This window comes from Rhinolophus sinicus, linkage group LG04 (assembly GCF_036562045.2).
Source record: "Rhinolophus sinicus isolate RSC01 linkage group LG04, ASM3656204v1, whole genome shotgun sequence".
Classification (NCBI taxonomy): domain Eukaryota; kingdom Metazoa; phylum Chordata; class Mammalia; order Chiroptera; family Rhinolophidae; genus Rhinolophus; species Rhinolophus sinicus.
The window spans coordinates 145,037,473-145,325,830 of record NC_133754.1 but is presented as its reverse complement, the minus strand read 5'-3'; the positions used below and the strand labels follow the sequence as shown (position 1 = coordinate 145,325,830).

The following is a 288,358-nucleotide window of genomic DNA, read 5'->3' as shown; positions in this document are numbered from 1 at the left end:
CTCATAGGACATGATACATAGGACTAGAATAAATTGTGATTTCAGACTTTGTGTCACTTCGTAAATCTAACTCAAGCTGAACTCATCAACATAATCTAGTTCACCTAATGAGGATGATTTATACTGGAGCAAAAAAATGCTGCCTCCAGATGTGGTGACAAAGGATGGGGTAGAAAGACACTGTGGGGGTGGGGCAAAGATATAAAGCACACCTAAATCTCATTAATGCAGAAATGATCTCATGATGGACTTTTAGGGTTTTTTTTTGTTTTTGTTTTTGTTTTTAAATTCTCTATAGCATCTAAAACACTGCACTACTATAGTATTTTTTAAAATATAGGACAGTGTGACAAAATATTGTTTTTTTCTTTCTGTGATTTAAGCTGAAAGTAAGGCATCAATGATCAGTCATAGGAAGCTGACATTGGTTTTCTTGCATGGAAAAGTCTTTGTTAATTTTGAAGTAATAATTACATTTAAAATAAATTAATAAAACTAAGTCATGATGAAGAGCTGCCACTTGCAAGAATACCCTTTTATGTATAACATATACATGTTATATATACATATATTATGTATAATATATATGCCACACACATATGCCACCTTATTCATAAATATTTATCTTGCATTAATTCCTAAATAATTATGTTTCACTTACTTTATGTTGGACACTACTCTAGGTGTTGAAGATATAGTAAAAACAAGACAGACATGGTTTCTTCCCTCAAGAAGCTTACATACTAATAAAGGAGAATACTTATATAATATTTATTATCTTAAATTATTTCTGTATATATTTTTGCTATGTATATTGTATGTGATATGGGTATATATCAGGTTATTTCTAGTTTAAGTATGCTTCTTGTATTGAAGACCCAGAGTGGTCATCGTCCCATAGCACTTAAGACATGTCATAGGACATACATATTCATGTGTTATGGAAGTCCAACAGAAGACAGTGATTCAGACGGAATGGGTTTATTTAATAAAATAAGAGAAATGTCCTTTCAGGTTTCAGATTACCCTTCTTTCTATCAGGGTCTTATGAACTAGTGTTATATCCATATTTGCAATGTACACAAACCAACTCTACAAATGAGTACATATTTTATTTTTATTTTATGTGTGTGTCTGTGATGATGCCTGAAGGTCAATTTTGAATCTGGCAAAGACTGTAAGACAACATTGTTTTATCTTTTATGACAACCAACTCTTTTACTGAACTTCCCCCTCACATTTACTTTCACACTCAAAACTGAAAACCTTCAGTGACTTCTGATCTGTTCTCTTGTTTAATACACTACCTAGTGTCATCATAATGAGTAGAATCAGAGGCTCTGAGGCTTCATTTAGTTCATTTAGTCCAACAGAGGCTTGATTCTCATGGAAGCGATAGTAAATGATGTTGAGACTTAAGTATAAAAAAACTTCCATTGATGAGGACCCCTCATCTCTTATTTAACTCTTTCCACCTCTGGGCTGATTGCTAAAACTTTCTTATATTCATCTGAAATCTGTCTTTTTATAGCTTCTATCCATTTCACCCAGATCTGTCTGTTGCAACTTCTCAGAATAGGTGTAAACCATTTTTCTCTGATGAATGTCTAAATGACATTCTATGACGAATGTCATTTAGAAAGCCACATGGTCTTCTCTTTCATAGAACTTATCATAATTATCAACTAATTAATTATATGTGAAGTTATTGACTTAATGTCCATGTCCTCCACTTTCTGTCTTTTTCACGACTTCATCAAGTTTAGCACAATACCTGGTACATAGAGAGTTTTCAGTAAATATTTGTTGAATGAATATGTGTAAATGACTGAATATTTTAGAGTATCTTCTCCCGTGCTTTTGGTAGGGTAAGCAAGAAGCAGTCCTTGAATTGAAGATGTGTTTGCAAGTGACTTATTAAGGGAGTAATCCCAGAAAAAAAATAATAAGAGTGAGGGAAGTTGGACAAGGTGGTTGGAAGCCAATTAACCATGAGATCTCAGGCAAGGCCCTCTAGAAGAGGAAGCTTCAGCCTGATCCTGCAAGGCATTTCTACAGTGGAAGTTAGGCTAATGTTGTGCATCCAGAAGCAAGAGAGCTGAGTTTTCCTGACCTTGCATGTGTCACTAATGGGTTAAGACTCAGCATGTCCTGGGGAGAGTAGAGTCCCAGGCACTTCCAGCCCTCTGTGCCTAAGGAGCAAAGGGCAACTTGGCTCCAATGGCTTGAGGCCCATCGATTGAAGGAAAGGCACAGGTATTGGTTGTTAAAAGCAACAGCACACAGAAGCTGAGGGGTAGAAGTGAATGACAAAAGATAAAAATGATCCGAGGGGATCCAGGTCAAGTATAAATATTATGACATTCTGCTCTTGAATATTATTAAGGGACATTCCAGTACCCTTAACTGTTTCACATTCTGTGTTCTGTTTACCTCCTACACACCCAGCTCTGTAGGAGCTTCAATTTGTTAGAGTATAATTTTGATCAAAAAGAAAAACAAAAGTAAATATGAACTCTGTATGATCAGATCAGATTCTAGGCAAAAGCCTGGTATTCTGGATCTCAAAAATTGCTTCATTCAAATTTAACACTATATGTGAAGTTTCAAACTTTAGCTTTCTTCCTAGAAGGAAAGTGAGATCCACTAAGAGTTCTGGGATAAAGACTGATGTTCGAAGTAAAACTGAGGGGAAACTAAGGACATGGAAATGCACTGTAAGACATTTTGTAACAAAAATGCTGGGTTGCTGGGAAATAGGACTCAAAAAAAAAAGAAAGAAAGAAAGACAAATCGGGAAACAAAAAATGGTCTGACAAGCCGTTTTAACTTTCATGATTATAAGGTTCAAAATTGAAGTTTCAATCCACAGATCCCAAGACTGCCTGTGGTAAATTTCAAAATAAATCCAGAAACTGAAACAAAGCAAAGCAAAACAATAACAACAGAAACTAGAAAACTTGACAGTTCTTAGTAATTTGCTGCTTAAAAAAAAAAAAAAAAAAAAGTTAAAAATGCCTGGCCGTTCCAAATAAAGTACTTTTGTTTCTAATACAGTGCTTTAGACAATATAGGCTAGGCTTCAGTTCCACCTAAAACTTTCTCAATTCCGCTATATCATTCTTCAGACTGTGATGCCAAATTCTTCAAGAGTCTCATTGAGAACAAATGGAAAAGCTGGGATAATTTTTTTAAAAAATTAATGACTTCAAAGATATACTCAAGTAATGAGTACTAGAGATTTTTCCAGAGCAGAAGGTTACTACTGTGGGTTATGGGGTACGGGAACTACAACACATTGCTGGGTTCATGGGGTTGGAGTGGAAACATTGGTGACTCAGGAGCCTCAAATAAGTGGCAGTGTTTTGTCCTCCATACATTTGCCAGATTTTGAAACTTCCTGAAGTGGGAAGCTAGAAAGCTTAGTCAGTAAATCTCTGCAAAGCAGAGTAGAGGATAGAGCATTGGGAAGGCAAAGTCGCCACAATAAAAAGGCCCCACAGAACGGGAGAAAATATTTATAATACATCTGGGTGACAAAGTATTTGTACCAAACTACAAATTAACCACTTGCCAATCAAAAAGTAAAAGACAATGGAAAAGTGAAAGACTCACTAAAAGAGAATATCCAAAGGCAGATAAATTAAAACCACAATTCAATGCTACTATACTTCACAAGAATGACTAACATGGAAGAAAGTATCAAGAATTTGCAACAGTCTGAAGCCCCTGAGCTGCTCATCTATTGCTGTGTGGGTGTAAATTGAGACAACTAAATGGAATGATTTTGGCATTATTTTCTAAATCTCTTTAAATGGCTGTTTATTTTGTTAAAATTCATTGACCTATACACTTAACATTTATACCATTCTCAGTCTGTATTATACTTTAATGAAAATTTCACAAAATATCAAGAAAGTGTATGGATGGGAAAAGGAGAATAAAAATATGGAGCTGTAAACCTGCCTTGTTATACATTAACCATTTTTAAAGCCATTGTATGTTCATATATAATAATGAATTACTTTTTTGGGGGATCTCTGACCATACTTAAGAGTACAAATATGAGTATAACCTATTGGATTAAAACTAGTTAACCTAAGTCATTATTGTTGCAAAAATGTCATTATTATATGTATTGATTTTGATTTAAAAAAATAGACCTATAATTTGACATTTATTAAAAACATTTTTTTAATAGAAAGTTTATTGGGGTGACAATTGTTAGTAAAGTTACATAGATTTCAGGTGTACAATTCTGTAATACATCATATATATATATATATATATATATATATATATATATATATATATATATATATATCACATTGTGTTTTCACCACCCAGAGTCAGTACTCCTTCCATCAACATATATTTGATCCCCTTTCCCTCATCAATCACCCCCACCCCCCTTACCCTCTGGTAAACTATTGTCTGTGTCTATGAGTTTTTGTTGTTTTCTGTTTTATATACCACATATCAGTGAAATCATATAGTACTCTACTTTTTCTATCTGACTTATTTCGCTTAGCCTTATAATCTCAAGATCCATCCATGTTGTCACAGATGGTCCTATTTCATCTTTTCTTACCGCCGAATAGTATTCCATTGTGTATATATACCACAACTTCTTTATCCATTCATCTATCGAAGGACACTTTGGTTATTTCCATGTCTTGGTTACTGTAAATAAAGCTACAATGAACATAGGAGCACATAATCTTTACGGACAAATGTTTTCAGATTTTTTTTTGGTAGATACCCAGGAGAGGGATTGCTGGGTCATATGGTAATTCTATTCGTAATTTTTTGAGGAACCTCCACACTGCCTTTCATAACGGCTGCACCAGTCTGCATTCCCACCAACAGTATATGAGGGTTCCTTTTTCTCCACAGTCTCTCCAACACTTGTTATTATTTGTCTTGTTGATGATAGCCATTCTAACTGGGGTGAGGTGATGTCTCATTGTGGTTTTTATTTGCATTTCTCTGATGATTAGTGATATTGAGCATTTTTTCATATGTCTATTTGCCATTTACATGTCCTCTTTGGAGACATGTCTCTTCAGGTTCTCTGCCCATTTTGTGATTGGATTATTTTGTTGTTGTTGAGTTGTATGAGTTCCTTATATAATTTGGATATTATCCCCTTATTGGAAGTGTTGTTTGCCAAAATCTTCTCCCATTCCGTTGGTTGCTTTTTTATCTTGGTGATGGTTTCTTTTGCTGTGCAGAAGCTTTTTCATTTGCTATATTCCCATTCATTTATTTTAGCTTTTACTTCCCTTGCCTTTGGAGTCAAATTAATAAAATGTACTTTGAACCCAAGGTCCATAAGTTTAGTACCTATACTTTCTTCTATTCAGTTTATTGTTTCAGGTTTTATGTTTAGGTCCTTGATCCATTTTGAGTTAATTTTGGTACATGGTGACAGATAGCAGTCTAGTTTCATTCTTTTTCATGTGGCTTTCCAATTCTCCTAGCACCATGTATTGAAGAGGCTGTCTTTTCTCCATTGTATGTTTTTGGCACCTTTGTCAAAAATAATCTGTCCATATTTATGTGGGTTTATTTCTGGGTTTTCAATTCTTTTCTATTGGTCTGTGTGTCTATTTTTCTGCCAATACCATGCTGTTTTGATTATTGTTGCCCTGTAGTACAAGCTGAAGTCAGGGAGTGTGATACCTCCAGTATTGTTCTTTTTTCTTAGGATTGTTTTGGCTGTTCGGAATCTTTTGTGGTTCCATATGAATCTGCTGATTTTTTTGTTCTATTTCTTTAAAAAAAACTGCCATTGGGATTTTGATGGGGATTGCATTAAATCTGTATATTGCTTTGGGTAATATGGCCATTTTAACTATGTTGATTCTTCCAATCCATGAACATGGAATGTCTTTCCATTTCTTTGTGTCTTCTTCAATTTCTTTTAAAAATGTCTTATAGTTTTCAGTCTTTCATATCCTTGGTTAAGTGTATTCCTAGGTATTTTATTCTTTTTGTTGCAATTGCAAAAGGAATTTTTTTTTTAAATTTCTTTTTCAGAGATATCATTGTTAGTATATAGGAATGCAGTTTTATCCAAGATTGTAAATATATCTTTAAAAATCAGCTTGGCCCTGCACAGTAGACCTTTGGTATACGTGGCTTTAACATCCACAGTTACAATTACTGGGAATATTCCTTGAAGGTCAATGTCATATATTGATTAATAATTTTGCTGAGGCACAGGTTGGAGTCCTCTTGGCCTGGTGTGATGGTCACTCATCCTGGGAGTGTGACTCAGTGTGTCTGTTATCCCCTTAATGTTCTCCAGCTTGATAGCACAAGTGGTTTTGTGAGTATTCAAACGCTCCCCATAACATGTATTATTTATAATCCTTTCTCATTGCAATATCACAGTTTGTAATGATATACTTAGTGAATTAGTTGATTAATGCTTATCTTCCCCATTAACTTCCATGAAGGCAGACATAATGTCTTTTATTTTTAATTGGCTATTTTATCATTAATGCCTAGCAGAATGCTTGATTCATTGATTAATGAATGGGGGAATTATGTGCCAAGGAACAATTCTCAAATTTGAGGCTTCTCAAATATTTCAGCATATATTTGTCAGGAAAAAAAGTCATTTTAGATATCCAAAAGACCCACTGCTTGTTTGGTAGCATGACAGTGGTAAAGACCCATAGGCACTAGGTGTCTTTTCTTCCTTTGCTTAGGAATCCAGAATATTTCTGAGGAGTTAATAAAAGGATCTGTATGAAATTAGAATTCATCAATGAGTTTGGCACTGTTTTTTTTGTTGTTGTTGTTTGTTTATTTTAATAATTTAAAGGAAAACTTCAGTATGCAATATATAACACTAAGTTTTAATATGCTCACCTTACTTAATAGAGCATTAGTTAGTGTTTAATAATGTCTGTATCGTATCTGCATACATCCCTGTGACCTTAACTAATAATTCTTGGTTAACCCAGAACCACCTGGATGAGCTTTCCAAGAAAACTTGTCTGATAGTCTGATGTACTAAGAACTGCCTTTATACTGGAGGTCTCGCTGAGCTTCTCATTTTCAGAGTAATTCATCTCAGAATATGGTACTTAGCCAGCAGCCTCAGTATCACCAGGGACTTCTTAGAAATAGAAATGAAATTCTTGGGCCCCATCCCCAGGAACTCTGGGATTAGGACCCAGCACTCTATGTTTTCACAAGATTTCAAGGTTGGAGAACTACTGACCTAAAGAAATTTGTTTTGTAAATTTCTGCCAGATAATGGCTGTGTATTTGGTTTTAATAGATGGTATGAGGTGACAAATGTTAGCAGTAGCTACTCTATGTGGATAGCGCGATTTTCTTTTGGGAGTTTTAATTGTCGGACTTGGGGCTTTACTGATGTAGAATAGCAATAAATTGCCATTGTAGCCTTCTCTTGATTTCTCTGAGTCATTTCCTGTCCCTGTTCAGCTCTGGAGATTAATTTTCTAATCTCTACCTAAAATAACCCATTAGAAGCTAGTGCAGTGGATCACATCTGCAACTATGAATCAACTCCATTAAAAATCCCCGTGACCAAGTCACACTCTATACCATTCAAAATCTCAGGGGCTTGGGGTGGACTGGTAATGTAAATTCTGTCTAGGTAATTTCTATATATGGTAGTTTGCGGACCAGGGAACTGGAACAGTTGTTGTCAAAGCACCGTCGCTGGAGCAGCTGCATCGATACCATGTAAAAGCATGCTGGAAATGCAAATTATTGAATCCTATCAAATGCAAGTTCTTCAACCTCACCAAAGACCTGCTGAATCAAAAACTCTGGGAGAACCCCCTCCATCCCACTCTCTCCCCTGCAGTGTTTTAATAAGCTCTCTGAGTGATTCTGATGCGCTCAAAAGTTGAGAATGATCAAATTACAGCATCTCACACCTTATGCTCGACATGGAATAAACAGAAATGGTAAAGTCACAATGAACTGTGTAAGGTAAATCCCTAAGTATTTTCAGGTTGAATAAAGATCTCTAGATATGATATCTTTACCATGTCACCACTGCTAACTTCCAGTCATTGCATCGCACTCACTTCTCACTAAATGCTTACTGACTCAAAAGCCTCCCTTGAGGCGAACTCATAGGGAAAATTCTTTCACAAAAAAGCTCCATTTGAAAGTACTGATCTGAAATCTCTCAACTACAAAAAAACTGGTTGCTGAAGGAAAACATGCTATTTATAGCCCTGTGTATAATTCATTAACCTTTGGAAACTCATCTCAATTGCAGCATCTGGCGTCCATGAGCTCTTACAACAGGATTAGCCACCTCGCCAGTGAACTTCTCAGGAGGATTCCAGGACTTGTAATGAACCCCGAGTGCCTTTCCACTTCTGCTCACTGGAAGTGCGGAGAGCTCACATTGAGGGGTCTATTATGACAAATAAATTCCAGCTTTCTAGCCATTGGAAAACTATTATCATTCAGAAATAAAGTTGTAATAATACATACTTGTTGGAAATCTCAAAGGTCATTACAATAAATCATTTTTAAACTAAAATTCCTGTAGAGGAATTGCAACTTAAAAATTCATAGCCCAGCTGGTATTTTATCCACTTACTAACACATTAACTTAAGAAACAAATATTTATCAAACAGCTACTTTGTGTAAGAGATTTAGTGACATAAAGAAGAATCAGACCAAGGACATTTCTTCAAGAAAGTTGTAGTCTACAAATTTTTAAATATATATATATATATATATATATATATATATATATATACACATATATATGTATATATACATGTATTTGTATATATGTATACACATATATGTATATATACATATATATGTGTATATATATGTATATATATATTCATCTGATGTTATGCATCCACATATTTACATACATAAAGTTACATATACAAAGCCAGAAAACCGGTGACATAAAGTTAAGCTATTTGTAGGTAAAAGGAAGACGTATAGAAAATACTTTTAAGAAGTTTGGTTGGGGAAAGGTAAAAAAAATATGAAAAAGAAAAAATGAAATAATGATGCTATGGAAGAGATTGTGGGGGGGAGTTAAATTTGTTTCTCTTCATTTTATCAATAGTAATGATTGTAACAATTATTTTAATAATGTGACATTCAGGAGATACTTAAATATTAAGGGACAATATTATAAAATTCACAAGGATCAGACATTACAAGTGAGTGCATATTGTAGGTTAAAAAAAAAACCAAAAACTATAAAGAACATTTTTTGGGTCACTTGACCCATATGGGATAACAATGGCAAATTAGGTGTCACATCAATTTTAAATTTACTGAAGTTGATAATATTGTGGTAATAATGTAAGAGAATGTCCCTATTCATATGAAACACCTGGAAATACTTAGGGATAAAGGGCCATGATGTATGCAATTTTATTCCCAAATGACTCTAAGAAAAACATTTTATATTTGTATTTGTGTAATTTATATGTTTTATATAGTCTATATATTTTATTTGAGAGGGAAGATAAATTATAAAACAAATGGTAGAAAATATTTATAAGAGGTGAATGGGTAAATATTTTTTCATACTATTCATATTCTTAGTTTTGCAGCAAATTGAAATTATTATCAATGAAAAGATAAAAACATACAAAAGGACCCAAAGTCTGTGGTTGAAATTCAAAACTCAAAGCCAAAGTGATTGAGAAGATAGCCCTGTGTCCCTAAAAGAATGTTTCCTTTAGTCAATTCTATTAAACTATTCATTCTTCTCCCACCTCAAAAGGTCATTTATTCCTGAAAAATCTCTTGAACAACATATTCTCTTAAGTAAAACATATATTTGGTTTTGTTGTTTTGTTTTGTTTTGTTTTTTTCCCCCAGTGAAGACAGTTTTTGCTGTGTCCGGAACTCACAAATTGACATCTATTATAGTAAACAACATACTTGAGAGCAATTTGGTAATTAATAGCAGTTGGTATAGTGTCCCAAAGAAATAATTTTCTCTCATGAATTTTGTTATATCTGTTTATCAGGTTTCTTAAAGCTCCTTATTGGTTATTACACATAAATATCAAGTTAACATAATATGGAATATGATACCAGATAGTATTACTGCTATAAAGCAGCAATCCATGAGTTCTCTAAGAGAATTGAGTATTATCTATGCAACTATTCAACAGCAAGAAGACTGCATCAGGGCTTTAGACTTGAATCAACTGCTCCATTAAATGTGATGAAAGGCTCAGTAGAAAACACAAGTGATAAACGGAACTTCTTGTTAAGTCAAAGTTTTTTACTCCAACAGAGGTTCAATGGGGTATAACCATATGCATTAATTGACATGCTTAAAAATAATTTACATTAATCGATTCACTGTATTTTCCAAAAATAAAATACATATCAATTTACAATGAATAGATATACAGACATATCCAATGTTAATACAATGTTGAAAACTAGAAAAATAACAAGGCCTGACATTACTACTTAAAACATGCTTCTTTTTAATTTGTTCGTCTCTCTCTCTCTAGTTAGTAATGGTTAGTAGATATGTTTTCAATGGTATCTCGCAGGCTCTCCCTTCTACATTATCTTTGAGCATCCCAGTTTATTTAAAAGTGGATGACGAATGTAATAGAGAGTATAAGAACATTTAGCCCAGAATTTTAAATAACAAATTATTTAACTGCGAGTTTATAATAATCAAACCATGAAGACTACATAATATATCTATTTCTAGACAAATGAATATTATCATTGACTCATAGATTTATAATATAAAGTGCTACACTCTTGCACATGTCTAACAACCCAATAATTCATAAGGCAAAATATCTTATTATTATATAACTGGAATGGTTTTGCAATTGTGCCCAATAACCAAAATATCTGATTGTGACGTACCCCATTGGTGTTAATTTTTGCTTAGGATTTATATGAAGTTATTCTAACTCTTCTACATGTCAAAGACTCATAAATTTCATGATAGCTTTTATGGACCTGATATCCCACTAAAACTACATTTTCTAATCCAGGTTACACATGTCTAGTTTCTTAAACATTTCTTATTATATAATACACAAAACTCCAATATGAGCTTGGAAAATTCCCGTTTATCCTTTTGAAATAGAAATAAATGCACAATTTTAAGGCAAACTCCTCATAGAAAATGTAGTTGTTTTCAACTTACAAATTTTTAAACCCATGTTTTTCCACCTTTTCTATAAAAAAATATTGTCAAATCAGTCAGTAAACGGAAATAAATTTGGAGTATTTCCCCAATCTAGCAGTCTCCCAGCATTTTCTTTTTCAACTTATTGTATAAACTATAATAAATTTAACATTTGATACATTTTATTATGAAATACTTTAAATCTAGAGAAGAGTTCAGAAAAAGTTTAATGAATGCTTTTATAGCTACCACGATTTAACAACTCTTAAATGTTCTGATTGTTTTTCTGAAAATAAAACACAGATACAAGAGGATCCCCCTTTAAAACCTTTCCTGATACCATTAGCCTCTTTCCCTTCTTTATTGCCTAAAGGTAATTACTATCCTTTCTGTATTGTTAAATTTTTACTACATACTCATGTGCTTAAGTCCACATATAGTAAGCAGTACCTGTATTGTCTCAATATTTTTAGCTGCCCTCATATCATTGGATCATAGTGGCGTATGTAGTTTTTTTTTTTTTTCCCTCATCTTTCCTTTTCAGATTCTCCTTTTGAAATGGGATGACTTCTCAACTTTGTCACCTTGTAGTGCAAACATTAATAACAGAAAATCATTATTACTAAAGGCTAGATTCTACCTACATTTCTTATCTGTATACTTATGTCTCCCATAGAGAGCATTTTGTTGAGTATATTGAATGGCAAGGTAATGACTCATTTGTTTGTGTATTTTTTATTTTACAAAAGTTAGATATTTTGAAATGTTGATTAAAAGTGCAGTTTATAGTATAACCTTTGCTGTTTTAAGAATTGATTTAAAGTAGGCAGTCCAACATTAATTCTTCATAGTAAACTGCAGACCTAATTTCTTTGTACATGGAAGAAAGCTGAGGAGAATTCAAAATTTGGTATGGAGCCAAGAGAATTTGGCATTTTTTATTTTGATCACTATTGGTGTCTACTTTGGTGATTGGATGTGTGGACTACTCTTCAATTATCAAATTGCAGCAATTTCTATTATTTAGGCATTAAATTTCATCTGAGCCCTTTCAAGAGCAGTAGATTCTAAACACACAACTCCCAGATGCTGATTTCTCCTCTATTTTACTTGTTCAGTTTTCATAACATTCTTCATGTTAAAGTTTATTTTAAAAAAATACTTATAGGTCTGGCAAGGAGAGAAAGAAAAGAACCATGCGTGAGGATGATGGATCTGGATGAGAAAAAAAATGGATAAAATAATGTGGACAAAATGTGATTTAAAAAGAAAAAGAAGACTGATATTCTCTGGAAAGCTAGTCTGAGACAGTTTTTTTTAAAAAAAAGTCTTGTGAAGTTTTCTGGGCTGCTTCTGTCCTTCTTTGGAGGGTAACAATCTTTCATTTTTGATTTAATTGTTCAGAACATAGCAGTGTGATAAAAGTTTTTTATGGAAATTTCTCACAGCAACACAATCAATCATATTTCCAACTCATGTGCTGTCTTGAGCCCCTGAGCCTCAAAGACTTTTTTTTCTGGGGAGCTTACTTGTTAAATTAGCACTGATCAAAGGCTAAAACATTTATCATGCTTATTAGTGAATAAACCTAGCAGCAGGTATCCCAAGTGAGGAAGCAAATCCTCATTTCCTGCAAGAATGAATTGGAAATTATCCAAACTGCTTGCAAACATTTTTCAGGAGTGACGAATTGTCAAAAAGAGAGCAGCTGCTAGATGTGGCAGCAACCAGGGTTAGGGGGAAAAAAAGAGCGTCTTTCCAAGGTATCTTCAAACTAGCCCAGGGGGATGTTCTGCAGTTTGATTTACTCTAATTGCCTTTGAAATCCTGCATCAGCTGACCTTACCAATGAGCTCCAAAATAACACCCGGACTAAGACAATTTTGAAATGCAAATTCTTCACCTTTGGTCTTCCTACCCCTTGTTGTTGTTATTGTTGTTTATGAGAACACAAATTGACAAGTACCAAATTGATAGACTTTTGTTTCCGTTTATTGCAAAATGATGCCCAGTGCTGGTTTTACAGGAGCTACTGTCTCATTAGCATAATTTAATCAGTTGGCAGAATGGAGGGAAATGTGCACTGAAAATCCTTTTTTCCAGTGTTTTTTTTAAATTTGTTAATACAAATGAAAAATATTAAACTGTTTGGCACAGTTGGCTTTTACATCACATTTTAACATGTTAGAGTATGTAAACGTTTACTCAGACACTTGTGAATGAATGAATGAATGATTTCAAGCAAAAATTTACCAGAAAAATACATAAAATAAGCATAGATGTTATAAAACTGCATAGGCATGAAATTCAGTATTATTTATTTTAAAGCTATTGGCTCTGTAGGTATATTCCCTTTGTCTCTGAGAATTATGATAAATTATATGATACTTGTGAGGATTACTCAAGAACAAGATAGAATCCTTCCTTTGCAAAGACAACCGAATTCTATTTAGGAAAGGAGGGAGTAATTTACAGTATATTTTTAGCCGACTTAAAAAGATAGATCCAATATAAATATTCTGAGTCAAATACATGTGGTGATAACATAGGTTGGTATCATAAATATTAAGTACATGAAGAGGAGCTATGTGGTATTGTGAGAAGGAGATGTTTACAAAGAATTCTAAATGATCAGACACCATTTATACTTGGTTCATTTTAAGTTAAAATGAAAAGGCAGTTTATTGCTTCCCACACTTTTTCCTCCAATGAAAGAGTCTAACCATCCTCTGAATAAATATACGCTTCCAGTTTACAAAGGGCATGTTCGTCATTCTTCCATCCACCTTGAAAAGGCAGTTAGAACCTTCTGTTAATCGTAGAACCTCTGACCCTTTTCAGTCTGGCTTTGGGCACACTGCAGGTCTCTTCTTTCCCCGTTTGATTTTAGTGGCACTCATACAATTGAAGCTAGTTGGAAGCAAAAAAGAGTCAGAAAATGAACAAGTCCTGTTCCTGGTTCAGAGTATTTTTTTCCTCTCACTCTAAACAAGATTTCTTGTTTCACAGCTTAAAAAAATATCCAGGACTGCATCTCTAACGTTTTCATAATTCATACTTTATCTATTTTCCCCAGAGCTTTCGACTTGTGTTATAAAGAAGACTTTTTAGTTAAAGCTTATTCTACAAGTAGAGACTACTAGCTACTAGACGCTTTGTAGAGTCTCTTGGCCCTTTAAGTGTCTCTCAGATTCACCCTTTCCTTTCTATCTACACTGCTGTCCTACTAATCTAGGTTCTCATTATTTCATACCTGCATTCCTGTTATAGCCTTTTTGTTGTTTATTCCTTCTTTAGTTTCTCCCCTCGGGAACAATATTATTCAAATAATTTCTATATGTAAGATCCCAGGCAGGAACATAGAGGGTTTTCTTTTGTGCCGTTCACGCACCTGTAAATTCATCCTCACCTCACGTAGGCCAGGTTACTTCTCTTTGTACTTATTATGGGTGCTCCATTCTAGCCTAAATTATTCCCTCTCCTTTTCAAGTGTCACTTGATTCATTCAGCAAGTACACATTGAACACCTACTATGTGTATATCTGTACACTTGTTTCCTTATTCAATTATGTATTGTCTAGTCTCCCTCAGGCCCTCTCCATCCCTTAGGTTGAAACCCTTACCCGATATGAGTCTTCTTCCTTCACTGCAGTCCACCATAATTTCTCCCTTCACTAATATTTTCTTGTCCCTCAAGTCAGTACATTGGGTTGAAGCTAATATTTTTAATTGCTTGTTTAATATCTTACTATCTACAACTTAAATGGAAATTACTTGATGGTAGGGATTATATTTACACTGAAAGATTTTTAGGTATTTTATGTCTTTTATTATCTTTCATTTTAGTAAGTGCCCAGGTGTTCAATAAAATCATGCTAATTTATTAATGAATATGAAGAGTATCAAATAATCTAGTGAACATATTGGGCTTAGAATCACTTGTTCACATGGTTGGAAGAATTTTTAAATTTGTCTGTTCTATAGTCTCATCTGACGCTTGAATTCTTCAGTAACATCTCCGAAAGTAGTCAGACTGCTCATCACTTCCTTCCACAGAAGCTATGCTGTCCAAAATCTCCATTAATGCTCATGCTGGCATTTTTCTCTCTATCTTGTTGACCCCTATTCTACTTCTCAGTTTGTGCAACATGAAGGCTGCGATAGGGGTATTGTTAATTTGTCATCTAAAATCTTAATATTCTTTACCTTAGAGGATTTATATTAGTACCAAAAGTACTAAATGATACAGTATTTTAAAATCCTGTATTTTGCAAATCCTGTACTTATGTTACTTGTACATGTATACATTAGATCCAAGCATTTTCTTGTTCTGACAGTAATATCTATAATAAAGCCCCTTTTTGAAACACGAAAACTATAGTTTTTTGCTGGGGAAAAAATGTGACAGTGTAAGAGAAATAATGTTCTCATTTGTTTCCTGTGGAATTAGTACTCAGATCTTCTTTGACTATGAAGTAAAATTATAGATTTGATGTTTGGATGGGGTTTAATTTATTAAAATGGATAGTCATTGTTTTGAGTCACCATAGTTTAGACATTACAAACAGAGGTTGAGAGTATAGGCAGGTAGGCCAAACAAATCCCTTAAGTCAGAACAAAGAAAAATAAATGCACTGACCCCTTCCCTCCCCCAAAATTTGAGTGACCATCCCTGGTCACCCCTTGTGGTTAGTGCTTATACCTGTTACAAGTTATGTGAGAAACTTCTACCATATTTTAATTGTCTGCTACATATTAAAATAACATTTCTTAGGGTTAGAAATCTGTAATACTCTTCTTCATCTATCGCTGACCAGGACATTAAAAGACAATCAGTATGTAATTATTCAACTGGTTAATGCCTATCTAAAAAAACACATACAAAAAAAACAAACAATAAAACCAACCAAACAAACAAAAAAAACTGTGATGAGGCAAGAGAGTATCTTTCCTCTAAGGGTGACTTTGCCTTACGTGCATTTCCTTTCCTGAGCTCTTGAGAACTCAGCTTTTTGCTGGTTCTGCTGCTCAACCTCTCAAGCACATGACTCTAGAGTTGGAAGGTGGAAAGGCTCTTAGAAAGTATCTCGTTTGACTTTCATATTTACAGATATGGAAACGTGAAATGAGATGTTTAGTAATTGGCTGAAAGCAGAACAAGTCAAGATCCAGTCTAGATTAGTCTAGAATAGCGAAAATGCTTTATAGTATAGTGGATTAGAGCAAGGGCTCTGCATGAGACCAGCTGTGTTAAAATCTCAGGGTTTCTACTTGTTGACCATACACTTTCCAGCTTTCCTGTTTCCCTGAATATAAAATAGATATGCTGTCCGCATTAAATAATTTAATGCATGAATTTAGAATGGTGCCTTGTACATAGGAAATGCTAAATAAGTGCTAACTCAGATTATACATGTTAAATAAAGAAGTTTATTCTTGAAGAACTGATTTTCCAGGGTAAAAAAGTCAGATAGGAGGATTTATGCACTGCTTACTCCTTCTTTTGTCATTCAAAAAATCCATACTATGCTTTTGAGACATTTCACATTTCATATAGATGCAAACATATATGTGTATGTATATGTACGTATTCAAAAAGAAGCATTATGAGATAGTTTGTTCTTACAATAGTAATCAAAATAATCAAAGTGATGTTTTCTATTAATAAGAACAGTGTTATTAAAAACATGAGAAATATTAAAATTTTAGTAACAAAAGCAAACAGTGGATGTGAAATACAGGATGTGAAATGTTGTAAAACTGAACAAAATACACATCTTAAATGCTTAAACTTAATCAAATCCTCTCTCTGTCTGAAGTTTAATAAATATGATGGTTGAGATTAGCAAACAGATACTAATTGAAAGTAACATTGGTACAAGTAGTGAGTGGTGGGAAGGAGGAAAGGCAGAGTCTCCACGAAAGAAAGGCCAGTTCCTGACTGCAAAATTAGTCCATCGGTGACCTCACTAAAGAGCCATCTCTGGCTAAGTAGGTTCCCATGAAAGGAGAGCCTTTTCTCCTTTAAAGTCATACACACACACACACACACACACACACACAAATCCCTGAAACCAGCTATCGTCTGGATTATAAATTTTAGCTATTCTAGCAATTGTTTTGTTTGCCATACCTTCTGATAACAAAAGTGTACCAATATCAGGGAACTTCAATATCTTTATTTATGATATCCTTATTGAGAAATATCTCCAGCAAAATTAATCCAAATGCAAACTTTGAATTATTAATTGCATAGGTCTAAAGATGAAAAGACCAAGACAGTAGTGCTATTCATGTTAAAAATCAAGTGAGTTTTACATGTATTTCTTTTTTTTTAATTGCATTCTAAGTCCTTTATACTTGAAAGAAAGCTACTTCCTTTTTATTGAAAAAAAAGCATGGCATGAATCACCCACTTAATATATCTCCCTTCACAATGTGAAGTGCTGTAACGCACGCAGCATATGCTTAGGAGAAACACACCATGATTTCTAGCCCAGCTATTCATTGCCACTGAATTATCCCAGTGCTGAAAGACAAACAAACCAAGGCATTAAAAGGCTACAGAAAATGGATTTTTGTCAACTGGTGGTGAGGAAATAAAAGCATATCGGGATTAAAAAAAGTGAATTTGGTATGTGGATAGGTACGTTGATTTGAAATACTAGTAACTAAAACGCAAGTGTTCTGCTTTATGCAGGTACCTAGCTGACTCTCCATTATGGCATATTTGTTCTTACACTACAACTTGAAACTTTGGTAAAAATACAATGTGTTGTCTCCACAATCTCTTTTGAATGGTAAAAAAATCATAAGCCATCCAGTCTTACTTATCATTTAGTTTAAATGTAAGGAGCTGGGAAAAAGTAATTTAACAAAGTATATGATAACTTTAAATAAACTCAAGCTGTGAACTAAATCACATAAATAGCATAAGTGTCCAAATTTTAGATTTTGACTCATTGCCTGGTCCCATGTTTGACTCTACAAAATTAAACCTAAAATACCACTGATTGGAAATCCAGCCATCATTTCATATACCACTAGCAAACAACCAAACAAAAAACACTGCTAATTAGATTGGATATAGTATTTTCTTATAACAGAATTTTATTTCATATTTATTGAAGGAACCATTTAACACTCAGTTAGACATACGTATTTATTTTGAGCATATATATATATATATATATATATATATATATATATATATATCAAGCAAAATAAATTGGCTAAGGGGGTTAACTTATTCACATTCAACTGAGAATACTTTTTCCCACACAACATAATCTTCTGTTCCATTAAGGTTATTTCTTGAACTATTTCAGAAGGGACTAAGTACCATCAAGTCAGGACTCTTAAATCAGCTTTATAATTATCTGGACCTGGGCTACTTTTGACTTCATCTTCAGCAATGATGACAAACACCTCTAATTCACCCACTCTCAACTCTTCCTCCAACTATCTGGTTTCTAGGAGATAAAATAATGCTTCACAATTGTCTCTCAGATTTTCTTCCAAACCACTGACACTTACTCTGCAGTTTTGATATGGCCATTTTACTTTTACTGAAGGACAAGCAATGACAGTCAACACTACCAATGGTATGTTTCATCCAGATATTAGAAATATTGGACTTATAAAAACAAAATCTGTATCTTAGAATTTACGGGTGTGTTGTTATGTCCCAGATAAAAATGGCTGCCACAATTAGTGGAGTGCTAATGTGGAAGCCTCACAAAGGGCTTACTCTTTGGCCAACTGATCTTAATAACTTCAGAATATGTCATCCTTAACTGTTTCTTTATTCATTTGTTCTGGGCACATTTAATGATCATCTATTATGCTTTCTATGAGGCACTGGAAGAGATAAAAGTCTTAAGTCTCTTTACTTGAAGAGTTTCCAACATAGTCATGGAGAAAGACAGGTTTAACAAAATTACAGCTCAGAGGATAAGTACTTTGCCAGAGGTAAATTCAGTCTTTATGATCATTACTTTGGGAAGCATCTAATACAGCCTGTGGAGAAGAGGGTCAGAAGATGGTTACTGAAAGCAACAAAACATTAGCTGGATCAGGCTAAAAACTTTATTGATTAAAAAAAGGGAGAAACCAGGGAAAGGGGCTGTTTAGGAGGTAGCATGAACATGTATGAGCATGTGCAAAGGTATGAAAAAGAGTAAAAAGCATGGAGGTTTCCAGGAACTGTAAGTACAGTAGCTTGTGGAGTTTGGAGACTGGGGTGTGATGGATGTTAAGGCTAGAGTGACCGGCCTCAGGATCCGGGTCACAAACTTTCTTTTTCCTAGGTCATTGAGTATAAATTTTACCCAAAAGTAACCAGTAGTTTCCGAAGGATTCTAAAAAGGAATTTTATCTACATTTTATAAAGATTTATACTTTATAAACCCATTAGGCTAACAAAGTGGGAGAGAGAAAAAAATACCATCAAGAATTTGGCTAATGTTCCAAGTTCCTTGGGCTGGGCTTCACTCAGTAATTCACTGTTTTCCAATTTATGAATCAAAATATTGCTTTGCGTGTATCTCTGAGTTTTCCTAATTAGAAAACTACAGAACATTTAGATCCTTGGGTGAAGGAAGCTTTATCTGGTCTACTGATTTGTAAACTCACTGGACTATACTCTTTATTTAGGTGAAATCTTACTTAAAGGCAAATATGTTATAAGGATTTAAAAAAAAAAAAAAAAAAAAAGAAGAGAGTTCGCTGTATTAGCTGTTGTAGAGGTGGGGAATCCCAAACCTAGCTGCTGGGTAGAACTCTTGCACCAGTTTGAAAATCATTGATTTGTTCTAACTCTTACTGGTAAGATTAAAATGGACCACAGATTCAGATGGCATTGGAGTGCTAATTCCAGTGTGTAAATCCCGTCTTCAAATCCTGTGTCTAGTCTGCTCTCTCTCCACGAAGCTATCTGTTCCAGCTTACTGGAGTTAATGTCTGTATTTGGAACACTAAGTGAAAAAAACCTCACAACCAGTTTGTCCTGAAAAATGAAGTTCTTGAAATTCTTCCTGTGTAAATGCAGAATACAACAACTTTTTTATTGTTTCTGTGTGTTTGTTAGTGTTTGGTGAAACTCCATGGTTTTTAGTCTGCTACTCAAATAATTTAGATTTGCTTTTCCACATCCCTTCTTTCCATTGGTATACTGGAACAGAATGTTTATAAGTCAGAGAAAAGCACTGTGAATATACCCGTTTGTTTTTAAAATATAATGTATCTGAAGGTGTCTTACATTTGCATCTTCTCCTCTATCCACAGCTATTTATTCAGTAAAACTTTATTGAGGCACAGTGGAGTCTGTGTGTGTGTGTATATGTGTGTGTGAATGTACATGTATGTTTGGTTACAAGTATGGTGATGATTAAGTGGTATTGATGGTGACAAGATCAAGGAAAATTAATCGATTTCTTTCCCAAATCACCTAGGAAATTGCATTAACATGTCTACCTATATTGATGATCCCCTGTGCAATGGTTCAACTAAAGGAGATAACTCTATCCGACCCCACATCTAATCAATTCGATGTGGACACAACAAACATCTATTTGTTTGAATATTGGCAGAGAAGAAATGACTTTTTATTCAAATAATTTCTTACTTAATGTTGTTAAATATTAACATTAAAAGACATTTGAACTTTTCTTTTTCGTTTTTGAAAGTAAGCCCCACTGAAAATTACTTGGTTTTTGTGAAGTTTACTCTAGTGATAAAGGGATTATTTTAAATATAGTTAAGCAAAACAGAATTATGGTTGAAGATAAGCTGGAGGCAAAGAATTAATGAAAAAACTGTCGTATTGTTAGACCCAGAAAATTAGGAGCTATAAATTGTTATTATATTTAGCAGTGTTAAAACTATTTTAGAGGTTGTGAGTTTGGGGATTCCATAAGCCTAAATACATCCAGCTTTATATTAACCTTGAAAAACAATGCATAAGAGCAGAAAAAAGAAAACACATACATTTTAAATTAAATTATGTAAAAATATCTAGTTAAGTTTTGTTGTGTGTGTGATAGACTAATTTTAGTAGTCATTGTAGCTTACATTGTAGCTACATTTTTTTTACATAAACGAACATTTTTATGTTCATTTTTAAACATAAAAATAAACACAAACCTTAAGTATAAACACTAGTGAAAACACGTTGTGTACTGAGAAATACCTGAAGAGTTTGATTTAAAAAAACAAATCATATGCATGTTACTTTCAGTAACTTTCTATTTTTAGTAATTTGTGCTTAATGTTATAAAGATAAACATCCCTTAATGGTCATTTTGGGGGGGAAATACCTTTTTGTAAAGGCATAGATGAATGTGTTGGTGTTTAACAAATTCAGTTTTTGAGTCTGTTGGAGTTTGACATTAGACTGATTTTCTCCAAGCTCTAACTTAGCTACACGAAATCCATAGAACTTCTTGTCCTGTTGGTAGTGTTCAATATTTTTGATGCATGCATAAAATAGAACATTATGCTGTTGTAAAAAAAAATTTGATGATGCTCATTAAGATGCATTATTATCTGAAAAAAAGCAAGGTGATGAACAAATTCTAAATCTCATATGTAGAGCATGAAAGAAAATAGATTATATTGTGTTTGTTCCTATAAACATAAAATATTCTGAAAGGACTGTGGAGGAATTAGGACCACTCCCCTCCCCCATCCCGGCCCTTTAAGGAGGATGGTGCCGTGTGACAGTAGTAGAGGAGGACTTCTTACTATATGTTCTTTTGCAGCTTTAAAATTTTTTAAACAATACTAATGTGTTATTAATGCAAATACTTAAAAGTTAAAATGGTCCAAATTAATGAAGAATTGACTTTAAGCTTGATTATGATTTGTTTGCATGGACCCCTTGCTTCCTCTGAGCATAAAGGTCAGACCTTACTTAAGAAATTCTGACTGCCAAGACATCAGGCAACTTGTTGTATTTAAAATGTAAGGTTTTGGTTGCATTAGGAATGGTGATATCTTACCAGCAGCTGAAAATGCAAATGAAATGATGCCAATTAAAGGTATTAATTTGCAAATGAAGTGAGGAGATCTCAAAGTCACACAGAAAAAAGTCAGACCTATAGCAAAATAGGGAAGGCCAGGGGCAAACATTAAGAGCCTGCGTGTATTATCAAAGAATTGGGGAGCCAGGGATAGACTCACAAAGGATAGAAAATAAGAGTAAGGGGAAAGAATAGTTTACGGTTCCATGTATTTACATTTAGTAACTTTAACAAAGACATTAAAATCTATAACAAAGCAAATGTCTACTATGGGGTCAGACAGTTAGTTTATGTATTATCAGATTTACCCCTCAAAGCAATTCCTTTGAGGTTATGCATTAAAATTCCTTTGCCATTATAGACATTTCGATGGAAAAGTTTGCAGAGCACTTAATACGTCATCATGCCCAGGTTAAACAAAAAAAAAAATACATAAAAAGAATAATCACCATCATTCTTAACCCTTCTATTGCCAAGAGCAAGAGATGATCAGGCTTCGATCCTCCTGTTTATTACTGGATCCATAGCACCTATCTGCTATTTAGCAGGTAAATAATAAGAATTTATTTAAGAAACAAATGGCATCTTATCTGGGTCCATTTTCCTAAACCTACTTTTTTGATTCGCTACCCTCAGAATCACCTTTTGAAAGTATCGTTCTAATCATGGCATTCCAATAAATAAAGACCCCATTACATGTACTTATCTTGTGTTAGGAACTGTGCTATATGATGTATTTATCTTTATCTCACTTAAAAATCACAGTATTCTTTTTGAGATAGGTTATGAGTAAGGCCATCCACAAGATAAACCTGTGAGAGATTATTTTACCAAATTCACATGCCTGATGGCAAAGACAGAAATTTCTTTGACAGAAGCTTATTCATTACCTCTCTGATGTGCAATTCTTATTTTTTAAGTTACCATTTGAAGAAAATGTATTGTGGTAAAGACACTCACTGTACTAGGCACTTTCATGCACAAGATCCTTTAATCCCTTATAACATATTTTTATTATATAGCTGAAGATGCGGCATTCACTTGGGTAGATAATTTGCCTATGTTTACATAGCTAATAAATTATGGCAATCACATATGTCTCACTCCACTATTTATTATTTTATCACTTTGCCACTATGGTACAAGCTTGTTAAAATAATAAATGGACAGATATATTTATGAAAATCAAAATGTCTACTTCTACAATAACCTATTAACCCCAAAGCACTACAGTCCCCTTAGTGAAGAAATCTAGAGAACACCAGAGGCCAGAAAACAAAGAGTGTGAATAATTCCTATAGACAGAAGTGAAAGAAAAAAAATGCAAAGGTGGACATATCCTTCCATATCTTTAGACTAACAAATGTTTGTCAGGAGGATTCCTCAGTAGAAGCAGGAGGGAATTATAACCAGGGATGTGTTGGTTTTCTTGGGATGTAGTACCTTAAATTAAGTTTCAATCAATCCTCTTAATTTTTAGGCTAATATGTTTTTCCTCTGTAATCCTTTAACTTGAAGAATGTAGAGATAGGGGCACAGGAAGATAGATTTTAGTAGAACTTTGCGTTCATTTTCATTTTGTTCAGCCCAGTATACACAGTATAATCTTTGTTCAGGCACCGAACATGCTTTTGGCTGGAGATTCCTTTTTCTTAAAATAAAAAGAGAAGAATACAAGTCTCAAAGAGTATTTAAATATACCCCATATGGTAAGGTCCAACAGTTATCCACAAATTTAGGCCCAACAAAGTTGAATGCTTTCTTTAGTCATTCCAAAAAGTAAAACCTTTTCTTTTTTTTTCTATAGTAAAGAAATAAGAAAATCTGTGCGAGATTTTAAATAAGCATTAGGCATATTTTTTATATATTTCCTTAATTCTTCAGTTAGATCTCAACATTAAAGAACTTTTGGCAGGTGAACACCTTCAAGAGGGTAAAGTACCTACTGACAGGTAGGTGTCACAATATTGTAGCTTTCATATGCAAATTGGAACTACTCAGCTTGGTTTTCATCAAAGATTCACAACCTGAAATGTACACTTAAAAGAAATTAAAATGTTTTAACAATAAAATATGAGAATAATAATCTCCAGTTCACTTTGATGTGACAGAATACAAAATCAGCAGCAATTTCCCTAATGGGGCTATTGCTCCCTATTTCCCCAATAATTAATGTCAAATAAAAGATCAACATTTTGTCAGCCAGGATTTGAAGCTGCATGTTGTACTGGAGCATGTTTTGAGCTAAGGTGTAAATCTTAGATTGGTTTGAATGGTCATGTTTTCCAGATAGTCATGGACTGCAAGTCAAACGCTTCACTTAGGAAAAGATTTATTTGAACTGTGGTGCAAGTAGACATTGATAAATAAACTTACCTTCTTAAGGGAGAGTAATTGCTAGGAACATGAGTTTCCACATGAGGCATGGGCTCAATTACTACATTTATTTATGTAATCAGGGAAAGTTCTTGATATAGTCCAGCTAGAGACAGCACATACACACCAACCTTGTGTTTTCCCATCTCTCAAGGGCAACAGCGAGATTTTAAATAAGTGTTGATGAACAAAGTTGAATATTTTGTATTCATGCTCTCGTCTAAAATTATGTATTAGTTTCTAGTCCTTTCCATAATTCAGGAATTAGTATATGGAATCAAGGTTCTCATGTCGTTAACAGCAAATTTGGTCTCATACAACTATTCAAAAGAAAATTTTCTCTTCAGAAATTTGCTCATGATTTTATGTGAGAGACATGTAATATCCTAACTCTATCAACTTGCTAACTGTGTGACTCTGGGCAAGTTACTTGTGATTTTGCAGTATCTTAGTATCATCATCTAAAAAAAAAAATGGTAGTAATAGGACCTACCCCATAAATTCATTGTGAGGTATAAATGTGTTAATCTTAGAATTGTTGCTGGTACATGGTAGGTGCTACTTGTGTGTTTTCTCTTTTATTTACCAAACTGCATATTCAGGAAAGAGTAGATTTCTGGGATTTATGTTTTCTTTGAAAGGTCAAGATTTTAGAATTAAGGTCAAAAATTCACAAATTAACTTTTGAAAGTAATTTGAATCCGCCATGTGTGCTATTGGTATTCATTCTCTCATTCTCATCAACTATCGCTATCTACCGAGCTTTCAGTGAATAAACACAGAACTCCAATTAATTAATAAACCAATAATTGAAAAAGCCGAAATATTTGGATATCAACACACATTCTATCATCAAATGATATATATTTTTTAATATAATAAAAGTTAGTTTGGATATAGTTCACACCAAACTTAAATAATCAACAAAAATTGTAGAAGCTTCAAATTTGCAAACTAAATCTCCAGAATTTGAAATTCAGGAAATATTTCCTTATTGCAAGTATACATAGTTTTAATTCAAGCCCATTTTAAGTTCTGGTTTATCTCTGGTTCATCACGAAACTGACTTAATCGAACACAGAATAAATTTCAGATATTGTGCTAAACTTTTTCACTTGTTATCTCAATTATCACAAAAACCCTATAAAGCAGATATAACCCTTTTTTTTTTTAATTTTATTTTATTTTATTGGTGAATATTGGAGACAGTGTGTTTCTCCAGGGCCCATCAGCTCCAAGTCATTGTCCTTCAATCTAGTTGTGGAGCGTGCAGCTCAGCTTCAAGTCCAGTCGCTATTTTCAATCTTAGTTGCAGGAGGCGCAGCCCACCATCCCATGTGGGAATTGAACTGGCAACCTTGTTGTTGAGAGTTAACCAACTGAGCCATCCGGCCACCCGTCTGGAAGCTCAGCAGCAGCTCATTGTCTTCAATCTTGTTGTGGAGGGTGCATCTCACTGGCCCATGTGATAATTGAACGGCAACCTTGTTCAGAGCTCATGCTCAAACCAACTGAGCAATCTGGCTGCCCCAGATATTATCTTTTTGTTATCCTATAGGTAAGGACATTGAAACTGAGTAAGATTAAGCACTTTGCAAAATTTATAGTTTAGTAAATGGTGGAATTGAGTTATGTCTCAAACCCATTCTCTATCCACACACCAATTTGCTATTAAAGTAAGGATGGAGTGGAAAGATGAGGTTATTTTTCTAGTCCAATCAGATCCAGACATGTTCTAGGAAGGAATAGTGGTGATTCTTAGAAAATTAAAATGTTTGAAACATTGTGATTTAAAAATCAACTCTACTGAATGGGATTAGTTACCACATTTAGCCACTATATATGTTTGCTAATCATTCAAATGTATGCTTAGTTATCTTTGTGTGTGCAGGTAGGAGGAACCGATATAAAAGCAGAACTAAGGGAGCATCTGCTTTCCCTAGAACACAACAAAAACTAATCATTTTGCCAAATATAGCCCTCATGCCCCACGCAGAACACAATGGGAAAAATCAGTTGCCTAGAACACAGAAAGGATTCAGAGTAGGGCTAAGGAAGAGATTCTTTACTGGCACCATCATTCCCATAACCTAGAACAAAATCGTCAAGCAGCATTTTCTTTATTGTTTTGACAGGGTAATACACTTGTTAACAAAAATAAAGTATCAGTAGCTTAGAATTGGAATGGAAGTAAATCCTGGGGAATTACTGCAAATAAACACTTGACAAGGTATATATGGTGTATGGGTTAGTTCAAGTTAACCTTAATAAAACAAGGTTGGTTTAGATACTGGTAAGAATTGAAAATGTACTCGAGAATCTCACTATGTATCATTGTAATGTTATAAATGCTGGCTTAGAGATTGTTAAAAATTTTTTTAGTTTCCATGAAGATCTTTTCCTACTAATTTTTAAGAGAGACACAATGAAACTTGGCCACTTATTGCTGTCAGATTCTGGTGCTCAGAATAGGCAAACACACTTATGCAGTATTGTTGTTGTGGTTTTTCCTTCAGCTGTTTATTTTTTCTACCCTCAAGTATAATTTTGCTTGGGTATTCCACCTCTTACAATTAAATCTACTCAACTTGGGTTATGACTAATAGGTGACATTTATTTTATGTTATGTTCATGTAATCAAGCCAACTCTAATTATGGACATATGGCAAAGTAAATTAAGAAACTCCATCTCGACTTTTCTAAAAAAGAGTTGAAATGAAAAACAATTGAAAAATTAAGAGGAAATTTTGTATAAATATTGACATATCTAGTTTGACATGATTTGCTTCCATTTTAAAGGCAGTTGCAGATATAATTCTAAGTGCAAAGATAGCCAAAATGAACACAAAGTCAAAGACTGCTTTGTTTTTATTTTGGTGCGCATTTCCAAGACATTTATGAAGCCAGTTCTTGATGTAAGGTGTGCTTTTCTAATTCATCAATAAACTAATCAATAAGGAATTTAGATCTATCCACTTGCGTGGAAGTCAGGAAGGGAAATTGTTTGCAGAAATTGGCCCCAAGGTAGAATACAGACAATGTTCAAAACCATATCTGTTATTTGTATGTCTCCCTTCTCTTTTGTGCTACTGAGTCATTTGAAAGTAACATGGACGCTTATAATCTGGCCATAGAACTTCAGATTTGAGATGAATCTTTGTTTATTACATAGTTGGTCAATGACAAAAGGTATTTACTCCTTTATTTGTGCAAATTAAAACTAAGAGATATTCCTTTCATTTCAGGATGAATGACTAGAATATAAAATATGGAATTGATGAAGAAATTACAATATAAAATGTATAAATGCATGTAACAGTCAAAATATAGGGTACAACAAACTTTTAAGTTGGATTTGTTTCATGTAAATCATGTTTTTGAGATTGCATCATCTCCTTTGTTTACTTAATTAAATTAAAGAAAACATAGAGAGATAAAAGATGAGGTAAGATTACAGAATAAAACTCAAAGAGACCTTCAGAAAGAGCATAATAGATGGAGCCATATTAGAATTAGGATGACGTTACTTGAAATCAAGAAATAACATTGAAGAAAACTGATTCAGAGTAGAGAACAAGCAAGAAAAATTTTCCAAAACATCAAAGAGAAAAACAAACAAAAGCTAACTATCAGAGAAAATGAAGTCTGACAACAGCCAACAAAAAAACAAATATGTTTAATATTACTCGTAATGAAGTCACTAGAACAAAAAGACACATATCCATGGTTAGTTATAATGGAAGAAAACTTTTTTCTGACTTACAGAATGATAGAACTGCATATAAAATAGGCTCATGATGAACAAAGAAGAGACAAGCAAGTGATAAATTTCACAGCACAATCTAGTAATATATTTGAATTTAAAGAATGAATTGAAAATTCTTCAAACATCCAGTGGAAAAATGGAATAACTATTAAAAGGGGAAAAAAGAAGAAGGACAAGTGTATCTAGCAGAAAATAATGGAGCAATGTTTATAGAATTTGAGCAAAAGAGAGAACTGAGATATGCAAAGGCAGAGCCTATGTAATCAAAAATTTACTTCATTCAAGTGAAAAGTGAATACAAATAAAAATACAAATGAAGTTATATGAAAGATATGAAAAAATATGAAAGAAATTGAAGTAACCATATATATACAGAGTAAAATTTATGTAGCATACATGAGTATATGGGTTACAAAGCAATAAAAATGTCAACAGTAATTTCTAGAAATTAAGATGTATAATAAAATAATTTAACTATAAAAATGAATATAAAACTATGAGAAACTTACAGGTCAGTATTAAATAGTAAGTAAAAATGGCTTAATTGCCTACTTTTACAGAGGTTAGGGTTGACAGGAACTTTCTTATTATTTATGTTGATGATAATAGAAAAACGCTACTCCCATGATTTTCTTTAAATCTATAGGTCTTTACTGCTAGAATTTAAAGCAGGTTGCATGCCTTCCAAATGACTAAATTAAGGACAAGAAACCAAAGTTAATGTTGCACAACACAGAAAACTTGGGGTTAAAAATGAAGCCCCAAAAAGTGCAAAAATATGAATTAGGATAATCAGTAAAATAGGATGATAAAAATAAAAATGTGTATTCACTGTAACAAAACAAAAATGAGTTTGTTTTTCCGGTAAAATACTAAGAATATACATTTGGGTCAGAAATAAAATCCAACTCTGCTAATTACAGGAAAGTTACTTGAAATAAAGTTGTTTTAGAATCTTTTTTAAAAGTGTGAGCAAAAGTATTGAGGAAAGGAAAATGGGATCAGTAATTTTAATACCAGAGAAAGATTATAAAACAAGAAGTCTTGCATCAATAGCAAATATTTAACATGAGATCATCAAATATGCCAAATTTTATATATCTTAAAAATGTACATACATTTTGAAGGAACTATTTTATTTCTAGGAATTCACAACTTTTAGTCCTATATCCTTTTAGAATAATAAGTGATGGGCATGTATATCTGTATGCATCCATCATACATTTATAATAGCAAAAAAGTGTTAGTGTCATAAAAATCCAACAGTAGAGAATTAGTTATGCATTCAAATCTTGGACTATTTTGTTTTTAATTAAAATGTACAAAATATTAATATTTAATGGTGCTGTAAATATTTATGATTTATTTCTATTTAATAAGAAATAAGATATATAGCATCATACATATATATCTATGTGCACTTAAAAATAGACTGGCAAAATATGTTGTGATTATTCTTTTGGTTGTGGAATAATGGATGCATTTGTCAGAATTATTTTGACTACATTTGACAGAACTCTTAATTCAAAGGGACTTAACTAAAAATAATATTTAATTGCCCTATAAAACTGAAAAGTTCTGGGATAAGTTTGTTTCCTGGCAAAGGTGAATCTAGGAATTAAAACAAAGCGAGGAGGACTTCATTTTTCTCCACAATTCAGCTTTGTATTGTGTGTGTGTGTGTGTGTGTGTGTGTGTGTGTGTGTGTGTGTGTGTGATAGCCCCTAGTAGCTCAAATTTCTGTCTCTCATGACTGAATCCAAGAGCAAAGAAAAGTAAAAGCATTTAATTCCAGCAACTTCTACATATATTCCAGGAGTCAATTTGCTTGAACCACTAGGTGTTGCCCCTGTACCCATCAGCATGGTTGAGGGACCATATGTTGAGCTGAATGATCTGATCTGAGTAACATATTCTGCCCCTGAAGTGGAGAGGTGATTGAGACCCATATAAAACATATGCATTAAGTGTTGGAAAAAGTTGCCCCCCAAATTAGATAGAAATGTAAATAGAAAAGTGTGTTAGAGAGGCAAAACACCAGGACATAATACTGTGGCTAATTTAATTTTTTAGTGCTGTTTTCCAGTGTTTTCCAAATATTTTGCTTTGAGCATGTGTTACTTTTATAATTAAAAAGGAAATACATATTATTAAATATGTTCACACATATCAATATTCTTATCTCTTGTCTAGAAATACCAATACATATTCATTTCAACAGTATCTATAATTGCAAAACAATACATTTAAATATGAAATAAATAATAGTAAAATTAGTTTAGTAAGCCACTTAATACACATTTTGCAGCTACATAAGGAAAGTATTATAAAATCTGGTAACTGCTTGATTTTATATATTTGTAAAACAGTATAATATTAAATATAACTGAATGAAAATGTGCACATGCTTTATAAAAATAACTTTATAAAAATATTGGGAAAATCATGATAAGTAGACATATAAAGGCAAAAATTATTTTCATGCTAGATTTATTATTGGTTTTTGTCTTTTAAAATGATTTTAAAATTGTACACCTTTAAACAAAAAAGTCAAAAATAATTGAAGACATTCTTTTCAAGTTTAAAATTATAAAAGCTTCAGAAGTTATTAGGCTTTTTGTGTATGTATAGAATTCTGATGTAATAAGCACTATAGCCTCTAATTATGAAGCCAATCACAATGAAAGATAACCACAATCATTATTCTTTTCCAATTGTTAGGATATGTTTGGCTTGTTCCCTAAAATTATCATATCCTTAAAAAAATAGACACGCCCAATTTTAACTCTTACAGACTCATATATTCAATGTCTTTAATGCTAAAATTAAAGGTAGGAAACTCTTTAATCTCTATTGCTTTTTTTCCTTTCTTTATTTAGATTTCTATAAATGTTGGTAAACTGAAAATAGCCTATTCTTCATGCTACACAGTATGAGGTTTAAATCACCCTCTGCTATTTACTATTGATATAGCTTTGGGAGACTTTCTAAATTTCTTTGCATTTCAGATTTGACATCTGTAATGTAGGGGGTATTTTCCCACCTTACTGGGCATTGTGTGCATTAAATAAGTACTTTATACAAGTGTCTGGTAATGCTGCAGGATCCATGATGGCCCCCTTGAAATATTAACAGCTTTAGTGGCCAAGCATAAGCAAATGCTGCAAATAGTTATCCTTCTATGTCACTATTTACTCTTTCAATTAAACTGTATGGGATGAATTGAATCCTTGCCCTTCTAACAATGTAGAAAAGGCTGAAGAGGGAGATAATTTCTGGGAATAGTCAAATTTCCCAGCTGGGATAAACTGACAAGGAGAATGAAAGGTCATTATGGAAGAATAGTCCAAATGAGTTCTTACTACCTAAGACGTCCCAAAAGATTCTATAGGAAATGAAAGTAAAAGTGACAGAAAGAGCAATGGTATTAATATGTTTCCAGAGTAAAAGGCATATGCATTTTTTAATGTGTGCAAAATGGATACTCCCTCTGCAATGTCTAGTCCTCTGGTGGTATTCAATAAGTGCTTAATAATGGCAAGGATAATGTGATTATTTTCCCCTTCTGCCCTTTCAAGAGCTCTCTGAAGTAAGGGCAGTCTGTAATCTCTTAATACCTCCAGGTGACTGTGTTAAGTAGCATTACCTGGACCAAGGAAAGACATGCAAACAAGATCAAAGTCATGGATGGTTACCAGTTGTTTTTAGGTATTTTATCCTGTAATTTGAATTCAGTGAGGCCTCTTGTCACACAATCACCTAGAGAAAAAGGCACTAGAGAAATAGAAGTAAGCAATTAAAATCTTGTTTGCTGCCCTAGGCTTGTTTTGAGTTCATTGTTCAGCATATAAGCTAGTTCAAGAGTTTCATTTTCAGCAGTTCATTTGATTGAACTTGGGACCAATAAAAGCAAGAGACCAGACAAAGCAGTAGGAAATAGCTATGGGTTGGGAACATAACAAAAACTGGTAGTGAGAGAAAATAATCTATGAAGTGACAGCTACTAAATTTCTTTATTTTCAGAATTTTTAGATTATGAAAAGGTAGTGTGATCCAACTTTTGTCCCTCTTTACTACCTGATCTATTTTAATAAGTCAGTTATGAAAAAATGGTGGCTTCAAGAATTGGCACTGTCTTTTCCTCCTTTCTTTCAAGCAGGGGTCTTGATAAATTTCACCTAGATGAATTTTCTGACAACCCTTTATGTTTACTTTGGTAGCCAATAAGCATGGTGAGTTCCTAACATTCAGATGTACCATTTATTGAAAAAAATATATATGAATAAATAAGTTTGATTTGAATAAGTGATGAAGGACTGAGATATGTAGCGTGTCATGCCATAACTTCTTTTTGATGATTCAGAAGACCTACAGTACTTAAAATTTTGGTTAGAAAAGAAATATGGGAAGAACTAGATATTTCTAGTCTCATGGGTGAGTTTATGAGCATAAATTTTAGATAACTCTTTTAGTATGATTCCTCACTTGGTTTCTTATAGTAATGTGTTTATAAGTAGGGCATATTATTTTATTTGAAACATAAAGGATGGCTATAGCCAGCTTTTGAGATGTCCTCAATGATACTTCACCTTTTGGTAGTCACACTTTGGTCAATTCCCCTCCCACAATGAATACAGATGGCCTATGCAACCACCATGATTCTGAAGAAATGACAATGTGTGGCTTCCAAAGTTGGATAATAAGAAAACATTGAAGCTTCTGTCTTGATTTCTTTTGAATCACTCACTCTTGGAGAAGCCAGCTGCCATGTGATAAGAACACTGAAGAAGCCCAGTGCACAGGTCTTTGTGACAAAAAGATTGAGACATCCTGATAACAAGTGCTGAGTGAACCAATTTGGAAGAGTATCCTCCAGTCCCATTCAAGCTTTCAGATGACTGGAGCAGCAGCCACCATCTTTACTGCAACTTCCTGAAAGGACCTAGGCCAAAATCACCCAACTAAGCCTTTTTGAAATTTCCAACCTCCAGAAAAAAATGAAATAAACATTGATTGTTGTAAGCCACTAATTTCTGAATTGCACAGAAACACGTACATCTGTAAATACGATTGCTAATAAGAATTTTTACCATCATTTACTAAGAATAATTATTTTAAGAGTTACTTTGAAAATATTTTTTATAAATTCAAGTCTCTTAACTTTATTTTTAATATGCTATACAATTTTTTTTTCAAGATTCTTTTTCCTCCCATTCCTTTCTCTAGGGATGCTTGTGCACCCTTTGTACTTGTCAAAATTTCACCTATCCCTCTGAGCTTGCTAAAATTCCAGATTCCTTCTCCATGTAGCCATTGATCCAGTTAGAAGCAAGCTCATTCCACAGATCTCTCACAATGATTCATTTGTACATATCTTGTGTCACATTGTGCCTTGTAATGTTTTTTCTTCTTCTCTTAACAATAGCCAAATTAATATTCTTGAGACACTGGGATGTAACTTTATTGGTCTTTTATGCATCACTATTAATAGTCTTGATACTTCAGTAGTGTAAAAAGTAGATGGAGATGAGAACAAGCCAATTAAAGCAGAATTCAAATCCTTACTTACATCTCAAAATGTAAGTTGCCTCATCTATGAAATGAGTATAAGAACATGAGGTCTCAGAGTTATCATGAAAATGTAATAATGGTGTAATTTAGGAAAAGTTCCTGAGGTGGTGTTAGCATATTATAAGTGCTCCAAAATAATTAAAATATTATACTACTTTAATTTTCTGTTTATGTAGTATACAATAATATCCAAAATATAGACTGTTTCTTATATGTCAAATTGTGTTTTAAGCACTTCATATTGATTATGTTATTTAATCCTTCTGCAGACGTTATGTAATATCACTGCTCAAAGTGAAGAAATCAGAACACAGAGATGTTAGAAAGCTTATCTGAAATCATAAGGCTGGTAAATAGCCGTCTGAATTAGTGACGGCTGTGCTGAGCCCAGAGGCCAGTGCTTAAACCAATATAACACATCACTCTGCCCATAAATATGTTGAATGCATGTATTTATTGGACAGATTCAAGAAATATGATTTACTTGGATATGTTTGTCTTTGTGAATCATTTACATTTTTTGGTTTGCGCTGATTAATTAAGAAACAAATCCAGATAAAAACAACAAATATGAGACCAGGGGACATAGATATCTCTTACATATTTATCTTGGGATGACTCGCCCTCTGCAAATTTAAAACAGCCCGATAGAGATTCACAGGGAATAAGGATGGTCTTTGATTGTTTAGGTAATTTTTTTTTTAGAGTATGAAAAGTGTACAATCCACTGCACTGATGGAACTCATCAGAAATGCAGCTGAAGGGTATTGCACAGTAATTAATGGCACATGTGACAAATTGTGTTGACAATCCATTTGTAAAACAGGGATAATAATACCAACCCTGTATGGATTATTATGAAGACTAATCTTTCAAAAGCTTCTTACACAGTACTAGGCTCACTTAGTAAATGTTAATCCTCTTATTTCTACACTGCCAACCGGCTTAGGATAGGGTAGGTTATGCTTCAGTAACAAGAAACTCCAAAAATCTCAGTGGTTTAAAAATAACAAAGGCTTAATTCTACCTCACACAAATTCCTTTACCAGTTTGAGAGTCACCTGTTGTCTATGTGATCATTTAGTACTGCCCTTCCATATCAACATATGCTTTCAAGATTACTGAGGTAGAAGAAAAAAGAGAAATCCAACATCAGCAATTAAATGCTTTGGCCTAGAAGCAACACTTGTCACTTTCATTTTCATTCCTTTAGCCAAAGTAAGACATATGACCATGCTTAACTATAAGGATCAGTTATGTACAATATTTACAAGTACCACAGAGACTACATATATAGTGAGCAGCTTTATCACTAGCACATCATTTTTTGTTTCATTTGTATTTATCCACGGGATGATTTGTCTATCATTGACTCAAGGTCACAATAGTTAGTCTTTAGCTAATATTGATTCTAATTTTTTACCATACAAAGAAAATGTAGTTAATTGTATGTTTTGTTGAATAAAGAAGGAATGATTTATTATACATTATCATTGTTTTCATGAGTGAAAATTTACCTATTGTATATGTGCAAATGTGTGTGTTTGCGCAAGTATGCAATCCTCTCTTACTCCGTAAAGAAAAATGTCAAAGTGATGGATGAGCTTCTAGAGTCTCTGCTTCCAGCTCCACTGCATTAATAGCTGTCCTTTAGAGAAAGAGAAAACTCTCAAAGTCAGAGATTTTCTTGCCAAAAATCCATTGAAATCAGTTGAGATATCATGGATGACTCTCTTATATGCTGAACCAAATCTTCCCTCTTCATCTTTGCTGTGTCTTAGAACTAACTGGAGAAGAAATTTCACATAGTATGTAATTGTCACATAAAATAAAAAAGAAAATGTTATCTTCTATAGAGTATAACCTTTCAGAAACAACTTGGCTTCATTATGGTTTCAAATAAGCAAACAGACTGAATGTTAGTAAATCAACAGGGTATTCATGGGATCTTTAATTTCTTCCTTTACCCCTATAGGCCATAATGTCATATCAGAATAAGCACCAGGAAAAGGATATCATGTAAGCAACTGGTATATCCTCAACTGATGCTATTCCATCTTATTCCCAAAAAAGTATGTTTTTTTAGCTCTTAAAAAGCCAAACGAGATCCATCATCCTTCATGCGGCTTTAACATTTCAATGATGATGCATGACCTGGGTTAAAAACAACAACAACAACAACAAAAACAACAACAACAAAAACAGCAAACACAAGCACACATTTAGATATATGAGGTGATTTCAGTTTTTCTGTATTTTATCCAGATAAAATGTTGCATTTTATTTAGACAGATTCCTTCTTTAAATATTATAAATGTCTTAGGAATGCCAACATTTTTTTTTCATTTTTCAACTAATAAGTATACTAAATAACTCTGTGTGTGTGTGTGTGTATGATATATGTATACACACGTATATGTATAATATATGTAAGTAATTATATCAAATAATTAACTTATTAAAACACATAATGTTATAAAGGATATCAGTGTATATTCATTGTGCAGAAATTACTAGTTTCTAAATAATATCTAGTCATTAGGAGCAATGTGAAAACTTGACAAATTAAACTTTACTAATAGATATTAATGGCAATACATTGTGAGTTATTGATGCTAATTTTAAAATATTGTGGCTTCAGAACAGATTTTTTTTTTTTTAAGAATATTTTCAACACTCTGTTGTAAAGCTTCTGTGGGATTATTTGACAGATGTCTTGTGAGTTCCTTCAAAGCAGGAGATAAAAGTATAGTGCTCCAAACAAGAAAATGTGAGCAGAATGGCTTCTGGGCATGTGGGTGGAGAGGCTGGCACTTTCTCATTTCAAGTAAATGGAATTTTAAATTGTGAATTTGCACAGAGCTGAAAAAAGACAGCCATGTGGAAGTTTGTTTTCATTCTATAAGTGAATCCTGTTCGGCCCCTGATACACTCGCTCCTATAGTGCTCAGAGCTCCTAATGTGGAATCTTCCTATAATGTGCGATGTTGGAACACATATGTTCATGTAGAAAGTTCCCTTCTCAGAAACTGAGGTATGCAGTGACTCAAACCAGTTGGCTTCAACATGACAGGGACAACTCTCTAAAATATTTGAGTTTTGTCATACTGCCTGGGAATGAAATATAAATGGTCATGGCAGATGATTTTGGCTTTAGACAATTTGGAGCAAGCACATTCCACTAGACCTGTCTCACTAGTTACAACTACAATTCCATCTAAACACAACACATAAAGCAGTGAACATAGAACTATAAAAGGTGGAGAGTAGAAGGTGGACTGGCTAGGGATGCACCAGTGAAGAGTGCCTTAAGGGTGTGTGTGTGTGTGTGTGTGTGTGTATCCTGGACTGGGTACTAAAACAGCCCACGGTTCAGAAATGTCAACTAGCACAGACCAGAAAACAAAAAAGGCCCTAAGAAAAGCCCAGTGTCTCTGGCCAGAGGACTAAACACAAGGTCGTCCTGACGGAAAGAAACCTTCTGACTATTGAGCCACTTTGGAAAAAAGTTGGGCAGTTTCTTATGAAACTAAACATACATATATCATATAATATAGCATTACTACTCCTGGCTATTTACTCTAAAATAATGAAAATTTCTCTTTAAACACCAAAAACTCAACACTGAATGTTCATTATTGCTTTATTTATAATCAGTAAAAACTACTTATGATCTATAGTTAAAACATATAAATGATTCTATGGTATTATTTTTATGTGATGTTATATTTGGCCTTTATTTTTTCATGCATCATTCATTACAATGATTAAAATATCTGAAACCTCATAGCAGATGATTTTATTATACTAGTGTATTAATAAGCAGCATTATTAGAAAGTCAGTTCTCAAGTTCACTAAATAAAAATGAAAAAAGGGAAACACTAAAAATAAGGTATTAGAATTTAACTGAAGTTATAATCCACCTTTTATGTTTTGAACATCAATATCAATGTCCAGGATTATGATATAAAATGAATAGTGCTTTAAATTTTTGTTTTTCCTTTTCTTCTTTTTTTTTTTTTTTTTTTTTTTTTTTTACTGGAGTTCAAGGAACATGCCATCTTAAAAACTTACTGGCAATGGCAGGTTGTTTTTCACAAAGCTCCAATACTAGTAGCTTTATCAAAGAACTGGCATAAATCTGTCTAAAAGAGACTCAGCTGCAAGGAACTTTGTTAAAAGGAATTCTCTCCTTACAAATAGCATTTATGTGCTCTTTCAAAGTTTCTGCTAACTATTTGTAAAGGAATCTCACCTCTTTTGTTTTCTCAGTGTTGCTTGCTGCTTTTGAACTGATATCATGTAATTACTATACCCAGGCGAGGAGGTTATGTCTTGCCAGACATACTAAGAAATAACAACTACTATTGGATTCCTCAAGGATTTTGCATTTCGAATGGGTGGATTAGCACTTAGAAAAATTACTTGTACTAAGCAAATGTTTAAATCTATATTATTTACCTTGTTTTTGTAGCATTTAGAAAAGAATGTGGTATAACTTTTCAACATTTATATTTAATTGTACTATAAAAGCATGGTGGTCCTTTAATTAATTGGATTATATCAATGAAGAATGGAATGATTTTAGACTGTTAAATAATAAAAACACTGCTATCAAAGATACCTCTGAAAGTGAAAAACTTGAACAAGTCACCGCTCCTGTGAGTGTATATCTGTGTAGTTTGTTCGAGTGACAGCTTTATTGCATATGGCTGTACTTTACTGTATGTGATGATACATTTTTCAACTTTTAAACATAGATCTATTATAACCTGATATTGATATCTTTATCAGCTTTTCAGTCAAAGTCAAACAAATAACAACTATGGGTAAAATGCTAGAGGTTTAACAAATAAAGGCTTAAGCTGGAGATTTTTCTAACAAAAGGCTCAGTTTGGAACTAAAAATAAATAGACTGTTGTTACACTCTTTTAAAGAATGATTTTATATGCACAGAAAATTATCGGGTTCCAAATGGGTCAGAATTTTGGGCCTTTCCTCTCCCTGGAGACTTGCAGTGGATAAAGTTAGTTCAACAGGAAGTTACATTGAGCCAAGGGAATAGAGATAGTGCAGTAGAAATCATTGCATTTATTTGACAAAGCTATTATCTGTTGGTTCCTGTGCAAGGCTATTGGAAGCAAATCACTAGATTACAACTACAGATACCTTTTAATTAATTAAAAAATAAGCTGTGAAGGACAAAAAGAGATGTCAGATGATTCAACACTCGGCTAGGGTGGGGGAGAAACTAACTCCTTTAATAAATCTTATTTTTGATTGCATACACACATCCTATTTATTATATAGATTAAGTTCAATGTCACACAAAGAAATAGTTACAAAATTTAGGCAAAAAACCGTTGTGTCCTGATGTTTATTCCAGGGCTGTTGACACCCAAATATATCATTTCTTGGATTATTTCTCAAGCACCGATATTTTATACATTTTATAGATAATTCTTATGCTTTTTTTAAATAAGAATATCATATTTGGCCATGTCATTCCTTTGTCAAAATGCCTCTAGCACTCTTCCCCTCCCATTTTACTCATATAAGATCCCACATAAACCAAGCCTTCCATTGTCTGGCAGCACACCTTCCCCTCATTTACCCCAGCTCATTTCCTACCAGCTCCCTGTGCTCACTCTGCTCCAGCTACACTGGCCTCTCCCGTGTTTCACAAACCTGATAAACATGCTCTTGCTTGATGGCCTTGACACTTACTTTTTGCTGTTGCCTAAATGCTCTTACCAGAGTATCAACATATTTCAACTCTTAACTTCCTTTCAATCTCTTTAAAAATGCCACCATATTAGCAATTTTCCCCAAGAGCCTCCAGAAAGAAATGCTGAGACATCGATTTTATTGTGATGAGAGTAATATCAGATTTATAACTTACAGAACTGTAGGATAATAAACTTGTATTTTTGAAGCCACTAAATTTGTGGTAATTTGTTATGGTAGCCATAGAAAGCTAATACAAGGTCAATGGACCCAGACCTATGAGCCGAGTTGCAAGTACTTGAAGTTTGTTTGTTTATTTATTTATTTATTTATTTATTTATTTTCCTACCACCTGGCATTCATCTTACCAAGGTTTCTAAAGTTAGTTGCTGCCTACTCATCACTGAATCTGTATAATGTGATATCATCAATGCAGGAATATCCTATAGATGGCAAGCAATTGATAACCCTGATAAGAAGACTCTTTGCAGGACTGGAGAGATGATGATGTAGCTCCGAGGTAGGCATGGGAAGATGTCCTGCTGATCATATCTGGTGACACAATATCACATCCGATTTTCTCTTCTAGCCAGTACATAAAATAAACAAAGAAGCATCCATTAGCTTAGTAGCTATATACCAGTTATCAAAGGAATGTGTTGACTTACTCAGAAAATGAAACTACATCTGGAAAGGCAGCTGACATCGGAGTCACTGTCTGATTAGGTTTACCCACCCATCAAAGTAAATAAATACTCATAGTGGGACAAGGCATGAGAATAATATTGCATGTGAATTCTCAACAAAGAGTCACCTAATTAGAGGAGGTTCTTAGTAATCAGGTGGATACAATGGCTCATTGTGGTCCTTATTTCTGCAACTGGTCATATAGTTGTGGTCATTTATGACTATCATTTTTGTACTACCCATTTCATATTCCCTTTGCTCTCAGCAAGCACCCCTACTCTATGTATGTGGTTTCTTGCCTGGTAGGCTGATCACTTTCTGGTCACTAATTTAGAGGATAAATCCTAAAAAAAAACATCCTAAGGAACACTATCCCAGACTTACAAGGACTTGAGTCCCAGATGGTGCTCTAACAGAATCTTCAAAAGCCCATTCCACAATTCTCTCAGCTCAGCTGCTTCAGAGTGATGCATAACATGGTAATATCAGTTAATCCTGTGAGTATTGCTACACTTAATTTTTTATGTGCAATCTCTTAGTAGAAAATGAATTTATTAATCAGAAGCAATCCTGCATAGAATACGACGGCAGTGACTATGGCATTCCAGAAGTCTAAGGATGGTAGTTTTGCAAGGAAAAAAAAAATGTGGCCAAGGAAGGCAAGTATCTATCCAGAATAGGTGTCTGCTCCAGTGAGAATAAAGTGCTGCCCTCCTATGGTGGGAGTGTTCTGATGTAATCAGGCGCCTGACTGACCCTGTTGAAAATGGTACCCTGTCAGACTCTCAGTGTGGGTGTCTCCTGTTGGAAGTTTGGGCATTCCATGATGCCTGTAGCTTAAGTGGCCTTTATAAGTGAAATTTGATGTTACATGAGTGACTTCCAGGAGAAGCTGATACATTTTACCAGAAATGAACACATTTGATTCAGGACATGGCAAAAGCAAAGGAGATTAGGGGAGAATTGGAAAAGCTGTGTTTCGAGAAGCTGTCCCACAGCAAACAGATGAGCTAACAGAATAGTGACAACATGCATGAGCTGACACAGGACCTGGTATCTGTCATCAGTCTTCAAAGCTTAAAAGACATGGATTCTGCTTCACTTCTGTGCTTCTAAATACCATAAAATGTGTCTTTTGTAGCCAATACTAACCAGGAACATGGAATTCTAGGAAACATATTTCCGTATTAAGTTGATAAATAACAGTATTTTACTAACTTTTCTGCATACTTAATATGCTGTTTTTTTCCTCATTTGATATTTTTTTTTATAGAGAAAATAATGTATTTGACATTTTCTTGTAGAGAAAACAATGTTACCTGGATATAGAGATGGTAGATTTAGTCCATTAAATGGATGATAGTTTTCCTGGTTGATAGCTGAAATAAGTGACCACTTTAGGAATTTTTTCATTCACAAAGAGAGCAAAGAGGGCCACTACTGATTAGTAAGAGTGATATTATTAGCCTTTGAGTGAAAATTAGGTTGTCTTAAGGCAGGTATTAGCAGGGTGCCACTTTTGGAAGAAACACAAGTCTGACATCCCCCCATCAAAGTCTTTTTTTTTTATTTTTTTTTATGTGACTTTATTGAAGTTTTCTCATGGATAAACAAGAGGATGTATTTTAGACAGCACTCAGAGCCTGAGAGGAGGATTCTTGTGCAAGTATTTATTGAGGGAGTGTTCTTAGGAGAAGGGCAGTGAAAGAAGCTGGATAGGACAGAAAAATAATACTAAGCAAGGCTGTAATCTCTACTGAAGCCCACCTTTGGACAAACCCACAAGGGGCTCTGGAACACAAATTGAACCACAGAGTTGGTTCCAGTTGGAGGTTAAAAAACCAGCCTTTTGTGCCCCAGTGAATTGTTATCTGTGGGGTTTAGATAATTTGACAGTGGGAGGTAGCTCTTGTTTGGCCAAGGACAATTCTCTTGAGAAGGGGACAGCAGCAAATTCTTAGCAGTCAAAACTTACAGTAATTAATGCATCATTACACCAGGCTTGTAAGGAAAATTAGGGTAGAACATCATCATGGCATTTGTGTTTTACATAGTTCATAATATGCAAAACACATAACAACTTCCAGGTTTTGGTTCCCCATATAAGGAGCTTGATAGTCACCTCTCTGTTCTAACAATATAGAAAAAATGGAACAGACTGGAAAGTTAACAAATCTTCTTGGATCTCTAAGAGAGGGGAGAATACAGGCTACACTGCTTCCCCAAGGACGGAGAGACAGTCACAGCAATACAGGGAGTTGCAGCTTACCGAAGCAAAGACTCAGGAACAGAAATTGCCAAGGGAACCAGTGCTAGGATAGGAAAGTATGAACTGTAATCAATCGATGAATCGCTGGAGGCTCTATGTGGACAACGGTGAAAGTTAAAATCTCTGGGGAGGGCCAGTCATATGGGAGCCCCTACAAATTGTGCGATTTGCCTCCAGGAATTTGATCAGGTTTCCACAGTAAACATTGGAGAAAAATCCCCTTATACTTCCTGTGGGGAAATGGAAGAGGACCTTTTTGAAATATACCGGATCACCCTGTTCTTAACAAGACCTGCCCTCAGGGGAAACTAGTTAACCAAAGTTTAAACTGCTGGGATATTCTTACAGCCTAACTGACTGGGGACAAGGAAAATACCCAACTCCAACCGTCTCTAGCCTCTTGTCTCACCTACCCTGTTTCCCCAAAAATGAGATCTAGCCAGACCATCAGCTCAAATGCATCTTTTGGAGCAAAAATTAATAGATGACCTGATATTTTATTTTATTATATTATACTATATTATATTATATTTATTATATTATATTTATTATATTATACAATATTATACAATATTATACAATATTATATTATATTATACCCAGTCTTATAGTAAAATAATACCAGGTCTTATATTAATTTTTGCTCCAAAAGACACATTAGAGCTGATGGTCTGGCAAGGTCTTATTTTCAGGGAAACACGGTAAGCAAGGAGAAAAAAAATATAAAAAGTTAGAAACACCTGTGAAATTCATAATCCAAAGGCTCACTAAACACTGAAACCTAACCATAGAACTATAGAACATTTCCTCTTCTCATACACATCATTACTGCGTTATTAAAGACCTATTTAGAGCAATTCCTTTTACCTGGTACATTATGTCTGGTTATCAAGAAAAACATACAAAGCCTACCAGAAGGCATAAAACACAATTTTAAGGGCCAGAACAAGCACCAAAACTGGACATGGCAGGGATGTTGGAATTATCAGAGTAGGAATATAAAACAACTATGATTGATATGCAAAGGGCTCTAATGGATAAAGTTGACAGTGTGCAAGACAATGTAAGCAGAGAAATAGAGATCATAAGAAAGAACGAAAAACAAATAATAGATACAAAATCCTGTAACAGAAATGAAGAATGCCTTGATGGGCTTATAAGTAGACTGGACATCAATGAAGAAAGAATCTCTGAGGTTGAGGACATATCAATAGAATTCTCAAAAACTGAACAGCAAAGAGAATAAAGACTGAAAAAAAGATTAAAAGGTGAAAGGACTGTGGGACAACTACAAAAGGTGTAACATACACAATGGGAATGACAGAAGAAAAAAAGGAAGGAACAGAAGAAGTATTTGAAAGGACAATGACTGAAAATTTCCTAAAATATCACATACAAACACTAAACCCACAGGTCCAAATAGTTCAGAGAACATCACCAAGATTGAAAACAAACAAAACCTATACCTAGGCATATCATTTTTAAACTACAGAAAATCAAAGGTAAAGAAAACTTTCGAAAGAAGCTAGAGGGGGAAAAAACACATCGCCTATAGAGGAACAAAGACAACAATTACATATGAGTTTTCCTCAGAAGCAATGCAAGCAAAAAGAGAGCAGAGTGAAATATTTAACCTGTTGAGACAAAAACAAAAAACCTCCCTACAATTTTGTACACTGTGAAATTATGCCTCAGGATGGAAGAAAAAATAAGGACTTTCTCAGACAAACAAAAATTGAGGGGGTTTGTTTCCAGTAGACCTGCCTTGAAAGAAATGGTAAAAGAAGTTCTTCAGGAAGAACTTCATCTATACATTCAATGCAATCGCAACCCAATTCCCAGCAAGTTATTTTGTACATATTGTAAACTGATCTTAAAGTTTGTATAGAGAGGCAAAAGACCAAGCATAGCCAACACTGTATTTTGAAGGAGAACAAAGTTGGAAGACTGACACTACCTGAATTCGAGACTTACTATAAATCTACAGTTATCAAGATAGTGTGGTATTGGTTGAAAAATAGGCAAATAGATCAATAGAACAGAATACAGTACCCATAAATAAACCTATATAAATATAGTCAACTGAGAAAGGAGCAAAGGCAACACAATGGAGTAAAGACAGTCTTTTCAGTAAATAGTACAGAAATGGCTGGACATCCATATGTTAAAAACAACAACAACAATAAATAAATCTAGAAACACACCTTATAGCATTCACAAAAATTAACTCAAAATGGGTCACAGGCCTAATTATAAAACCCTAAACTATAAAACTCCTAAAATATAACATAGGAAAAAACCTAGATGACCTTGGATATGGTGATGACTTTGTGGATCATCAAAGGCATTATCCATGAAAGAAATAATTGATCAATTGGACTTCATTCAAATAAAAACTTCTACTCTGTGAAAGACAATGTAAAAAGACTGAGAAGACTACAGCTACAGACTGGGAGAAAGTGTCTGCAAAATACACATCTGATAAAGGATTGTTATCTAAAATATATTTTTAAAACTCTTAAAACATAACAAGAAAAACAAACAAACAACCCAACTAAAAAAAAATTAGATCAAATACTTTAATAGATACTTCACCCAAAAGAGATTCATAAAGCAAATAAGTATTTGAAAATATGCTCCACATCATATGCCATCAGGAAATATGCAAATTAAAATAAGATGCTACTACATACCAACTGAAATGGCTAAAATCCAGAACACTGAAAATACCAAATGCTGGTAAAGATGTGGAGCAATAAGAACACTCATTCTCTGCTGGTGAGAATACAGAAGGGTATAGCCACTTGGGAAGGCAGTCTAGAGGTTTCTTACAAAACTAAACATACATTTGGCATATGACCCAACAATCCCTCTCCCTGGTGTTTACTCAAAGGAATTGAAAACCTATGTTCAAACAAAAACCTTCACACAAATGTTTAGAGCAGCTTCTTTTCAAAATTGCCGAAAGTTGGAAATAACCAATATGTTTTTCATTAGGTGAATGGATAAATAAACTATGGCACATATAATACAATAATGGAATATTATTCATAACTAAAAAAATAAGCTAATGATGTATCAAATCATGAAAAGACATGGAGGAACCACAAATACATATTACTAAGTGAAAAAGCCAATTTGAGAAATCTACATCCTATATGATTTCAGTTATATAACATTCTGGAAAAGGCAAAACTATGGAGATAGTAAAACAATGAGTAGTTTTCAGGGATTGGGGATGGAAATGAACAGGCAGATCACAGAGGATTTTTAGGGCAGTGAAAATATTCTGTATGATACCATAATGATCGATATATGTCATTATGCATTTATTCAAACCTATAAAATGTAAACACCAAGAGTGAATTGTAATGTAAGCTATGTAATTTGTGTGATTGTGAAATGTCACTGTAGGTTTATCAATTATAATAAATATATCACTCTGGTGGGGGATGTAGATAATGGGGGAGGGTGTACATGTGTGAGGGCAGAGGGTATATGGGAAATCTGTGTACCTTCCCCTCAATTATGCTGTGAACCTAAAACTTCCCTAAACCATAGTCTTAATAAAACAACAACAACAACAACAAAAACAAAACTTGCAGACATTTTTAACTTCCTACACTGATATTATCTGCTATAATTATTTACCTGAACACATACACAGTTATTTCTTACTGCCATTATGTTAGTTTATATGATTACAACTCCCACCTTGCCCCATTTCCTCATCCTATGCACTACTCATATTTTTTCTGAAACATTTCTAAGGCCTAAGCTCCTGATGTAAGACCCTGTCCACTATGAAGAGTGCCTTGCGAAGTGTGGACAGTCTTCTATTCTGACTGCTTTATATAAAGCTGAGAGGAAAAGTCAGTTGGAATGTGGTGAAAACCTTTTCCATCCTATTCAGTTCTAATCAAAAACTGCATTAATGTAAAGTGGGTTGGCAAGGATCTGGAAAGTCACTGGGTACAGATAGTGTTCTATGTCCACACTTATGTTTTTTCCTGTCATACCTCAGGAGGCATTTCTAAATTGTCTTTGCATCCTCTAACTTCAATTGGGCATTGAATAAAAATGTGGCCAATCCATGTTTGTTAAATTGACAGAACCCCTCAAATATGTAGGACCCAAACAAATATCAGGAAGGTGTGGCCTAAAGTTGGCCAACTCCGATTAGGTGCAGACCACAAAAAGTGACAGCTTATTCCTTTACCCAAATCAAGAGCACTCATTGAATGAATGATGTTGTGTTGTGACTGCTTTAAACTATGAAATGTCATAGGCATACATTAAATTTTATTTGTGCCTACATATTTTGACCCTGGTTTCTTCTAGAGAATAATGAGACCCTCAGGATTGTGATTCACTTGTTGTCTCCTTTTGAAGAATAATGTGTGTGTGTTTTTTATCATTTTTTCCATCTAAAAGTTAAAATATGCTTCTGAACTCATAATCTCCAATAATGTAATATGAGTTGGGCTTCTAAGCTCCAAAATTGTTTTGTTTTGTCGTTTATAAAGTCACCCTGGAAAAATCTGTTTTCTTACTTGCAAATACTGGCTAGTCATATTAGTTTACTGTGAGATATAACAAGAGAAAAAAATCTTGGAAGAAAACCATAATAAGCAATGTGACTTTCCAGTATAGTTTCTTTGACTACTCCTTGCCTACTTCTTTGACTAGTTTAAAATAGGATGAAAGTCCTCATGGGGTAAAATATACTAACATTAAAAACACTCCAATATTTTAAAACAAAGAAAGCTGATGCTTTCTGTGGAGAGATTTGAAATCTTTAATTTTGAGCATTTTAATGACACCTTGTATTGTATTTGAGAAAATAATGATATTATGTTTAAGGGAAAAGAAGCAATCTTTTGAAACTAATGCCTTAATATACCATTGACTTCTATTTTAAAAGGTCAACTTTCTTTGTAATACATGGAAATAAATGTATTGCTTGTGTTTGAAAGGACTAATCTATGGTAGAAGAAAAGATCTTTAATTGACATACGTTTTTCATCTAGGAAGACCATTGCCAACATGTCAAAAAGTTTTAACCCTTTGTAACACAGAAAAGGCAACGTGGTTAGCTGTGTCTAGATATTTGCCTTCAGTTCTATCTTGATTTTTCTCAACAAATTTATGTCCTTGGTCTCAAAGGTCACTTTTATATGGTTAATAAGCAAACATATTGTAATTTTTCCTCCAAGTTCCATTTCCAACTTTTCACTTTCATATTGGATATTTCCAAATTAGTGTTCCCACCACTGCCTCAAATTCAGGATTTATCATCTTTCTCCATCAAACCAGAACAAACTGTTCTCCCTGTAATTTCTACTAATGACACTCATTACTCACCAGTTATCTAAGCTGGAAAACATGGAGCATATTTACCTCCACATCTGATCACTCTCAAGCTCTGTTAATCTTTCCCACACTCTGTAATTCAGATTGATTTCTTACTTTCTAATCTTGGACTGTCATTCTTACTCTGTTTTCTCACCTCATGTCTGAACCTGACACTATACTCTCATTTCTAAATTCTATTAAATCTGCACATTACTATGGTATTAAAATTCTCAGTTTTATATCCAATCCCCTGTTGAGAAAGTTTTGAGGAACCCCCTTTCTAAACTATGAGAAAAAAACAAATACCTTAGCTTAACAGTCGTACTCTGTGTCCTTACTCAGTTTTTATACATTCTCACTTCTCTGTAGCAAAAACCTCCAGGAAGGCTAATTTCCTCACTGCCTCTTAAACACTGCTTGCCTAACTTGTATGTGGTTCCCACTATTTCTATTTCTTTCTGACCCATTTCTACCCTGGGTTTCAACTCACAGTAGAAGTACACAAATTACTTTTACATTCTTTTAAATAGATCATCATGTTAACCTGCTCGTGCTTTACACATTTTACCCTAGTAATAGCGTCAAAAATAGCCAATTTTAGTATATGACTTCATTAGATTCTAGAAAAGTATACTTTAGGTAAAGGAGATATTTATCTATTTTATATATCATAACAAATGAAGATTAGTGAAGTTCAGTGAATTTCTCAATCACACGGCCAAGAATAATTTTTTGACTTAATGGTTCTTTCTTTTCAATTACATTCCCACCATTTTAACAGTTCTGTGTCACACCAATCATATTTGTTGCTACCAAGGAATACACCCCAATTCAGAACCTTCTTGATGGTGTGGGATGGGGAACTGTCGACGTAACTAATTTAACAAAAGGTTAGTACAAGATAGTGGTTAAGAACTAGGGCCATGGGACCAAAAGTCCTGGGTATAAATCTCAGCTCTGTCACCTACTTGCCATATAAACTGGCATAAGTTACTTAATATTGCTAAGTTTTAGTTTCCTTGTTTCTAAACTGGTGATGATGAGTGTGCCTATCTAACTGGGTTATAATGAGTGTTCAATCAGATGATGCATGAAAAGACTTATTAACGTAGTTCCTGCCATCTAACAAATGCTGTTTTTATTACTATTTACTACAATGGGATGAGTGGTTCAGAGAGTGAAATCTTTTCTCAAAGAGACCTGTGTGATACAGATGCATTTAGATTTAAAAAAGAAATGACATATAATGTAAATCCAAAAATATATAATGATGAAATTTTAGTAATTTTAATCAGTCACGTGGTGATATTAGATAAAGCTGCCTTTTTTTGCAAACCTTATATTCTGAGTTAAATGTATTATGTTAACTGAATAACTGTATTCTCATAAAATATGTCCAGTCAGGCCATGTGTGATGGTTAATTTTATGTGTCACAAGATGCTGAAATATTTGGTCAAATATTATCCTGGGTATGTCTATGAGGGTCTTTCTGAGTGAGATTAACATTTGAATCAGTAAAGACTTTACAAACTGAGTAAAGCAGATTGCCCTCCCCAATGTGGGTGAGCCTCATCCAATCAATCGAAGACCCTAATAGAACAAAACGTCTGAGTACTAAGAGGAAACTGCCTGCCTGACTTCAGTTAGGATGTCAGTCTTCTCCTGCCTTCAAACTGAAGTTATACTATCAGCTCTCTTGGGTCTGCAACTTATCAACTGCTGATCCTAGGACTTCTTAGTCTCCATAATTGTTTGTGCCAATTCATTCTCATTCTCTCCCCATTCCCCCATCTGTTTTATAATATAGTGGACACAGTCCTAGGTATTAATAGAAAGGAATTGATAGGAGTATCTGAGCCTAGGATGTGCCTGTCACATAAGAGGTACTCAATACATTCTATTGAATGAATGATCAAAAGTGCCTTATAAAACCAAAACAAACAAACAAATGAACAAACAAACAAAAAAACTGAGTATTAAGAACAGAGCCACCTTCCGAATCATCAGAACCAAAGGCAAACATTATAGGGGGAAAAAACAAGGCCAAGAATCTGTCTCAAATCAGACTCAAGAAAATTCCCTTTTGCAGTTTGGAGGCTTCATCCCTATGAAACTGAAGAAGAAGAAATGGAAAAGAAAGGCAGACATTTTCAAACTCAGAAAAAAAAAATCGTTCTCTGCTTTGAGTGATTGTTTTTCTGAAGGCAGCTCCTCTTACAGCTGTAACATGAGCTATATTAGAAAGGGTCCATGTGTCAAAATTAACTCTTTTATTTCAGGGATATTTTGTAGTTTTACTTAGCATTGGCTTCATTTCATAAATCCTATAGGTTCAAATAAAATACAGTTTTTACAATTCAGTGAAACATGGCCTAAATATCAACTTCTTCCCAAAGTAAGGAATAATTATTAAAATTATTTAACTTGAAATTTTAAGTTTTGGTATATAATCTATTTATAGAATCTCTATTTGTGAGTACATTAATGTAAGCCTTTATTTTTTCTAACTTCCAGGGTGGTAAGCTGGGGTTCCTAAAATTAGAATAATGCCAAGAGCAGTTCTCTTGATATTTTCAAGGAGTTATTGGGTTATTCTAATGGCACTTTGGAGTTGTGTGGGAATACTCCCATTGTCCAATTGATGAAGTGATACTGAATCCAGATAAAGCAGTTTAGGCAACCTGCCTGCCAGATACTTAAGGAGCTTATGTGGCTTTGACTTGACTGAGGATGCAGAGGAAAAACAGAAACAAAGTGATCAAACTGCTACCTCAAAACAGCCAAGAACATTCCATTCATTGGAGGCCAAAACTTGGGAGGCCTTTTATTTTAGTACTTGTCTTACAGTGCGAGGTCATTTTTTTTCATTTTTTAATTAATTATTATTATTTTTTTTTGGTACAGTTGTTCAGGACACTGTGCTTCTTTTAGTTTATGATGCTTCTTTTATCTCTTTTTAAGGTGAACAGCTCTGTCTTAACATAACAGAGAACAACATTCTAAGAAATTTTTGTATTGGTTTTGACTTTTCATGTTGTGCCTCTATAAACTTTCCTGGGGTAGCTAAATTCATCTAAACTCATCCATTTCTTACATATCAAATGTCATCCCTGTAATTTATATCGCATATGGTCCTACAGGTTTGCTTTCCTTGCATTCAAAATGCATAATGTATTGGGGATGCCTTTTCTTTCTAGATTGATGTTAACTATGAGTACCTATAGAAGGCTAAGATGTGGTTCATAACCTTCCCAGCCCCAACGCAGAAAATGTTTGTATTAGCAATTGATCATCATTGGAGGGTTTTGATAGTCTCTTCTGGATTTGTGTAAAAACCATGGGAAGGTGGGTGCTCTCCTGGACATTCATGAGGTCATTCCTTCGAATTGACTTATCACATACCTACCCTGAAACAAGAATAACTAACTAACTATAGATAGATGATAGCTAGCTAGCTAGCTAGCTAGCTAGATAGATAGATAGATAGATAAATAGATAGATAGATGCACCGCATATACATGCATGCATCTATCTATATACGTATGTGTCTATCTATCTATCTATCCCTCTATCTATCTATCCCTCTATCTATCTCTATATCCAGAAACAGCTAGTTTTTTAGTGCCGTTAAGAATATTGGAAGTCTTGGGACTAGTTCTAATGATAAATTATAGGAATAAGAACATGGACTATAAATGTGTAACCCTAGCCCCTGACTATGCTGTTGTGGCAAGATAAATGTTGTCTTTGTATCTGGGCATTTTCTCCTTCTATAATGACCAGTTCCAGCTAAAAATATGAGAATTTGTAATTAGGAAAGAGTGATCAACCCTATTTATTATCTAACTGTTCTCCTGAGAGTAGAATTCTTCTCTAGATACAAGCAGATAGTAAAAAAGTAAAAAAAGGAAGAATAAAATTACAAGTAAGAATTTTCATTCAGCAGCTCCCTAAAAAAGATACTGGAATACAATTTGGTAATGCAATGAAGTATTGTAGTATTATTCATTTAATGAATATTTATTGAGGAATCACTATATATTGATGTCAGGAATACAGAAGTGTATCATTCGGGTTAGGTTCATGACTTTCAGAAAGCCTAACGTTACTATAACTTAGATAGATGTTTCCTTCTATCGTGTGTGAAAATCTCAGTTGCTTCTATCTTGCTGCTCTGTTATTCTCAGCATGTGCCTCCTGGTAAAAGCTTCAGCCATGATGACAGTATTTTGACCAGCATGAAGAAGGGAAAAACAAAGGAAGGACAACCTTCCCCCTCCACCTCATCTTTAGGAACACTTTCCATAATACACACCACATACCTCTACTATTAATAATATTTCATAGGCTAGCACTTAATCATGGCAACAAGAACTCAAAGGAGGGCTGTCTATTTGGAGTGTTTATGTTATAGCTACGTAGTTCATAAAATATTTCAGGATGTCAGTCTGTTTCATAGATGCTCATGGAAATCAGGCAAATGGGTTTTTGTTGCTATGTGAGCAAGGAATCTAAAAGGAAAGGGGAACACTGGATGACTATAGTATATTTGTGGCAATTTGGATTCAAGAGTGATTTTAGGAGAGTGGAGGACACTAATACAATAGCATTCTCTTTCTAGATTTTCATCTTCTAGAGCTTACCTTCTCTGTCCAAAATTTGGTGAATTCTGGGAGGTATGAATTTAGTTGGGGAGAATATTCTTTTCTGACATTACTGACAGTGACATCTCCAAAAGGACTAAGGTGTATGTCTACAGTAAGAGCTATCTAAGAAGCTAATTGACTTTGAGATCGCTTTGTTAATGAGATTAGGGCTTCTAGCCCTTTTAGATAACTCTGATCTATATATTGGAGATATTTGCTGCACTTATCCAATACTTTGAATCAGTCAGTACAAAGCAATATTTCATCCCTTATATTTTAAGATGAGTATAAATTAAAGACACACAAAAAATTTTGGAGTTTACATTAAAATCTTATTTATATAAGTCTCAATTTAAAACGAAGTTCAAAAGTGTCTTTGTGGATGGGGAACGTTTTTCAAACAAAGGAAACCAATTCCATTTAAATGATTTTTATTTTACATATTCTCCAGGTGAACGTTTTTCGAACAAAGGAAACCAACCCCCTTTAAATGATTATATATATATAATCATTTATAATCATTGATATATATATATATATATATATATATATATATATATATATATATATGTCTCAAGGCTCTGTGTATATTTAGATTTTTATTTTACATGTTCTCCAGGTGAACAGAGGGAATATTTTTAGTTATCAAATCTGTGCTTAAATAATGTTGACTATAATAAACTATTAATGAAATAGTGACTACTTTAAACATATATACTGAGCACCTAGCACTGGCCAAATGAATATACCACATTGAGGATTAGAGTATAAATGGAAATAAACCATACTCTCTGTACTAATAAAGCTTGCGGTTAAGTTGAACAAAAGAAAGGTAAGACCTAGGATTGCTACTAATGCAATGCAGTGCAGGCTGAATGCCAAATTAATGAAACAAATAATAAAAAGGAAGTCTGTGAGAATCAAGAGGAATAAAATATTACTTTAAGCCGAGGTGGTGAGACTTCAGATAGAAAATTTATTTTGATATATTTATTGAAGTGTGGGTAGCATTTAAATAATTTTTAAAGTATGTGGTCATTTGGAAGCAGAAAAAATCATCTTTTTTTAAAGCTTAGAATATAATCATTCTCTGTGTATAATACTTGAAATCATGTTTAAGCTAATTTAAATTCCAAATTTTTTGCAAGCATACCATGATCTAGAAGTTATAAAAGTCAGGATTAATTGAATGTGTAACTTTCATGTTACACATGAAGGGCCCATGCAATGAAAGGCCCAGGTTATGCTCCCCATAAATACACTACTGTTTGTCTGGTATATGGACACACTGGGAATATCTACATATATCACTAAACCAGGTCCATAGTACCTAGTATGTAGTATCTAGTAAGCATTCTTGGCAGAACTTTATTATGACGCTTAACTAACAGAAATAGGATGTAACAAATAATAAATCACTAGCTGGAAAATGAAACTGATAAACCAGTCCTTAAATCCAAAGATCCCTATTGTTTTGACCTCTGTTTTATCTCGTTCACATTGGCTAAATGTGGATTGGTTTATCTCTTCCTGGACCCATTGCAAGCGGATTGTTCTATTAACTATTCTGTGCAGTCTGTGACCAGGTCTTTAATTTCTGCCATGATTCTAGATGTATGTTTTTCCCTTTGGTCCACTTCAACATATGCCAATCTCAGGAGAAGAACAAGAACAATTTTTTCAAAGGGAGATCCTTAGCTTTGATTCTGTGCTGATGTCCTGTCTTCCACAAGCTCCTCCTTTTTTATGTACTTACGATGTTACATTAAGTCTACATTATCAACTCTACCATGGTTAGTTGTATGCTGAATCATACTAACTATACAAGCATTATATATTAAGAAGCTATATAAAATCTTTAAGGGTTTTCATAGTTAGATCCTGGGAAAGCAGAGATGTCTGTCTGCAATAATAAATTTGATCCAGACAAACTTTACGTTTTCACAATCAGCATACCTGACTTGCCAATGGCTTGATCCTGCCATGTCAGGAAAATATGTAAAAGGGCTTTTTCTTTCTTCCTTCCTTCCTTCCTTCCTTTCTTCCTTCCTTCCTTCCTTCCTTCCTTCCTTCCTTTCTTTCTTTCTTTCTTTCTTTCTTTCTTTCTTTCTTTCTTTCTCCTTATTTTTTTCTTAGAATCATATTTACTGAAATAGTACAGTAATTGCAGTATATAAAATGTTAAACTGCATTGGGATAGCTGGTAATAAATAGACAAGAGTTTCTACTGGGAGCCTTAACCCACTGACACAGTGTTTGGGTAAAGTATATAGAATTTAAAAATAAATCATGTAAATTTATAGATGAGATCTTAAATAACTTTTATTTTGACTACCCAAAGTGGTGCATGTGTCTTGAGAGCACAAAATCCTCACAATGATCACAAGCAAAAGCATAGAAGTAAACAACATCTTTTTCTAAATGTGGAATGGCTTTTAATAAGACTTAAATTTATGGAAATTAGGTACTGAGATAAAGAGGGGAAGCTAATATTTCAAGTATGAACTTTAAATGTTGAATTATGCATTGTATTTAATATTTTGAAAATCACATAACTTGTTCTATCACTGCTTTTACGAGCAAAATCATCTCTTGCTTTCAATAGGTGACTGGCCTTATCAGCCATATTGATTTAAATTTTAACTTGTTTGTTATTAATGCTGAAGAAGGAGATAAAAAAGTGAAATTACAAAATATACTGGGATCAAAACAACATGTAAAGCTCCATGTCCTTGTGAAAACAGTTACAAAGACATCTACATACATCTCATTGTATGTGATTGAAGCTATAGGATGGCTGGGTTCTCGATCTGGAAACAGCAGGCTGAGAATCAGACTTCTGCAGTATAATAGAGGTAAAGGATTCCATATGAAGTGGGAGACTGGAGTCACTCTGGATGTTCAAATGTGGAACTAGAATAGGGCTTTTCCACACAAGGAAATAAGCTAAATAGCCAGTTTCCCTGCTAACCAGTGCTACAATTTAACAGAAAGCTATGAACATGTAGAAGGCAAATGAATAAAAACACAACCCTCATACAGAAAATGATTTGCTGACCAAATTTCTAATCAATATCACTTCAATGTAAGAGCAAATCCATCCTAGAAAGTGGCAGGAGAGGGAGTGGCAAGTAGAGGTACATGACAAAAATGACTAGACCAGAAAAGGTGAACACAAAATTATAGAAGGAGATAGAGAGAGGAGGGAATATATATACATATATACATATATACATATATACATATATACATATATATATATATATGTGTGTGTGTGTGTATATATGTATATATATCGTGATATATAATGATGTATAATTTCTATATCTCTATACATATATAATGATATACAATATCTATATATCATATCTATATCTATTTATATATGCATGATATAGATATAGATGATATACAGTTGATCCTTAAGCAGCAGTGGTCCAAGAGTCCATGAGCTTGAACTGCACTGGTCCACTTATAAGCATGTTTTTTTTTCAAATGGGCTGACTGCAGTTATAGGTGGATTGTTGACTGCATGGCAGGGAGTGCCGCTAACCTCCACGTTGTTCAAGGGTCAACTAACTGTGTGTGTGTGTGTGTGTGTGTGTGTGTGTGTGTGTGTAGGTGTTCGTGTGTATGTGTGTGTGAGTGTGTGTGTGTGTGTGTGCGTGTGTCTGTGTACATATATATCACACAAAATAAACTAATAAATTGTAATTCTGAAATGTGAGAAAATTTAATTCTTACAAATGCATTTAGGAAATACATTCTCAGAACTTGAATTTAATTCAGGTGGATTTAATTTATAAATAAATTTTTAAATAAATATGTTTTAATGTTCAATAAAATAAATGAATTACAACCACAAAAAATTATGAAAGATAATCAGACATGAGCAAAAAAATAACTACATAAGACAAAAGAAACAATTAGAAATTCTGAAAATTAAGTATATATTCAATTCAATTAAAAATAACTATTGAAGGTATAAATTTTTTTGATTCAGAAAGACAAATAATTGGAGAATGACCAAATATTCAAGCATAGAGAAATAAAGAGATACAAAATATGGAAAAACAGGGAGAAAAAACGACAGTTTTTAAAATACATTGACTACATTGAAATTCCAAAAGAAAAGAACCTAGGAAGTCACACAGGAAAAATATTTCAAAAGATATATTACAATTTAATTTTCTAGAATTAAAAAAACACTTAAGTACTAATTTTAAAAGTGCATATTTGCAGAGAATCAAATTAGAGTTCAGAAATATAGTTGCACATATATAAACAATTGATTTTCAATATAGGTACCAAATTAATTCTGTGAAAAAAGATAGTCTTTTCAACAGTTGATACTGGAACAACATGATATATATGGAAAAAATGATCCATAATCCTTACCTAATATATAAAAATATTAACTTTCAATGAATCATAGCTATAATCATAAAAGATAAAACTGTAATAATTTTAGAAGAAAAAATAGCATTTTAATTTCCCCTTTGAAACCAATGATCTTAAATGATATTAAACATTGATTAAAACTTCAACATGTGATCATGAGTTGGAATTTTAGTTTTATATTTTACATTAAATATATACAAAAAAGTTATCAATACTTTTACAATTAATGCTTAATTATTTTAAGTATATATGAGAATTACATACTTGAAAGAAAACTATTAGAGAATTAGTGAGGAGTTTAAAATTATACTAAAGCTTTAAAATGCTATAAGGAGAAATAGAAAAATAGTTATATATGGTAAATAATAAAAGAATAAACAATAATTACTGAAGTAAATAATAAACTTTTATGAAGAATAACAATAATACCATTGGAAATTGCAAATTTCATTAATCAGGGTGAGAAAAACATTTTGATGCCCTCATCTTTCCTGTTAAGAGACTCAGCTATAACTTTACATTTAAATTTTTGATAATCAGAAAGCCATACACATGATAATGGATACAACTTATAAACAAATGCAGAAGTAAAATAGAACTAATATCTTTGAGTCGCTAAGATAATCAAAGAAAAAACAAAGGCATCAAGAAGTCATTAAAAATAAAAGCATGGAAAAATATGATAGAAGTTGTCAGTTATGATAATAAACATAATTGGTTTAAACTTATCTACTTAAACAGAAAGTCTTGCCATTGTCTTACAAAACAAAATCTAATTACATGCTGATTGCAATAGATATCTTAAAAAATGAGGTTGAAAATTAAAAACTGGGCAAAAAAAAGTTGCGAATGAAAAACTAGGCAAAATTATATTGAGTAAAAATAAAATAGACAAAAATGGAATATTAGTATTAGTTTCAAGTTAACACAAAATAGCCTCAAATATTATAAAGAATATCATCATGTATTTGTAAAACCTACAATTCATAGGAACATAGGAGTTTTTCATGTTAGAGATCACAATTAATTTTTAACAGTGGTAATATACTAATGTGCAAGTTTGACAAATCCTGCTCTTACTGAAACAATATTTTAATAAAGGAGATAAAATAAAATTAATAATAAATACTTTATTATTATTTCCTAATATTGTTAATTTCTATAAGCAAAATGAAATGTGTAAATAAGGGACAAAATGATGGAGATACAGAATTAGGGAAGGTAACTGTGTGACCTGCCACTCTGAGAAAAGAACGTTTTACTGTGAACTAGGTAAGGAGAAGAAGCCAATTGTGTGAAGATTAGGGAAGGAATACTCCCAGTGGAGAAATTACAAAGTGAAAACACCCAGAGGTCAATGCGGAGAGAATAAAGAACAGAATGCCAGAATATGGGGCAAGATAGATAAAGGGGAACCAAATATAGGGCAGGCCAAGACAAAACATTTGGTTGTATGCTAAATGTAATGGGAAACCATTGGAGGGCGTTTGGTAGGGATGATGTGGGAAAAGAAAAATGGATAAAAATTCTAAATAAAGGAAAGCTGGGATATATAGGAAAATTTTGCACAGATGCTGATAAGAGACAATGGTGACTGAAGTCAAGATCAACTGTAATGACTGGACAGAGAACATTAGAGAAGGATATATGCAGGCAGATTGGGAGACTATTTTGGTGGTAGAACTGACAATGTAATATTGATGTGTAGAATGTGGGTGGGGGAAAAGTAGGATAAGGATCAAGGATGACATTTAGGTTTTACAAATAATTCTCTTCCGGACATTTAAATTGGAGCTTGCTGATTGATAATCCCACTGGAAGTTTCAAGTATATTTGAGAGCTCAATGGAGAGATCAAAGCTAAAGATATAAATGTGGGGGTCATCTGCATACAGATTTTATTTGAAACCATACCATAGTATTACTAGATGAGATAAATTCAGATGGGGGAGAGAGAGAGAGAGAGAGAGAGAGAGAGAGAGAGAGAGAGAGAGAGAGAGCTAGGATTTTACCATAAAGTAAATATGAAGAGATTTAGCTAAGATGAGAAACCAGAGAAGACTATGTTACAATGGGTACATGAAGAAGGAAATCAATACTTAGTAGAAAAAGTCAATATATAATATAATTAAGGTTGCACTTATTGGCAAACAATATCCAGAAAATCCTTAAAGAAAAATTATAATTTTGTGTAAAAATCTCCATAGAGCTAATTGTGAATGCCATTTACTTTGATCATAATTATTATTTAGCTACAGAAATGCATCAGCCAAAATAATCAAATTATCTGAAAATACAAGTAATCCCAAATAAGCCCTATTGGTTGACTAAAATTATTGAAGTTTTAGCAAATAAAAAAAATGCAAGAGTATAACTTATCAAAACCCAAGGACTGCCACAAAATGTGTACTGAAAAGGTGTACATCTTTTTATCATAAAAATACTAAAAATGTAGACTGTGCTGTTGGTTAAGTAACAAAGTAATAAAAAAGTAGAAGAAAATATGTATTTAATGGTGCTAATACTATAAAATATCAAAAAGCAGTCCCATTAGGTGTTTTTTTCTTAATGGCAGCAACAAAAATACATTAGATACAATTCTGGAAAATCTATTCTTAGAAACCCAAAACATCTGTAAGTAACTTATTTTTAAAATACTTGGAAAAATTATAAATGGTTATTTGAAATAGAAAATCCTTACAAATACCTGAAGGTAATAGATTAAATATAAAATGGAAAACTTTTGATTTGTTAAATATGCAAATATTACTGACAATATTTAGTATTCTTAAGGCAGGTACTCTCAAATACTACTAGTCATGTAAATAGATAAGACTTTTCTGGACTAAAACTTTACAATATATACAGGAATCTCTAAACATTATATGATAAGCTTTGATTAAAAAATTTATCTTGGCAGAGGAAATATTCAAACAAGTCTATTACGATTATGCTATTATTTGTCACACTGACAAATTAAAAATAGATTTGAAGGTACCATGGTGAAATGGTTAGTTTCACTGTGGTACATCTGTGTTATTCGGTTAGTAAAAAAAAACAAAAACAAAAAACCAACAAATCAAAAAACGTGTTTTAAAAAATTAAAGAATTTAATAAACTATGATACACATAGTATTGTTTTATATTATGATTTAGTTAAGTGAAAATAACTCATAGGATATTATACATGATATACTAACTCATTCGTGAATAGTGCATATGCCGTACATATCTCACACCAGCACACAAATCATCGTATGTTCTAATTAAAGGAAATATTCCAAAAAGCCAGTAATTGTTTTCTCTGCATGACAAGTTTATTGATAATATTTATGTACTTCTTTTTGTCACTCTATAATTTCTAAATATTTCACAAAGAATGAATCTTTAAATTTAGAAATGATTAACAAACAGAATGCTTAACAATTTTAGACAAAGAAATGTGAGTTGGATTTTGGAAAAGTGAACCGGTATGTGAAGATCAATAACTGTACAAGTAAACAAATACATTTAATATGATCTATGTAAGATTTTAAATAGGTTGAAGCTCATTTCAATGGATCTTTGAAGGTAAAACGTTGAAGCAGTGTTTTAACATTTTCTCCCAGGACACTGATAATGATCTCACAAAGTTGTTTATAATCATTTTATTGCATTCATCAGCTGAGACTAATTATAACTCAGATGAAAATCATCCTTGCAGAGTGCATTCTAAATATTAATAAACATAAATAATGCAAGTTTACTATTAAAGCAATTCAAAACAACAAACAGAACCCACAGGGAGTTTCTTAAAATTAATCTTGTTCCACATAAATTCTGTCTTAAAATGTTCAAAGCAACAACATTCTGTATCACAGGGTATATTAACTTTCTCCTTTCTTTTTGTTCTGTTTTTTCTAATTTTATAGGACAAAGTAATAGATGTGGTTGGCAGGTCAGGAAGACTTTACTGATAACTTCTAATAAGAAAAATAGAACTAATTTAAATATGAATCGGCTAGGAAAGAAACAGAACCAAAGGCTCTTGATGTTGTTTTTCTAAAATTATGAAATGTTGCTCTTACCCTTTTCCTTTATTTCTTGGACTGTCAAAAACGGACAGTTATCGAGGATATGAAACATATTTGTAACTTTAAATATCTATTTAAATTAATGGGTTTCAAATCTCTAATAAACTGACACGTTAGTACAGCATTTAAAACTTGTAGCTTTTAACAGCATCCCCTATTAAATTTTAAGCAGTCTTCATTTTGATTGTTTTGGAGTTGAAAATATTATATCATACAACCAAAATGATTGGCTTTATGACCTTGGGCAAAATAATTAACATTTTAGAATTGCAATCTGATAATTGGTGATAAGTTTTTCTCCCTCACTGAGTTGTTATTAGCATGAAATGAGATGTGATGTATAAAACACAGAACACAAATTGTGTTAATGTCTATTCCTATTATTAGTCATATTTTTCTTTCTGGTTCTGCATACCATTATAGTTTAATGCAATTACTTTCTGTCTTATAGGAATCATTGAATTTTGAAGAGATATGTTGATACCAGTTTCAATGTTGTTACTTATTATGTAATTTAACTTTTCTCTATCTTACTCTCTTCATTTGTTAAAGGGCATTAGTGACACTTGATACAACATGTTCATGTTGTTACATATAGCTATTCCAAATACATTGTAGGATCAAATAAATGGTGTGAAAATCTTGTAAACTTTAAAATGCTATTTAAAAGACAATTCAGATTATAAATTCTGCACACTCATGCTATCAGTTTATATAATGCCAAAATCTTAGTTAAAATTTGACGTGAAATGAACAAATGCTTCCAAGCATTTGAAATACAATATTTCCTAGTGCTTTAAAATGTTATAATAACTTCTTAGAATTTTGTAGTAATTGTATTTACATTTAAAAAACCCCACAAATTTAAAAAGGAAAACATGATGCTTTCTCAAAGTGTCCTTTTGTCATCCAGAACCATTGGTGTTAGTAGACATAATTTATGTTTCTTTGGATAATGTCAAAAAGTTTGTTTTCATTAGGAAATTTCTAACTGACAAAATACAAGATATCTTAACACTCTCTACTTTGATATTCTTTGCCACAAGCTTCTTATCCTAATTTCTAAAATGACTTAAGAAAAGATCTTTAATTTCTTCCCTTCTCTATAAAAAAAGTTTTTATTTTAAAAGGATAAGCTATTTAATAAATATGACTAAAATTAGTACCAGGTGAAAGTTGAAAGCATTTCAAGTTCAATAAAGGTCATGAATCAAGAAATCCCAAAACAGAAAGTTTGACTTAAAACATTTGCTGCATTTTAATGCTTTAGATTAAAGATTGCATGTGGTAAACTCTTAGCAAACTTCAAAATCACAATGTTTGCGAGAATTAAATTACTAAACAAGGTCATATTTCAAGTGAAGAGGAAAAATATCTAAATTTAATGTTTATAATATTTGGTTATATCATTCAAAAACCCCACCAGTATTCTCCTAGTACTAAACATAAGAGTAACCAATTTACATGATTTAATTTAATCATTAATATTATTAAAATTCTTAAGGTTATGTCATTTTCCTTCATATTTGCAGATTTTTCCGCTGATTGGTATAGTGGAGTGAATGGCCCTATAATCAGTTTACACTGAAAACAAGTCTCTGGTAAGTGGTGAAATTGAAGTTTTGTCTTTAGTTGTCTCAGATACAGGTGAGCTATACCAAAATTTACCGGGACACATCAACTCTGTTCTATATAGACTCCTTTCATGAAATAGAAAGCTCCCAAGTTCATAATGTGAGTTTAATGAACAAACTGGACAAGAAAAATATGACCAAAGAAAATCAGAGTCACTCTCATTTATTAACATAATTACTAACATCTTAAGTGGTGAAAATTATACATGATGAGGTAAGTTTTATCATAGAAAGGCAAGATTTAATTTACTTCACATCATTAACAGCTTCCAAGAATGTAACGTTGATGCTCTTCTCAGTATACTGCATGTCCTTCATACACTTTCTTTTCTTTTGTGTCTCCTTTTCACTTTCTTCTTCCTTCTAACCCCAGCCTCTTCTCAACCCTCTAACAAATACTTTGGAGTTCCCATATGCCTACATTAACACAGACTCCTGTCTCAGAGTAAAGCCATCTTGAAAAACTTATTCAGACTTATGTTACATTCACAGGAAATATTATATTTTAGAGACATATGTAAGATTAGGCAATAAGTACCATGAGTTAAAGAGCGTTGGGCAGTGATACAAGGCCCTCTTTTGAGTTGAAATGAGGGCAAGTTTCTTTGTATTTATACAAACTCATCAAAGAGTTAACCACAATACTTCCCATGGGAAGGTTCACAGAGGTCCTTACTACAACTTTCAGACTGAATTGCTCTTGGCAGCTGTTTCTCTTTGACCCAAGAGCATAACTTCCCATCTTTAACTTCTTCTATCTCACGCAATGTTGATGTGTGGCTTTCACCCCTTAGCTCCTAATGGTTAGATCATTTAGCCTTGTACTTTAATCTGCCCTTAGGATATAGCTTTCAACTTTTTTTCATGCAGAAGACTGTTCTTTGGTACAACCCAAAGGATTCTGCTTGCCATGCACTGGCTCAAAATTCAAAATCCAAATATAATTCCTTCTAATAAATGTCTTCCTTGTCTTTATTTATATAGTTTCAAAAGAATTAGAGACACTTTGATTATCATTATATTTATATAAATAGTCTACCTTTTATATCTACTAAAAGTATTTACAAATTAAAATACAATAAAGAGTAAAACATTATATAATAGTTTAAAAAGGAGTTAGTGAGGGTACATGATATCACGAGTTTGAAATGACTAAAATCAGGCACTGAATTTGACAACCTAGGCAAAACAGAAACATATTACATAATTCATTTTTTACCCCCATGCCCCATTCTGCAAATACCATGAATCTCTCAGCTGAATTTATTTATTTTTTCTATATACAAAGGACACAGCTCTACAGAAGACAGAGTCATAAAATAAATGTATTTCTATTGCTCCCATTCTTAAAGGTACACATTGATTTTCCTCTAAATAGATAAAAGAATGGAAGAACTATACAACCATTCTTTCATCTCCATCACTCTGTTCCACCCATAATGAGGAAACATTACATTGAAAATATATTTGTAATTTTATAGTATTTTGATCTTAAATATCAGCATGCAATATCTTCTTAAAATTTCCTCACCCCAAAATTAAGACATTGCAAGAAACTTGAGAGATTCAATAATTTTTCTTGGGGTTGAACTGTTCAGAAGAGAGAGTTATGTTTTTCTGTTTTAAGAATTTGCACAGCTACCTATGACATGATTTTATAACTTGGGTGGTCAAGAATGATCTGAACCCTGTCCGTTCTCAATGAAAAAAGTTAAAAAATAAACCAAAAAGGCTAAAATATCAAAATGTTCTGTTAAATAATATTTGAAACAGATTTTCAATAGTGTTTTTTAAGTGATTAGGTGTAGATATGATTAAAAGCATAAGTGATTAGGTGAAAATATGGTGAAAAGCATTTTCTCAAATGCAATCAGATATTATGGCATTTCCTAACATATTTCATAGATTTTTGTTAAAAATACATTTAAGAAATTCATAATTAAAAAAAAACTTAAATTGTCCTTACTAAGAGCCTTTAGACTGATTAACATTTAAGTATTCATTTTGACTACCCAAAAGTTGAATGACTCATATAAGCATATCCTGGACATCTTGGTTCTTTTTTTTTTTTTCCATTGTGAAATCTTGCGGTGATAAAGCCCTATAGGGTAAAGATATGGATATTGGTCTGTGCCCTCTTCCTTTGATTCTGGGAAAGATTATGGTGCTTCTACATAGTTTGACAGAAACAATGGAGTACAATTTCTGAGACAGGCTCTTTCTCCCCCCTCCCCCCGCCCGCTCCACACTGTGTGTGTGTGTGTGTGTGTGTGTGTGTGTGTATGTGTGTGTGTGTGTGAGTGTGTGTGTGTGTGACATGCTCACCCACCATGCAAGAAGTTTGACTATCTGGAAGTTATCATGCTGTGAAAAAGCCAAGCCATGTGTAGATGACTCATAAAGATGATTTGGTTATAAGTTCTAGTTTCTAATTCATCCCTTTCTAGGTGCCAGATATGTGAATGAATGAGACTTCAGATGATTCTGGTTTCTACCGTGTTTCCCCCAAAATAAGACTTAACTGGAAAATAAACCCTAGCATGATTTTTCAGGATGACATCCCCTGAACATAAGCCCTACTGTGTCTTTTGGAGCAAAGCTTAATATAAGACCCAGTCTTATTTTCAGGGAAACATGGTAGCTGTTGAGTCATCCCCAGCATGTGGGTCTTCCTAGTGGAGGACCTAGACAGACATCATGGAGAACCATAGAAACCATGAACATAAAATTATTGCTTTAAACTATTAAGTTTGGTAATAATTTTTTTGATGAAGAAAGAGTAACTAATATGACGATGAATAGTAAAATATAATTTTAAAGGTTAAATACCTTTAAAAAAATAAAGCAGAATGTAAGGTCACAATTAACTTCTTAAGGGAAATGTATTTTTTAATGGAAAAAGAAAAGAAACTAATTTTCAATCCACCAAAATAAAATTATGCTTCTTTTGTCTTTCTTAGGTAGTAATCAAAACTGCAGTCAATATTGTTTCTTTCTGATGTTAAATCCATTGTATAAAATTATGTGGAAAAGTCTCAACAACATTGTTCTAACCCTACATATTAAACATCTATTTAGAATAAACTGAATTTTTAGAGTTGAGATAAACTTAAGTTTATTTGTAAATTTTGTACTTATTTGCCTAACATATATTTCAGATATATGCTATTTGTCACTTAAATAACTATTCTTCATTAAAGCAGAAAATTCTGCTTTCACAAAAGAAAGTTAAAGAGCTGAGAAGAGAAATCTTAAAAAATTAGTTGAATGGTGCACATTTTTTTTATGGTGTTGAATATTTAAATTAAAATATTTTCCAATTGTTTTTCTACAATAATCTATAACACCACCATTAGTCTTTGATCATTTATACCTGAATCTATATATTCTTTCTGCTTTACATTCAGAGAAATAGTATTCATTGTTTTATAAAATTAACTAGGATTTTGAAACAGGAATATATAATTTATATAATAACTATTAATATTTTAAATCTGTTTTTCCTTTAGGAAATTAATAAGTACATTTTTTTCTATTTGATAGGCATGGATAGAATACATAACTAACAATGATCAAAAACACTACTGTAAAATTTAAAACCCTCCTCCCTTTCTATATTTCATTGTTTCTCTCTCTCTTTTTTTTTTATTCCAAGGAAAACTGGTTAAATAATTTGGGCATTCAGGTTTGAACACCACTAAAAGTAATTATATTTACCCAGATACTTGATACTCTTATTTCAAACCAGATTTTTTTTATTAGTTTTCAATGTTTCTATAGAAAAATATATTCACATTTTTTATTAGAATTTCTGGCTTCTGTAACTTAGCTTGATAAATAGCAACATTTGTATATTTATATGAGCCCTTTCCTTAAATTTAAACATAATACAAAAATTTATTCTCATGCTTGACAAACATTTATGAGTAAGCTATAAATGGTAATCCAAATACACAGATACCATGCTAAAAAAAAAAGAAAAAAGAAAAAAAAAGACGTTTTTCTTTTACTCCAAACTTTTACTAATACTAAACCATTTCTTGAATTCATTCTTTGCTTAGGTTTTAGGAAACACCTAGTTTAATCTTTTGGGGGGTGGCTAAGTCTCATTTTATAAAATATTGTGTTTTCAAGGACAGTGACTCATATTTCTGTCTGTTTTTATAGAATCAGAGACCTGGAAGGGAACATATTGATATTCTCTTACAATATTTTCATTAAGTTAGGAAAGCCTCATCCATAAGTCATGTGGTTGGGTAGTGAATGTGAACCTGAAAACTGGTTCCCTAAACCACCAACTGGGTGATTTTTCCATTAACTTATTTACTTATTTTTCTAGTTGAATTGTTATGACAAAAGCACTTCATAGGAGAGTTTCCTTTTTGTGACTCATTTATAGACTTCAGGAGAAAACCAAACTAAACCTCCAAGAAAAAATAAACAGCCAAATGAACAAAATAATGAATGGGCAAGTTAACCATAAAGATAAAGGTGATAAAAGAAAAAAAAAAACAAAAACTTTAAACTTCTGCCTTAATTTTTCTTTGAAGAGGATTAAATTTCCCACAGAAAACGAAGAGTGTGAGATATTTATTTATTTATTTATTTGTTTATTTATTTTTAAGTGCTGTATAGGCTTGGTTCTGCTGTAAAATTCTCAGTGTCGTAGAATGATACTTTCTGGAGGTTAACTTTTTTTTTTTAAACTCTTTGTAATTCCTTTGTTAACTAATCAACACAAACATAAACTTCCATTATCCAGAAAGTTAAAAACTTTCAGCACTTCATTCGCATTTTGTAAATACCCATTTACAAAAATTTTAGCTCCACACTCTTAAAACATGTCAGCACGGAGGCTAACTTTTGATCATCTATAAAATTAGTATGGGAAACAAATTAGCTGCAAGATCCCTTTCAAAGAAACGCAAACACACACACATACACACCCTTTTTTTATATATATTTTTTAAATATTTCCTAACTAGACAGATACAAAATGTCACTTCTCAGATATTACAGTAACGGTCGCTTTAAGGATCATAAAGCGTAGGAAGTTATATGAAGAAAAAAAAACATCAGCACTCCTTAATATTGAAGATAGAGTGATCATTAAATCAAAAAAGAGATTTGGATAATCAACTTACTTTTAGATTTCAATCAGTCATAAATTTATTTTTGAAATTACATCCATCATTGACATTTTCTTTCTCTGCAAAATAAACTGGATATCTAATTAGAAATTTGACCATGCTCAGTAAACTTTAGCAAGCCTCATTTAAAATATCATGACTTATTACTATGCTCAGTGTACTTTAATACACTTTGAGATGTCAACGGAATCTTACTAAAGAGAGAGGGATCTGCCAAAGTTTTATAGTAAAAATATGGTTGCAATCTTGATCTCTTATCATACATTTTTTTAAATAATTATTGAAATTCTGAAAACTGTCTCTCAGATTTCAATTAAACTTTAAATTGAAAATGAAAATGAAATCTATAAAGTATTGGGTGGCTAGATGGTTGGATAGACGATGGCTAGAAAATGAATGACTGTTCCATTGGTATATAGTGCTATATGTTTGTGAGAGATTCGGTAAAAAGAATAAAACACAAGTAGATTTGCAAATCAGTGCCTTTTAATTTAAAATTTAATTTTCCTCCAAGTGCCTGTTTGAAATTCTGGGCACCATTAGTTTAAATGGAAAATAAGAATGGACAATTGCTCTTTTCCTAACGCCGGTTTCCTTTCATGTTTTCTGAGTGCTTTGAAAACCTCCATTGGTACCAATTTTTTACTTTTGTTTTCTTACATACATCTTCTAGGTTGCATTTTACCAATTTATTTTCCATTAATCTTTATGACTAAGCAATTGGCAGAATGACAGAGATAAGCAGGCAAAGAGGAGAGAATGCCAAATGTTATTTTCATTACACCCCCAAGCAGTAAAACAGAGGAAGATACCACTTTCATCTTTTTTATATGAATACTTTTTTTTTTTTACTCTTGGAATGATAAGGTACATCTTGCTTTATTTGAAAAATATTCCCCTTAGGAATAAAAGAATTGTTGATAAAGGAAAACACGTTATACTCTATATAGTACTTTTAGCTAGATTACTCTAGCTGCTTGTTGTTAAACTGGTCTTCCGAAAAAAGAAAAAAATTAGGTAAATTTATTGGCAGCAATGGCTATTCTTTTGGTCCAGAAAATATATCTAATTTATTAAATTATTCTTACATTGTTAATTAGTAATTTTGCCACCAAATGCCAGAAGCAGAGAGTTAAATTTAAGTATTTTCAAGGCTTGGAAAGTGATGGCTTATTTTGGGATTATAGAATTTATTGGCCTATATTTGAGTGTATGGTTTTAAGTTGTTTGAGTGAGTTATGATACATATTCTAATATTTTTAAAGCACCGGATTGTGAAATTTGTATTAATTCAAGGCATCATATAATCCTTTATCACTTCATTATAATTTACAAGGCATCAAAATAGTTCAAATTCATGACAATTTTTCTGTTTTGTTTTATTTCCTAACCCTGATATGACCAAAGATAACATAAAATTATATATAATAAAAATATTATATATAATAGGTTTATATAGGTATATAATCTCAAGGACAATAGAAATTTATATTTAAATCATTTTTATCTTTTCTCCTTAAGAAGACAGTTTGCCTGAACCTGTTTTAGAAATTGGGAAAGGGAAAGCATGCACACTGCTTAAAATCTGTGCATTTGTGTGTGTGTGTGTGTGTGTGTGTGTGTGTATGTAATTGGCTCAAGTGATTATGGAGACTGAGCCATATATATATATATATATATATATGATTAGCTTACATTATCAGAGTGGCTGAGAAGTCCCATGATCTGCCATCTACAAGCTGGACACTCAGGAGAGCCTTTGGTTTAGTGCCAGGCCAAGTTGACAGGCCTAAGCCCCAAGAACCAGAAGAAATGATGTAAGTTCGAGCTTGCATAAAGATGAAAACCAATGTCCCAGCTCTAAAACAATCAAATAGAGAGAGTGAATTCTTCTTTACCCTACCTTTTGTTCTATTCAGGTATGTAGTGGGTTGCATGAGACCCATTCACATTGGGATTGACAATCTGCTGTACTGTTTACCAATTCAAAGGTTAATTTCATCCAGAAACGCCTTTGAACCACACCCAGAATGTTTGATCAAATATCTGGTCACTTTGTGGCCCAATCAAGTTGACACATAAAATTAGCCATCACAAGCCCACTCTTACACATCTCTTTAAATCATACTTAATTCCAGTAAAGATAATAACAAGGTCTTAATTCCTCCAAACATGATGCAGATATCCTGTGCACAACCAAAAAACCCACTAACCCTTCCCCCAGGAGAGAAGGTAAAGTTCTCCTATGAAGCTTACTCTTCTTGATATGCTGTAACTTAAATATAATGATGTAAAATTAACAATGCTGAAATATAATGGGGAGTCAATACGCGATATTATGATAATCAGTAATTAATTATGATAGTAGTCAACACATCTTATGTCACATGATAATGGAATAATGGAGGAACAACAGATATATTGGCTTAATATATATTAATAACATATTGTATATATAGTTATATAATAATATTTCATTATATTTGACATCATATTGCTTATATTATATAATTATTATATTAATATAATTAATATAATCACTTGATAGATATTAATCACATATATTAAGATATATATAGAAACAAACATTTCATAACACAATAAGGAGGAATCCTCATAACAATAAGTCCTCATTTCTGTAACTGGTTAGGTAGTTGTAGCTGGTATTCATAACTACCTTCTTCTACTACCTATTCTGTATTCACTTTGCCTTTCAGCAAGCCCCTCAACTAGTCATGGTTCTTTACCTAGTGAAGTGACTCCACCCTTCCTTTTGTTAAGGGTTCTGCCTGCACTGAGTCATTATGTTTTCCATTAATTTCAATCACAGACATTGTAATACTAAGAGATACCCTAAGGGAGCTTTTGTATTCCAGACATACTCTTCCTTTTCTTCACTATGAAAAAGTAGTCCATCTCCCCTTTGGTAGTCAGGATCCCCCATCTAGGATAATAACTCCCTTTTTTGCCTGTTTATTCAGAGGCCTGAGGATTATCCTTTGCCACTGTCCTTCAGGAATATCCCAGAAAAGGGCTTAATGCTTGCTGCAGGAGTCCAGCATAATGCAGGTGGTGCCTACATAGCACACACAGACATCTATAACCAGGCCTGTGTCTTGTCTTCCTCTGTCATCAACTGATTGCAGGGAACTCCCCATCAGGCCATAGTGCAGGCTGGAAGAGAGCAGGCAGTATAGCAAGAGTGGGGGCCATGGGCATTTGAACCATTTCATGTAACTTGCCTGCTTGGGCCCGATCACATATGTATATGTCACTCCATTTGATGATGGAGTACTGCTGTGCAAGCCTAACTTCATGGCTTGGTGGGTCGGATAATGACCAGTTCACGATGGGTAGCTCAGGTCACATGGTAACTCAGTAGCCCATGGTTAAGCACGCAGTCTCTACTAAGGCCCTGTGGCAGGCCAAGAACTGTTTCTCAAATGGAGAGTAGTTACCTACAGAGGATGTAGGGTGTTGCTCCAAAATCCTAAGGGCCTATTGTGCCATTCACCTATCAGGGCCTGCCCAAGGCTCCAAACCACAGCCCTATTTGCCACTGACACTTCCAGCACCATTGGATCTGCTGGATTACATGACCCAAGTGGCAAAGCAACTTGCACAGTAGGTTGGTCCTGTTGCAGAGCCTTTGGGGCCCCACTCAAAACTAGTAGCTTTTCAGGTCACTGGTTATTTGGGCCAGAGTAACATACCCAAATGAGGAATATATTGCCTCCAAAATCTAAAGAGGCCCACTAGGCATTGTGCCTCTATTTTGGTTATATGAGGGGCCAGATGGAATAACATACACTTCATCTCAGAAGGAGTGTCTCAACATGTACCATGTGCTAACAATGGATGGCGCTGAGTAGTGGTGCACCCTTTTGACTGAGCTTAAGTTCTCCATTTGACCCCCTTCTCCATCATTCACACATGTATGTATGTCTCCTTCCAACCAGCTACTTCTCACTTTTACCTTTCAGATACTGAACACATGTTTGCAACCAACTCTAAACCTATAAAGAGAAAAAAAAAAAAATATTTCTATCTGCACTGTAATTGGTATAGTTGCCTTTTCCACAGTAACATGAATTATATGCATTATTCCATAACTAGTTCTTCTCTTTTCACTTCTCTGTCCATCTATGCCTGTTAAAAATGATAATGGTTTCTTTACTAAGAGAGACTCCTCTTAATGGCTATACCTACACTAGAACTATAAGACAGAGCTTAAGTTTGGAAATTACTATACTTGATTAGAGTCTTAGAGAAGTCTTCTCTCATGCAGAAATTCTCTCCATACTTTTGGGGAGACGGACATAATTTTTAACTTGTTTTATTTGTATATACTTAAGTAAGATGCCTTATGAATGTGATTTAATTTACTTACCTCAATAGTTGTCATTATGAAAAATATGCTTTAAAGTCTATTAAGTTTTATCTAAATTTAATTATATCCTCAGTAAAGAGATACCAGGACTATAGTAAAAACATTTTTGTTTTTGTATCATACATTCAGAATTGCAGTGCCAGTCAAAATAAAGGCTGCACATAATTGTTCATGCTTGATTTGAATTATTAGGGCTGAATATATGGATGCAAAGGAGACAGGGAGGAGAAAGTGATATTGGGCAGGGGTAGCAATATGTACATGGCATGACATTGTGAAAGGGTATATTGTGTCTGAGGAACAGAAAGTACTTCAGTACTTCAGGTACGGCTATGGTAGTGGGAGAGTGATGGAAGCTGTGAATGTTGGTGAGTAAACAGAGAAGGCACAGAGACATTAGTCACTATCAAAATAAGCCTAGCATGTCCTCCTCAGAATACAAGACAATATCTTTGAAGCTTGCTGGTAATCTTTGGCCAAAGATAAGTTTATAGAGTAATAACATCTTATGAATTGTGTTAAAAAGAGTTTACCCTGTAAACAATGTGTTATACACTGTAGAACAAGGTACCTGTATTCATGATGTAGAGTAATAACTATAGTTTAATATTAGGGACAAAGAATGATATATATGTTATATAAGGATTTAGGAGTGGGGATGAAGTATATAAGAGAGATCCAACAGATATTTCACAGTTAAAATGACTTACTGGATATAGGAAACATTAAAATGGCACAAAAAATTGATCAACTGGGTGAGAAAAGTGGAATGAGTCAAAAGACAAAATAGCATCCTAGTTTGAGCAAGCGTATTCATTGGATCATTTCTAAAATAATCTGCAAGATCTCAAGCTTTCACAAACACACACACGCACACACACACACACACACACACACTCACACACAAATTTGGCATATTCTTTTCTAAAGATTACTTTGACGCTTCAAAACTTCATTCTGTCTGTTAACAGAAAACTGGCCACATCTCTATAACCATCTAAGAAGATAATAGGAGTCTATCTCAGAATAAAAGTTAGGAACTTAGATGGATTGTTTCCTTAAAACACCAGTTTACCCAATTACTACTTTTACCTTCAATCTTTGCCCACCTTGCTCATTATCTACGAGGCATGATCACAAAATATGGTGAATGCTGCTGCCGAGTGCCATCCAATGGAAAGGCAAGGACCTTCAATATCGGAAGTGGCCCGTCAAACCTTACTAACAGCATGTGACAAATTTCAACGTGTTTGATGCAGTCAGTCAGGTGTGACCTATGGTTGAGAGAAGGTGTGTTTTAAAGTGTGCCATAAATCATCCTCCATCATGAAAACACTCCGTGTCACATATCACTTCTGGTATACTGCAATTTGTGTCAAATGAAAACATTACGGTGTGTCCTCATCTACCTTATTTACCGAATGTGGCACCATGCGACTTCTTGCTCTTCCCCAAAGTCAAAAAGATCATGAAAGGAAAATCTTTTGAATTGATTCAGGACATCGAGGCAGCCACAATAGCTCAACAGAAGACACTCATGAAACAGGACTTCTAGAACTGCTTCAGAAAGTGGCAAGAATGATGGGATAAATGTGTTCAAAGTGAGGGGGTGTATTTTGAGCGGGATTAATGCAAATGTGTCTTTTACTGTAATAATATTTTTTATTTAAACATTTACTGTATTTCTTGATCATACCTCATATTAGAGATTCAACTGAATTACAAGGTTTCTTTGACCAACAAATAAATGAGAAATTTTGAGTGACATCCTTTCAGTTACATAGAATCTACAAATCAAAGTCCAACAAAGCAACCTGTTGAGTTATCAGAGTCACTAATAATGTATGATCAAAGAACCAGCCTCTTTTATTGACTACATTCCACATGGTAGAGGTAAATATCCATTGATGGCTATGGCACAGATATTAACATGATAATAATGTCCTTCATGAAATAAATACATATTATATCCACACGAAATAACCAGTTGATAATAAAAAGAATATAACTGAAATTCAAAAACAATAAAGGGCCTGATTTAAATCTGAGAATCATGTGCATATAGATGGCAATATATGTGCTTGAGATTTTCTCAGGAGATAACTAGGAGAGAGAGAGAGAGATTAGCACTAAAGATAAGCTTGTGTATTTCAAGCTTTAAAAGGAAAATATATAAATAGTAAAAAAACATTTAAGAGGTTCAAGATGGAAAGAACAGGTGTCCCAAAAGTCTAACAAGGAGAGAATTTCAAGGGATGAGTGACCGACTGTGTGTAATAGCACGTGGAGTTAAAAGATGAGTTCTTTAAATGATCCACCAAATGTGATCATTAGTAGTCTTATCACGAAGATGCTAGTGTAGAAGAAGACATTTGAAGATGTCTTAGAGAGTGTTTTGCTTTTTTGTAAATATGCAGTCTAATATGTTTCAATGGGGAAAAGATTATGGTTTATAAAAATGTAAACATTAATGCAAAGTATGTTAGGAAGTTTTTATAAAATTTACATACACTTTAACCCTATGACCCAGTAATTTCAATCCTTGATATTGATCTAAGAAAAAGAAAAACATTTTTATAAAAGACAGTGATTACAAATGTTCATAGTGATTTATTCATAATTGCTAAAACTGAAAACAGGTGACTGTCAACTTGAGAACGGGCAAACTGTGGTATATTTATACAATGAAACAGTACTCAGTGATTAAATAAAAAGAACAAAGTACGGATACATACACCAGTGTGCGAAATCTCAAAAAACATTATACCAAGTGAAGCCAGACACAAAAGAGCACCTATTATATGATTCCATTTATGTGAAGTTTTACAACAGGCAAAACAAATGATAGTGGTAGAAATAAGAACAGTTTGCTTCCTGGGTGGTGAGGGATTGACTGGAAAGAGATATAAGGGAACTTTCTAGGGATGGAATTGTTCTATAGTCTGATAGGGGTGTTAGTTACACAATTGTATGAATCTGTGAAAACTCATACAACTGTATGCGTAATATTTTACTGTATGTAAATTATTCTTTAATCAAAAGGAAAAAAAAGCTAAACGTTAATGGGAAGGATGCAAGTGGAAATTATAGAAGTTTATCTGGGTTGAGAGGGATAAAGAAAACTATCTAGACACAAGATATGAGGCTGAGGGAGGATTGTTTTAAAATAGTGTGGGTGATTTGAACATGTAAATTAAAGAAAAAAGAGCACTAGAGAGAAAAATGTCAGTTTTAAAGAGAGTTTATTGATGGAATGATATTCCCATGTATGCAGAAAGGAACTCTTTGTAAAGTTTCCAAACATGTTTTACGTTTTTGCTCTAAGAGTCCACAAAAGAGACAGAGCAGGCTCAGATTTAGGGACTTAGTCCGATTAATTTATAGTGGGTTACATAACCAGTCAGTAGAAGAGCCTAAACATAAAAATTTCATTATTTGGGCCCCACGTGTCCTCACAAGGATAAAAGTATCTCTGTGGCCTCTGTAATTGACTTTTGACAAGGCAGATTATTGTGATTGTATTAGAGACATACCTGAAATGGACTGTACCTTACTGCTTTGGTAAGGACTAAACAATGGCAATGCCCATCTAAAATTGTTTTTATTGAGGAAAAGTCAAGCACTGCCAGAAATATTGCACAGGAATTACAGTGGACTGTGAAGCCTGATGCAACCAAAATTGCCAGATGCATTTGGAAAGAGCTAATGGATCAGGATATGAACTGTTAACTCAAGCGTGAATACTTTTATTTTATTGAATTTCATGAAAAAGTACTTGAGTATTTGTAAAACAATTGGAAACAAACAGGAACTATTAAACAATCAGTGAGACATTTGTCAAAGTCAAATCACAGTCCTATAAAGTTTTGGAATCTAATAGAATATGTTGGCCAAAATTATTAGGAACAAATGAATGGGTAGAAAGCACTTCATGTATGTTTGCGCATTGCTATTTTACATTTGATAATTATGAGAGTGACTAGAATTTCTCACAGAACAGTACTGGGTTAAATAGTCACGATCGTGCCAACATTCCAAAAACAAAGCTCTGAAGTGGCTTCATTGGAAATTGCTTATATTTGAAACTATGGATTAGGAAACTTCAGTAAATAGAAACCATCTGAGAGGAGAAGAATGGAAATTGAAAATACATTCAAAAAAACAAAAATAGAATAGAAAAATTTATATGATGATATTGAACATTTGATTTCATGAGGAACAAATCTCCCTACATTGTCATTTAAAATCTCTGGCTGAGTTTTATTGTGTACATCTCTACTTTTTAACAATTACTTATTTAAATTTTACTATTTTAAATAAATCATTCTCTCATTTCCACCCAGTAAAATAGACTTATTAAAACTCTATAGAATATTTGATTCTTCTTTTTTTCTTCTGTTACTTGTGACATATCAAGCTGTTTTTTAAATACAGATATAAGTAATGCAACGATGCAGGATTTTCATTATTTTTTTAAATAGAAGAACTGTGGTATATAAAGATCTATTTTTTTTCCCAAAACCACTATGATCTAGGAGTTTGTTTTAGTTTACTGGGGTTGCCATATCAAAATACCTCAGACTGGGTGGCTCAAACGACAGAAATCTACTTCCCACAGTTCTGGATGCCACAAGTATAAGATCCAGGTGTTGGCAGGTTTGGTTTCTCCTGAGGCCTCTCTCCTTAGCTTGCAGGAGGCCGTTTTCTCTCTGTGGTCTTACCCAGTGTTTTTCCTGTGTGAACACACCCTTTGTGAACACATTTCCTCTTCTTATAAGGACACCAGTCCTATTGGGTTAGGGCCCAATTGTTCTGTCTTCTTTAACCTTAATACCTCTTTACAAGACCTATCTCCAAATACAGTTACTTTGGGGATTAGGGTTTCTACATATGAATTTGGAGAGCGGGGATGGGGGGTGGGGTGGGGGTGGGGACGCAATACAGTCCATAACAGCGGTCATGTGATGTCCAATTACGAGGGGCCCCATAAGACAACAAACAGGCAGTGACTAAAGGAAGGTTGAAGGATAGCTCATTTACCCAGCTGATATTAAGAAAATATCTCAGTTCCTAGACATATAGGATTAGCCAGTATGTCTTCATCAGAATGACGTGCCACCCCTCACCCAATGAAGGTGGACAGTGCTAGACTACCTATTTCTACTTTGTGATTTCTCCAGATGAAATTCTGTGAAAATGAACTTTCGTAAATTAAACATCTTTTAGTGAGGGAGGGAGGTCTTCATAAAATGGGAAAGCCAATCCTTCATATTTTGCCTTGGTGCCTTTCGGATTGTGAGATCCTGATAGAATAGGGGGTGCCTTATGATTGTGATGTGGTAGAGTGGGGGGAGAGTCAATCCAGTTGATTTTTTATTAATATATATATATATATATATATATATATATATATATATATATATATATATTTAGCACCAGCTGGTAGGTCCAGATATTCTGACTATTCCAAACTTCCTACTTGTCAGTTCCTACTAGCAAAACTAAATTGGTTGAAAGGTCAGAGAAGGGTGGGAAAATCCAGATTGCTCTGGCTTGAGATCTGAATGGAAGGTGAAGTAGATCCTACTCTTTGAAAAGTTTGGCTCTAAAGCAGGGTTTCTCAACCTTGGCGCTATTGTCATTTTGGGCCAGATAATTAATTGTTGAATGGGAAGGGGTTAGCTATTATGCATTGTAGGATGTTTAGCAGCATCCCTGGTTTCTACTCACCAAATGCAAGTAGTATCTTCAGTTGTATCAACAAAAAAATGTCTCCAGACATTACTAAATGAAAAAGTTGTTCCCAGTGGAAAACCATTCTTCTTTAAAAAGGCGAGAAAACAGGCAGTATCATGAGAGGAGTGTAATGTCCTGTGAGGTTTTATTTTTTCATGTTGGTTTGCTTTGCTTTAGGATGGAAGATGCTTGGGTGTATTTAAAGTTAGCCGAGTAACTTCTAATTATCCATGGAGAATCGACAATATGTGATTATCTCCCATTCTCTTGAAACCTCTCTAAAATGACAGTGATAGTAAAGGCTCAAAAGAGATACAAACTCAAAAGGACAAAGGAAATAGATTAATTATCCTTAGATTTTGCAATATGAATGTCAAATAAGAGCAGGTTTAATGTACTGGTATGGTAGGACTAACTGGACATAGTTCAAAAGAGAAGGACATTTTCCAAATGGAGTTTTGCCACAAAGAGGTTCATGTGAAATCAAGGGAGAGTCTTTTTGTAAGAGAGGATGGGATCTAACACAAAAGTGGAAGAACTAGTTTTACATAAGGACAAATACATAATGCAATTTCAAATAACTGAGAAGATGCTTTTATTTCCTTTTTAGCTTATGTTTTGCAACTGTACCTCAGATGAACATATGGATTGAACATAAATGTTGGTTTTTCCTACATTTTCATTGTTGCTTCATGTGTAACCATCTTTTAATTTTCTTTTCTTTAATAATGACATAAAGCAAATGGGAGGAAGAAATCTCCCATTTGACATCTAGCAAAAAGGACCTCTAACACTGGAAAGCAGTAAAGAAAATTTCTGGGCTTAGAAAGATAAAATCTAGTTGAAAGCAGAAAGAAGACTCTAAGAAAAATTGCCACGGGAAAATGGAATTGATAGATTATCCGATATGTTTATGTATCTTTTAAACTGTTCCCATCAAAGATGCCATCCTATTGTACTTAATATACTTGTTTGCATTTCAAAGCAAGAGAATAATACAACTCTGTCAGTGAGGTTGTACTCTGAACCACCTTGTTTCCATCTCCTGATAGATTTTATTTTTAACTCATTGTCAGGTGAAAGAGATGCTTTAGAAAATGGTATTGGTGATCATTTTGGGATCAATGTTGGGTCTATAGTGCTAGGATGCTAAGCAACGGGAACTGCAATTTTCAGTGTTTCATGAATGATTCCCTAATATATTCTACCCCCAATTTAGTATAAGAGCCTCAGGGCAAATGTGGGCTCTACATAGAATGTATTTTCATAGGTAAGTTGACTTAGTTGCGATTAAAATATTTATATTTAGACATATCAAAACAGCATCTTGAGATTAAAAGGGTTTCCAACAATGCACTGCTGAAGAACTCTGAAGGATAAATCAGATGAAGGAGTTTCAGAAGTGACCTTTAACTTTCTTGGTTGGAAAAATATATATATATGTATTTATAAGCTGGTGACATACATAATTGTAGAAAACCTTGGACAGGTTAGAGGTTCTTATGGCTTTTGTCACAATGAAATTCCTCACACGTAAATTCAGCAATCTAAACCTATGCTGAAATTTTGTGTCAAAAATAAAGCAGAATGCTCAAAATGTAACAAATCTCATTTCTCAGTCTCTGAATGTATTGCCACTGAGTGTTGACCGAAACTAAATTATAATTGAAGGTACTTGAGCAAAAAGAGCTTTTAAATGTATTGTGTATTCAGCTAGATATTTTATTGGAAGAACTCAGAAAATTACAAATAATTTTCAGAAAGCTATTGTATTATTCATTCTGTAGACAAAAACAATGAAGCTTCTTTCATAATAGTGCTCACATGTGTGCAAATAATAATAGTAATACATTTTTGTTTATTTTCTTGATGTTTGACATCATGTAAATAGAGGCAGACCTCAGGAGAATGGGAAATCATTTCATTGAGTTTTAGTCGTCTATTTTAAATAATTTATTATTTGACTTAACTAAAACACAATCTTGCCATTAGCAAGAAAAGAAACAAGCATAATACAGAGGGGCATCAATGTAATTTTTTATTGTGGTTAAGAAACATACTTAAAATTCTTAACTGTACAAGAATTAAGATCATAGAAATAATAGAAATCACACAGTGGTAACTTATATGCAAGAAATGATTATTCAAATCTCTCCACCTTGCTAATAGTGTATATAGCCCCCCATACCTTCTCTCTCAGAACTGTGACTACTGTATCTACCCATTAATAATTTTCTTTCACTTTCACTGTATTGAACTAATATGTTTTTTGTGTGTACCTGCATCATATGAACATCTGAGAGTATATTAGTGTGTCAATTATTCACCTTTTGAAAAAATTTTGACAAACTTTACAATCATAGTAATACAAAATTAATATCATATTTAAGTTACCAAAGTTGTTTGGGATAATGCTACACAAATAAGAAATTATAATCTAAGAATAGTGCACATATAAAAATGTATTTTATATGTAGTTTCATTTCTTATGGAATGAAGTGAATCTCAGTTCTGAAAAGTTAATAGATAGTACATTTCATGTAATACCTGTAGGTCACTTAAAACAGTGCATTTGAAAAACATGTTTACTGATCTGCTGGCAACCAAATATGAACTAATGGGAGGTGGCAGTGTATTCTTATGTAAAAAATACTTCTTGACTTCAGTGGTAAAATGTTAGCTCATTAAACAATGTATTAAAACATTTTACTGGAAAAATAGGCTATTAGAAGAGAGATAAAAAAGATATATGATTCTTTCTTTGGGATTCATCCATCTCTACTTAACTTGATTTTAATGCAACAGACATAGTGCTCTCAGAAAGGTTTATCTTTTTATTTATATTTGCAATACCAAAAAAATTCAGCTGTTTGAAGATACTTGTGGAGAGAATAGCACCATAAACTCTAGCAAGGTGTCAAGCTTCAAATGGTCAGTGCACTGATAAACACTATCAATGGTTCTCATTGTTGGCTGCATATTAGAAGTGACTGTACCCAGTGTGATTTGTAAAGACCAATTGCTTAGGTTCCACACCCAGGGATTCTGATTTAATTGCATTGGGAACCAGTCAAGGCATATATATTTTGAGTGCTGAATAACGACTTTTAATATAACCCCACCTTTTCAAGTAAAACAAGAAAAAAGGAAGAAAGAAACCTTAAGTCATATAGAATTGGAAAACTCAGAACATGATTTAACAAGGGTGAACAGAATTTATAATATAGATCTATTTACTGTTTTTTAAATAAATAAATAAATATGTCAATTACTAAAAAGAAAACCATATGTATTTTTTATACCACTAGTTATAATGATCACATCTAAGTTTTTATAACACGTTTGTAAGAAATTTACGTAGACATCAAATTCAAAACTTTCTAAATAGCCCCCTTTCAAAGATATGGTTAAATTATAATTTTGTTTGTTTTATTCCTTAAATACTTTACCTGCTCCAAAAAACAACTACTTGTACTAACCCAATTCTCTTGCCATAATTTTACCTTTCTCCATGTAAAGTTATCTTTGAAGTTAATTGTAGAGATGAGTCCCCGAAGGTTCACTGAACTGTTTCCCCACTTTGCCCATCAAATGAGGTTCAATTACACTCAACAGGAGAAATGGGTATGTGTGTGGTTTGGTACCCAAGCAGACAATACTTACAACATCAATTGCTCCCCAGGCTTGGGTAAAGTGTGCAAAATAGCTATCAGCTTTTAGAGAGCTGGGAGGTCTTGCATTTGCTCAGTCACCTTGTCATTTACCTATTTCTAGAGTCACTAGATGATGATAATGTATTTAAAGAGCCATGCCTCTAACCTTTTTCTCTCTAAATCAGATTTTCAACAGGGTAGAGGTAGGGGTGGATCTATCAATATCACCTAAAGAAATTATTTTGAAAAATACTAACTCTATGCTCCCCTTTAGTGAACACCTGCTTTATACAAATGTGTTACCCTTGTTTCTTAGGCAGCTAAATTATTAGAGATAAGACCGTAACATGTATATAATGACATTTAAATCACTGTGAATTCTGATGACAGGTTTTGGTTTTGTCTTTTTTTTAAATCTGAGTACTGAAAACACTTTTCTGCATAATAAATAGGCTTGGTCATTAGACAGGATTTATATTCTAAATGACTTTAACTCCATGAGCCCTCTTCATTATTACAATAATGGAGAAAACAGTACCTATCTTTTAGTAATGTTTTGAGAACTGAATAAATAACATATATAACATATTGGATCCACAACAATTATTTAGAATGTATTAGTTCTCATCTCTTTCACTTCCCACCCAATTTTAGCAAAAGTTATAGGGAAGTCCCTAAATCTGGACAGGGTCGAATGGATCTACCATGGAAATTATTGTGTCTTACAGGAAAGCCGAATTTTACAGATTGGAAGGACTGCTTTAGAGATCATTGGTGACTGGTCCCATTTCCCAGAGCAGAGGAATAAAAGGATAGATCGAATGAAAGCGTAGGCCTCTTGTCTGTTTTTCCATTTAGAAACATGTTCTTGACACTTTCTCTAATGAATATTTTTTATCTCTTATAAATATTTAAGGATATATCGAGTTGAGGGAAAAGTATTACTATATCTGAGTCTACCATCTCTAGTAAAGTAAGCCAAAACATATTACATTGGAGAAGTTTGTCTAAACATAGGTTTATACAAAGATGTTTTCATGGTCATGGATTCAAGATGTGACTGGGTTCCTTTTAGTGTTGGTGATTTTTTAAATAATCTAATAAAAAAGTAATAATTTGCATAGAAGTAATAACACTATAAAATTTCTGAAAATTCAATTTTTTAGAATTACAAAAATACAAAAGAAAAATGTTATAAACATATATTCCTGTGACCAAGAATAATTTCATATTTTCATACTTGTTTCTAGTCTTTTATAATAGATACAGATATTTACATGTAAATATGTCTGAAGTTCCCTTTTATTGCCACCCTAAATCAAAATCTTCATTCCTCTTTCTAAAGAATTCCTATCACGAGTGTAATTTAAACCCTTCCAAACCCATTTTATTACCTACATACATATTTTCACATGTATGTTATATATGTGTGTAAGCATAAATAATTTTATTATTGCTTTATGTGTTTGCATGTTCATATTACATAAATAGCTAAAACCATCATCATCATCCCACATCTTATTTAACTCAATATTACATTTTGAAATCTATTGTTTATATAGATTGAATCAATTGCTTGTATTTGCTGTATACTATTTTACATTTACTGAATTTTATTTATACATTTACCTAATGATGAGAATTTAACTTGTTATTACTAAAGATTATACTAAAAGTAATAGCCTTATACAAGTCTCTGTACACATGTGAGAGTTTTTCAATAACATAAAGCCAGAAATAGAACTGGTAGCTCATTCAGAGCTCTATGAACTCTATGTAATTATTTCATTGTTCTTGAAAATTTATTGCAAATACATTTGAATTACACTTTTTTATAATATTGAAAAGTTAGATTTCTATTTTACTGCATTTAGTAAAATGTCACCCAAAGATTTCTGTGGATATAAGCATTTACTTTGGACATAATAGAAATCATCTTGAACATTCACTAAGTTTTCTAGTTCCATTCACAAGGTCATATAAAATTTATTGACTTTATTTCTAACAATGAAGTTTCATCTTTCTACCTTAACTTTGAAAAGTAATACACATAACTATGTTTCAAGTTCAAGTATATGAGACTTGCCAGCCTATTTCAAATTAGAGATTGAAATCTAAGAACAGATTAATGCTTCTAAACATTCACATAAACGTAAAACATTGAAGGAAATTAAGCTTCTTTCTTTATTCATTTTAGAAATCATTAGGCTTTACATTTTATGGTATTAAAATATTTTTTTTCTGTGCCCCAGTTTGCTCATTATTCTTACTACTTAACATATCAGAGTTTCTTTATCCAATTTGGTCTTCAAGCCAGTGGGGACATACTGCATTCAACTACCATGCCCAGCCATAAGTAGGCAATATAAATATTCCTAGGACATGGTCACTGTTAAAGGTAAAAGAAAGATGTACTTACAAATAAACACAGAGAACAAATAAGAGTAAGTTAAAAATAAAAAGTACTTACTGTGGGTGGAAGATGAAATTATCCCGGAACAATCAGAGACCATACAACTATCCTACACGCTAATTTTACAGGCCAGTCCCTTAATCTCTCACGGATGCAAAAACAGGTATACAAGTCTCCTATCTCACACATCTCTATGTGTGATAGGGGCAATATAATTGTTTTTTTATCAAAGTGTCTAAGTAAGGTATTGAAAATCAAAAAAATTATCTCAAGACTGTCAATTTTCATTTTGGCCTTTGGGAGAATAAGTTACAACAATGATGACGGAAGACTAAACATGCCTTAGTGTTTCCCCCTTGTAAGCCAAAGGAGATTGAAAGACTTAGTTAACATCTTATCTTAGCTGCCTGTTTTTAGAATCCTAACTTAAAACAATTCAATTCTGTGCTTAATGTGTTCTTGTGTTTGAAAATATTAAACAATTTTCTTGATGGGTAGATCATATCAATGTAAAGGAATCCTAATTATAATGGCACGCAGGTCTCCATAGGCTTTATCTCATCCAAATTAGTTTCATGAGGTAAATGACTTTTTACCTTAATATTCCAGATGTTATAAAATGGTATTTGTCCCCACATGCCAAGTGGGTGCGGTAGATATTCTGTTATTATAAATGCATTTTGCATTAAATTATCATCAAACAAAGGATGTGTCCATGAGCACCAGTGCAGGACCATACAACATCTTTGAATACTGAATGAAGTAATGTGAACCTATATTTTTAAAATTTATGTTTGATTAGGGTTAACATACAATATTATATCAGTTTCAGGTGTACAGCAAACATAGTGATAAGACATTTATGTACCTTACCAAGTGATCACCCTGATAAGTCTGAAACCATACGTAGGTATTACAGTATTATTGGCTATATTCTCTATGCTGTACTTTACATCCCCATTACTATTTTTATAACTGATAATTTGTACTTCTTAATTCCTTTCACCTTTTTCACCCATACCCCCTCCCATCTGGCTACCATCAATTTGTTCTCTGTATCTATGAGTTAGTTTCTATTTTGTTTGTTCATTTGTTGTTTAGATCCCAAATATAAGTGAGATCATGTGGTATTTGTCTTTCTCTGTCTGACTTCTTTAATTTAGTATAACACCCTCTAGGTCCATCCACATTGTTACAACTGGTAAGATTTCATTCTCTTTTATGGCTGAGTAATATTACATTGTGTATATGTACCACATGTTCTTTATCCATTTGTCTATCTATGGACATCTAGATTGCTTCCATATCTTGGCCATTGTAAATACTGCTGCAATGCACATGGGGTGCATACGAGGGCTGACAATTAAGTTTGCGAGCTTGTTGCAACATTGTTGCTAACATTTTTTGATAGCAGAGGCATTATTCATTATGAATTTGTACCAACTGGACAAACAGTTAACCAAGTTTACTATTTGGAAGTGCTGAAAAGGCTGCATGAAAAAGTTAGACGACCTGAACCTTTCGCCAACCATTCATGGCTCTTGCATCATGACAATGCACCAGTTCACACAGCACTGAGGGAGTTTATAGCCAGTAAACAAACAACTGTATTGTAACACCCTCCCTACTCACGTGATCTGGTCCCCAATGACTTCTTTCCTTTCCTGAAGATAAAGGAAATGTTGAAAGGAAAACATTTTGATGACATTCAGGACATCAAGGGTAATATGACGACAGCTCTGATTGCCATTCCAGAAAAAGAGTTCCAAAATTTCTTTGAAGGGTGGACTATGTGCTGGCATCGGTACATAGCTTCCCATGGGGAGTACTTCGAAGGTCACCGTAGTGATATTGAGCAATGAGGTATGTAGCACTTCTTCTAGGATGAGTTCACGAACTTGATTATCTGAACTTGTGTGTGTGTGTGTGTGTGTGTGTATCGGGGGTGCCAAAAAAAATGTATACAAGTGGACACTTTGGTCAATGTTGCCGAAGTAGTAGTTTGCCATAATCTGAAGTGTCTGGACGCTGATGGTAACTACTTTGAGTACCTCTTGTAATTGCCGAAGTCAAATGTGACTTGTATTCATCTTTTGTTATCGGTATATATTGAGTATTACAATTTTAATAGTTTTTTCCTCTCTTACAATGTGTATACTTTTTTTTTTGGCACTCTCTGCATATGTAGCATTTTCTTTAGAATGGAGGCAAACAACCTCTAAGGAGTTGCATTCGTATTCCTATCAGTACATGAAATTATAACACTAAAAGAGAGTAATATACACACGTGAGTTATTTGCTCAGCATATACCAATGAGGATGTTGTTGGTTTTGTTTTAAAATAGTTTTTTAGGGTCTTTATTCAACCAAGTAAAGGATAGCTGAATCAACTATCCTGCTGATCAGGGACAAAGTGAAAAACAAGGTCATTTTTCAGCCTGTGTATACTAGCATGCCAATGACTCTTTTGCTTTGACTCAAAGCAATCAGAGAGTTAGTGCACAGCCTGTGATCATGGACACCCGCTCAGCAATAGCCTCCAGGCTGCTCTGGCAAGCGGTCTCTCTCTACCCAGTCTGCAGTCGATATATCCCGTGAGCGATTTTTAATTAAAAAGTAAAACAGTCAAATTTAAATCACTCTTAATTATTTTTATTATACCAAAAACACTATCTTTAAAGGTCTAGAAATCTAAAAGACACATTTCATTCTCTCCAAAAGTTAAAATTCATTAATAAATAAATAACGCCCTGGGTTCTTCTTAGCAGATGATAAAAATCTATTACTTTAAGGTGAGATGATAATAGTAATTGTGAACATCTCTTGAACATTTATTATGCATCAGTGTCCCTTTAAGAGCTTGAGATATATGTATACAAAATATTGATGTAAATGTAATATTCTAATATATTAATTTAGATATATATTTACAGATTAACTATATATAATTTAATCTTCAAAACAATGCTTGGATGTTGTAGTCTAAATTAGAATCTCCCTTTTGCACATGAGACTAGCAAAGAATAAGAAATTACCATAACTTGTTCAAGTCATTTAGCTCCTAAGAGGTGCAACTGAGCTGCCCATCTTATCTTAGGCTAGAAGCAAGGGTTCCTCCATTACACCACATTCCATCCTTATTTCTCCAGGAGCAACAAAACAAAATACTGAAATGCTAATTAATGAGCTCAGGTGAGCAGTGTAAAGAACAGCCCAAAGCTACCTTTGGAATTGTATGTTACATTTAGAAACCCACAACAGTTTGCTGTTTTGTGTTTTTTTGTTTGTTTGTTTGTTTTTCCGGAAGAATTCATTTGTCAGCATGCTTTTGTGTATCAGGTCACAATGTACAGTACACCACAGAGATAAAAAGTCAAACTCTAAATTTTCAATTATTGCATTTAAATATGCCTGTTCTGAATTCCACTAGAATCCCTGCCTAGTAGTGAATTATAGAGGAGCCTTTTACTAAAGGGGGAGAAAAATCCACCTGAAGCTAGCATCAGGATAGTGATTCCTATTTACTTTTTTCTGGGTTTTCACAGTAGGATACTTCATGAAAAAGAACGTATTTTTCCCTTTCCTCATTTACATTTGAAACTTCTAAAACATAGTAATTCCGGAGGAGTTTAGTGATTCTGAAATAAAGTTGCCATAAAGAGGGATTATAGTGGGTCAAATCACAGATTCTGAAGTAAGACTACTTAGTTTGGGGTGTGTGTGTTTTTTTAAGATTTTTAAAATTAAAATATAGCTAAAATATAATATTATATTAGTTTCAGGGGTACACCATACTTATTCAACATTTATATAACTAAAGAAATGATCACCATGGTAAGTCCAGCAACCATCTGACACCGTACTATACTACCACAATATTATTACTATATTCCCTATGCTGTACATTACATCCCCATGACTTGTTTTATACTTGAAAATTTTGACCTCTTACCCTCTTTTGCTTTTCCCCCTTTTAAATTTTACAGTTACAGTGGACATTCAGTATTATTTTATATTAATTTCAGGTGTACGGCATATGGTTAGACATTTATATAATTTAAGAAAAAATACTCCTGACTAGTACCCACCTGGCTCTGTACACAGTTATTACCATATCATTGATTATATTCCCTATACTCTACTTTACATCACCATCACTATTTAGTAACTACCAATTTGTACTTCTTAATCTTTTGCCCCCCCTCAAGCCCCCTTCTATCTGGCAATCATCAAAATGTTTTCTGTATCTATGAGTTTGTTTCTGTTTTGTTTGTTTATTTTATTCTTTAGATTCCACATATATGTGAAATTACATTGCATCTGTCTTTTGGTGTCTGACACTCCACTCAGCACAATACCGTCCAGACCCATCCATGCTGCCTCAGATGGTGAGGACCCATTCTCTTCCACATCCAGGCAATATTACATTGTATATATGTACCACTTCCTCTTTATCCATTTTTCAATCAATGGACACCCAGGCTGCCTCCACATCTTGGTTATTGTAAACAATGCTGTAATGACCATATGGATGCACATGTCCCTTCAAAGTAGCATTTTGGTTTTCTTTGGATAAATAACCAGAAGTGGGATTACTGGGTCCTTCTTTGTCTCCTGTTATAGCCTTTGTTTTAAAGTCTATTTTGTCTGGTATGAGTATTGGGACCCAAACTTTTCTTTTTTTTTTTTTTTTTCATTTTCATGAAATATCTTTTTCCATCCCTTTACTTTCCATCTGTGGGAGTTTTTCCATTTGAAGTGAGTCTCTTGTGGGTAGCATATGTGTAAGGGTTTTGTTTTCTTATCAGTTCTGCCCTCCTATATCTTTTTTGTTGGAGCATTTAATGAATTTACATGGAAAGTTATTATTGATAGATATTTAACTATTACCATTTTATTATTCATAATTTTGATATGTATATTTTTTATATTTTAAAGGAGTCCCTCTAACATTCCTTGTAATATTGGTTTGGAGGTGATGAACTTCTTTAGCTTTTTCTTATCTGGGTAGCTCTTTATCTGTTCTTTGATTCTAAATGATAGCTTTGCTGGGTAGAGTAATCTTGGTTGTAGGTCCTTGCTTTTCATCGTGTTGAATATTTTGTGCCAATCCCTTCTCGCCTGCAAAGTTTCTGTTGAGAAATCAGCTAACAATCTTATGGGAAGGGTTCTTTATAAGTTACTAGTTGCTGTTCTCTTGCTGCTTTTAGAATTCTCTCTTTGTCTTTAATCTTTACCATTTTAATTATGATGTGTCTTGGTGTGAGCCTGTTTAAATTCATCCTGTTTAAGATTCTCTGTGCTTCCTGGGCTTGTATGTCTGTTTTCTTCATCAGGTTAGGGAAGTTCTCAGTCATTATTTCTTCAAATAGGTTCTCAATCCCTTGCTTTCTCTCTTCTTCGGTACCCCTATGATGTGAATGTTCTTACGTTTGATGTTGTGCCAGAGATTTCTTAAACTATCTTCATTGTTCTGGATTTCTTTTTCTTCTTTTTACTGTTCTGATTTTGTGTTTTCTACTACCTTGCCTTTCAAATCGCTGATTCAATCCTTTGCTTCCTCGAGTCAGCTGGAGATTCTGCCTCGTGCATTCTTCACTTCGATTATTATATTCTTTACTTCTAACTGGTTCTTTTTTATGGTTTCTATATCTTTTTTGTTTTATGCTTGCTATCTCGTTTTGATGTTCTCACGAAGTTCCTTGAGCATCCTTATAACTCTTGTTTTGAACTCTGTATCTGGTAGGTTGCTTGCCTCCATTTTGTTTAATACTGTTTCTGGAGTTTTCTCTTGTTCTTTCATTTGGGATGCACTTCTTCATTTCCTCATTTTGGCAGCCTCCCTGTGTTTGTTTCTATGTACTAGGTAGATCTGCTATGTCTCCCACTCTTGGCTGGGTGGACATATGTAGAAGATGCCCTGTGAGAGCCTGGCACTGTCTCCCTGGTCACATGTTCCACGTACTCCAGCAGAGACCTTTGTGTGGGCTGTGTGTGCCCTCTTGTTATATTTGAGCCTTGATTGCTATTGACATGTCAGGAAGTGGGATTGACCCTCAGGCTTATTCGCTGTGGGATTAGGCCATATCCACAGATTACAGCTCCTGTGTAGGATGTTTACCCCACTGAGTGGGATTCGCCCCAGAGGGTTTTGGTGCCTGTTGAGACTGCCCTTTTGTTGTGCCACTTGTAGGGCTAATTGGGTGGTACTCTGCTGTTTTCTGAAGCCAAACTCCAAATATTTTGGTTCTGGGGCCTCAGGTGAGGGGCTCTGGTGCAGACCCAGGTCACTCACTGCCTGTGATTAGCTGGGGACTACCTCATAGGTGCTACAAAGTGATCTGCAATTGTTCACTGCCTGTGCTAACCCTGGAGGCACATAGGAGAAACTATTCAGTGAACTGAGGATGGCTGTCACCAGTACCAGGCCCAGGGCAGATCTGCAAAAAGCAAAGACACCCCAAAACCTGCTGCCCCAGGTCTACTCTCTTAAGGTTCTGCCCCTGATAAAACCTTGTGCACTACACGAGTTGGGTGAGGTAGGATCTTAGGGAGTCTCTAGAATAGGAAGAGTTGTGGTCACCCTGTTAATGTAGTTTTTTTGGTGCTAGTGCTGAGCCTGAAGCTACTCAGCAAACGTCTCAGAGCACACTGAGGCCAGCTGCCGCCTGCCTGGGTCCTGCGGACTCCAATATTTTTTCAAGAAAGAGTGCAATGGGGCTGGGTGGGGCTCATGAGAAAGTACCTCTGGCACTGGGGGAGTTGGCTGGGGTAGGATCTCAATGAGTCAGCAGTATGGAGCAGCGGAGCTCGCCAGACCAATTGGATTCAGATTTGGCCAGAGGAGGAGGGCTCAACACAGGAAAATGATGCCCACCTGCTAGCTGCATGGGAGAAAGACCTCACACAGAGAAAATGGTGACTGTCCTCTAGCCCTTATCCCACAGCAACACACCTTGGTCTGTCCCCCATATGCCTCTGACTCCATCTGAGTTACTGTCCTTCTACTAGAGCCGAAGGTGAGTGCCTGCGAGTGAGTGAGTCTGTGCACGGACCGTTTAAGGGGATGTATGGGATTCCTGCTGCCTTTATCCCACCTGGATGGTTAGAATCCCCACTGTTTTTCATAGTCGGATGCTGTGGGGGCTCCTTCTGACAGCATCAGTACTCTGGGCTGAGGTCGGTGTGGGGCTGGAGTCTCTTGCTTCTCCAGGGGGAGCCTCCATGGCTGAGCTATCCCTCCTGGTTCTCAACCACCACACGGAGATTGAGGCCCATTTTGCGTCTCCATCTCTCCTACTACTCGCAACACAGCTTCTTTATATCCTTAGTTATAAAAGTTCTGTTCAGCTAGACTTCAGATGGATCTCCAGGTTGGTTGTTCTGTAATTTAGTTGTAATTTTAATGTGTTCACTGAAGGAAGCAGGCACAGTGTTTATCTACTTCGCCATCTGGATCTCACTCTCCCGTCTACTTAGGTTTCAGACATGCTTTACTACACTAGCTGCCTCACCTACAGCAAACTGCTTAATATCTCTGTGTCTCGGTTTCCTCAGCTATATAATGGGAATAATAGTATCTGCCTCAAAGGGTTCTTAAGAAGATTAATGAAGTAATCCATGTACAGTATCCTGGAATTTAATAAGCTTCCTATTATTATTATTATCAACATCAGTATCATCAACATCAGTATCATCATCATCATCCAGTTCTTTTCCCTCATATTATCTATTTTCCTTCCAAAATCAGGAGGTAGTCCGAAATAATTATTGTATTCATCCTCTTTACCATAAAAAAGTGGTTTGATATCAAAATTTTAATTGGTTTCAACATTTTTTCCAAAAATATAATACCCAATTACAAAAGCTTTAACATTAATTATGTATTTATGGAGTATAAAACATGGCAGAGTAAGGAAAAAATAAATTTTCCTTTTCACCTAACTCATTTCATGCTTAACACAAATACGGGTCTGTGAAAGCAAAACCTAGCTGCTAAAACCCCATCATTTGAGAGGTTTGAACAGCCTTAGTAAGAGCTGATGTGTTAATTCAACCCTCAGCTCTTTCTTTTAACTCCTGGCTTACAAACTCAAGACATAAGTTTGTCTCTAAGTTCTCAGTCCCGTTTAAGGGTCAAAGTGTGTTTAACAGTCAAAACTCGGGCATCATCTTCTGGCTATTTTACATTTGGATCATATCAAACCAGTGAACTGCTGATGGGATGGTCAGCTTGCTCAAACACCAACTTATAATAGGCTTCTTACATGCATTTAAATGTGTTGTAGTAAGTGCTTTCTAGTGTTTTAGAGTTAATCAGTTTAATTTCTTACAAGACAAATTAGAGGAATACAATTAAATTAATATTGAGTTTAGCATTTACAAATCCAAGTTTGACCCTATTGGGCATATGCCATTGAAAAGAGAGAGAGGGAGAGAGAGAGAGAGAGAGAGGGAGAGAGAGAGAGAGAGAGAGAGAGAGAGAGAGAGAGAGAGAGAGAGAGAGAGAGAAAGTCTGGCAGACAGATAATTAAGTAGATTTTTTACATTTACTGTTCCTTATCTCACAGAATTGCAATATCATTCATCTATGTTACCAAATCAGAAAACAAGACATCTAGTTTTCCCTCACTATCTATAATCCACCAAGAAGTTCTAACAATTTTACACCCTAATTATCTTCACAATTTTAACATTTCTTCTTTTGCAGTACCATTCTACTATCACTTCATACCTCGGCCCTTGTAGAAGCCTCCTAAAGGTCACTAAAGCCTCCCCACAGTCACTGTTGTCCTTTACAATCAGTTCTCCACATGGTAGCCAGTTATCTTTACAGAATATATCTATTTATAACACTCCCACTTCCGTTCTGTTCTGTTCCGCACACTACCCATGCTGCTTCTATTCCTGCTTAAAACCCTTCATCAGTTATTAAAACCTGCTCATCCCTGCAGTTCCCTGGTTTTTTCTACCCTGACCAGATTGCCCTGTTAGGACCTTAGAGTTTATGTGTTGCCTCTTTCCTTGGGGCTCTTTGCACATTGTTCTCCCTTTGCCAGGAGCACACTCCCCCACTTCTCTCTGTCTAGAAAACTCCTAAGCACCCTTTGGATCTAAGCTTTGTCATCACTTCCTCAAGGATGCCTCCTTTGGCCAATCCTAATGAGATCAAATCCCATTGTTAAGTATTCCTACAACATTATGAGTTTCCACGTTAAAGTGTTTGACATAGTTACACTTTTCCATGCCATTAAGTGCCTATTTCACCAGCATTATCATCCATTAGACTGCTGCTAGAACTTTGAAGGCAAGAACCAGGGTATTATTTTTGCTCTTTGCTCACCTCTTTTCCCATAATTCCTCCAAAGTACTTGGTACAAAATGAAAATTCAGTGACTTTTTTAATTGAATGAATAAATGAAAAAAAATTCCTTTTCACCTACTATATATCTCTCAGGTTAAAAATGTTAGCATAAGAAATGATAATTTATCCTCCTTATAATTAGAAAATGGTAAACAATAGACATCTTTATATTTCTTCCACTTCCCATTTAAGATGGGGTTTCCAGTTTATTCATTTTTGAATCTCACCACTCAGAGTAATGCCTCTTATATGGTAGGAATTGAAGGTATGTAGGACAAATAAATAAATGGAGGTTTTATGAACTTTATACTTTTTAAGAGCCACATTAAAGTAGAACTTTATAATTGTGCCAGTTATTGGGCATAATATCAATTCTTTTGCTATCAGGGTTATGTCTAAGAGAAGCCCTCAACTCTGCAAATATCTGTCTTCTGGGAGCTGATATCCTATTTCCAGGGAAGGGAGCCATGTGAAACAAAGGCTCAAGTCCAACTTGGTGATAGCTCTAAATTGACCACATAATCAGTCAATTACATAACTATGAAAGAATGTCATGCTTCTAAATCTATAATTGCAATGTATCCATTGCAGTTGGATGTAGAGGAAATTGAAACTGTAGTGCTATTTGTTGAGGGGCACAAGTTATGAGAAAAACTACTTGGAGCATTCTTTAAAGAACATGCTTATGTTATGAGTGTTCCAAAGCTTAATTCTCAATCTGACTATAATGTAATCTTAAGAAAGAAAAAGTACAGTTGGAAGCATGATCAGAAATGAGGTAGATCTTCATGCCGAAGGCAGTGGGGACTCACAGGAGAAAACTAGAGTGAGGCATGCCCAGAATTACATTTTGGTGAGGCAATCATGGTGCCAGACTAGACAATGTATCAGAAGAATCTCAGAAGGATTAATATTTTTCAAATAGTCAAGCTACACAAAGTAGTATACAGATTTAACATAATCCTCATCAAAGTGCAAATGGCATATTTTCACAGAAATAGAAAAATATAGAAATAAAATAATATATCTATGGAACCATAAAAGACCCCGCATAGTCAAAGTAATCTTGAGAAAGAACAAAGCTGAAGGCATCACGCTTTCTGATTTCAAACTATATTACAAAACTATAGGTCAAAAACTGGCTTGGCAAAGAAGCAGACACACACATCAATGAAACAGAACAGGGAGAGGTTGGTAAAAGGGTACAGACTTTCAGCTATAAGACGAATAAGGTCTGAAGATCTGCTATATAACATGGTGACTAGAGCTGATAATACTACTGTATAATTGAAATTGTCTGAGAGCATAGAATGTGTATGTTCTCATCAAAAACAAAAAAGGTAAATATACGAGGTAATGGATGAGTTCATTAATTCAAAGGGGGGATCTTTTTACAATGTGTACCTATATAAAATCATCACTTTGTACACTTTACATATCTTACAATTTTATTTGTCAGTTATACCTCAATAAAGCAGGGAAAAAAGAACCTCAATTTAAAGAAGTACGAGGAGCCTATTTTATTAATCCAGAGAGAGAAATGATGAGGATCAGAATTAGGGATTTTGAGTTGGGATGAGTGAGATAAAATAATCTTTAAGTGATAAAATTGATAGAACATGGTTTGTGATTGGATGTGTTAACTTTCTGCTTTGGGCAGCTGGAGGGACTGTTGTACCCTTCACTTGGCTGTACTGAGGAGGAAAACAGCTTGAACAATAGATATGGATATGTTCTGCGTGAGATGCCTGCACAGAGATAAGCAGAAAGTCCCTCCCTGTGTGCTCCCCCAGCAGGTCATAGTTATACATCTTGCTGTAACTGTTATTCATTAATTAGTCTTTTTACTAAACTGAATCCTTTGAAGAACTTCACTCCTATTTTCCAAGTGTATAGCACAGTTCCCTGCATACAGTCAGCACTCAGTAAATTTTTTTGAAGGACTGAATGAATGCCATTTTTGACTGAATGGTACAGCATGAGGAAATGAAATTATAAAGCTTAAGAGAGATTAGGGCTGGAAATTGTTGTTGTTTGTTTTTCTAAGTCATTAGCAGATAAGTGTTTCTTTAGAGGCAGTTGTGAAAGTTCAGGGAATTTTTCAGAAATGGAAAAGTAAATAATTGAGTTGGAGAAATAAAGAGCAAGAAAATAATAAATGGGGAGCCTTGGGTAGAGAATGTTAATTGGAAAAGTCAGCTGAAAAGGAAAATCATAAATAAGTCCATAGCCACTTCAAATTCTGTATCTTAAATATAGAATTGTATACTTATTTACCAACCTTTTGAGTGGGGCTAGGACTTTTTTTTTCCCACCTAAACCACATTTATAAAGGCAGTGTTTATTATTTCCAAATTTGATTTCTTTAAAATAAAGTGAAAATTTAAAATATTCTGGATCAATGTGAGTAGAAAACTCAACATTTTTTATAATTCTCCATCAAAGTTTTTTGTCCTCACTTAATATGACATATTCTTTTATTTTATATTTTCACCTTATTTCTCAAAGTAAAGAGCATTGATGTGCACATGCACGTGCACGTGCGCGCGCGCACACACACACACCATTTGTTTTTTGAGGTAATAGTTAATAAAATTGCAGAACAAATGCCACTAACTTCAACAAGTTGCTTACAAACGAAACCGAAGCTTGGTAAGCACACAACCCAATTAGGAGGAGCAGAAATGTGCAGGTGCATTAGAAGCTTGCCTACTTGCCTGCCAGCAGTAAGATCCAGTTGTACTAAGAAAATGGAAAATTTGGATAATTCAAGTCATTTAAGTGGTATTGGTTAATGAGTGTCCACTGCATTTTTTTTAAAATGTTATTTGATTGACCTGGAAGTGAAATGAGAAGTGGAAGTGGAAGTGAGATTACAACACGTGTTATTGGCCGAGGGGAAAAGAAGTCAATAGTTATAATGAGATGACAAAAAGGGGAAAAAGAAATTCTCAATGCGATCACAACATACAAAGAATAGAATTTTTTTTTTAGCTTTTTATTTTGTGTGTTTATGGTCAGAATTCCAAAAATTCAGAATATTGTTTAAAAAGTTAAAATTATTCTCCCTTTCTTCCTCCATATCTCATTTCCCAGAGCTCAGTAAGCTTTTTATCTTTTCAGAAATGGCTATTTCTGCAAGCCTATTTATATGTATATCTATTTCTCCATATAGCTCTATATATCTATTTCTCAATAAAAATTGTTTATGGCCAGTCTCTATAAAGAGACAAATTTCTGGTAGTTACATAGATCTTTTTTCTTACAGGTATATGGAACTCCACTGTTCGTATATAGTATAGTTCATTTAACCAGTTTCCCATTGATAAGGAACATTTCTTTTTACCATGGACAATTCTGGTTTATGCATGATATCCACACATTATTGTTAACAGCTCTTTTCATTCATTCTCAGAATTGGCCCACTTTAAATGATAAATTGTATGGTAAATTACCTACAAATAAACATTAAGTTTATTTCTAACACTTTTTTTATTGCTCACGTTACTGAAATAACAATAGTTGTTCATAAACCGTTCACATTTGTGAGAATATTTCTGAGGATAAATAATTATAACTGGAACTGATGCATCAGAGTCTGTTCCCTTTTAATTGTGATGAATATTACCAAATGAGCCTTCCAGAAGTTTGCACCAATGTATACTTCTTCTAAGAGCAAGGGTGTGCATGCCAGTAAAATCCTTCATGATCTTGCATATTCCTACTTCTTTGACCCCATTAAATGCTACCTTCTCTGTTATTTATTTTGCTATAACCAAATTATTTTCAATAGACCAAAAATACCCCTGCCACAGGACATTTGTGCTTTCTGTCCTATCTGCTTGGGATACTCTGCTTCATATTCTTACATGACTTGTACCCTCTCTTCATTTAGGCTTCTGTTTCACAAAAGTATGCCCTGACCACCTTATGAGAAAATATTGCTCTAACAATCACTACCTATCTTTTGACAATGATTTGTTTCTTTGTATTAGTATCTGACATTATAATATTATGTGTTATTTCCCTTCTCCCTTCTAAAATGTTAATTTCTTGAGTCAGATACATCTTCTATCTCAGTCTCTGCTGGTTTCCTCATTGCCGAGAAAGGTGCTTGGTATATGAAGGAAATTCAGTAAATATGAGTTACCAGTTGAATGAAACAAAGTGTAAGAGAGTGCTTGTTTACCACACCGGAGATCATCAATGATCACCTTTTGACAATTTTGTAACAATGGTATCTTGTAATTTTAATGTGCTTACCTTTAATCATGAGCAGATTGTGCAATTTAGTATATTATTAGCAATGTTTAATTCATTCTGTACTGCGACTTACCTGTGCATGTCTTTTGTAGCCATCTATTTGAGTTACTGACCAAAATTTAAGGCAAGATCAGTGAGCCTGGTTGTGTGCTTCCTCCATTGTGTTCAGCCAACTGGGTGCAGACATGCAGTAGACAAAAGTTAGATTTAACCTGGTAGACAAAACAATGCAAGGATAGGGGTAAGTGCATTCAGTAGAGTAGTTATAATGATGAATATGGAATATTTGCTAGCTAAGGAAGAAAGAGAGGGATTTTGAGGAGAGGAGTTTAAACACAGAACATGTTGTAAGATCAATTAATTTTACGTCTTAGTAAAAATCAAATAATTGTTCTACTTTTTTCAGAGGTTCTGATGAGAGGTCAAATAAAACCACCAAAATACATCCATAAAAAGAATGTTGATATGAAGATTCAACTTAATGAACTGAACTGGTGGCATGGTTTTAGAGAAGTTCAAACAATCTAAAGATTAATGTAGAACTACTCAATAAAATAAATATCCATGACCCTTATGATCTAGTAGCTTGCTCTGTATTAGAGTAACATTCTCAACATTGTAGCAGGTAGCTGGGACCAATCTGAGAGAATGGGTAGGTGGACTCATAAGTTAAAAAAATCACAATAATATGCTGGACTTACATCAGGATATATATTATGAACTATTAACAGCAATGGCTTACAAGTATTGTGCTGTTATATAACTCTTATTATTCAGCTCCGTGCTCATTTTTCAATAATCTTCTCTGTGTTGCTGCAGTTGGGACACTATAAATTACTTCCCCAGAAAGGCACCTTCTTTCTTAGACTGCCATTAAGAGGCACTACAAGAAATTACCAGGCAGAGACAAAAGGAGGTTGAAAAATCATCCTGGATCCTGCTCTCTTGATTTTCCTGTATTTGTCAGAATCGTTACAACAGTAGTAGTTGGTTCAGCCTCCAGCTTTTTGTAGCAGCCTCAATATCTGAGCCCTCCCAGAAGTGTCAGCCGTGACTAAATGACACCCCCTCCTGAGAGGTCTGAGCACCACCTCATGAGATGCTTTCCTCTCAGCTCCTGGGTGCCTCTCCCCTTTTGTTGCCCCAGCCCTAAATTTCATAGTTTCTTAATATAGTTCTTATTATATAGGTTACCAGCACTTTTTTCTCTGTGTGTGTTTTTAGCTCTCTAAAAGTGTTGTAATGAATTCCCTTTATTATATCCCCGCTATGTGAAATGACTCCTCTAACATTTCCTGAAACAAATAGATATTCAAAACTGCTGACTGAATTTGGCTACTTGGGGAATCTTACATAAGTGGACTCATACAATAACAATGCGAATGTCCTTAATGCCACTGAACTACACACTTAAAAATAGTTAAAGTGGTAAAATTTATGTTCTGTGTATTTTACCGCAATAAAAAAAAAAAAAAAATGAAAACAGCATTGAGTGGGAAAATAAACAATTTGAAATCTCAACATAATACATTTCTATAAGTTAAAAATAGAACTTTACAAAATAACTCTACATAATTCTCCCTGAACATTCTCCTTAGGGCAAAGTTTCTTAGCTATGGCACTGCTGACATTTTGGGCCAGATAACCTATATGTTGTGGGGGGAAGGGGCTGTCCTCTGCTTTATTGGATGTTTAGCAACCCTGGCCTCTACCTGCCAGTTGCAACTCTACACATCTGTGACAACCAAAAATGTTTCCAAACATTGTGAATCTCTTCTGGTGGTCAAGGTCACCCTCAGTGATTTGCAACCACTTCATTGGAGATGACAACAGAATTTTCTAATTTGTGAGTTTTGAAAGTTGCTGCTTTTCCCTTTTTTGTTTGGGATCTGTTTGCTTTCAGAGAGTATGTGCACTGGCCTCATCTTAATCTTGCAGTGAGTTTAATGCTGAAGACTTTGCCACCAAATCCTATGGATTTTAGGTACTAACTATGGGTCGATAGGAGGTAGTCCCATCATTTGTTCATGCCTGAGCAACATTCCCCAACTCTCTCATGTATTTTTATTTGAATATATCAAGCTCCTATGTCTCTCAGTATGATTTATTAGCTCCATCAAGCCTCAGCTGGTTCTTTGAGCTGGGAAACATGAGATATGAACCAGATGTGGAATTGAGGTATCCCTTCTCAGTCTTCCTTGCTGGATTTTCCTTTTCAGTTTACCCTCTTGATGATAGGTGTTCAATCTTTGATTTGATCCTATTATATTTTATGTCTTCATTCATTGCTTAGATGACCTCATCTAGGTTCATACTTTTCAATGCCATTTCTTTGGTGATTCCCATTATTTCTTCACTGAACTCCAGTCTCATATATCTAATTACTATGTACTCAAAACATTTACTTAGATATCGAATAGGTATATCAAATATTACATATATGAGCATGAGTTTCTGATTTCCACTCCACCAGCTCCCTCATCCAATTGGTTCTTTTTCCAGTATGCCTGTCATACTCATAGTAAATGGAAACTCTATTTTCTCTATTGCTTAAGCCTAAACTTTTTAATTCTTCTCTTTCATCTGCCATTATAATCCATTAGAATTTTTGTTCACTTAACCTTCAAAAAATCAGAAATTCCACTACTTCCTACCACCCTTACTATGATTACTTTGATCCAAGCCACCAAATCTAATAGCTTCTGATGATTCCCATACTTGCCTCATTATAGTCTATTTTCCATACCAAATCCAGTATGATTCATTTAAAATATACATCTTACTATGCCATTTATGTGCTCAAACCTTCCAGTTGCTTCCCATTTTACCTGCACTCCAAGTAGCAGCCAGAGTCCTCACTGTGGCCCACAAGGCTTTGTGTGAGCTGCCATGTCCCCACCTCCTCAGTCTCACGTCCTTCTTGTTACTCCATTCTAGCCCTCCCTGGTCCTTTGTACTTTCTGTACCTCGAATGAACTCTTCCCAGACACCCACAAGTTACTCTTCTTTCTTTTCTTCAAGTATCTACTCAAATGTTACTTCCTCAAAAAGATCTTCCCTGAATACCTTATCTTAAATAACTTTCTCACCCTCACCCTCTCTCTTGCTTCCATTTTTTCCACTAATTATAACCTTACATATTATATGTATGTCTTTATAAGTGTATTTTTTGTCCTACAACATATATGTTTCATGAAAGCAAGGATAGTGTTTTATTTACTCTGATGCCTTGTGCTGTTACAGTGTCTACCATGGGATCCCAGCTCATATTTGGTGAAATAGTAAATAAATGGACCTTTCAAAATTCATTGAACAGCATAGATGGACTTAGTTTGAGATGGGAAATAGATTAGGGATTGAAAGTTTAGCCTAGGGTACAGGGGCCCTGTAGTTAATTTAATAAATGTGCTCTTTTGACCTATTTCCAAGCCTTCTAGCAGCAAAATCAAACTTTTTCAATAGTGGGCTCAAAAGTATACACACAGAAACAGTAGTTGGTATTATAAGAAATATCTGATGAAATAGTCACAGGACGATGCTAATAAACTACTGATATCCTCCCAAAATGGTGATGGTAAAACTTTTGGTTAACTATAGATTTAAAAAGTAGAAAGAATATAAAGGTGGAAAAAATTGGCATGGGGAACCCGCTTTCATCTATCTTCATGTTTTTGTGTATAAACTAACTCTCTTTGATGCTGTCTGCCTCATTGCATGCATCTCTTCAGGGAAAATGTTCTGAGTGGTATAGCTTAGACTATTTCCTGCTGCTTTCTCTTTGGGAACTCAGAAAACCTGGGGTTTGACCTGCTTGAGACCTTTTGGTAAGCCTAGCAGTAAAGTTCCACCCTAACAAGAAAAGGGCTATGCTTTTTGAGGGTAGATACATCTATTTCAGGCATGTATTCTTAGCACATTCATATAGATAACAATCCTAAAGCCTTGTGTTCAGATTAGGCATAATCAGTAAATAAAGGTGCTACTTGGATTTCCATTTGCCCATTTGAGTATCTGTCATTCTCAGTAGGTGAAATCAGGCCAGGAGAGCTGTGTGGTTCATCAGCTTCTTCATTCCAGCTACTTTATATTTCTGCCTATTTAGAATGGATAAGCTGTCTATTATCTTGCAGGTTTGTTAAGAAGATATAAAATGATATATGTAGAAATACTCAAAAATGGTGTGAACAATTGAAAACACTTTTCTTCAAAGGAAATTAGGAATATCCCCATTGGCCTGGGTATACTGTAACAAGTTACAATGCCCAGTCCTAACCTTTGAGAGCTTTTTTAAATCCCACAAGTTTTTGATGCCTACAAACTTTTATGATGTCGCGTTCCCATTTTGTGTTTTTTTAAAAATTGAATAAATGTAGATTAATCACTAAAACAAACATACCATTGTCTGCTGAGGTCATTTAATCAGTAATATATCCTAAATAGCTAAAAGACTTCATCAGAATAAATGTGATACTACAACCACAACATTAAAGAGCCATTCTACTATGTCTGCAGGTTAAGTAATTGTTAGTCTTTAAGAAGTTTGGGGGAAAAAAGTAACATACAAAATATTACTTTAAGACAAGGGGGGGTAATTTTATGTAATTATTTATGTTTCCTGAGGTAGATGATTTCTACAATAAGGGAGTGAAAACAGTAGCCATAGGTGTTAGAGTTTATTATAAATACAAAAATTAGAACATAAACTAGCAACGTGATCCAGCAATCCCACCCAAAAGAAAACATATATCCATGTAAAGTGTATACATGAACATTCTTACCAGCTTTATCTTTAATAATCCAACCACAGAAAGGACCCAGGTGTTCATTAATTGGTGAATGGATAAACAAGTTGTGATATATTTATACTCGATAATAAAAATGTGCAAAGTACTAATGACATACAACGACATTGATAAATCTGAAAATATCTTGCTAAGTAAAAGACATCAAACATAAAGTGCTACACACTTTATAATTCCACATCCACGACCTTCTAAGAAAAGGTGACAGAAAAATAAGATATGTGAAAGATAAGATGGGGTCAGGTGAGGCAATAAACTGCAAAGAGGCACAAGGAAAAATTTTAGGATGTTAGAAATGTTCTAAAGCTTGATTATGGTGGTAGTTACACGACTGTATATAATTGTCAAAATTCACCTGAAAGGGGAGTTTCATTATATGTAAATTTTACCTCAATAAATGTGGACAAATACATAAATTGGGAGTTATGAAGAAGGAAATACGAGATGTTTGAAAGAATAAGAGTAGATATTTTTGCAATGTGGACATAAAGGGAATATTGAAGGCATGGAATGCAGTGGGGAGTAAACAAGAACTGTTTTAAATTTTCTTCAAGCCTTGCCTTCAAACATGCTCTCTCAGTTATCCCCCACTCTCTCTTTAATTACTTCTTGAGTGTACCCCACTGTTTCAGTCTCCTTTCAGTTATGGAAATATTTTCATTTTTATAATTTAGATAAGGTTTATATATGAAAGACCAGTATTTTAAAATTTAAGTTTGAATTTTATATTCAATTCAACCTCTCCTCACCCCCTCCCCCCCCCCCAGCTTAGGTCTGACATGTGGCGAAGAGGCCTATAATGGGGAAGGGGTTAAGGTCTATATTTAACTCTGCTTCTCTTCTTCACTCTGCTAAGGATGTGGAGCCTAAGGAGAAGGGATGGGAGGAAAAGGTCAAAATGATGTATCATTTGACCACTAGTCCTCTCTGTGTGGAGCAGGCTTAAATGATCACCTGTGGTTTTCTTGTGTGTCACGTATCCCTGATGTGTGCAATGTGTTCTCTGCCTGTCATGTCAGAACTAAGCTTCTATTCCCTTCCTCTGTACTACTGCTATCCCATAACCTACAGGCTACCCTCCAATGCAAAGTCTTTTCAATAACAGCTTGCAGCCTGGCTAGCTTCTATGACCCCCATTGGAACCCATGGGACTTTTACTCATCTTTGTCACACCAAGGGAGGGTGTACAGTTTTTCTTAGTACTGGTCTCCCTGATCTGTTGCCCACTGTTCCAACCAACATTCTGCCTTCAAAATTCTGGTGGGAAGCTGGCACATACCCGCCACCCTCCAAAGTCTAAGGTTAAGGAGGAGGGCCCGACATACCATTTTTAAAAACAAATTATCCAACTTCACTTTCTTCAGCTCAAATGGCAGACCCAGTATAAGCTGACTGATTGAGCTGCTTGGCAAGCACTGAAGAAGAGTGCAAGGTGTTTACACAATTATCTCCACCTCCACAAGTACCTCTTTAGGTGAATGTGGTAGAGGGGTACAAGAGGGGAAGAAGCACTTACCTTTCTTCTCAACTAGCAAGGAAAGAGGAAAAGCACTTCCCTCTAAATCTATAATTAGCTTTTCTAAAGGCTTAAGACCACTGATGATGTGATGATCTCAGGAACATCTTATCTACCTCTGAGAAGCCCTGCATATCTTATTAAATCTGCAGTCTGGAAGCATCTTAACTGCTGTGCAAGATTGCTTACTATTAATTTAATATCTTCCCATTTTCCTTTACATTCACCCTCAGGTTTTAAGGAAGAATCTGGGAACTATATATTCCAGAATCCTTTGCCAGTGCAGCATAGGTTTGACTCTGTCAGTCACAGACACTCACAGGAGGTTAGGGAAACTGAAGAGAGAGATAACCATTGTTCTCTGGAGAGAGATGTGGGCAGGTGTGTGGGTCTTGGCAGGTGGCAGACAGATTGGTTTTCCAGCACCTCAGACATCCTTCTTCTCCTTTTGGTGCTATAGGCAGATGGAGTCTTTGATGACATTGTCCCTACAATCCTTGCCCTTCCAAATTTACTGAAATCCAATAGTGGCCTTCTTTACTATTATTCTCCCAGCCATTCTGACAGCTGTGAAATTTGTGAAAGCTCTTAAATGTCTTTCTACTCCAAATTTCTAGATTGGCTTTGTCTTTCCTGCAGAACACTGACTAATGCAGAACCTCTCTTTAAAATATAAAGACACTTAATGTCCTACTTTTCTCTGTTTAGTAACTCAACCTGAAATTGTCAGATAATAGCATCTGACTATATAGCCTGAGGGAAAATTAAAACTTTATAATCCTGATTGTCAGTTACAGACAATAAAAGATACGGGTAAAATGCGTTGATCGAGTCAGGCCAGTGTCCTGTTGTGGGCTCTGGCCAGAATATGTCACAGTACTAAAACCCTTTGTTTCAAGGTTCAAAGATTGAACAAAATCACTTGGGCACACATCAATATTTCCCACCTTCACTCAATTGAGTTATGTATGTTAATAATACTATTTCCTCAAACTTTTCTTCCCCTAGATTCATAACTAGACAGTTCAGTTAATAGGACCTTAGCTTAGGGATAAATATTAGGTTGGTGCAAAAGTAATTGCAGTTTAAAAGCTTAAGAATAATTGCAAAAATTGCAATTATTTTTGCACCAACTTAATATTAAAGTGAAGGAAGCATTTTTTTCATAGGGCTTCATGAGAAACAAGGGCATCATTCAGATATTTGTATAATCACCTAGTTAAGAATCACAGAGAATTGGAATGTCATTCAGGACACATGTCACTCTGGTAGTCCAACAGCAGACTAATGGCCCAGCATTCAGATTAGCAGTGCCTCCTCGGAAGCAGGCTTCTGTTGTTCTAACTGGCAGGCTCAGGGTATTTCTGGCTTTGCTTTACCTTATCTGTCTCATTTTTCTCCCTACTCTCCTCGTTAGATCACGTCTTTTGCTTATTGCATTCTTTTTTACTACATACTGAGTGTTTCCACAGAGCTCTCCCTTCAACTGGAAAAAAGAGAAAATATCATTGGTTTAGTTGGTCACTTTCCAGAGTAAAGAATTTGGGTGCATATCATCATGCCCAGTCACCATAGTGATTGATGGTTGGCCTAGATATAGCTGCTTTTTCAATCATCAAGTCTCATCTCATCTACCCAGAAACATGGGTACATGAGGCAACAACTACAGCAACTTAGAGAATGGACCAATCTAGGGATTATTCAGAAGGGCACCTTGGGTGTGGCTGCCTAAAAGATGGAAGCCAATAAATTCTCTAAGATAGAAAACAGCTACTTCTCTCATCTCTATAGTATCTTCTATGATGGGATTATTTAAATAGTAATCATAGAAACCAAAAGCTACAAGCTGTAGTTTCTCGATATTAAGAAAACATTAAATGCAAGATTTTTCATATATTTAATAAGAGACTTTGGGGGAAAAAGGGAAACTAGCAAGTTTATTTGACATAACATATTAGCTGATTTCAGAAATATTAACTTGATGAAAAATAAAGGTCGTATGATTGAATAAATATGATTATTCTGTGCTGGATCTGCATTTACGTCAATGCAAACAAAAGAAGGAGACCTGTGGCCAACCAGCTCACTGTTCTTGCCACCGCTTCTCCATGGATCATGTCATTGGTTCCACTGGATCCAGTGGGGGAAAAAATGAGCAAACTGGGGTCAAGGATATTGTAAAGTTTAAGTCAATTAACATTTTCACAACAAATGCAAAACAATAGTATAATAGCAGATTGTCTCCTTCTATGTAATAAGTCCAAAAACTTAGTGAAAAAGTATACAAGTTGTGACAATTAAGTTTGCGAACTTGTTGCAACGATGTTGCTAAACTTTTTTATATCAGAGGGATTATTCATTATGAATTTGTACCAACTGGACAAACAGTTAACCAAGTTTATTATTTGGAAGTGCTGACAAGGCTGCCTTAGACGACCTGAACTTCGGGCCAAAAATTCATGGCTCTTGCATCATAACAATGCACTAGCTCACACGGCACTGTCTGTGAGGGAGATTTTAGCCAGGAAACAAATCACTGTATTGGAGCACCTCCCTACTCACCTGATCTGGCCCCAAAGACTTATTTCTTTACCCAAAGATATAGGAAATATTGAAAGGAAGACATTTTGATGACATTCAGGACATCATGGGTAATATGACAACTGCTCTGATGGCCATTCCAGAAAAAAGAGTTCCAAAATTGCTTTGCAGGGTGGACTAGGTGCTGGCATCGGTGCATAGCTTCCCAAGGGGAGTACTCCGAAGGTGACCATAGTGATATTCAGCAATGAGGTATGTAGCACTTTTTCTAGGATGAGTTTGCAAATTTGTCAGACCTCGTAGTTGTAGAAGATAAATTCTTGTCTGTTGTAGATGAGGTGAAAGAACATTCATCAGTGTAGTTCAACATCCCCTTACCCCAGTTGTTTTTACAAACAAATAGAAATAATCTAAAGACAAGAGGACATACGGTTCTCTAAGGTTATTACATGTAGGAGAAATAAAATATTGAACTAATTTATGAACTACTAATTTAAATCATTGTAACAAAAGCTTGTTTTCCTTTTTGCATGTTCACTGTTTTAAAATAAATAATAGTAATCTAATGAAAGAGTCTGAAATTGCTTTATGGACATACGGAGCCTTGGGAAATTTTGTCCTCCCACCACATTAGTGGATGGGCAATAATTGTTTGGGCTCCTCTCTGCTGAGTATGGAGCCCAACGTAAGCTTTCTGTCTGTGGTTCAAATGGCCATTCATGTTCTCCAATTTTTGCTTCACATCTTGTATCCCTTCTCTTCTTTGACACTCTTAAGAGAAAAACCTAAAAAAAAGTTTTGTTCATGACTTTAGACCTCTGTACTTTAGGAAATGGTTATTTTTATAAGTAAACAATGCTACTTTTATAAGCAGTTGCTAATAGTAATTACGTAAAGCAATTCAGGTGCTGACCACGTTTATATCACCTCCTTTTCTTATTTCTATTTTGGACTTAACAACAATGAAAGCTTTCTAGTGTCAAAATAAGAAAGGTCCAACCCTGTAGAGAATTTTTTATGAGTTTATTTGAGCCAAACTGAAGACATATGCCAGGGAGCAAGATCTCACTTGTTCTGGAGAGTAACAGTTTTGCAGTTTCTTTTATGCATTTGAAATTAAGGAGGAAATATAAGGGAGATTACATGAAGGAGGGAGAAAGCAAGGCAGGATTAAACTATACCTGAGTTAAGACTGTGTGCTCTCTTGAGAGTGGTCATACTTTACAATAAAAGGTCTGAAAGGGGGGCATTGCAAAGGTGTGTTAACCTAGATGCACAGAAATAATGGACAGGTTTTGCTTAAGGCAAAGATAATAAGCCTTTTGCTATAGAAGTTATAGACTTGGGGCATGACTACCCACCAGAACCTGCACAGTGAAGAATTTATGATCAGATCACCTTGTGAGGTTACTTTCCATAGAACCTCTTTTTCACCCACATTAGGTTAGCAACACTAATATAACATTTATGGAGTCTTTCTTACTTAACAAGCACTAGGATAAGAAATTTACAAGTATTATTCCTTTTCATAGAAGAAGGACCTAAGGTTTAAAGATTTTGTGTAAATTACATGTGATGATACAGATAATATGTGAGAAATCTAGGATCTGATTGTATAAAATACCGATTCTAGAGTTGGCATTCTCAGTGTTTATATACTTTTTTAGCAAGGTACAAGATTTATTTGTTTGTTTTGGTTTATTGCTTATATTTATTGGTAAAAGTTACTAATTTGTAAGTGATTGTATTTTGAAAGATACCCCAAAAAAGTATGTCCACTTTTTCATAACAGTTCTACTTTAAAATACCATTGATCATTCTTTATGTTAATTAATATTAATTATTTATGCAGATGCTTTTTCTTTCTTTTTTTTATTGAAGTTTATTGGGGTGACAATTGTTAGTAAAATTACATAGATTTCAGGTATACAATTCTGTAATACATTATCTGTATCTCACCTTGTGTTTTCACCACCCAGAGTCAGTTCTCTTTTGATCACCATGTATTAGACCCCATTTACCATCTTTAGAGCCCCCCTTACCCTCTGATAACCCCTAAACTATTGTCTATGTCTCTGGGTTTTTGTTCCTTCGTTTGTTTGTCTTGTTGTTTTGTTGTTTTCAGTTTTATATACCAAATATCAGTGGAATCATATGGTTCTCTACTTTTTCTGTCTGACTTATTTTGTTTAGCATTATAATCTCAAGATCCAACCATGCTGTTCACAAATGGTACTATTTCATCTTTTCTTACCACCAAATAGTATTGTGTATATATACCATAACTTCTTTATCCATGCATCTGTCAAAGGACATTTTGGTTGTTTCCATGGCTTGGCCACCATAAATAAAGCTGTAATGAGCATTGGAACACTCATGTCTTTATGGATAAATGTTTTCAGAATTTTTGGGTAGATACCCAGGAGAGGGATTGCTAGGTCATATGGTAATTCTATTCTTAATTTTTTGAGGAACCTCTGCACTGCCTTCCATAGTGGCTGCACCAATCTTATGCAGATGCTTTTTTGTTTCTAGTAGGCAGAGCACAAAATATTGAATATTCATTCAATTGTTTTCCATTTTCAAAATATATACTGAAAATAATTATATAAAGAACACTAGTTGCACATTATTTCTTTCATAACATTCATTTCTGTTTTGCACATAGCAGATTTTCCAGGAATGTTTATTAAAATAAATCCCATTTTTCCCCACTGATCTTATATTTCTGAATAAAGTTGTTAGCGTTGATTAAAATCTCGTTGTAGCAGTAACTTTAAGACCAGAATGATGGAATTTAGAAAAACTGAACAATCTATATTATTTTTTTTTACTTTGAAAACTATATATATATATATATATATTATTTGATTCAGTTAATATATTTATCAATATTCCTCTCTTCTGTGGTCTCCCCTGCCCCTGTACCTTCCTGACACGAGATACAATTTTCATTCATCGTAGTATTTTGTTATATTTTTAGCTTTCATTCTAGTGGTGGTCTCAGTGAACCCAAACAGTTTGACATCATACTTATAAATGATAAAGTAACATAGTGCCCATATTGTGCTTTTTACTGCAATATTTTACTGTAAGGTATACTGCAAGATTAAAAAAAACTAGGAAGTTAAAAGTTATATATATGCATCAATTATTTTTTTCTTTCCTATACATTTATTTTTATTTTAAGATAGTACAAACCTCATAATACTTGATGGAATAGCCCAATAAAAACCCATTTACTCCTTAAATAGGTTCATCACTTGTTAAAACCTTGTCACATGCTCCCATCTTTCCATCTTTCCCTCTCTTCCCTTCCCTTCCCCTCTTTTTCCCTTCTCTTCTCTCTTTTTGGCCAAAACACAATAGTAGGTTGGTTCTTCACATCTAAATACTTCAGCATGCTTCTTCCAAAAGCCAGGACATTCTCCTACAACCGCATCAGTACTACCTAAGGAAATCAACATTAATTCAATAGCATTAACCAACATACAAGTCATACTCAGATGCCCTCAGTTGTTCCCAAGATGTCCTTTATAGGTGGTGGTTGTTTCAATTCAGGAACCTAGGAAAATTCACATAGTACATTTGGCTATTATGTGTCATAAGTCACTTGCTCATTTCTTCATTTAATTTATTTATTTGAATGGCCTAATCAAATTGTCCTGTAGAAAATCCTATAGCCAAGTTTCTCCTGATTGCTTCCTCAGGATAAAATTCAGGTGAAAGTTATGAAAGCAACCTCACACCACAGGGATGATGCTGTGTCCCTTAGGAGTTATATCAGGTGAGGACTTCCCACCATTGACAATGTGTGTTTGGCCACTTGATTAAGATAGTGACAGCCAAACCTCTCCATTTTAAAACCATATTATTGATTCAATCCTTTTCTGACAACCTTTCACCAATGGCTCTCATACACTATGTTGATCTTGCCTGCATCCATTTATTGTATTGTATTGTATTGTATTGTATTGTATTGTATTGTATTGTATTGTATTGTATTGTATTGTATTGTATTTATTTATTTATTTATTTGGCTAGGGAGAACAAAATGGTGGTATTCTATTTTTGCTGTTCTCCCTGTTTTTATTAGTTAGCATTCTTCCTTAAAGAAGAGCTTTTTTTTTAACTTATTATTATTTTTTCCATTCTACCCAAGAAGGTATTCAAGGTTCACTTTGAACATTCTCTTCCGAGATATAAAATGCCCATTTTTCTGAAACCCTAACTTCTTTTTAGAGGGAAATGTTATTTCACAATGGGAGTTAAATATGTTCTTTGCTTTTGCAATATCACTGTTTCTGTGAAGTTTCAGTGTACAGAGCATTATATATATGTGTATATATGTATGTATATATGTATATGTGTGTATATATATGTATATACACAAAAATAACAAGTTCATAATGATTCTTTCAGATCAAATTTAACATCATTTTAGTCTTCTGTTTGTCTTCATTTTCTATTCTATTTCTGTCTCTCCCTTTCCCACAGTTTCCCAACAACATCAGTATATTCACTCATTCTCTCTATTCCACAAGTTATTGCCCCTGGTTTCAGAATTAAAACACAATACTATTAAGCTAACTAAATAGAGCTCAAGATTTATTTTCTTTTTGAGTGTATATATTTATTTTTCTCTCATCCACAAAAGGGTAGCATATAATACACATTCTTATAGACTTGCTTTTTTTTTTTTTTAATCTAAGGTAGCCTGAAATACTTTCCATGTTGGTCAACATAGTCTTTATATTTTCTTTGGTTGTCATTTTATGGGTATTCTATAATTGATTCAGCTAGATCCAGTGAAGGTGGGTACTTAGGTTATTTTCAATATTTAACTATTACAAATAATGTCATATGTTGTTGAATATGCATATGTTGTTACGTATTTGGAGAAATATATCTTCAGGATACATTTCTGAAAGTGGGATTGCCGGATCAAAGGGCAAATACATATGTGAATTTGTTATATAATGTTAAATTTCTCTTTGTAGATGTTGTACCATTTTGAACTCAACCAGCAGTGTATGAAAAAGTTCATTTCCCTACAACTTCAAGGTCTGATTTTTGATTACCATGTGACAAATAGTATCCCATTGAAGTTTAAATTTGCATTTCTTTTAACATGCTTTTGTCATCTTTTTTTAAAAAAAAATTAGGTCTATACAAGCAAGATTTTTGGTCTCTTAAGGACCTTCACTTTTTCTTTAAAGAAATATATTATATACTCTTGAAAGAACAACATACCACTATTTACACAAAGCTTTTTGGAAGGTCCTTTTTAAAGATGATAACAATTAAGGAAATATCTTCCCTAATATGTGGTAAATTGACTAATAGCATTGAAAATAAGATAAATCCGTGAATGATAACTGAATCTAAATACTAACATTATTCACTTGACTTGAAATGTTTAGGATTTCTTGCCAGTAATAAATGATTTCATATACAATATTAAGTGTGCCCTTCCATTAAGCGTTAGTCTTTGAAAGCAAGTTTATACTTACCACATCATCTCTGACTTTCTGCTCTAATTTAATTCAAACTATTTATGATTATTGTGAGCAATTATTTTTTAACAATTTATTTCTAAATCCCACACGGCAATGATTAAAACTTGAAAGCTTTAAAAGAAAAAAATGCACAAAGAAATGTTTTAAATAAGTTTAAGCAGCCTGCTTTGGGCTCTAGTTGTCTCTTTATCCCCTTCAAGCCCCCATGCAAATTTCCCCAATGTACTCATTTCCTTTCCAAATGAGTGAAAAATTCTTTTTATTTTCCTCCATTTCTTTTGAAAAGCAAGGCTTTGTTTAAAATAATTGATTTGTTTGTTTGAGACCACAAAATGCTGATGTTTAAACACTATTCAAAAGAAGTGATGCCCCTAACCTATTTTTTACTTCTTTATAAACTGATATGTTTTTAATCATTTCAATAGCCATTTTACCTTTATAATGTTACTTTATATACCAATATAAAATCTTTAAGATATGAGGCTTCAAGTTGCAAGGAACATTTATCATAAAGTGAAAAATCATAACATACGACCTATTAATTCAGTTGATTTTCAGAAATTGTGCTGTTTATGAAATTGCCTCAGGGTGCAAGCTCAAAATTACCTCAGGATGCAAGTTAAAATATCAGTTATGAAATCCCCAACCAGAGTAGAATCAAAGCAGCTTAGTTGAAAATGTTGATATAAATTCATTTCCCCCAAGAAAACATAGAAAGTTAAAAAAATAAATAAATAAGTAAAAATAATTCTATTTTAAAGGATAGATTTTTCAAAATGAAGTTAACTAATTACTTCTTTTAAGGATGTATCTCCCATAAAACAGAAAGGGAGGAAATTAGTGAAAGACAAAATATGTGGAAACTTGCTATAGATTCTGATGATTTTTATAGTGGCTGCAATCTTTCCAGAAGCAATTTGAATTTTTCTCACTGTCGAGTTGAAAAGAATGACCATGATCTTGAAAAAAATTGCTCTACATTTTTTTTTTCTGTCTGACTTATTTTGCTTTGCATGATAATATCAAGATGACTTCACTCATATGTAGAACATAAAATTGAAAACAACAAAGGAGCGTGACAAATAAAAGCTCATAGACAACAGTTTAGTGGTTACCAGAAGGTAAGGGGAGAAGAGGTGATAAAGGAAAATCAAGAGGGTCAAATACACGGTGATGGAAGGAGAACTGACCTTGGGTGGTGAACACACAATGCAATATATAGATGATGTATTATAGAATTTTACACTTGAAACCTATATAATTTTACTAACCAATGTCTCTCCAATAAATTTAATAAAAAAAAGAATGAAACACAAAATTGTTAAAAAACTTGTTTCCATTTTAAAACTTAGAAAATTAGGCAAAATTATAGCTGTACTAAATGTGTATATATTACTATGCTCTGTCTTAAATGTTGGGTGTAAATATTCAGAATCCAGTGATTGGTAACTACTTGGATTCTAAATTTGTAAATGTGAAGTTTTGAATTGTCAAAACATAAGAATTATTTTTAATTGGAAAGATTAAAAATAATGTTTGTTTACAAAATTAAGTGACATACTCTTATTAGAATAATCTTGCTAACTATGTATTATTCAAATGAATATTAACATTTAGTGAAAAATTATTAAATTATGAAAATAAAGTAGAATAGCCTGTCACTAGTGCTAAGTGTGATAAGGTTAATAGATAGTTCCATTTAAGTTTTATAAATGTTCAGCATGAACTTATTTTCTCCTTTTGCTATTAAAATCTGTTTTAATAATATTCTTATTAAAATATAATATATTTTTTTTTAGCTCTGAAATTGTTTAAGGTACCCTGCTTCCCCGAAAATAAAACGTAACTGAACAATCACCTCTAATGCATCTTTTGGAGCAAAAATTAATATAAGACCTGGTATTATATTATATTATATTAATTATATTATATTATATTATATTGTATTAAAGACCCGGTCTTATATTATAGTAAAATAAGACCAGGTCCTATATTAATTTTTGCTCCAAAAGATGCATTAGAGCTGATTGTCCAGCTAGGTTTTATTTTTTTGGGAAACATGTTATTACTTTGTGGTCTCATATTTTTAAATGATCAGCTTTTATAAGTATTTGATAAACATTTGAAAATGGATTTTGTTCTAACTTTTTAGGAAATACATTTCAAAGTATGACAATTACTATGACATCACTAATTCCCTTATTTGAGAAATTCTACATTTTGTCAATTTGATCTGCCATGATGTGAGTTGTAGAATAAGTATCTAATTATTCCTAGAGACATTGGGTTTAAGTATCATACGTAAATTGATTAGAAGTCTTTAGTCCCATTCTTATACCAAAAACAAACAAACAAACAAAAAAAAACAGTCAAATTAAAAATTAGTTATTTTTTGACCCATCATTGAACATAGTCTCAGGGAATACCGAAATCCAAAGATTTGCTTACCTGGAGGAGAAATTGTGCGAATTCTGAAGCTGGTAGAAACATTTAAATGGTAATTTGAAGAAACTGCTAGAAACTCAGTGCAGACTAGCTTGAAAGTGAGAAACTGGCCTGAACTGTAGATGTAAGAGAATCCCCACATTTATTCAGGCTTTTACTCCAGGAAGCCACCAAGTTCTCATAGTGAAAATTTGAGACAGTTTCCCTGGTGATGCTAGTTGGGAGGTAAAGAGAGCAGCCATCTTGAAAACCATCCAGCATTTTCTCCCTAAGAAATGCCTACAATAGTATGGAGGTTTGTTAAAAAATTAAGAATATAATTACCATATGACTCAGCAGTCCTTCTTTTTGGTATCCCAAATTTGAAAATATTTATCCATAAAAATATATGTAATGCTATGCGCATTGCAACATTATTCACACTAGCCAAGAGATGGAAACCACTGAAGTGTCCTTTTATAGATGATTGGATAAAGATGTGGTACATATACGAGTATACAATGAAATACTATTCACTATAAGAATAGATAAAATATACCGCTTAGGACAACATGGATGGATCTTGAGAATATCGTGCTAAGTATAAAAAAGTAAAAAAACATTATGATTTCACTAATGTGGGATATAAAATTGAAAGCAACAAATGAACAAACAAGACAAGTAATTCCAATCAAAATCCCATCAAGATTTGTAAGAATCTACAAATTAATTCTAAAATTTATGGAAGTCAGAGGACCTGGATTTGACAACACAACTCTGAAAAAGTACAAAGTGGGAGGAATCGCATTATTTGATTTCTAGACTCAACTCAGTGTTAAGATTTCAAGATTATAATTGATTTCAGCAATCAGCTATAATAATAACAGCATGATGTTGGCAAAAGAATAAACACACTATTTAAAATAATAGAATAAAGAGTTTAGACATATACTTACGCAAATATAGTCAACTGCTCTTTGACAAAGATGCAAAGGAAATTCAGTAGGGAAAGAATGGTCTTCAACAACTGGTGTTAGAACAATTGAATGTATGGTGTTAGAACCATACATAAAAAATGGTCATATAACCAGACTTCACATCCTGCACAAAGATGAATTAAAAATGGGTGAAGTACTATATAGCAATTTCAAAACTTTAAATGTCTAGAAGAAAACACAGGAGAATAGCTGCATGACCTAGACTGACGAATATTTAGATGAATGGTTGACTCTAGGGTTAAGGGAAGGAATATACAAAATGAATCAATGAGTATTTTGTCATGCCGGGAAAGTAAGACAGTAATTAAGAACGAAACAGTAGGAGTATGTCAGAGGGACAGAGGAACCAACTGAAAGAGCTCTCAATGTTTCTAATGTATAATTTGAACAATAAAATAAATATTGTAGCATTGGATAATAACCAAAAGTATAAAATAAATATTTGTGTGCTGGACTGATATAAACGAGTAAATAAATAGAGAGTAGACAAAGCTCCGATGCAGAAGAATTACAAATAAATATGTAGCTACCACCCTCTCAAGGAGGTGGAGGATACTGTCCCACCCCTCATGCATGAGGTGCCTATAGTAACTTCCTAGTAAGGAGTATATTATGGAAAGAGAGAAGGGGAAAAAAGTAACTTTCAAGTGGAAAAACTAACAAAGACTATCTCTGCACCTGATGTAAATTAACATCATCAGGGATGAGCCATGTTAATAGCACGTACCCTTGATAACATGTGATGAGAATGGCAATTTACATCTGTGATCTTTCTCCCCAAACCCATAAAACTGTGTAATCATGAGAAAAACATCAAATAAGCCCAACGTGAAAGACATTAGAATATACTTGACAAGCACTCCCCAAAATTGTTCAAGTAGTCAAATAAAAGGAAAATTTAAGAAACTCTCATAATCTGGAGGAGACTGAGGAAATTAAATATAATGTGATACCCTGGATGGAATCTTAGACAAAAGGACATAAGGCAAAAACTAAGGAAATCTGAATGGAATATTGACTTTGGTTAATAATAATGTTTCTTTAGTTACGACAAATGTAACAGTAATTACAACAATAGGGGAACCTATGTGTGAGGTATAGAAGTCTTAATATTTCTGCAACTTTTCAACTTTTCTAAAATTAAAAAAATAGCATTTAAAAATGTTTTTTATCCTTTTTTTCTTTTTCTGTAGTTTTTTGGAACACTGTTCTAGTAGCTGCATATTTTCATTGTATATTTTATCTGTTCAATTTAAATTTCCTAATTTGTGTTTACTGATATTCCTGACAGTGGATTCAAACTTGTCTTTACCTTTAATCTTTCTTTATTTGACATACTTTTATATGATCTCCTTCATTTTAGTATCCACTAGATACCTTACAATAATGGTATTTTTTTTAATGGAGTAGACATTGTATAAAAGAGAAACTTTCTCTGTCCTTCGGTAGAATATTAGAAGTAATTTACTGACCAGCAACAGTAATATTGTTTTAAAGGATCTTTTACATTAAAGACAGCATAAAAGAAATATGTTTAGGTATTATGTACCCTTAAGATAGAAGTTTTTTTTGTTTTTGTTATTGTTTTTTATTTTATTGATAATTAGACGTCGATTTGGTCATCCAGGTCTGTTCTTTTGCTTTAACCTGAGAGCACAGTTCCTAAAATTCTTAATTTTTCTAATATATATTTATCTGAAAGGTTTTGCAGTTAGGAAGTTTCTTTACTTCGTCAAACTATATATTCTAAGTAGTTTTACAGTATTGTGACAAAAGATCCAGTAGCTATTTCTTTGTTTTTCAGGGGGAAAAGATGTGCTCAGAAACTAGACCAATATCAAAATTACCAAATTCACAATCATACAAAGCACAACAAAATTCCATTGCTAGAAATATTACACGTGCCATGGTTGTAAATATCTGGTTGAACAGTCAAAATAATTCATGAGAAACACATTAGGTTGGTTTTGGAGATCCTAAGCAGATTTGTCTACTATGTACTGTATGAGTTTATATATAGTATCTTGTCTTAATTGAATGTCTACTTGCTTCATGTATATGTGTTTCTTAAATCCTTAACCAATATTGAGTGGGGTTGATATCTACATGTTTTTAATCCCACATATCAAATTATAAGTGATTATACATTCAGTATAGATTTGAAAAAATAGTTGTGAAGCTGAATTCAAGGGTAATATTTACATGCAATATTATATTTCTAAAATGCTGTTACTTGTTTGCATCTGACTACTAACAAAAAGCTTTAATGACTGCTATGAATTTCTGATACTAGCTTCTTTTTTCCTATACAAACTATTTGATGAATTTATTAATGAGCCATGACATTTTCCAAAAGTGGATCTTCCAAAAGACAAGTAGCAAGCAAGGCCTGGATAATCTACAAACTAGGAAAGCAATTGAGAGTAAATATATGTAAAATGTTAATGCTTGACTGTAATAATCATAGATGCTTTCATTAAAATACTTTTTTAATGATAAATTTATGTTTTCTGAGACTACCTGGAAATACACACCTAAGTACTAAAATAAATTTCTGTCTAGCTTCCCTTCCAGGAGCCACTCTTCACATTGCTGCCACATTGCTCTTTAAAAATCTTTCATCATTAATGAGCATAAATCAATTGAGGATTGCTGTGTGCAAGGCACTGCGCTAGGGTTTAAGGGAAATAAGTGTAATAAGACATAGTTCTTGCATTTATTAAAGCAGTTCAATACTCTCAGGTCTGCCGTTTTCTAGGTAACTCTCAGTTTCTTATCTGTAAATTCAACCTGGCTGCTTCATTCAAACATTCATTTATGAACCCAAATCATTCTTCATTTTTTAAATCTGTTTATTCATAGTACTAGTATATTCCAGGGACTATTTTCTTACTCTGGCTGTAACTGTATCTAAAAGAGGTAAAGTCCTTGACATTGTAAAATTTCTAGTGAATGAAACAGACAGTATTCAAATAAACAAGTAAATGTAAAATACAAGTTAGGTGAAGGTAAATTCTAGAAGAAAAAATCAGGCAAGTGATTAGATAATGAATACTGATGGGGAGTATTTTTGAAATGGTGGTTAGAAGGCCTCTCTAAATAATACTACTTAAATTTTAAAAAGAAAAAGAAAGATACCTAAATGAAGTAAGGATGCAAGCAATGATCACCTGTGTGTGAGGAGCATTTCAGGCAGAACTAACGAAAAATACGATGACTCTGAGATAGAAACAAGCTCAGTATGGTATATTTCTGTTTGAGGAACAAATGGAAAGTCAGGACAGCAGGAACAGAATGAGTGGGAGATAAACCCAGAGTCAAGGGCAGAGCCAGTTCCCACAGGGCCTCAAGGGCCAGGGTTAAGGATCTGGATCTTAGTCTAAATGTACTAGAAAGTCCCTGGGGAGTTTCAGGAAGAAATTATTTTGTTATTTCACCTATTTTTTAAAGAGATAATTATTGTTGATATGTGTACACTAAGCCACAGGTAGTATGTCAACTGGAGTCCTTGCAGACATGAATACCGCACTCAAATTGGCTACTTTGTGGAGAGCTTAATAAAAGGACTGTTCATTAAGAAGTTTGGCAAATTAGCAAACTAGAGTGCATTACAACAGAGCCAGTTCCTAGGAGCTTTTACCACGCCTGGGCTCCAAAGCACACAGGAATGGAGCAGTTAGTGAAATGGGGAAAGAAAGAGTTGTGTGAAGAGGAGTGTCTGATAAAAAATGAGACCTTAAATTCAGGAACTGGCCAACCTGAGGTCAATCTGCATGAAATGATCTTGTATAATATCACACTTTTCCTTGCTCCTAATTCTTGCCGATACCCCACTCACCAGTACACTGGCCAAAAACAAATGCAATCTAGACTGCTAGGAAGCTTTATGACGCTGTCTGTGCATGTCAGCTTTGGGAGGCACAGGAGAGAGTGGAAACCAGTGAGTGATGAGTAGACCTATAGGAGAAAATGGAATCTATCCAGTACTGGGCCAGGAGTAGAAGAAGAAGACCTAGTCATGAAAGCTTGACACGTTCTAGGCAAAATATTTTGTTGGCAAAATTTTGAAGGATGTAGGCAGTAAGAAATGGTGACACATTTTGATAGTCACAAACAGAATGTACTGATTGTAAATATAAAAGAAAGGGAGGAATCAAGGATCATTGCTGGTTTTTTGGTTTGAACTACTGGGTGTATGATGATGGTGTAATATTTGGTGATATGGAAAAGAGGAGCTATAAGAATGTACTTTGATAGAGGAGAGAAAGACAGGATCTCCTTTGAATGTTTAACTTTAAATAGACATCCAAATGGAGGTACTGAGCAGGTGGTTGAATATTTTAGTCTAGCTCAGCAGAGAGATTGGAGCTGGATACGTAAATCTTGAATTCATGAGCATATACATAATATTTAAAACAAGGACAGTGAGTACAAATAAAGAAGATAAAGAGTTAAAGGTTGGAACATTACAAGAATTAGGGATTGAGAAGAGGTAAAAATCTTGAAAAAGAAATTGAGATGGAGCATACAGTGATATGGAGGGAAATTTTACTGTCTCAGAGACAGGAAAATAAAGAACTTCAAGAAGGAGAGATGTGTTCTTAAAAGTAAATAGACAGTGCCTTAAATATGAAATGGCATGACAAAAAAAAAAAAAAAAGAGAAAATGTTACCTACTATATTATCACAACAGCTCAGAGTTTGGATTTAGCTAAGTCATTTTGAATCTAATTTCTGATCTTTACTAGATGCTATATCTGGGTTCATTTTGCTAAGTATTAAGCAAATACTGGGGTAGAATAGTACTAGAATTTGGGAGTAAATTCTTTCCTCTTTGATTATAGGAAAGTGTAAATAAGATTATGAATGTACATGTGTCAGATGTGTTTTGCAAACCATTTTCCAAAGAATTCAGAAACAGTACATTTAGTTTTGGTTTGGGAAATAAGAAAATAATTTGTCGAAGAAGTTGCTTTACAGATGAAAAATGAATAGAATTTTGCTAAGCAGTGGGAGAAAGAATTTTGAGCATAGGAAAAAAAAAACATGAGCAAAGACGCAACAATTATAAAGTAAGGAGCTCATGTAGGAGAATAGCAAGTTGTGATGTTTTCTGGAAATTAGGTATGAATATAGGTAAACCTGGAGCCATAGGTTGGGAAAAATCCTAAATGACAGGCTAAGGGATTTGTATTTTATACTGACAAGAGCAGAAAAACCATGCACGGTTCTTGACCAGGTGATTAAGCCGGTCAGACTGGACTTCAAAGATTAATATCGCTGTGGTGAGTAGGAAATGTTGGAATGCAGAATGGATGTTTTCTTGACTATATAGTTAAGGTTTTGAATATTTCATAATTATTTCATTTAGGAAAAAAATGCATTGTAATACTTAGCACAATTTATTGGCCCCATGAGCGCATAGTATAGAGCCTCATTTTTCTATGCAGTTGAGAAAGGATCTTGAGTCCAGGTTTTTCCAGCTTGTGTTATGGAACTTCCTCATTGCCTGATGGAGTCAGAATGCTCTAGATGCCTACAGTCCTGCATGCTTAACAAGGTATTCAAGACAAAATTTATCATTCTTGTATGGATAGGGTAGAGCCAGCACCATGCTACCGTGTTCGTGTGTAGTAAGAGGCGAGGTAACTCACTTTGAAGAGAGAGGTAATGATGTTGCTAAGTGTCATGAAACATTAATATGCTGTAAAGGTAGGTAAGCCCTTGTCCTTGATATAAAGGTGATATAGTGGAATAAATCATTGACTTGAAAGGCAATTTTTGTGCTGCTATAGATTAGGAAATGCTAGGACAGTTACTTGTCTTAAAAAGGGCTTGTTTGTTCATATATTCAAGAAGAATTAGTGTACTTAATCAAATATATGGTGATGGAAGGAGAACTGACTTTGGGTGGTGAACACACAATGGGATTTATAGATGATGTAATACAGAATTGTACACCTGAAATCTATGTAATTTTACTAACAATTGTCACCCCAATAAACTTAAAAAAAAGAATTAGTGTTCTTATTATAGACTCTCACTACAAAATTACTCACTATGTCTCAGTCTTAACCATGAAATGCTTTTAAAATATAAAATCTAGAAACATTACTGGCACTCGTATATTGCAAATGCATTTTGTGAAATGTTGTTCACGACATTTCTTAAGTCAAAATAAATGAAGGAAATACATGGGCCTTATACTGATTTAATATCCTGGCTCTACTGTTTACCAAACAATTAGCTGTGACATCCTGACTTAATCTATATGACATTCCGTTTGCTAATATGTAATATGTTGATTATTTTTATCAATTCTGCAAGGTTGTCTTAAAGATCCAATTCAATATACCAAAATCACTCAGTTTAATACTCGCATGGCTGCTGTAACAAGCAGTCAATAAAGGGCAACTGTTTATTATTATACTATTATTATTACTCAGATTTAAGTTCATTGATTTCAATCATAATATGGAAGGTTAAATATTTATCCATGAATTGTTTTATACCTTTATTGAGATATAATTTATATACCATAAAATGCATCATTCATAAAGTACAGTTTTGTAGATTTTAGCAAGACCAAATTTAGATAACCATCACCACAATCTAAGTTTTGAACATCTTTATTATTCCAAAAAGAAATCCTGTGTCTATTAGCAGTCATGCCCCTTTTCCTCCCAGGGACAACCCTAACCCTAGTCAATTACTAGTCTACTTCCTTTCTCTATAGATTTGACTATTCTACATATTACATTTAGATGGAATTATAAAAGATGTGATGTTTTATTACCTGCTTTCACTTCACATAAAGTTTTCGAGATTTATCCATGCTGCAGCATGTATCGGGGCTTTATCCCTTTTTATTTCCACACATTCCATTGTGTGCATATACCACTTATTGTTTAGCCATTTATCTATCAGTTGATAGATATTTTGTCTTGTTTCTGCTTCTTAGTTTTTATGAATAATGCTGCTATGAACGATCATGTACAAGTTTTGTCTGGACAAATGTTTTCATTTTGCTTGGTTTTTCAAATTTGTTGATCTTTTTAAATATGCCACTTTTAGATTTATTTATTTTTTTATTGTTTTCTAGTTTCTATTTTATTCATATCCACGCTAATCTTATTCCCTTCTTCCTGTTATTTTCAGTTTGGTTTGCTGTTATTTTTCTACTTTCTTAAATTGGAAGGTTAGGTTATTAATCTGAAACGTATTCTTTTGTAGGTGGTAACATCTATAAATTTCCATCTGAGCACTTCTTTAGCTGCATCTCATCAGGTTTGGTAAGTTGTGTTTTTGTTTTTCAAAATATTTTAAAAATATTTACCTATTTTCCTTGTGATTTCTTCCTTGACTGATTGCTTGTTTGATACTGTATGGTTTAATATTTATATGAATTTTCATAATTTCCTCTATTGTTGATTTCTGTTTATATTTTTGTAATCAGAAAACATGCCTCTTATTATTTCAAACAATTAAACCTATTGAGGTTTGTCTTAGGTCATAATATATAATATATATATATATATATATATATATATATATATATATATATATATATGTATATATGCTTGAAAAGGATGTGTATTCTACTATTGTTGAGTAGTGTTCTATAAATATCTTTTAGGTCTAACAGTGTTTTTCAAGTCTTCTAGATCCTGGTGATCATTAGATGGTTTTATCCATTATTGACAATGTGATATTGAAATCTCCAGTTGTTATCTATGAATTGTTTATTTCTTTCTCAATTCTGTCTGTTTTTGCTTAATGTAATTTGGAGAGTTGTTTATAGGTTTATTCATAATTGTCATAATTCCTTTATCATTATGAAATATCTCTATCTGTAGAAATATTTTTTTGTTTTAAAGTCTGTTTTGTCTGAATTAATATAGCTACTCCAGCTCTCTTTTGATTACTGTCGTAGTCTGTTCAGGCTACTATAAGAAAATACCACAGACTGAGCAGTCTATAAATGACAGAAAATTTGTTTCTCACAGTTTGAGATCAGAGTACCATCATGTTTTGGTGAGGGCTCTCTTTTGGGTTGCAGACTTCTCATTGTATTTTCACATGGGAGAAGGGGCTAGGGATCTCTCGGGAGCTTCTGTTATAGGGCACTAATCCCATTCGTGAGGGTTCCACTCTGATGACATAAGTATCTCCAAAATTCTGTAAATTCTCTATTTCTGCAGTGTACAGCCACTGAGCTCTACTAGAATATGGTTAAGTTTTTGTTTTAATTTTAAGCCTAGCTTCCTAGACTCAGAACAAATTTAGTATTATTTAGTCAGTGAGTGGCCAGATTTCGAAAATTACCTTGCCTTTATGTCATTCACTCATGTCAAAAGGATTTGTGTGAGAAGGCATGCCTTCAAATTTCAGACCGTTTAAAATACAGCTTTACATAAACACTGGTGATATTGTTGGGACAAGTATGCCTCTTTTTCATGATGGTCTCCTTTAAGAGTTGTATTTATCCCATTAAACACATAAAATACGGCTTTATCTTTAAATCATAAGTACACTTAAATAAAGTGAATACTGGGAAAGGTGCTAAAAAAAATACAGCCTTAATTTTCACTTTCTGCTTTCATATGGCTTCAACACAACATCTGCCAGAGATGTGGGGGGCCTTCTATTTTCCCAGGTCTTTCCTGGTGTGCACATAGCCTTGTGTGTGTGAACAGCCCTTCAGATCCCTGGGGTAGCTGGTAGATTTTCAGAGTTCCATATAGTCACCTAGTTCACCAGCATTTCCTTTTAACCCCCTAACGAAGATCTTGTTTGTTTGCTTGAATTCATAGCCTTAGACACCAGTGGTATTGCCAGCAAATTGTTATTGTTTTGGTAATATGCTGGAGATAGGACTTTCCCTACTCCTTTCCTTTGCTGAACTCTGAATAATAAAATAGCCATAGTACTACAGAATATGTATTTTCCAGAGAGCTGCAAATTTGGACACAGTATTGATTGCTTCTGAGGGTGGTGCACATAACAAAATTACAAGATGGTTCAGTCATTTCTATTGACTGAAAGAACTGTTTTTTGTTTTGTTTTGTTTTGTTTTTTTATGGTTATTGTGCCACTATGATAGGGAGGGAAGGGTTAAAACATCACAGATTCTGCTGTTTTACTGGTAGGTTCGGTACTTTCTCTTTGATAGACAATTTCAAGTTTGTTTTGTGGCTTTAGTCAGTTCCAAAGTTCTGCAATAATTTTAGGTTTCTGTCAGTATTTTTGCTGTTTTTGTGAGAGAGCTATAATTGAGGATCTCATTCCACCATTCCCAAAGTTGATCCTCCATGGATTCTTTTAAAGCTATAGTCTCATGTTCTTGGAAGCTTTCACATTGTTATTTTATCTCATTATTTAAATGGGTCAAATTCACCGTGCGTAGATTTTGTCTTGCTTATGGTACAGACAGTATGTTGGTGGTACTGAAACCTACCATGGACTTATATACCATCCTCTTCCATCTCATATCCTGACACATGAAATTAGGGAAAAATGCCCTCTAGACTAAGAAATAATAGAATCAGGAATTTATTTAAGTTGTGGGATTACATATGTGTATATACACACACATACATATATATATATATTCCAAGCCTTGACTATATTATTAACTATTGTCATGATACAGTTTGAAAGAAATGAAAGAAACAATTCACATACTTATAAATATGTCCGTACTCACCTTGTCACACTAACCAAATTACAAATGGTATGTGTAGGAAAATGGAAAAAAAAACAAAAACAGAAATCCTTGGTAAGTAGATGTGCTGGTGTTTTCTCTAGAGTTCCTGCGCAATAGGGAATATTACAGGCCAATCAGGACTGATCTTCTGGAAGCAGATTGTTTGGTAGCTTTGAAGGGGCTTTCCTTGTTACAGCAGCCACGTACATATCAGACTGCTCAAACTATAATTTTCCTTTCAATGAATACAAAATTAAATAGAGACTTGGAGGACACTCAATTTCCACATTGGGCTCTGAGTGGTACTTATCTAATGGTCTCTTACATATGCAAATTCATATGTGATTAAGAAGAAAGAGGTGTTTTTTTTTGGGGGGGGGTTTCTTTTTAAAGATTTTTATTGGGGAAGGGGAATAGGACTTTATTGGGGAACAGTGTGTACTTCCAGGCCTTTTTTCCAAGTCAAGTTGTTGTCCTTTCAGTCTTAGTTGTGGAGGGTGCAGCTCAGCTCCAGGTCCAGTTGCCATTGCTAGTTACAGGGGGCACAGCCCACCATCCCTTGCGGGAGTCGAGGAATCAAACTGGCAACCTTGTGGTTGAGAGCCCACTGGCCCATGCAGGAATCAAACCGGCAGCCTTTGGAATTAGGAGCATGGAGCTCTAACCGCCTGAGCCACTGGGCCGGCCCAAGAGGTTGGTTTTAAATGCATCTTTAAGCCCATTTTCACTTTTCATGGATGTGAAATAAACCAAATAGTGTATTAGCTTATTATTAATGAATGTATCTTTAAGTGTAAACACATTTGAAATATTATTATTAATAAAGGTTTATACTTTGACATTATGTTTATCTTCCTTCCTATGTGAGTATAGTAAATCATTCTGCAGATTAGTTCATTTTTGTAAAACACTTAAAACATACCAGTTGATCAAGGGCTGAATAGTTTATAGAATACACTGATTCACACTTCTCTAATACAAAATTTGAAAGTGATCACCCTAAAAATGCTTGGTTTACCAAGCTTAATGACATAAAATAAATAACTTTTTATAATGAATTCCAAGTACTTATAAAAATAATTCAATTGTTACCAGAAAACAACATACTATTAAGTATATAAGATGAGCAAAGAAAACCTAGAAAAAAATGGTTGTATATACTTATAAAATTCTATAGATATAGATGTCAAAAAATGGTGAGATATAAGTTTCAGAGATTAGTAGAATACATTGTAAATATAAAGCTAGTTTGTTGACTTGATCAATAATCATCCAGATAAAGCAAATCAATTATGTAAACTCTAAATTTCTTCCAATTAACCTTTTTTAAAATCTGTCTAAGGGGTCAATAATCCTCATGCACTTGGAATCAGATCAGGCGTCTGGTCATCTTAGAGAAAATGGCCCTTTCTTATGGAGGGTAACAATCTCTTGGCTGAGCCTTTAAGAGGAACTTTCTTCTGCAATCTCTGTCAAAATCAGTTTGGACAATGAGTCAGTCTCAAAAATCAATTACACTTTCCTCTAATCATTTCTTATAAAAGTTGTGTAATTATAACTTCTTTATTTATTTAAGTGAGTCCTGGAAGTATCTTTCCTAAATCCTGATTTTAACACTCCTCTAAAAGACGTATCTTCCTTCTTCACCAGCTTATCAAAATCTGTTTTTTTTCAGAGGTGTTTTCACTTATTTTTTTCTATGTTTTGCATCTGTATTAATTACACCTAGTGAATTATTCTATAATAGCAAAAATCCTAAATTTTAGTGACTTAAAACTAGAAATGTATAGTTTCCACCTTTATGTTACCGGTCCATTGTCAGTGGGCAGCAGGATCTGCTTGCTACAATCATTCAAGGATTTAGGATGACAAATAAGAAACTATCTTGAATGCTGCTGGTCTTAGCACCAAATGAAAAATGAGATCCTTGGAATGTTTCACAGAGGCAAATAAACACTCAACCAAAAGAAACACACATCATTTCCATTCAAAGCTCCTTGATTAGAAAAAAATCACTCAAGTTCAACTGCTCATAAGTATGGGGAGTGGTGAATAAGTGCTATCCTATGATACAGCCTGAAAATAGACAGCTTGGAATATTGAGGGAGGGGGAGAGAGCAATACTGGTGTATATCAGTGTCGCTCCTGACAGCTGCAATACATGCAAGCATCAGTTTGGAGAAAAGCTAGATCATTTAGAAAAACCACAGATTACTCAGGATATGCACATTTTAAATTTAGTAAATTACTTATAAATCTTCTTTGTTCTTATGTACTTATGAATTTTCAACCTTAGGTGAGATTATTATCTTAAATCAGAAGATATTTGAATTGTGTACAATATATCCTTAGATTTTCAGGTGAAAATATGTCAGGGCAACACTGTTTTGGGTTGAAGTAAGAGTATCGACATAATTTGTCCTATAGAATCACAGCTCTTTGATAGAATATGAATTGTGGGCAGGAAAATAATATGTACAACAAATCAAGTTAAAGGGCAGAATGGATTTTAAATTATCCTGTGAAAATAAGAGAAATCCAAAGGAATATGGTTGTCTAATGAATGAGGGTGTCCTGGGAAAATAAGAAGTCATTAAATCAAGCTTTGACAAAAGAAAAAAAAAAAAAGAAAAGAAGTGGTTCACTTTATCACTTTAATACAAACAATACAGTCAAACTGTATTGTAAAGCTTATTATTACATTATTATAAACCAACAATTATATTCTCATCAGGTTTCTTTAATATCATAAATTCAGTGTGATAGGATCATTTAAGACTTACAGACTTAAAATACATCATAATACTGAAAAACAGACAGGTCATGGACAAATTCACATGAATTCCCTTTTCTCCCAGCTTCAACTACCCTATCCAAAGTCTTATAGAGGAAAAGCATCATACAGTTAGTATCAAGATATATGTGTATATAATATATGCAATATATAATACACAAATTTCCAAATTATATGTCTATCATCCTAGAGATAGACTTTTGTTAAGCATGTGCAACATAGAAACTGAACAAGTAGTGAGGAAAGGAGAAAAAAACAAAGTTTAGTGTTTTCATGTCAACACGTCCCTGCAATCACTAACCATAATGAAGAATCATGCTTCCAATTATTTTGATAAATCTACTTTACCTTTATAAACATAGCAACATTATCTCCCCATAACAGGGAAAAATTTCTATTTTTATGCCTGTAAGTGTAAGGATGACAAAGTGGTGAGAAAGGAGAGTTTTTTTCTCAGCTTTGATCTTGACAGTGCTCCACAGAATCTATTGGAAAGTAGATGTAAATAATGCTATGCCATCATTACTGCTGATCTGGAAATTAAAGGTGCAACATTTGTTGCTCCCTTAGCCTCCCTGGTTAGAATGATAGCGTTGGCCTTTTCAAAGCCAAAGCCAAGCATAGTTGCAAATACGGTAGGACATTTTCCTCTACAAATTTGCTTAATGTCAAGGCAACTCGTATATAGGATTCTGTATATGAGTATATGTGCAATTGGCTGTCTTCAATAAAAAAATATTACAAATTACCTCATGGAGCTTTAATAGAAAATGTGTGATATTCATCTAATAGTTTTTATTAATTTTATCTTTATTAATTCATCTAATCCTAGCAACAATCTTATAAGGTGTTATTATCCCCAATTGAAGGTGAGGAAATTAAAACTCCAGCAGGTTAATTAACTTACCTAAAGTTACCCAACTACAAGGCAAAAAGAGGATGGGAACCCAGGCAGTCTGGCTGCAGAGTCCATATTATAACTATTGCTCTATGCTGTTCTGATCAAGAGGTACATAGGGCAGAGAAATTGATTATTATTCAGTGGGGGTTATTTCCACGTGAAGGGACAAGACAATTTCCTATGTTAATAGTTCTCTGGATAAGTCCAAACGTATTCCATATGGAAGCCTTTCCCAGTAGTTGGGTGCAGAACCCTAACCCATGCTGGAATGGCTGAGAGTATGGGCTCCGGAAACAGACACTAGGCATTTGAATCCTCATCCTACCTTTTTATTTCTTGGACTCTGGCAATTTGCATAACTTCTCTGAGACCTAGTTTCCTTATGTGTAAATTAGGAATAGTCATTTTTACTTTTATAAAATTTTTGAAAATGAAAAATTATATATAAAATATACAACATACGTGAAAAATATAAACACTCAATGAATGGTAGTAATTGTAGTAGTGGTGGTGGTATTCGTAGTAGTAGTATTAGCTATGGCACCATGAAGTGTTTTCTCTTTCTAGGGATATTTCTTTCCTGAAAAACTGTTCATCTCTAGTCCTCTACAATCAGAACCTTTTCTCTCTTGGGCACCCTTGAAGAAAATCAATTCTTTTTTCTCTACATAGTATAAAATTTACCATTTTAAACATTTTTAGGTCTACAGTTCTCTGGCATGAAATGAATTCACTTGGTTATGTAACCATCACCACCATCCATCTCCAGAACCTTTTCATCTTCCCAAACAGAAACTCTGTACCATTATACTAAAACTCCCCATTTCTACTTGGAAATAGCAACCACTTATTATACTTTCTGTCTTTATGAATTTGATTACTCTAGGAGCTTCATATATGTGAAATCATACAATATGTGTTCCTTTCTGATTGGCTTATTTCACTTAGCATAATATTTTCAAGGTTCATCTACATTGTAGCTGGTGACAAAATTTCCTTCTCTTTTAAGGCTGAATAATATTCCATTGGATGTATATACTACAGATTCTTTATCCATTCATATGGCAATTAATTGCTTCCACCTTTTCGGTTATTGTGAATAATGTTGCTAAGAACATGGGTATATAAATATCTACTTAAGTGCCTTTGGTATATATTCAGAAGTGAAATTGCTGAATAACATTAATTCTGTTACATTTTTTGAGGCACCACCATACTGTTTTCAACAGTGGGTGCGCCATTGTATATTCCCACCAGCAATGCACAAAGGTTACCAATTGCTCTACATCCTTGCCAACATTTTAAAGTTTCTGTTTTTTGTTTGTTTGTTTGTTTGTTCGTTGTTGTTGTTGTGTGTGGCAAGGGGGGTATGTTTTAAATGTTTTTATTAATTTCAGGTAGACAAAATAACATAGTGATTACACATTTACATGCCTCACAAAGTAATAACCACAATAAGTCTATTACCCATCTGGCACTGTGCATCGTTATTCAAACATCATTGACTATATTCCCTATGCTGTACTATATATCCCCATGATTATTTTTTTTTAAATTATAGTTCACATTCATATATTTGTCTTTCTCAAGCTGACTTATTTCACTTAGCATAATATCCTCTAGATTCATCCATGTTTTTGCAAATGTTAATATTTCAGTCTTTTTATGGCAGAGTAATATTCTAGTGTATATATTTACCACAATTTCTTTATTCAATTGTCTATTGATGGGCATTTCAGTTATTTCCATATCGTGGCTATTGTAAATAGCACTGCAGTGAATATATCTTTTCTAATTAATGTTTTGGATTTCTTTGGATAAATACCCAGGAGTAAAATTGTTGGTTCATAAGGTAGTTTTTACATTTTAATCTTTTTAGGAACCTCCATATTATTTTCCGTGGTAACTGCACCAATGTGCAGTCCCATCAACAGTGCACAAGGGATCCCTTTTCTCCACATCCTCACCACCACTTGTTGTTTGTTGATTTATTGGTGATGGCCATTCTGATAGGTTTGAGGCAATATCTCATTGTGGTTTTTATTTGCATTTCTCTAATGCTTAGTGATGTTGAGCATCTTTTCATATGCCTGTTGGCCATCTGTATATCCTCTGGAGAAATGCTTACCCAGGTCGTCTGCCCACTTGTTAATTGAATTGTTTGTTTTTTGGGTGTTGAGTTGTCTGAGTTTTTTTTTTTAAATAAATTTTGGATATTAACCACTCATCAGATGTATCGTTAGCAAATATCTTTTCCCATTCAGTAGGATGTCTTTTCGTTTTGTTGATTTCTTTGTTCTGCAAAACTTTTTAGTTTGATGTAGTCCCACTTGTTTATTTTTTCTTGTTTCCCTTTCTCGAGGACTGTATCAGTAAAAATATTACTAAGGGTAATTTCTGAGAGTTTACTGCCTATGTTTTCTCCTCGGAGTTTTATGGTTTTGAGTCTTACATTTAAGTCTTTAATCCATTTTGAGTTTATTCTTGTATATGGAGTAAGAAGGCAGTCCAGTTTCAGTGGGTTTTTTTTTTTTTTGCATGTATTAATATCTGTCCAGTTTTCCCAGTATTTATTAAATAGACTGTCTTTACCCTATTGTATATTCTTGCCTCCTTTATCATAGATTAAATGACCATATAGGCCTAGATTTATTTCTCGGTTCTCTATTTTGTTCCATTGATCTGTGTGTCTGTTTTTATTTCAATACCATGCTGCTTTAGTTACTATGGCCTTGTGGTATAATTTGATATCAGGTATTGTGATACCTCTAGCTTTGTTCTTCTTTCTCAGGATTGCCTTGTCTCTTTGAAGTCTTTTATGTTTCCATATAAATTTTAAGGTTGTTCTAGTTCTGTGAAAAATGCCTGGTATTTTGATAGATATTTCAGTGAATCTATATATTGCTTTGGGTGGTATGGACATTTTAACTATATTAATTCTTTCTATCTGTGAGCATAGTATATGCTTCCATTTATTTGTGTCTTCTTTAATTTCTTTCTTCAATGTCTTATAATTTTCTGAGTACAAGTCGTTTACTTCATGGTTAAATTTATTCCTAGATATTTTATTCTTATGCAGTTGTAAATGGAATTGTTTTCTTAGTTTCTCTCTCTGATACTTCATTATAGGTGTATAAAAATATAACTGATTTCTGAATATTAATTTTGTATCCTGCTATTTTACTAAATTCATTGATCAGTTCTAATATTTTTTGGTAGAATATTTAGGGTTCTCTTTCTATATAGCATCATGTCATCTGCAAATAATTACAGTTTTACTTCTTCCTTTAAAATTTGAGTGTCTTTTATTTCTTTTTCCTGTCTCATTGTTGTGGCTAGGACTTCCAGTACTATGTTGACCAAAATGGGTAAAAGTGGACATCTTTATCTTGTTCCTGATCTTAAGGGGAATGTGCTTAGCTTTTCCCCATTGAGTATGATGTTAGCTGTGGATTTGTCATATATGGCCTTCATTGTGCTGAGAAACGTTCCCTCTATTCCCACTTTGCTGAGAGTTTTTATCATAAATGGATGCTGGATTTTGTCAAACACTTTTTCTGCATTTATTGGTATGATGACATGATTTTTATTTTGTTTATGTGGCGTATCCTGTCAGTTGCTTTTCAGATATTGAACCAACCTTGCATCCCAGGAATAAATCCGACTTGATCCTGGTGTATGATCTTTTTAATGTATTGCTGAATTTGGTTTACTAATATTTTGTTGAGGATTTTTGCTCATCTAACTGTTTTGTGGGTTCTACTGCAGTAGAATACAAGTAGTCAATTAATTGCATTATAAAATTTATGATAACAAAATGCTATAGAATGTAGAGAAATAATTAGAGAGCAGAAAGACTGTAATGCTTGCACACTAACTTGCACACGTACACCCAAAACACCAGTGTGGGTTCCACAGTAAACACACAATATTCTTAAAATAGGAAATTTTACTTACAAAAGATTAATTGCCAAGGGTGGGTATAAGGAAACCACATGTTCTAGTCATTGTGCAGTGACCTGAGCCTTCTGCCATAGCCTGTGGAGAGGATAGCCTGGGATGAAGTCAGCAAGGAAAACAGTTAACTGTGGTTGACAGAGAAAGTCAAGCTGAGGCAATTTCTCTGGAAGGGAGGCAGAAAATAAATATCTAACCTCATTACACTCCTCCAACAATCCAAACTTTTGCCACAGTCACAATTCCCTACACCCAATCTTGGCCCTTGGCCCAACCTAAAGAGAGATGTAGGTGGACCCAGTTGGTACCTAATGGACATACACACATGCAGACACCCAAACATAAAAATATATGCAATCTTTGTCTCTCTCTCTCTCTCTCTCTCTCTCTCTCTCTCTCTCTCTCTCTTAAATTACATATTAGTGGGAATGAGCTCCAATGTAGCAAAGATTTGAACTTGGATAAGTTACTAGTTTTTCTAAGTCTCTAGTTTCCATAGCCATAAATAGCAACAGTCATGTCCAATTCACAGAAATTTTGAGACCTTAATAACAAATATATACATATGAGGTTTACCTAGAATATATACTGTAACAGAGGCCACATTATAAACGTTTAGAATAGAAGAGAAGTGACTGTGGGGGGAAAAAAAAAACAAAAAACCTCCCAGTGAGATACTTTATATTCCACTGTTCTTCCATGATCAACCAACACAGTGTGTAGTCATAGTAGTTACTTCATAGCTGCTAAATGAGTTCATTCTTCCTTAAATTTTAAACTTAGAATACCTACACTGCCTTTTTTCCCTTCTTCCTAATATTTTTGAAAGCTAGTTCTAACCTTTCCTCTGGTTACCTGCATTTGGCAAGTTCTTTTCATATTGCTACCGTGCATTGAATGATCTGAGAATGCAGAGATCAAAGTCATGCATTGAGAATTTTGGTAATAAAGACTGTGACACTGACTTCAAAGCATTTGGAGAGCATATTGAAGGAAACAAACAAGTGAATACATCCTTACAATTCAGTGACTAGGCTTGTGAGGTAGGGAAACAGAATAGTTTTGTTAAAGAATGGAATACTGGAGAGAAACTGCTTGGTTTTGACTTCCTTACCCAAATTGAAGCAATACGATTTTGGGGTAAATTCTATGCTTTAGTTTTTATCATTTTTAAAATGGGAATATTAAGTGTCTGGTGTATGGTTACTACTATTATTACTACTATTACTTTTACTGTTACATGATGGTGATAGTGATTAGGATAATGAAAGTGGCAAAATATGGTATAGGAAACAAGATGTTTTGGGAAGACTTTAAGGAAAACAGGGATATTATAAGTGCTACATTTTAGAGAGATCCCTTTGACAAATGTGCCTGAACAGATTTGATGTGATTGAAGAAAGCTAACGACAAGGGAGTGGAAATCACAGGGTATAGTTGCTAAGTCAAATTAGGGAATTAGAAAGAAGAGAGAGAAATTCAGGACCTCAGATTTGTGTTTTGTACAACAGTGTGAAGGGTGGCTTTAACAGGAAGGAGATCATAGGAAAGTCATTTAATTTAAGATCCAATTATGATCAGTTTAGTAGAGTTTGAGAGATATAGTGAGATGTTGGGTAGTTGTTTGGCTTCACATGTGTAGAGCTCTAGAAAGGTACCAGGGTAAAGTTAGACTATGCTGGAACTTCGGTGAACATCTACATTTAAAAGGTAAGGTATGATACTAAAAAGGAATTATTAGAGATATAAGAGAAATATTGTTAGAGATATAACAAGGGAAGACTTCAAGACTTTCCAAAAGAAGTTGTGGATAGTAATATCAAAGAAGTTTAGTAAGATACCGATAGAAACGCATTCCTAAGAGTAAGGAGTATGTCACCTTAGAGTCAGAAATTAGTTTTCCCATTGCCATGGAGAAGGACAACAGAGAGAACGATCCCATTCTTGTGAAGATGGTTCCTAGACCTCCAACTGCACTGTGGAAGGTTGCAGGATTGGTAATCACAAATTGCTTAAGTTATTTGATGCTCATCTATCTCAAGAAAACCAATTTTTCTCTCTCACACTTGGCGTAGTAACAATTAAATACTATAACAACTTGTCTTATGTTATTGACATGATTAAAGAAAAACAAAACAAAATGAAAACCTTTCATTTATAATGCATTCTCTTTGTGTAGTTACAATTATTTTGTTCATTTACCGATAAGGAAGCCTAGGCACAGAAAATTTAAGTTACATATCCAAAATCACATAGTAAGGAATGAAGCCAGAACATAAACCCGGATATCTAACTATAGTTATCGAAGTATAGTATGCTGTACTGCTACATTAAAAAAAATTAGATAAATTATTGTTGTTTTTAACTATGATGGCTGATGTAGGTATAATATATCTGAATATTCATGACTGTTAATTTCAAAAATACATTGTATTAATATTGTTTTGCATACTTTAGGGAAATAGTTTTCACGTGATTTCTCAAAAGTTGATCAAGAAAAGTCAACTGGATTTATTAATAAATATAGGATTTTATAGTCATATGGTAATATGATGATCCCCAAATCAAATAATTATGGAGAAATACTTATGGCTATGTGTGAGAATGGAAATTGTGTATAACACATGTTCTGCCTTGAAGTCTCAGCCTAATAGAGGGTGAAGGTTTGGGTCCAGGGGAATAGACATGTATTCAAATATTGGCGATTCAGTCTAGTTTAAATTTCAGAATCTCATCAAGTTTTAGAATTTTAATTCCATGATTGTCTAATAAGGAAATGTCTATTTGAGACTATTTGATGTATAAGAAAATATATATCTTGGTAAAGGAGTGGCAAATTTAACAAGCAAACCAGAGTGTATATTCAATCTTTTTGCCAGATTTTTATGTTTGCTGAAGTATATGAAGAACACATTTGTTAATGTAGCGTACTAGGACCCTCTTTCCTTATCTGTCCATCCCATTTGTGTTCCAATGTATGTTCATCATGCACATACATGCTAAAACCCCAAATCCAGTACTTTGTGAATTCATTGATTTGTTCATTTGTAGAATGCTCATTTTATGTTCATTGTTGAATTGCCAGATAATAGGAGCATAGCAGTGATAAGACCCACACATGGGCTTTTGAAACTCCAGGGATAAATCCCTGTTAATGTCTTTTTAGCAGGAAATGCAGGAATGACTGACACCTTTTCCTTAGTGACTCAACTCCCTGCACTATGCCCTTGGGTGATATAAAGAACTTTTTGTCCCGTTGAGTCCAGACATAGCCTCAGAACTGTTCACAACAGTGCCCCAAGCAGTCATCATCAATTGATCAGAATTGTTACATCAGATGAAATCTTTTTGACATTATTCGGCAGATGAATGGTATTACCCTGTTGGAGAGAAGAAATAGGCAGAATATAGCAGTAGCACATCCTGAAAGCAATGTTATTTGATATGACAGTAAAAGGAATACAGTACAAACATTCAGATGTAAGTTTTATTTGATTTTTACCTTTCCAAAGATTGATTAGTTTTCCAATAATTCCCTTACATACTCTGTGAAACAACTGGTTTAGATATAGTACATCCTACTGTGCTTAACTTAGATTTGTTGCTGCTATTGTTTTTTTAATGATTCTGTTACTGTTTGTTTTGAGTGATTTTGTTTGTTTGCATTTTGTTTTGTTGTTATTGTTCTTTTTCGTATTTCAGGAATTATTGACCAAGTTTTCAATAAGCTTAAATAAATTTAAATCTGTAGGAGAAGACCATAAGATCAACATATACTTTTAAATGGTTACAAATGTAGGGCAAAAATGGCTAATGTTTCCTGCAAATAAAGAGGTTTAAGTAAATACAGGTTATACTCAGGTTATATGATCTCATGAATAGTCATCCTCCAAAGTGTGTATCCATAACTGGATAACATGAAAAAAGGGTTTATACCTGTCTGTCCATCACTATGGTTTTGGGCATTCCATTGCTTTGACCTAATGCTCCAATATATTAAAACATTCCATGTACAATGAATTACTTAGCCTATTGTAATTTCTGAGCATATTAGATATACACATATTTTTTTTCTGATAGACATATGACCTATTTTAATCTACATAGTGTTAAGTAAAATGGTGAAACAGACACACAGTTTACAGAATAATTACCCACAAGAATGTTAGTCTTTGAGATTTTGAGCTGATCATTAGAAATGTTTTGGACTTTCCCAGCCCATAGAAATTGGTTCAAGGAAATTGTACTTAGAATGCAACAGACTAGGAAAAAAATTAAAAGTCATCTGAGTTTCATAGGAGACACACTGGGGAGAGGGTTCCTGTGGGGTATGAGTCATTTTAAGAGGAGGGGTAATATTAACACAAAAAATTCAATTTATGGGCAAGCCTTTTTAAATCTCATTGACCCAGATTGAATTAGGTTTGTCCATCCCTGAACCAATCACTGACAGGGGGTAAGTTGACATGAACTGTTTAGATTAATCTTGTTACACAATGAGAATACTGGGAAATTGGTCACAATGTCTGCAGCTCGGAAAAATTAAAAATTCAGAATCTATGCTATTGAGAAGGTTGAATCTAGGTCAACAGTAAGTTTTCTTTGCTGGAGTCACAAATATTTACTAGGGAGAGACCATGGCTAAGTAATATTTTGAGATGTTTCAAATCAAATTACACTAATTTTATTCATTTTTCCCCCCCTACTGGCAAGATACACATATACTGTGCCTAGTTAATTACCACTCTACAAAGTGTAAACTGAAGTTTTGTATTTAATATCTTGATATGCATTAACAATTTGGGCCATTTTATTAAAATGAGACTCTCCAGATATGGGAATCATTCAAGTGTGGCAGATTAAAGATGGCCACAGATTCTTTGATGCTCCACCCATCCAGAGGGGCAGTTTATGCCCTTCTCCCTTGTCTTGGTTCTGGGAGATCTCTGTGACTGTTCTGAACAATCAGATTCAGCAGAGATGGTGCCATGCCAGTTCTCTCGTCCAGGCCCTCAGAGACTGGCAGCTTCCTTTCTTTTGGAAGGCTCACGTAGGCTACTCCCTGTTGGAACACAGCTGCCATGCTGGAAGAAGCCCCAGCCACATGGAAAGACCACACTGGTGCTCCATACATCAGCCCCAGATAAAACCCGAGCCAAAAGCCAGCATCAACTGCCAGTCATGTAAAGGAGATATTTCACACTTCCAACACAGTCTTAAAATGCCTTTAAATGACTGTAGGACCAGCCTAGATCTTTTTTCAACTGCATGACAGACCCCAAGTAAGAAGTGCACAGTTGAGCTGAATCAACTTACAGTATCATGTGAGATAATAAGTTATTGTTATAAGCCACTATAATCTGTTTTTTAAAATTACATAGCAATAGAAGGCTAGAACTTCAACTAAAAATTAAATGTAAAAGTGATCAAAATTTTATTAAATCAAATGTTTTCTTTTCTTTACATAAGCAGAATAATAGCTGTGTTTCAAGCAATATTTTGCTAGCTCTCACAATGTTGATATTCCCAATAGTTAGAACTGCAAACTGATAATGAAATACAAGTATATTCTTATTTAGATACTAAAAAGGACATTGCAGAGATGAAGAGAAATGGCTGCCAGATTCTGCCTCCTTCTTGCCTTTTACCCTCCCCCAAATACACAGATATACTCAGCCAGGAAAGTAAAGGCAATGGAATGTAACTGGCACTGGTAATGCTGATATATTCTTTCTTGTGCCAAAACAGTCTCTTGGCTATATCCACAGCACTATTGCCCAAACAGAGGATCTTCTGTTTTAGGGCAGAGCATGGCAAGGATTCCAGTCTTTTACCTTCTTCTTTTACCATTTAAGTTAGTAGAAAACATTTCTGTATTTTGCTTTCTAAAGAATTGTGCATGAATGGAAATGATACCTGTATTTACAACTTGCCAGAGATAATTGATCTTTGAAATGCTTGTTACAATTGGCAGAGTTATATATCATTCTGGGACACTGGATTTAAATGCCCTGGGCTTCTTACTAAAATGTTCATTGTTTTCATTAATGCCTTCACCCTTGGAGGCTTTCATTTCCTTTTCAATGGTGTTTAGAACACTAATGCATCATGTGCTTAAATCATAGCCCTTGGTACTCAGAAGCATAAAGCAGAAGTAACAGGCTGAATCAGTACTGATCTTGGAAAACACAGTCTGCTTAGACAGAAGTCTAGGAGAGAAAATTGGCAAGAATGAAGAAATCAGACAGCTTCATGGAGAGTGTCTCAGTGGGAAAACCACTGAGGAAACACATAAGAGTTGAAAGCAAATGATGGCAGGGTCTATTTTTCCATGGAGATGTTTGAGAGAAAGTTTGATTCCCAGCTGTCTAGAGGACTCTAAATGAAGACTGCCTAGATATAGAAGGATATACTTCATCTTTGGAGATCCCTCTCAGCTCTGTTATTCTTTGAATTATGACCCAAGTAATTTTTTTTTCCCCTCATCACTGCCTGAAGGAACCAAAAATACATTCTATCCATATATGCTAATAAGAAATAGACTTGTATCTGTCTTGTATTTGTTGAAGCTTCATCTGTATTTACTAATAAAAATTATATAATGCCTGTCACATCTAATTTTAATTGACTTTAACTCAAATCTTGTGAACTGGAATTTCAGTCAATTTCAAATAAATTGACCTAAATACAAAGGAGGAAAAGGAAAAAAGAATAACATTGATAATATTAACATACTCTATTACTTGCTTCAAATTTGGCTCTGTATGTCCAGAGAGGGTAGGCAAAAAAAGGAAATTTAACAGAAAACATAACTCTAATCTTACAGAACAGATAAACTTCTAACAGTGGAGATATACTTTTCTTTGGCGTAAAACATTCAATGTCAATTACATAGGACTTGAAGTGACAAAATGGATCATATATTTACATCACTTTATATTAAATGCAGGAACAATTTTTTTATGCTTTTATAGAACAGGATAGAAGTAATTCTGGGGTGAGAAAAATGGTATGAATTTGGCTTCTGATAAACCTATATTTAAACTTTGTCTTACTTTCTCCGTTTCTGAATGTGGTCAAGTGACATCTCTAAGTATGTAGAAGTTATTATTTTTATTATCTTCTTCTTCTTCTTTACAAGTACTATAACTTCTATTTTCTATTTAATGAAAAGCCTATTACTATGAAAAAAGATTTGGGGATTTCCAAAAAATAAATATTGTGAATTCTTGATAGACAGAGATTAAATATCTTGTATTTAATTTTGAACAAAATCAAGTTGTCATGTTTATTACTCTTAATTATTCACAATAATTCCTGCAGAGTCATCAAAGTGTGACATAATCAATTTTGTATCATTTTGTTTTAAGTAATTCCCATATGGATTTATCAGCCTAATAATTCCATAGGTATCCTAAATATATATTTGTCACTAGCTTTAGTCTGGGTTAGAATTTAATCTATCGTTTTGACAGATGACCCTTCTGTAGATGGTTTAAATTACAAAAGATCTTTACCAAAACTTTATCTTTTCAATTGAATTGGTATCTCTTTTATAGCAGGAACCATGTCTGATATTTTCTCATTACTCTTTAGACATGGTGCAAAGAAAGCTTTGCTTATTTCAAGGTCATGAAGATATTTTCTGATGTTATCTTCTGGAAACTTCATTGTTTAAACTTTTATTATTAGCTCTCTGATACATCTGGGAAAGATATTTGAGTATGGACCTTTTTCCCCATATGGACATCCAAATAATCACTCCATTTTTGTAAACTGCTGCATGGTATTCCATAGTAAGAATCTATACTGGTTTATATCTCCTCCTGATTTAATGGACATTGAAGTTACTTCAGTTGTTTGCTATGCCAAACACTGTGGCAATAAGTATCCTTGTTCATGGTTCTGTGTCCACAAATTTGTATTTCTCTAAAGTAGATGTGGAAAGGTAGAAATGGTAAATCAAAGTTAAACATTTTTTGATTTTTAATACATAATGTTGTCACTAGATAGTGATAATATTCCTTGGTTGTTTGTCTTCTCCGGGGAAAGAATTCAGTAGAGAGACAGCGTTTTTTACAAGTATAGGGTAGGAAGAAGTTTATTAGTGAAGGCACATACCGTCTTTCCCCTAATATTAGACATACCCTGAAAATAAGCCCCAGTTACGATCCCAGCCAGATGGACGCATTTAGTACGTTCTGACAATGTTCCAGAAGAAGATGACATGACTGTGTTTTAATAAATGTAGATTGTTATACATGAAAAAATAAGACATCCCTGAAAATAGCCCTAATGGAGCAAAAATTATTATAAGACCCAGTCTTATTTTGGGGGAAGCACAGTACACTCCAAGATTGGAGCAAACCAATTCCAAGAGGGGGAAAGGCTTCTCCTTACATTGTATGAAGACTTGCATTTCTATGGGTAGAATTGTCTCCCCCTCCTTTCTTTTTGTCTCTCTTTCTCTATTGCTAAGGTGCCTAGCCTTCCCTTTTGGGTCTCAAGGTAGTTTCTGTCAATTTTCTTTTTATGATTTGTTTGAAAGCTCACTCAAATGGTCCTGATAAACAGGTGTATACTCTGATAAGTGGGAGGTCTTCCTTCCTTCTCTGGCTTCTAACAACACATCCCTTTGATTTAGGGACATGTGTAAGCCTGGAATCCTGCTGGGCTAGTAAGGAACTGGTATCCTAAGTGAGGACAGTTGCAAGGCGTCTTGACCCAAGTAGGAGCTGCAGCAAGGGGCTTTCTGACTGGGGCTAGGTCTCTCCTCCTGCTCATTTCTATCTGTCTGCCTACCCTATCAATATCAATGTGACCTCTAAAAATATTGTTATAAATTGTACTACCACCAGCAATGCATGAACAAATCATACTGCTTTCTCTTAGAACTTGTCTAGAGCATGGCTCTTTTTGGAAACTCTCTCCTCCAATTTTTTTGTATGTTGTCTTTTATTTTTCAGGGGAAATACATTTAAAAGATGATGTGGTTTTCCCAGTTTCCCAAATACTTTTCTGCTAATTGTGACAAGTAAATTTATTAATGCTACATACATGGTTATAGATATCATGATGGATCCTAATAAGTTTAGATGATTTTTTATATGTAAACATTTATATAAAATGTTTGGAGAGCAAAGTGCCAGAGTAAATTAAAACATACAACATTCTTATTTATAGAGGTATTTCTGGGAGATGTCATGATTGAAATCAGCTCATTAATCTGAATATGGATTCCTTTACACACTGCATTTACCTAGTAGTATGAGGCAAGTAATGCACTCATAGTGTTTTGCACATTAAACACACTCAAGCATTCATTTATTAGAAAGTCTTCATACCGTGTGCTTCTATTTTCTGATAGGAGAATGGCAGCAGCCTAACTTCAAAACTTACTACCCAGTTTCTAAAAGCCAAAGAACCTTCGTAGAGCAAATGAAACTATCAATGATCAAAAACTACAGAATACCTAGGAAACAGAGAATATAATAGTTTTCAATGTACATTTAAAGATGAAAGACAGTCACCATTAACAGAGTCAGCACTGAAGTTCATCCCATAAATGGAGAGACATGAGAAGACTGTGGAAAAGAGGAGAGGGCAGACGGGGCCAGCAATAATGGAAAAACAAATAAAATTATCTCCAGAAAGAGAGTGTCCTATCTGAAATGGGGACACACCTAATGAAATAGAACACTGATTTCCAGGGAATCTAAAGGAGTTTTCAAAGTGCAGAAAAGGCAGCTTTTAGAAAGTACTACCTCGAAGGTGTCCCATGAAGGCTGGATAGCAAAAGGGAAAAAAAAATTAGGAAAATATAGGATTCTACAAAACAAACAAAAAAACAACAAAACTCTTTTCATTCATGAGTAAACACAATCTTGAATTACATACTATGCGTTATTTTTTTCAGGTTTAGAAATTTATATAAATATACAATATAAACTCATAGTGTCTGGTTTCTTTTTGTGTTATAGTTTTGAGATTTAGCCATAATTCTATAAGGAGTTATAGTTTCTTTATTTTCATTATTGTAAAGTTAACCATTATCTGAACAAAACAAAAACATTTATATATTCAATTTTTGATCTACAATTAAGTAATTTCCAGTTTTTTCTTATGAATATTGAGAATATAAATATTTGTGTAATGTGTTTGGTGACCATATATTTGCATTTCTATTGGATATGTATACCTGCAAGTGGGTTTGCTGGGTATATTATCATGCATGTTTAGACATGGTAGATACTGCCAAATGGTTTTCCAAATGAGCCCAACAACTTAAGTTTTCACCACAAATGTATGTAATATCTGATTACTTCCTCCTCTAACTTCTTCTCTCCTCTTGGTTTGTTTTCTTGTTATTTCTCTCATTCTTTCTCTTTCTTTTTCTTCTTTCTCCTCCAACCCACAATTTTTCATTCTCTCTCTCCCTCCTTCTCTTCCTTCCTCCCTTCTTTCTTGTCCCTCCCTCCCTCTCTTTCTCTCTTCCTCCTCTCTCTTTTTTTTGATTTATCTTTTTTATTTTAATCTTTCAGTTGATATGTTTTACCATCTCATTATGTTTAAATTTTCAATATCTGAAGAATAATTATGTTGAATACCTTTTCCTAAGTTTATTGGTCATTTGGATCTTTACCTTTGTGAAGTGCCTGTGAAATATTCTGTCATCTTTCTTCTTGGACTGTATTTTTTCTTATTAATTTTTGTGAGATCTTTGTACATTCTAGATATAGCATAAAACAAAAACCTTATTCGATTCTGTGGCTTGCCTTTTTTACTGTATTAATTGTGCTATTTGCAGACCACTATTTCTTATCCTTAATATAATCTAATATATCAATCCTCTATGATTAGTATTTTTTATGTCCTGGTTAAAAAATATTTGTGGATTTCAACATCATAAAGATTCTCCCTGTTTCTTCTTAAGTATATTATATACATAGTATGTATAAAAGAAGAAATATATTATTTTCTTCTCCTTTACTTCTTATTTTTTTCCAAAAACTTTACTGTTTTGTTTTTGCATTTAGACTTACACTTCTTCTAGGAGCATTTCTGTCTATGATGTGAGGTAGGGGTAAATTTTAATTTTTTTCATGTGGATATCTACTTGAGCTAGCACTAATTATTGAAAGGATTTTTTGTTTTCTCAGTGCATTGGATAATTAAATTTGTTGCACATTAGTGTGTCGTATGTTTAGATTGCTGTTTCTGGATTCTCTATTTTGTGCCATTGGTTTATTTGTCTTTTCCTGCTCCAAAACCACGTTATTTTAATCACTAAAGCATTTTTAATAGATCTTGATATCTAGTAGTATAATTCCTCCATGTTTGTCTTATTTTCAAGATTACTATTCATTGACACACCTTACCCATGTACACATATATATATATATAAACAAACACAACTACTGGGATTTTTGCTGGAGTTGAATTTAATCTACAAATACATTTGTGTAATATTGAAAATTTTACCAAATTGTCTCTTTCAGCCTAGGCATATGTTATGTCTCCCTCCATTTATTTGCATTTTAATCATTTTTTTCTAAACCTCATTATAGAGAACTTTTAGGTCTGTTAGACATATTCCTGGCTTCCTAATGATTATTGATGCTTTTAAAACTGTACCATATTTTTAAAATGTAAATTTTAATTGTTTAATACTTGCGTGGTAATACAATTTATTTTTGCATGTATGCAGTCTATATCAAAATATTGTTATCTAATTATGAAGTTAGCTTCCAACAAGGCAGAATGAGAAGGCTGACAATTACAAAGGTGGACAAAATTGAAAAATGCAACTATTTCAGTGCTCCAAAATTCAATCAAAGATAGACAATCAAATGAGAAGTATTTATACCTGAAAATGATTAAATTTCAATAAGATCAACATAATCAATGGCATTTTTGCCCAGAGCTTCTCCCTTTCTCCCCACCTTGGTCTGCTCTGAAGGTAAGCTTTGCCACGAAAGGGGCACACTTGATTTGGATTGTGTCATTTGAAGTGGCAACATCCATGACGAGGAAACAAGGAGTGCCTGCAGCTTTTACTATGAGATCATGAGCCTGTTTCATGCCAGTTAGAAACCAGTGGACTAGTGAGGAAGAACAGGGCGATAAGACGGTCGTACATCACAAGTCAGCCAGAGGCTGTGTGAGTGTGCTACATAAACTGTGTGCACGCACCATTCACCCACACATCCCTGGCAGAAGGAACCTGCGATGCCCAGAGGAGATGCCAGAGAGCCCACCTGAAATCAAAAGCAGACTTAAATATGGCCTGCATTCTGAATGTGCTCCCTGACCTACACACAGATGCTTCAGCCGATAGTGGCAACCTTACCGGCTTGTGGTGCTTGAGCCCAATCTCTGACCGATCTTTGAATGAAAAATAAGCTATGTGGACACAAGTGTGACTTTTTGGAAGTCAGGCTTAAAATCAATAAGAAAAAAGAAAAGTTAGCAGAGGCATCAGCAGCTGCATGTTGTTCAAGAAACAGACTGCACAGGTTTACTCCTGCTACAAAAAAACGTACAAACGGCATGGAATGGCTGCAGAAGGCTCTGAAAAGTAATTATATACCAGGCAGACTGAGGAAGAAGACCAAAATATAAAGCACCATTGACCTCATTGTTTTCCTCCAGAATTTCTGGCCAGTGTAGAACTGGGTCCTGGGTAGCACACAGAGAGGGCTCAGGGAAAAGCCCTCTATTTCTGACTCAGGGAATAAGGAAGAACACTCGCTATGCTCAGAGAGGGTAGGAACCCCCTTCTCCTTCTTTTCCTCCTGATTCCCCTCCACTACCTCATGTCCCAGGCAGTCTCGTGGTAGCATTGGCAACAGGAGCAACAGGAACCAGGAGGAGCCCAAACTAAGAGAAGCATCTTCTGCTCCAGTTGCTGGATCTGTGTCCAGAGGACGGTGGGATCAGCCCACACTGCTTTTATTTATTTATTTTTCTCTCTCTTTTCCTACTGCTTGACTTGCATTTTTTAAATCCTTGTAGTGGTACCCTTTGTTATTATAAGGTGGTCTATTTTTCCCTCTTTTAGTAGAAGAAAGCATACAAAATACGGGACATACACAGTAAGATTCTATTTATACAAAGTTTGAAGTAGGCACGTGTTTAGGAAAGCACTTTGGGGTGATAAAACTAAAAGAAAGTCAAGGAACCAATTGCCATACAAATTATGATAGAGCTTAATGGGAAGGGACAGGGTCATCATTGGTCATCATGAGCTTAATCAAAAGGTGAAAATGAGTGAGAGCTCCAAGGGTGTGGAGTAACCCCCTAAACCATACATCTACGAATATACTCAAAAGCTGCAAACACAGATAATGTTTGTCCTCACCTGATACAGAAACCTGATACTGATTATATAATTTTATATGTGTACCAGGAATAAAACTCCTTCCTCTATACTGTACATATTTGTATTTAAGTCTTTTTATGCACATCAGGTAATTTATCCTGATCCTGTGATCATCTTGGAATTTAAAATGCCACCCTTGTCCTAGTTTCTCTGTGCAACTGTTAACTTTGTAAATATTGAAATCACCGTCCTGTATGTTGACTTTCATTTTATAAAAATTCTCAGTAAGGCTTTCAAATTGAATTATTATGCCTTAACTTCTCAGCATATATAAATTACGTTAATCTTAACAGTAAGTTCTTAGCCCTAGACAGAAGTTTAACCTCGGGGTGAGACACTGAGTCTCTTTTGTGGGCCTGTAAATGTCTTCAATGTCTATCATTACCTCCTCCAGATTCCTTAGTGCTTCTTTTAGATACTAAATTTTCTAAAGAAATTGAATGGTAGCTACTGTCACTTTGCAAGTATTTACTGTAACTTTTATATACATCATCTCATGTAATGCTTAACATAAAACAAATGGGTTCAGTATTTCACAGATTGAGAACTTGAGATTCAAAGAAGTTGAATAACTTGGCCAAGGTCAGATAAATGATGTGGCATACTTGTATTTTAGAACTGTCTGGATCATTCATTTGTTCATTATCAATTATTGGCTAGCTCTCATACCAGGTGTTTGTGACACGCTGGCAATGGGAGACAGCCAGAGTCCCTCCCTCATGGAGCTGGCAACTAAATAAAGACTAATGAATAAACAAACAAAACCCAAATAAATGCATAATTGCAAGCTCCATTTATGTGCTGCAGAAATATACAGTGAATGAAATCATCTGTGGTAGAAACTGTTAATTGACTTGTGCAGAGACTAACATACCTAGAATAACCCTTTGCATTACACAATATAACCCTTCATATTGGCAGTGGTGCAGCATCTGTTGACGTGGGGCAGCCTTTCTGCAAAATCAGCTTCAGAATAATGATTTTACCCGAGCTCTACCTCACAGGATGAAGTATTAATTAGTACTCAGTAACATCAGTCAGAACTTCAGTCATCCACAGACGTAACCCTGGTCCTCAGTGTAATGAGCAGGCTGGAAGGGGACTTCAGAAGCTGAGTTCTGAAAGGCAGTTCATGAAACATTGATTTAATTGATGTTTCATGTTTATGATCTAAGAGACTATTCCCAGCTTCTTCCAATAAGAGCATCTCTTTTAATTTTACAAACATTCACTTAATGAAAAATATATTTCTGATAATTTTGGATTAAGAATCCAAGTCTAAAAGCTTTCATGGGATCAGAAACAATAAAATTAAATTGCATTTTATTAATTAGTAAAGGATCTTGATATATTTAAAAATGAATAATATAAGTATGTGCATTTGGCTTCCAAGTACTATTGTAATAACTTTCCTAGAGGTTTGTGTCCCCAGACTGTGGGTTCAAAATGCCTTGACTACATTGCCAGCTGGTTGTGTGACCAGAGAGAGGTTACTTAACCTTGATGTACCTCAGTATCCTCATTTGTAAAAATGGTTACAATAAAGCACATATCTCAGGAAGATTGGAGAGGCAGTGACAGTTCTTAAATCATCTAGCCCCGCAAATCAAAAGATGATTTTAGCTCATGTTAACAATCATGTGGGAAATAAGTAGAAAAAGGGTTAGAAGGTAACATTTAGTTATAATATATCACCCTCACAAACCAGTATACACAAAGGAAATAAAAGCACATGATCTCCATTTTTTTTCAATCTTATAATTTCAAGTGGATATTTAAGGAATGAAAGTTTTTTAGAAAAGATTTCTCATAACTAAATTCAAGAAATTATTTGAAAGATAAATTAAAGGTAAATGTGTAATCATCAGAGCAAATCCCTGGGTGCTCTCCAGAGAAATCTTACATAGATCATCACATATGCAGCAACTCTTCCTTCTGAGCTTCTACCACCAATTGCATAGTTGTACGCTTTATTCCTGTTTCCTACTTAGAGAAATTACTCATGTCAAGAATTTTCTTAAAGCACATAGAAATGTCAAGTTTATAGTTTAAATAAAATGTTTTGTACTTTCCTTTCTATAAAGGAAGTAAAAGCTATGATTTCAGACTAGTTTGGAAAAAAATGAAGAGGATATATATATATATATATATATATATATATATATATATATATATATCCATAAAGAGTCAATTAAGTAAGAATATAAGAAAACAATGTAAGACAATGTATGCTTGTCAACTAAATTGTATAGTGACAAGATCTATACATTCAGAATAAAGAAAGCATAAGTCTTGGATAATTTTGGAAAGCTTCAAACAACTTATATAAAATGGCCCTTGACACTCTAGATGGGCAAAACATGAGATAAAATGAATAGAAATGAAGTAAAATAAAACATACAAAGATAGAGGAATGGGGATATTTTATGTAGGTCTATCTGGGAGTGGGATGTCCATGTGGTTGGATTGGATGTGGTTACACAAAGACTAAGACTGACATACATGGAGGAAGCCACTGTGAAATTCTTCAAATTTCACAGCTTTAAGGAGTTTTGACTTATCCTGTAGTGTTTCATTTAAGAAAACTCAGTAAACATTAAGTAAAAAGATCTAACATGTGTTACCTAATAGTAGGCTTTTACCTTGGGCAATTCATTTGACGTCGTTTTCTAATAATTTATCTCCAATATTACAAAGCTACCAGATGAGCCATATTGTATAGATGGGGAACAGAACAACAGTCAGACCTTCACAAAGCTCTACAAACCAAGTGAAATGTGTGTGCATTTATTTAACAAACTATAAAGATTAAGCTAATATAAACTGGCACTAATATATGCATTGTAAGTTAAATATTATCAGTTGAAACAACCTGTCTGGCTAGGTTTTTAAAGGAGAAAAGTTGATAATGCTTTTGAATTTTATTTTGAAGCATTCTTTTGCAAACTAGCACTTATCAAAATGCAAAATATTCTTATGTAGATTTTAGTTCACACACAAAAGCAGGAAATATGTTTGCAGTTTGTATTGCAACACTCCACATTATTGTAGAAAAACAAGAAAGAGCATTTGGATGGGTGGTATCACAAGCATAAAAGTTGTTTACATTTTTAAAGCAATTGCTACTCACATTATGAAATGTCCTTATGAAAACTTCCTCTAAGTGCATAAAGTATTGGCAGACAAAGCAAATTATTATGATTATGATCCTTAAGCAGTCTCTAAAACTATTTAAACAAGATCATCTTTTGGAAATTGAGTAAGATGGCATGGAGAAAAACAGTATTATTGATTTGAGAAGTATAATATGTTAAAAATGAGTTAAAATGAGTTATAATGAGTTAAAAAAAATAGATGTTAGTGACAGTTAAGTTTCGCAGAATGTGAAGATTCACTCACAAAGCTCCCTGTTATATGTTAGATTAATAAATGTAGCTCCAAGAGGTGAAGAAAGTTGTGTATACGTGGAAACACGGTAGAAAGATGAAACACCTTCTAGTTCCTATCCAATGAGTGAACAAAATAACCAGTATAGATAAGGTTTTTTTTGGTTATTATTTAAGAGCAGGATGAACATGTGACAGTGATCAGAAGGAAACTTGCTGTCCCTACAGTATGAACTTTTTTAGACAATGATACACAGGAATGATTCAGGGAGACCAATGTTGGCATCTTGACACATGTCTTAGCTATGAATAGTCTACCTAAGGTTTTGCTTAAAGACCATTAATTCACAGAGAAACCAGTTGCTCACCATAGAGAGGACACCTGAAACAGAAAGATCAAGAAACCTCTCAAAGATGGGGATCTTGGAAGTTTTCTGACTGCAATACAAGAGGAGAATGCAGTAGTTAATACATTTATTGATACTAAGCTAATATCTGGATATTATTTTAAATGAATGATGTAGAGGATGTATATCACTTGAGCTAGGAGTTAATGATTTTACTTCAAATTTTATCAAATCTATTAAAAATACAGAAAAGTGTACAAATCAAAACACACACTAATTTTGGTGATTTTCACAGATTTATAGATTAATTCTATATTTAGTCAAATATTTTTCTTTGAAATTTATTGAGAATTGCTTTATGGAAAAATATATGGTCAATTTTGGCCAATGTGCCATGTTCCAATTGAAAAAAAAAAAGTGTACTCTGAATCTGCTAGGCATCTTGACATTTTTTATGCTAGTTATTTATTTTTATCCTGTTTTTCAATTTTTCATTATCAATACTTGTCTGCTTGTTCTATCTGATATTACAGGATGTAGGTTAAAATCTCCAAACATATCTCTGGATTTGTCTCCTTATTCTTATCCATATATTTGGAGATTTGCTATTAGGTATATTCAAAATTAGAAATGTTTTATGACTTGGGGGCAGGGCAGAAGGGATAATCACTTACTTGTTTTAAAATATCTTATTTCTAGTAATTGTTTTTGCCTTAAGACTTCTTTATCTGATATTATATTAACTATAATTGATTTTTTTGTGTGTGTTAGTTGTATGGTATAGCTTTTGCGAACATTTTCTTTTAACCTTTCTGTATCTTTAATAGATTTCATAAATTTCTTATAAGCATCACATAATTTTTTTATCCAGTTTAATTGTTTTGTCTTTTAATTGATGCATTTAGTCTATTTATATTTAACTTATTAATATTATTAGTGTCTTTGCATTTCCTTCTGCCACCTTGCATTTTTCTGTTGTTGTTCCAATGGTTTTATATTTTTTTCTCTCTCTTTTTTATTTTTTTCTTATATCCTTTTGAAATAACTCCAAATAAGCAACAGGTCTGGACCAGATTGGAGGGGAGGGAGTTAAACAGGATGTGAATATCTGGAAGAATAGTTAATTGAGAGCCACCAAAGTCACATATTATAACATATAATGTGTATATGTATGTGTAAACGTAATTATTTGTTTAAAAATATTTTCTAATTTCCCTCATGATTTCTCCTTTGTTACTCATTAATTATACCCTCTTTCACCTTTTTTAAAGATGGATTTTTTAATGTTTACGAAATATTTGGTGTGTTGGAGTCTGTATTAATGCTTTCCGTACTTCTGGAAAAATGTAATTACCCCCATTCTGCAATTACCTTTAATTACCATTGCCCATTTTTGACTTTTGTTCATGTTTTTATGCATTTTATCTAAATATATTATAAATTCCAAGACATTTTTTATTATTTTTATACTGTCAGTATGCATGAATATTTACCATTTTGCTTCATTCCTTTGCATTTCCATCATGTCCCTAGGGTCATTATTCTGTTGACTTAAGAACTCCCTTTATTCGGGGTGTTCAGGGTTGATTTCTCCCAGTTTTTACTTGCATGAAAACATGTTTATTTCACCGCTTTTTGGAGTTGCAGTTGCATGTGTTCTAGATCTTTTTGTCTTGTATAAAATGTCTCTCGTTTTCTTCTTCATGTCTTCCTTTTTTATTTTCTCTGTATGCTATTATCTGAGTATTTTCCATTGAGTTATATATCTGATTACTAATTCTTCTCTTAGAAGTATCAGATTTACTGTTAAACTCATCAATGTGGTTCATAATTGCAGTTAATGTATTTTTTAGTTCTAGAATTCTAATCAAGTTAAAAAAGATTTTGTTTTCCATTGAAATTATTCACCATTCTCTCGATTTTTGTTTGCACATGTTTAATCACAGTATGTATTGTGCCTTTGTTAAATTAACATTTGTTAAGAGTAGCACAGGGTGCCAGATGTAAGCCCCCCACAAGAGAAATTGAAATAGAGAAGTTTATTACTCACAAGTCCTGGAGGAAGTACCTGGCGTGCTTCAAGGGGCCAGGGTGCATGTAGAGACTAGAGACAGGACCTGAGGTACATGTCTTTATTAGGGCTTTTGGGTGGAGATTTTTGTGTTCACAGGCTAAGACTGGATTAGTCAGTTCAGACCTAAAACAGCAGGACTTTTGTAAGCTCCATGAGGGTCTTATCTAAGAGACACACAGGAGAAGGCCCTGGGAGTTGGGGGAGACTTGATCACAAAGGCTGCTGGAGGAGTCACATCAGGAAATTTGCTTGTGACTCTGGGGACTGATATCTAGGGCATGCGGTTACATGAGGTAGCCAATGTCAGTTGAAGGCTACCCTCAGGCTGCTCAGCCAAACAAAATGGATGCCTAAGCAGCAGTACCATGGAGTAGCATAGTTAACCTCTTGACAGGATGTTTGAAATCCACTTCTCACATCTCCAAGTCCCAGCCATCTGCAATTCCCTTTTTTACGAAATGGTCTGATGCTATCTTAACCTTGTCTCTTGGAATGCTTAGTAAATATGTTTTAGTTGAGAACTTAGTTTTACTTTAGGCAGACAATTAGAAAATAGTTAAATTACCTTTATCCAAAAAAGGATTGAGCTAAGTCAAGGCCATGTTTGAGTTTTTGTTAAGAAAACACTGTAGCTCCTCAGGGCTTCCAAATGAAAATATAGAATGTTTATCAGAATTCTCTTGGACAATTCCTGAATTACATTTTATTGCCTCCTCACACTGTAAAACTTCTGAAAGCTCTACTGTGCTTCTCACTTTTGGTCTGTCTTTTGTGTTCAGTTTCTCTGAACCAACTTAACAATTAGCAGATACCTTGAAGGGAAATATGGTGGACTATCAGAATAACCTAATTACTCTTCCACTGATTCAAGTATTTGGGCCTCTCAATTCCTTCCAATGTTGTTGTTCTTTTTCTGTCTTTTTTGTTGTTGTTGTTGTTGTTTTTAATCATCAAACTGATTTTTAAAAATCTTTTAGAAGTTTTATGTTTGTTCTTATGAGGGATATACTTCTGCTTCAAGGTATTTTCTCATATTCAGACACGGAAATTCTTGATTCTTTTTCAATATTTGCTCTAAATAACACTTCTTTCTTTGTCTGTCTTAGAAATACTTATATAATTTGATGGTTATATCTTTGACAAAATATATTTTTCTATAAAAGCCTCCTTTCCTTTCTGGTCTGCATTTATTTGAAGGATATAATAGAGTACTTGTTTATTACCAAAACCCATTTCCATTTTGATGGATTTTTCTCAAACTGCATCCAGACGGTCCCTGAAGAAAAGGTAAAGGTTTCAAAGAACTTGGTTTTTAGATTTTAGTCAAAACTTATATCAAGTATCCCTGAGGGGTAAAATAAGCAAACAGAAAAAAAACAACAACAACAAAAAAAGAAACTGTTCTTTCTTTCTTTCTTTTTTTTTTTTTTAAATTTTTGAATTGAAACTTTGTTTTTAGGAATAATGTTTCAGAGTATATCTGACTTTTGAATTGAGTATGAAATTAATAATAACACATTAAAAAAAAAAATGCACCCATTCCATTAGTAAATATCAGAACAGGAAAGGACTTAAAAAGTCATCAATTCTGACTTAATATACAAATGAAGGAGTGGAAGTTCTTAGAAGGTCAATGATATTCCAAAAAAACAAAAAAGAAAAGAGACCACCATAGAAACCCTAAATTTTTATCACCATTTACAACAATGTAGAATTTTAATTTAAAATAATAGTCATGTCTATAGAAACATTATATATCGCCTCCATTCTCACAGTCTTAAAATATGTAAAAATATTAATATATATCTAAAACATTTATTTACATGAACCCATACTTAACTTTAAAAATTAAGAACTGAAATGATTAAAAAGAATTATTGAAGTTATATTTTTATATAATTTGTGGCCTTTATTTAAAACATGAGTAAATGCATTGAAATATTTTTAAACTACATTAATATTTGCAAATAAGTCTTGCTTTTCAAAGAAACATGTGAACTTTTCTCTGCCTCTCTCTCTCATCTGTATTTTGCTGAGCTAAGAATATAATATAAAAAGCAAAAGCATTATGTATATTATTTTGGAGGCTTTTAAAGAGAAACTCCAAAGAAACATCTCTATGTATGTAAAAGGCATGGCTATTTCCAATATTTTGTTGAAAATGATCTGTATTTATAATATTTTTGATTATATAATTAAATGTTATACTGCATCTTAGTGATTTTTAAGTCAATACTCAATTTAGCATTACATCTAACATTTTTAATTTGTACCACTATATATTATGACTAGTTGGATAAAATTAAGTACCAATTTTAATTGTTCAGTGTATTGGCATTGTAGGAAATATTTCTTTCTGAGATGTGAGTTTTGTAATTCATTCAGCTCTCTCTTGGTTTTTTATGTTACCAAGCTGGTCATACTGTGAGATATCTTTCATTTGTGATCTAAATTTGACAAAGATATGCAGCTATCTGAAAACAAAATACAGCCAATTTGTTTTGTCTCTAGAGAGAATTTGTCTCCTGGCTTTCTGTGCTTGGGTTCAGCGATTTCTCCTCCTCTGGCTTCCTCAGGCAACTTCTTGGGATCAACCTCCCCACCTACATTTTTGGCTTCAATACTCTGTTATGAGAAGGGAAGAATCAGATTATTACATGAAATATTTTTTTAAGAGGAAATCTCATACTTTCAAAAGCATGAACATGGTATACTTTTCGGAAGGGACAAAGCCAATGAAGAAAAGGGACAAAGGCAACGAATGATGTGGAAATGCCACTTGACAAAGAAAATCAGTTTGCATCTTATAGACTCTAAAAAAGCACAGCTAACTTTGTCCAATGTGTTATTTTGCTACATTGTTTGATTTAAATTTTATAATGACTTGCAAAATGCCCAAGCAAAACATGTCACTTGTTCTCAGTTTGCTCGTTTTGTTTGGATCAGTGAGGTTGAGAAACTACTTACTTTTACTTTGCTCTATTTCTAAACACTCCTTTGTTAAAGAAATCCTACCTATCCCTAATGGATCAGGCTCACCTGAAACTGCCTGACACTGATGATAAGCTATGCTGGCATTGCATTTTGAGCTCAATCCATAATACTTCTGAAAACGTAAAAAGCATAGATGCCACTCTTTTCTTATTTTCATCCACAAATATCGGGATTATATGCCAGAGTTGCTTTACTCTTTGACCATTAGTACTTAAATCAGGCCATTCAGGAGAAAAGAAAAAAATACTTCAAACCCCTTCAACATACCTATTGAAGTTGTTTTTCATTTGTTCATATGCTGAATACTTAAAAAATTATTTCATCTATATTAGAGTATCTATGCGTAAGCACACTATTTATGAATCCAAAACCACAACTTCAGGTGACATATATTTTTCTTGGTTTATAAGACACTAACATTACAAAAATATCTTTAGCCTTTAAAAAAAAGATGTTATTAAAAACTCATGGTAATTTTCTAAGCTGAAATAACCCAATCTATAAATTGAATGCAGTCCCAATCAAAATTCAAGCAAATTATTTTGTGGATAGTTGCAGACTGATTCTAACATTTATATAAAGAGGAAAAGACTCAGCATAACCAACACAATTTTGAAGGAGAAGATAAATTTTAAGGATTGGCACTACCTGACTTTAAGACTTTCTATAAAGCTACAGTAATCAAGACAATCTGGTATTGGCAAAAGAATAGACAAATAAATCAATGAAACAGAATAGAGAGCCCAGAAATAGACCCCCATAAATATAGTCAACTAATATTTGACAAAGGAACAAAGACAATACAATGGAGCAAATATTGTCTTTTCAAAAAATGGTGTTTAAACAACTGGATATCTACATGGAAAAAAGACTGAATGTAGACACAGACCTTACCATGTCACAAAAATTAACTCAAAATGATCACAGACCTAAAGGTAAAATGCAAAAGTACAAAGTCTTAGAAGATAACATAGGAGAAAAGTTCAATCAATGGTCTTAGATACAGAGATTACTCTTTATACACAGGGTGCCAAAAATACGTATACACATTTTAAGAAAGGAAAAAATATGTATTTAAATTATGCTGATGGTAACCACTTTGAGCACCTCTTGTAATTGCAGAAGTCAAACGTGACTTGTATTCATCTTTTGTTATCAGTATATATCGAATATTACAATCTTAATATATTTTTTCCCTTTCTTAAAATGTGTATACATATTTTGTCACCCTCTGTGTATAACACAAAAGGTACGATCCATCAAGAAAATACCTGATAAGCTAGACTTTATTAAAATTAAAAAGTTCTGCTCTGTAAAAGATTATGTGAAGAGAATGAGAAGCCAAGCCACAGACTGGGAGGAAATATTTGCAAAAGACACATCTGATAAAGGACTATTATTCAAAATATACAAACGCTTAAAACTCAACAAGAAGAAAACAAACAACCCAATTTAAAAAATGATCCAAAGACACCTAATGAAAGAAGATAAACGAACGGCAAATAAACATGTGAAAAGTTTATACTACACACCTGTTAGAATGGCCAAAATCCGAACACTGACAACACCAGATGCGGAAGGGATAGGAACTCTCGTCCACTGCTGGTGAGAATGCAGAATGGTGCAGCCACTTTGGAAGATAGTTTGACAGTTTCTTACAAAACCAACTATACTCTTATAATATGATCCAGCAATCAAACTCTTTGGTATTTAATAAAAGGAACTGACAACTTATATCCACCCAAAAACCTGCAATAGATGTTTGTAGCAGCTTTATTCATAATTGCCAAAGCTTAGGAGCAACCAAGATGTCCTTCAGTAGGTTAATTGGTAAACTGTTGTACATCCAAACAATGGAATATTATTCAACACTAAAAAGAAATGAACTATCAAGCCATGAAAATACATAAAGGAAAGTTAAATGCATATTACTAAGTGAAAGTAACCAAAGAGAAAAGGCAGCATACTATTTGATCCCAACTACATTAGAATGTTTTGTAAAAAAGCAAAACTACAAAGACAGTGAAAAGGTCAGTGTTGCCAAAATTTAGATTGATGGCGAGAAATGAATGGTAGAAGGCAGAATTTTTAAGGCAGTGGATATACTCTATATGATACCAGAACAGTGGACACATGTCATTGTACGTTTGTCCAAACCCACAGAATGTACACCAAGAGTGAACCCTGAGGTAAACTATGGACTTGGAATAATTATGATGTGTCAATGTAGGTTCATCAATTGTAACAAATATACCCTATGAAGGGTATTGATAACTGGGGCAGGAATATATGGTAAATCTCTGTACCTTCCTCTTCATTTTGCTGTGAATCTAAAACTATTCTTAAAACATAAAATCTAAAATAAAAAAAAGAAGAAAAGCTATTTCTACATCCTAACATGAATACGTGGTGGAGGCATTGGGTGATGCTTATGCTATGAAGTGCAAGAGCAGGCTCCTACTTTGCAAGCCAGTTGTGCAGGCCGTTATTAAAAATTACAGAAATTCATAATTAAATAAATAAATACCTTAAAACAAAGGTAAAACTACTGGGAATTTGAATATTATAATGTGGTAATTCTAGAAATCAGATTCTTCTCATTCCTCATGATTTACTGTTTTGTGATTGTTAAAAGCTTTAGTTGTTCATTTGTTTAGTGACTTTTCCAAACTGGTTTTGAAAAGAACATATTTTTAAATTTTCTTTTTCATTTTTTAAATTTCAGTTCTATTGAGGTATAATTGACATATAAAATTACAAGATATTTAAAGTGCACATAGTGTTGACTTAATATACATACGCATGGTGAAAGGAGTCCCACCATCTAGTTAATTAACAAATCCAGAAAACCGTATTTCTTACAGTGTATTGTCATCAGTCTTTCTTCCCTTAGCTTGTGTTCAGTTAATATTTTTTTCAGATACTTCCTTGAATGCCAAGAACAAAGACACAAAACACCACACAAAGGAAAAATGTCTTCTATTCTATACAGATTGCCGCAATTTGATGCACTAATTCAGCCTTTTCCAGACTTGTGTGAAGTCTATAGAATAGCAGAGTGAAAGCCTAGTATTTCTAGGGTCTTTTCTGAGCATGCACCTTCTCTTGGTATGCAGGTGGCTTACTAAATTCCCAAACATATATCAGATTTTTTAATTGCCCTACTATACCACAGAATCTCTCCCCAGCTTTTCTTCTGCGTGGGATCATGATAACCATCCCTTCAAGCATGTGCCTTATCAAAGCCCATTATCTTCATTACTGATCACCAGCCAGGTCGTGTGCTTCGGATCTTATGCAGCAACGCAAAATATTGCATTCTGAGTTTCTTTATGACCTTGAAATATTTGCCATCTAATTCTTCTCCAAAATGGAGCCGTAAGAAATAGCATTATGGAGAATTACCTAGAGTCATGCATATAGCATGATCTAGAGCACTGCTTCCTAAATTGTATACAACCGACCACTAATAACTTTACCTACTAATACATGGTTCTACTAAATAATATAAACAAACGAGAATGATTCAACAGTGAAACAAACAAACAAAATCAATAAAATGTTGCAATGAACATAGGTAAGTTGTTCAATGAATGGTATTTCAGAGCCTCAAATATGCTAATGTGAGCTCTGTAGCCTGCAAAAAGAATATAAAGGGCTGCTTCACAAACTATCTTATGATACTAGTGTTCTTCAGATTATGCTCTGGAAATAGTTCTAGATGTTCTAAATTATTTCCTTAGACTAAAGTAGACTGACAGTTCTGGATCACATTAATTTGGAGGTCATTAAATATACTTTTACACAATTACACAACAACACTCATTACCTACCCCAGAGCATGTTGAAGTCTCTACAAGTTAATATTCATTTACTAAAAATATGCCAGGCACTGATCTAAGTACGTCACTAAACATAACCCATTTTTACCTCCCGACAGCCTTGTAAAATTGGAGCTTTTTTCCCCTACTTTACAGATGAGCAATGAGCTCTTAGTTGGTGAAGTAGCTCAGTTGTTCTAAAGCCCAGATTCAATCCTAAACAACATGATCCCATGCATTCTCTCTGAACTATGCAAAGCATGTGTTAAAAGAAGGAACTGGGGTATCAAAGATATTTTTCTCCTTATAAAGACCCATGGGAGAAAATTGACACAGGTCTCATTTGGAGGAAAAATTATGTTTCTCTTATAAATGTGTTTGTTGGATACTGTGAGTCTTATAACTCTTTTGTACTTTATCCTCCATGAACCTCAGAATCAAATTTGGAGTTTACCTTTATCAACTATATATAGTTACATAAGATACCTCTCCATGAGCTAATCTTCTCTTTGCCTAATTAATTTTCTCATGTATTTTAATCCTAATTTTCTCATTATTTGTTTTCCTTTTTATCTATTTTGATAACAACCTCAAATCTTAGGTTAAAAAAACAAGCTGTAAGCGAATGCATGCATGCATACATTAATTGAAATTCATGTTTGCATTCTTCCTGTTATATTAAAACTCAAAATAGAAAGTATAAATGAATTCACTCATAAAATCAAAATTCACAAAACTTGGGGAATATGAGCATTCAACTCAATTTTTACTTGAAAAAATATTTAGATTCTTAAGATACTGTGGTATGCTACACACATTTTTAACACTTATAGTTGCAAGGATGCAAAATCTGAGTGTTCTGAGATATACCCAGGAACATTTTTAGTTAAAAAAATATATATTTTTATGCTTCTTATACCTGCAAATGATTTGTATGCCAGGCAATTACAAACAATTGCTGCTAACCCCTGTAATTTCAATGACAGAGATAAAAATGTCAGAGAACACAATCGTTTCAAATGAAAATGTCAAGACATCCATTAGAGAGGCATCAGAGGCACATGGTAATATGAAAAGGTCAGTGTTCTACAATGCTGTCATAGCATGTAATGCTACTTTTCTTTAACTTTTGATGAGGTACATATTATTTAAACAACTTAAAACATGCTGCGAAATCAGACATTATAAAATATGGCTCATGAGTCATGGTAGACTAGAGAACACAACATGTAACAGAGTTCACCATTTACTCATAACTATGCCTCCAATATACAAGGTCACAAGCTGAATCACCGTGGATAAGAATTTGATAAAAGAAATTAATGTTTTCCTTTGGAATGACTAGTGCTCGGTGTGTCATCAGTATGTATCCAACTAAATCCCCTGGTGCTGTGCTGCCATGAGTTGCATCACGTACGGCAATGAGAAGTTTGCCTGACTTATGATGTTTGTGCCAGAGAAATAGTGAGCCTCAATTTCAATACCATTGCTTCCAGAATGATATTATGGTCTTGTGTTCTATAATCAGTGAATGCCTTGCAAATTGTGAAAAACAGCTTTAAAGAATTAAAATGTCAGGAAGAGCTATCCTCACCAACTGGTTTCAAATGTAAGAAACTCATTCTCTGAACTGGTAATCACCAAAAGGAAGAAAAGAAAAAAGTGAGAACTTTTTATCATTACATTCGTTTTACAGATATCAAGTCATTAGCACAAATTCCTTCTCTATAATTAGTTCTACAAATGTGTTATAAATGACCACTATTAGGACGTCAACATGGAGCAATTTTTTTGGTGGTAATAAGAAAAATAACACAATGGTTTTTTTTAAAAAAACATTAAAAGAAAAAAATATATGTATATCTGCCAAGTGTTGTTCTGTTCCTTTCATTTGGGCATAAATGGAAAATAAAATTATTTTTGAACTTAAATCCAATTGCTTTCAATACAAAAATAAAAGAAAATTAGGAAACTTTTCATTTAGTTTCAAATGGCATTTATCATTAACTTGGCTATTATACTCTGCATTTTCATATTCAAGTTTAATTATATACAGATGTAGACATATGTCTCCAATATTAACACTGGTCATAGTGGAACTATGTAAATCATATGTATCTATATATTATCCAATCTTCAATATTATAACATAGAGAATATTTTGATGTGTCGGGTATTTTCATATATGAAAATTTCTTTTCAGTGGCGTGATTTACTTTTTTATCATTTTAATATATTTAATATTAAGCTCTGTAAACTTGATAAGGTTATTTAGACTCTGTCTCAGGTTTTTCATGTGCAAAATCAATCAGGGTATTATGAGTATCTATATCAAAGGATTGCAATGAAGGCTAATATAGCAACAGCATTTAATACTGTGATGGCACTTAAATACTCCATACATATTATCTATTATTGTTGTTGTTGTGTTTGTTATTAAATAAGAGAAACAAACTAAGTAAAAATCAAATACTTGGAGACCAGATGATTTGCAATCTTGTTGTCTTACAGTTTATTTCCAAATCTTTTGGATCACCACGGATCAGGATTTGGTTCTCAGTTTATAGCTGTCAAAGCTAGTTTTATTTTTTTTGGTTTCCAAAATAATATTTAAATTCTAGAAGTCAGAATCAGTTACCCAAACTCAAAAGAGACTCCTTTAAATAGAAAAATGTCTTAATGACGTAAATGGCAGTTAAGCAAGAGGATCACTAGCTGTTGGCCCTCACATTTTAGGACTAAAACGGTCTGTGAAATCAATATGTGGATTAGAAAGCATGCTAGTTAACACAGAAATGCATCATTTAGAGTTTGAGCTTCTTAACATTTTAGTTTTATTAAGCTGAAGAATCTAGATAAATTGTTTCTTTTCATCCTCTGCATTGAAGAGGATTCTTACAACACAAATATGAATAAATCATGTCCATAGCCAGAAAACTCTTCTTCCTGCATAGTATTAAATGGTAGTAAATATCACCACTTTTTTTTTTTCCTACTCAATGTTCCAGTCTCCTGCTGCCTTTTAGTAGCATCAAAAATATCAAAAGCACCATTACCTCTTGACAGACTGTGGTACCTGAAAATATCCACATCCTAATTACCCCAGAACTTGTTACCTTACCTGACTAAAGGGACTTTGTAGATGTGATTGAATTAAGGGCCTTGAGATTGGGAGATTATCCTAGATTATCTGGGTGATCTCTATGTAATCGAAAGTGTCCATATAATGGGAGGATAGAGGGTCTGAGAGAGATTTGAAGATGCTACACTGCTGCTTTGAAAATGAAGGAGGGGCCATGAGCAAAGGAAAGCAGGCAGTTTCTAGAAGCATGAAAAGGCAAGTTAACAGATTTTCCCTTGAACCTCTGAAAGGAACGCAGCCCTGCTGTCACCTTAGTTTTAACCAGTGGGATCCATATATGACTTCTGACCTCCAGACTGTAAGACCTCCAGAATTGTAAGAAAATAAAATTTTAAGTCACTAAGTTTGTGAAAACTTATGGTAGCAGAAATAGGAAAATAATACACAGGAAAAAAAATATACCAACCCTCTGCTCAAAATACTGTTATCGGCTTTCCATCTAATTCAAGGTAAAAGTGAAGACCTGCCTTAAGTGGCTTAAAGGACCAATGTGATCACACCTACCCCTCTCTTTTATCTTTTAACTCATTTACAATTCTTCTTGCTTTCTTTTCTGCAGATCACCTCCCCTCTTTACTTTTCCTTGAATATGCCAGGCATACTGTCTAAACAGATCTTGCTCCAGCTACTTATATGGTTCATATCCTCAATTATTTCTAGTTGTATCACATTCACAAAGAGATATTTTCTGACCACCGTGAGTGGGCCATAACTGTTTTCCCTATTAAGGGAAGAAAACTATAAGCTACCGCCTATCTAACATTCCGAATTTCCCCTTTCTTGTTTTCCTTTTCTCAATACCACTTATTATATTCTAACATATAATTTGCTTATTTAGTTTGTGTATTAAATTGCTGAAAGCTCTATAGGGGCAAGGGGTTTTGTCTCTTTTCTTTGTCTCCAGTGTTGGCATATAATAAGCACTTAGTAAAAATTTGTTGAATGAATGAAATAAATGTCACTCTAGATTAGAGCTTTTATATTTAAAAAATACATTAAATTGTAACTTTTCTAGACTAAAATGACCCATATATCTTGATGGAGATATTGAAATAACATAATCTTATTAGCATCATATTTTTGAATAACAAAAATAAATGCTTTACATTTTTGAAATCCCTCTCATACATTAAATCTTTTGATCCTCTGAATAAATCTATAAAGTAGTTATTTTTCCCCTCATTTTATTGTTTAGGAAATTGAGTTTCCAAAACTGTAAAATTCATACAGAATTAAGTAGAAGAGTATTTCCTTAAAACAGACCAATGGTCTCTGCCCTTTCTTCATCAGACATCTCTCAGTTTATGTTAACCAAGAATCTGACTAATCTCATCCATACTAACGTGCCTTTACTAGTTTCAATTTTCCTTCTAACCAGGGAAAGTTTCATGTGGTTTATAACACATTATGGGATGTCTACATACCACCATCATCAAACATAATGACCCAGCAAACCCAACTGAAGGGAGATATTTACCCAGAAGATGTGAAAACATCTGTCAACACAAAAGCATGTACATGACAACCCAAATGCCCATCAACTGGTGAATGGATAAACACACTGAGACATATCCATATAAAAGATTACTACTCAGTAAAAGGCGTGAATTACTGATACATTTTATATCATGCATTAATCTCAAAATAGTATGCAATGTGGTATATGCTAGATGTAAATGGTTACATGTTGTATGTTTCTATTTAGATGGAATTTTGGAAAAGGACAAACTACTAGGACAAAACACAGATCAGTGAAAGCTAGGGCTGGAGATGGGGAGAGAATGATGACTATAAACATTTGTGAGAGAAAATTTGGGGACAATGCAAATATTAATATCTTGATTGTGGTGGAGATCACGTCACTGAATAAGTTTGCCAAAAATCATAGAATTGTACTCCTAAAAGGGTCAGTTTTACTGTATGCAAATTATACCTTAATAAACAAAAACAAGTAAAAATAAAAGTAAAATTAATTTGTAAAGTTGGAATTTTAACCAGAACAGTTTAACATTAGATAGTTTATGCTGTAAGTCACCCATGCTACCCAATTATTAATTAAAACACTTCTTCATAAATAATCTCTTTCCATTTCAAGGTTTTATTTTGTTTTGACTGAGAAACTTACCCATGATTATATTTAATGTGAACTCTGGAAGGCATAGTGTTTGTAGATTTACTTAGTTTATAGACTTAGTTTAAGAAATTCTATATTTTAGCTTTTTGCTAGTCTTTGTCACTGTAGGAAAGTCAACCACATTCCCTGTATACCAGCATGTAAAGTGATAAAAGGAGAGTATTAAATTATAATTTTAAGGTGCATTTTCTCAATTAATTCCTGGACTGGTCTTCAGTTATTGATTCAAATAAACTCATGAAGTTAATAATAGTAATAATAATAATAATAAATAATAATAATACATTAAAAATAAACCACATTTCTAAGATTTCTTGTGGATATTTCTGATAGAAGCACCCTTGTTGTTTGACTCAGAATATTTAATTTATAGTTTCCCTTTGTAATATGAGAAAGTATCGTAATGGCTAATTCTGTGTCAACTTGACTGGGCCACAGGGTGCCCAGATACTTGGTTAAACATTATTCTGAGCGTGCTTTAGAGTGTTTCTGGGTGAGATGAAACTTTTAATTGGTAGACTGAGTAGATTGTCCTCCCTAGAGAGTGTGGGCCTCTTTCAATCCCTTGAATGCCTGAATAGAATAAAAACCTGAGTAAGAAAGAACTGTTGCTCTCTGCCTCACTATCTTTGAGCTCAGACATCAGTCTTTTCCTGTTTTCAGACTCAGACTCAGAATGGAACATTCACCATCAGCTTTCCTTGTTCTCAGGCCTTCAGACTTGGTCTGGAACTATACCTTGGGCTCTCTTGAGTCTCCACCTTGCCATCTGCAGATCTTGGGACATTTTAGCCTCCAAAGTTGTGTGAGCCAAATTCCTATAGTAAATCAAGTTCCATCTATCTATCTATCTATCTATCTATCTATCTATCTATCTATCTATCTATCTATCTATCTATCTATCTATCATCTATCTAGCTAGCTATCTTCCTTGATAGATGCATAGATAAAGAGATAAATAGATATCATCTATATCTATATCATCAGCTATAGTATACCATCATCTATATATAGTAAGTATATCTGCATCATGTTGGTTCTATTTCTGTAGAGAACCCAGACTAATACAGTATCGGTACCCATTACTTGGGTTATATACATAGTTGTATCCAATATATTAGTGTCTACATTTTAATCTCACTGGGCATAGTACAATCAACATCTTGGAAAAAAAATTTTTTCCCCTGAATGTCTTTTATCTCCATTCCTTTCTGTACTGTTTTTCTTTCCTGTACAGGTCACAAGCTACACTGACTTCTTCCAGTCTGACAAATTCATCCCTATCCACTTAATGGAAACATAATCACAAAAAATGATTCTGTATATGGATACTTTTTTTTTAAAGAAATAAGTGCACAATGTTGACATCACAGACAATCTGGGAGATCATGTGGGAATGATGTATTTTTTGGGGGGGTGTCTTTAAAAGTCGCACTGCATTAGTGATCAGTTTTTACTTAAACCATATCAATTAGTCAGTCCTGAGGGGTCAGTAGTGATTATGTAAGAGTAAATAATAGGCATTTGAAAGATGTTCTTATTGCAAAAAATTTAGAGATTCAAATTCTATGAGATTATTCACTTAAGATGTGATATCCCAAGTGTAAGCTGACTGTTCTGCCTTTAAAACATGATCTTCAAGAGTAATATCATTCCTACAAGGCACTGAAAGTCCAGTCAGCTTTTTCTCATGGTTAGTGATTGTCTACTCCTATCAGTGGCATTAGAAGTGTTTTCTGTATTCCCTTCATTCTAAAGTATCTCTTTACCAAAAAGTGGCTGTTCTTTTCCTCAAAAAACATTAAGAATAACTTGTTTATTTAGTAGAAAATTAACTTTTCTGCAACTGAAGTGGATCTTCCTTTTCAGTGGTTCTAAGAGATGATTGTATGGCAAAGACAACCAATCTGGTTCCTTTAGAAATTCTCCTGGTTTGACAATTGAACCTTATAGTACCATCCCAAGGAATGCATGGTTAAGAAGTTCAGAAATACAAGCATAACTCAAAATTGCTTTCTATTATGTTTTACATTAATTGTGGCTCCTAAAAAATTCTACACGATCCAGAATAATTATGTATCTCTAAATGTTTTGTTGTTTTCGTCCTAGGGATTAATAATTTTGTTATTAGAAACTATTGTGGAAAATAGAGTTTTCCTTTAAAAATATTGTTTAAAGCGTTCAAAGCTTTTTATAATTCTCTGTAATCACATCTATGATAACAAACAAAATATCGTTGATATTTCCTTCTCCAAATACATTGAACTACAGAAAAAAAAAAAAGACAAATATATTGAGCTACAATTATTGCCTTGATCATTGGTCATTTCCAAAGACATACTGGAACAAAATTGTATTGCAGCCTGCCATGAATAGTTTGGCACTGGGTCTGCAATTTTTTCAGGTTTACATATGTTTTCATGACTTACATATGTTTAACAAGTTTACAATTTGTTCAAATTTCTTTTCATTATATACCACTACTAACTCTAGATTGTTAGAAAGTTTTCTGAAATCAGAAAGAAGTAGAGTAGAATAGTTAGAATAAATATTCTCACTATTTTTTCATACACTCATGACCTTCAAGAGATCCTGGTCTCACTTCTTTCATGAGAGGTTAAATCTGCTATTCTTAGGACACTCCCTATTCTGTTTGACTGGTATTTGATCTGTTCTAATAGTGATACATTTTAAAATATGGCTTTTTAATATATCTTTGTATTAAGTAAAGTGTCACACTTTTCCTATGTTTGTTTTCACAATTCTTAATTCTTCATATACCATTGTCTGTATAATTTTCTCAAAAAATGTCTTGAAGTTCTTTGTAAACTTATTTCCTAAATACATTAAAGTTTTGTAGCTGGACATTTCAGTGTTGTTGTTTTTTTAATTACAATAATATTTTATATTTACTACTATAATGTTGTATAAGATGTGTATGTTTCTATGGACATTCACATACAGATCATTTTATGAATTTAAGTTGTCATTTCTCTTGGATTAATACCTAAAAGTAGAATTGATGGGTAATGTAGTAAATGTATATTTAAATTTATAGGATATCACCATACGAGTATTGTTTTCCAAAAAGGCTCTACCATTTTGCAGTCCTATCAGCAATGTATGAGATTTCTAATCTACTACATCCTCTCCATCACTTGCTAGTGTTAGTTTTTTTGTTTTGTTTTGTTTTTTGTTTTTTAAATTAACTCTTGTATTGGTATAAAGTAGCCTTTGTGATTTTAATTTGTATTTCTCTGATGATTTTGATGTTGAGCATCTTTGGGTATTTTTGTATCCACTTTTTGAAGTTTCTGTTCAAACATTTTTTTACCTTTTTTTGGTGTTGTTATTGAGTTGAAAGAGTTTTTTTTATATTTTTTGGATAGGAGTCCTTAGTTAGATAAGGCCATTTTACAAATACCTTCTCCTTGCCTATAACTTACCTCTTCTAAACTATATATTTGAAAACAAAAGTTTGCAATCTTGATGATCCCATTAATCAACATTTTTTCTTTATATTTTCCATTTTTGTTCCATGTTTAAATAACACATTTTGCTTAACTCAATATCACAAAGATTTCTTCTATGCCTCATGTAAAAGTTTAATTTTAGCTTTAACATTTAGTCTATAATCCATTTTAAGTTAGTGTGTATCTATTAGATAAAGGTCAAGGTTCATTTTCTATATACCTATCCGATTGCTCCATTTGTTGAGAAGCCTAGCTGTTCCTCTTGAAAATCAATTGAATGTATAAATGTGGGTCTATTTGAATTCTGTTCTGTTACACTGATTAATAAATTTGTCCATTCATACACCAATAGAGCACAGTAATGACTTTTATCTTTACAGTCGATCTTGAAATTAGATATTTAAAATCCTCTAACTGCTTTTTCTTCCAAATTGTTTTGGATATTCTACATCCTTTGTCTTTCCACATAAATTTTAAGATTGACTTATCAGTTTGGTCAAAAATACCTATTAAGATTTGGACTGTGAGTGTGTTAGATCTGTAGATCAATTTGTGTAGAATTGTCATCTTAAAAATATCAAGCTTTCAAACCATGACCTTGGTCTGACTCTCAATTTATTTAGATCTTCTTAATTTCCCTTTGCAATGTTTTGTATTTTTAAATATATAGAGCTTGGAAAAAATTTGCCACATTTATTGTGAAGTATTTTATTTTATACTATTATAAATATTTTAGTTTTTTGTTTTAATTTAATTTGGGAAATGTTCATTACTTGTATATCAAAATGCAATTGATTTTGTTTAAAAGCTTTGTATCTTCCAACATTTCTAAATTCAATTATGCATTCTAATTTTTGGTAAATTTCTTAGGGTTTTCTAGATACACAGTTATTTTTTCTGTAAATAATGGAAGTTTTATTTTTTATTTCTGATCTGTAAAACTTTTTTTTTTTCTCTTGACTTATAGTACTTGGTAGGCTCTCTAGAATAATGTTAAATACAAGTAGTAAGAGCCAACATTTTTACCTTTTTCCTAATCTTTAGGTAGAAAATATTGGAGGTTTTCATGTTGAGAATGATAGAGCTATAATTTTTTGTAGTTGCCCTTAATTATGATATTGATGTTTCTTTCTTTTTCTAGTTTGCTCAGAGGATTTTTTGTTTGTTTTGTCTTTTGAGGTAAAAAATATATGCAGTAAAGTCACCCATTTTAATGTACATTTATGTGAATATTGGCACATACATAGAGTAGTTTAACCACCAACATATAAAGATATAAAACAATTTCACTGCCATCATCCTAAAATTACCCCATACCCTCAGACCCCTTTGTAATCAATCATTTCCCGCCCAAGACCCTGGCAACCACTCATATATTTTCTAGCCCTATAGTTTTATTTTGTTAAATATCATGTAAAGGAAATTATATAGAATACAGTTTCTAGAGCCTCCTTTCCTTTATATCTTTCACTTAAATTTATTCGTGATGTTGCATGTATCAATGCTGTACTTCATTGCACATTATTGCTCTGAGTATTATTTCACTCCTTTTAGAGAGGAAATGAAAGGTCAAAATGTCTAAGTAACATTCTTAGGGACACAGAGCTAGCAAGTGGCCAAAACTGTGTTTATACTCAGTTTTTCCTCATTCTAAAGTCCATATTATTATATTATTTTCTGTACAACCATTCTGCATTAATGTGTTCAAGTGTATGTTTTTGTGTGCATGGAAAAACACTTGGAAGTAACATATCATCATATCAATAATAGCTATCTCTCGATGGTAGAATTTTAAATATTTTGATTTGATCCTTCATTCCTTTGTGTATTTTTCACCTTTAATAATAAGCATGCATTACTTTAGTAATCCATTTTTGCACACATATACACATACACTAAACATTATTTTAAAACAGTTTATTTTCTCATCATTACAAATCACATATACACATTAAATACCTTCCCTTATCAGAAGCTAAACAAGTCTTTGCCTACTAATCCCTAAACATTCACTTACAAACAAAAGTATTTGAAATGGACTCCTCAAGAAACAGTATGAGTTCTGAAACATTTTTGAAATATCAAAAATAAATATTATTAATCTGATCCCCAATATGATCCCACAGTAGACACTTCTGTTTTAGATCCTTGACTAAAATGTTGTTTCTTTAGCTCTTAATTAAATTCCCTTTTTAAATCTGAACCATAATTCATTTCTTTTTATGAAATGTTTTTTGTGAAACAGCTATTTTCGTTATGTCATATCAATTATTTTGTCACAACCCATCTAACCCATCACCGACTCTTGGCATTTTTTTTTTTGCCCTCTAATATTACTTGAATATGTCTGTTTTTCTTTACATTGCCATTATCACAGTGAAGTCACTGTCATCCCTTACCTAAATTGATCCCATAGTTTCTTAACTGTTATTCCCACCTTTACTCTACGTTCACCCTGCTTCAGGCTCTCATTACACAATATCCAGAGTCAATTATTTAAGCTACCACTCTTATACTTAAAAGCGGGCAGTCGATCCACATTGCATTAAAGATAAAATCCAAACCGTTAAATATACCTTACAAAGACCTGTGTGATCCAGCCAATAGACATATCACCAATCTCATTTTGAGGTCCTTTTTTCCCCTTTCTCTTCTCCAGCTATGCTGGTCTTTGATAATTTCAATGTTGTTAAATTCTCTTCTGCTTCAGTGTTCTCTGAACACGTGTTTTTCCTTCTGCCTTTAATGCTCAGTCTCCTGGCTCTTCATTTGACACACTCTTTCTCAAATTTCAGGCCTCTCCACCTCAATAAGGTTTTCCCTTGCTAGTTCTATAATTTAGTTTCCCCTGACCCACTATATCTTATCATCTTCAAGGTATAGCCACACATAGACATTTTATTTTTTTATTTGTTACTTTTCTGTCCCTCTATAACATAGACTATTAAGACTTGGCATCATATTTGTTTGATTTATGAATATATATACCGTGTTTCCCTGAAAATAAGACCTAACTGGAAAATAAGCCCTAGCATGATTTTTCAGGATGGCATCCCCTGAACATAAGCCCTAATGCGTCTTTTGGAGCAAACCTTAATATAAGACCCGGTCTTATTTTTGGGGAAACATGGTAAAGCATCTGGCCAAGGCTCTCCTTGTATACAGCTCGATAGACTATAATGTAACCGATGCTCCTGTAGGACAACTTTGGCACTTAAGTTCTGCTGTGTGTGTGTGTGTGTGTGTGTGTGTGTGTCCATATATATATATACTTACATTCATACATGTGTACATACATATATAAGACTTTTAGTATATTTGTATTGAAGTCCATTTGATGATCAATTCAACAGTAATATACACAATGAATACCTACATAAGTTATAAATAGCTCTATAGCCTCATCATCAGCCCATATAAATAGAAACATGGTTTGTAAACTGTAGTTATATTTGTGATATCTGTTGTTTTTAAGTTATAAGAAGACAACCACACTTTTTCTCCTCTGCTGATTATAGATAAAATTTTGTCCATAGAAAACTAAGGGTCAGAAATTCAAGGTTTATTGATTTCCAGAAACATGTCATCAAAGTGTCTGAAGTATCTGTCCTAGCATCTTGTTTGAAACCATGACATCAAAACAGGGATTCCTCTCAGATGCATATCCGCTCTGTTCCAGCATCAGGACCCTCCCATCAAGCCAAGATAAAGGGTTCTTTACACTACAAGATTTGTGGGCCAGTTGTACACATTGAATAATTTATAATTTATTTTCAGGACCATCGTGACAAAGGAGAGATAGCATGTCCCTAGGTAGACAGGGAGGTCCCTGGTGGAATAAACAAAGACAGTCATATCCTAAAACTTCAGGTTTTGAAATCACTCCTTCGCTCCAGGACATAATGTAACAAGGCCTTGAGGTTAATCATAAAATTCATTTTGGCCTGACAAATGGAGCAGACCTGATAGATAAAGAGTGGGTTACTTTGCTAATTCCTTTAGGATGGGCAAGCAGAACAAACCTGGTAGACGAATTTCATTAGAAGGCATCAGTTCCCTTCTTCAAACAAGTTCCCCTCTTCAAACAGCTCCCCTTCCCCAAGCAGGCAAGGGAAGGTATAAAAGTAAAAGTTTTTGCCTCAGTCATTGGGCACCTCCCATTTGGGACCCCCTCCCGCTCGGGAGCTGCAACCTCTTCTCCTGACTCTAATAAACTATCCTCTTTTTAAAACTTCTTGCCTCTCCCTGGTCCTGTTTCCATTCTTCGGCTTCACGAGAAACGATCCCGGCCCGCACTCAGAAACTGCCAGCAGATCCAACATCACCTACATCAATTGGACATTGTCACATCATCCTACAGGCATGAGGAACATAGAGAAAGTAAATTGTGGTAGACTCGATTAAAAATATGAATACAGCCAAAGGATAGCATTTTTAGAAGCTGATCGTTAGATATTATGGCCTTATTGAAATATATTGAATGTATTGGATACAATCCAAGTAAAAGATTGCCCAGTTTAAAAACATACTATAGCTGATCCTACTAATGTTTCATAAACTTGTTCAGTATGAAGTCACAATAAAACATGAAAAATTCAGAGGGTATTAATTTCTCTGGTTCTATAAAACTTTTTAAAAATGACATGAGCACAAATGCAGACACCTGTGAAAGCCAAAGATGACATGGGAGCATGTATTTAAAGCATCTAGGAATCACAGTTGTTCATTTACATCTCAAGATAATCAATAACCATTGTCATAGGGTCAAAGGAGATCCTTTTATCTCTGCTGCCTGACCACAGGACATAGTCAGCATTATATTCCTTTGAATCACTTATTTCTTCTGAAACTCCTACCAGTTCAAGCAATTTTCAAGCTTCTCTATGAAATGCTGTCTCTACAAAGATTTTTCTAATAGGTGATATGCAATCAGCAGTTAGATCTTCATTGCTAATGGTTCTATTGTCTGAGAGACAGGAACAATAGTGGACAGAAGTCTCAGACACTTTCTCACATTTAGGAAACTCCGAATATCTGAAACCTTGAAATGGCTTCTTTACATCATCAAATCTTATAAATGCAGGGTATAATATGTTATTAATGTCTGAAAGGGAAGGGGGGTTATTGCTATGGTGTATCCCTAATAAGTCTTAAGATAATTCTAGACAAGGAATATTCAATAAAGGTGGTGGCTTTGTTTGAGAATGTAAACATTGTTAGAAATACTAAGTGTTTAATAAGTAGGTGCTCTTATCTGTTTAAGCACTTATGTACAGCTATGTGTCTTGTTTATATATTTTAATCTTCATGATAGACCCCTTTTACATGTAAGAAAACTGAGGCTCATAAGGCTATATAACTTGTTCAATACACCAACAGCTAACAAGCTAGTATGGTATTCAAATCTAGGAAATATGAGCATACACATGGTCATCTTTGTATAATTTTAAAAAGTGCATGTTCCAAGAGCTGGGTAAAAGAAGATGAACACAGTGTCTCCTAACTCAGTATTCTTCAAATGTGGAATAGTGGATAGAAATAAAATCCGAAAATACAGAAAATGCATATCCTTTCCACAGACTTTCTCCAGTCATTATCCTTAACTAGTTGCTCAACGGTGAAGAGATGCTGTACCATATAACATGAGGAGAGGAAAGAGTTGATGACCAAGGTAAAATTGCCAGTAGCATCTATGCTTTTTCTGGCTCCATCCTGTTCATAGCCAATCATGCTGGCCCATGGCCTCTTTGGAGTTGTTAAAACTGTATACTGGCAGTATGGCACTGCCAAATGACTACCGTTTTCCTTTGCTAAAAATCTCAGTTTATATTATACTCCTGTAAAGTGTAGTGAGAAGAAGGAAAAAAAAGCTGGAGGGTAAAAAAAGGGCAAATAAAATATGAGAGCATTGTAAAATAAAATTTAAAAAATGGGAGGAAAGGGTTGATAAACTTGCTCCACGGTCAAACAATCTTCAGGGTCTGCATCAAATCATATAAAATCTGAATATATTGAACTTATTACAATGGATTGAACTTTGTTGTCCATATGAGGAATTAGGAAGCTTTTTCCTGTAAAGGACCAGATAGTGATACTTCAGGCTTCATGGACCATACCATCTTTGTAGCAACTATGTCATTCTTCTGTTGTGTGAAAGCAGCCATAGACATTACATAAACAAATGAGCATGGCTATAGCAATGAAACTTGACCCAAAACAGATGGCAAAATTAAAAATTAAAAAAAGGAGATAGAGGTAGTTATAGTATTAGAAGGCCCAGAAACTTTGAAAAACAAAAAACAAAATAAAGCAGGCAGTGGTCTAGATTTTTATGCCAGCTGTGTTCTGCTGATGCTTGGTAAAACAAACAAACAAAAAGCTAAAAGAATAAATGGATTTATAATCAAAGTAGCCTACACTGATCTACCAAGTTTATATTATACTTGGAGAATGCATTTGAAATGCAAATATGTAAATATATCTAGTTAAATCCAATTCTTAACATAAGAAATACTCTATCCAAATTAAAATGCCTATTGTTATCAATGATTATGACTTTTTACAATATTTTGTTGGCTTAACTTACAGATTTCAGAAAAATGAACATGGTAATATGAGGTTAAATGTTAATAAATAGGAACATTGTTTTCTTTATATCTATATGCTTATATATTTAATTACTGTTATGCTATATAGAGTTTATAGTCAATTTTCTCCCACAATTAGCTTATGATGATTTTTTTTTAGTTTTTATAAATATTCCTTAAAAACATGTTTTTTTTTAATTATTTCATAATTATCCATCCTTTAGTATCATAACTAAACTAAAAACTTCCATGTTCTTAGCTATTTAAAGTGTTTCCTATTTGTGATAACAAATCATCTAAGTGTTTATGTATATACACGTGTGCAGGCTTCTCTATTTCCTTAGGACAGATATCTAGGAAAGAATTTATTGATTTAAAAGATATGAACTCTTAAGATTTTTTAATACACAATATAAAATTGACTTTCTAAAATATTATGCTTATTCATGACACCAAGAGCTCATATAACTGCAACTTTTATCATCTCATAATATACTTAATGTAAAGAACGTATCACTACCAATTTAATAAATTCAACTTATTTGAATGTCTTCGTATTTATTTGATTATTCGAGAGAGAAAGGTTGTGTAATTTTTCTTGTGTTGGGTGGCTAACTGTATTTCCTCTTGTATGAATTGCCTTTCCATATCTTGTCTAGCATAGTGGGGTTAACAACTCTGCCTTTTGAGAAGTACCAGAGATGTGCTTTGATTTACATTTAATCAGAATATGTAATTTTTATTTTCAAATATTAAAACAGGGCCTAAAATGTTTATTTTTACTGGAAAGAAACATAGTTGAGAAAAAGTTTTTGTCATGCTGTTTAAGCATTTACCACGATGGAGAAGAAATCTAGAAAGAATTAGATTATTGTATTTTGGTGATAATCACTTTTTCTACCTGAATGTCTGCAGTATGTTTTTGTTTTTCCCTGAATTTAATGAATTTGTCTAGGCCTTGTCTGTGTGTGGGTCTCTATTTCATAATTTAATCTGGAAAAGGGTGAGTCCTCTCAATGAACATATTCAGTAGTGCTGTTCAGCTGATATACTTTTTCTACAAATATTTCATTTTTTTTTTCATTTTTTCATTCTCTCCTTCTCTCTTACTTATATATACCTATAATTCTTAGCCATAATTTTGTTCTCTTTTCTTCAACGAGCTACCATCTCATCATCATTTTCCTTGCTACCATTTTCCTCTTCATTTAGTAATCTTCATGTGTTAATTCAATACTTCTATTTTGCCTTACTACCAGTTATTTGTATTTTCTTCTCATTAAGGATGATTTTTTCTTTCCTATAATATTTGTTTTCAAATTTGTGATTGACAGGACAATGACCTTCCAAGTAAATTCTCATCCTAATCCCCTGATTACATGACTTTACACAGAAAAGGAGGCTTTGTAGATGTGAATAGGTAGGGGCCTTGAGAAAGGGAGATTATTCTGGAGAATCCAACTGAGGTCCAAAAGAAATGTAATGATAGAAGAAGGGTCAGAGAAAGATTTAACTTTTATGGCTTTGAAGATGGAGGAAGTGGGTGGCCACAAACCAAGGACTGAGGGTGACCTCTAGATGTTGGCAAAGACAAAGAAATAAATTACTCCCCAAAGTATCCAGAAAGAAATGTAACCCTATTGATACCTTGGTTTTCGTCCAGTGAGACCTGTACCGCGCTTCTGACCTACAGAACTTTAAGATAAATGTGTGTTGTTTTAAGCCACTATATTTGTAGCAATATGTTACAGCAGCAGTAGAAAACTAATGCAAGAGTTCTTTCTGGATATATTCAGATTTATGCTCCTCCTTCACTGAAAAAAAAAATCTGTATAATTTTAAATGATGAAAGCTTTCGTATATGGATTGACCTTGGCCTCACTCGCTCTATTCCTGCCTGTTATTTTTAAACTTTGTCAAATCTATAATCAGATGCATTTGATCAGATCAAAGTAAAGCATTTGAGATATTTATCTATGGTTTCTATGGTGGTATCTATATTTAAATACCTCTTTGACATTCTCAACTGATGGATTATAGTCAAAATCAGTTATATGTATATTTCAAACCCTAAATTTATTTAGTACTTTTGTTTCTTCTTGTTTTCATACCAGCTACAGTATTATACTTTAGGGACTAGGTAATCTAGGGTGTAATTTGCAACCACCAGGTGTCGTCAACTTTCTATCTAGTTTTCTAAGACTTTTGATCTATGAATCAATATAGAAAAGAAAGTAGTGATAGGCAAAATAATGAAGAAAGAGACAAGCAATTTATCTGAATATTTTTTAAATCATCCCATCTATAAACAGCAATGGCTGTTATATTTTCTGAATGGTAAGAGACAAGCATTACTTAAACTAGAACATGTTTATCGCAGAATAGTTGAAAAATTCAGAAAATCACAAACAATAAAATGGAAATTATCTTATCTGTTAACCCACCATTCAAACATAGCTATTTTTAAATACAATATTGTATAACCTTCCAAGAACTTTAAAATATTAAAATCATATGGTTTTATAATGTCATTTGTGCACTTAACATATTAATTGTATTTCCCCAAGTCATTGGTTTTAATTTGGACCATAGTGACTTCAATATTCTATTGTATGTATTATACGTGGTAAGTTTGTGTGTGTGTGTGTGTGTGTGTGTGTACATATAATTAACAAATCTTCAAATCTTTGCATGTAAAATGAGAGCAATCACTAGAGTCACCTAATTTCTTTCAGATTTTGTCAGTTTTTCTCTGTCCAACCTTTTAGGTATACATAGGCCAGAGTTGTGATGCCTCCCAGATTTTTGCAATAAGTTGATTAATTGACTTGTAGTCAAAACATCCAGTAGTAAAATAAGTTCTTTCCTTTTTTCTTGTTTTGATAGATTTTTTTGTTTATTTCTTTTTCCTTAGTGGGAAATTGACAGATGTTTTGTTGGCATTTATTAAGCAGGCCTAATTGTAAGAATAAATCTGTGCAAGGTTCTGTTACTTATGCTATTATCAGGTGGTAGCGATGAATTCAATAATCTTATAATCATAGAATACTAAAATTTAGCACTAGATGACACATTATAAATTGTTTACTACTCCTATCTTGGACATGAGTAAGCTGAGGCCCAGAGAGGTATCAAAAGAAGTTCACAGAGTTATTTATTGGTAATATCAAAACTAAAATGCGTGTCTCTTTTTCTTCTAGTACTTTATCATGATGAAGAAAAAACTTGCCTGACTATTCCATTTGCAGTTTCTTGATTATTCATTTCTGTCTGAACATATCTCCCTTCTCATGGCACATTTCTAGATGTGAAATTCAATAGTGAAGCTGGTTCTGATCACTCTGAAGAGCTGTCAGACATCACTGTCAAAAGGCCCTTTCTTTTAGGAAGGAGTTACATGTACCTTCATCTAATTTATGCAGGTGCTTTACTTCCCTTTTCAAAACACCTCTTTGTTTTTGTTGTTCTATGTTTTCAAAATTCTATGTGGCCAGCGGAATTAGTTTAGCCCATGTGAAAAAGTACTACTTGTTTTTTATTATTAGACTGTATTCTCTTCATCTATAGCTTGGAGTAATAGCCAGTTTTGTTTTTATTCTTTTTTTAATTAAAATGTATTAAGGTGACAATGGTTAGTAAAATTACATAGGTTTCAAGTGTACAATTTTGTAATATATCATCTGTATATCATATTGTGTGTTCACCACCCAGAGCAATTTTGTTTTTTAAAGTACAGTACAATTTAAGATGTGTTTTGTTCTGAGTTTTAATTTGGGGAATTATATTTTTTGGTGTTTATTCCACATTCTTGTGATCATTGAGACTTAAATCGTCAACTGCTATTTTATGACTCATTTGATGTCTATAAATTGTTTTAATTCACTTAAAATAAATTTTTAAACTTTTCTTCTAAAACCAGGAAGTCAAATGTTGATAAGAAAAAAAATCAAAATAAGTTTGTCTCATTTTTCTTAACTATAATAGCACCTTGTTTACTAATTCCTGTTCTACCAACTTTTGTGACTTGTATGAACACATCTAGATCACAATGAACTCTTGGCAAATAATATAAAATTCAGAGTAAAATGGAAGGATGTGATTCAAGTGATGAAACATGATAGATAGATAGATAGATAGATAGATAGATAGATAGATAGATGATAGATAGATAATAGATAGATAGATAATAGATAGATAGATAGATAGATAGATAGATAGATAGATAGATAGATAGATGATAGATAGATGATAGATAGATAGATAGATAGATAGATAGATAGATAGATAGATAGATAGATAGATGATAGATAGAGTTAGTATTTCAAGAGTGGGATCCCTCACTTCCTCACTGATGTACTCTTTCTTTAACCACTTCCACCCATGCTATTTAGCAAAGTCAAGTATCTTATTTTAGTTTTCATTAAAGATTATGTTAAATTACCAAATATCATATAATAAGCAGCCAGGATAAATTACTAGTCCTTTACTCATTTCCTCAGTAAAGATATGAACAGGATTTGTTGCAAATACATTTAAAGTTATCATTTAGTTAAAGCAGAAAGTCATTTAGGGCACTGCTACTCAAAATGTGGTTCAATGACCAGTAGCTTGACATCAAACATACAGAGATGAACTGAAAATATATGACATCTCCCATATACCCATCACTAAGAATTAACAAATGCTCACATTGGCTCAAATATTGTTTTAAAGAAATAAAACATTATAGATATAGTTGAAATATTCTTGAACCTCCTGATTCCTTTGAACTCTGTTTTTCCATATCCCATATTGAAGTCTGTTAACACAGTTCATTTTAAAAATTACATATGTATATTGATAGTCAATATATAATACTGTTTTCTATGTTTTAAATATTTTGTACAACTAATGTGACACTATATTTACAATTCTATGAGTTTTGTTTTACTCAATATTAGTTTTAAGATTACCCATTTAGATTTGTTTCTATATTAATTTTTTTTTCTTCTATGGATTTTAAAGATATGCTATTTACATTTATGATTTAGTCCATCCAGAATTTATTTGTTTATGTAGCCTGATGTAGAAAAAATGATTTAAATCAGTCTTTATGTTGTTTTTTAAAATCCCTTTACCTTAGTCTTTGTAATTTTCTTGATTCTTTTTTATGTTTACCCTTGTTATATATTTTTTTCTGTTAGAAAGAGTTAAATCATTTCGAAAGCTTGTAATCATCCATGAAAAATCCATTGAGGTGCTCACTGAAATGGAACTGGATGTATAGATTAGAGTAGAACTAATATCTTTATAATACTGTAATGCTATCACTTCTATTTATAAACACAGTGCATCTCTTTATGTATTGTTTTTTCATGTCTTTTAATAAAGCTTTGTATTTTTGTCCATTGAATTTCTTATACTACATTTGTAGATTTAGTCTCAAACACCTTTTACATATTGTTGCTATATTGAATAAAATATTTTACTCTATTATATTTTAGAAGGATTCATGATGTATACAAAAGGCATGTGTATGCATAAATACACAAACATGTGTATGCATGTGTACAGATATGGACAGATATAGATTTAGTGTATGTGTGTGTTCAGCAATCTTGTTGAGTTCTCTTCTTTCTTTATGTGTATACAATTTTGCCACATACAAAATAGCCAGCTTCTATGCTTTTTTCCATTTCTTGCTCTTTTTATTTTATTTTATATATCTATTTCTTTAGTTATTATTTATTTATTTATTTACTTTGGTATACTGAATTAGCTAGGACTTTCAGTAGTTAGGTAATAGCTGGCAGCCTATTAATGATATCAATTGGGATATATCTCGAGCCTCATACATTAACATTTTCTACATGTTTTTTTATATAAGACCTGTCTTTTACTTTGAGAGGAGTTTCATCCTATCTAGTTTGCTAAGTTACTTTATTAGATCATGGGTTTAATTTCCATGTTTTTCCTATACATCCTAGTTTATATTTTTCTCATTTGATTTATTATCTGTGTAAAGTATATTAACAAGTGTACTTACATTAAAATCTCATTGCACTATTGGGGTAAACTTTTTATTTTGATGCATTTGTTGTATTTATTGCATGTATTATGATGCATTTTATATGCATTACTGGAGAAGAATACATTTTTATTTCATTTAGATATTAATCATTTTAAACAATAATGAGATTGGTCTATAATTTGTATTTTATGGTATTCTTATCTAGTTTTGGTATCAATAATATACTAGCTTCATAAAGCAAACGGTAGTTTTCTCTACTTTTTCTATTTTTAACACAGTGTAAGAGTTGGATTATATGATTTGTTTACTGAGATATTACTCACTTAAAACAATATATTCGTATGGGCTTTATATAAAATATTTCATCTTGAATGTGAGCAGTGGACAGTGGATGGTGTAAGCCACAGTGAAGTGGATTCTGTAATCTAGGGAATGGGAGCAAAACCATTAAGTCTGAAAAGGACCACTTTCAGGATTGCAGCTAATAAATATCTACACTTAGACAGATTTCCAAAAATAACCCATCAACATAATATGTTTTGAAATAGTTTATTTATTAAATTTGTATTTTTGTATTTGTTTTTTTTAATTCCAAATTGACAGTTATATAATAAAAATGTCCATAAATTTGGAAGATATGTTTAAAAACTGATAAAATTATGCCTGCGAGTGGAATAAGACAGATATAAACAGGAGAAGCATAACAATTAAATTTTGAAAATTGAGCAATTTTTAAAGTTGATTTAATGACCTTAAATTTATTTATGTCTTGAAGGATGTAAAATACTTAAAATGGACAATTCCTTGGGATATATCATAGATGGATACTTCACAACTGTCCCATTGACTCTGTTCCATGTCCAAACTTGTAAAACAGATTCTGATTATGTGTTTGATTTCCCTGGGACCTGGCATTTGAGATAACAATTACTAGTATTTCATACACTGTAGAAGAATATCCAAGTGTAAATGAACAAGTTATTTTCTGATTAAAAAATGAATCTGTCAAATATATGGTGATGGAAGGAGAACTGACTCTGGGTGGTGAACACACACGATCTATGTAATTTTACTAACAATTGTCACCCCAATAAATTTTTTAAAAAATGAATCTAATGTGGATTTGGATTATGATAACATTGATCAACTTTGCATTACTAATTGAGCTGAAAAAACCTTCTAGTTTTACTACGTTATCAATTCTGATTTATTGCTGATAGCTGCCTATGTTGATAAATATTCTGAGGTCAAGTCAAGCTCATCATATAAATGCAATGACTTATTAGCAATGTTACAGTGAGATGTGAAAGAATGATTGGCAGTATAAATATCCCATATTCACCATCCTTACTATACTCAGTTTTTAACCACTGAGGTAAAATGTGAGTGCAACCTAATCTAAAAATAGTTATTTTTTCCTTGTCTTTCTACAGTGATAGCTATACTATAGATATCTATTAATCAAGTGCAATCTAACAAGGATAAATATGCAGGTACACCTTGGGCGAAGATGCTACAGTAAGAAAGAATCAATTGTCTCTCAATTGCAGAAAATACATGAATGTATTGATAGCCTTCAACGGGAAAAAGTGCCCTTGAACTAAGTCATGAATGCTAGTGCTACAAACACTACCGTAACTTACATAGTTTAACTTTGCTAACCTATCTAACTCTTTATAATGAACCACATATTTTACATATTAAATTTTTACTTCTTAAGGCTACTCTTCAAAAGCAATAGTATTGTACCCACTTTACATATAAGGAAACTGAGACTCAGAAATATTCATTAATTTGTCAAATGTTTAAAATAGATAAATTGCTTAACTTAACCTGGTGAGTTACAATATTTGCCTTAAGTCACAAAAGTATTAGATTTTGCAGTCATAATTTGAACCCAATCAAAATGCTGCAATAGTCTATTCTCTTTCCAATATAATGTAATCTCATAGTCTTCCAGGAAGTCCCCATGCTTTCTTTATTAACATTCTAATATGGGAAAATATAGTAAGAATTGTATTCACATATTTATATAAAGGTCATAAATTTACAGATGTTTAGAGATCATTAATACAACACCTACAGCAACAACAACAAAAATACCCATTCTCTTAGCATGCAGTTTTCAAGGAAAGAAAATATTATATTATTGCATATAATGTTAATTCATTTATTTCTTCATTCGGGGTCATTTAAAATGAGAAAGTAAGAGATTAGGAGAAAATCTAATCCCTCCTGCTTCTCAGATCACCTGTAAACTGAAAAGTACCCAAGAATAGGTACTAATTTATCATTTTTTCCAGTACCTAGAAGGTATTATGTACTCAAAAATAACCCATCACCATACAAACTGCCTACCAAAAAAAAAAAAAATGTTTTTGATGAGTAAATGAAGAACACTGAAGAGTCATCTATAAATTAGAGGTAATGGGACATACTTTACAAGAATATTGAGACTATTAAATGAGTGGTTATTTGTAAAACACCTACACAATGCCTCGAATGTGCATTTATGTTTAGGACCCACCCCTAGCTGAATAAATGGCACTGAGAATGTAAACTCTAGAATAATATTTTTCACACTTTTATGTGCTTATTTAAGGATCTTGTGAGGAGATTGCCTTCAATGAATATTCCCAAAGATCCCAATTTAAGTAACTAACCCAAAAATCTATCTTTTACCATAATAGGTGATCTAGATTAATAAAGAACAAGGACAAAATGTTAGAAAATTCAAATCTAGAAAACATTGTCAACTAGAGTGAATTGTTTATTTACAATTAGGACATTTGACATAATATTTAGAAATAATATTTAGAAATTTAAAAAGTACAATATTTAAAAACCATTTTGCAATATGTGTTCTTAAGTAGGTAAGAGCCCCATGGAGATAGACAAAGTTCCTGAATTATTCCTGTTGCTGTGTGACCGTCTGGTAATGGGGATTAAGAACTAGTCTTCTCTCCGTTACATAATAACACATTATCGTTACATTCACCCCACTTTCCTCCCACACCGCCTGCACATGATGGGATAATCACTTTTCTCCCAGCTACAGTATACAAAATGTGATTTAGAAAATTCATAAGAGGGGACTTGTCCTCTTCTCAGATTTACCATTTACACCTAAAATAATAGTTTGTGAAGTTGTAGAATATGGAAGCTTCATGCAGAGTACAATCTGAAGCTCAGTGTTCTTTCTGAAGTTCAATAAAGCTTTTCCTTCAAAGAGCTCCAGGCACTGAACAATTTGCTTTGAAAGTGTACAAATCACTTTTCCAATGAAGATTTCTAAATGCCCTTTGAGTATGTGAGAGTGGAAGCACAGAGAAGTGAAAAAAAGGAGTGAGAAAATGGAGGTGGGGGGATATAAAGAAGGTATGTAAAGAAAGCAAGCAAGTACAATCTCACATAGCTGAAAGCATTATGAATTGCCTAATTGACTTTATTTTTAGGGCCATGGGAGCTTCTGATAGTAGTGCTGAAAGCAGAAAGGTCCCCGGTCCTGTGAGAATTTTCAGAACCACAGCTTATACTCAGCTGGGCTGCTTTCCTTAACACCACTCTGGTGGCCTTTTCTCTGGTTTATTACAATATCAAATTTCCCACGTCTGCACACAAGCTAGGAATCTTTGTCTGCCAAGACCTTTGTTTGCAAAAATCTTTGTTTGCAAAAGTTCAGGGAGAACTTTTAATTCCGATGTAATATAAAATAAATAGGTGTATCTCTTCTGCATGTCGTATAAACCTGACAGTTGAACAGTGTAACTTCTATGCAGTACTTCATAAGTGGGTATTTCATGTAAACTCCAGTCATTTCCTTAATTTTTGAGGTAATGTCAATCTTACAAACTACGCTTTACTTTAGGAATCTCAGGTGAAGTTTATAGAAGTTAACTTTGATGAGACTGGAAAACTACTATTTTTATATAACTATTCTTTACTATAACTCTCACCCTGTGACTTAAAACATATGTTCCTTTTGAAAATATTCATTAACCTTTCACATGATGTATAACTAGCTTTATCACAGTGAATAAAAAAAAAAATCCCACTTAGAGTTTTGAAAGAGAGACCCAGTGGGAAATACACAAATAGTAAACTCTACCGAAGGACACAAAAAGGCCCATAAAACATCACAAGGGTTACAGAGGTCTATGGATTTTAATTGCTCTGTGCCATTGGGCCTTTACAAAGCAATCAAGCAGGCAATCTCCAAAGACAGTCCTGCCATAATACATTTAACAATAGAGTTCTCACCCCATCGGCAGACTAGGGTTTATGAAAGTCCCAATAGCAATTAATGACCTTGTATGCTGAGAGAGAGAGAAAGAGAAGAGGGGAGAGACTTAAATTGACTCTCTTTTTGATGCATAATATAAATATAGAAATGATAATTTCAAGAGGAGGGAAGTAAAAGAGTAAGGGATACAATGATATTTGTAAATGTTCTTTATATTTTCTTTCTTTAACTTTCCCCCAAAGGTAAAGAGAATTGGTGAAAAGAAGGGTTGTCACCTAAATTAATATTACTTAAAAGGCAGTTTTATTTTCCAGGATGGGGAAATGCGATTGACAGATTCATTTAAGATACCTTGAATATCTGATTTTTATTGATCCCAACTCACTAAAACTGAGTAATGTTACTATTTTCACTGCATTTCATCCTGCTGTGTATCATGCAATGCACATTATTTTATTTAACCCTATGTTCTGTTACTCTTTTTAATTGATGGAGTAGAGCAGGTAGAGAAATGGCTATACTGAGATTCTAAGTGACTATACTGAGATTCAAACCTTGATATTTTAACACCACAAACTCAATGTCTTTCTACTACTTGTATACCACTGGAGTACTGCATAGCTGTGTTGTAAGCATCTCCTGCTTTGTAATGGCATTCTTCCAACTCTGGCCTAGGTTCCTGGAAGAATTGGAGTGTTTGGATGTGATAGACATTCTCTTCCTAGCTGCCTTGAAGTGTCCACTAAGCACGAACTTGACTGTATTTGCAGAATCTTTCCTACAAGCCAGCAGAGACTGTAAATAGTATGAAAGCCTTCTACCTAATATCCCAGTGCCTTATGTTGACTAGACCTATTGGCCTCCAGAGAACATTGTTCAGTAGCCTCCTCATTTGATTCCCATTATCGGCAGCCATTTTGGCCACACTGGCGCTTTGGCTCAGTTCCCCCAGGTTGAGTTTCTGTCTGTTGCCTCATATAGTGGGCATTCAGAGAGGGCAGATCTGAATCAAAGTTTCATGCAAAAAATAAAAACAACAACAACAAAAAACAAACACACACATACATAACCAAACAAAAATTTCTTATAAGTTGAATTTATGGCTCTTCAGATTATTAAAATGTATAACCTCCCTCACCCTTTGCTTTTGTGGGTTGAACATAGATTATTTCTATACATGTCTATCATGGAATTCAGAATACAGTATTTTTGCCTTCACCACAAATCCTGGCTCAATAGAAAATAAAGTCTATCTCAGTTTGTCCCAGACAATATTTTTAATACTTATTGTTTTGCCCCCAACAGACCTTATGTTAGCTGAGGAACAACCTGTGATAGAGGGGAGGTTATATGACAACATAAAACACTCCCCTTAACACTTACCAAGAAAAAAATGTTTCATAAAGGAAATTATTACATAAAACATTATTCACCCTATGTATTTGTGTGATTAGTGCCTTTGAACCACAGGACGGCTCTCATATCAAGACAGAGGAACTCTGATAATAGCAATACTAATAGACATCTTTTATTTTGAACTTGATAGGAATAAAGCTCTTTACAAGTGTTTCACATATTTATCCTTATTTAACCAATACTTAAATCAGAACTTTACTGTTTCCACAGGTAATTTTACAAAAACAATCTCTTAACTATATTTTTTAATATAAATAGTTCTATCTACGAAATTCAAACTTATACCTGAAATTGAAAACAAATGTTTTGAATCCTAACGTTTAATTTTGTGACCCCACACAGAGCAATGTATAATACCTTGATATATAAATAAAACAATATTTTCTTTGATTCTTTCACATGCAAACCTCCAAATTTACCAAAGGCTTATTTTCATTCTGATTAAAAGCTAGTCCTCGAAATGGCCCCAGACAACTAAGACTTGCTTCTATTGCCTCTCTGATTTCTCCTCCTGACTCCCTCCAGCTTCCCCAACTCCAGCCATACAGTCCACCGTTCATCCTGGAACAGGCAAGGACTCTACTACCTCAAGGCCTTTGTCCTTGCTCTGCCCTCTCCTTGCACAGTTCTTCTTCCAGATGTCTTCCTAGATCACTCCCTCAACATCAAGACTTTGCAGATATGTCACTTTCTCAGGGAGGCCTTTTTTGACATTCTGCTTTAGAATGTCTACCCCAATCTCAATTTTAAAAATCTATATTGATTAATTGTCTTTCTTTTTGGCCAATTTATGAATCTCTGCTATATGGTACCTTACTAATTTATTTAATGTTTCCCCAGCTTCAGTGAGATGTAATTAACATATTACATCGTGGATGTTTAATATGTAATGTGATGATTTGGTATACATACATATATATTGTTGAATGATTACAGTAATATTAGTTAACACATTCATGACTTCACATAATTATCTTTCTTTTTCCTTTTTTATTTTTTATTTATTTATTTTTTTGTGGCAAGAACATTTAAGATCTAATCTCTTAGCAGCTTTCAAGTATACAACACATTATTGTTAGTATAGTCACCAGGTTGTACATTGTCCCCAGAATATATTCATTTTCTAAGTTTGTACTCTCTGACCAACATCGCCCCATTTCCCCCATTCTCTCAGCCTCTGGAAACCACCAATGTACTCTTTATTTCTATGAGTTTGTCTTTTTTAGATTTTGTATATGATATCATACAGCATTAGTGTTTTCTCTGTTTGATATATTTTACTTAGCATAATGCCCTCTAGGCTAATCCATGTTATCACAAATGGCAGGATTTTCTTCTTCTTTGTGGCTGAGTAGTGTTCCACTATTCATATATATTGGACAGGAATTGCCTTGAATCTATAGATGGTTTGGGGTAATATGGACGTTTTAACAATATTAATTCTTCCATTCCATGAGCATGGACTATCTTTGCATTTGTTTGTATCTTCTTCAGTTTTGTTCATCAATGTCAATAATTTTCAGTACAGATGTTTACCTCAGTTTAATTTATTTCTAAGTATTTTATTGATGTTTTTGTAAATGGGATTATTTTTTTTATTTCTTTTTCAGATTGTTTATTGTCAGTGTATAGAACTGATTTTGTGCGTTGATTTTTATATCCTATAACTGTACTGATTTCACTTTGTGAGTTTTAACAGTTTTTTTTGCTGCTGTCTTTATGGGTTTCTCTATATATCATATAATGTGCAAACAGAGACCATTTTACTTCTTTCTTCCCAATTTTGATGATTTTTATTTATTTTTTCTTGTCTAATTGCTCTGTGTGGCTCTTCCAGTACTAAGTTGAATAGGAATGGTGAGAATGGGCACCCTTGTCTTGTTTCTGATTATTTGGAAAGCTGTCAAACTTTCACTGTTGAGTATAATGTTTGCTGTACGTCTGTCATGTATGACTTTTATTATGTTGATGTACATTTCTCCTATGCCCAATATGTTGAGAAATTTTTATCATGAAATGATGTTGAATTGTTTTCAAATGCTTTTTCTTCACCATTTGTGATGATCATACGATTTTTATCTTCTATTTCATTACTGTGGTGCATCACATTTATTGATTTGTGGATGTTGGACCATCCTTGCATCCCAGGGATAAACCCCACTTGGTCATGGTATATGATTCTTTTTAGTTTCCTTAGTCATTATGGATCTGTTTTATTTGTTTAATTAATGTCTCCCAACACATAAGCTCCTTGAAGACCAGGATTTTGGTCTATTTACTTTACTACTGCGTTCCTTACACCTAGAGAAATGTATGGCATTTAATAGGAGCTCAACAAATAATTGTGAGTAAATGAATGATTGCATGAATTCACAGCCTGGTTCAGTCCAGGATTTGTTTTTAAAGAAACAGAGCTCAAATAAGTTAAAATGAACTCCATTTTTCAATGTCAGAAATTGAATCTCTAGAAGCCTATAAAGGAGATTCAGTTTCTGACATTTGACAACATTTTACCCCTTCCCTCTCAGTCCCAATTCTCACTCATACCTGAAGCCTAATCCTTTTGTTACTAATTCCCCTCCAATTACAACATTCCTGTCCCTAGCCTATATAGGCATCTACCCTTCCCCTTTGGTCTTTACCCCTCCTTCTTTAAGATTTAGCATTATTTTTTAAAAAAATAAAAAATCCCAAATCAATCTGGCAATAGCTAGACTGTTTTATATGGATGGGTCAGGGAAAATTATATCAAAAACTGTTTAGCAATGAACAGAGAGAAAAAGATTGGGCAACATTCAAACAATAAAAATGTATATCCTTTCAAACTTTGTCAATGTTTCTGAAATAGTGGCTTGTTTTAAAATTAACATCAAAAGAAAAGTTTCACCTTGTTAGGGAGAGGAGAATGTTGTGACACAGTTGTCAGCGCCTGTCTTTATGTTCTTAGCCATGTTAAAAATGTATCTGTTTATTCAGTGATCAACTCAGTTGTGCTATTTCCATTTGTATTATCACAGTTAATTTTTAAGATGAATTTGGATACATAAGTATAGATTAAATTGTCTTCAAATATATTAAATTATGACGGCATTGAAATGAACTTTCTGTATGGAAGAAGAGCAGTAGAATGTAGTTTCAAAATATATATTTATAAATGAAGCTGATATCTGTCACTGATGGAAACAGGTCATTTTCACATTTGCTGTAAAGCTTTTGAAACATAGGGAAGATGGCTACAGATGCAACTTTGTTTCATTTTGTCAGCAAGACACATGAAACCAACTTTTACCTATCATGTATAGAGCAATGAAATTAGAACAGCAAAGTTAGGACATTGCTTAGAATATATAGTATGTTATAGAGTTCAGATAGTTAGGTTTTATTGGTGAATGCCTACATATGTGTGTGTGTGTGTGTGTGTGTGTGTGTGTGTGTGTGTGTGTATGCATCTGCTTACCTCAAGTCTCACCATTTAGGCACCAAACACCGGTCTCTCCAAATGATCCAATATTCATGTAAAACTGAAGTTCAGGAATATATAATCCAATTGAGGAAAACAAAATGACTCTACAAAATTAACAAAATAGGAAGTGCACTCAAAACCCTGATATATGCTATTAAAAGATAAACAGTGGCATAATAAACATGTTAAGAGTTTATTTGAGCATTTATCTTTTGGAATAGGGCAGTGCCAACCCAGAAGTAGCTAGAAGCACTCCACAGAGGGGGTCAGGGGAAAAGACTTATATAGAGAAAGTGAGGAAACAAAGAAAGGAAATCGTTTCATTGGCAGCAGCTTAAAGCCTAGTTGATTCTCTATGATTGGTTGTCCTTAGCATTTTGATTTTGTGACCTTGAGGCATTTACATGCTTAGATTTTGGTGTACTTACATAGTCCGTCATGTGTGTGTGTGCGTGTGTGTGTGTGTGTGTGTGTGTGTCTGAAGCCACCTCAGTCTAATGATCTACTCAGTCTAATGACTCAAATAAATTACCCAAGAAGGGGCAATTAAATTTCTGGCAATTTTAAAGTAACTATATTAATAATAATAATAATAATAATAATATTTTTAAAAAATACAAAAATAACCTGAAGACAGTTCCTCTGCCTGGTCTTCATCATCTTCATCCTCTTTCTCTTTCTAATTAGTAAATGTTGGAATGCTCTGTGGTTCAATCCTTGGACATACTCTGTCTTCTTTCTATACTTAACTCCTTATGTGATCTCACCCAATTATTGCTGTATTATTCAGAATGAGCAAGGCTGTGCTACAATAACAACTCCCACATTTCAGGAGACTAAAATAGCAAAGCTGATTTCTCACTGGCACTATGTCACTGTGAGTCAGTTGGGAGTTATGCTATATGTCCTTATGTTGGTACCCAGATAGATGGAGCAGCCATCATCTGGAGAACTGTCAGTAGACAATGGCAGAGGAATGAAAGTTATTGAGATGTTCATACCGAAGTTAAATGGTTCCACCTAAAATAGCTTCGCCTCAAAGCTATTTTACAGGCCCCAACTGACCATAAGGTAGTTAAGAAATGCAGTTTTACCATATACCTACAAAGCAGAGGACTAAAAATGTCTGATACCACAGCATCTTCCTGAGTCTATTGGACTTTAATTGATTTCAGCTCAAAATAATCTGCATGCCTGGCAGACTCCTGCATCAATCTGCCATCAAATTCCTTTATCTCAATTGTCACAATATCCCAAACTAACCACTTTTTATACATCTTCTTCCAACTATCTTGTTCAAACCATTAAACTATCTTCCTTGGACCACTAAGATGATCTCCTAATAGGTGTGTCTATTTTTCAAAAAATTATAATCCATACAGCAACTGAAGTGATCCTTTTCAATCACAAAGATTATTTTATACCCTGTGTGTATGACTCCGGTGGCTTCTAATCACATTTATATAAAATTTCGTATGCCTCACCATGGTCTGTAAGGTCCTGTATAATGTGATGCAGACTAAAAATCTATTCACCTTCCAATGGCTAGAATGATCCTTTTAAGTTGAGTTTCTTATCATGACCCATCCCCTTTTAAGCACTCAGATTATTTCCCATTATACTTAGAGACAGTTCAAAGTTGTTCTTTGGCCTTAAATTCTCCTGTCACCTTGTCCCTTGCTCTCCCTTACAGCATCACCGTATCACTGTCTTCCTTGCTAACTTCTTTTTTGTATTTCAAACTTCCCATGAACACTGTGACCTCACACCTTTTCATCTGCTGTATTGCTGGACTGAAGCTCTCTCACCTGATCACCTGCTTAGCATGACCCTTCATTTCTTTGTGATTACTACTGAGAAATCACCCATCACAGAAACCTTCCTTCCCTGACTACTATCTAAAATAACGTTTCTCTTCTCCTCTCCCACAACACTCCTTCCCCTCACCCTGCTTCATTTTACAAGTGCCAAAAACCACGATGTTAAAGTAGATTTAAGACAAAATAAGAGATCATGAGGAAAATAAAAGAATAGCTTTCTTGCAATAATAAAGTAGAATTAAGTGTCATTTTGATTAAAGGGTAGAGGATGCACCATTCCTTGCTTTTTTGTGCTTCATTAAGGACATTTCGATGCTGCCAGGGATTCTGAAGCCTGTGATTTGGGTCCTTCTTTAATATGACCTGTTCTCCCTCTTTGCTAGGATCTTGTAAAAAGAGAAGTGTTCTCTTATTGTCCCTATGATCTACTCTCATTCAACCCACTGACTATTCCCATGTGTTTGTTTGTTCCACTCCCAATTCTGCTCACATCACCTGCTGAAAATCAGTGCCTATTGAATGAATAATTAAATGGGATTGGAAATGTTGTAAAGTTCCTTTTTTAACAAACCCTTTTCCAAAATGACAGGAACTTTTTTAATATACATCTAATCAAATATAAGAGAATAAGAGAACACATTTTAATCACAGCTACAGTGGTTTTCTCCTAGACTTAAAGAGATATTTCCAGAAAAATCCAATGTGATTTGCATTCAAGTTTCTTTTCCCTCAAGCTTATGCTGCATAAACTTCAGTTTGGATTAATGTGATCTCCTTTACATAAAAGCCTTCTTCTTTTACATAACACTTCAAAATTATCATGCTATTAATAACTTCAAAATATGTTGATGAGAGTATGATGAGCACAAGAAACATTATATACAATTTGCAATAGATCTACATAGAGAATTTTGTAAATGAGACAGTGTGAACTTTGAAGACGACCATAAAAGTAGTGAGGCATCAATAAGAGTACTTCAAAGACTTAAAATTAAAGTTTTCATCAGGTTCAGTAATTTCCAAGATTATTTAACCATTCTGAATAATCGCAGCATCACAGAACCTAGAAACGATTTGAGAAACTAAGGAGTAATGGACTGAAGTCACATCCAAAAGGAGCATAAATTCCTTCTTAAACTAAGCTGTTAACCATTAGGATTATTAGATAGTTGGGTTATTTGTTAAGGTAGCATTTATTGATTACTCAAAATACACTAATTATTAGTCTATCCGGAGATAAGTATGAGATAGGTATTGAAAACAGAAATTAAAAAGCATAGTCTCCTATCTCATGAATAATATATATTGTAACAAATATATATTCATAAACTATATACTATGCTACAAGCTTACAAATACTATAATACTATAGATTTTCTAAGAAAGCCCATTATTGTTGTTCTTCTGCTTCATGATATACATATATATAACAAAAATCTGGGCTTCCTAGAAAATACAGTATATGGTGTCTGTAAGCCTAGTGGGCACCTTGTTTTAGCTGAGAAACTAAACAAGAAAGTTAATAATAGTAACTAATGATGATAATGACAGAAATAGCTAACATTCATACCTCATTAGTATCTTTGTAGAGTATTTGATGTTAAAAAAAGTTAATATACTTGTGAAAACAATTTTATAGGCTGACCTAGTCCCAAATCCTTCAAATACAAAACCAAACTTTAATTCAATATCTGCTGTGGCTTTGTGTTTCCTTTTTCATTGCATTTAACTGACAATATGCCTCTATCAGGCTGCTCTATGTAGTGGTTGGTAATAAAGGTTTGGGAGCCAAACTGCTTGAGTTTTTCGCCCCAGCTCTACCACTTAACAGCTGTTTGACTTTGGATAGATTACTTAGGCACTCTGTGCTTTACTTTTCCCCTGTATATACAGGAGATAATAACAGAACTTATCTCAAGAGGTTGATACAAGGAGTAAATGAATCAACAGTCTATAAAGCACTTAGAAAGAACAATGTCTGGCATCCGAGAAATATCTGTAAATGTTATGTACTATTATTACTTTCATTATTAATAATTTTCAAGCAGATAAATACCATAAAATATTATTTGGTATTTTATTGTTTCTTGTACTGTCAGAAATGTTGTGTTAACATTTTCATTTATTCATGACTATTTTTACTCCCAGACATGAATTTTTCACATTATTATAAATCCATTACTTAGATTCAAATTCTGCTAGAGCTGAAATAGCTATCCAGTGTTTTGGTTCCAGAGCATAAGAATATATTTTATATAATATTAATTTACAAAGATAATCTATTCTCCTATTTTGACTCTTGATCAAATTAAAGTGTAAAAACACTAACTTACCTATTTAGGTAATAGTTGTTTCCTCTTCTCTCTCTTTATCCTCTCTTTTATCAAAAAGTCACATTGAATATCTATGGATTTTGGAAATCATGATTTTTTTTCATGTTGTACCAAAGAACATTTTACTATTTTATTATATTAGTGAAATTTAAATATATGTGTTGTTCTTTTACAATTTTTAGAATTTCTCTCCTTAGACAAAATCATGTCTTCTCCTACAAAATGATTATGTATTTTTAAACAGAACATGACCTAAAACTTCAAAATTCAAAAGCACATTTAACTGAACATCTTACATTTGAGGCCATGTTTTAGTCATCATATATCATTGTACTTTTAAAATGTTATTAAAAAGTAAAATAGGAAAATATCTACATTCCACAGGTCCAAAGAGGTAGAGCAAGTCATCCAGCTCACTTATAAAGTTGGTCAAAAAGCAAAAACTAAAAGGTAAGGCTCCAACTGTCAGCTCTCTGGTCTTTTCTACAGAGAATAGTCAAATATTATATACAATTAGAGTCAGGTTCTAATGTTAGCATATTTGGTGAAAACCAAGTACACATGCAATTATTTTTGACATTTCTCTAAAGTATCTATAAAGTACAGCGTGGTTCTGTGTGTACAACTCTGTAGATATATCTCTTACTTTGTTAAAACTTTAAATTGAAGTTGGCAGTTAGAGTACATGAGATAGCAGAGTGAATTATGAGACTGGCCAGCCTATAGCACCAGCGGGGGGGTGGGGGGAGAAAAACAAACAAAAACACAGTATGATACTTCAGTGAAGTAGCATATTGATTGAAGCTATAATAGACTGTAGGGTGGAAATTAGGAGAAAATTCCACAGACCTCATTAGAGAAGGCTGTGCTCTGTGCCTCCAGCACTTGGAATGGGGTACTTCCTAGTAAAGGGTCTTCAGTTGGATTACTCAAAGAATTTAATGCATGTGCTCTGCAGTATGAGGCACACAGGGGAGCAAGGTTTGTCTCATGCTAAGAAGTCTCAATGGCCAGAGGCAGGTTGGCCAATGCACATCAAAGGAAAGACAGCTGAAGTGAGCTTAACCTGAACTTTGAAGTTCCATTTGGTCAAAGTGTGTATCAGTGTTTCTTTTGGACCGGGAGTGGACTACAAGTGATAGAGGATTAAAAAGAGAGATGTACTATGTTCTGCCCCATAGTTATGCATGTTCTCAAACAGGTATCAGATTCTTGGATTCTTAATGCCTAATAATTAAGGTGAGAAAGTAGAATTGTACATGATAGGTCCCCAGCAGTGGGAAAAGAACATCTAGACAACTCATGAGCTTGGTGGATGATATGTTTTTCAGATCACACATTTCATCATCTGTTAATAGAAAGTTTATGTAAAAAGAAAATTCTGTGACTTGTAACTTTACAAAAATTTAGTTACTAAATCCCTCACAATATTTACAATGCATATTAGTATATTAGGGATTCTGAAAATTCTGCAGTAAACAATGCAATTTTGCTTAATTAATTATTTACAAATGATTTCTTTAAATATAGAATTTCCTGTATACTTATTGCTATCATTCATATATAGAGTGAATGGGAAAATAATTTGCCACCCAAAAATATGCCTCTTTGGTACATTGATTGTTGGGGGCTGATTATTTTTAAGAAACAGCAGACACAGGAGAAGCTGTAAAAACTAAGTAGAAGTTACTCTTTTATAAGAAACATTTATAATAGAAATTTTTAAGGGTGCCTCCCTTTCTGTACCAGACAGAGGAGGATGACTAAATCTCTAGAAACTCTTACCTGTGGAGAAGACACCCACTTAAATCTGTGTAACAACCATACCTTGCTTACTGTTGTTTGCCTGATAAATTCCCACACTGACTCCTTTCCCCTACAACGTCTTTTATCTTTAGCTGAAGATGGTATTTTCAGGTGTTGGCTCTAGCCATTTCAAGGAGTTACTCAGCTTTTCTGGGTCTCTCCATGTATACAGGAAGTACATATGTTATTAAATTTCTGTTTGTTTTTCATCTGTTATTATGGGGGAATGGGTGATTTCAGCCAAGAATCATAAAGAGTAGAGGGAAAATTATTTTCCCTCACCTACAATCACACAGACACACGTATGTATATGGAAAATTTCCTATATGTACATGATTAAATATTAATATATAACATATATTTTACATGTATACTATATATGTTTATATATAATTATTATATAAAATATACAGATACATGCCATATGTACATTATATATATATATACACAAACATATATATATATATATATATATATATATATGTATATATATATTCATATTCCTTGGACCTCAGATTGAGAAACCTTGCTCCATATTCTCTTCCACACCTCCAAATATCAACATGTTTTCAAAAGAAAAATGCTTTTCAAAAGTCATTTTATAATATATTAGTCACAACAAGATTGACTCCACTACAGTAACAAATCCTGAAATCTGAGTAGATTAACCTTTAAACATGTTTGTTTGTTTGTTTGTTTGTTTCTCTCATTTCACAGTCTGACGCTCTCATTGGTGGCTCTTTTCTCTCTCTTAGGGATCTCAGTTGCTTCCATTTTTCCATCTTGTATTTCCACCATTTCACACTTCTTTTCTTCAAACCTCAAAGAAAGAAGAGAGGAAAATGGAGACACCATTATGACCATTCTTATCTGACTCTAAGGAGAAGTGGCACATCATTTCACTACCTCTCACATTCCCATTGGCAAGGACTCAATTATAAGGCTCGAACCCAACAAAAAGGGAGGCTGGAAAATGAAATCTTTCTCCATGCTCTGAAAAAAGAAATGTTGTGGTGCACAAGTAAATTTTTTCTGGCACACACCACATGCATTTTCATGACAAGAAATAAATGAGTTTGCACAAAGGGGTTCTCATATTTCTCACTGGTTCTCCATAGCCACTTCCAATATTTCTATTCATACTCAAGATCCATCCATCCATTCATTCATCCATTCAGTTGAGAAATATTTATTTAATATCTGGGGATGGGTGATTTCAGCCAAGAATCACAAAGAGTAGAGGGAAAATTATTTTCACATTCTATGTGATAGAAAAGATGTAGGGATATATTGGTAAACATAAAGGCAAAACCCTGCCCTCATGAATTTTAGGAACAGACAGTGAATAAGAATTTTATTTTTCTAAACCCTTGTTCTTTTCATCTGCCAAGTAGTGTTTGAGGACAACTATCACATATTTGTCATGTGGTGAGAATAGCATCTTAATTTTGATTTAGATCATAGGCCTAAATAAAGACTATTAGAATTTAAGTTGATATGTAATACCGTGTTTCCCTGAAAATAAGACCTAACTGGAAAATGAGCCCTAGCGTGATTTTTCAGGATGACATCCCCTGAACATGAGCCATAATATGTCTTTTGGAGCAAAAATTAATATAAAACCCGGTCTTATTTTGTGGGAAACACACTAAATGTATAAATTTATCTTTAAAATCTTCCATTACACTTCACAGCATGGTTTCCTTTTTTTAAAAAGTTTTAAATGGAGAAAAAAATCACAATGATATAATAAACACAAATATGCTAGAATTATTTAAATATTTAATCACTTTACAATATATTTCTCTTACAGAGAAATATATATATATATATATATATATATATATATATATATATATATATAATAGAAATTGGTTTATATACTTCCTGGTTTTTTTGCTTTATTTTACATTTATTTGTGTTCACAAAGAGTAAGTTATTATTTTGTGAATTTTAAAAATATGCCTAAAGTATATACTCTACAAAGATAAGGATTATTGTCTCTCTGGTATATAATTAGCATTCAATAAATATTTGTTGGTTGAATAAAGAAACATACATTATTCTGAAACTTGTTTTTACATAATTAAGAAACATTTTTACTGAATTATAAGACATGTACAAATAATCACACAATAATAGGTATTGTGATAGGCAGAATTCTAAAGATATCCACGCAAGATTTCCATCTTCCTGTGTTCAATCAAATACTAATCTAGGTACTTCTGTGAAGGGACTTTACACAGCTAATTAATGTTATGAACTTTAAAATAGGGAGATTATTTTAGATTAGCTAGGTGGGCTCAATCTAATCACGTGAATCCTTAAAAGCAGAGGAATTTCTCCTGGTGGAGTCACAGAGAAGTTGAGGCAGGAGAGATGAGGTAGAAGAGATAAGAGAGATTCAAAATGGAAGAAAGACTCTATATGTCGCTGCTGGCTCTGAAAACGGAAGGGACCGGAGACCAGAGAAAGGGACTAGTCCTTAGAAACTGAGAACAAACTCCAAACAAAAACCAGCCAGGAAATCAAGACCTCAGTCATACCGCTGCCTGGGGCTGAATTTTGATAACCATGTGAGTGAGCCTGGAAATAGATCTTCCCCTAGAGTCTCAGAAAGGAATGCTGCCTGATCTTTACCTTGCTTTCGCATTTCCGAGACTCTGAACACAGAAACAGTTAAGCCATGCTGTGCCTAGACTTCTAACCTATGGAAACAGTGAGATAATAAATGGGTGTTGTTTAAAGTTACTAAGTTTATTGTAATTTGTTATTGCAGCAAAAGAAAAATAATACCGATTCATGGAGTTATCACACCATGAGTACACTAGTATAACCACCACCCAGGTCAAGAAATAAAACCTGCCCAATCACTAACCACGTTCTACTGTCCAAATATAACCATGATCTTCACTTCTAACAGTATAGATTAGTTTTGCCTATTTTTGAATTTTATATTAATGAATTCAGAGGCAAGTATTATGTCGGACCTAGCTCCTTTCGCTCAATATTACATGTGTATGATATACCCAGGATTGTTTGCCATTTTCATTGTTGTATGACATTTCACAGCATGAATATACCTTACTCTTTACACCTCACATAGATATTCTCCATCTGTTTTCATTTTTCTTCACATATCTTAAAATACATTCAACTCATGCAGCTCATTTTAGATCATAAGAATTCTCAGTGCACACATCAATGACCTCAGGACAAATAGAAATAAAACTAGGGTAGCATCTTTATATGAAGCCTATCATCAATTTTTGTTTCTTAAAAGGAAAACAAAACAAAAGAAAAACAAACTAAAAAAAAAAAAAAATCATGCAGACTTTCACATGCTTTTTTATGATTATCTCAGGACCTATCTGTTTCTTTAAGATAATCATTATTTTCTGAATACTTTTTGCACCCAAATTCCATCCTGGGCTGTGTGTGGAGAAGGTTGGCAAGGGAATGTTAAGAGGGCCCATTAGAGAGGGATAACAAAGAGAAAAAGGAATTTAAAGCAAATAGACTTGAAGGATATTGCTATTTTGTGAAAAAAGGAAAAATATGCGTTAGATGTTAGATTCACTTAAACATAGTTAACAAAACATGTAAAGTAATAGGAGAAAAACCAAATACTTAAATAGTAAAAGCATGCAGAATGAAATAATAAACCATTAGTAAGAAGGAACAAGTCAGGTTTCCTTTCAGAGGTGTTTCACATCAGATTTTGAAGGACTGAAGACTGAAAAGGATTCCAGATACAGAAATTGACTAACACGTCAATTTAGTACATTTTTTTGAGACTTTTTCTCCTAAAAATGTAAAGAAAGACTGGGGAAAATGATGTAAATATGAGAGAGAGAGAGAGAAAGAGAGAGAGATGAGTGGATTGAGAAGAACCTGTAAAAGGAGTAACACTTTATTTATCATACACTTTATTATTATATGTGTTAGTGTCGTACGTAGTAATATAATTCAATCACAACTAGACAACCAAGGTTGGTATTGCACATCTGTTCCTTAATTATAGTACCTACAATGGAAGCAATTCTTTAAGTTGTAAACCACCCTTTTCACCTGCCTATATGGAGATTTTTAATTTTTTTAGAGGTGACAAATGATTTCTTTGACATAACCAGGGTTTTTAATCTCAGCACTATTAACATTTTGGGCCAGATGATTTTGTTTGGGGTTTATCTTGTGAATTTGGAGATTTTTAGCAGCATTCCTGTCCCCTCCCTCCTAGATTTCAGTAGCACCTCCCTCCTCCCCAAGCCATATGTACCCTGGAGGGACAAAATTGTCCTTGTATGAGAACCCCTGGCCTAAACTAATCAAAAAATGTGGAGCTCAGTAGACTCTTAGAATCTATTTATCAGTTCCCTGTTACTACAGTGAATCTGTAAGCCTATAAAATCTTAGAATTATGAAGGGATGTAATAATCTAATAGGGTGTTTTGTTGTACAGGAAAAAAGGTAGAATTGGTACATAGTCCTTGCTCTCTAGGATGCTGAAATCCTGAAGTGTGTGTGTGTGTGTGTGTGTGTGTGTGTGTGTGTGTGTGTAAAATGATTGTTTGACTTGAAAAACTGTATTCATCAAATGATTCAGTAGCCATCTTCTACTTCTATAAATTAGAAGAGACTGAACTGGGGGTGTTGTAGTCTAGCCACTCAGAAACCTTGTGTGGAACAACTTTTCCAGTTGGAGTGAGAGTACTGATTATGGTCAAAAGCATATCTGTTCTGGAATTTGAAAGCAAACAGGAATCGAGCACTCAATCCAAGGGGCCAGATCACAGCCTACCGTTTCGTCTTCGAGTGATTCCATGTAATATTTGCACATTTTAACAATTTTGGATTTGACTAACTTAAATAATTAAAGGCTAGAGCCAACACTGTGAAAATATTTTCCCCAAATGAACAATGCAAGCCTGTCATCCATTTAAGAAAGAGCATTGTAGTTACCGCATCCATCTTCTTTCACTGTTACATAATACGTTTATTCTTTGAATTGTACTAAGGATTTAACACCACAATTTTACATGCATAATATCAGACACTAGGGCTTCTTTGTTACTTCCAAACACAAACATTTATGAAATAAGATAAGATGTCTCTATTGTGTTATTTTCCCACTTGCCATTCTTCACTAAGAGTAAACAGAGCACTAAATGAATTGCAGCTATTAATTTCTTTATAAAGGAGTAGCACTGTAGTAAGATCTGCATAGCTTTATCATCAGAGATTCCTATTTTTCTTATATGTTCACATGCAGGCTCTCAAAATCCCTCATTTGGAAATGCTCATAAAAGAAGTATCAAAGCTATCTCTACATTAAGCATGAAATATGTAAAACTAGCCCGGTTTCTTCTCTTTTCATATGCTGATTTAAACATTATTTTTCAGGTATCTACATATGCCTCTAAAATCTTGTGCAACTGTTCAGATGTTGAAATTAAATAATCATTCTTGTTTAAAAAAAAAATTAAAATAACCTTTAGACCAAACGTGATGCATTATATTGACATAATAAATGTGGACATTAATTAAAGAGCAGCAGAATCAAGCAGAGACGTTTGCCCTCCATCTGCTTGACTTGAGGTAATAACAATGTTCCCTTAACCCAAACTGACAGATTTTCTCGGATTTGACTTCATCTCTAAAGTTGCTGCTCCTGGTATGAATAACCATATGTGTGACATCATTCATAGCATGCTATGTGGAGTCAAATTAACTGCTTATTTGTTTGTTTTGCATTCTATCTTCCTCTTAAGCTCTGTGTTATATGCAACCCTTCATATTTTTTACTAGTTTACCACCCATACACATTCCAGTGCAAAGGACATAGGCCCAATGTGAAGTCCCAGATTCCGATCACTTGTATTTACCATAAGGAAATTACAGAAAGCCACATCATATCCACACTAAGAAAAGAACTAAACTAGCAAAAGTGAAATACAGCATAGCAATCATTAGGGTTATTATCTGAGTTAACTATGAAAGCAGAAGTATGTTAAAAACCATCACATATTCTGTACGAAACAAAGAAAAGAACTAACAGAATTAGTAATAATAAGTAATAAATTCTTAGGATGAGGGATCTTGTCCCAGAACTGAAGCTTAAATCTTTGAATCTGTTCATATCCAGTATATATTAGTTAACTAAGAGAACTGTTTTCCTCTTCCATCTCATTATAGATCAAACATTAAAAGCTTTCCACCAGAAGCAGGCACCCAGGAGGCGTTTTGCTTTGTCACAATACCGTATTCCCAGCCTCCCTGAGAGGAGCGCTAACTCTCAGGAACCTTAAAGAACAACAGTGCAGTTATTTGTTGTGGTTCTTCCTCTCCTCCCCTGGAATTGCTGCTTCACTGTCATAAGTAACGTTCCTTCTTGTTATCCAGGTTCCTCAAGCCCACAGAGCTGACTCCAATGACTTTAGAACAGACTCACTGTTTAGTCATTAATCCGAGATTATAAACATGGAGGGAGTTTCATGAGAAAGGGATGAACTCATGGTTTCTAAAGAAAGACAATCGCACACAGTGTTTCCTCAGGGGCTTTGTGTATGCATGCATGTATGTGGTGGTGGTGGTGGTGGTGGTGTGTGTGGGGGGGTTTGGGATTTATTCTCATTTTAAATCTTTCCTCTTTTCTGAGAGGAATTTTTCCCCTTGTCTTTTGAAGCCCCGTTATCCTTTGGCTTGTTTTTACTTGGAGTGGTCAGCGACACCTATCACAAAGGGTGTGTCAGGCTCAGGCTTCCTTTTCCCGTGCCTTTGCCTGGACAGCAGATTCCAGAGGGCAGCATTATGATGGAGCAGTGCGAAACCCGGACAGGTCAGACTTGCAAACTTATCCACAAGCCAATGCTAGAATTTCAAAGTGCTTACCTTTCTTGTAAACCTGTCTACTGTTTGTTTTATTTAATTGGAAATGACAATGAAGCACCATTGGTGACTTTGTGTAAGAACCACTGAGATATATTTATGTATATTTAAGGAATTATACTTTGATTCTAGAAATCATCCTGAAGGTTTTGATGTTCTCTGGTCTTGAGTTCTACGAAAATTTTGTTTTTCTTCTTTCTTTTTTACTATCTGGAGGAAAGGAAGAAACTGCATAAAAATAGACACCTATACTCCATACTGCTCTATTTTCAAGCTAACATAGTAATCAGGAATCTTGAACTTTTTTTCTGTGTGTGAACTTGATATGCATTCAAGTCTTTCATCTTCCCCAGAGATCTGATTAAATCTTCTGAGATCTTTTTGGCAGCTAAAGAGAAATAGTACCCTGGATCTGCATGATTTTAATACTGCATTACATAGGAAATTAAAACATTTTTTCTGTCGTTGTTGTTGTTGCTGCTGGAATTGGCTTTAGAACAGACAGCATGTTTCCTTCTTGGTCTGGACTCTGATGTCAGTGTGAGCTAAAATATTCTCCCATCCATTTCCCATCTCTGCTGCTTTTGCTGTTTCCTCATAAAGATTATACATACACTTAGCAAATGAAGAAAGGAATTAGTGATGCTCTCTCATTTCCTGTCTTCCCACAGATGGTGATAAATTCAAATTCAGACTCCATTAAACCTGAGTAGAGAAACCCAGCAGGTGGCTGGACTAATGGAAAATCCTGGCTTTGGAATAATGGGAATTACAAACGACAGCTCTTCTACCCCACAAAAAAGATGATGTATCCTTATTGACAGTGTCGCATTTGAGTCCAGAAGGCTGATCTGATAGCTCATTCCTGGCACAACGGAAGCTAAAAGCCCCCTGGGTGTTTTCTTGGCCACACCACTGTAATTTTTGTCATATGAACTTGCTATTACAATTCATTTTACAAATCTCATATAAGTTGAAGAGAGCAAAAGGAATGGAAGGGAGGAGAAAGAAAGAGGCTTTTATTTTGCCTACAGGCATATTTTTACTCTTTTTTCTCGGTTTAAAGGACAAATAAAGGTTGACATACAACAGTATTTTCAGCCAATTCAGTATTTTTAATGCTGACATACTTGGCCCAAGTTCTTTTAGTGATCCTACACAAGCTCATCTGAGGGAGTTTCTGTTTAAAAGATGTATACATTGCCCTGGAGGTGTAATGTCTGATGTTCCACTAGAAACTAGAAGTCATGCAGGAGTTCTTCATGTGTATGTATTTTTTTTCTCCTTTTCTCGTAGCTCCACCTTCCTTTTAAAATGTGAACATTATTTGCAAAAAAGATTTGGTCACAATGATCTGGAAAAGCATCTGCGTGTTCAAATATTTAGAACCTCATATTTTCAGTAAGCTCCCTAGTCTCTGAAAATATAACAAGGAGTTATCAAAATATTTCATTGTATTCACCATCTGTCAGCAGTTTAAAAATATTATATTAAGATTAATAATCACACTTTGCACTTACGCAGTATAGCATGTTTCCTCTTGAGAACTGTTTGTACTTTTTAAAACTAAACTGAGTCATTGACACTTTTCCCACAAGCACTCTTCTGGGTAAAAGAAAAAAGGTGAGGAAGTATTCAAAAGACAGGTGAAGGTTGGAGATGGGCTAGAGGAGTTAACTTTTAATTCAGTGCAGAATTTTGTTTCTTCAGCCAATTAATCTTATTCACAGTTTTTGTTTTGCAACTTGTTGAGCAGGAACTTTGTTCTAATCAGTTAAAGAGTTTGGCAATCCCATTTTCTTTGCCAAATTCAAAGCTTAGAAATTGGCTTGTAACTGAAAAATAGACCTACCAGCCTAGAAATGTGAGATTGGAGCAATGGGATTTTAGGACTTTGGAGAAGAGGAATACAAACCTGATGAGGCAATAACAGAGAGGAACTTGTACTATTACCACTTTTTTAAACAAGAATTAACTGAAAATTGATATAACTACTTCCGTGTGTGTGTGTGTGTGTGTGTGTGTGTGTGTGTGTGAAAGAGAAAGAGATCCTTTAATGTGTATATTTATAGAGTTCTCATTACATATGGGTTTCATCATTTCTAATTAGCTTGTCTTTGTTATGATGTTCTGAATTAAAGAACTGCCCCAGATATTTGTCTCACAGCTGAAAGGCAGACCCTGAATCCTTATCATATTGAAGAACGGGCAAGTCACTTCTAGAGAGCAACTCACAGTGGATATTACAGCAGGAAACAATTATTTGTCTCTGAGCATAATAGAAAAATAAAATGCCAAATCAGAAGAGCTATGAAATATTGTTATCTTCAAACGGTTTCATCATGTCAAAGCACTAACCACAATGCATAGACTGTCAGCAAAAACAATGAAAACTCAGAAGTCATGACGTAAATGTAAGACTATTAATTCAGCTCCCTATATGTCTGAGTATTTTAGAGTCTATGATTGTTGCCTACAGGCATAACTTACTAGAGAAACAGACATGCAAAATTTAAAATGACTGATGTTATAAAATTGTTAACAATTTGCACTTAAAAATTATAATAACTTTCATTGACGGATTAGCATGTGCTGGGTTCTGTTCATTAATATTAAGATTTGCAATAGCCTCTTAATAGCCCCATTTTCCTGAAGAATAAACAGAGACTTAAATTTAAGTCATTTTACGAGGATGATTTTGCTTGAATAGGATATGCTGGAATTTAAATTCAGGACTGACTGCTTCCAAAAACATTGAAATCTTAATTGTGAAAGACATTGGTTCTCAAAATATGGTTTTTAAACAAGCAACATCAGCATTACCTGAAAAGTTGATAGAAATGAAAATTCTTGGGTCCCAATCCAGACTTATTGAATTAAAAATTCTGGGACAGGGATCTAGAAATCTGTTTTTTAAAGCCTCCAGGGTATTCTGATATATACTAATGTTTAAGAACCACAATTGTGTGTTGGCAAGGATGTGAAGAAAATGATATCCTTGTATACTGATGGTGAAAATATAAATTGGCACAGCCTATTTGGAAAAAGTATGATGGATCCTCAAAAAATTAAAAATATAACTACCATATGATCCAGCAATCCAACTTCTAAGTATATGAGGTCAGACAATTAAGTTCGTGAACTCATCCTAGAAAAAGTGCTACATACCTCGTTGCTGAATATCACTATGGTCACCTTCTAAGTACTCCCCTTGGGAAGCTATGCACTGACACCAGAGCCTAGTCCACCCTTCAAAGGCAATTTTGGAACTCTTTTTCTGGAATGGCCATCAGAGCTGTCGTCGTATTACCCTTGATGTCCTGAATGTCATCAAACTGTCTTCCTTTCAATATTTCCTTTATTTTCAGGTAAAGAAAGAAGTCATTGGGGGCCACATCATTTGAGTAGGGAGGGTGGTCCAATACAGTTATTTATTCACTGGCTAAAACCCCCCTCACAGACAGTGCCCTGTGAGCTGGTGCATTGTCGTGATGCAAGAGCCATGAATTGTTGGTGAAAAGTTCAGGTCGTTTTCATCTAACTTTTTCACACAACCTTTCCAGCACTTCCAAATAGTAAACTTGGTTAACAGTTTGTCCAGTTGGTACTAATAAATAATGACTAATATCTCTGATATCAAAAAAGGTTAGAATATCATTGCAACAAGTTCACGGATTTAATTGCCAGAACTTGTATATCCAAAGGAAATGAAATCAGTATCTTGTAGACATATCTGCACTCCCATGTTCTTTGCAGCGTTACTCACAGTAGCTAATATATAGGAACAACCTTAGGTGTATCTTTCAATGGAAGAATGGACAAAGAAGATATGAATATTATTCAGCCATGAGATAGAAGGAAATCCTGCCATTTGCAACAACATGGTTGGAGCTAGAAGATATTATGTTAAGAGAAATAAGTCAGATAGAGAAAGACAAATATTGTATGATCTCATTTATATGTATATTTATATTTGTAATATAATATATATACATATATATATATATATATATATCCCCAGATCTCCAGTCTCCTGAAGTTTTCCAGGTTGAGGCTTTTCAGCTCGTTTTGCTCATCCTTATGTTCCTAACTACTTTCTGTCATGTACAAATTTATTGAAATATTTAATTTTTGACTCTTATCCAACTATACCCCCACTCTCTTCATTATTATGATTTTATTTGTCGATAGACTATTATATTTTTATTTCAGTGGTGCCTCTGGAAAGCAAGGCAGAAAATGGTGGGTTATGTGGTACTAAAATTGGAAAAATTGTGAATTCATTAATAATAAAGGAGAGATAGACATAGTATACTAAATATACAAGTTGGCTTCAATTCAAAGAGTTAAGATTTTCTAAAAATGAGTTTGAAACTTACTATGTATACTTGGACACATAAAATTATTATGGTTGTTATAAGTGTTAATTTGGAAGGAGCAAGAAATATCTACTTTCCAATATTCTCAATATAAATTAATTTCTCCCTCTCTCCTTTCTTAAACTTCAGCTAAATGGATGTGAGAGAAAGCCCATAACTTTCTCCTGAAATCCAAAAGAAATATATAATATTTTAAGGTGAGGCCATTCAAACTATACATCAAGACCAAATTAGTGAGTCATAAAATCATTTAAGTGGTGGCAATCAGCATTAATAAAATTATTAATTATTATTAATAAAATAAAGTAGACTGGGATAGAAAATAAAATAGCAGCATAGCATATAAAATATAGTTTTGTCAAACTTTTGTTTCTGTTTTATATGTCAGGATGTGCACACATGCATGCATGCAAAGTGTTTGTGTGTGTGATCCAAAATTTGTGAATTATACTACAACATATTGTGCTACAGAAATGAACAATGTATTTCCTACCTGGATTCTCATTCACGGCAAAGGGTTTGAAAAACACTACCTTGGTCTCTAAAGTACCAAAGGAAGGTAGAAAGAGAATGCATATTTATTGGTTGAGTACTGTGGGTCCAACATAGTGCTCAATATATATTATTGAAAACTCCCAATCACCATAAAAATGTTGATCCTAATTATGGAGTATTCTTTTTTTAAATAAAAAAATGTTTTTATTAAAAATATAGCTAACATACAATGTTATGTTTCAAGGGTACATCATAGTTATTCAACATTTATGTAAAGATGTGCTCACCATAAGTCCAGCAACTATCTGACACCATACTACACTATCACAATATTATTGACTATATAGTCCCTATGCTGTACATTACATCCCCATGACTTATTTGTTTTATACCTGGAAATTTGGACTTTTTATCCCCCTTCACCTTCCCCCCCCTTTTTAATTTTTCAATTATATTTGACATTCAATATTATTTTATATTAATTTCTGTGGTCGAACATAGTGGTTAGACATTTATATAACTGAAGAAGCGATCCCCCTGACTAGGCTAGTACTCACCTGGCACTATACATAGTTATTACCACGTTATTAACTACATTCCATATGCCGTACTTTACATGTCCATGATTATTTTGTAACTACCAATTTGTACTTCTTAATCCCTTCACCTTTTCACAGTGCCCTCTATCCCCTCCTATCTATCACCCCAGCAAATCTAGTAACCATCTGACACTATACATAGTTATTACAATATTAATGAATATATTCCTTATGCTATAACCTACTTTTTAACAACCAATTTGTACTTCTTAATCCTTTTCCCTTTGTTTCACCCACACCTTGAAACCCCCTCCCATCTAGCAACCATCAAAGTGTTTTCTGTATCTATGAGTTTGTTTCTGTTTTGTTTGTTTATTTTGTTCTTTAGATTCCACATACTCGTATAAGTGGAATCACTTTACATCTGTCTTTCTCTGTCTGACACTCCATTCGGCACAGTACCCTCCAGGTCCATCCATGTTGCCGCAGATGGAAAGAATCCATTCCCTTCCATAACCAAGCAATATTCCATTGTATATATGTATCACCTCCTCTTTATCCATTTATCCATTGACAGACACCCAGGCTGCCTCCACATATTGGCCATGATAAACAATGCTGCAATGAACATACGGATGCACATGTCCCCTCGAAGTAGCATTTTAGGTTTCTTTGGATGAACATCAGAAGTGAGATTACTGGGTCCTTCTGTGTCTCTTGTTATAGCTTTTGTTTTAAAGTCTATTTTTTCTGGTACAAGTATTGGTACTCCAGATTTTTGCTTCTTTGTTTCCATTTTTATGAAATATATATATATATATATATATATATATATATATATATATATATTTTTCCCCCATCCCTTTACTTTCCTTCTGTGTGTCTTTCAATCTGAAGTGAGTCTCTTGTAGGCAGCATATTGTAAGGGTTTTGTTTTCTTATCCATTGAGCCCTCCTGTGTCTTTTGATTGGAGCATTTAATCCATTTACATTGAAAGTAATTATTGCTAGACATGTAGCTATTGCCATTTTATTATTCATAATTTTGACTTTTTTTTCCTTTTCTTTTCTGTCTTAAAGAAGGTCCTCTAATATTCCTTGCAATACTGGTTTGATGGGATAAACTCCTTTAGCTTTTTCTTATCTGGGATGCTCTTTATCTGTCCTTCACTTTTAAATGATAGCCTTGTTGAGTAGAGTACTCTTGGTTATAGTTCCCTGCTGTTCATCACATTGAATATTTTGTGCCAATCCATTCTGGCCTGCAAAATTTCTGTTGAGAAATCAGCTAACAATCATATGGGAGCTCCCTTATAAGTTACTAGCTGCCTTTCTCTTGCTGCTTTTAGGACTCTCTTTTCATCTTTAACATTTGCCATTTTAATTATAATGTGACTTGGTATGGGCCTGTTTGGGTTCATATTGTTTGGAACTCTCTGTGCTTCCTGTACTTGTATGTCTATTTCATTCAACAAGGTAAGAGAGTCTACAGTCATTATTTGTTCAAATACTTTCTCAATGCCTTGCTTTCTCTCATCCTCTGGTTCCCCTACAATGTGAATGTTGGTACACTTGATGTTGTCACAGAGGTCTCTTAAACTATCTTCACTTTTTTGGATTTTTGTTTCTTTTTGCTGTTCTGATTGGGTGTTCTCTGCTACCCCATCTTCCAAATCACTCACTCGATCCTCTGCTTCATCTAGTCTGCTGGTGAATCCTTCTAGTGTATTCTTCATCTCAGTTATTGTATTCTTCACTTCTGACTGGTTCTTTTTTATGGTTTTTAATATCTTTTTTTATGCTTGCTATCTTTTTGTTGAATTTCTCACTAAGTTCCTTGAGCATCCTTATAACCATTGCTTTGAACTTTGTATCTCATAGTTTACTTGCTTCTGTTTTGTTTTTCGTTTGTTTGTTTTTGTTGTTGTTGTTGTTTTTCTGGAGTTTTATCCTGTTGTTTCATTGGTCACATTTCTTTGTTTTCTCGTGTTGGCTGCCTCACTGTGTTTGTTCCTATGTATTGTGTATATCTGCTATGTCTCCCAATCTTGGCCTGGTGGCTTTATGTAGTAAGTGTGCTGAGGGTCCCTGGCACAGCCTCCAGGTCCCTTGTGTAGGTTTTCCATGCCGTCCTGTTATAGTTGAGCCTTGATTTATATTGGCACTTCAGTGGGTGGGTTTGACCCCCAGGCTGTTTGGCTGTGGGGTTTGACTCTGTCCACAGCTTATGGTCTGCTGTGTGAGGGGGCTTTGGAATTTGCCCCAGCACACTCTTGTTGAGACTGCCCTTTGTGTGTGCTTCTTGTGGTGCTAATTGGGTGATACTCTGCTGTGGTGTGAAGCCAACCCCAAGTATGTTGATTCTGCAGCCTTTTGGGAGGGGCTCTGGTCCAAGCTCAGGTCACCCAGTGCCTGTGACCAGCCAGAGACTACCTGGTAGGAGCTACAAAGTGATCAGCAGTTGTTTGCTGCCTGTACTAAAGTTGGAAGTGTGTAGAAGAGGCCCCTCTGTGACCAGAGGATGGTTGCCACCTGTACTGAGTCTGGGGTAGCTCCGTAAAACAGCGAGACACCCTGAGGCCTGCTGTCACCTGCCAGCTCCCTTAAGGTTCAGCCACTGATAAAGCCTTGTGTGGTACACAAGTTGGGTGAGGCAGGGTTTCAGGGAGTCATTAGAGTGGGAAGAGTTGTGGTCACCAAGTTAATATAGATTCTGATTTGGGCCAGTGCTGAGCCTGGAGCTACTCAGCAAAAGTCTCAGAGCACATTGAGGCTAGTTGTCTCCCACCTGGGACCTGCAGACTTCTATGGTTTTCCAAAAAAGAGTGTGATGCAGGTAGGGCTGGCTGCTCACCAAGAAAGTGCCTTCAATGATGGGGGAATGGGTGGGGCAGATTCCCAATGGAGCTTACTAGAGCAATTCAAATTCAGGTTTGTCTGTGAACATGGGTGGGGGTCGCTCAACACAGGAAACATGTCATCCATCTGCCAGCTGCAGGGGAGAACGAACCCACACAGGGACAATGGTGACTATCCTTTAGTCCTCAACCTGCATTCACACACCTCTATCAGCCCCCACGTATGCCTTCGACATCCCCCAACTCACTGTCCCTGTGCAAGAGCCCAGGGTAAGTGCCTGTGAGTGAGTGAATCTGTGCACCTGCCCTTTTAGAGGATGTCAGGGTTTCTCTCAGCTTTCTGTCTCACCTGGATTGTTGGAAACCCCACTGGGTTTCACAGCCAGATGTTGTGAGGACTCCTCTTCCCAGCATCAGTGCTTTGGGCTGGGGAACATTGTATGAGGCTGGGGTCCCTCACTCTTCCTGGAGGGAACCTCCGCATCTGTGATATCCCTTCCTCCTGAATCTCAACCACCACATGGAGGTTGAGGCCAGTCTGTTTCATTTATCCACCTCTCGTACCACCCTCAATGTAGCTTCTTTATATCCTTAGTTATAAAACTCTGTTCAGCCAGATTCCACATGGTTTTCCAGGTTGATTGTTCTATAATTTAGTTGTAATTTTAATGTGTTCATGGAAGGAAGCACACACAGTGTTTATCTACTCTGCCATCTTGTATCTGTTCTGGAGTAATCTTTGGTAGTTTACTATTAATGAGTACACCTTTTTTTATCATAATGATGTAATCCTAGGATACATAAGCTTGATTAAAGAGCATGAAAGGAAATTATGTTTATTGATATAGTTCTGTTTTAATTTCTAAAATTCATTAAAATATTTTAAGTATATTTTGCTTTTAAAAAAGCCAACGTATGGTCCCATTTTTCATGAACTCTCTTTTGTGCCTTACATGGTTGTATTCATGCATCTTTTTAACCTTAAAAATCTTTGTTAGACATTTTTTCCCAATATACATGGGAAACCACCAAAATATTTAAGGCTAACAGTGGCAACATTAGATCTATGTTTTATAAAGTTAATTTGGTAGCATTGTGGATAATGTAATTGAAGAAGGGAGGAAAGGAGAAGGTAAACTAGTTAGGAAGTTGTATGAATTCAGGAGAGAGATGATAATGGTCTAAACTTGGTCAGTGGAAGTGGTGATGTAAAATAAAAGTCTTATTGTAAGAAATAGTATGGGAATCCCAAGTCTTCAACAGTAGGGATAAAAATAATGATGGAAGAGGTTGATAGGAATTTTGTGTTGTAAATTAGGAAGGGTTGAAATCTCATTTCTCTAGAGAAACAGAACCAATAGGATATATAGATAATGACAGATAGATAGATAGATAGATAGATAGATAGATAGATAGATAGATAGATTTAGTTTAATAAATAATTGTGGAGGCTGACAAGTCCAAAATATTCTGGGTAGGAAAGCAGGTTGGAGACGCAGGGAGCACTGATTTTGCATTTCTAATCTGAGGACAGTTTGGAGACAGAATTCCCTCTTTCTAATGGGATGGCTGTGTTTTCTCTGAAAGCCTTTAACTTATTGAATGACAACCACCCATATTATGGAGAATAGTTTGCTTTACTCAAAGCCTACTAATTTAAATGTTAATCTCATGTTTTAAAAAAATACCTTCACAGGGACATCCAGTCTGGTGTTTGATCAAATAGCTGGGTAATGTAGCCTAGCCACATTGGCACATAAAATCAACCATCACAAGTTAGAGGTAATGTTTATTATCAGACAAGTAGTACTATGCTTTTCATAGAGTAAACACTCAATAAATGTAACTGTGATTGTCAGTAGGTCAAAGAAGGAGTATAGGTTCCCTACTGAAAAGAAGTGGTAAAATACAGAGGTTGTTATTGAGAGGGGAGTGCCAAACGTAGACTGATTTTAGAGACATTCATTTTTCCTAAGCTTCTGTTTCCACTGCCAACACTTTCCATGCTTATTTCAATCCCCAATCAATCCAACCAGGCAAGAGGCATTGTAACCATTTTATCCATGCTCTCCCTTCCCTCCTTTTTCAGTAGAATTTAGAATAAGTCATCTTAAATTCCTCATAATTATACCCTCATTTTAACTGGATTTCCTGTATTGATATGTTGAATTGAGACCAACATTCTCTTCAGGCTCAACACCTACATTAGCTAGTTTCTACACCCCTTATTGGACATAAGTCTAGAGTCAAAAGTTCTTAAATTGAAAATCTCCCTGCTCTTGAGAAACACAGAATCAAAGTCCTTGAGATACAAAAAAAAAGAAATATGTGTGTATCAAATACTGTTAGAAAATATATAAATGTCAAAGAGCAAAAGGAATTCACTATGCCTCCACATTGAATCAGCTGCATAAAAGATACTGTGTTTCCCTGAAAATAAGACCTAGCAAGACAACCAACTCTAATGTGTTTTTTGGAGCAAAAAATAATACAAGATCCGGTTTTATTTTACTATAAAACATGGAAACATGGTACCAGCAATATTTTTCATTTTCAAGGAACGAAAAGTTCATCTTCAATAAGAAAAAAGCAAATCCACTTTTCCTTCATAACAATTTCAAGAAAACTCTGATTGTTATAGAAAACCATTCCTAGTATAGTAATTCACACAGGCTCTAGAACCAGAAACCCCAGAATTCTACCTCCTCTAGTTACTAACTTTAGATCCTCATTCAAGTCACTCAATTCTTTGTACTTCAATTTTCCTGTATGTAAAATGGGCATAAAATATTACTGAGAAAGAGAAAAGTATCCTCTGCCAGTTGTTAGCTAGTTTGTTGCTAAGCCTGCATTCACAGTTAGGTTATGGTGTTCTCCTATTGAACAAAAAATGCTAGTGGAAGGCTCTTAATATATATGACAGAATGCCTCAAGAGAGCATGTAACTTCTATCTGCTTAGATTTAATTGCTACATATCACTAGTTATATTGATAATAATGGGAAATTTTAATATTTACTAATGATACAAAAATACAATTGTTTATATTTTGTCATTAAAAATTTAAACATCGTTTGACATGTTTACTTGTTATATATTTCCTCTTTGATAATTTGCCTTGTCTTATTGTTTGTACACATTTTCTTTCCTGTGGTTGTTTTTATATTTAGTTGGTATATGTAGGGATATTGACCCTTTGTCTTAGAGAGAGAGCAAACATTTTGCTAACTTCTATAAAATAATTCTGCTGAAGTTTTGTGTATGCATTTAACAAAAATAAAAAATAAAAATATTTTATAAAACAATCATTTTAAGCAAAGATTCAGAGAGCCTCAAGTTTTTCAATTTATTAGATTTTGTGATATCTCTCTTATTTTCTATATTAGGTCAACATATTAGGGTTTAATTAAATGTAGCCTGTGAAGGGTTTGAATTTTAGTGCTTGGAAATTTATAAAGTCTCAATAATAACTGAGCTTCTTTTAAAATACTTCTTCATGAAAGTTATGTATATATTACACCTTATCATTTTCTAATGTTCTAGTGATTCTTTTTTGCTATCTTAAGACTTTAATTAGAATAGAATTTGTTTGTTGTATGGTATTGATCTAAATTCCTTTCCTTCATAATAACTAGTTCTACGTAAATCATTTATTGAAGAAGTTATATTTTACCAATTATTTGAAATGTCATTTTATGATAGACTATGCACATATCTCCTGACATACACATACACAACACACAGACACCACACTTTGGTCTGCTTTTGTATTTTTTGTTCAGTAATATCAACGTGTTTGTACTGATGCTAGTATAACACTTTTGATAATCACATCTTAATGATACATTTTTAACATTTTCATTTATTTCTTGAAATTTTTCTTTTTTGTTTTTTTTTTTTGTTTGTTTTTTGCATTTTGGATAAGTTTATTTTTTAAGATAAATATCCCTTTTTTTTTTTCCAACATATGAGTGTTTTTGATTTGGAGATTTTTAAATTAACACTATAGAATTTATACTTCTTAAAAAACAAATGTGTAATTTTTATTTCAGATTTCAAATTTATCTTGAAACTTATATTAACCTAAATTTTATTAAAATATGAGATCGCTTTTTAATAGTACATTTTGATAAACCATTCAAGATGGGATTCCTTTAGCCAGAGTCTTGAATTTTGAACCAATACAGAAGAACAATGCTGCTTACTGAATAAGGAGTCTCATTCTTTGACAATTTAAACTTTGTTCTTAGAGGTAAGAGTAAGAGAGATGAATAAATTTCAAAATAATAAACACATTCAAACATATAGCATAACAATGTTTTGGACTACACTGGAATATTTAGAGTATGTTCATGTAAAGCTCTATCATAAAGCACTGTTTAAGAGAAAACAATGAAAAAGAAGAACAAAGTTGAATAACTACACTATAGTTATTTCAGGACTCACAATAAATCTATATTAATCTAGTTAGTATGTATTGGCATAAGAATCAAAGCATGAGAATAAAGAACCAGGTCAGACCTACAAATATGTAGGCAAATATCACTTTCTTTTTTGGCCAAATTTGTAAAAGTAGTTCAATAGGGGAAAGATAGTCTTTTGAGTTGCAAAAAAATTGAACCTCTATCCATACCTTGAATCATACACAAAAGTTAACTCAAAATGGGTTATAGACATAAATTTAAAAGCTAAAACTATAAAATTCTAGAAGATAACATAGAAGAAACTCTTTGTGACCTAGGTCTAGGCAAATATTTCCTAAGACAGAAAGTCCACAAACCATAAAAAATAAAGAGATAAATTAGACTTCATCAGAATTAAAAACGTGTACTCTTCTTAAAGACACTAGCTTTAAAAAACATTAATAAAAAACTGCACCAGTATGACCAAAATCCAAAACATTATCAACACCAAATGCTGTCAAGGCTGTGGAGCAATAGGAACTCCAATCCACTGCTGTTTAATATAACATTGTACAGCCACATTGTACAGAAAACAATTTGGTGATTTCTCACAGAACTAAACATAGTCTACCATACAATCCAGAAGTTGCAATCCTTAATATTTAGCCAACGGAGTTGAAAACTTATGTCCACACAAAAACCTGCACATTATTATTTATAGCAGCTTTATTCAGAATTGCCAAAACTTGGAAGCAACCAAGACATTCTTCATTGGGTGGATGAATAAATAAACTGTGGAATATTACTCAGAAATAATAAAAATGAGCTATCAAGCCATTAAAAGACATGGAAGAACCTTAAATACAACTTACTAAGTGAAAGAAACCAGTGCAAAGAGGCAACATACTTTATAATTCCAACCATATGACATTCTGGAAATGGCAAAACTATGGAGAGAATAAAAAGATCAGTGGTTGCAAGGGGTTTGTGGGAGAAGGGATGAATAGGCAGAGCACAGAGGACTTTCAGTGCAGTGAAAATACTCTGTATGATACTACAATAACAGACACAAGCCATTATACATTTGTCCAAACTCACAGAATGTAAAACACTGAGAGTGAACTGTACGGTAAATTATGGATTCTGGGTGTGTGATATGTCAATGTATGTTCATCAAGCATAACAAATGTACCCGCTGGTGAGGAATGTTGATAATGGGGAGGCTATGCCTGTATGGGGCAGAGGGTATATGGGACATCACTGTACTTTCCTCTCAATCTTGCTGCTAAACTAAAAAAGTACTAAATAAATACAAATGGAGAAAATATTTGCAAAACATATATTTGATATAATACTTGTATTCAAGATATATTTTTAATCACAATAATTACACAAGTTTTTAAAAGAGCCAAAAGATTTAATATTTCATCAAAGACAAGAGCCAAATGACAAAACAGCACATGAAAAGATGCTCAATGTCTTTCATTATTCATTAGGGATATACAAATTATAACAATGGGATCCCACTACACATCTGTTACAATGGTTGGTGAGGAAGCAGAACAACTGGAACTCTCATACATTGCCTATGGGAATGCAAAACAATACAGTCACTGCAGAAAATCACCTAGCAATGTCTGATAAAAATAAAACATACATAACAAACATATTTCTGACTCTTACATATTTATGCAAGAGAAATAAAAATATATGTCCACACAATTAGCCATACATAAATGGTTATAGTGACTTTATTAATATTAAAAATTGGACACAACCCTAATGTCCATTACTAGTGAATGAATAAACAAAATGAAGTACCTTTATACAATGGAATATTACTCATCAATTTATCAATCGATAAAAAAGAATTAACATGAAAAATGAAGATGAACCTTAAAGTATTATGCTAAATGAAAGAAATCCACACAAAACCCACATACTGGACTCATATGATTCCATTTTTATGACATTTTAGCAAACACAAACTTACAGGCACAGAAATTAGTTCAGTAGATGCCAGGATCTGAGGGTAATTGAAGAGGATAGGTTATAAAGAGTAACAAGTGAATGTTTTAGGGTATTGAAAATATTTTATGTTGATTGTGGCTGTGGTTACACACTTAGTATGTTTGTCAAATCTCACAGAACTGGGTCTTTTAATATACATAAATTAAACTGCAATAAACCTGACCTTTAGGAAAGCACAGGTTTTGATTTAGAAAGAGCTAGATTGATAACGTTGGCACAGAAGATACTGACTGTAACTTTAGATGAATCTTTTCACTTTGTAATGTTGCTATACCTCTCTTTATATTGGAAACGATAGTAGTGCATGCAAAGTGTTTGGCATGGACCCTCCTTCTGAGAGTTATGCAAAGATGCAGATGATGGCTCTCCTCCATAGTGAGAGGACCGGAAGTAGTAATGGGATAGAGGTAGTGGGTACACATGTAACTCTTTTCTAGGAGGAACAGGAAAAACCAATGTACCCCACCACTTCCAAGGCCAAGATTATCTTATCAAATTGATTCAAATGGAAGTTTCTCACAGCTTACAGAAAGTGATTTTAAGTTTCATTGCCAACACAGGAAAAATATAAACTATAAATATATGTGTGTGTGTGTATCATGTACAGTTTGTTAATTGGAGTGTGAATGAAGTAGAAAGAGGGTATGAGTAATAGGTGGCTTAAGCCAAATTTAGTTTAGTCATATCCTTGTTCTGCCAATATACCTCAAGCTTAAATGGTATCACTGAGGCTGTTTCAGACTTGAATTGCTCCAAAGCATTATGCTTGTGCCAGCTGGGCTTAAACTGGGTGGTAGTTCACGTCTGCAGCCACACACAGTATCTTTTATGTTTTATTTATTTACAGCATCACGTCAGCCAATGCATAACTTTATTTGTACTTATAAAGCTCATGTCATGACAATTTGTGAAGCAAATTTATGCTCGGAAATAAGCAGTTTACAATATGAAATATATTTTTGTATAGGAAAAGTTGCTAGAGATCATGTGGTTAATTAAACAGTCAGCCCCACATAAACTATTTGATTGCTACATAGAACTAATACTAAAATATTAACCACTTTTTTGTGACTCGTTATGGGAAAATTTGTTTTAAATTTGATTCTGATTTGATATCTCTATTTCCTCAGTCCAATTAAGTAATGGTAAGCAAATCCTCTTCCATTCCCAGCATCTGAATAACAGAAAAGAAATTCTAGTTATTGATCATCTACACAAGAAACAAATTTGGGGTACAGACCGAGATTCTCTCTGTTTCCCAAATTCAAGTTTTGTGTTTGGTTTCTATTATACCTTGTCACCTTTCTTTAATATATTAATACTTCTGTTTGGGAGAAGGGTAGTGCATGTTTGAGGGGTGTTTACAATTATTTTTCAAATCCAGGAACTTGAATGGTTGAACACTAACTATGTCTATAGTGTACATATACAAATATGTGTTTATAAATTAGCATTTAATAGCAATGACTTAAGAGTCTGAGTGCCTGTGGTGTGCCTACTCTTGTCCATAAATCATAAACAACTTGACCTACAGGCTAAGCAGTGGTTGGTTTGAAATTTCACGTTAAGAGCAACTTTGCAAATCAATCAAAAGTGAACTCACACAGTTCTGAGATTCTGATGCAAGCCAATATAGATATGTTGTTCAAATTATAAAAATAAGCTATCCATTCATATATTAAATAGTTTTAATTATGGAAGCAACAAAATCACGTATAAAGGGAACAGTTACCCATAATTTCATTCTCCTAAAAAAACTATTATTTATAACCTTCTTATCAATGTGGCTTTTGCAGAGTAATGTCTTTTAAAAAACAGGACATACCTGAAATTCTTAATAGACAAGTTGGCAAACTCTCACCTGAAAGCCAAAATCTGTCAGCTGCCTGTTTTTGTACAACCAGCAAACTAAGAATACTTTGTATAATTGTAATGGTATGAAAATCAAAAGAAAAAATAATATTTCATGGCATGTGAACATTAAATGAAACTCAAGTTTCAGTGTTAACAAATAAAATTTTGTTGAAATACAGCCATGCTGATTTATTTATGTATAATCCATGGCTACACAGGGCTGAAACTAGGTTAAGACAAGTGAGGCACTTACCTTGGGCACAGAATTTAAGAGGGTGCCCAGAAACGCGGTAACAAAGATAAATAATATCTTAATGCAATTTCTAAATGTTAATCCAAAATTAATGCTCAACAAAATATCAAAATTTCATGAAAGACAACATCAGTTACTATAACAGCAGAGCTGAGTAATTACAAGCAAGACTGGATGGGCAGTAAAATCTCAAAGATTAACTGTCTGGGCTTTACCAAAGGAGTTTGCCAACTCCTGCTCTACAGCATTTAGGCCCTAGTATTGTTTTCCTGTTTCCACCAATAATTTCTTCTTTAGTATAAGACACAGACAGGTCAATAAAGTTTTGTGATTAAGATATTCCTTGCTGAGGTTCTTTGTCAATCACAAGAGAGGAAATAAACCAAATGAAATATATTTGATTAATAATACGGTAGGCATGAACTCTTCTCATTCTTACTGTGGTTTTCTTAAAATCAAGAGGAGGAGGACAAACAGGAGGAGAAAAAAGCAGAAGGAGGAGAAGGAACAGTGCCATGTGCCCTAGTGGAAATTATGTGTGAAAGGTCGACTCCATCTAATATGATGATAAATAAGATACACAAGTGAGGGTACCACAAACTTACAAAGACAATCATTCATCCCAATATTACCAAACATTGCCTGCTTTAAAAAAATCACTTATCATTTTATGTTTGCTACTGGGTTATTCTGCACCATAATTTTATTCTGAGGAAGTTTAATATGTCAGACACCAAGACTTATTATCTAAATTCTTTGGTTTTTTTTAAAGATTTTATTGGAGAAGGGGAACAGGACTTTATTGGGGAACAGTGTGTACTTCCAGGACTTTTTTCCAAGTCAAGTTGTCCTTTCAGTCTTAGTTGTGGAGGGTGCTTTTCAGCTTCAAGTTGTTGTCCTTTCACTCTTAGTTGTGGAGGGCGCAGCTCATCTCCCGGTCCAGTTGCCATTGCTGGTTGCAGGGGACGGAGCCCACCATCCCTTATGGGACTCCAGGAGTTGAACCAGCAACCTTGTGATTGAGAGCCCACTGGCCCATGTGGGAATCGAACCAGCAGCCTTCCGAGTTAGGAGCACGGAGCTCCAATCGTATAAGCCACCCGGCTGGCCCCAGATATTATCTAACTTCTTAACAAGAGAAGAAAAGACTTTGCCAATGGTTAGCCTATACGTTTCAATGATTTTCAAGAGAGAGTTGCCTAATCATGATTGCTAAGACATTCACCTAAATGCAAAGTACTGGAGATGTAATACCATGTAAAGAGATTAAATATCAGAGAGAATTTGAAAACCTCATTTCTACAGATTATTTTTGAAATTCTTACTAGTTTTTCTGAACGCAGTTTTTTTTCACATTGTCGGTATTTATAAAAAGAATTTGCTTCTTAACACAAGTAGTGACTGATAGTTTTTCCTACTTACCCAAAGACATCTTTGATTCTGATTAGTCAGAAGTCTTTTATCATTGTTGAGAATCTTGAAAAAATGGGACACATAGAATCTCCTGCATCTTAGGAGTCATTATGTTTTTCAAAGATTTCTGTCCTATAACAAGGATACATATGTTTGTTACCTGGGCAAAGTTACATTTTACCAATTTTTCTAAATGTTAAATGCTAAAACATCTGAAGTTTAAATTTTTGTTATTAATCATATAAAAAGTATAAAACTTAAACCCCCAAATATTCACTTATTAAATAGTTGAAGAGATATCCAATTTATGTTTTTAAAATAATTTTGGAAACAGAAATATAATCTTTTAAATACACAGGATCCTTGTATGGTATTTTACAAAATATTTTACCTTTTTAATAAAAATGTTTGATTACACAGGTTTGCAATAAATTAAGGAAGGGAAGAGCCATTGTGTAGTAATTATATTATTAGAGGATAATGATACTTTATTTCTGCAACTTATGTTTAACTCTGATGAATTTAAATTTATTTGCGATTTAAAAAAAAAGTTTTTTAACTATCTGATATTCAGTATGGTGAGATTCATAAACACTCTCAATTACATTCTGATTAATCAACTCAATTACCTGGCATGGTTAACTTATCTAGCTTCTTACAGACCTTCTAACTTTCAGGTTTGTCACCAGGAATTCAGCTTTTATGAAAATAAAATACTTAATGGATTCCAGAATTGCAAAATTACAAAATTTTGAATGATATGCCAAGTTTAACATTGTAAAATTACTCAGAAACATAATATATACCATAAGAAAATTATGGCATCTTTGTTAGTTAGAGTTATTAGTGAGTGGTCAGTGGCTAATTCTTCATTTTGCTGTGTGCGTGCAGTGAATTTCATATGAATACTTGTTGAATGCGCTCAGTATATTGAACAGACCCTGATAAAACCATGTTAACACAGGTGATCATTATGGACTTTTTCAAAGTCTCACTAAACATTTCAAAACAGTCTTTATTAAAATTAAAGTCAAGGTTAGAAATGCGTATATAGATTAATAATGTGTGTGTGTGTGTGTGTGTGTGTGTGCGCGCGCGCGCACACACACATAGATACATATATAGAAAGTGAATAATAACTGTAAGTAATCTTAGGTCCATGCCTTAAAAAAAAAATCAAAGAGTTTTAAAAACCTGGCTTTATGTCTAAGGGGGCATATAACCGTCTTTATCCTTTCTACTGCTATGACAATATAGATTCAGAGAAAAATTTAAAGTGAAATTTCTTAAGAACTAAATAAATGTCCATTATGTTGAGAAACTCTCCTTGGTTGCTAGTTAAATGTAGGCTTTGTTCTGTGATTATATTAAATATTTAAATGGCTTTCACGAATAATATTTACTTTAGGTAAGTCATAGTCTAAAAGTGGTCCCATTAGTAATTCCCAAAACCAAAGAATTGACAAATGAATAACATTTATTAAGTGAGTATTAAAAGAAGAACAATAGATGAGGCTCTTGAGAATTTTAAATAGATTCAATTCTACCTACCTATATACCATTACGACTATTTTCTCTTAGGTCAGGGACATGACAAACATCTGGAAACATGAAGAAGAGGTTATTTTAAAGAATCCAAAAGATCTGTTGTAACGAAGCACTCACAGTGCTGAAAAACAAAAGCTAAAAAGTTCATCTGCAAGTCAGAAATTGTGGATTTTGTGGGTCAGTTCTGCTAATAATGGGTTATATGAATCTGGACAAGTCACTTAATCTTGCTGGCCCTGAATTTTTTCAACTCTTAAATGAAAGAGGTTACAGAGCTATTTGATGATCCGAACCCCTGAGTCAAATTCCTAGTGGGTTCTACAGAAAGAAATCAAGTCAGAGGCAGATGGAGGAGGCATCTGAGTTCTGTTGGCAGTGAAAGAAGTCGGCCATCAAACGTTAGGATGCGAGAAATGCTGAGGGTCCACATGCCACACACTCTCCTGTTTCAACAAAATCTACCTTCTATCACACAACTTGCCAGCTCAGTACTTTTAAATTTTTTCTGATTCTTATTCACAGGGCACTGCAGTCACTTGCTAGTTTGTGTATATTTGCTCAGAGTAATCATTTCATATCCAGAGACGTACAGTGTGGTCCTAGGAAGTGGCAGCATTTCAGCTGCAGAAAGAGGATCAGTCTGAGCATTCTTGAGGAAGATTGCAAAGCTGCTTTCAGTTCACATAGTGTATTTCTAATGTGAGATTTCTTTTAATGGGGAAAAAGTGATTTTTAAAAGGAAAAACTTGGATGTTTCCTAAAGCAACATTCAAAGCAATTAAATGAAGCTTTTAAAGCAACATGATCTTTTTCACTTTCTCAATCTCCTCTTTAGCCTTAAGTTAAAACCAGAAGAGACCTTTGAAAAATGATGATTTTTTTATATTTAATATGTGATCTTTTCATGTTTCTGCTGTTGTATGCTTTTGAGCTAACAACTATAGCTATGTAGCCAGAAGGGCAGACTTGTCTTATATCCTGTGAAGAGGTGACTACCTGAAGTGTGAGAATGAAAGAAAATATAAGAATTGTATGAAAGGTTTTACTACAGAGAATATGGGGCCAAGACCTTCATCTAACCCTGGATACACATTATTCTTAATAATGCATACCGGTATCTTTTTTTTTTTTTTTTCCTTGGCTGACTTTAAGTAGTGAGCTTTCGAAAATTGACAATATTTTACAGAAACAGGATTTTTTTTTAAAAGCATAGTTCTGTTTCCTGTATCTTTCACAGTTCTTTAATTTGAGACATATCACTTTTATCTCATCTTGCTTTAACACCAGATTTGGTTTAATTAAATTTATGTCAAATGAACACATGAAACGAAAGGAAAATCAGAAAGCCTGCAGTTGCCCATTAGTGAGTCAGTGACTGCAGTGAAAGGCTTTTGAAGCCTGGCTTACTGCCAGGACAAGCTTGCAATGATGCTCGGAGACACCCATGATGCTTTGAAGGGAAGGACTTAGCTGACCTGAGCCTGCTCAATGAAATCAGTCAAAATCCTTATGGGCTGGATATAAAATCTATAACAAGTCTTCTGTCTTCAACAATTTACCTGTCAAAGGAAAAAAGTAGAGGGTGTGAACCACAATCTATATAGAAAATTAATTGTACTAGACCCGTGTATTATTATTTTCATCATTATCACTATTATTGTTATTGATTAGGTGGGTGATTTTGTTTGTCTGTTTTGAAAGCAACATGCCAAGATTTTTGAAAGGTACTGCCAAACTGTCAATTTCTGGAGCTACTCTATCAAAACAATCTTTAATTTAAGGCTCTCCTAATTGAAATATCTGTCAACTAGTCAAATACTATATGCTGTTAAAGAATATAAAAAGCATAAATTTTAGGAGCTAATATTTAGAACATTGCAAATGTGTCACTGTTAAAACACCTATGTTTAAAAATAAATGAAGCCCAGATGTTTGACACTCCTGTTATAATGCAAAGGAAAATGCCACACCTTGTAGTCTTTCTGATACCACATAGTTTTTGTGTTTTTATACTTGATACATTTAATGCTTTAGACATAAAACACATTATACAGCCTTAGCACCTCCATATAAAATATGTTGAATGACTCTACCAATCATGTAATGTTTTTTATTCTGTTTTTGTGTTTAGACATATCCTTAAGGGATATATATGTACATGTATATACCTATATGCATACATATGTACATATACATATAACTATGTTTATTCCTTTTGCTTATTGGAACCTGATCCAGAGGTTCATTTGCATTTTATATTTTCATATTTTAAACATTAAAATATTTACACAAACTTTCAAAAATAAATAAATCATTAGGTAGTAGCACGGTGCACTGAATGTTACTAAAACAGGACATGTAACAGCAAGCTTGGTGAACATCTAGAAATATCAAAGGGATTAAAGAAGGCAAGAGAGGGCTTTTAGTGCCTATATTTTTTGTCTGGTTTAAAAAAAAAAAAAGAAAACTTAAACAAAGAAAAGTCTAAGTGTTCCTAAAGTCAAATCAATATTATCTTAGGTGCTCCACAATCCAGCAATATCAAGAATCATCAATGTACTTGCTCAATTTCCAATTTACTCAGTTTTGCTGATCTCCCACAGTTACACTGTCTCAGATTTTCTACTTACAAATGCCTGGTGTGTGTTTTTTGTAATACATCCATAACTGAAAATAAAAGTAAAGTAAAAAAGAATTAGAAAATGTGAAGGGTTACATCTGTTCCTTTTGAACAAGATTCCATTCAGAGACCCAACATGTGTTGGCATATTCTAAAGTGTTTTCTAAAACACTGGAACACCATACTTAGAGTTGCCTTTGATCAAATACCGTGTTTCCCTGAAAATAAGACCTAACCGGAAAATAAGTCCTAGCATGAATTTTCAGGATGACATCCCTGAACATAAGCCCTAATGCGTCTTTTGGAGCAAGAATTAATATAAGGCCCGGTCTTATTTTTGAGGAAACACGGTATCATTCTGAGAAGAGAAAGGATTTCTGCCTAGAGCTGAATATGAGACATCATTTCTTGGCCAATAGCAACATCCTTAATTTTGTGGAATTTGTGAAATATGTTCAGCGGGATTCTGCCACTTGCCTCTAGTCGGATATTAGCAGTCTTTTCATTTTCATGAGATCAGATAAGATATGAAAATATTCAGTGTTCTCAAATTCCATAGGATATAGTACAATCCTAGTAATATAAGAAAAAAGATGGGTTTAATTTGCATTCACATTACCTTTGATAAGGTTAAAACGTAAGTTTATATTCAAATCATTCACTTCTTAATAATGATGCTTTTTTTGTTCTCAATATACATTTAACATTTAAAATATTATACCATATGTAATATTATATATATATATATATCTCCAAATAACATAATTAAAAAGGAAGAATTTTTATTTATGAAAGAATCTTCAATCATTCAATATTAAATCAAAATTCTTACTCCTATATGTGTTTTCTTTATGAAAAACTTGTCAGTTTCTTCAGTTATTTTGTTTAATAAAGGATAAATTAAATTATCTGTTACAAATTAAACATGATCATGGTAATTGGGAAGAATCTTAAAATGTTCTATCGAAGAACTATTTAACAAAAAAAAGTTTTAGGAAATTGAATATATTTGTGAACATGATAAGTAATAGTCTTATTTGCTTGTTTTTGTGTTAAGATATGATTAAATGTCTGCTTTGTTTTATCCATGAAGACTTTTTTCAAAGGATTATTGGAGAAAAACAAGCAAGCATTAAAAACTATCCTAGAGACTGCTCACAAATATGTATTCCCTTCTGCAAAATATTTGCCCAATAAGCTCTTTTAAAACCTGGATACATAATGAACACAATATGAAGGCAAATTTCTGCTTTACTTCTTTTTTCTATCTTGAATTATTCTAGTAATTGTGCAGTGCAGCTTTTCCCCCTGGCACTACCAACCTACCCTCTTTATTCCACATTTTAAAACCAAATTGCCAGAAGTGTCTGAAAGGCCTTTCTTCAGGAGGGAAGAAAAAATAAAAAAATAAGGCACTTCAGGGCCAAGGTTTTGCTAACACACTGAGCATTAAGAGATGAATCCGGGGCGTAGCAGAATGCTGAGAGTACCTTTCACCCTGGAATCAAAGGCATGCCAGGAGGAGTCAACATTTTGCCTGAAGTTGCTCTCTCTGGCTCTCCCGTTGCCTGTAATGAAGTAGCTAAAAGGACATTTGGGACAATTCTGGGCCAAGCAGAGCTGTCTTAGATCCACCTAAAGAATCTTAGCCAAAGAAAAAATGATTCTAACAAATATCTCAATCTAATTCTCATATTTGCCCACAGAGAAGTGTGGCAAGGCATGGCCCACTTTACTGGTAGCAGAATTTGAGGTTCCATCAGTTGTTCCTCAGTAGTCCTAAATAAATTGCCACCTGTTTGAAGTCTGTCTTCAGTTTCATCTAGTTGATGCTAATTTAAGAGTGCGTGTTTCATGAGGATGCAAGTTCCCAAGTTGTGTTTTCTGATATCCTCAGTTAACTCAAAATGGAAGTTTTAGGATGAAATGATGAGAAAGAGGAACAAACATTTTAAAATTGATCCAGGAAGACATTTTACCCATATGTGTTACTATCAACAGTAAGACTATCTGACAGGAAGGTATTCTGTCAGATACTTTTCTAGCTCAAAGTAAAGATTAATACAGGGCCCTAATTGATTATGTCAATGCCTAGCAAAGTGCCTTCATATCACTTCAAAAGAAAATTGCTCACAAGTACCGTCTATTCATTTATATTCATACAATGAGGCAATTAGATCAATAAATGGATATGAAGCATTTGGAGCATTGGAGAAGCCAAAGTTTATCACACCAATTTTTGTCTCATAACCAATCACACCCCTAGTTTTAGACCGACGCTAAATTGCAAAGACAACCCTGTGATTCCAGTTACCTTTCAACAAAGGATTATTTTTAAGAATTAAAAGCATATAACCTGTTTTAATATTATCCTCAAAATATATAAATGAGTAAATAAATATTTCCTGCTTTAGTCAGATAAATATATATTTTCTCTCTTAGGTGCTATTGAGAACAATACCTGATGGTGAACAGATGGTGAAAGGTAAGAAACTATATTTAAACCATAATTTTAAAAGATGTGATTATCCCTCATATAAAATATAAAATATTTAAAATGAATGAGGTTCATGATTCATGCAATTCAAACCTAAAACTCAACTTGAAGACAATATATTTTTCATTACTGTAACTGTCCACAAGAGAGCCCATATCACTTGTTTTTTAGAGCAATAACTTGGTTTATCTATTGTCAACATCGGTACATAAAATGCTTGGAGTCCTATTTGAGAAATCACAGAGTCTGTCTGTCCTTGAGTCCTTTCCTTACAAATCCCCCGGTCCTAACCACATCATCATAGAATAGTAAAATGTTCACAGCAAAGGGACATACAAGTTTGAAGGTTCCAGTCAAACTGATTATACACAACAATAACACAAGGGTTGTCCAGCCATAAAAGCTGATAAGTCAAAAGGGGGAATAATGTGCATTTTCACTGGCAACTTATAAAGATTCAGTGCCTCAGGACAGCTGCATTCCCACCATCAGAGCCATTCCAGGAAGAAAGGCTTTTGATTAAGACCGTTAACTTAGCACAGAAGCAACTCTGAAAGAGACAATAAGGGAGAATATGCCCAATGCACATCTAAAATATTAATTAATACACCTCCAGAACAATGAGCCCTTACATTTCAGTTACAAAGGCAGGGTGAATTCTTGAACTTAGTTCAACATTCACCCTTGCGTAGTGATGGGGTGCAAAAGGAAGGCAGCGATGAAGTCACTTACAGTTTGCAATTCAGCTGTCATGTGGAAGCCTGCAGTAGGTATGAGCAAAATATACTGTGAAGACTATGTGGCTCAATATTATACAGCAAAATCTAACTTTCCAACTGCTTATGCATAATTAATTATCTGGGACTAGCCTGCTCTGGTGCACCACTTTATAGAGTAATAAAAAATTAAACTAAAAATACAGACTCCTAGGTAACTGTGGTCACAGTAAAACTCTATCTTCCTTTGCAGGCTTATTATTTCCTGAAGCTGTGGCTGACAGCTTCTATGAACACACATTTTTGCATATATTTTGTTTATGTGCAAACCTTGGCATTTCAGCCATCTCCTGCTGAGGCCCCTTTCTACCATATGCTTCTGTTTTTCTTCATTAGTTGATGTGATCCCTTTTGACTGTTGCATGCACGTGAAAGGACAGTGGGCTGTGGGGGAAAAGAAACCCTGCTTTAAGAGAGTACACGTCAGTTGGCCTTCAGCTGTTTGGAGCTGATTGCATCTGACAAGTGTTGTAGCTACTCGTCATAATGGATGTCTCTGCTTTAGCAGAGAGGAGGTGAAAAGGATGTAATTCCCAGTGAAAGAAAACAACATGAACTATTATTTAATTACTGCCTAATATAAAACTCCCTAGGAGTCCCTGTTGATTTATCATTCTAGCTTCTTCCTTTCTTTATTAATGAACAATCTAGACTTTTAATGCAATGCAGTTAAGTCACACCTGTTATTGATGGGGACTTTCCCAAACAAAAAAGGCAAATAATCCATTTTGATAAGTATGTATGCTTCTGAAATGCTTTATATTCTTAAATACAGAAACTTCTCTAGCCCTCTGTAAAAAAAATAAACAAACAACAAAAACAAAAAACCTTGCACTCGTGTTACCCAGTTTGTTTCTTTCACTGGTTTAGTATTTGGTGTTCACATTTTTTATTACTCTGCATAGTGACCTCTTCAACTCTCTGCATTCAAAGACTCAATTAAAATCCTCTTCTCTCCCTACCCCACTTCAATTCTCACACCAATAGGATGCTGAGTTAAGGAAACAGTTTTTATTTTGTTTTTTAACCACAATCAAATTCTTCTACACAGAATTTGTTGTCCTAGTAGGGAACTGCAACTTCAAAATCTAGAGGAAGTTGTAATGCAAATCTGTTATTCATTGTCAAATTACAGGATATTTTGCAATATAATGTTTCTATTAATTTCTTTTATTGGGAAACTGGTAGAGGTAAAAAAATAATAATAATCATGCGATGTTTATGATTGAATTCTACTTATAAGTCCAGTCACTGAAAAAATATTGAACTAATTTAAGTAGTAAGAAGCTTCTACTCATATATTAAATACAAAATCAGATTATGTAACTTCCCCTTTAATATATAGTTTGTATGAATTATATTGAAGTTTCTTATATTTTTATTTTTTTAACTACTACTTATATTTGCCTTATCCAATTGTGCTGAAGTTTTATTCTTGTAACTAATATAGTAGAAACATAGTAGCTAATATTATTTATGCAAATTCTTCAGCCAATATTTCACAAAAGGCTGCATATTAACTTTGGAAAAGTACATGTGTTTGTGCCAAAATCTCATATGGACAAGAAAACACTGTATTACATAGTCCACATATTTAGTGCAGTCACCTTTAGCTCATATTAATTTTTAAGAACATTTTCATTTTGTTATATCCATATTTAGCCAGATACAATTTTTAAAATACTGGTTTCCTTTTGAAGTTAGCCAATTTGCTGATTTGCATATTATCAGGAAACAGTTAATATGATGACGCTAGCCTCTGATGTTTTTATACTCTACATTTTTGTTTCTTGAGAAATAATCACATCTACCTAATTTAAGCATATGAAAAATAGAAACAGATATTCTGCAAATAACACAATACTATTTTACGTTAAAAGCTTGCATTCAGGATTTTCGAAAGCTAAATCCTAGATCTTTCATACAGATTCTAAAGTTGGTCTTTACAGTCATGTAAAGAAATATATATATATATTTTTTTTTAAGAAATATATTTTTATCCAATGACTGTCATTAATGTAGACCTCTAATTTGTGAGTGTTAATTTTTCAATCGTGGGCATGGATGCTATTGCCTGTTTGCTTGGGAATATTTTATTACTTTGGAGCAGAATATGTGTGTATAATTTTATAAATTATCCATTTGTTTTCAACTTACTTGCATAGATATAGATCATGTATTGATAATCTTGGAAGAGGAAAAGCTGTTTTCGTGGCAGTTTCCAAAGTGAAATAGTAGCTAAGCCAAACTGAACAATTTAAGCTCTTAATGTCAATTAAACACTCTGATTCCTGATATAAAATTTTATAGATTAAAACTAAATGTTAAAATAGGGAGTAGAATTCACCAAATATTGTGAAGGTAAAGTTTTACTTTCAACTGTACTGTACAATAAAAGAATGCTTTCTGTCTTTGCTATAATTAATATCACTATGTGGAAATTTACTCAAATAGAAATGTACAAATGTTTTCTTGTGTGGTTTCTCAAGAAACGATGAAAAAATTAAGAATTTGAAATTCTGTTTTAATGTAAAATCAGTTAAGCTTTATATAGTTCCCAATGATAATATATTAGTATTTTCTACTTTCTTTTTTGCAAGTCTTTATTTGTAAGGGAAAAGCAAAACCACAATTATAAGAAAACAAACTGTTTTAATATTTCATTTGACAAAAAATCTTCATATATAACGAGGAACTGGGAGATTTCATGCTTGTAGTGCATCATAGAGCAAAACTGCTGATTAAATTCAAGGTGTAAACTCCATTAATAATAGAGCTATAAAAAAAATTTTTAAAAGGTATGTCTTTTTCCAAGATAAGTATATTAATGTTAATTAATGTGATTGAGGAATATGAGATAGAATATTTAAAGATACTGCATTTGGTATATAACTGGTCATTTTCTACTTTAAGGATTTTTTTTTCATGATTTATGGGATTTTAAATGCCTAAAAGAGAAATGAATAATAAATTTTTTTCTGAGGATGAATATAAAACTACCTAAACCTTCCTCCTTTTCTAACGCAGAAGAAAGTTCAGTGCTTAGCTCTATAAGTAATAAGTTTCCTTAAGACAGTTAGAAATGTTAATATTCTTTTTTCCTCTATCTTTTATTTTTAATGAAAGAAACACACACACACACACACACACACACACACACACACACCCCAAAACAGGGTTACTGCGACTGCATTTTAACAGGCTGTCATTGGCTCTGAGGACAAAGTCCTTAGTTTTAATAACTAAGACAGTTCTAATAAAGAAATTGTTTTAGAAGAGCATCAAAACCTCTTACAAGGTAAAATATTTAAAAATGTTTTTTTCTCTCATCCTTATAAATGCAGTAAAATAAACATAAAATTTTAGGATTGCAAATCACTTAAACTGGGTTTTGAGTCTAGGGAGAAAATTTCATCCACAGACCTCAGAGCAAATTTTGTAGTCATCTTTACTCAACTCTTAAAACACTTGACATTTTAATTTCTTCAAAGCAAGTTCAAACTTCTTTATAACCACAGTATAAATGACTCACAGACAGCCCTAATTCAAACATACCCTTGTCTGATTATTAAAAAATCTTTATGAAACTCACAAAAGTATCTATCATCTATGCAAAGAAATGTGTAGACAAAGAAAATTTTCTACTCCACAGTTATTAAATGAACATTTTACAAAGTAAAAATATGTTTTCTACAGATGTGTCAAACAGGTTTTGAGTAGCAGCTAAAATAAAATCTTAGGTCTCCAGATTTCTATTTCTATTTGATCTCATAACAAGAAAGAATACTGCTGCCCAGAAATTCTTCTGGCAATGATTTTGTTCAGTTATACAACGTGTATTGAATGCCCGTGGGTGATGGGGATAGTGGTCATTTTAAGAGGAGAGACCCCATCCCAACCTATAGGTACTTCGCAAATCCACAATTGAAATCCCATCTCCGTTCTCAGAGAGCAGCGCTCATTGCGCTTGGCTCTTAAACTGTATGCGCCAAAGACTCAATCCCAAATCCGAAGGAAAACCGTTGAGGTTTACAAACTACTTTTCTTAATCATCGAAAGTACAGGGGGTGGTATTCTTGCTTCATTTGTGGGTCCACTCCAACTCCAAACAGATCTGAAGCCATTACAACACATGGCAGTTGGTCGATAGTGTGGAAAAACCTCATTTACTGACTGGCCAGACAGTTTTAAAACCTTCAGATTTTTCTAAGTCTACGTTATTAACTGTCTGACTGTAATCACATCTTCACCATAGGGAGCTTCAAAAGCTTTTCATTTGCATTGAATCAGTTGCCTTCCTCCCTGTCTTTTTTTCCCCCTGGAAATAGGCTTAAATAATTCAACAAACTACACACATGGCTAGTGATTATTGAACCATTCTGAAACACTCCAGGCAAATGGACCATTATGTGGTGGGAATTAAAACTTTCCTCCCAGTCACTGAAAGGGTATGTATTTATATATAGCAAATATTTGTGTCTGCAGTACTCTTCTGTACTCCTCATTCTCTTAGTGAAAATGCCTACAATTGGGCCATAACTTTTAATCATCATTGCTGGTTTTGGAGATTATTAGGTCAGACTTTTGGTGTTTATATGTATTCAACAGTTTTTTCCCCAAATGTGGAGACTGAGTCACTTTAAAAGAAAATTCAGCACATTTAATAGTCACACTAAAGATGAATAAGAAGGAAACAAATTACATTATTTTAGTCATTCTAAATTTTCCCTATACTTAGGCCACAATATGATTAAGTATTTTGGCTACTTGACTTCACCTGAATTATAGCCATTTATATTTTGTTAGGTCTGTGTGTTAAGGTATTTATGGATATTTTACATTTATAGTCACACAAATTTTTGAAACATCCCAGAGCAGGGTGAATATTTTGTAATTTATCTTGCCATCTGTTTTTATAGATGTTTGATGAATGAAAATAAAAACCTTACTCATTGTCAGCCTAAGGTATAAACTAGGATTTCGTGCTAGATTTTAACAAAGAAAATATTTCAAAAGACATTTTTTATAGATATAGTGGTTTTATTTCCCTAAACAGACAGCAGAGAAATCACATATTTCCATAACAATTAATCTTTAATGTAAAATATCATTGAACATTGAGTAACTGTCACTGACTGCAGAGTGGAAAATTTATTGGGAATAAAGTTATTTTTTTCTTTAAACATTAACTTTGAAATCTTAAGAATGAGTCATACTTCATTGCATAAGACTAATTCAAATATTTTTTTTTTTTTATTAAAGCACTAGCTATTAGATATTGCATGTGTCCTGACATTCCCCAGCATTTGGGATGTGCCTAAACTAACAATTTCATAGAAATATTTTTTGTGTTTATATATTTGCATACATGGATAGATATATACATATACAGTATGTATATGTATTCTACTTCTGTAGTAATTATATAGCTTTGTACCTGCTTCCAACAGTGCACAGCCTTTGTCAAACTTATGATACATTCATCTAAATTATGATTTATATAAAAATATATGGGTGCTACAAAAAGACTCGGGTATGTAATGAGTGATCAATGAAACCATTTGTTTTTTACTTCTTGTATTTTTGATGCTCTGGTTACCTTTTCCCTAATTCTCTACCACCGAATGGAGCCTAATTCATAACAGCTCTTAATAAATATTTGCTGTTGAGTGAATCCATCTACTTTATTCCTTCTAAGCTGCTATAACATCAAGGAGTTCAGAGCAATCCAGAACTTTATTCCATTGGTGTGTTGTTGACTATATTTATTTGAACATAGGTTTTTTTGAAGAGAGATATGTTTTATTTTATGTATGTCTTTGCTATTAGGTTGGTGCAAAAGTAATTGCAGTTTAAAAGGTTAAAAATAATTGCAAAAAGCACAATTACTTTTACACCAACCTAGTACTTTGGCCCTGTGTTTGCTAATTCTTCCTAACAATTATTCCAATAGCTTGAGCATCCTAACTACTCTGGCATTATTATATCTATCCAAGGCAGAAAAGCATGTGCTTCTTTGAGGCGATGGTGGTGAGAAGTGGGTTATAAACTGCTTTGAGAATCTGATTTTATATATTGATTCTTTCCCCCCACCCCCAAAAACTATACATGGCCAAAACATTTTAGGTAGAATTTTCAGAGTTCATAGACCTACTGAAATGGATCTATAGTTCAAGGAACCCAAATTCAGAGCTCTTAATCTAAGAGGAGTTTGTACCTTGGAGTACTTATTTAAGACAAGGACTGTGACACTATCAACTTGATAGACAAGATCAGGAATGGGCAAATTATGACCCTTGGGTCAAATCTGACTGCCGTCTGTTTTTATAAGTAAAGTTTTATTAGAACACGACCTTGCCCATTCATTTACATATTACTTCTGGCTATTTTCATGCTGTAACGACACTGTTGCATAGTTGCAACAGAGAACATATGGCTAAAGTCTACAATAATTATGTTGCCTCTTACAGAAAAGAGTTTGCCAAATGATGGACTAAAAGGGTGGTCTCAATACAGTGGATTTTTCATATTATCCAGGAAGCTAAGACTCTAAATTAAATATGAATTAATGATATAAGCAGCTGTCTATAAAACTCAAGTGATTTTGATGTAAAAGTTTAAAAAAAAAGCTGAGGATAATCGTATGATCGTAGCAGTCTACCAGGGACATCTAGAAAACATATAGTATTGAATATCACATTTTAGTACAGTTAAATTGATTGATTTTATTTTGTTTTTCCTGGAGAGTGAGACCAAGATGGTGAGAATACACACACACAAAAAAATAAATTTGGAAGAAACAATTAAGAAAACAAGAATATTTAGCCTAGAAAAGAAGAGATGGGAGGGTAGTAGACAAGGGGTAGAGGAAGATAATAGCTGTTCTCAAATATTTTAGTGATCTTTGTGGAGGGTGAAGTTTAATTTGTCATGTTACCCCAGAGACAGTGGTATGCTGGTAAACTCGTTTTTTTAAGGGAAAAACAGTCCTGGTTGGTAGTGTTTGCCAATTTGGGGAATGAAACTATTCCCACCATGGCTGATGTCAGGCTACCAATATGAAGTTGTTGAATGCGGAGCTGAGAAGACAGGCACACAATTGGCTTTCCCAAGCACATCAAGACCAGCTCCAGCACACCACTGCAGAGGGCAACAGGTAGATATATGGCTTGGAACTATAGAGAGCAAACATGACTCACCATAAGAAACTTATGATTTGAACTGTTCTTCCTCAGAAGACTGTAAATGCCATTTCTGAGAAAGAGTTTAACAGAGGCTGTGCAGGTAGTTGATGAGTACACTAAGTGACTAAAAAGCACGTCAGAAAAATGGGTTGTTCTGATCCCATGCAACTGTTTATGATTCTGTGATAGTTGAAGATATGTTAAATGTGCTATTAAGCACTTTTGCCATTTTTTCTGAGATAAAGTTTCAGATATTATCATATCAAAGGAATAAGAAAGACATATATTTGCTGATTTCAAACCTTAACACAATAATCAACAAAGTGCTAATTTGACAATAGACTTCTAAGCATAGATATATTAAAACTTTCCAAAAATACATGTTTTGTGTATATCTTTACATTAACTTCTCATTTTATCCCAGGTTGACTCTCCCTCAAGGTATTTGAATTGTATTCATTTCCTTTTGCTGCAAACATCTTTTTGATGTGGAAGGTGTTCTTTGTAAAAGCAAGTGAGATTATTGGAGATCACACCTTATATTTACCTGCCTATGGTTTCCTGAGGGAAGGCATCTCAGAAAAGTCCCCAGACATCCCTGACACATGTGACAGGGTCTAAAAACCTCATTGATCTATAGAAGAATACATTTTCTTAGGTGACTGAAGAAAACATGTCTTAAGATGAGTTTTCACTCAGAAATCCCATTCTACAAGATGAAAAATAAACCAACAAATCGTGTAAAACCTAGTTCTTACCAAATTGAAATATTAAAAGTGAGGGCAGGTCTTGGCTGACTCTTATGGTTAACTACCTACCAAACAGCTAATTCTAACACTTTCACAACTGCACTTGTATCAAAGTATCTTGTATGTTAGGTTAGCCTTGTATGTTAACCCAAGCCAATGGGCAATGGGAAAATCTCTTGGTATTCTCTTTTCAACAAAAAGCATTCTCTTTTCGGGTGTTCAGACTGATAAGTATGAGATTCTTTGGACTGATCCAGTTATTCTATGATTATGAGGGCCAGACAAGAACCAACATTTCCACAATGGAAGAGCCGAAAGTTAGAAAGAAAGTGGATGCTGGATGATGCTATTGAATCACTGGTTCAATCATCCCTGGAACCATGCTGCTTCTGAACTTCTTTGTGTAAAATAAAAATGAAGGTTACATGAAGACTTTTACCCACAAACAAAAGCTGAGAAAATTCATTGCCAGCAGACCAGAACTACAAGAAATATTGTAAAAGGTTCTGCAGGCAGAACTTTCCAGCTGGAAATCATGATCTAAATAAGAAGTGAAATTATCCAAATTTGTGAATAAACATAATAACTGTCTCTAAAATAAGAGTATAAATATATTGTTTACTTTATAACATATGTAGAAATAAAATCTGATGATAACAGCAAAAGATGGGAGGGAAATAATTAAAGTGTATTATTATAAGATTTTTATACTACATGTGAAGTGGTAGAGTATTATTTGAAGATTGACTTGATAAGTTAAAGATGTATATTGAAAACTTTTAAGGGACTACTAAAAAATTGAAAAGAGGTATAACTAATAAGCTAATCATGAAATCATTTAGAAATGCTCAAGTAACCTGAAAGTAAAAGTTAAAGAAAAAAAAGCAACAAAAAAGATCAGACAATCAGAAAACTACTAGCAAACTGTAGCTTTAAATCCAACCATGTCAGTAATTGCATTAAATATTGTGATCTAAATACGCCACTTAAAAAGCAAAGATTGATAGATTTGATAAAACTATCTTGCTTTAATAAAGCAAGACTCACCTATGTATGTCTATAATAAACCTACTTTAAATATAAAAACATGGCTAGGTTAAAAGTAAAATGATAGAAAGAAGATATATCATGAAAATTCTAATCAAAAAAAGTTGGAGTAGGTATATTAATATTACAAAATGTTGACATCAAAACAAGAAATATTAGCAGAGATTAAGAGAAATATTACATATTGATAAGGGATCAATTCATCAAGAAGATATAACAATTCTAAATATGTATGTATCTAATAACAGCCTTCTAATTTTTAATATGTGTCCTAAGGACAGTGTTGCTTGGAAGATAGTTCTTTGATGCAGAAATGTTGTTTATTTCCCAAGAAATCATATTCAACACATCCACAAACGTAGCTTACATTGGTGAAATGCATTTCTAAAACAAGAAACAATGTGAGTGACTATTAAGAGTGCTTTCTCCTCTAGTGCTTTGGCAGTTTGACACCTGCGACAGCAGAAAGCACTCGCGGTCATTATCTTACAGAATGCTTTGGTGCAGAGGTGAATCTTGAATTTGCTTCTTAGAAGACTAAATCTGAAAACTCAGAATTAAGAAAAGTCGATCTGCAAAAGATGGTGAATTAAGGTATTAGTAATATTCAGAAAAAACAAACAAACAGAAAAAACCTCTGTTTGGTAGGCATTAGATTAGGCAGGCAGGATTCCTTTCCCCTACACATTTCTACTCCTATTCAAATTAATATTCTAATTTTAGCTTGAGATATTGTATATGCAGTTTCATAGCGAAGAGTTAATCAGATTAAAAGTAACAATAATATGACTAATTACTTTTTAAAACTAAAACAGATTTGTATTTGTGTGTCAGTTTCTGCAGGTTTACTTTTTTATTATCTGTTCAATTAGATTTTATTACATCTCCAACTTTTAACACTAAGATGCCTCTCCAATCTTCATAGCACATCAGAGTATAGTTCTTTTTTAAAAACCTACAATTGAAGCATCTTTTCTGCAAATATTTTCATGTGCCTTCAAATGATTTGCTCCTCTTGCCTATAAAAGATTAAATAATTTGTTCAAAATTTTTCAAAATCTGAATCATGGAAAGGACAATTTCCAAATACCACTATTTTCATAATACTCCCATATATACTCTATTAAAGTTAAACATCATTAATTGTGATTCAAAACATACATTATAAATAAACATGTATAAATATGATTCATTCCTTTAGAAAGAATATTACATATTTTTTTCAAAACCAAATGTAAAAGATGTCATGAGAAACTTTCATTCATTCAGTTAACATGTTGATTGAGTTTATACAAGCTACTGTTTCAAATACAGGAAATACACAAGGCTGTGAAAACTCACATTGTTTCCTGCCCTAAAGAAACTTAATAGAGGAAACAGAAATATTAACTTCACAACACGGGAAATGTCAGCTTTGAAAAGTTCTATGAAAAGGTACACAGTGCAGAGTGCCTATAGAAGGAGGAGTTAGGCTGAGAAGTGATACTTTATGTGAGATCTGGAGAATGAGTCAGAATAATTGAATGAAAAGGGACAGAAGAAATGTCCAGGCAGAGATATTGGGTATGCAAAATTCCTGTGGTGAGAAGGAACACGGTAAATAAAGGATCAAGAGAAAATCACTTGGATTAGAATGAGCAGGAGGTGAAAATAATCTGAGAGAAGATACAGTCAGAGAGGTGGATAGGACCAGAATATGCTAGTTATGCTCTAAAAATTTATTTACCTTTGAAATATCTACACCAATAGGAAGCAAAAATAGAGCTTAATTTAGGGAACAAAATAATCAAAGTTGTGTTTGAGATTTTTTTCAGCACTAAAGAATGGAATGAAGATAAGTCAGAATCCATTTGGGTGCTACTTGGCAATTGTGGTATGTATAATCTTAGATGGCCCCCAAATTCCTCACTCCCTTATGTATACACCCCGTGTAATCCCCTGCCCCTTGAATTTAGGTAAAATTTATTAACATGATGGGATTAACTTCCATGATTGTGTTAGGTTATGTGGCAAACATGAAGAGATTTTGCAGATGTAAGTAAGGTCTCTAATCAGTTGACTCTGAGATCAATAAAGGAGAAATTATCTTGGGCCTGACCTAATCATTTGAGTCCTTTTAAAAAGCCCTTTACAAACCATGAATAAGGAAAAAGAGAAACCGGAGGTTGTAAGAAAATGGAGGAGATTTAAAATTTCTGAGGAAAGTGTGAATGGGAGTTGACCAGAAAAACAGTTAGAATTAATGCTAATTTGAGTATCATTTGATATTGGTGATTAGGACTTTATGATAGAATTACTAAACCTGTTTTGAGACCCCTGCAGGCAAATTTAAGCTGCTCCATGTGAGTTCTGGGAAAGTGAACCCTGGGGTTCATTTTGAGATAAAGTTTTGCCAGACCAGTAGGATAAAAGGAAAGTGGATGAAAGGCCATAGTATGACTAGTAAAGAAAAGTAAAGAAACCAGGCAAAAAAGAAAAAAAAAATGTGGTGAAAAGGTGAGGTTAAAAAAAAAAAAAAAAAAATTGAGACTAAATTACTAAATTATATAAAGGGAAACAAACATGTCAATATAATATAGTACATAAATAAATATCCTAGTGCATTTGGAATGTAGCTCATTTGATTTTCAGTTTTGTCATGTATAGCAATTATTTTCTCAGGAAATCCACGGAAAAGTAGTAATGTCATATTTAAAGGAAACAAAATTACTTTATTCTACCTCTTTTAATCTTCTCTTGAAAATTAAAAAAGAAAAAGCAAGCCAGTCAAATAATTAGGTAAAATATAAATTAAAAAGGTTTCTGTGTAAATGCTGTATTTTATTTGTGTATATATATAAAAACAACTGTAGTAAACTTGGCATCCAGATAATACATAGAATAGTGGTTAATGAATTGTTCTCTGAATTAGGGCTTTCTTATTCTGAATGCATATACTGGTGGTGTGACGTTAGGCAAGTTACTTAGTTGAATTTCCATTTTATCTTTTCTAAAATGGGGATAATAATAGTACATAGCAGTACATAATGGGTTTTGTGATGATTAAAAGATAGAATACACTTAGCACAAAACTTGAGAGTCACCATGAAACAAAACTACATGTAAATTTAACTTGCTTTGACTATACATTGTTCATGTGTATAGAAAGTGAACAGTAAAATAATGGAATAGGGTGCTAGAACAAAATGAAAGATATTACTTGGAGAAAAATATTTTGTAAATTGACCAGCCTGAAATATTGTAAAAATATTTCCCAATGGCTAGTATCATGGTATATTGGCACATAGCAAGTAGGGATACACACAGTAGGTGTTCAATAAATCTTTAGTAAATGAACAAAGTGGTTACATCAAAATAATGAGTTCACATGTAAACAATTGCCATATTATATTTAATCATGTGGCACCATTAAAAAATCTTTAAGCATGAATGTGTCTTCCATTATAGCAGGAAACTAAAACAAAAATAAACAAAAACAAAGAAAAACAGAATCACTTCTTTCCTTTGATAATTGACTGTTAGAAATTGCTCTCTTCCCATGTTGCATACAGAATAATTAGAGTGTTAAGCAATTTGAGTTTGTTAGGCAGCGTTATTGAGTAAATCAGAACAATAATTCATAGGGCACAAGGGCTACCAAATTAGTTATTCAGCAAATGCTCCTTTTATAGCACCCAAGGGGCCTGATTTCTCATATTTTATTTATTTTCTGTGCGCACCTGTTTAGCTATTAGATTCTTTCCCTCCCCTGTTACATCCTCTTGCTCCATTTCACATTTCTTGAGGACTGCACACACAGTAATATTGTAAATTAAGGAAATGCAAAGGAGGAAAGGAAGAATACTTAAGAAAGGGAAGGGTGAAAGGGACACTAGAGATCAAACACATAAAGTGATTTCACCCTACATTATGGTATAAAAAAAATCCTTTCATAAAATATGCCATTTTTTGTAAATACGCTTGGCAAATTTTACTTTGATACAATGTTAAAAAAAAAAAAGTTAAACATGTGCTGATCTAATTTACTGTCTACCAAATCTCATTCAATAACTTTCCCTATGCCATAAACAATTAGTCATACCCCCTTGTACTCTAACATTTGCATTGTATAATTAGGTTATAGTATGCAATTGACTCATGTTTTTTTCCTTGTAACATCAATAAAGTACTTGGTGGGAAGTTACCTTGATCTGTTTCATCCAAAACAAAATTTCTATTGCACCATCCTATTGACATATAATAACCTCAGCCCAAGAAATTCTCTGGACAACAGGAAATAAAATCAGACTACTGGCCCTCTTCCTGGTTCATAGCCAGAACTTTATTTTTTGTGTGCTCTCTTGGTGAAAGGGGCTACAGTGCTCTGTGAGGTCTCTTTTATAAGAGAACTAATTTCATTCAGAGGGTTCTACCCTCATGACCTAATGTCCTCTTAAAGACCCCACCTTCAATGTCATCACATTGGGCATGAAGATGTCAACCTATGAATTCTAAGGGGATCCAAATATTTAGACCGCAGTACTACTTACATTCCAAACCACAGTTTTTTAAATAAGGAAACTGTATTGTAATGTACTTACCTCATAAACTTGTAGAAAGTCATATACAATTGATTGAAAGTATGTACAATTGATAAAACACTCAACACAGTGCCTGACACATTGTAGGTACTCAAATATTGATTATTAGAATATTTTTATTATTGTAATATTTTTATATCACATTGCTAAGTAATACTCCCTCTTCTTAAATTTACTCATTAATTATTTTGTGGAAGTTATGTCTTTTTCCTTTTATTTGCCAACTGAAAAGTGAAATGTTGTTTCTCACTCTGACCTCAGAAACAACACGAAAGTTGTCTAACCATAATCAACCCAAAGGCCTAAAAAATGCAATCGAATTTCTGTTTTGGCATCTAAATCTTTAAAATGAATAGTATTTTCAAGATAAACTGTTTTTTGTTTGTGATGAAAGCTCATATCTAAAGTATACTTATTGTCACATGAGTAAGCCAAAGGACATGGGCATAACAGGCAGTCAGTTTACCAAGCAATCAGCTTGAATAAACAGCATGTAGAGTAGTTAAGGGGTCAGACTGCAGGGATTAAAATCCTAGCTTCACTTTAATGACTCGTGTGACTATTTTTAGGGAAATGAAGTTCCATACTTTAAACAATAATGCTTTGAGAAAAAAAAACAGAAATTATGTCAAAGGAATTTTGTTTTATAATTATGAACAACAACAAAAATTTCTGTAATATAGGTAGTAATGAACTGAAATTCAAACTTACTGAAAAGGAGCTTTTGTGAATATGCAGTTTATCCAGAATATTTGGACCCAATAGGCTTTGATAAGAAACAACTATATTGAGACTTTTAATTGTCAAAGGTATTTTCCACATCTTTCGTAAATGATAGCAAATTTGCCTGGTGACTTTAAATTTGAAGCCATAGAATAGACTTTTAAAAATATGATTTTGAAAAAAATAATATGCAACACAGGCAAATTAGTTTTATTAGCCATTCTTACCCAACTTTTAATTATTAGTATTACAATATGATAAAATTTGATGCTATTCTTTTGTTCAAATACCAATCGAGGTGTTGCTTTTCTATTTGTAGTGGTAGCCATTTGCAATAACCGACCTACAGTATTATTACATTATCAATATATTGAGAAATTGCTCTGAAGTTATCTTTTCTATTTTTTTCATAGTTAGTGAAGAAATATGGAAAGTGACCTGAATTCTAAATTTATATTTTTCTACTGCAGCATTCTAGCACACCGTCCAAATCACCTAAGCCAGGCAACAGTACTATATATCACACCTTTATGGATTTTGACCCTATAGAATAATTACCCAAGAGGGCAATGATTCATGCAAATGTGATGTTGATCTTTTAAATATTGGCAGACAGAAGTTTATTGCTACAATCTTTAATTTCCATTTGTTTTGCAGCCAAAATGAAAATGTTCCTTAATTACAAAATATCAGACCATTTGAGAACAAATAGACCCCACTATTGAGAACAAACCTTCACCATTCTGTAAAGGTAAGAGAAATTTTTGATGAACATTACTTCCTTGATTTTGTGTCTGGTATCACATAGTGTTGCCTCTCAACATTTTTCTTAAGCCACATTATTATATTAAAACAGTAATCTTTTTGAAGTCTGAGAGGCTAAGAAACGAAATTATATGAAATAATAGTTTATGATCTATATCAACTGTCAGCACTATGTAAATTTATTTTTTAAAGAAATCTCTGCACCATGAAAAATAAATAAAACAGAACAACTTGCAATAATCAAACCAAAGCAAAGTGAAAAAAATACAAAACAAAACAGCGTAGGTAGATTGAGCATTTGATTTAGAATCAGAAGATTTAGGTTCTGATCTCAGTCCTGATAAGAACCAGCTCAAGATCTGAAACAAGAGATTGGATTGGGTCATCATTATAGATTTTCTGGTGATAGGAAGGAAGAAAGAAGGAGGAAGGGAAGGAAAATATTAAATGTCAAATAACCAGAATATTTAGTTATAGATCAGAACATAAAAAAAAATCAAAGAAAAGCAAAACAAAGAAATATAAAATCAACAAAACAGCAACTAGTTTCTAATACAAACAACAAAAACCAAAATAACACTGACATATATAAAAGAAAAGAGTGAAAGTGCATGATTTATTTGTGATAAAACGGAAAAATTATTGATTTGAAGTTTTTGTGGTGGTTGTTTTCATTAGAAACTGTTATGTGATTCAGGATGAATCTTTGGCTTGACTGTTATAGAAAAGATATTTTGATAGCATTATATTTAAACATCGTGGTATAAATGAATTTCATGGAGTTGTCCCAAGGTAAAATATTGTATGTCGAATTTCAGTGGGTCTTGAATGTCTCAGGGCAAAAAATGGGAATTGTACTACCCACCACCTGAAATAGTGGTTTAATCGAGGTAATGCATGAGAAAATGCTCAGCATAATGCATGACTCAACTCAGGCACCTCAATAAATATAAAGCGCTATTAGTACCTTTGCCAATTTTAAAAGCCAACAATAAAACAACCTGGAGTTAAATAATATAAACAATATTCTTTATTCAGATCAATTTCATCTAAATTGTCTGATTCTGTAGCATTATTTAATATGGTAAATAACCAATGAAAATATTTATAATTTCAAAGGAATGAATAAAGGAAAGCATAGAAGTACAGAAAGGCATAATTTCCAGGTAACAGAGTATGACCAAAGAGAGAAGATACCTTATACAACTAGGAAAAAAATCTGCATTACTTAATAGAGCAGGGAACCAATTAAGAACAGTCCCCTATCCAGTTTAATTAGGCTAACTACAGGTAAGGGAGTCCTGTGGTACAGGGAGGAGCATTAGGTGGTGAATTCTCACTGCATCTCTTTCATCTATGACCCCTCCACTGTGACAATGTTAAAGATATGTAGTGCTTGACTTTCACCCAGGATTGCCCTTTTAATGTGGAATTTAAATAAATTAAGACTTTCACATTGCTAGGCAGTGAACTACAGGTGTACCCCAATAATGTAAAGGAAGGAACAAATTACTTGCTCTCTCACATTACAGTATATTGACATCTAATTCCAGTTCTAGTAAATTGATATCTCGCAAAAAATTTTGTGGTGTCTGTGTTTGTGAAAAAAGGATATTCTACACATTAATCATGCAGGGCCAAGAACTAAGCTTTAAAATACTACTGAAAGATGAAATCAGAAGGTGAAAAGAATAACTTTAGTTTTTTTGTGTGGTTACTTTTTCTTAATTTTCTCCACTTTCGGTGTTTCAAAAAGACACTCTAGATAAAAACTGGATCTTGTTTGTTTCCCCCCCTCACATACTGATTTTAGTGATGAAGCAATAATAAAAATCCACAAGGGGGCAGGGAACTGAAAACAAAAAGACAGAGAGAGAGAGAGAGAGAGAGATCCCCTAGTCTGGTCAAAAACATACAGTATGTATTCATGAATGCAAAATATAAAAGAACTAATTTTGCAAATTCAACTCAACTTGTTTAAATGAAGGCAGGGTTGGTAAGGTTAGAAGATGGGTTATTTACCTGAAATAAGTAAAGATGCTAGTGTCAAGCAAGTAAAAACTTAAGATCTGGGGAGAATACATATTAAAGTTCTTTTAATTAAGATTAAAAATCTAATTCATGTAGATTTTTAAAAATGTATTTACCCATCTTTAAAGCGACATATTTTAATAAGAGAAAATTATTTTATAGATCTCTGAGTGGAATACTGAATTTACAGACATTTTAGGGGCAGAAAAATGGGATGCTGCAGGAATTGAGATTTTGCTGTGGGAAATACCAACATGAAAGGTAAAACACTCTCAGGTCATATTCTTGCTAATACTCTGCTTTTTTCAGCAACATTTAGTCACTCTCCTCAGTGAATGCAGCTGAAACACAGTATTAATAAACTATATATCAAGACTATTAGGGGAAATAATTACTGCAAATTAATGCTAAAGAATATTCTAAATCATAACATATATACATATATATGTATATGTGAATATATTATATATATACATATATATTCTTAAAATATATCTATAACTTTACCTATGGCTATCTATTTGTCTATCTCTTTAAAACATCTATTTGTTTTTTGTGAATATGCAGTAAGGAAAGGATTATGATAATTCTTGCAAAGGTTTAAAAAAAGAACGCATCTTAGAATTTAGGATCATGTAAATTAAATCAGAAGAGGGAAAAAAGTATCAAACCTGCTCGTTGGCTTCTGAATGCTTATATTTTCTTCTGGCCATATAAATTGAAATTATCTTGGGCACCTTTTTCTTTTATCCACACTATTACAGTGAGCCTTACTCTCCATAGCAATAAGAATTTCACTGGTTAAATAACTTTTACTACTGATTTCATAATGAAAAACATATTTAGAATTAAATTTTGTTATTTCTACTTAAATAAAAATGCACAATTTCAATATCAAGGCAATAAAGGATTACGATTTTATAATCTCTCAAGTATTCTCTGATCTGACTCTGAAATGGCTTTGTATTTAATAGTACAACAATGAATGACATCCATGGTTCGACATTAAACATAACATAATAATAGGAGTATTAACTTCATGTAAGTGTATTTTGAAGGCATTCATTTAAGGCAATTTAGCTTTTCATATTACTTTGCTTTCAAAGAGCAATATTGTTGACATCCATTCATAAATTCATTCAAAAAACATTTATCAAGCACCCACTCTATGTACTTAAAATACACTAGGCATTTTGGAAGGATGCAGAAAATGTAAGACATATTTAAGTTTCGCAAGAAGAAACAGAAATATAGCATAATTTTATACATGATTACTGAGGGCAATAGAGCATAATTTTATACATGATTACTGAGGGCAACCTCAAGACCAAGGTTTGTATGAATTGTCTAATAATGTACACAGTCAGTTCTCTGGGTTTTTCTACAGTGAATACCAAATGGGAAATTTGAGGTATATTCTCAATCACATGTAATTGTCCAATTGACTCATCTAATGCAAATGTGGAACGAGCTCCAGTTGTGAACTATATTCAAACCATTTTAAACACCTATACATACAAATTACTAGCATCATGGATTGAGACTTTGTATTACAAGAAAACAGTAATCTGTAATACAACATAGACTAAATTTTGTAGAAAAAGTAATAAACAGATTGTCTTACAGTTTTGTAATTATTGATAAGAACATTATTTAATGGTATAATGGGAAATTTAGAAAGTAGCCGTGCATCCAAAACACACAAAAGATAAAAGTTCATTTATAAAATAGAACGAGAAGGGAAAATGTCTTGCTAGGAAAGTCTGCAGTTCTACTGCACGGAACACTGCAAACATCATCATCTATATTGAGTCATAATAATAGGCCTTTAAAATTTTAATAAAAAAGACTCCGAGGCATATAAACAATGTTCAACATTCAAGGAGCGTGGTAAATCAGATTGTATTCCTTTTGAAAAGGCTTTATGACGCAGTTGTTTATTCAGCAAAACAAAACTGTTCCCTGTGTCCGTTAACGAGCCTGGCTTTGTGCTACACAGGCTTCCGCGGGGCTGACTCCTGTTTGGAACCATTTCACACTAATTAGAAATAAGAGAAAAGGCGGTGTTCATAAGCGCCACAGCTTTGGGCCTCTTTGAACAGCTCTCTCCCAAAATTAACTCGGTTGTAACCCTGCGTGAATAATAGCTTTGCGGCAACAGTTTAGAGAAATATATTGTTAATAATTGCCATCTTGCTGAGCAAAATGCTAGGGCAAATTTTACATAACAGCACAAGATGAAATAAAAAGATGAATTTGTGAAGCTTTGAACAACACAGTTTGCAGTTCAGTTTTGTTTTTAAAACTCCTTTCATAATGATTTTGAAGAGCATCACAAACAAGTCAGAAAATGATCACAAGCAATAAAAAAATAGTTGTTTAATTTTAAAAAAAATATTTAAGAATTAATTACTTATTGATACTAATCATATAGAGTTAACTATAAATAGGCAGTTTGTTTTTCAAATCACACAAATGAAACAAAGGCATTGCATTTTAGTTTGATACAAATAAATCACTAAAGAAAAACTAGGCGGTATCTATAGTTAATAAGTGGTAGAAATTTTACAAAGCTCCTGAAGTACAGTATGCCTTAGAATTCATGTAAGTTTGTGCACAGCACAGAGATAGAAAGCAACACTTTTTTGAGAGGAGAAATGTGATGTTGAACCTAGGGCTTAACCTAACATTGACAAAATATCAGATAGAGGCAAAAAAAAAAAATTACAAGAGGAATGTCAGCCTTTAAAACAAATAATTTATCTCATATGCATATTGGTTTCTCTTATGAAGCCAGGTTTCTAACGATTACTTGTTTGGACTATGCATGGGACTACATATATTTTCCCATCTGCAAAACCATCTTCCAAAAAAGCAAAAATCTATAAGAGAAATAAAAACTGACAATATAATTAGAAACCATGCACAGCAGCCTTAAATTAAAAGTCTTAATTGCTACTGGGTCAACTTCTAAACCAAAGCACAGCAAAGAGAGACGTTAGGTTCTGATTGCTAATACAGCTCTGAAATTGAAGATCAACACTATAAATAGGCTGTTTGCCTCAGAATCTTCCATCCTTTTAATCAAATAACGTTTCTTCATGACAACCAGTTTCAAGGTTCTCGATATACTAAGGTTAATAAGTACAATCCTTGCCCTCAAGCAGCAGACATTCTTTGGCAAAAAGAAAAAAAAGAAAAGAAAAAGAAAAGAAAGGACGATGACTAATTTGTACAATGTACTATGGGAGCACAAAGGAGGTCAATTCTGGAAGTGGAGGGAAGGCAGAATGACAGGAAAAGTTTCCTAGAGAAGGTGAAACTTGAGATGGATCTTGAGATATAATAAGAGAAGATCTGATATATGTAAAAGTTATTTCAAAAACGGACTTATTCCCTAGGGAATTCCAATAAAAGGATATGAGTAAGATATAAGTGAACCAAAAACAGCAACAAAAAAATGCCTTGCCAAAGAAGAGGTATTGTATTTTTCTCCACATTTATTTCACACTGTCTACATTATCGAATTTCCAAATTAAATTCACCTGAGCAGATAGTTGTTGATAACCTACTCGATGATTTATACCATTAGAAAACCATATACAAATGTATTGGAAATTGAACCTAAGAGCTTATAATTAAATCACAAAGATAGACAAATGCATGCTAAATATAGGATGATTTAAAAGACTGGAAAAGTGGAAATGAAGGAAAGTGTTATTTTTACTAGGAATCAAGGAATTATTTTAAAAAATCAAAATTCCATTATTAGATAATTTAGGCATTAGTGTATTTAAATGTGCAAAGATAAAGATTTTAAAAAGAAAGACAAGCCATCAGGGAGAACCTGTAAATATTCTCAGGGGAATAAAAACACATCACAGTTGGAGATCAATAAATGAGAAAAGAAAAGAAAGTATGAGTAATTAAAATTATCTAGATGGGGGAAAGCATATTCAAACAATACCATTGACAGAATTTCATCCTAGAGATTCTGATTAATTTTGCCTAGAATGAGGTCATAGCATTAATGTATTTTTTTTCCTTTAAGTCCTCCATGTGATTCTAATGTGTAGCCAGGATAGGTTGACTGTAATTGTTATGTGCCCAATCTTAAAAATGTGAAGAAAAAATCTATTTCTCTTAAACAATACAATTTATAAACATTTAGGAACTTTTAAAGTGAATTTATTTAAAACACTGGAAAATTACAAACATGATTACTCCCTTTGTACCATTCCATTAAAATAAAATTGATAAAAGGTTATGTATAAGATATTAATACAGTGGAAGTGTTTCTTAGAGGTTAGTCTTTTACTTTCTCTTTTTCTATACAATTAATATTTCAAATAGTGAATTTGCAGTTTACACTGTGTAAAACTTAACAATATGCAAAGTAATTTAAACAGCTTTTTTAAAGAAACAATATTTTCTATTAGTACATTTTACTCTAATTTTCATCTGAAATTGTAATTATGCTGGTAAATTATTTGTATTGCTTGATTTCAACTTGATTAAATGTACCTTTTACGAAGCAGGGAATTGTACCAAATGAGGAATGACTTCTTGAATTCTAAATTTGGAGGGGACTAAGATTCTCCTTCAGGTTCTGGTATAAGGAGAGAAGCAACCAAATAAAGGCCATAATTGAGGTTCATTAATACAGATTTGCAAATTTAAGGCAAGGAGACCCTTATCTTGACCTTAAACCTTAACACCACATTGCACACTTGTAAAACTAGGTCACAGCTCTTTAAAAAAAATTCTATAGGTTTTCCTGCCATTTAAACAAGTCCATAATAATCCCATTCTTAGGCTAATGAAAAAGACAAAGATTCTAAAATGCTGGAAGGCAGGTCAGTACATTTTACCACATTAAAACTGTCAAAAAAGTGTCTTCCAAACTTAGTACCAAGTAAATGAAGGGAAGGCCTACATTAGTTAGTATCTAAAAATTAAGACCATTCTTAGATGTTTGCTAAAGTAGGCAGAGTTGCCTGGGGGCAGGTTTACAAACTCTGGAGGCAGATTGCCTGGGTTCAAATTTTGCCTTCTCTCTTAAGAACTGACATCTTGAGCAACGGAAGTTAGCAACTAAGTCTCAGTTTCTTCGCCTGTAAATTGGGGGTTATAAAAATCACCTTTTTCACATAGCACAATTATGTAAGAAATAATACATACTGTCCAGCACCAAAACAATTAATATATATTAGCTGTGACCTCATAACCCAGCAGAAAAAAAAAATTCATGTGTATCTCATTTTAAGCAAATTTTTCTAAGATGTGGTTACTTATATATAGTACAATTCTCAAAATAACATAAAGAAATCTTATTTTAAACAGTCTAGCCATACCACAGTTTATCTTAGTCCCAAGATGAAAATTGCATTTTGACCTTTAAAATACAGTGAAAATATAATGTAGTAGGACAAAATTTTGATAAACACATTTTCCTTTAAAATATGGTTTTAGGATTGTATCCATACCAAGTCTATGGTCTTTTTTGCTACTATACTGAAAAAATTATTTAATAGTGAATGTTAACCCTGGTCTTTTCCAAATTAATTATATTATAATTTAGGTATTTATTTAAAATAGATATAAAAATCAGTGATGGGTAATAAATCTGTTTGTACATACATATAATAAAAATGTTTACAAAATAGGATTTTCAGGTGAAATTATGGATCCATAAGAGTATGTAGTTTTCCAAATGTTTCACTGCTAGTTAATTGCAGGGCTCAGAACAGAACACAAATATCCGGACTTAGATAGTTTTGTACTTTTTCATTTATAATTCTTATTACACTTTGCAGCCAAGCATTTAATGTAAATTATATTTTGACTACTCTTTTTTCTCCTACTAAAATACAAGCTTCAGTGGATCTGTTTTTCTATCACTGTATTTTAGGAGAATACCAGAACATATCTGGAATTCAAAAATAAATGAGTCAAAGTTTTAGTGTTATCATATCACTTTAAATATGAAGATACTATTATTTTACAAAGATATTTCTAAAATACTAGAGGTATTAACTAAATTATTTACCAATCAGTTGAGTTGTTTCCATTATTCCTAACTATTTTTATTGAATATGGGTAGTTCTAGCTAGAATCTAAGGGATTCTTATATAAAACTTGTTAATACTACAAAGAGTGCATTATTCAAAAAAAAGATGCCAAATGATGACAAAGATGATGGTGATGATGATGATGATGATAAAAGAAGAAAATGAAGAAATGTCTTTCAGACCTATGGTTTCATTCCAACTGAAACTTAAATTGTATTTCTGTGTTTTGTTTTGTTTTTAATTTTACTATGTAGATGTCCATAAACATTTGTTGGGTGGGAAAAATGACTTCATGATTTATCCAACGTTCAAACTATCCAAAATATATTTTCAAATGTTTTTCCTGGTTCCTCATAGTCCTCTCCCACAATTAGAAACCCTCTTGTGTTTTCTTTCTGTTTATTTTCTTTTTAATTTCTCCTCTATACATTATCATATTAATTGTGATAGACACTAAAGCCTCAACTATCCTAGAATTAGCTCCTATATAGGTAAGTGTGACCAGCATTACAGAATTAATTGTATTGTGATTAATGAATGACATTGCAATTAATGAAGCCCTAAAGAGAACCATGTGCATGATTTAAAAAAAAAATGAATTAAAACAATGAGTAAAATGATTTTTATAACTTTTTATTGTTTAATAGTTTAAGACTCATAAGCATTACAAAAATTATTCAGAGTTCCCCTATGTATTTCATCCAGCTTCCCCTAATGATAATATCTTACATAGCCATAGTACATTGCAAATAACTATTTAAAATGGTCTTTTAAATTTTATTTTATTTGGATTTAGCATATTGGTCTTCAAAATAATTATTTAAAGTGAAACCAGTTTATTGTTAACACACTGAGTATCTCCCCAAAGGAGTATTTGAAAAGCTCCAAAATATTTTTGATGCTATATCCCTCATTTCTATGAATAGCCAGTGAATGAATGTGTTAAGTACAGTCATAGAATGTCTCTTTACCATTTCTGGAATGCTAAAGAAGAGTATCTAAGAAGGGCCAGTGTAATCAGTTTCTGATTGGCTCAGCCCACATGCCTATAACCTTGCAAATATTCCCAATTAACAGTGATGGTGACATTAAAATAGAATTAACTCCGTTTCCCAAATCTAGACACTAAACAAATTGCCTTTATCGAGAAACACAAATTACTTCCTGTCTTGTATCAAGTTTGATAGATTGCTGTGTCCTCTTAGTACCACTCTCCTTAATATTTAATAATTTAAGAAAATATGTGAAATATAGGAAGTATTCATAAGAAAGACTTGACATGGGCCAATAGCTCTATCCTTTATGTATTAAGTCAGTACACAATAGTATATATGATTTTTTTTTAAAATACAAAGTCAATGCATAATGGTAAAGGCATGGTATTTGTAGTCAAATACCATTTCACAACTTTTTTGCTGTATGACTTTGAGCATATGACTAAATTTTACTGAGCTTTAGATCTACCCTTTATCAAATCAGAGTAATAACAACTATCTCATATTGCTATTGTCAAGATTACATAAGGAGTTGTGTTTAAAGTGCCTTGCTAGCTCTATGGCTGCTATATGGAGTGCCGTACACAGCTCCAGGGGCTGTAGACATGACTCAGTCCCCACTACCACAGTCCTGGCTCATAGTTCTGCTTTAAAAATTTAAGTGATAATAGTGATAACTGTTAATAAAGATGATAATGATACGTATGTTAATATCCAGTATACATCACTAAGTGCCTTTAAAAACTATGTTAACGTTTCATAATATCAGTACTTCAAAGAATAACTTGGTGGGGGAATTGAAAACAATACACTTAGGCCAAGTTGAGGACAGCAAAGGATAAATTCCTGTAGAGAAAATGAACTTACATGGATGGTTATTCTTTCCAACTCTGCAGTTTAAGGACAGGGGCATACATCAGAATAATATTTGGACACTAAGGTCAGTTAGAGTCTGTAAAGAGTCTGTGAGAGATAGGTCATAAAGTCCCAAACAAACCACATTTAGGGCACTAGATCAAATGGATACTAAAATTGGGGCAAAGCTCCTGGCAGTAGTCAATTTAAAACTGACAGTGTTTAGAGCAGTGAAACCAATCATTTAACAACTGTAAAGTCATTGGTTAAAAAGTACATTCTGTTTGAAGCAGAAGCTACAGTCCAAAGCTACAGGCCATGCCACCAGGACATGAAGGGCCCTCAGGAAATAGCCTGAGATGGGACAATAATGGTGAACTATGTGGTTTCCTAGGCAATTGACTTCTGTTCTCTGTAAGTGATTCATCTTAGTGCTAAAGAAATAAAAATGTCATAACCATTAACTCCATTCCTAATTCAGAGTTCAGATAGATCAATACAATTCTATACCATAGCTAAGTAAACTTAGTATCCAAAGATATCTCTAACTTTTTGATAACACAGGTAAACGTTTTCCAGTCAGGGTCTAATTTAGTTCTTGTTACGAGTACAATTGCATTGTGTCTATATTCTGTAAATTGTGTCAACATCTCTGAAATTATAAAAGTTATAAATAACCAATGGATAATCAAGATGCATGTACTAAAATTGCATATCTAAATGGAAAATGGAAATTTCCGTTACAAAAAAGCAGTCTTGGGCTCATAAAGAGAACATCTGAATTCTATAAATTCTGTATATCACAAGATGGTATGCCAGCATTTATCATGCATCTATATTTTGGCATATAGCTATCGAAGACTTTATTAATTTATCCATAGTCCTTTTTTAAAAGAATCACATAAAATGTAGATCAATTATTTTTTCTGCTAACTCTATCAAATGCCTTGTCTGAGCTAATTATTTCCATCCCTTTACTGCACATTAGTTCATTATATCATTTGAAATTCAGTTTCTGCTGCAGAAATTATTTTAAGACCACTATTTCCCATTCTTTCTTGGCTGAATACATTTTGCTCAGAATAAAAGTCATAGAAAAAAGTCCTTGGCTGCATAAAAGTCCTTTGTTGGTGCTTTTGAACTCCCTGGTCGTGGACTACAAAGAGTCCAGCGCTCTGCCTCTCACCCCTGTAGAACAGACACGTCGCCTTTTGTGGATCTTGATATACAGGATACATTACTGAGTGCCTTTAAAAGCTTTGTGAACCTTGATGGAAATCAGAGGTGAAAATGACAGTTCAAATGTCTGGTCTGGGTTTAAGAGATCCATGGTAATATATTTTTCTTCATAACAAATGCAGATAAAATAGTGAGAGTTGTTCTACCAGTAAAAGCTGGCTCAGATTTACGGTCACCACTCTTTGTACTTCCCAAAGCTATAGCCCAGTGGACTCAGAAGCATACTCAGTGCTCGGGGTGTTGCTAGGAGCAAAGAAACATTATTATACTTACCAGGATTGGATGAGATTTGGATCATCAATGTCTTTCAATTCTGAAATGAATTTTGTATTTAAGTCACCGATTTCAAAGTGTAGTTACTATTTAATCATGATTTAAATTATTGCTCATAATCTGGAAGATCTTTGAATTATCAGTGCTTAACTCAGGTCAGGAGAGGTGCCTAACAAAAGTCTGATTCATTGAAAATGGGATTAGAGTTGTATGAGTGAGGGTTTATTTAAGAAAGCAGACATACAAGGAGCATTATGTGAATAGAGAATTTATTGCACGGATTAGCCCTTCTACAAAATGTGAGCAAAGCTTGGAAAATGAAGATATGGAAGGAGGAAGTCATAAAATCACAGAAAGAATCAATAATTATTCCTACTGAAGCCCGGCCATGGGTGAACAAGTCAGAATTTACAGGGAAATCTGAGGAGCCAAGCACATCCAGCCTTCAAAATGATACTGCAAGGGAGTATTTATTGAAAAATATCTGGGAAGCCATTTCCTATGTGCAGCTGCTACCTCTGTGGCTCCATAGGCAAGCATCTCTTGCCGGGCCTGGGACCGTGGTAATCAGCGGTGTCATCAGTCCCAAAGATGGAGGTACAGCAGAGAAGTATGAGAGCAAGCTGTGACACTTGGAACTTCTTTGCCTGCATGTCATTCTAGATGATCCATGAACTTCAGTAAGAACTTCAGTACTTCCTTCCACTTCCAAATCTCACAGGAGTTCCTCTGTTGGCCAACTGTAATCCTAAACCTTACAGGTAGGGTAATTCTGCAAAACATAGTTTCTAATTTAACTAAATTGACAACAGTGAAATTCAGCCCAAGGGTTTTCTTTCTAATGGATACAAAAATAATTAAAGTAATAAGAAAAGGAAAGCTAAAGAGTCTTGTGTATACCTCCTCCATGAGCTCGTGGTTCATTCACCAGACAAAACAAACAAAACACAAGGTATATAATACTATATCTCATTAAACAGAGCTGTATATGCTGATAGAATGTTGTTTTGTTAGCATATCTTTGTCTAAAATACTAAAAAGTGTGCTTTACAAATGCACCATTTCATTTGGGTTTACAGCTTTAATGAGATAAAAATCTGTGCTTCCAGATTATAAATCCCGGTGTAGAATTTAAAACAGTAGTTAGCTATCTGAAATTAATCTTGTTCAAGAATAGTTATTTCCACTAATGATGGACTTATGTATTACGAATTTATGGCAAGTTACTGGTTTATTTCTCTATCTCTTTTGATAAAATACTCAGAGAAAAATCAGTATTCTCCCATTCAGTTTGCATATCCTTCTGGAAGTGATATAAAGTCTTATGGAGTGGGTTTGGGACACATAGTAGTATCTGGTCTATAAACTATTATCTGTTCTTGCTGGTCATTGTTCGGGAATAACTTGTCTTTCTTGGTCCTTGCTTTGAACTCCATATATTCTTAATACTCATAGCCATGGTCTTTAGTTGTCAGATCATGGAGATATACCATTATTTTTCCAACTTTCACACTTCTGCTAGCTTTCTTAGTGATTCAATACACCTTGAGAGTCTGGAAAATCTTGGCCACTAGCCTTCTCAGTCTGGGGAATCTCAATAATTCTTAGGTGCTTTCTCCAACCTTTTCTGCATTTTGTGAGAAAAATCTCTCATTTACCAGAGCACCCATGAGCCTGTGATATTTGATTTAGCTTGTGTTTCTTAGAAAGCAGTGTCTGAGCCAAAGATTTAAGTTCAAGTACTTCATTTAGGCATGCAATCTGGAGATAGTAATCTGGGACAAACGGCGTAAAACAGGGAATGATAAGGTGCCATTATAAAGAAACGTTATTATATTGGCCACCTCTACAGGCAACTGGATGCTTGATGCCATGGACTGTCTAAAATGTATCTTCAGAAACGTCTTGCCTAGAGAAGGACAATCAATCAGCTCCCTCATTGACTGATTGAAAGATGCCCCACAGTAACTCCTCTGCATTTCTGCATTACACATATATAACTGTCCAGTTTTGAAATAGGAAATGAGAGGTGCACACCCCAAGCCTACACTAATGCACTGTCTCATTCTATTGAGTGAAGCTGACTGGACAAAATAGAGCAGGTCACCACAGTAGAGAGTGTAATAAGATTAGAGGGAGAGTATTTGAAGGAAAGTTCAAGAAGTATTCACCCAACACAATTCACTCCCTGCACCACTCAGATCCCATGTGCCATTTCCCCCCTCCCCCATTAAATCAAATGGATCTAAATGTCCTTCAAGGTAATAAGCAGGAACCCTTATACCTATATTTAATTCGAGGGTTAACAAAACAAGCTGTAGTCCCAGCCACTGTAGCTTAATTTATTCAAAGCCTTAAACGATATTTTTCATTTCCTTTCTCAACCAGCCATACTAGTCATTCTTCACCTCCAACAAGTACTTTGGTAGATAGGGGGCCCATGAACAATGAGGTGTCTCAGACTTTTACCCACGAGGGGTCTGATCATTTAGTTAATTAGAAAAACCAAAATTGAGAGACATTCTATAAAACAATGTGCCTGTACTTTTCAACAATATTCATGTCATAAACTCTTCCAGATTAAAGAAAAATAAAGAAGTACAAGTAGTTGCTATGTGTGGTCCCATATTGGATACTACCGTAGTGAAAATTAAAATAGTTATGACTGACAGTGCTGGTAAAATAATGAATTTCAACATGTATTGCATATTAACTAATAGTACTGTATAATGTAAAATATCCTGAATTTGATAATTGTATTGTGTTTTTGTGAAAAAAAAAAGTGCCTTTGTTCTTAAGAAAAAGGGGTAAAGTAAATGGGATGAAGTTAAGTGTGGCAAAAAATTGATTGATGTGAGTGTAAGATCTGGGAGTACTTTGTATCATTCTTTAAATTTTTCTACAAACTCCAGATTATTTTAAGTAATTTTTTTAAAATATTTAAATTAGTAGAGAAATTAAGGGATTTGTATTCCTAAAGGTTTCGATTTATAGCCTGCTGTATAACATATGACTTAACTGTGTGCCCTTGGGCAAATTGCTTAATATGTCTAAATATGTTTATTTTCTTATTGATAAACAAGATGATAGTAGTACTCAACTTGAAGAGTTATACAAATGAAGACTCAAAGAAATGTTTTTAAATTTTTAGCAAATTTCCTGGAAGTAAACATAAAAAATATCAGCTATGATTTTTATATAACAATAATAACAATGAGGTGTTTCTTCATTTTAACTTAAATTATATATTTAGTGTGAGACTTTAACCAATTCTTAGAAATACTTTCCTTAAAGATTTGGTCTCATGATTTAATATTGCATAGCCATATCAGACAACATATGCCAGATTTAAAATGTAAGTTTGTCAGATATTCATAAACATTTGATTATTGGGTCATCTCTACTTCATTTCTGATCAGATCTGGTTTTCATCAATAAATGGGTCTTTGTGTATATGACCTTTAGAGTAATGCCTTCCCCATATATCTCTGATTAATAATTACCTTGGCTTCATAATCTATGATATAAAATATCAATATTCACATTTTAATTTATCTATGCATATAAAAAGGGCCTAGTTTGATATCCACAATTTAATTGAAATAAAATGTTAATTTTATATACTCACAAATAAATATTTCTATAGTCAACACTGTAGTATGCTGAAATAATAATCAAACTGAATCTTATGCTATTTAAATCAAAGTGAGCTCTGTCCTATTTAAAATGTGGAGAAATAAATTTCATGGACCATTAGCAATTACCCTTAAATAATTATTTCATTAGAAAGATAAATTTATTTCCTCACAAATTTCAGATAATTTTAATTATTGTTATGATTTTAAACCTAAAGTATTTGTTTATTTAACTGCTAATTTTCTCTTTAATCTCTTTAATTTTGAATACGTGCCTTAATGAAAGATTGTACAAATGCCTTCATACATTCATGTCTTGGCTTTTTTCTGTTTACAACTAGCATGTAAGTAGTGATGCAAATTGGAAAGACTGTGGTTATACTTCTAATCCACATTAATTTGCTATGGAATGATACATAGTGATCACTTAATTCAGTACCTTTGTTTTAAAGAAACTTCGAGATAGACTGATTACAATTCAGGATATCCAAGTGATTAATACACACAAATTATTCTCCAGGTGACCATAATCGTTGATGACAAGTGATCATTTATTTGACCGTATTTACTTTTCGATATTATAATTGAAGACAATTACAGCAATTGCTTCACACATTACTGTGAGAATTATAAGAGACAAAGCATCTTAAACAGTAATGACAATTTGTAAAAGATAATAAATACTCAATAAACATTAATGAAAATATTGAGGATGGCGATCATAAGAGTGATGATGATTAGAGTATCCCAAGATCTTAGAGCTTGTTGATGTTTGTCAACTATAGTGCGTTGATTCTATTTACCCTACAGAGGGCATTGTATTAAAGAAATTTTTGTTGTAACATTAGAAAATCGTGTTATTTAAACTGATTGTATTTAAATTAAGGGTTTAACTCAGAAAAATGTGGTCTGGGTCAAAACTATAATTTGTTAATGATTTGGCACTACAGAAACAAAAGATAGTGTTAAATAACTGCTAAAATTTGTTTAAAGTATGGCATTATTCTCTATATAAAGAACATAAGAAGAGTTTAGGGAGCAGCAAGCTATGTAAGTCATTCTTTATGCATTCCATAAAACATCCCATTGTAAATACATTCTAAGAAATCTCTGTTTTAAGGAAAGAAATCTGTGTTCCATTGTAATAACTTATCAGACATCAATTCAGAATTCCAGTAATATCTATTCTTGTATGATTATATTTATGATATTGAATATCAGTATTTGTATTTATATTCTAAAATTTTCATTGATAATTACTCATTAATGGAAGCTAAAAGTAATATTTACATTCCATCCTAACCTTTAGTCACTAGTAGGTAAAGTACGATTTTTTTAGATATTTTTTATTTATCATCTGGCTCAAAATATATGAATGGTTTTACTCCATTCACTTACAGTTCTAATTCTTTTTTAAAAAGAAGTTGATTTGTCAACCACTGCCAGAGTCCAAACCAATTTATTAAAAAGTCTGTGTACATAAACTGAGTAATCAGAAATATATATTTTAAAAAAATACTTTGTGGGCCTAGTTTCTATGATAACACACCAAAGAAGCTAATAAACAAGTAATATTAGGTTGCCTTCCAAGAGCCATGAGGGCGAGAGAACATTGGAAGCCTCCTAAAGCTATCTGATCACAGTATTTGAGGAACTGAAATGAAACCAGTAGGTGGGTCCTAGATCACGATAGTAAAATTTCAAAAATCTGGATAAATCTAGAAAAGGCATAAACAGCTTCAGGATAGTTGGGGCTAGTTCTGATGAATATAAATATATTAAATATGAGAATAAGCATCTATTGCATATTCTCCACACCTCCTAGTATAAGAAAATAAATTGAGCCCTTTTCTTTATTTCCACCGTACTTATTTTGGAAAAGTTAATACATCCCTAAAGATATTCTTATTATTTAACCCAGTGCAGATTGCAATGAAAACTCAGTGTGGGTATCCAAACTGCAGTTTTTAAAATGATTACCATAGGCAGAGTAGCAGTTGTAATAATTCTATTTCCTATGTCATTAGTCTAGAAACAGTGACGTTCCTGCTGACATTCTTATAAGAGATGTGGACAGACTGGAGGAAAGATCAAGATCCCCTTTGGAAAAACAAGGTGAATATCCCCACACTGTTTAATAGATATGCAGCACTGTTTTGTAGAGCTTGCTCAAGAAAAGACCACAGAAATACAAAGAAGTTTTGATCTAGATTCAAACCCTTAATGTTGCTGCATGTAGGAAATCCTTAATATTCTGCACATTTTAAATACAATGCCTTTGTATGAATCATGGATATCAATAATATTTCACTTTCGAAAGATAAATCAAATAATATGAAATAACAAAGTAGGTCAGGTGAGCATTCCTTGTATCAACAAAGAAATTGACTTATATTTAAAGCTAATGTTTGGGTTGGAATACAGTGAAAAAACATTTGAAATCTATTTTTAACAAAATCAATCTAAGTAACTTACAACATTATGAAAAAATATACAGATATGTTTGGTCATAAAAGCTCTTTAACCTCAGAAATACTTATTCTAAAGACCATGCATGGAAACTGTTATATATTTAGGGGGGAAAAAAAGAGTTCTATGATTAGGGAGAAATCTCAGATTTCTAATGGTATTCTAAAGGGACTATGGGACAAATAAATTTGAGCTCTGATTTATCAGCTTTTATATGTATATATATTATAAAGATGGTGTTGCACACAATCAAAATGGTCTTATATAATGGCTTGTTAATGCATCCATATTTCCATTCTACATTTTCAATCTGGTTTAAAAATAACTATAGAGGGAGGAGTCTCTAGGATTTTGGTTTCCTTTAGTAATTTAATCTATTAGTCTTGCTTTCTTTCTTTTTCTTTAGCTACATGTCCATGTCTTATAATTTGCAATTTCTTGTATTTTACATTAGTATACTACAAAATTTTAATTAAATTACAGTAAGGTAGCTTTTGAACTTTCAGACAATTATGAAAATAAAATAACTACCCAGATAATAATTTTTTAAAAATAGTGCTGAATTTCCTCCAATGTTTTCTCAGATCATATACTACTATAAGTTTGGGAAGCTACGGTTTGTATAATTTTGCATTGTGTTTATTGGTGTCTTTATTTTCATTTGCTATTTCATTTTAATGTTGTGACACTACTTTGAAAATATTTCTATGGCTGCAAAATTATCCTTTATATTGTCATAATGTAATGTTACCTATTGTTGACATAAAGTTACTACCAGTATTGTAAGTAATAACTGACAAACATCTTTATTCATGAATCTTCTAACATTTTCTTAAAGGAAGGTACTAGACCTAAAATTAGTGAATTGAAAGGAATGGAATTTGATCAAAAAAATGAAGCAAACTTCCGAAAGAGATATATTAAGTAAACCATCCTAGTGGGGTTTCTCCATTGCTAACTCTTTGTCAATATTTTTGTTATTGTGTTAGAGACCACCTTTATTTTTAACCTCTTCCTGAAAGGAAATACCTAAAACAAATCCCTGTATTCTAAAGGACTAAAAACACAATAAATATTAAGCCTTGCCTTGACCATAAGAATATAAGAGATTTCAATAAAGTATTTCCAAGACATCTAGCTAGACTTTGTGTTACGTGGACTCCAGTGATGAAGCCTCTAAATTTTGGTTGCTTCTTGAATACATATCAATTAGCACTACAGCTTTTGGTGCCATCTTGCTCTTGAGTCTTCTAGGTGACGTAAGATTTTTTTTCCCTGATGAGTTTTCCAAGTTGGATAAATCAAAGTAAAGTTTTGACCATATATCAAACCTCCTCAAGGCTCATTATTGCTTTTCCAATGTTGGGAATGTGTGCAATATTTCCTAACTTAGCACTGTCTGTGAATTTAATTAGCATGCTGTTTATTTCCTCATTCCCATCATTAATGAGCCTGTTTAAAAGAATTGGACCTACGACTAACCCTTGTAGCTGTTCTCTAATGCCTCCTCCCTCCTGGAAAAACTGTCATTTATTATGAGCTCTTTTATGTGATACTTCAACCAATTTTTACTCTATGTAAATGTTCATATCCAAGCTAATTTAAACTAATTATTTGAGTAAAATTTTATAAGATATGCTATCCTTTTGCTTTGCTGAAATCAAGATATAACACATCTATTGCTGCTTTCATCTATTAATCTTATAACTTTATCCACAAGAAAAAAAGAGCAATTAAATTTGCCTGGCATGATTTTTTTTTTCTTTGTAAAATTATATTGCTTGCTTTCCATAATTCATTTATCCTCTAGATGTCTTCCAATATTTATCTTAGGATTTGTCTCCTTATTTTACTAAGAGTTGAGATAACTGCTGCTCTCCTTTTCAGAAAATAGAGCCTTGTTTGCTCATAGCTTTTCTCATTTATAATCTTGAGTTACCTGTGAAAATAAACAAAGCTGAGCTCATCATTGGAAAGCAAACTCACTGAACAGATTATGTCTCCTACTCTGTCTAGAAAATGTGGCACAAAAATTAATATATATATATTTTTTTATTTCTCAACATTCTGGATTGTGTTGTAGAAAACAAAATGATTGGTTTCTAAAATGACCCTGTCTTCCTTGTGTTTAACAAGATCTTCATTACATGCTAATTGCTTCAACTTCCTACCTATGCTTTTTTTTTCTTTTGTTAAAGATGATTTTAGAAAGCAGGTCAATATCCTAGTCATTTCAAACTCTTTGTGGATTTCATTATCTTCTCATTAATTAGTATATATATATATATATATATATATATATATATATATATATATAAAATCCTTATTTATTTCTTTGAAAACCCCTTTGAATATTATTAACATATTATTTTCTTTTATAAATACTTTTTCTGAGGTTTACTTTTTGCTGAAAAGCTTCTCTCATTAGTTGTATTTTTAAAATTTGGACTCTATTGATCTTCAGCAGCTATAGTTTTTCTTCATTTCTACACTACATCCCTGAAATAACATTATTTATGCTCATCACTGGTATACTTAATTTACAGCATTTGGAAATATTAGATCTCTTCTTGAATTTATTAATTTTTATTTTCTCTTAGCAATAATTAACACATTCAAAGTCTCTAAAATTTTTCAGTGAGTCAAATACAACACCCCCTTCCCACCTCACCCATTCCTAGACAGGTTAAGATTGGATGATTTTAAATCCAGTAGTGGGGGAAGGTGGGAAAAGGTGAACAATTAAGTTATTACAAGGTTCCTGAATAGGGAATACAGGCTAAAAGTCTTATAAAGCAGAATTGTAAAAGGATAGAGAGGAGGGAGTAGATGTCAAAGGTTTATAATAGTCTTTGGCAACTAGGAATATTCAGGAAGCTGGGTTTCCTTCTCCTTGCTGACATTTCTTCTACCATAGTAAGTTAAATCAGTACTTTTCAAAATTATTGTGCATATTAATTACCTGGAGATCTTGTTAAAATCAGAGTCTGACTCATTAGGTCAGTGCTGAGCCTGAGATTCTGCATTACTAACAAGCCCCCATATGATGCCAATGCTGACGATACTGGTTCTCAAGTCACACATCAAGTATCAAGTGAATAAATGACTCTCTGGAATCTCTGAGGAAGGACACCCAGCCTACAGTCACTCTAAGGAAGAACACTTCCTAAGCCATTGACAATAAAAGCTTAACTTGTTTTGTGTTCCTAAAGAGTCTAAGATAATGACATATAGATATGAGTGGTAATGTAATACTTTAAAGTATCATGCTTAACAAAGAACATATTTGCACCCAAAGTACAGCACTTCTACCAGGAAGAATCCCTTTATATAAAAAGGCTTCAGATACTGAGAAATAATATTCAAATTATTCCAAGGATGCTACCACCTGAATAAATGATCTGCCACATTGGATGTCCAATTACATAGTTCCATGGATAAATATAAATTTCTCACAAAATAATTATAGAAGTCTGGTTAAGGTTGTGTCATTAGGTGTGAGGACAGAGAATTTTGGTGGAGATAATGTTTTGTTTTGTTTTTTTAAACCAGTTATTGAGGTATGATTGACATATAGAAATCTGAATGTATTTAATGTTTGTAACTCTATGAGTTTGGGGATATACAATGCATTCATGAAACCATCCCCACCATAAAAGCCATAAAATAGAATCACCTTCCAAAATTTCCTCGTGTCATTTTATTATTATTATTTTGTGTATAAGAACAGTTAACATAAAATCTAACGTCTTAGCAAATTTTAAACATGCAATGCAGTATTGTTAACTGTAGACAACTCCCAGCCCCTGGCAACCACCATTCTACTCTCGGTTAAATTTGGCTTTTTCAGATTCCACATACACATGACATCATACAGTATTTTTCTTTCTCTGGTCTGACTTATTTCACTTGCCCTAAAGGTTCATGAATGTTACCACAAATGGCAGGGTTTTGTTTATAGCTCAATAGTATTCTATTGTGTATAAAAACATTTTCTTGATCCATTGATCTGTCAATGGACACTTTTTCACTTCTGCTATTGTCTAATTCTGCTTTCATACTTCCTTGGTTAATCTCAATAGCATTTATCAATTTTATTAATCTTTTTTGGGAAGCAAATTTAGACTCTGTTTTACCTATTGCTTATTAGCTTTCCATTTTATTAGTTTCCACTAATATTTTTATGGCAGAATGACATAATCAAGATGGCAATATAGATTATTTCCAACTTCACTCCCCCTCACAAGAAAACCAACTAGCAACTATCCATAGACAAGACACCATATTGAAAATTCCAGAACACAGAGGTGAGAACCTTGGACCACACTGGAAGTATAAAAGCAACAACTACACTCTGATCACATCACCCCTCCCCAAGGCCAGCACAGTACTACACTGAGAGGACACCCCGCAAGCTTCCAGTTTCTCCAACAGGAAAAAGAGAACCCAAGGTGGACGTTCAGTTTCCCCAGTATTGTAGGATACTTTCCAGTAGGCTCATCAGGTCACACCTGACAGAGTTCACTGGGGCAATCTGTGGGTCTTGACCACTGGCAATTAAATTAAGGTGGGTGGGGGATGGGTTACAACAACTAGCACTCAGATCTTGACAGTGGTGCCAAAGTAGAGATCCTACCTAGCAGTTTTGTCTAGCAGAGCTGAGCAGGTGGCCCCTTCTGGCAAAAATAAGCAAAAATAAACAGGTCAACTACCTCAAACTAAAAAGCTCCTACACAACAAAATAAATGATCAACAAATAATAAGGTAACCCACAGAATGGGAGAAAATATTTGCAAACCATCTATTTGATAAGGAGTTAATATCATACACACACATACACACACACACACACACACACACGAGGTCTGACAATTATGTTTGAAAACTTGTTGCAACGATGTTGCTAACTTTTTTGATATCAGAGGGATTATTCATTACGAATTTGTACCAACTGCACAGTTAACCATGTTTACTATTTGGCAGTGCTGAAAAGGCTGCATGAAAAAGTTAGACGAAAACGACCTTAACTTTTCGCCAACAATTCATGTCTCTTGCATCACGACAACGCACCAGCTCACAGGGCACTGTCTGTGAGGAAGTTTTTAGCCAGTAAACAAATAACTGTATTGGAACACCCTCCCTACTCACCTGATCTGGCCCCCAATGACTTCTTTTTTACCTGAAGATAAAGGAAATATTGAAAGAAGATAATTTGATGACATTCAGGACATCATGGGTAATATGACGACAGCTCTAATGGCCATTCCAGAAAAACAGTTCCAAAATTGTTTCAAAGGGTGGACTAGGTGCTGGCATCAGTGCACAGTTTCCCAAGGGAAGTATTTCGAAGGTGATTGTAGTGATATTCAGCAATGAGATATGTAGCACTTTTTCTAGGATGAGTTGATGAATTTAAGTGTCAGACCGCGTAGTTTTCACAGGTCACAAAATATCCTTTTAATATTTTTCAATCATTCAAAATATAGAATCCATTCTTGGATTGCATTTGTACAAAACAAGCAGTAGGGCAGATTTGGTCATAGTTTGTCTACCACTGTTCTATACCTAAAAACAACAAAAGTAAAGGCTTTTTTTGTAGGAAAATGAGTTTGAGAATTTTGGGACTGATCAAGGAAAAAGATATAAGCATGGGGTAGAGATAGCAGTGGTAGCACACACAGCTTTATTTGAGTAACACTGACAGGTTTGAATGCAGGGGATGTCCCTCACAGCAGGAAAGCCTCCAGGGGCTATAGCACTGGGGCCACCATCCAGAAGGGGAGGAGGACAAGGAAATTCCTCTGGGAGAGGGAGGTTGAAGAGAGGAATTACTTGTGTAGGTGATGTTACTCAACTGCCCAAAGGGGAATCCCTAGATCAAAGAACTCCAAAATGGCAGCTGCACCTTGTTTTGTTTGTTTATTTATCGTTTGTTTTAATGGGCCAGGGGTATTATCTGTGGCTATCAGACAGGTTCTGTGTCCAGAGGTATGCAAAGCAGGCAGGTTCTAAATGGCTAAACATCTGTTTTTTGAGGTTATATTTAAAACAGTTGGATGTGTAAAACTTTAAGTTTGGCTCTAGCAGGTTTTTGAGCTACCGAGTCAGCCTGCTTTGAAGAAATAAATAGCATAGGGCCAATATAGATGCTATTTTTGGTTTACTTATATAACATTCTTCCGACAATATCAAAATGTGGAAAGAGTGAAATTTCTCTTTTATAATCTATTAACGTAGAAAAACACCTTTGTATTAGTAGCACCTCTTACCAGCCTTACTCCTACTGTTGGCAAGACTTGGGGAAAATATACTAAGGGAGACTTTTTGTTGCAGTCTGTTTCCCTTCCTTTTCCAATTGAAGTCTGTGTCCGTCATTACCTTGTCTGCATGTGTGAGTTCTGTGGAGACCCCAACATGCACATCCAAACTTTTTCACAGTAACTACCCCTCCTAAACAGCTATGACTTGACCACCCCTCAGGCCTAAAAAAAGGCACAATGCTGCCCTTGCAGGCCTGAGAAGGACAAACTCATTATATAGACCTGGAAGGGGGCTCAGAGTTATTTGGACAGGGAATTCGGGCTTCTGGGTGCCCAGATTATGGTCTAGAAGAGGGAGGCACATTTCCTTTGCCCTACACTCTTTATCCCTTGATGTACTAAGAAAGGGGTCCATTCTTCCTGTGTCTAGAGACAATCCTATCTCTTAGAGCACTTGCTACAAAGAGACCACAACAAATAATTATTGAATGATCTAGTATGTTGATTGTCAAGGGAATGAAGGAATGCATGAAAGTAATGATCCTGGTTCCATAAAGCATCGTAAAAAAATACATTTAACAATGGGCATGGGGCATGGTAGGGAGATACAGGTAGCATTCTTTCCCCTGCAGCAGTAGTGCTGGCCATTCTCTGCTGATGAAAGTCACATTGGATAAATCAATGATCCATCATCCCATTGTAAATCACAAGTTCCAGAGTGCTGTATTAAGAAATCGATTCCTCCACCCTGAAATTTCTCTCTAATAGATATAGATCATCATTTCTTTGTCTATCATAGTCTTCCAGCATTATGTATATGTTTACAGGTTATTGTTATTCAATAACTCTGTCTTCAGCATTCAGGACTAAAAGATTAAAGAGCTTGATAAATGAAGACTAAAGATCAATGTTAACATAATTGATTTTTCACTTTGCAATATTTGTCTGTGGAAAAGAGTGAAACATTTTACTGGGGAAAAGGCTGGACATTCTTGATTTGGGAAAATGCTTCCACTAAAATAGAAGTTTGTAGTCTGAAAGAGTTTTGGGAAGAGAGGCACACAGTTTACTTTTAGACAACCATTTCATAGCAAATCACAACTTTGATTTTGTGTCTGGAAGGGCATGGGTGCATAGACTCATTCCCTTATGAGACTTTAAATTGGAGTTTAAAAATTTCTGGGGAAATGGTATTTTGCAAATATCAGGTTGAAGCTTCATTGACTCTCTGAGGTTGAATATCTGTCTCCTATTGATTAGTAAATAGGGAAATTAAGTTTTAGAGGAGTTGAGCTATTTGGAAGATCTATTAATGGAAGACTCCCCAGGAGGAGAGGGAGAGGAGTAAATGCAGGATTCTATAATGAGAGAAAAACAGGAAAAAAATGGTGACTTAGGTCACAGGCAGAGGGAGGTCATGAAAATAGTAACATGGGTCTTTGTGACAGGGAATAAACACGCAACTGAGAGTATTTACTCTGCTAATACTGTGCTAGGAGCTATGTGTATCATTTAATCCTCCATCAGTTCTGTAAAATGTGGACATTAGACTCATTTTAAAATTGAGTAAATTAATACTCAGTAAGATTGTATAATTTGTTCAGGATTATTCAACCACATCTGACTCAAAAATCTTACACTTTCAATTGTGTGAAGAGAGATTTTTGGTATATTCAACAGTGGCACATCTGTTTCGGTTTTGTTTGTCCTGTTCTTAAGCCATATTGCTGATTCAGACCTTCACCTACTGACTGTGGGAACCTGAAAATCCCCCAGACTTTGTTCTGTACGTTTCAATATGATGGATGCCATTGGTCACTGCCCAGGCAACTGTGGATCTAAGGCCAAAATGTGAGCCAAAATTCACACTGAAGACTTTGTAATTTCCATTCTATCATTCCTCACACTGTATGTTTACCATGTTTTTCACACTCATTGTGTGCCACCTCCTCGATATTTTTCTCCTCTTCCTTTCCTATGCCAGTTTTCTAATTTTCCATTATAATAATGACAATAATTGGCCTTAAATGTGTATTTTGCTTGCAAACTCCAAAGTACTTTAATACATATGACATTTCATCCATGTATATAGAGCAGTCATTTTAAACCCATTTGTCAAAGGGATAAAATGAAGACCAGAAAGGTTAAGTGACTTGTCCAAAGTTACCCAAATGCAAAGTGGTAAAACCAGATTGATTCCACTTTTCTGATTCCCCACTCTATGCAACTACCTTTTCTTGAACCTGGGGCTTAAAGCAGGCCCTTCAGAGTTCCTTAATCCCACTGACGACATTTCAAGACTATGGAAGTGACTCAAACACCCTGAGCATCTGAGCCACCTTCACACATACATTGGGGTTAAATGTGAAACAAACAATAACATAATCATACCTTTTTTATCTGTGTATAATAGCCAGATGGAAGTCTCAAATGTCTTCAGGCAAATTTAAAGAGTGCTCTTCACCAAGGCCCACTCTAACCTCCTTCAAGTGAATGAATGGTCATACCTAGTTACTCTGGCAGGCTGAAATTTTCTGAGGAAAAAAAAAAGTATATATATATATATATATATATATATATATATATATATATATATATATATAATTTCCTTCTGAAAGCATTTTAAATCACTTTGGAAATCATTTACTGTGGATTTTACATTGTAGGCCAACAGAAATCTCTCAGCATATTTCGTTTCTAACATATGATGGAAGTTAATTCCTGAGTGTCCTCTCAGATTCAAAGTGGTTTATAAAATTGAACATCAGTAATAAAGTCAGAAACCCACCATTCCAGACCCTAACCAAAGCCAACCATAGCAATATACCCTGAATGCAATAAAAACAATTGTATAAGTAGAACTATTTTACACATCTTCATGCTATTTCACAAATTCTAAAAAAAAAAAAAAAAAATAGAGACAAATTACTTTGGATTAATCATTTCCTTCTCCAGTGATCCTCAATGATCTTCTTTATAATGAATTTTTTTCCCAAAATTCTAGTAAGAAAGAAAGTTAACACCACAGTCAAATCATATAATTCAGTTTTGCTGCTATAAACCTATTTATAATCTTATTATATTGCACGTATTTTATCCCATATTGTGAGTTCAGTTCATCTCAACTAGTTCCTTTATGTCTTTCTAAACCTTTGAGTTATAATAAACATTTAAGCTCTCATAGAAGAGAGTTTCCTGAACCAGCTAGACTCAACTATTTGCTGCAGTCAGGAGACCAGCCCACCCCCTCTCACCTTCCTCCCACAAAATGGTCCCTGATCAAGATATGTGCATGTTTGAGTGTCTCACCCTTTACAAATGTGTTTTGCACACTGTAACATGTACATGAATATAAATTATTGTTGTCATCACATGTGTTTTCCTAGTTCCAAATCTGGAATTTAAAAGCAGATTACGTTAATAGTAATCCTCTTTCTTTTCCAAAATATCAGCTCTAATTATTTATAGGAGATCATTTGATAACATCCTACAAATGCTGACAAACATATTCTTAGCTATTCCTTTGGGGCTGGGGGAGGGAGGCAGTGCCAGATATCTGCACCATGCCTACAATAACCTAGGCATTTTACCAAGCACAGAGGACACATTGACTGAGCCCATGCTGTCTTGGAAATAAGAGTTTTGTCAGGAAATGAAAAAATAGACGTACAGTAAGACAGTGTTACAGACAATATGGCGGGGAAGAATGGGGTGGGTGCTCTAAGCCTGTAGGAGGAGGAGCAGTCAGCCTAAACTAGAGAGTCAGAGGAGTTATCAAGAGTGACACAGAAGTGGGGAACAGAAGGATGACCTGTGAAGAATGATATGGAGCCTGTTCCAAGCAGAAGAACAAAGTTGTGGCACGCTTAAACCTCCCCCAAATCAGAGCCTTCAATATACCACACTATTAAATTCTGTTCTGATTCGGTCCCCTTAGATGAAACCTGCTTTGAAGGTCTGACTTGCTTTACAAACTGCAACGAAGGCACAAATTTCTTCCCCTTTCAAGATTTACAGACCACCATCACTACCACACCACCATGTTAACAAGCAGCTCTAATCTCAGTGCTGCTCTAATGCTCTGAACCCTTTCCGGTGTCACACTGTGGTTTGGGCAAAGATGAGAAGTCTAGCAAGAAAGTCATCAAACTAAAATCATCACATTGTCAGGATCATCTGGCTTCACTCTGGTAAATACCATATTAAGCTGCCACTAACAATGTGAAACTCAGCAGTGGTTGAATGATCACCACATCCTGATTTGCCTTCTCCCCTCTGAAAATAACACACCTGACACTTTCCACCCATGGCTCTTTTTCATATGTAAATATCAGGAGAGAGAGAATTTAATAAATAAACCTTAAAATAAATTCTTAGCATGTAAAGCTAGGTAAGGTTACCCTTTGAAATAACATGAATTTATATTCTGGTATCATTCCTTAAGCATATAATTGTAGTGAGTTTTAGTATCGATCATAATATAGCTCAAAAATTACATTGTAATGTCTGAGTATGCAATTATCTATTAAAGAAGTATGAGTTTGCATTTACTCTATATCCTGTATACAATGGGCTTGATTCTTGGAGGAAAAAGTCTATAAATAGCAAACAAAGTGTCATATATTTTAATAATAAAATATTCTTGAAGATGATACGTCCAGGCTATCAACACCAAAATGATATAGCATGACACTCAAATAGAATTTTATGCTGGTTTTTCTATAAAACATTGCTCCATTTATGACATGTTCTGCAAGAAGCCCAGGATACAGGTAGCTCACCTAAAAAAGAGCCTCTGAGATTTAAAGCTCCTACCTTTTCTTATGGGCTTGGTTTGCCTGCCATCTATAATTTCCATTTATTGCTTCCTTAATTGCCTGGGCATGACCTTATATTTTGTAACCTTTTCCTTTTTCTCTTTAGGGCTTTAAATGATTTGCACATATCATCTTTAATTGACACCTCCGTGTGACATCAGCAAAATAGAAAGGATGGATAGCACAATCCACAAAACATTATCCTTGCCTACATTCCTAATACTTTGGAAAACAAATTAGCAGGACATACTTGGTTTTTAAGCTTTTCTTGGCAATCTTTCCTAGGACAGTGATGCTAGTACGCAAGTTGGCTAGTGCACAAAATCAATAAACAGATTTTTTTTTTTTATTATTCAACCCAAAATTTAACCAGTGAGCTTCACGGAAGACATTCCTTTATGTGACTTTTGATAATAAGAGGTGAGAGTAGAGTTAAGAAAGTATAACCTGTCTTATATCTTGGAATTGAGATAAAGAGCAGATATTATAATCATGTACTTTTAGAGCTCCTAGCAAACTAAGAGATCACAAGATTAGTCCTCTCTTGTTATAAAGGACACATGCCTAAAAGCATCTCAGCATCACAGAGTTTCTAATAGTAGTTGGGACAACTCAGGTGTTCCAATTGCTGGTCCTCTGAGTTTTCCACTACATCAAGCTGTTTTCTTTCAGACCCTGATCTAATATAATTAAGGCAGATGTTAAAAATATATAATTGACAAAAACATAGGCCAACGGGGGAAAAAAGACACTACTTTGTAATGAGAGACAGGTACTGAGTGATTAAATTGTTTCATTGTTTAAAATCAGGAAAAGAGGAAGCAGTTTCAGTTACCAAACAGATAAGAGATAGTAAAGACAACTAGGATACTTGAATGTCCTTTACTATAGAATTAATACATAGTCATCCAAGTTTTACTTGAATACCTCTGGTGAGGCAGAATGTACTATTTCAGAGGCATGCATTTATCTGACTTAACTCAATTCCCTTGCACGTCATTTCCTTGCAGAAATACACTTGTAGATTACACAGTGAAATTAAGATAACCTCTTTTATGCTTAGATTTATTTTCTCTTTTGATAATGTAAAAATATATCAGAATAAAATATAAGGACAAAAAATTTGCTATCCTTTATTATGGAACATGCAAACCCAAAAAGTGAATTAAAGTTATAGTTTTTAACTTTTCAGCTCTTGAGTATAGCAATTGCATTAGGCACTTTATCAGTCTTGCATGATAGCCTTGAAAGGTATGTATAATCAAATTATGTAAGTATTTAATAGTATTAGAAATTTGGAGCTATAGTTAAGGTTCTTTTCTAATTGAACAATGTTACTTGCCTTTAATAGCTTTGAACCAAATAATAATTTCTTCAATGTAAGAAAAAATCAAGAGTCTTATTTACTTTCTAGTAAAGCCATCATTTATCTTGAACTATTCAATGGCAAAATAAGATATTCAACAGAAAGTACAGATGGATGAGTGATAAGTGCTAGCATGAATGAAAACATCTCGAGGCAAAAATGCAGAAGCCATACATAATAGAGAAGGATGTTTATGGAACACAATCAATGACCTTGTCTTGAATTCTGTGTCTGAAAGAGAAATGTTTTCAGCAGAGGCTTCAACCAGAGACCATCTTTTGTCCGTGTCACTGCTAAACTGTCCATGGATAAAGAATCAGATTTAACTTTGAGTGAATCAGATCTCACTCTTTAGTTAATACTGAAACATATAGTATCATAAATACAAAGCCTTCTAGTACTTTCTAATAATACTCTTTATAGAACTATTATTTTAAATTATTTCCTCAAATTTATTGTTTTCTATGTCTAAATATGAATATACACATGTAGCTAGAGATGTCCTTCCATGTATATGTCCTTTCCATGTATATGTGTATATATGTTGATACATAACACTTCAATATCATTAATTCACTATACTGTGCAATGCACTACAGTGGGCTATGGATCTTGTTTTTAAGTAATATATCATACATTAAAACAAGCAAAAAAAAAAAAAAGAAACCTCAAAAACTAAACAGCATCCCCCTCAGCAAAAAAAAAAAAAAAATTAAGCAATAGAATGTACAAGTATTTTGATAAGCAAAGCTATAAGATATTAAAAGACGTTGAAGAAGCACAAAGAAATAGACATCCCATGTTCCTGGATTGGAAGAACCAACAAAGTTAAACTGGTCATATTACCCAAAGCAATATACAGATTTAATGCAATCCCATAAAATCTCAATGGCATTTTTTAAAGAAATAGAACAAAAAATCATCAGATTTGTATGGAATCACAAAAGACCCCAAATAGCCAAAGCAACCCTAAGAAAAAAGAACAATGCTGGAGATATCACACTCCCTGATTTCAATTTATACTATAAAGTGACAATAATTAAAACAGCATGATATTGGCAGAAAAAAAATTTAAAAAAAGACACACAGCAGAATAGAATAGAATTGAGAACCCAGAAATAAACCCACATATATATGGACAGATAATTTTTGACAAAGGAGCCAAAAACATACAATGGAGAACAGAAAGTCTTTTCAATAAATGGTGCTGGGTAAATTGGAAAGCCACGTGCAAAAGAATGAAACTAGACTGCTATCTGTCACCATGTACCAAAATAACTCAAAATGGATGAAAGACCTAAACATAAAACCTGAAACAATAACTTGCATAGTAGAAAGCATAGATACTAAACTTATGGAGCTTGGGTTCAGAGAGGATTTTATGAATTTGACCTCAAAGGCAAGGGAAGTAAAAGCTAAGATAGATGAATGGGACTATATCAATCTAAAACGCTTCTGCACAGCAAAAGAAACCATCAAAAAAACAAAGAGACAACAAAAGAGACCATCAACAAAACAAAGAGACAACCAACCAAATGGGAGAAGATATTTGCAAACAACTCCTCTGAAAAGGGGCTAAAATCCAAACTATATAAAGAACTCATACAACTCAATAACAAAAAAAAATCCAATTAAAAAATGGGCAGCAGACCTGATCAGACACTTCTTCCAAGAAGACAAACAAATGGCCAACAGATATATGAAAAAATTCTCAACTTCACTAGCTATTAGAGAAATGCAAATCAAAACCACAATGAGATATCACCTCATACCTGTTAGAATGACTATTATCAATAAGACAAGTAATAACAAGCGCTCAATAGGCTGTGGAGAAAATGAAACCCTCAAACACTGGTGAGAATGTAAATTGGTACAACCACTATGGAAAACAGTATGGAGGTTCCTCAAAAAATTAAGAATAGAATTACCATATGACCCAACAATCCCTCTCCTGGGTATCTACCAAAAAAACCTGAAAACATTTATCCGTAAAGATATATGTACCCCTATGTTTGTTGCAGCATTATTCACAGTGGCCAAGACATGGAAACAACCAAAGTGTCCTTCAATAGATAACTGGATAAAGAAGATGTGGTATATATACACAATGGAATACTACTCTGCCATAAGAAAAGATGAAATACTGCCATTTGTGACAACGTGGATGGATCTTGAGATTATAATGCTAAGTGAAATAAACCAGACAGATAAAGTAAAGAACTATATGACTTCACTCATATGTGGTATATAAAACTGAAAACAACAAAGAAACAAAACAAAGAAACAAAAATCATAGACATAGACAACAGTTTAGTGGTTACTAGATGGTAAGGGGTGAGAGGGGGTTGTAGAAGAGAAAAAGAGGTCAAAAATGTGGTGATGGAAGGAGAATTGACTCTAGGTGCTGAAGACGCAATACAATATATAGATGATGTATTATAGAATTGTACACTTGAAAACCATATAATTTTGCTAATCAATATCACCCCAAGAAATGTAATAAAAAATTTTAATAAAATTGAAGAAACTTACAATTAAATAACTTATATTTTTTAAAAATACCCCAAATAATAGTTTTTAAAATATTTTGCTACATTTTTCTGTTACCCATGTGCTTGAGGTTGTTTATATCTATTATACTAACATGGTGGGGACATTATGTGATGTTTTGACATTGTGTATCTTTTCCCAACACCTTTCACTGACCTCAGGAGGTACCTTAAAATCAAACATGGAGAGGATATTTACAGCACAGAATCAACTAAAATTATAATGCAGTATTTTTTACCCACCCTTCTCGCCTTCCCAGAGGTGTCTGTTGCTAAATATTTATCAATAACACTACTGATTAACTCAGAAGATGGATAAAATGTAGTTTAGTGGTCCACAACACAGGCCTCTGAATCTGCCCTTGATTATTAATAGCTGTGGTCTTGTATAATTTTTTAATGTGTAGTGGCCTCAGTCTCTTCATCTGTTAAATGGTTTGCAAATGTCTCTTAACACTGTGTCTGAATCAGAACTATAAGTGACCAGTAAATGCTAATTGTAATCACTATTAACTGAGCTGTAGCAATTATATAACAGGCTCAGTGGTTTTAATTTTATATTCAAGAGATTTGGCAAAATAGACAAATTATGTTTTTCATAATTTAGTTGTTTCTTTATATAGAATTCTATGCCTTAGCAACCGAAGTATAGGGAGAAGTCAGTTGCACTCTGAGAACTTTATACATAGGATTTTTATCCTTGTAGAAAACTTACATTTGCTTTCCTAATATTTAATTATTTATTCATAGTTATCTTTTTACTTTTGCAAGCACTTTGTATAAACCATTTAAATATATTAATAGTATTAATTTAACCAAATATTCATCATACCCAGTGGCAAGGTTTTGGCACAAGGACTTTATTGAACTAAAGTTTCATATTGATTCTGTTTCATGCTACTGCATGTACCAAGGCAAACCATCTATCTACCCTGGTCCCCAACTTCCTCAACTTTAAATTGAAGTTGTTATACAAGGTTGGATTAGCAGCTGAACTTGAATCTGTTTTTTTTAATGCAATCCTCCATAGGACTGTACTACTGTGTTTCCTCAAAAATAAGACCTAACCAGAAAATAAGCCCTACCATGATTTTTCAGGTTGACATCCTCTGAACATAAGCCCTAATACATCTTTTGGAGCAAAAATTAATATAAGACCTGGTCTGATTTTCAGAGAAACATGGTATATGCCATAAGTACAGTGCATGTGATGATGGACTGATCATATGTATCTACTTCCACTACCACCCAAAACCCCAGAAAAAAATATGAAAAGGTGAATATACATAAAAAGTAATGGAAAATACCAAACACAACATCAACATGTGAGAAATTTAGAAAAATTCTGCAAAGATAGAAAGCAGATGGGGACAATAATCAGACCAGAGACTCTCATAGCTAAAAGCATGAAGAAGTACGTTACACAGATAAGAGCACAGAGCTCATAGTATACAAACGCAGTGAACAAAATGCTCAAAAGCAAACGTTGTAGAAATTCACTAGAAACTTCATTCCAAACAACTAGACCATTTGTAGCCCCCCCTTCCTCTTACAACTGTGTGGAGCTAAATGTTTGTTTAAAGCTGAAGCTCTCGGCATTATCTATTATTCATTCATTCATTCATTCATTCACTCACTCATTCATGAAGTTATTTTTTAAGAGGGAGTCTTGAGTTCAGTTATTGTTTCAGGCATCTTCCCTGTTGCTGGTAGGCAGGGAATATTCTGTGTTTTGCATGTCTGACCCTTTTATTTCTCACTCAAATTTGAATGATGCTTTTGATATTCTGTATCAAGATTCTAAGTTACTTTTCCTCAGAACTTTGAAAAAATTGGCTAACATCTTTATACATCTGAATTGTCAATATGTCTGACAGATCAATCTGATTCTTGTCCATTTGTAGCATTTTTCTCTTTCTTTCTAGAAGCTTTTAGGATTTTCTACTTTTCTTCTTCTTAGTTTTCACCACTATTATTTTTCTACCAGTGAAATTTTTTATCCTGTTTTGCTTTTAGTATCTAGTTCAGTATGACCAAAGTTTTTCTCCAATTCTGGTATGCCATGGTAGTTTCTATTTCTTTCAATATTTTTTTCTCCTCCATTTGTTTTATTTCTCTTCTTTTATAATGGTCTCTTAAGGTTCAAGATAGCAACATAAGAAGATCTTGTGGAACAATTTCTTCTGAATAAAACCTGGCTGAGCGACAACTACACATCAGGCAAGTTAGAAGAAAACCATATCAAAGAGGGTAGGAGAAGCTGGGACAAATCTTGTCATAAACCCCACACCTGGCCCTGTGTGCAACACACGATGAAGAGCGAACTCAAAACCCAGAGCTATTCCCTAGGGAGCAAAGGGTTTGAACCCCACAGTGGGCACCCCAACTTTTACTACCTGCACCTAAGACATGAGCTCCCAAAACGTCTAGATTTGGAAAACAATGGAGCCCGCATTCTGAGACCCACAAGACGTCAGGGATCTAAGAAACTGCTTTTTTTTTTTTTTTTTTTAATTAGTTTCAGGTGTACAGAAAAATGTAATAGTCATTTCTATCCCTCACAAGGTTATAACCACCAACCTCCAATCTAGAACCTGCTCTTAAAGGTCTCACCTGCAGGTACTCACCCACCCCAGGGCCTAGCTCAGAGGCAGCTTGTTGCACCAAGATGTTAAATGAGAGAGGCTAATTTGCTATTATAGTAAAGCTGTGGCCTGAGGGGCAGGCATTTAACTTAACACACACATCTAGGAGCCTGCTGGAACTCTCTACAGGGATGGAGACTGATGGATGCCTTTTTCACTCTCTCTCTACCTTTTCTTTTTGTTTTCTTTTTTCTTTTTTTCCGGCGGCCGCCATCTTGATGCTCCCTCTCTGCTTCATTACAGCCAACCAGTGCCATCGCCCTCTGCCGCACTCCAGGACACTAGTATTTCCTGGAATGGAACTTTTACACCCTTCTGGTGCCCAGAATTTTGCTGCTGCCAACCAGAAGACACCCATTGATCAGGGAAGCTTTCATTCCTTGGTCCCTTTGGATAATGACAATCGAAGAGACTGTTCTCGGCAAGCTACCACCCGCAGGGCATTTTACAGACAACCGACTGAAACACACCCACAGTTTTACTGTGAAAGAAGCCTATTTGTTTCTCCTGGAGCTTTTGCCTGAGGAGCAGGAGTCAAGTTTGGCACACAGGTAGGGGCCTTGTTGCTGCTCTTCCGGAACATAGGCTGGTGGATACCATCTTTGTGCTCGCCCTCTGCCTCACTACAGCTCACTGGTGTCTCCCAGAAAAAGCATATACACTCATCTGGAGCCCTAATTTTTTTCAGCTGCCTTTCAGGGGACACCTGCAGATCACCTGGCTCTGGTGGCCAGTGGGGCTTGCGCTGGTGGTCCCACAGGACTGTATGTATTTGTATACTTTACAAGCTGCTGTCTGAAGGTCTGGTTTCCAATCAGCCTGCATCTTGGTGCTGACTGAGATCCTCCCCTTTGGAACATTGACTGTGCTTGGCACATCCTCAAATACTGGGAGCTGTTGAAAATGTAATAGACTGCTGGACAATCACAAAAGATTGAGGGACAACCGAGAGCTAGGGCTACGGTTGAAGGACAAGTTTCATTTCCTACATAAGGCTGCTGCTTCAAGACTGGGAGAAGTGGTTATCTCATCTAATGCATGGAAACAAGCACAGAGAGTCAAGCAAAATGAAAAAACAAAGGAGTATGTTACAAACAAGAGAACCAGATAAAACCTCAGAACATCTTGTAAGTAATCATTAGAATTTTATCATCTACCTTATATATTTCTTAGCTTTAATTTTAGACATTTTTGTTAACACACAGAAAAGGTTGAAGGAAAAAACTTCATGTCCTTGCATTTTTTGTTTTAGTTCTTTCACCTGCGTTTGCATCTTTTTTCTTTTTTAACTATGAATAGATGGTGAATTTCATCAAATGCTTTTTTCAGCTATTAAGATGATTATATGGTTTTTAATCTTTAGTCTATTTAAGGCAGTGAAATGCACTGGTTGATTTTTTTAATGTAAAATCAAGCTGGTAACCAAATTTATCTTTCTATTTATCTATTTATAGACACAGAACTCAGATTCAGTTGACTAATAGGTTACTTAATGATTGTACATCTCAGTTCATGGATGAGTGAATTTGGCCAATTTTTATTTTAAATATTATTTTTGACAGATTTTTGTATTAAGGATATGCCAGGGTAGTCAAATAAATTGGGGAAGGGACTCTAGGTTTCTATCCTTTGGAAAACTTTGAGTAAGACTGGAAATATTTTTTCTTTAATACTTGATTGATTTCTGAAAAACGAATGTGTATATGCATATGTGTGTGTATTTGTTTACGTGTATGTGTATGTGAAGATTTTATCCCAACATTTCAATTATGATAAACTTCAAACATATGGCAAAGTAGAAAAAATTTACAATGTACACCCTCCTACCATAAAATATTATTGTACTTTCTAAATACATTTTCATCTGTCTGTTGTCATGAGAAGGTATTTGATATTTAGATGGCTTTGAACTCTTCAGGTTTTCTAATGTTCTAGAGTCATATTTGGTAAATTAGAGGTTTAGGAGAATATATCCATTTTATTTAAATCTTCAAAAAATTTTGTGAAACTTGTTTATAATATGTCCTCATTATCTGTTTAATGTCTTTAATTTCTGTAGCATCTGTAGTAATGTTTCCTTTTTTATAATTGATGTGATTATCCCTGCTCTTTTTTGCTTTCTAAATCTCTCAGAGTTTTCTCAATTGTATTATTTGTTTAAAAGAACCATAATTTGGCACTCCAGAGCTACTGACACAGAAATTCTGGGGGTGAGGTCCAGCAATCTGTTTTAACAATCTCTGTACAGGTGGGTTATATGCAATTGATCCTTTATTACTATATGTTTGTTTCTTTATTTCATTATGTTATCTTTCCTCAGTTTTAATATGTTATGTTTCCTCAACTTTTCTCTGGATTTATTTTGTTCATCTTTTTAGAAAAAAAATTATTTTATTTTGTTATTAGTTTCAGGTGTACAAAACAACAAACATAATGATTAAGCATTTACACTCCTCAAAAAGTGATAACCCCACCAAATCTACTACCCTATGATATCAAACATAGCAATTACAGTACCATTGACTATATTACCTATGCTGTACTTTACATCCATGAAAATATATATGCATTTAACTGTAGTTGACATTCAACACTGTTTTACATTTGTTTCAGGTGTATTTTGTTCATCTTTTTCTAACTTCCTGAGACAAATTCTCATCATCAATTTTCAACCATTCTTTTTTTATGTATATTTAAGCTTATAGATTTCTTTCTACATTGCTTTACCTGCATCAAACAATTCTGCATAATTCTTATTATCTTTAACTTAAAAATGTTTTCTATTTTTCATTAACATTTATTACTAGTTACATTGGGTTTCTTGCTTGTTTGTTTTATTTTCAAAACTTTGTATTTTTAAATAATTATAGATTCACAGGAAGTTGCAAAGAGAGTAGAGAGGTGCCATGTACCCATAACCCAATTTCTCTCAATAACTGTATCTAACATAACCTTAGTACCATATGAAAACTAGGAAACTGACATTGATACAATATGTGTGATTAGTTCTGTGCCTTTTTACCCCATATGTAGATTTGTGTAATGACCACTGCAATGAAGATACAGGAATATTCCTTCACAACAAAGATCTTCCTGGCATTACTCCTTTATAAACACACCTATTCCCCTCTCTTGCACCATCTGTAACTCTGGGAACCACTCATCTGTTTCCCGTATCTGTAATTTGGTTTTTCAATAATGTTACATAAAGGAAACCATACAATGTGTAGTTTTTTTAGATTAGCATTTTCTCACTCCTCATAATGCCCTAAGATCCATCCAAGTTGTTGCATGTATAAATAGGCTAGTCCTTTGTATTACTGAATAATATCGCCTCGTATGGCTGCTCTGAAGTTTGTTTAATCATTCACTTGTTAAGAGATTCTCTCCTGGACAGTTTGGGTATTGTGTTCTGAGACTCTGGCTCTCATTTCAATCTTTCATTTTAGCAGACACCTTCTAACACTGTAGCACTGAACAAAAGACATGTGACGTCCTTTATCCCCAGACAGGTGGATTTCCAGTTACTCACTTAGCTACCTTTGAGTCGCCTTGGGTGGAATGGTATAGAGATGGAAATTCAGGTTCCCATGAGGCTTCTGCTTACCCACCTACTGGGGAAGGACACCTCATTACTGCTTCTGACGTGATCTCTACTGACATCACTGTGTGTTTTTCTTTTTTTGGGGGGAGGCGGTGGGGGACACTTCTTACCCCCATACTGGGATGAAAATCTTGCCTCTCCATTGGGCCTTTTATGATCACCCCCTAGGAAGGAAAGGGATGCCATATTACGGTAGGGCAAGAGTAAAAGTCTGAGCTCCCTACCTGGCATTTATGATGGGGGTGAGAGTGCAGTCCATGGTATTTGACAATAGTAGGTCAATTATTGTCGAAAAGTTTTCTATCTTGTTAAGCTTTCCCCTTTACTGGCCCTTTGGCTAAAGAGAGCAGGCTTTCCCTGAAACTTTGTTTGTGCCTATTCGTGTTTCCAGTTTTTCTAGCATATAGTCTGAGAAATATTAGACAAAACAAACCCAGAAACCCACTTCCACTTCATTCTTCATATTCCAAGGTCCTTAACAACTTTCTTTTTACCTTTCAGTATCTCCATATTTTGTTTTATATGTACAGTGTTCATAGATTTTAGTTATACTTAGTAAGAAGAATAGGGAAAAGTGTATCCACTCTATTTTGTCCTGTAAATGGAAGTTCAAATACATTGTTTTATAAAATGTATTTTTTGCCTTATCAAGGACAATAAGCCAAGAAGAGAAATAAAAAGTGAGTTAATTAGGAGAGGGAAAGAGAAGAAATAAAACTGCCCCTATTCACAGACAACATGATCATCTATATAGAAAATCCAAAAGAATCTATAAAGAATTTTTAGAACTAATGAGTTTAGCAAGGTCCTAAGTTACAAAGTCAATACATGGAAAACCAACCTTGTTTCTATGTACTAGCTATGTAAACTTAGAATATAAAAATTATCTTAAAGAAAATACCATAAACACATAATAACTTTCAAAGATTGAAATACTTAGATAAAAGTTTTACAAAAAATGTGTAGAATCTACAGAGTGCCAAAAAAAAGTATACACATTTTAAGAAAGGAAAAGCCTGTATTAAAATTATAATACTCAATATATACTGATAACAAAAGATGAATACAAGTCACGTTTGACTTCTGCAATTAGACGAGGTGTTCAAAGTGGTTACCATGAGCATAGTTTTAATACTTATTTTTTCCTTTCTTAAAATGTGTATACATTTTTTTGGCACCCTCTGTATGTGTTGATTTTTTTTAACGTAATGAGAGAAAGAAAGAAAGATCTAAATAAGTGGCAAGTATACCATGTTCATTGATTGAAAAACTCAATGTGTTAAAGATATAAGGATAATTAAGAACATGTTCAACATTAATAGCCATTAGGGAAATGAAAAATGAAACCATGATGTGAATCTACTACATAACTATCAGAACGGTTTCAATTAAAACATCATCTATATATATATATATATATATATATATATATATATATATATATATATACACACACAGAGGATGACAAAAAATGTATACACATTTTAAAAAAGGAAAAAACTGTATTAATTGTAATACTCAATATATACTGATAACAAAAGATGAATACAAGTCACGTTTGACTTCTGCAATTATAAGAGGTGCTCAAAGTGTCCAGACATTTCTGATTATGGCATTAAAATGTGCATACATTTTTTTGCCACCCCGGATGTGTGTTTGTGTGTTTGTGTGTGTGTGTGTGTGTCACACACACACTACAAAGTGCTGGTGAGTATGCAGAGCAACTGCAACTCTCACATCACTGGTGGGAATATAACATAGTACAGCCTTTTGGAAAAGGTTTAGCACTTTCTGAGAATGGTAATCATACACTTACCACATGACCCCAGCAATCTCACTCCTGGGTATCTACTCTAGAAAAATGAAAACTTATGTTTATACATTAGTAACCTGAGCACAAATATTCATAGTGTCCCTATTGATAACTGAAAAAAAAAACAAGAAACAATCTAAATGTCCTTCAAGGAATGAATAAACAATTATGGATAAGGGGAAGGTGAGAGGTTTAGAAAATAGTTGGTAACCACAAGATGGCCACGGGGTTTTGAAAATTAATTTGGGGAACGTACAGAAAAATAGTGGATGGGGGGAGGGGGGTTCACACAGTGTGAGGGATATAAATGATAAACGTCTAAGTTTTGCTTTGTCTTGTGCACCTGAAACTAATTTAAAAAAAAAACAATTATGGTTTGTTTATCCATATAGTGGAATACTATTCAATAAGAAAAAGGAACAAACTTTTGAAATATGCAAGACTTTGGATGCATCTCAAATCATTATGCTGAGTGAAAGAAGTCATTCTCAAAAGGTGTGATTCCATTATTACAACATTCTTGAAAAGTCAGTTCTGTAGGGATACAAAAACAATCAGTGATTACCAGGGTTTATGAGAAATAAGAGGATGTGACTTTAAAGATACAATAGTTCAAGGGAGATTTTTTTGGGGGGTGATGGAACTGTTCTGTACCTGATTGTGATGGTACTAACATGAATCTATACATGTAATAAAAAGCAAAGAACTATACACCATAAGGGGGTAAAAGTCAATGTTACTGCAAGATGATTTTTGAAATATAATTTAAATATTTATTTCTTAATTCTCAAATATATTGAGATGTTTTTAGTTATCTATTTCTTTTTTTACTGGCTTAATTAAATTATGGACAGAGGAAATATTTCGTAATGAAATCAGTTCATTAGAATTGATGGAGACTTGCTTTATGGCCAGTATACTGTCAGTAGTTTTAAATGATCTGTGTATATTGAGAGAACATGTATCTGTAAATGTTTAATACAGGAATGTGTGTCTCTCATTAGATCAATTTTGTTAGTTATGGTGATCAATATTCTTATGATTAATAATTTTGTTGTTGCCTCTTCTGTCTGTTACTGAGAGAGGTAATATAATTTTTTATTTGCATATTTTAAGCAATATTACTAAATGGCATACAAATTTAAAATTGTATGGCTACCTGGCAATTGGCATCTTTTGTCATTAAGAGGTTATACTTTTTATCTCTAGTAGTTTTATTTTTTTTGTTTTAAAGCTTTTTTGGTTTGTTTTTCTTTTTTCATTACACTTTATAGGAGTGACAATTGTTAGTCAAGTTACATAGTTTGATATTAATATGGCCTTACTAGCATTATTTTGTTAGTGTTTTACCTATTTTTTCTATCCCTTTACTTTAAATCATTCTGTTTTAAACATCTTCCATAAGAGCATATATTTGAGTTTTATTTTACTTCCAATCTGCTAATCTTGTCTTTTAAGTGGAGAATTCAGGACTTGAATATTCAATGCTATTTCTCATACACTTAAACTCATATCTGCCTATTTATTTTTTGTGTTAGTATGTCTGTTCTAGTTTGCTTTTCTCTTAATTCTTAATGTTAATGTTTATTTATCATTTCATTTTCCTTCTCTTGTTTGGAATGTATATATTCTATATCTGTGCTTACCCTTGCTATTGCAATATATAATTAAATTATCAAATGTCGCCATTCGTTGAGGCTGCTATAACAAAATACCACAGACTAGATAGTTCGTGAACAACAGGAATTTATTTTTCACAGTTTTGAAGACTGGACACCTGAGATCAGGTAGTCAACATGATCAGGTTCTATGTCTGGTGAGAGCCTGCTTTTTTTTTTAATTAAAATTTATTGGGGTGACATTGGTTAGTAAAAGTACATAAGTTTCAAGTGTACAATTCTGTAATACATCATCTATATATCACGTTGTGTGTTCACCACCTAGAGTCAGTTCTCCTTCCATCACTGTATATTTGATCCCCTTTATCCTTGCTTCTTGATTGCTGAATGACCAGCCATCTTTTAACTCTAACCTCACATGCCTGGAGAGGCAAGGAAGCTTTCTCTGGGTCTCTTTTATAAGATCACTAGCCCGATTCATGAAGATTCTGCCCTCATGACCTAATCATGTTGCAAAGTCCCCACCTCCTATTACTATCACATCGGTCATTAAATTTCAACATATAAATTCGGAAGGGGGGCCATAAACATTCAGGCCCTAACAAATATACATATTCTTTGAGATAGCATTTTGATAGCAATAATTTATTTCCAGGAATAAGCACAGATATATAATAAAGTTTTCATCATAATACTGTTCAATAGGCTGAAAATTGGAGGGGGGAGGTCAAATATCTGATATCGGGTGGTTAGTTAAATACAACTTTGCACTTAAATAGCATTTGGCCTTTTAAATACATTTTAAGGGATAAAAAATGAAATAACCATTTTCACAACACAGTATTAACAAAAAGGAAAGGAAAAACCCAGTACAGTTTCATTGCATGTAGATGTGTGTACGTGTGTATATGTGCATATGTGAATAGACATATGTATATATGTTCACTTGTAATATAAAGATCATAGGAAAAATATTGCAAATATTGCTAATAGTAATTATAGCATTGTGGCAAGATTAAGAGTGACAAAGTTTTCTGTGTTTTTCTTCCTATTCACCAATGTTTTATGTGTTTTCTTTGAGAATATATTTTTGTAATAACAAAATAATCATGAAACACTATTAGGAAAATAGAGCACAGAATAGTGTTAGCAGTAAGAGTTTACATGCAAAAAATTAATTCTATCTCTGCTATGATGATAGCTATCTAGAAGTTGCATATGCATGTGAAAAAAATATCTTTCTAAAGTAGGCAGAAAATTAAGTTAATTTGACATGAATTTTCAATTGTGTTACCAGTTTTGTTACAAAAACAATTGCCTTTCCTTTAAAAATAAAAGCCCAAACTTCAGTGCCAGAGACTGTGATGACAACCCAAGCAATAGAAAAGGAAATTGTATAGATCCAGTATAATCCAACTTCAAATATAGTTTCTCACTGCACATATCCAGTAGTGTCTGTCAGAGACAAACTGTTATTGCTATCATTAGCCAACAAGTAAATCCCTGATAAATGAGCATGCCAGAGGGCTCCCCTTCAGTCATCTTTGCCTCAACCCTGCTATTAATCTTAGGAGAGACTTTTCTGTGATCTTGGAGCCCTACTCAGGTGCTATGACCTTGGGCTACAGGCTCTGACATTGGACTATGAACAAGGAATTGAGGTTCCCTCATTGCCTCTGACTTCAGGTTGACACACTTTTGTGAATCATTTCACGTGCTGCTATGTCACAAGTTCCTTTTCTGTCATAAGCACTTAAACTTACACGTACAAAAATAATTTTTGGCATAGAATGAATAAAAACCTTGGGAAATGGGTGTGGAATGAAACAATCTTTGGTTACTTTTGTGCTTTTGACCTTTGTTCTGAGAGCCAGTGGTGTGAAGTTAGCTACTTTTAACTGGATTCAGAATCTGAATGGTAAAATGAAAACAAGCTATTCGTGGATTTTCAGTTTATCCTCAGAATTACCAGTTCATGGTCTAGAAGCAGTGCATCCTAATTTTTTTTAGTAGAAATTACCTAAGAAGAAATGCTACCCATCAGTGGATTCCACACATTTATTATCTGGTGAAAAATAGTTTTAAAACAAACAAACCCAAAATTAAACACCTTCTGTGATTAGCAAACCCTGAGGAGACACCATTGACTTTCCAGCTCCTGGTGTTTGTTCATTTGTATAATTTCCTCTCTATAATGATTAGATTTATGTTATCAACTTGCCTAAGCTATGGTACTCTATTTTTCAGTCAAACATTAATCTAGGTGTTACTGTTAGGGTATATTGTAGCTGTGGTTAACATCTACAATCACTTGACTTAGAGTAGAGGAGATTACTGGCAACAATGTGGGTAGGCCTTATCTAATGAGTTGAAGGCTTTGAAACCAAACAGAGATTTCCCAGAGAAGAAGAAATTCTCCCTAAAGAAAAACATTTCAGCTCCTAACTGAGTTTTCAGTTTCCTAGTATGCCCTGTAGATTTTATACCCAACATTTTCCACAATCATGTGAGCCAATGCCTTCAAGTAAATTTCTTCTCTCTATATATAATCCCGTTGGTCCTGTCTCTCTGAAGAACTCTGACTGGTACATATACATATATATATAATATATATATAAAACAATATATATAAAACAATTATAAAATATATATTTTTTCCCCTTTTTAATAATGTGATCACAACACATAAACACCACCCAGTGTCTTGTTTACTAATTGATAGTGTGATTTAGACACCTTGTTGTATATCAAAATGTACAAATCTACCTTATTATTTTTATATATATTCAGTGGCCATGACATATGAAAACCATAATTTACCCACAAGCATGGATAAAAAGATAAGTGTACTAGGTTTTCCAGCTTCTAATTTTTCATTTTAAATCCTAATTATGATTTAATTAATTTAATGTAGAGTTGAAACTTTTGGGATGATATGTTTAAAGTTGTAAAATAACTACCATGGAATAATTCAGCTTCTCTGATGCTCTATGGGTTTCAACTGCCCCAGAATGAGATCTTGACTCTCCCCAGGTGTTCTTCTGAATGTATGTAAATCTGAAGTGGGTCTCTTGTATGTAGAATATGTAAGGGTTCTATTTTCTTATCTATTCAGCCACCTTATGATTTTTATGATTTTGATTGGAGAATTTAATCCATTTACATTGAAAATAATTGTTGATAGATATGCAGTTATTGCCATTTTGTTATTCATATTTTTATTTTTATTTATTTATTTTTTCCATCTTAAATTTCTCTAACATTTCTTGTAAAACC

General features: G+C 33.7%; 1 long non-coding RNA gene across 1 annotated transcript; it reads left to right on the top strand.

Annotated features, from left to right (window-relative positions):
* The first annotated feature begins 122,683 nt into the window (after positions 1-122,683).
* Positions 122,684-242,827, top strand: LOC141571346 (uncharacterized). The gene is made up of 3 exons (XR_012496108.1): positions 122,684-122,744; positions 226,963-227,005; positions 242,734-242,827. It is a non-coding gene; the product is annotated as an uncharacterized LOC141571346 (long non-coding RNA).
* Positions 242,828-288,358: the final 45,531 nt, after the last annotated feature.